The 219495-nt window shown below is 44.6% G+C and overlaps 3 protein-coding genes across 11 annotated transcripts; 1 reads left to right on the top strand and 2 right to left on the bottom strand.

The window, feature by feature from the left end:
- Window positions 1–11169: 11169 nt before the first annotated feature.
- ankrd16 (ankyrin repeat domain 16) lies at window positions 11170–41565 on the bottom strand. 2 transcript variants are annotated; one of them, XM_080207906.1, is made up of 7 exons: window positions 40874–41565; window positions 34714–34934; window positions 28263–28305; window positions 22583–22691; window positions 19788–19949; window positions 13877–13955; window positions 11170–11350 (listed from the first exon to the last, which is right to left on the bottom strand). In XM_080207906.1, exons 1-7 carry the CDS (start codon window positions 41209–41211, stop codon window positions 11190–11192), a joined length of 1113 nt encoding a protein of 370 aa, XP_080064032.1. In that variant the 5' UTR covers window positions 41212–41565; the 3' UTR covers window positions 11170–11189. The 2 variants fall into 2 exon arrangements, with proteins under 2 accessions (XP_080064032.1, XP_080064033.1); XM_080207907.1 differs by lacking the exon at window positions 11170–11350 and adding an exon at window positions 11362–12040.
- A 767-nt stretch (window positions 41566–42332) lies between these two features.
- Window positions 42333–93047, top strand: fbxo18 (F-box DNA helicase 1). 5 transcript variants are annotated; one of them, XM_080207662.1, is made up of 21 exons: window positions 42333–42512; window positions 43392–43447; window positions 45589–46268; window positions 47013–47143; window positions 49934–50069; window positions 54034–54224; window positions 57601–57681; window positions 58728–58825; window positions 62333–62501; window positions 68040–68259; window positions 68804–68891; window positions 71758–71844; window positions 73151–73287; window positions 74508–74607; window positions 76985–77103; window positions 77521–77596; window positions 78892–79089; window positions 82079–82204; window positions 83116–83222; window positions 90219–90353; window positions 92574–93047. In XM_080207662.1, exons 2-21 carry the CDS (start codon window positions 43438–43440, stop codon window positions 92703–92705), a joined length of 3021 nt encoding a protein of 1006 aa, XP_080063788.1. In that variant the 5' UTR covers window positions 42333–42512; window positions 43392–43437; the 3' UTR covers window positions 92706–93047. The 5 variants fall into 5 exon arrangements, with proteins under 5 accessions (XP_080063788.1, XP_080063789.1, XP_080063791.1 ...); XM_080207663.1 differs by lacking the exon at window positions 90219–90353; XM_080207665.1 differs by lacking the exons at window positions 90219–90353; window positions 92574–93047 and adding an exon at window positions 84341–84481.
- Window positions 93048–101267: 8220 nt separating this feature from the next.
- On the bottom strand, window positions 101268–215581 carry LOC145355655 (uncharacterized). 4 transcript variants are annotated; one of them, XM_080207901.1, is made up of 12 exons: window positions 215335–215581; window positions 210091–210148; window positions 208349–208432; window positions 206411–206556; window positions 153038–153235; window positions 140058–140180; window positions 129593–129721; window positions 129325–129480; window positions 128882–128977; window positions 112833–112880; window positions 106349–106427; window positions 101268–102855 (listed from the first exon to the last, which is right to left on the bottom strand). In XM_080207901.1, exons 3-12 carry the CDS (start codon window positions 208399–208401, stop codon window positions 102744–102746), a joined length of 1140 nt encoding a protein of 379 aa, XP_080064027.1. In that variant the 5' UTR covers window positions 208402–208432; window positions 210091–210148; window positions 215335–215581; the 3' UTR covers window positions 101268–102743. The 4 variants fall into 4 exon arrangements, with proteins under 4 accessions (XP_080064027.1, XP_080064030.1, XP_080064029.1 ...); XM_080207904.1 differs by having other exon boundaries at window positions 206411–206560; window positions 210104–210148; XM_080207903.1 differs by having other exon boundaries at window positions 210104–210148.
- Between the last annotated feature and the right edge of the window lie 3914 nt (window positions 215582–219495).

The following is a 219495-nucleotide window of genomic DNA, read 5'->3' as shown; positions in this document are numbered from 1 at the left end:
CATAGCAGAGGACTTTATCCAATGACATTATCACAAGACGACCATCTCCCCTTTAGAGTTGAGGTTCCTATAGATTGGTTTTCTATAATACTTTAATGACTGAGACCTTGGTTACAGGCCATAATTACAAAATTTGTGGATGATAAGAAACTTGTAAGTACTGTGAAGTGTTAAGGCCCAGACCAGAAACTTCAAGGCCTTATTCTAACATTTGATTTCAGCATCAGGGTGAACATAAGGTGTTTCACTCCAGATATGATTAAAGTGATCCACTAGGAAGCTTTTATCAAAACAAATTTGTATAAGAACACAATTAGAATACAATACAAAGAACTAAGATGACTTTTACCAGTTAAAATAGTTAAACATGGCAAAGTATAATCCTTAACCTATCTCTGTTGTTCCAGTATAAAGGAATACCCCACAGACACTCACTCTTGTTCAGAATTGGTGAGCACCAAAATAAATATGCTGACATAGTGCTGAAATTTCATCTTTTTAACACTTTTGGCCAGAGGTTCGGAGAGCAGTTTTTGAAGAAGGATAGATCCTCAAAACAGCAAAACCCCAGAGACGCAAACCCAGCCTCTGGCAGTTCCCAGTCTCCAACTTCAGAGAGGGGAAAAGAGATACACTGCTCTCTCTCAACTCAAAAAGCAGCATCTAAGCTTGAATACTCTTATAAGTCCATCTTCCCTGTCACATGAGCATACCTGCCAAACATTCCAATCAAACCCCACTCTGCAAAACCCCAGGGGAAAATAGCAGAACAGCATTAGTTCAGATTGAAACCAACATTTTAGCCAGTAGAAGCAATTATGCTGCTGCAGCAACAATACAGCATGTCGGTAAAGAGAATGGCACCAAGTGCATAAAACTGCTATAACAGATCCTGCACAAGAACATGGCTCACATACATTTCTTAAAGGCACAATATCATCACAGAAGCATGAGGTAGATAGTGTAGGACTTTGCATAGGTTGATGGAATTGGTGGAAAAGTGGACAGATGAAATTTAATGCAGACAAGTGTGAATTGATTCACTTTGGTAGGAAGAATGTGAAAAAAGACATAGAATACATTTCCAAGAGAGGTGCAGGACCTGGTGAGAAAACAAGTCCAACAGCTGAATTTCTCTGTCCCTTGCACCCCATTGGTTTTAACCTTATCAACAAGTCCATTACCTCACACTTTAGCAAACATCTTTTGAAAGTCCAAACACACAAAATCAACCACATTACCTTCATAACCATTATTTCAACAACAATCTCAATCAAGTTAGTCAAACACAAATTAATTTTAATTTTATTAATATAAATGACAGCTAACACAAATTAATTTTATTAATTTGTGTTAGCTGTCATTTATTAATTCATAAAGTGACAATCGGTTTTGCCTCAAATTGTTGTCCAGATTAAGTTTTAAGGAATCTCCTGCAACCACAAGATGGAGGAGGCCTGCAAATTTCAAATAGTTAAAAGTGGTAAATCTTGCATCATTATGAAGCCTTGCACATTCTAGAGACATTTAAAAGCAACTCTCAACCAATGAATTTATTTTAAGATGCTGTTTTTGTATAGGCAAATGTCTATAAAATTATGCACAGCAAGAGCCCACAAACAAATGTGATGAATGACATTGGGGAATGGAGACCCCCAGTGTCCAGCGTTTTCACCTGTTCCGTTCTTACTGACGCAGTCTGTAGAGTAATCAGAGGAGGTTAACAAATTGAGGGGAGTGATGTAATGGTGGTAGTTAAATACATGAATGATCATTTAAAATTTCAAATATTAGGAGACCATGTTAAAAAGAATAGGAGTTATGGGCAGAGTTCTTGATGAGCAAACAATAGAAAATGGAGGTTAATCTTTAAGTTTTTTAGTGTCACAAGTAGGCTTACATTAACACTGCAGTGACGTTACTGTGAAAATCCCTTAGTAGCCACATGTTCGGATACAAGGGAGAATTTAGCATGACCAATGCACTAAGCTGCATGTTGTTCGGACTGTGAGAGGAAACTAGAGCACCCGGAGGAAACCCATGCAGACATGGAGAGAACGTGCAGACTCTGCACAGACAGTGACCCAAACCAGGAATCGAACCCAGGTCCCTGGGGCTGTGAGGCAGTGTTGCTAAACACTGTACCACCGTGTTGCCCATGAGAATAGGAGGCCAGCCATAAGAACATAAGAAATAGGAGCAGGAGTAGGCCATCTAGCCCTTCGAGCCTGCCCCGCCATTCAATAAGATCATGGCTGATCTGTCGTGGCTCAGTTCCACTTTCCCGCCCTCTCCCCATAACCCTTAATCCCCTCTCTTATCAAGAACCCATCAACCCGCTTCTTAAAAATATTTAGCGAGGCAGCCTCCACCACTTCAACGGGCAGAGAATTCCAGAGATTCACCACCCTTTGAGTGAAGAAGTTCCTCCTCAACTCCGTTCTAAACCGCCTCCCCTTTATCTTGAGGCTGTGCCCCCTAGTCCTACTGTCTTTTTTGAGCGGGAAGAGTCTCTCCACCTCTATCCTATCCATCCCATTCATCATCTTATACGTCTCAATGAGATCTCCCCTCATTCTTCTAAACTCCTAACGAGTACAAGCCTGACTAATTTAATCTGGAGATGACAAAGGCTTAAATGAATGTTTCAGCAGCATATGGACTGAGATAGATGATATGAGAGTGCAGGAAAGTGGACTTCTGAGAAGGAGTTGTAGTGGCAGTGGAAGTTCTATCCAATGTTGGAACAGAGCACCAATATTGCAACCAGTCCTGGTCAACCTGAGACAATAGTTAAGGAGGGTGTTTTAATTTGGTGAAGAGGGTACAGTGATTTGGTCAGGCGTCGAAGACAATGCTTTTGGTGTGGCTAACATTTAACTGCAAACTTGTTGAGCTACTAGAGACGATCCATGTTGTATTTGGAATTATGAATATTGAGCAAATAATTGAATTTAGATACAGGTATCAGTTTTTATGCATGGGACCCTTCTGAGATTAGGCAAACACATGGTTGGTATTTTGAGAACAATAAAAAGAGGGCTGCTTCAAACAGATAAAGTTCTATCACCAGGATTAGACAATTATTTTCATTCAAGTGAAGAATAAAGTCTAAATGAACAATGTGATTCACGAGATTATGTGCTTGGCAGTTATCTCATGTATGTAGACAACCAACGTCCAGAACAACAATTATAGTTTGTCATTGTCTTTGCTGTTTACATAAACTGAAGTCAGCCAGAAATTAAAAGCTTTCTCGATAGTTCTGTATTGATTGTAGGGGATAATATGACTCTCATTTGCACAGATTGTATTACCAGTGATGGCAGATGCCAATTAATTTGTCAAGGTGAGAGAAGAGGATAGATAACCTTTGCTCTCTATATTATTATCCTTGGCACCTACAAAGGTTAAATTAGTAGTATTTCCTATTTTTAGCACCTTGCTGCAAGCTATTGATTATGAGTTCAGTTTGGAAAGTGACAAACAGCCATGAATAATTACAATCTTCAATAATTGGTTGCTAGAAATTCATTAAGGTATCGAACAGCTGATTCATCTTCCTATTCTTTGAAGCAATCTTTATTTAGGTTTTTAAAATTCATTTACAGAATGTGGGTGTCACTAGCAAGGCCAGCATTTACTGCCTATTCCTAATTGCCCTTTGAGAAGATGGTGATGAGTTGCTATCTTACACTGCTGGAGTCCACATGATGAAGGTTCACACACAATGCTGTTAGGGAGGGAGTTCCTGGATTTTGACATAACGATGGAAGAATGGCGATATATTTCCAAGTCAGCATAAGACTGACCTGGGTCACCTGACCCATTCTCTTAAAGGGCATACACCTAACTATATATATAAAACACTTACCTGTACTTATAACATCAACTTCTATTTCTTAGGACCTCAGAGCTCTGGAATTCCCTCGCTCCACTGATTATGCTCTCCACCTGCAATCTACAGGGCTTTTGAACTCAGGCTTGGTGTTGAGAAACTTCTAAATTTGATCTAACACAGTGAGATTCCCAATTCATCCAACTCTTGAGCTGAGGCAGGTTCTGCAAGGGAAACCAATGGACAGGTTGAGCTCAGTTCTCCCCTCAGAGGAGGTAGAGTTGGCAATGGTGGAAACGTAGGAGATGACTCTGCCGCCCTGTGAATTGCTGAGTAGACGTTAGCACATAGGACCAAACAAAAAGAAGTTAGCACTGCTGTCTTACAGTGCCAGGGATCCAAGGTTGATTCCTGATTTGGGTCACCGCCTGTGTGGCACCTGCACATTCCCCCTGTGTCTGTGTGGGTTTCCTCCGGGTGCTCCGGTTTCCTCCCACTGTCTGAAAGCCGTGTTGGTTAAGTGCATCGGCCATACTAAATTCTCTCTCAGTGTGCCCGAACAGGCGCCGGATTGTGGCAACTAGGGGATTTTAACAGTAACATCATTGCAGTGTTAACATAAGTCTACGTGTGACATAAATAAATAAACTTTAAAACTTTTAACATTTATTGCATTCAATTTAATATCACCATCTGGACCGAAAGCACAATGCACATATCAAAAGCTTCCGTTGGGGAAATAATAAATACCACATACATTTTTCTACAGTGCTACGTGACCCCTAGATTATACAGTAACATGATAGCTGTGTTTATTGAAGGTTACAGTAGCAGTTACTGATTATGTAATGCTGTATGAGTAATGCGAAGCAACAGAACTGAGCTATTACACATGTTAGAACATAGAACATAGAACACTACAGCACAAACAGGCCCTTCGGCCCACGAGTTGCGCCGATCACATCAACACCTACCAATCTATAGACCTATCTATAACCCCCAATCCCACAAAACCCCATATACTCATCCAGAAGTCTTTTAAAAGACCCCAGCGAGTTCGCCTCCACCACCAGCTTAATCAGCTTAATTATTGTAATATTTGCTAACTGAAGTTAGAATTATACAATATCCTGAAATGGGCTTTTATATGTTTTCTTAACCACATCAATGAGCTGATCGTAACCCAGGCTGCAAAACCCTTGGCGAAGAGGCTGCTTCTTTTTTCAGAAAAAAGCTGGGAGCTATTTAAAAGATATTGAAAGATTTTTTTTCCAGTCAGGCATTCTTTCAGTTTGTTTGGACCACAGCTCACTGGTCTCGTTGTTGGCAGAAGTAATAAAGCAACAACAGGGAAACCTCACAATCATACAAGACTCTGAGCTGTCTGTTGGGCTGTGTGATGTTGGCAGTGTGTAAAAGTGTGGTCAGGTCTTTATTACAGGGTTAACCTCACTTACGTAATTTTGTCTGTTTTGGGTTATTTTGCCAAATATGGGATACTGGCTTTGAAACAAAAACAGAAAATGCTGGAAAAACTCAGCAGGTCTGACAGCATCTGTGGAGAGAGAATAGAGCCAACGTTTCGAGTCTGGGTGACTCTTCATTTGAACTTCGTCAGAGTATATAGGGTCAGTTATACAATTTCTACAGTGCAGAATGAGGCCATTTGGCCCGTCAAGTCTGCACCAACAACAATCCCAACCAGGTCCAGGACACATAACCCCACATACTTACCCCACTGATCCCCCTGACATCCCCTAACAGTAAAGGGAAATTTAGTATGGCCAATCAACCTAACTGTCACATTTTTGGACTGTGGGAGGAAACTGGAGCACCTGGAGGAAACCCACACAGACTTAGGGAGAATGTGCAAACTCCATACAGGCAGTCACCAAAGCCAGGAATTGAACCCAGGTCCCTGGAGCTGTGAGGCAGCAGTGCTAACCACTGTGCCACCTGTCGGACTCACCTTGTGGTGCATTTGCATGTACAGGAAGCATTGTTTATTAATACACAGGACCCTGTTCTTTGCAGACAGAAAGAACAGGTACACACATTGCACCTGTTTCAGCTACAAAAAAAAAAGTGATGGCCATTTGCTAGTTTAATCTTCAGGGCAATGCATTGAACAATCACAGTCAAACTGCCTGTTTAAATTTCAAACAATGCTTGGTAGTTAACTGTCAGTCACCATCAACTGGTGCATTCTCCATGACAACACCTCTAGTAATCAGAGTCCATTGGCCAACCAATCAGCACCGACTTCTAAGACAGTAAAAATTGTTGTCCCCTTTACATTTGTATTCTTGTAAATTGTCCTGATGAGTGCAAGATGAAAAGCTTCAGCAAAACAGTCTTTTTTAAGCAAAATTTCAAACAAATGGAATTTTGTATCTCACTTCTCTGGTACGTTTCCAGAAACCAAACACAGTGTGCAAAATAAAGCAGAATTCTGCTTTTGGGAAATGGATTTGGATGAAATATCAGACTCAATACTGCTTATTGTGACTTTTTCACATCATGGACCCCACATAAGATACAAAACTCTAAGAACATGTGCCAGTCAATTCAAGGACAGCTTCTTCCCTGCTACTATCAGACTTTCGAATAGACCTACCTCGCACTAAGTTGATCTTTCTCTGCACCCCAGCTATGACTATAACACCACATTCTGCACTCTCTCCTTTCCTTTATGTACGGTACAGCATGCAAGAATCAATACTTTTCACTGTATATCAATACATGTGACAATAATAAGTCAAATCAAATCAAAAAAGGAGATGGTTGAACCACTTGGATTATGTGCTGACTCTTTTTATGGTAAACTAACATTTCTGAGACATTTCGCCCTGAGCTGTGTAATGATAGTTATCAGTAAACATTTCACTGATATGAAGGCTAATGATTGACTGCTTACACTCCACAGTAACTGAAAGAAACAGCTCAGGACACCAGCAAATTAGTTAAGGAATATTTGCAGTCCCCATACACTATTGAAATATGTTGATATACAACCAAACTGCATTATTGATTAAATAAATGTCCTCTTTGCAAAAGAAAATATAGAAAGAAGTGAAATGGTAGATGCATCTAGGGATTATAGTGCACAAGACAGTGAAGGGGCCTTCGAGCAGCATCATGAGGCTATTGCAAAACCAAGTTTATGTTGCTTGTTTGTGGGATGTGGGTATTGCTAGCAAAGCCAGCATTTATTACCCATCCCTAACTTCCCTTGAGAAGGTGGAGTATTAGGATGCCTTGCCAGGACATTTAGATAAGAAGCACTATTCAGTCCCTGGGCAAAGAAAGTGAAAGAGGTGGAACAGCAGGGAATTCCAGAGTTAAAAAGTGGATCCTGGAACTCCCTTCTGAAGAGCATGATAAGTGTGTCTACACCTGATGGATTACAGTGGTTCAAGGTGGTTTTTCAAGGGCAATTCGGATAGACAACAAATGCTGCAGCAATGCCCACAACCTAAGAATGAATATAAAATAAATACTGATTAGTTTGGATGGGACTTTCCTATTTACTATTTTGGCAGCCTGTTAAACTGTTGAATCTAACCTGGTTAATGGTTTTGTCAAAGTGACCAGTAGAGGAAAGCCATCTTAAAGGTGCATGGCAAACAGCACACAGAGGAAATTCTTGAGTTACGTGGGTCAGAATCCTGACTGCATTCGTGTAAAATATGAACCGAGGATAACGTTTGTTGTGTGTTGATGGGGAAAATGATTAGAACTTGTCAGCGTGCCTCTCACAAGAAGTAAAACGCACTGAGGCAACAGCTACTGGTGCTGTCAATAGAGGCAGGAAAGGATTTGTGCAAACTGCCTACTCAATGCTTTTTTAAATGGAGGTTCCTGCCAAAAGCATGGTTATCTGATGATGGAGAGAGTTCTTTTTTTCCCCCAATCATTTAGTTATTTGGATTGCATTACACGTGTTTTTTCACATGGTGCAAATTATGCTGCTTTTCAATTCTGCTCTGGTAATTTTCTTTTTGTATGCAGTGAAAGAATTTGTGTGTTGCTCAGGGTAAAGTCCTGGAATTCCTTCCCCAAATCTTTGACTTGCCAACTCTCTCCTCCTTTCAGACATAGCTTTGATCTGGCATTGTCCCCCTGCCCTAATAGCTCCTTCTTTGTGTGACGATACTATGCCTTTAGGAAATGTATTTTAATCATGTTTCTCTGCAATTTCTTTAAGCAGGTCTTGTCTTTTGTTTTATATTGTTGCCATGATGCCTGTGTTGGTATCTGTTATTGTTGCTGAAGCAATGGGCACCTTGTTTATTTTTAAACTGGACCTAGTGCAGTGTCCTGGAGTTTTAGGACCCTTTTGGAAATTGTTGATTTGCAACAGTTTGATGGTACCTTTTGTTACGACGTGGAGGTGATTTTTTTTCCTCTGTGCGATTTTGGAACCCCCCTCAAAAGCGTACGTCATCTCATAATCTTATATGAAAGTATATGAGATAATAGGAAGCTACTGGTATTGGTAAATTAAAGCAGGATCTGACACACTCTATCATGAATAATTAACAGATCTTCATTTTAAAACTGGGGACAACCTTATTAAACAATTAACGAACTGAATAAAATCACAATAGAATGCTATTTGAATAGGATAAGACTCCTTCTGGAATAATAAATCCTTTTAGAATGTAGTAACTCTCAAATAATATACCAGGTGTCTGTTGGCAGTATGAACTTTCTTCTATTTCTGACTGGAACACTTTGAGTTAGTATCTTTCTCTTTAGATGGTGATTTTCTGAAAATATAAATATTACTGCAGGATTCCAAATGAGAGCCTTGCCTCCCCTCCTTCCAACTAAAGAGTTGGCAAGCTTACTCCTTAATGCTTGCTCTCTACTCTGGCAGTTAAAACCACTGGTCCTGGTTTTTATACCTAGAATTACCTCACAGTATTCAGGCAAATTGACTGGTTCAGAACGGTACACAAACTCACATTTGAATTCTATTGGCTCTGAGTGCTTGTTTTAAACTCAATGGTTCAATTCAAAAGCCTGTTTTGTTATGCTGGAACACAAGCTGCTGCTTTGGATGCAAATGTGGAAAACCTGCTGCTGCAATTTAAAATCTACAGAAAGACACATTTTTTTTTAAATAGACAAGGCTATATGATTTCTTTTGGTTTTCTTAGCATTTCTTTTAACTATTTACATTTTTCAAACATCACATTTTTAACCTTATATCAACTTCATAACGCTTTGGATAGTTCTTTTCTCACAGCAGAAATCCAAAGGGGTTTTATTTTCACGTTTGGACTGCAGGCTGAGAGCAGTATTTTTGTCTCTTTCCCTGGCATTGGAAATTCTGCTGTCAGTGGCTGGCCATTTCAGAGGGAAGTTAAGAGCAAACTGGCGTATGTCTGGGAATCACATGGGAATCGTCATCCAGTACTTCCCTGGAGCGGAGAAGCTACGACATCTTCTCTGGAGCCTTCAACATGTCATTGATGAAGATGAACATCTTGCCAAGGCCATCCCCACACCCCCACTTCTTGCCTTCAAACAACTGCACAACCATTGTCCGCAATAAACTACCCAGCCTTCAGGAGAACAGTGACCACAACACCACACAATCATGCCACAGCAACCTCTGCAAGATGTGCCAGATCATTGACACGGATGCCATTATCTCATGTGAGAACACCATCCACCAGGCACACAGTACATACTCTTGCAACTTGGCCAATGTTGTCTAGCTGATGCTCTGCAGTAAAGGATGTCCCAAGGCGTGGTACATTAGGGAGACCATGCAGACGCTACAACAGTGGATGAATGCACACCGTTCGACAATCACCAGGCAAGGCTGTTTTCTTCCTGTTGGCGAACACTTCAGTGGTCATGGGCATTCGGCCTCTGATCTTCTGGTAAGTGTTCTCCAAGGCGGCCTTCACGACACACGACAGCGCAGAGTCGCTGAGCAGAGACTGATAGCCAAGTTCCGCACACATAAGGATGGCCTCAACCGGGATCTTGGGTTCATATCTGTAACCCCCACAACCTGCCGGGACTTGCAAAATCTCACTAACTGTCCTGTCTGGAGACAGTACACATCTCTTTAACCTGTGTTTAACGCTCTCTCCACTCACATTGTCTGTACCTTTAAGACTTGATTAGCCGTAAAGACTCGCATTCCAATCATTATTCTGTAAATTGAGTTTGTGTCTTTATATGCCCTGTTTGTGATTAGAACTCCCACTCACCTGACGAAGGGGCAGCCAGCACTCTGAAAGCTAGTGGCTTTTGCTACCAAATAAACCTGTTGGACTTTAACCTGGTGTTGTGAGACTTTTTACTGTGTTTACCCCAGTTCAAATCCGGAATCTCCATATAATCACACGTAGGCCCGATCAGGTAAGGTTGGCAAATTTCCATCCCTAATGGGTATTAGCAAACCACAGTAAACCATACAAGGCTACAAATCAAGTGCTGGAAAATGGAATTAGAAATAGTTTAGCAAGCCACTCAGTTGAGGGCAGTTAGGGCTGGGCAATTAATACTGACTATCCTAACAAGACCAGCATCCTGTGAATGGATTTAATAAAAAACACTCCTCCGTTTTTTAAAACAGCGCGTTATCAAGCTTATTTGTGTATGCCATAGGAAACATATTTAATACTGTTCCATTTTACTTTATGTGTCACACTTAACAGAAAATGTTGCATAGAATTTACAATGCAGGAACCGGCCACTCGACCCAACTGGTCTATGCTGGCATTTATGTCCCACATGAGTCTCCCTTCACCTCTCTTCGCTTAACCCCATCAATGTATCCTTCCAAATAAGGGGAACCAAAAGCATGATAGTTGGCAATGGTGGGCCAAAGGGTCTCTTGCTGTGTGAGACTCTATGGGTTTTCATGACAATCTGATGCTTTATGGTCACCATTACTGATACTAGGTTTTTGTTCTAGAGGTACGTAACCGAATTTAACTCAGCTGTTGTTGAATGGATTTGAGCTCATGACCCTCTGTCATGAATCCAGGCCTTTGGACTACTAATCCATGTCACTAGACTAGTAACATAACCAGTATGTTACCTTTAATTGGGATAGTGAGGGGTGAATTTACTAGTTCCACCCACCCAGTGTGGTGTTATGTTTGAATCTATACTTAATCTATACTTTGTGGCATTAATCTATACTTAACGGAGCTCCACAACTGGGAGAATAAAACCAAATGGCCAATTTCTTAGTTCAGAGGCAAACAAGAAGCCACAGAATTGGTGGAGGGATGGAGCAGGCAGGACCGCATACCATCAGAATGACATACATCAAAAACTAGAAAGAAAGTTACTGCAGATAGAGCTGAAGAAGTAACTTTTATTCACAATCTGTAATGTCATTCAGAATCTTGAGTGCTTCGGGTTTCTTGAGGAGTTGGCTCGCTAGTGTTCCATTGTCATCTGTAGAATCAGTTAGTCCAGCAGCGATAAGCTGTTTTATGCATTCGATATGCTGGCCTGCACAGGCCATGTGCAAAGCTGTAAAAGAAAGAACTTATATGGCACCATGGACAACCGCAGGACATCCCAAAGCACTTTCAGACAATGAAGTACCTTTTTTAATTTGGGTAGAGAAAGCTGCCACTGACACGCACGATCAGACAATCCACTTTAGTGATGTCGCTTGAGGGATATATATTGGCCGGGGCTCTGGGGAGAAACTCTGCTGTTCCTTTTCAAACAGTCCCATTGGGAGATTTGGGTCAGAATTTTCCAGACATTTCTCATCAGCGGGATTCTCTGGTCAGTGAGCGAATAGTTGGCTGAGTGTCAAATTCTCTGTCCTCGCTTGCAGCGGGCGCGAGACATGTATGTCTGGAAAATTCCTGCCTATGTCTATCTGAGCAGGCAGGCAGGGCCTCAGTTTACCATCTCATCTAAAAGATGGAATCTCGAGACGTTCTGCCCAAGTCTCTGGATTGGGGCTGGAATCCACAATTACTGAATTCTGAGGCGGATGTGCTCTCACTGTGTTTGTTCAAGAAACATATTTTAAAAACCACACTGCAAGTACAAATCTAAATGCTACTTTTGCTTCTGCCCATTTCCTTCCTCTTTTTCTGTTCGTGTTTTAATTTTCTTGTATTTTTAGAACCTCTTCATGTTGTTTCTTACTTCAATTCTTTTCTCCAAGTGTTCATTTTATAAGTCATAAAATCACCAGGTGCCCTTGAGAAAGAAGACAGACACTTGTCATTGCTCATGGCACTCTTAGAGCAGTCACTATTGCACAGGAGAGTTTAGTGTCATGGTCAGATGTCACTGTGGGGTATGATCATAATTCTGCTCAAATATCACCCCACTCTGTGGTGAATGGGTCAACGTTAGAGTTCACAATTTGAAGAAGTGCGGGAGAATCTGAATCTGTGATATAATGCACCAAATCCAAATCAGCTTTCTCTTTTCACAACCCCAGACTTCTCCTTTCCTTTTCTCCAAAGTTTAAAGTTTATTTATTAGCGTCACAACTGGGTTTACATTAACATTGCAATGAAGCTACAGTGAAAGTCCCCTAGCTGCCACACTCTGGTGCCTGTTTGGATACACTGAGGGAGAATTTAGCACCTAACCCGCAAGTCTTTCAGACTGTGGGAGGACACTGGAGCACCTGGAGGAAAACTACGCCGACACGGGGAGAAACGGGGCTGTGTCAGGAGTTGGTCATGTGGAAAGCCAATAGGAGATGTGCCTACCCTCTCACGCAAAAATATAAATTGCCCCAAGAAATGCCAACAAGATGGGAGAAATGCAATGTTTTTTTTTCCAGGTACTTAATTTATCATTGGAATTGCACAAAAATGTCAACAGAGCCACCTGATGGGTTGAAGATGGCCTAGTTGAGACTTCCTCGACTTCTGAATAGGCCTATATAGTCCCCTTGGTCAGCTGAGGCTTACAAAAGCTGTATTAGTTTTGAGAACTTTTCTGCCTCTTGCATCCACGTGCTGGGGTCTTCTGGCGTCTTCATTACATCATTTCCTTTCCTCGCAGTGAGGAATGAAGCCCCATTCAGAAAGATGGGTCAGAGTGCAGTTGGAAGACTGGATGGTAATTCCACCTATCTGTTATAGAATAGAATCCCTATCGTGCAGAAAGAGCACCGACAACAATCCTACCCAGATCCTATCCCCGTAACCCCACATATTTACCCTGCTAATCCCTGTGACACTAGGGGCAATTAAGCATGGCCAATCAACCTAACCCGTACATCTTTAGGCTATGAGGGAAATCCAGACTCCCCTTTATCTACTCAGGTGTGAGGCAGTTTTGTCTTTTCATCGAAAAGAAAGCAAAATGAAATCCAGAATCACCTCTTGATTGGCGATTGGGATTGCTTAGATCCACCATAATTAATTGAGCAGAAGCACCCCATTTTTAAAGCAGCAGAAATAAACTCCAAATTATAACAGTGACAAAGAAAACTTATCAAAGCAGAATATTGCTTTCTGTATCAGCAATGCATTTTAGTCCTGTTGCTAGCCACCGGTGGCACAAGGATTCAAGGGCACAGGCAGACACTTGCCTGCTGCTTCTCCAGCACACCTGGATGCAGATGTAATTGCAAAAGAGGGGCATGGAAGCCAATGTGAGCGACTCTGGACAGGATGGACATGAGGAAGGTGTTTCCATTAGTAGCAGAGACAAGGTTCTGAGGACACAGCCTCAGAGTAAAAGGGACAACCCTTTAGAACTGAGGAAGAATTTCTTCAGTCAAAGGGTGAATTGGTGGAATTCATTGCCGCAGAAGGCTGTAGAAGCCAAGTCATTTAAGGCAGAGATAGATTCTTGACTGCTAAGGGGATCAAAGGTTACGAGAAAAGGTGGGAGAGTGGGAATGAGAAACTTAGCAGCCATGGTCGAATGGTGGAGCAGACTTGATGGGCCGAATGGTCTAATTCTACTTCATTATCTTATGGTCTTAACCCTTTGTTTTTTTTTCAGCCATGGCAGTGTCTGGTACTCACTGGTCTTGGCTCCTTGAGTAAGTTAAGATAAAGAACTTACCAGAGCGACCTTTGGCATCCCTTGCATGTATGTCAGCTCCTAATGTTAGCAGAGTCGCTATGGTGCCTGCATGCCCCTCCTTTAAAGAGAGCAAAACAAACAGGTTTGGTGCAATTCTACGATGACCAAGTTTGCTGCAAACAAAGTTATTCAGCTTTCTTCCTTCAAATTAGATCGGGTGGACAGCATGAACCTTTTTCTCTCGGATGGAGATGGCTAGCACGAGGAGACATAGCTATAAATTGAGGGGTGATAAATATAGGACAGATGACAGAGGTAGGTTCTTTACTCAGAGAGTAGTAAGACGGTGGAATGTCCTGCCTGCAACAGTAGTGGATTTGCCAACATTAAAGGCATTTAAATGGTCATTGGATAAATATATGGATGATATTGGAATAGTGTAGGTTAGATGGGCTTTAGATTGGTTTCACAGGTCGGCGCAACATCGAGGGCCGAAGGGCCTGTAGTGCACTGTTATGTTCTATGTTCCATGCAAGTTGCTGTTTACGGACAGCCTAAAAAAAAACCTATAAATGGCATTGCTAATTTTAAGTACAGTGCATACATTATTAAAATTTAAATGAGTTAGATGACACTACTGTGTCTTTCTTCCATCCTTTAATAAAGGATCAAATGCTCATCAGTTTCACTGGTAATTGAATGCTTATGACTTTCAGTACAGACAGACTAACATCAGCAGTGAGAAATTTCATCTCTGGAGAGAAAACCCCTCCTCCCCAAGAGCTATGTTACCGAACTCCCACACACAAAACCAGAAAATGTTGGAAAATCTCAGCAGGTCTGATAGCATACGTGGAGAGAGAACAGAATTGATGTTTCGAGTCTGGATGGTTCCTTATCAAAGCTGAAAGAAATTTTCCACCATTGTCTGTTTATGTTTCAGATTCCAGCATCCACAGCAATTATCTTAATGTTATCCTGACACTGGGTAAAACTCCAGTGAACTCTGTTCCTATCCTTCAGCACACTTCTGTCTCTAAACTGTGTGGCAGAAAGTTTTCTGTTGCTGTGGTAATGTCCCCATTGTAAGCACAGCCCATTTTGCTCACTTGTGTAGGGCTGTCTCCTCACCGCAGGAGTCTTGCTGGTGAGCAGCCCTGCCTGCCTACTTAACTCCAACTGAGGGAAATGGGTCGGGGGTTCCAGTGCAGTGGCAGGGGTGGCTGGAATTCCTGTCAGCTCATTATGCAGTCCTGCTCAAGAACAGCTTCTTCTCTGCTGCTGTCAGACTTTTGAATGAACTTACCTCGCATTAAGTTGATCTTTCTCTACACCCTAGCTATGACTTTAATGCTACATTCTGCACTCTCTCCTTTCCTTCTCTGCGGACGGTATGTTTTGTCTGTATAGCGCGCAAGAAACAATACTTTTCGCTGTATGTTAATACATGTGACAATAATAAATCAAACCAAATCTTCACATGAGATTCGCGTGAAAGCCTTTCAGGTGGATTCTGAAAATCCAAGTCACCCGTGTCACAGGGAATTTTATTTTATATTATAACGTCCTCACTGGCATTGAAAAGATTTATCGGGTAGAATTTCCCAAAATCGGGCTGAATTTAATGCAGCGTGCTGTAGCGTGAACAATGGCAGCAGGGACCACATGATTATGGGAGAGAACCCGTGTCAGTCTCCCAGCTGTAGTCAAACCTCCTCTAATTAAGTTGGGGGAAGGGGTTGACACAGGGTTCCAGGTCACCACTGTTATGTTTAGGATCTAATTATAAACTAAAAAAAGACCATGAGGTAGGTCGGTATAATTCAAACAAAGAACGGTTTGTTGAACAGTTGCAGTTAGTCCAAATCTGATTTCCAGTCCAAGACTTTAGGAAACATAGTGAAGGACAGGCCCCTGTCCACCTCAAGTGGAAATGGTCGAGAGCTTCAAGTTTCTAGGTGTTCAGATCATGAACAACCTGTCCCGGACCCTCCATGCCGACACCATAGTTAAGAAAGCACACCAACACCTCTACTTTCTCAGAAAGCTAAGGAAATGCAATGTGTCTGCTCCGACTCTCACGCACCCCAGACATCATCTCTTCCACCTATTTCCATTGGGAAAAAGATACAAAACTCTGAGATCACGTACCAACCCACTCAAGAATAGTTTCTTCCCTCCTGCCATCAGACTTTTGGCTGGACCTAGCTTATATTAAGCTGATCTTTCTCTACACCCTATGACTGTAACACTATATTCTGCACCCTCTGCTATTCCTTCTCCCCTTTGTACTCTATGGATGGTAATGTTTTGTCTGTATAGGGCACAAGGAACAATACTTTTCACTGTACCTCAATACGTGACAAAAATAAATCAAATCAATTTTTACAGATGCGCCATGGAAGCATCCTATCTGGTTGTATTACAGCTTGGTATGGCCCTTGCTCTGACCAAGACCACAAGAAACCACAAAGGGTTGTGAACATAGCCCCGTCCATCGAGCAAACTGGCCTCCCATCCATTGACTCTGACTACACTTCCTGCTGCCTCAGTAAAGCAGCCAGCGTAATAGGTAGTCATAGGTAAAAGAAGGTAGGTGAGGCACTCACTGAATGTTAAAATGGCGGCGCGGGCTTGTTGGGCCAAAGGGCCTGTTTCCTGTGCTGTGTTGTTCTTTGTTGTTGTTCTTCTTTGTTGCAATTAAGGACCCCACTCACCCCCGACATACTCTCTTCCACCTTCTTCCGTCAGGAAAAAGATACAAAAGTCTGAAAATACTTCCCAACCAACTCAAGAACAGCTTCTTCCCTGCTATCAGACTTCTGAATGGATCTGTCATATATTAAGTTGATGTTTTTCTTCACTTTACCTATAATTGTAACATTATATTCTGCACCCTCTGCTATTCCTTCTGCCCTGTGTACTTCATGAATGGGATGCGTTGTCTGTATAGCGTACAAGAATCAATACTTTTCATTGTATCCCAATACATATGACAATAAGTCAAATTGATCCCCCAAGCTCCACCCTCGATGGAGCTCATGACTCCAGGGCATCTAATCCACTCTCTTAAGGGGGCATAACACTCCAACTACATACATAGCAACCATCAAGAGATATCTACTAGGCTGTTTAATGACTCCATTGGGCCTCCCCATGGAACTCATGGGGGTTCACCACAGATTCTCCAACACTTGGATGAGACCCCCGTCAGCCCACCAAAATCCTGGTCACTGCCTTTGACAAGTATTCCACTAGTCAATCCAACATCATCTAGATTCTTATGCTCCTTCAATAGTCTCAAACAAATGCACCATGAGAAAGAGCAGCCTTGATTTGCTGACTGCCAATAGTTTGAAGACTGGCAGTGATCCATTTTAGATCATCTCCATTGTAAAAAACAGCAATCAGAAGGATTATGGCATCAGATGGGTTAATGGATTAGCTAACAATAAAAGTAGATATTGCAGGTGCTGGAAATCTGAAATCGAGACAGAACGCGCCAGGATCACTCAGCAGATCTGGCAGCATCTGTGGAGAGAGTCACGGAATTAATGTTTCGGATCCGTATGACTCTTTGTCAGATTTGAGGAGCTTTGAAGAAGTCATTCCAGCTCGAAACATTAACTCTGTGTCTCCCTCCACAGATGCTGCCAAACTGAGTCTTTCCAGCAGTTCTTGCAGATATACAAGCTGTCTGTTGACAAAGCACCACGCAGCCATTTTGTGCACTGGGGTGGGCTGTTAAGAAAGTCTAGTCTCTCTATGTCTGAGCCCCTTGCGGGGTGGTACAGTGGGTAGCACTGCTGCCTCATGGTACCAGGGACCTGGGTTCAATTCCCGGCTTGGGTCACTGTCCGTGCAGAGTCTGCATGCTCTCTCCGTGTCTCTTGGGTTTTCTCTGCGTGCTCTGGTTTCCTCCCACAGTCCGAAAGACATGCTGGTTAGGTGCATTGGCCATGCTAAATTCTCCCTCTGTGTAATTGAACAGGTGTCGGATTTTCACAGTAACTTCATTGCAGTGTTAATGTAAGCTTGTGATATTAATAAATAAACTTTAAACTTAATGCTGAGGCAGATAGGGATGCTGCAAATTTGAAGAATCTCAGCAGACCAATATTCTAGCGAGTGAATGGGCACAAAATCCAATCTCCTGACTTTCCAACCATTCAGCAAGTGTTGAAAATTGGGCTTTTTGACTGGCTGAATGGGAGGAATTCATGTCAAATAGCTCTGTGCAGGATTCCATGGAGACAGACAATGAGCTGTATTATAGGCAGCTAGACATGGATAGACACCAAGAACAAAAATAGATTCAGATCAGACATCCACATTGAGTTAGCTGGTGAGGGCCTTACAGTCCACACACTGACTGGATAACCACAGAGCAATTGCCGAGGAAAGAATTGCGCACAGACACCACAGCTAGCTAATTTTGCTCTTGACACAAATCTACCCACAGTTATTTATAGAAACTTATTTTTCTCTTTTTATCCATTCTTCAGCTGTGGGCATGACTGGCAAGGTCAGCATTTGTTGTCCATTCCCAACTGCTCTTGAACTGAGTGGCTCGAGGGCAATTAAAAGTGAAACACATTACATACAGGCCAGACCTAATAAGGGTGGCATTTTCTTCGCTAAATGTCATTAGTGCATTCGTGAACCAGATGGGTTCTCAATGATAGTTTCACGGTTGTCATTACTGATGACTGGTTTTCAATTCCAGATTTATTTATTGCCATGGTGGGATTTGAACTCATGAACCCAGAGCATTATTGGGCCTCTTGATTACTGGGCTTACATCACCACTATGCCATAACGTCCTCCTCCATTTCCCCTGAATCAGATAAAACCAAAGAAAAGAAACCATACATTTGTCACACTAATTGTGGTCTTATCAAATGATTTTGCAGATCCTTTAGTAATCTCCTTTAGAGGCAGTCCAAAGGATATTCAGACAGAAAGCAGACAGTCAGGAGAAATGAGGCATTTTCAAGTCATCAAATCCCACCAGTGCAGAAGGAGGCCATTCGGCCCATCGGGTCTGCACTGACAACAATCCCATCTAGGCCCCATCCCTGTAACACCCGCATAGTTAAACCGCTAATCCCTCTAACCTACACATTACAGAACATTGAGGGGAAATTTTGCATGGGCAATGCATCTAACCCGCATATCTTTGGACTGTGGGAGGAAACCAGAGCACTTGGAGGAAACATATGCAGACATAGGGAGAACATGCTAATGCCACACAGACAGTGAGCCAAGCCAGGAGCCAAACCCAGGTCCCAGAGCAGTGCTAACCACAGTGCCGCCCAGTGTAATTTCTGGGATCGGAGGGCTATCCTATCAGGGAGATTAAACAGTCTGGGTCTGTATTCCTTGGAGTTAAGAAGAATGAAGGGTAACCTCATTCAAACATGTAAGATCCTGAGGGGGATTGACAGGATAGATGGTGAGATGTTTTCACTAGTGGGAGAGTCTTGAACAAGAGGACATCGCTACAAGATAAAGGGCCAGTCATGAGATGGGTAGAAATTTCTTCTTGCAGAGGGTGGTGAATCTCTGGAATTCTCTGCCCCAAAAGGTGGTGGAGATTGGATTATTCTAAGTATTTAAAGTGGAGCTGGATGAACACTTGATAGATAGAGAAATAGAGGACTCTGGGGAAATAGCACAGAAAAGGAGTTGAGGCTGGCACAGATTAGCCACGATCGTACTGAATGGCTGGGCAGGCCTGAAGGGCATGGTGGCCTATTCCTGCTTCGATACCTTGTCTTGTGTTATGTTAATGGGTGGGGTTAAATACATTTCTGCCCATTACAGAGACAATTGCCTAGTTTCACCGAGACCATTTGGCTCTTCCCAGGAGTGCTGCTGCCTCAAAAACTGGGCAGCTTACCCATTCTGCTCAGTAACCATTCCTGACATTGATCACTTGACAACAGACCTTGGCTGCGTAATGCAGAGGCGTTAGCTTTAGATCCGTGGCTCTCTCATTTACATTCACGCCAAGCTCGGTGACCAGGAAGCAGATGGCTTCATCCTGTGCTGTTACTGTGGCTCGGTGCAGTGACTGAGCTCCCAAGGCATCACTGGCTGAGAAATTGGCCTGAAACAGATGACGGGTTTGACAGAGTTATCACAAGGATTTATCCACAGCCAATCATTCTACTCATTATCATTTTATCCAATCTTTACCCGATGCGTGGTAAGAATGTGGAATGTTGAAAAGTTGATAGATGTATCGGAGAAGCTGGATAAATACAGAGAGAAAGGAACAGAGCGATAGACTGGTGGGGTTAGATGAAGGAGGGTGAGAGGAAGCCTTTGTGTGGTGTACACACTCAGAGCCTACAGAGTCAAAGGGCTGGTTTCTGTGCTGCGGGTTCCATATAACCTTCCTACTGACTTTGCCCAATTAGCAGGTGTAAGTGATGTGAAAAATGGATAGAGAACTTGTTTGCTGCTTTTATTAAAATGCACCCAGTCACTGAATCCCTACAGTGTAGAAGGAGGCCATTCAGCCCATCAAGGCTGCACCAACAACAGGCCCTATCCCCGTAAGCCCATATAGTTAGAAACAGAGAAAATAGGTGCAGGAATAGACTATTTGACCCTTCGAGCTTGTATCACCATTCAACATGAATGGCTGATCACGCACTTGCAGTATCCCACTCCCATTTCTCCCCATACCCCTCCATCCCTTTAGCCGCAAGGGCCACGTCCAGCTCCGCGTTGAACGTATCGAATGAACTGGCTCCAACAGCTTTCTGCGGTTGAGAATTTCACAGGTTCACAACTCTCTGAGTGAAGACGTTCTTCCTCATCTCCATCCTGAATGCCTTACCCCTGGCTCGAAGGGCTAGGTGACCTACTCCTGCTCCTATTTCTTATGTTCTTATTCTTAAACTGTGACCCCGAGTTCTGGAACATCCCCAACATCGGGAACGTTCTTCCTGCATCTAGCCCATCCAGTCCCATCAGGATTTTGTATGTTCCTATGAGGTCCCCTCTCATTCTGCATGCCAAACTTCAGCGACTGTTCCACTCTGACACCCAAGGTCACACTGCACTTCCCCTTTTTCTAAACTGGCACCATTTAGATAATAATCTTCCTTCCTGCTTTTGCCACCAAAGTGGATAACCTCAAATTTATCCACATTATATTGCATTTGCCATTCAGTCAGCCTGTCCAAGTCATCCTGCAGCCTCTTAGCATCCTCCTCACAACACACACTGCCACCCAGCTTAGTGTCATCTGCAAATTTGGAGATACTGCATTTAATCCTTCGCCCAAATCATTAATGTATATTGTGAATAGCTGTGGTACCCCACTAGTCACTGCCTGCCACTCTGAAAAGGACCTGTTTATTTCCGCTCTCTGCTTCCTGTCTGCCAACCAATTCTCTATCCACCTTAATACATTAACCCCAATATCATGAGCTTTAATTTTGCTCAATAATCTCTTGTGTAGGACCCTGTCATAAGCCTTTTGATTGTCCAGATACACAACATCCACTGATTCACCCTACTGATCACATCCTCAAATAATTACAGAAGATTTGTTAAGCATGATTTCCCTTTCGTGAATCCATGCCGAATTGGACTGATCCTGTCACCGCTTTCCAAAGTTATTACAGCCTCAATAATTGACTCCAGCATTTTCCCCACTATTGATGTATTTATCCTGCTAATCCCCATGACATTAAAGGGTAATTTATCATGGTCAATCAACCTAACACGAGCATCCCTGGGGGCAGCACGGTAGCACAATGGTTAGCACTGTTGCTTCACAGCTCCAGAGACATGGGTTTGATTCCCGGCTTGGGTCACTGTCTGTGTGTGGAGTTTACACATTCTCCTCGTGTCTGCGTGGGTTTCCTCCAGGTGCTCCGGTTTCCTCCCACAGTCCAAAGATGTGCGGGTTAGGTTGATTGGCCATGCACAAATTGTCCCTTAGCGTCCTGAGATGCGTAGGTCAGAGGGATTAGCGGGTAAATATGTGGGGATGTGGGGATAGGGCCTGGGTGGGATTGTGGTCGGTGCAGACGTGATGGGCCAGATGGTCTCTTTCTGCACTGTAGGGTTTCTATGATTCTATGATCTTTGAAGTGTCAGAGGAAACCGGAGCACCTGGAGAAAACCCATGCAGACATGGGGAGAATGTGCAAACTCCAGACAGTGACCCAATCCAGAATTGAACTCAGATCTGTGGCACTGTGAGGCAGCAGTGCTAACCACTGTGTCACCCTTGTTCTCCAAGTCAGCTTCTGCACTCATGCCGGGAGTAGTTATACTTTAATTAAGCCCTGTCAAAGTTCCCAGTGTTTGTGCAGGCACAGCACTCAATCGTCACCATCAATTCTCCTAGATGCGAGCGTCCTGGGTTTGTAAAAATGCATTTAAAAAGCTCCGAAGTAAGCATTTTGTGGCTATTTTGGGACAAATTAAAGGAAAGAGAAATAAACAAACGAGGGAGAAAGGAATAAGGGATATGCCAGTAGTGTTAGATGAGGTAAGGCAGGAAGAGGCTCATGTGAAACAGTAACACTAGTATAGACCAACTGGGCCAAATGGCCTGTTTTTGCACTGGACATTCTGTGTAATGTGCAATGTTGGTCCAAGCTGTGACTGATTCCTCAGCTGAATGACCTTCTCCTGTTCATGTGCCGGAAGTACAGACTTCTCCACGTGTTCCCAATCTGTTTTACCCACCACTTAGTAAGTCAGATGATCACCTACCTTGTGCCTCTCCAATAGGAGTTTTGCAATCTCAATGTGGCCATTCTGCAATGCATCCATGAATGGGGTGACACCACAGCTGTCTTTGGCATCTGGTTTGTAACTGCACCTACAAGCAACCGAAAACATGTTCAAATCCACAATGCCCAGCACCCCGATGAATAAAGAAAGAGCCACTTTCTAATCCCCAGCCTGGGTTCAGTTGAATGCGGGAAGGTTACTCAATTTATGGGAAATGGAAAATCACAGCTGAGGCCAACATTCTCCTCAGCTGCTGCCAACATTCACATAACCTCAATGATAAAGAACATAAGATCTAGGAGCAGGAGTAGACCATCTGGCCCCGCTAGCCTGCCCCGCCATTCAATAAGATTATGGCTAATCTTTTTGTGGACTCAGCTCTACTTACCCACCCGCTCACCATAACCCTTAATTCCTTTACTGTTCAAAAATTAATCTATCCTTGCCTTAAAAATATTCAATGAGATAGCCTCACTGGGTAGGGAGTTTCACAGCTTCACAAATCTTTGTCCAAAGAAGTTCCTCCTCAACGTGGTCCTAAATCTGCTTCCCCTTATTGAGGTTATGCCCCCTAGTTCTAGTTTCCTCCATAGGTGAAACAACTTCCCTGTTTCTATTTTATCTATATGTTCCTATAAGATCTCCACTCATTCTTCTGAATTCCAATGAGTATAGCCCCAGTCTACTCAGTCTCTCCTCATAAGCCAATCCTCTCAGCTCCGGAATCAACCTAGTGAATCTCTTCTGCACCCCCTCCAGTGCCAGTATATCCCTTCTCAAGTAAGGAGACCAAAACTGTACAAAGTACTCCAGGTGTGGCTCACCAACACCTTACACATGATCTCGCTGTTTTTAAATTCCATCTCTCTAGCAATGAAGGACAAAATTCCATTTGCCTTCTTATTACCTGCTGCATCTGCAAACCAACTCCTTGAGACTCCTGCACAAGGACACCCAGGTCTCTCTGCACAGCAGCATGCTGTAAGTTTTTACCATTTAAATAATAATCCATTTTGCTGTTAGTCCTACCAAAATGGATGACCTCACATTTACCAACATTGTACTCCATCTGCCAGACTCTCGCCCACTCAGTTAGATTATCTATATCTCTTTGCAGACTTTCAGCGTCCTCTGCACACTTTGTTCTGCCACCCATCTTAGTGTCATCTACAAATTTTGACACACTACATTCGGTTCCCGACTCCAAATCATCTATGTAAATCGTAAACACTTGCAGTCCCAACGCTGATCCCTGAGTCACATCACTAGTCACTGATTGCCAATCAGAAAAACATCCATTTACCTCCACTCTTTGATTTCTGTTAGTTAACCAATCCTCTATCTATACTAATACATTACCCATAACACTGTGCACCATTTGTCTTATGTAGCAGTCTTTGGTGCGGCACCTTGTCAAATGCCTCCTGGAAATCCAGATACACCACATCCACAGGTTCCCCATTGTCTACTGCGCATGTAATTTTCTCAAAGAATTCCACCAAATTAGTCAAACATGACCTGCCCTTCATGAACCCATGCTGTGTCTTACCAATGGGACAATTTACATCCAGATGTCTTGCTTTTTCTTCCTTGATGATAATTCAAGCATTTTCCCTATTACAGAAGTTAAGCTAACCAGCCTATAGTTACCTGCCTTTTGTTTACCTCCTTTTTTAAATAGTGGCATCACATTTGCTGTTTTCCAATCTGTGGAACCACCCCAGAGTCCAGCAAATTTTGGTAAATTACCACTAGTGCATTTGCTATTTCTCCTGCCATCTCTTTTAGTACCCTGGGATGCATTCCATCAGGACCAGGCGACTTGTCTACCTTTAGCCCCATTAATTTGCCCAACACCACCTCTTTCATGATAATGATAGTTTCTAGGTTCTCATCTGCTATAGCCTTCCTGTCATCAATTTTTGGCATGTTATTTGTGTCTTCCATTGTGAAGACCGACACATAATACCTGTTCAATGCCTCAGCCATTTTCTCATTTCCAGTTATTACATCACCCTTCTCATCTCTAAAGGACCAATGATTCCCCCATCCTTCCAGTAACTCTGTGGATTTTGATTTGATTGATTTATTATTGTCACAAATACCGTGAAAAGTATTGTTTCCTGCGAGCTATACAGACAAAATGTACCGTTCATAGAGAAGGAAAGGAGAGAGTGCAGAATGTAGTGTTACAGTCATAGCTAGGGTGTAGAGAAAGATCAACTTAGCGCGAGGTAGGTCCATTCAAAAGTCTGATGGCCGCAGGGAAGAAGCTGTTCTTGTGTCGGTTGGTACGCGACCTCAGACTTTTGTATCTTTTTCCTGCTGGAAGAAGGTGGAAGTAAATATGTCCAGGGTGCATGAGATCCTTAATTATGTTGGCTGCTTTTCCGAGGCAGCAGGAAATGTAGACAGAGTCAATGGTTAGGAGGCTGGTTTGCGTGATAGATTGGGCTACATTCACAACTACAGCAAACCTCAGATCCTAGCACGAGTCAGCAACCTTGTGAGGGTGAGGACGGAGGTGGGTGGACAGCAGAGGGAAATATGTCCCAGTGAGGCAAGACCCAATAACCACTGTGGATCAATCACTATATGAACAGGGAAACTGGCATCGATCCCCGTCATTTTGTTGACATTGAGGGAGAGATTATTGTTGCCGCACCAGTTCACCAGATTCTCTACCTCTTTCCTGTACCTTGTCTTGTCATTGTTTGAGATCTGACTCACTACATTGGTGCCATCAGCAAACTTGAAAGTCGAGTTAGAGGGGAATTTGGCCACACAGTCATAGGTGTATAAGGAACATAGAAAGAGACTGAGAATACAACCTTGTGGGGCACCGGTGTTGAGGATGATCGTGGAAAAGATGTTGTTGCCTATCCTTACTGATCGTGGTCTGTGAGTTAGGAAGTTCAGGATACTATCGCAGAGGGAGGAGCTGAGGCCCAGGCCACGGAGTTTGGAGATGGGTTTCATGGAAATAATGGTGTTGAAGGCTGAGCTGTAATCAATAATTAGGGGTCTGACCTAGGTGTCTTTGTTATCTAGGTGTTCCAGGGTTGAGTGCAGAGTCAGGGAGATGGCGTCTGCTGTGGACCTATTGCTGCAATAGACAAACTGTAGTAGATCCAGGCAATCCGGGAAACTGAAATTGATTCATGCCATAATTGGCCTTTTGAAGCATTTCATAATGATGGACGTCAGAGCCACCTTACAATAGACATTAAGGCACACCGCCTGACTTTTCTTTGGTACCAGGATAACGGTCATCTCCTCGAAGCAGATAGGAACCTCAGATTGTTGTAAAGAGAGGTTGAAGATATCTGCAAATACCCATTCCAGCTGATCCATGCAGGATCTGAGTGCTTGTCCGGGTACCCCATCCAGGCCCATCGCTTTCTATAGTTTGACCTTCGAGAAGGCTGCTCTGACATCTGCAATATCAGGGCAGTGTCCCCAGTAGGCTAAGGCCCCACCTGTGATATAGCAGTGTGGCACGATGATTGTCCAGTCTTCAACTCCATCAGCAACTCCTCTGACAGGAAGTAGCTTACACCTGATTGAGATATATAAAATCATGAGGGGTATAGGTAGAATGAACGCACAGGGTCTTTTTTCCAGGCAAGGGAAATAGAAAACTAGGAGGCATAGGTTTAAGGTGAGGGGGAATGATTTAAAAGGGACCTAAGGGGCAATTTCTTCACACAGAGGATGGCGTGTGTATGGAACGAGCTGCCAGAGAGAGTGGTTGAGGCAGGTACAACAGCAACATTTGAAAAACATTTGGATAAGTACATGGATGGGAAAGGATTGGAGGAATATGGCCAAAGGCAGGCAATTGGGACCAGCTGGGAAGGCACCATGGTCAGCATGGACCAAATGAGCCAAAGGGCCTATTGTTTGGTTGAATTGCTCTAATGACAACACCCCCTGTTCTTCAAAATAGTATCACCAACCCTTGATGTTCATGTGAGCGGGGCCTCAGTTTACCCTCTCATCTGAAAAGCCAGACCTCCAACAATGCAGCATTCTTTCACTGCTGCATTGGAGAGGCAGCTTTGACTTTTGTACTCCAGTGCTGGAGTTGGACTTTCTAACTCAGAGGCCAAGTTTTAAAAACTCTGCTGAACTTACTAGTACAGGGGAGGCAGACAAGGAACTAACCAAGGTGGCACAGTGGTTAGCACTGCTGCCTCATAGTGCCAGGGATCCAGGCTCGATTCCCAGCTTGAGTCACTGTCTGTGTGGAGTTTGCATGTTCTCCCCGTGTCTGTGTGGGTTTACTCCAGATGCACCCGTTTTCTCCCACAGTCTGAAAGATGTGCAGGTTAGGTTGACTGGCCATGCTAAATAGAGTCTAGTTTCAGGGGTGGTTAGCAGGGTAAATACGAAGGTTTACGGGAATAAGATCTGGATGGGATTGTGATTGGTGTAGGCATGATGGGCCGAATGGCCTTCTGCATTGCAGGGATTATATGATTCTATGAAATCTGAGCAATTAAGCTGTGCACTGAAGGAAGCACCTGTTTCTTGTCCCCAAATACCGTATCCTCTGATTTTGTTGTACTGAATTTCCTACGCGTGACTAATGAAAAGAAACTGCTTTAAAAACACAAACCAGTGTTCTGTAGTAACAGCATTTTCCATTGATTTCAGCACACAATGCAGCCTTGTCAATTACAGTGATCTGACACAATGATGATACTACTCAGGAATTACAGCCCTAACTCAGTTATGGTGACAACAGGAACCAGCTTTCCAACAACAAGGACGCAGCAGCATTAATGAAATACGCTCAACATGCCGTACTTTAGGCAGGAGATTGGATTCGAATGGCGTGCTCTTTCGCAAACCTCGGCGTGGCTATATAATGGGGCTGAATGTTCTGGGACACATTTCAGAATATCTGTGGCACAGGACGAAGGGGCACTAAAAAGCAGAACAAATAGCATCCACACTGACCCCCATCTCCAGACTGGGAGTGCTTACTGCAGGGCGGCATGGTGGCACAGCGGCTAGCAATGCTGCCTCACAGCGCCAGGGACCCGGGTTCGATTCCTGGCTTGGGTCTGTGTGCAGTCTGCACGTTCTGCATGGGTTTCCTCCTGTTTCCTCCCACAGTCTGAAGATGTGTGGATTAGGTTAATTGGCCATGCTAAGAAATCGCCCCGTAGTATCCAGGGATACGTAGGTTAGCAGGATTACTGGGTATAATATGTAGGGATATGGGGCAGGGCCTGGGTGGGATTGTGTTCGGTGCAGACTCGATGGGCCGAAGGGCCTCTTTCTGCACTGTAGGGTTCTATGATGATCTATGAAGTCCGAAGATGTGTAGGTTAGGTGAACTAGCCATGGGAAATGTGTGGGGTTATGGATATAGAATGGGAGAAGAGGGCCTGGGTAAGATACTCCATCAGAGAGCCGTGCAGACTCGATGGGTGAACTGTCTCCTTCTGCACTTATATGATTATACGACATGAGCAATTCCAAATGTCTAGACTGGCCTCCAGACCTAGTATCAGACACGGAGCAAGCGACATTTTGGTGACATTGTGCCATTACTAACACAGTGTGGGCAGACTTTAGATGCAAAATTTGGGATCAGTTTCTGTAACGATTGTTACTGCATGGTGTATTTCAGTGAAGAGGAACGTACCTTTCTAGAAGCAGCTCTGCAGCCTCCAAGTGTCCGTGCATAGCTGAATAAAAATAAACACAATTTGCAAGTTGAATCAATGTGTGTTGTTCTTGTAATGCTGTCCATAATTAGCCGTATCTCAAAAGGGGCATTGTGTTGGCTGAAAGACCACTTTGCCCAAGGTTTTTTTCCCTAAATTGCATTCATCAAACACACAATATGATCTGTGTCCAAATCATTTATCGCTTTGGAATAAAACATCACTGCGCCACAAATAATGTGCAGTATTGTGCTCAGTGTGTGGTGCACCCACCTCTGAGTCAGAAGGTTGTGGGTTGAAGTTCCACTCCAGAATTAGAAGCACAAAGTCTAGGCTGTCTGAGGAGTGCTGCACTGTCAGTGCTGCTGTTTTCAGATGAGACATTCAACCGAAGCTCGGTCTGCTCTCTCGGGCAGAGATGAAAAGCAGTGAAGAGCAGGGTAATTCTCTGCGTTATCTTGGTCAATATTTATCCGTACAATTTACTGAGTCATTTATCACTCTGGGTGCCTCGATGGCATTTGAACTCATTCTCTAGATTACAAATCCGGTAGGTTCATGAACATTTACTGCACGGGAGGCCATTCAGCCCATTGTGTCCACATCAGTGAACAAAGATTAGACTACACTAATCCTAGTGATGGCCTCATGATATCGCTACATTATTAATCCAGAAACTCAACTAATATTCTGGGGACCCAAGTTCGAATCCCGCCACTGCAGATGATGGAATTTGAATTCAATAAAAACAAATCTGGAATTAAGCATCTACTGATAACCATGAAACCATTGTCCGAAAAACCCATCTGGTTCACTAATGTGCTATAGGGAAGGGAAATCTGCTGTCCTTGCCTGGTCTAGTCTACCTGTGATTCCAGAGTCACAGCAATGTGGTTGACGCTCAACTACCATCTGGCAATTATGGACGGGCAATAAATGTTCCTTGAATAAATAAAAAAATTTCCCAGCGTTTGATTCACAGCCCTGGAGGTTATGGCAATGCAAGCGATTGTCTAAACGTCATGAGAGTTTCTGACTCAACCATCCTTTCTGGCAGCGAGTTCTAGAGTCTGACCACTCACTGGATGAAAAAGTTTCTTCTCAACTCCCCTCTTCGCCTACTAATGGAAAATGTGCCTTCCTATCACCCGATCAATGCCTCTCATAATCTTATACACTTCTATCAGGTCTCCACTTAACTCATAAACAGCCCCGGACTATCCAATCCATCACATCCTTCCTATAATGTGGTGACTAGAACACAGTACTCAAGCTATGCCTAACTACTGTTTTACACAGTTCCAGCATGACCTCCCTGCTCTTGTGTTCTATGCCTTGGCTAATAAAGGCAAGTACCCCATAAATGGAATTTAATGTTGGCAAGTGCGAGGTGGTCCACTTTGGTAGGAATAATGGTAGGAAGGATTATTATTTACGTGGAGAAAAACTGCAGCAGGCGACGGTGCAGAGGGACCTCGGGGTCCTTGTGCATGAGTCGCAAAAACCCAGCCTGCAGGTGCAGCAGGTGGTCAGGAAGGCGAATGGGATGCTGGCCTTCATTGCGAGGGGGATTGAATATAAAAGTAGGGAGGTCTTGCTGCGGCTGTATAGGGCATTGGTGAGGCCGCAGCTGGAGTACTGTGTACAGTTTTGGGCGCCGTACTTACGCAAGGATATTTTAGCCTTGGAGGGAGTGCAGAGGAGGTTTACTAGGCTGATGCCGGAGTTGAGGGGGTTGAGCGATGAGGAGATGCTGAATAGATTAGGCTTGTACTCGTTAGAGTTTAGAAGAATGAGGGGAGATCTCATTGAGACGTATAAGATGATGAATGGGATGGATAGGATAGAGGTGGAGAGACTCTTCCCGCTCAGAAAGGATAGTAGGACTAGGGGGCACAGCCTCAAGATAAAGGGGGGGGCAGTTTAGAACAGAGTTGAGGAGGAACTTCTTCACTCAAAGGGTGGTGAATCTCTGGAATTCTCTGCCCGTTGAAGTGGTGGAGGCTACCTCGCTAAATATTTTTAAGACGCGGGTTGATGGGTTTTTGATGAGAGAGGGGATTAAGGGTTATGGGGAGAGGGTGGGAATGTGGAACTGAGCCACGACAGATCAGCCATGATCTTATTGAATGGCGGGGCAGGCTCGAAGGGCTAGTTGGCCTACTCCTGCTCCTATTTCTTATGTTCTTATGTTCTTAATCACCTTATCTGCCTGGTCTGCCACATTTGGCGACTTGGGGGTATGCACTCCAAGGTCCCTCTGATCTTCAATACTTTCCAGGATCCTACCATTCAGTCTAATCCTTTGCCTTATTAGCCCTCCCCACATACATTACCTCTCATCTTTCTGGGTTGAATTCCATTTGCCACAGCTCTGCCCACCCAACCAATCTATCGCTATTGTCCTCTAGTCTACAGATATCGTCCTCACTATCTACCACCTGACTAATTATTGTGTCATCCACAAACTCTTTGATCATAGTCCAAATCATTAATGCTCACCATAAATATCAAAAGCCCCAGCACCGAGCCCTACAGAACCCCACTGGAAACATTCCTCTACTATCACCCTCTGCTTCCTGCCTCTCATCCAATTTTGGAGCCGGTGTGCCACTTTGCTTTGGATTCTTTATTTTCATGGCAGGTCTGCCATGAGGGACCCTATCAACAGCCAGACAACCCACTCCAAATGCATTCCTCTCATCAGCAGTGCTGGTCCCCTCTTCAAAAAATCTGTTTAAATTTTCAAACAATGACCTTCACTTAACAAATCCATGTTGACTATCCATGATGGCACGGTGGCACAGTGGTTACCACCGTTGCCTCACAGCACCAGGGATCTGTTCCTGGCCTCGGTCAGTGTCTGTGTGGAGTTTGCATGGGTTTCCTCCAAGTGTTCCAGTTTCCTCCCATTGTTCAAAGACGTGCAGATTAGGTTGATTGGCCATGAAAGATTGCTCCTTAGTGTCAGGTTAAATATGTGGGGTTAGGACCAGGGTGGGATTTGTTGTTGGTGCAAGCTCAATGGGCCAAATGGCCTCCTTCTGCATTTAGATTCTGTGATGAATCCATATCTATCCAAGTGCAGGTAGGGACTGAACCCTCAATATTTGCCATAAGTGTCTGTATTTTTTTCTTAATTCTTACATTTATGTCCTTGACATCCAGGGTTCTCTGGTCCTGGGTGTCAAGACCCTTTGTCTTTACGGGAACATATCCACCCTGTATACTCCCTTTCTTCTCCCTGAAGGCCTCCTACTGTTCTGACACAGTTTGATCTCAGACCGCTTGTGCCAAATTGTTTCTTATTTTAGGAGAATAATCACTACTAGGTTCACATGGAGAATGTTGACTCTGATGAGGTACAGAAAAGTGGCCAGCACCTTTGGAAGTCTGCCCTAAAAAGTAAATCAAGAGGGAGGGGGAATGAAGGGCAGGAGAAAAAATAAATAAAATCTATTTTTAAAAATCTTAGCTTGCCCACAAATGCCTTCTTCCAAAATATTGTGAACGTCTATGGGAATTATTCAGGACACATCCTTTAGGATGTTTGAAGAATAAATATTCTCCTCTCTCAATGAAAGTTCACAGGGGACTCGTCATACATGGGCTTGCTGCCATTAAGACTGTTTTGAAATCATGGCTTGAATTGCATTATAAGGAGCCATACAGGGAACAGATTGTTTGGTGATAGTACAGAAGTTGCCTAGCAACAAGGAAGCCCGAGCCGGCTGGACTCCAGCAGGGTAAGGAATCAATTTACGATTCTTTTCCCCCGTCCTCAATAGCGCTGCCATTCACTCTCATCGGATTAAACCTTTGAAGGATTTCCGTGGTAATTTTATCCGCTGCTGGGCTCCACTGTCCTGTCACCTATCCATCCCCAACCCCCCCAGATCTCTGCCAAAGCTCCTCTTTCACTGCAGAAACGTAGCACATAGGAGCAGGAATAGGCCATTTGGCCCTTTGAGCCTGTTCCGCCACTCATTATGATCGTGGCTGACAAGGGAATTTTCACAGTAACTTCATTGCAGTGTTAATGTAAGCCTACTGTGATACGATAAATAAACTAAATCAAATTTAAAAAAAACACCTGGGAAGGATAAAGGAAGAAGGTACCACTTAAAAGTGAACAGGAAATTACCACCTCAGCCCCTCACTGTAAGCTTTCACTCCTTCCAGCACTAATGAACACTGGCAGTAGTATCAAATGGACTGCAGCAACGCACCAAGCCTCCATTCAACAGCACCTTCCAAACCCGTGACCTCTACCACCTAGAAGGACAAGGGCAACAGACGCATAGAAATATCACACTGGCAAGTTCCCCTCTAAGCCACTCAGCGTCCTGACTTGGAAACATATCGTCAATCCTTCACTGTCACTGGGACAAATATCTGAAGCTTTCTTCTTGGAAAGAAACCATTTCTTGATTAGCGGGGAGAACATGGCAGCCAAACATTAAGATAGAGCCAGGCCCCTTCAGGGGTGACACCAGGAAGCAGCTCTTCACTCAATGGGTGATGGGAATCTGGAACTCTTTCCCCCAAAGAACTGTTTCTTTGTGGGTTTCGCTGGCTGGGTCAGCTTTTATCGCCCATCCCTAATTGCCTTCAAGAGACTGAGGAGCAATTTGAAATTTCAAACCTGAGAGAGATAGATTGCTGTTAGGGAACAGTATTAACGGTTGCTAAGCTAAGGCAGGCAGAAAGAAGTAAATGGAGATCAACCTTGATCTGAATGAGTTGTGTAACAGCCTAGAGGGGCTGAATGGCCTCCTCCCTTTCCTATGCTTTCCTTCTCCAATTCTCTCCTCACACCTCCTACTAAAGAAGACTTTTGTTTGGTTCCATTGCTAGTAATTGCTAGGAAATGGCAAATGGAATTTAATGTTGGCAAGTGCGAGGTGGTCCACTTTGGTAGGAATAATGGTAGGAAGGACTATTACTTACGGGGCGAAAAACTGCAGCATGCAACGGTGCAGAGGGACCTCGGGGTCCTTGTGCATGAGTCGCAGAAACCCAGCCTGCAGGTGCAGCAGGTGGTCAGGAAGGCGAATGGGATGCTGGCCTTCATAGCGAGGGGGATTGAATATAAAAGTAGGGAGGTCTTGCTGCAGCTGTATAGGGCATTGGTGAGGCCGCAGCTGGAGTACTGTGTGCAGTTTTGGGCGCCGTACTTACGCAAGGATACTTTGGCCTTGGAGGGAGTGCAGAGGAGGTTTACTAGGCTGATACCGGAGTTGAGGGGGTTGAGCTATGAGGAGAGGCTGAATAAACTAGGCTTGTACTCGTTAGAGTTTAGAAGAATGAGGGGAGATCTCATTGAGACATATAAGATGATGAATGGGATGGATAGGATAGAGGTGGAGAGACTCTTCCCGCTCAGAAAGGACAGTAGGACTAGGGGGCACAGCCTCAAGATAAAGGGGGGGCGGTTTAGAACGGAGTTGAGGAGTAACTTCTTTACTCAAAGGGTGGTGAATCTCTGGAATTCTCTGCCCGTTGAAGTGGTGGAGGCTGCCTCGCTAAATATTTTTAAGGCGCGGGTTGATGGGTTCTTGATAAGTGAGGGGATTAAGGGTTATGGGGAGAGGGCGGGAATGTGGAACTGAGCCACGACAGATCAGCCATGATCTTATTGAATGGCGGGGCAGGCTCGAAGGGCTGAATGGCCTACTCCTGCTCCTGCTCCTATTTCTTATGTTCTTATGTAATTTCCGGAATAGGTTGCTGGCCTATCACCAGAGGCTTATGGTTTCAAACATGGCTGACCAGGACTCTCCCTTGCTCTAACTGCCAGCCAATGGTGTGTTTGAAAGGATCTGCAGGTTGACACACTCAACCTGTTTGGACATATTATGAATACACCTTCCTTGGCCATCAAGTCCTGGGATAGGATGGTAGCACAGCGGCACAGCAATTAGCACTGCTGCCTCACAGCAACAGGGACCTGGCTTCGATTCTGGCCTCAGGTGACTGTCTGCATGGAGTTTGCACATTCTCCCCATGTCTGTCTGGGTTTCCTCCAGGTGCTCCAGCTTCGTCTTACACTCCAAAAATGTGCAGGTTAGGTGGATTGGTCATGATAAATTGCCCCTTAGTGTCCCAAGATGTGTAGGTTAGGTGGATTAGCCATGGTAAATGTGTGGGTTTACGGGGATGGAGCTGGGGAGTGGGCCTGGTCTTTCACAGAGTAGGTGCAAACTCGATGGGCCAAATGGCTTCCTTCTGTCCCTGTAGGGACACTATGATCCTTCCTATAGGACTCAGAGGCAGGGACACTACCCATTGCACCGCAAGACCATCTATCCCAATGTTACAATGAACTTATATGAATGAGGAAACATTCTATTCATCTGAAGCACTGCGTCATTATCATCCAGCGCAGCCTACACATCTAACATCAGAACACATCCCTGTTCATTCTACCTGCTGTATGTAGAGGAGTTCTATTTACTTTGCTCTCCACGTCCCAAATACCCGAGTTAATGTCGAGAAGATACTGGATAATTTCCGGATCACCCTCTCGGCAGGCAATATGGAAACTGCTCCAACCGTCCTTGTTTTTCAGACACAGGTTTGCTCCACTCTCAATCAGGTCTTTAACCACCTCAAGGTTCCTTCTCGTGCAAGCCATCATCAGCGGTGTCCTACAGGGTAATCAGAGAATGAACCCTTTGTGCATTTAAGAAGCTTCCACACCACCCCCACATGCCCCCAACCCTCACAGTCCAATGGCTAAATGTATCACTGGGCGTAATACAGAGTCATTCAGACCAGCAGCGCTGACGAACGGTCATCCAAAACGTTGGCTCTATTCTCTCTCCACTGATGCTGTCAGATCTGCTGAGATTTTCCAGCATTCTCTGTTTTTGTTGCAAGAAAATTACCTGTTCGTTCTCGGGCTCTCACACTGTCTTGAGAAAGACAGCAATTTATATTCACTTCCTCCAGCTCAGTGTTATACAGATTGTACAGCACTGATCAACTCCACTCAATCATAGAATCCATACACTGCAGAAGGATTCCATTCGGCCCATCAAGTCTGCACTGACAACAATCCCACCCATGCCCTGTTCCAATAGCCCCATGTATCTACCCTACTAATCCACCTGATAAGGGTCAAGTTAGCACAGCCAATCATCCTAACCCGCACATCTTTGGACTGTGGGAGGAAGCCGGAGCACCTAGAGGAAACCCACACAGACATGGGTAGAATGTGCAGACTCCACACAGACAGTCACCCAAGGTTGGAATTGAACATGGGTCCCTGAAGTTATGAGGCAGCAATGCTAACCGCTGTGTCACCCTACTCATCCATTTAAAGTCGATGCTTCACATCCACCTCTTTTCACTTAACCCCGTTAGAATTCACTTAACCCCGCAGCAGGCGACGGTGCAGAGGGACCTAGGGGTCCTTGTGCATGAGTCGCAAAAACCCAGCTTGCAGGTGCAGCAGGTGGTCAGGAAGGCAAATGGGATGCTGGCCTTCATAGCGAGGGGGATTGAATATAAAAGTAGGGAGGTCTTGCTGCAGCTGTATAGGGCATTGGTGAGGCCGCAGCTGGAGTACTGTGTGCAGTTTTGGGCACCGCACCTGCGCAAAGATATTTTGGCCTTGGAGGGAGTGCAGAGGAGGTTTACTAGGCTGATACCGGAGTTGAGGGGGTTGAGCTATGAGGAGAGGCTGAATAATCTGGGCTTGTACTCGTTAGAGTTTAGAAGAATGAGGGGAGATCTCATTGAGACGTATAAGATGATGAATGGGATGGATAGGATAGAGGTGGAGAGACTCTTCCCACTCAAAAAAGACAGTAGGACTAGGGGGCACAGCCTCAAGATAAAGGGGAGGCGGTTGAGAACGGAGTTGAGGAGGAACTTCTTCACTCAAAGGGTGGTGAATCTCTGGAATTCTCTGCCCGTTGAAGTGGTGGAGGCTGCCTCGCTAAATATTTTTAAGACGCGGGTTGATGGGTTTTTGATAAGCGAGGGGATTAAGGGTTATGGGGAGAAAGCGGGAAAGTGGAACTGAGACACGACAGATCAGCCATGATCTTATTGAATGGCGGGGCAGGCTCGAAGGGCTAGATGGCCTACTCCTGCTCCTATTTCTTATGTTCTTATGTAATACCCGCTTATTCTTTCTTCACGCACTTTCTAACTTTTTTAAAATTACGGTAGTGGTTAGCCCTGCTGTCTCACAGCGCCAGGGACCTGTGTTTGATTCCCGGCTTGGGTCACTGTCTGTCTGGAGTTTGCACGTTCTCCCTGCGTGGGTTTCCTTGGGTGCTCCGGTTTCCTCCCGTAGTCCAAAAATGTGCAGGTGAGGTGGACTGGCCAGGCTAAATTGCCGCCTAGTGTCAGCTAAGGTAAATCCATGGGTTATGGGGATAGGGCCTGGATGGGATTGTGTTCAGTGCGGACTTGATGGGCTGGATGACCTTGTTCTGCACTGTAGGATTCTACGATAACCCCTGGGGTAACAAGTTGAACATTCCAACCACAGCCCAGATAACGAAGTTTCACCTGAATTCCTTACTGGATTTATTGGCAATTATTTCACATTTATGGTTGTTTTGGTACCTTGTCAAATCCCTTTCTAATTTTCAAGGTTCGTATAAGGTCATCTCAACCTTATAGAGAGCATTTCCTGATAAATTTAAGTTTTTGAGTTTAGGTTTGTTTATTATTGTCACAAGTAGGCTTACATTAACACTGCAATGAAGTTACTGTGAAAAATCCCCCAGTCGCCACATTCCAGCGCCTGTTTGGATACACTGAGGGAGAATTTAGCATGGCCAATGCAGCTAACCAGTACGTCTTTCAGACTGTGGGAGGAAACCGGAGCACCTGAAGGAAACCCATGCAGACACAGGGAGAATGTGCAGATTCCGCACAGAAAATGACCCAAGCTGGGAATCGAACCCGGGTCCTTGGTGCTGTGAGGCAACATTGCCAACCACTGTGCTGCCCGATAAGTTAAACCTCATGATTCTGGTATCGTTCCAGTAGATCTTTTTGGCATCTTCTTCACAGCATAATATGAAGCCCAGACCTGTACACAGAACTGGAAGTGTGGTTTAAACAAGGTTCACTGTAAGTACAAAACCAGAGCAAACTGGAAAATTTCAGCAATTCTGACAGTACCTGTAGGGAGAGAGAACAGAGTTGATGTTTCTAGTCCCTATGACCTTTCTTCCAAACTAAAGCGAGCAAAAAACTCTACAAGAGGGGATGGAACAGCCGGAACAATGATCAGTGGCAGCTGGGAGAGACTGCAAAAAAAATGTAGCAAAACTGAAGAACAAGTGAGAGCTGGCCCAGTGGAGGAGGAGGAAGGGAGGGTTTTTGCATAAGAACAACAATGTCTCCCTGTAGATACTGCCAGGTTTGCTGAGTTTTTTCCCTGTGTTTTCTTTTTGGATTCCAGCATCCACAGTATTTTGCTTTTATTTCATTGCAGGTAACTTGTATACGCTGCTTGTGGTGGGGAAGCTAAGTGTAGATTAAATGACTGTTTGGGCTTGTCCAAAAGTGTTTTGACTTTGAGTTGCTTGACATTTTGGTTCCTTGCCCCATTCCCGCCTCTCTGTCATTGTTCCGCACTGCCCCCACGGTGCTCTTTTGGAGCATGAGACAGATCACCTCAATCTCTCTATTTGACATTCTGCACTCCTCTGGTCTATGTCTTGGTCTTGGGGATGTGTGTTGTGTGTGCTGTGTATTGACTGTGTAACCTGGTGCAAATCATGGAATCGCAACAGTGCAGAAGGAGGCCATTCGGCCCATCAAATCTGCACCGACAACAATCCCCCAGGCCCTAACCCCACGTATCTACTCTGCTAATCCCCCTGACACCGAGGGGGAATTTAGCACGGCCAAATCAACCTCACCTGCACCTCTTTGGAGTGTGGGAGGAAACCGGAGCACCCGGAGGAGAAGCACGCAGACAAGGGCAGAACGTGCAAACGTGGGTTTCCTCCGGGTGCTCCAGTTTCCTCCCACACCCCAAAGATGTGCGGGTTAGGTTGATTGGCCATGCTAAAAAAAAAAACTGCCCCTTAGTGTCCTGAGATGCGTAGGTTAGAGGGATTAGTGAGTAAATGTGTAGGGATATGGGGTAGGGCCTGGATGGGATTGTGGTTAGTGTAGACTAGATGGGCCAGATGGCCTCTTTCTGCTCTGTAGAGTTCCATAGAGTCACCCTGTACTCTATGAATGGTATGTTTTTATCTGTTTACAGCTCGCAAGAAACAATACTCTTCACTGGATGCCAATAATAAAATTAATCATCCTGAAGCTGGAATTGAACCTGCGTTCCCTGGCACAGTGAGGCAGCAGTGCTAACTACTGTGCTTTTCATTTCCCCCTCCCCCTATTTAAACGCAGTTCACATTTAATTTGTTCTTGCTGTAATGGAGGGTTTACACCTGGGACAATTAACCCCTCTGCAGAGAACCTGCCTGACAGGCTGAATACTTCCAGCTTGGTTCAGTTTTCCAGCATCTGTATCTTTCTGGCTTTTCCAGGTCACTCTCCAGCACCATCTGGTGTCGCCCTGATGCAAGTCCATGGGTGACACTCCCCCCAGTCAAAGCTGCGATGCATTCTGTGACTAGATCATAAGCAACAGTGTCAGTCGCACAATGAGGCCCACACTCATGTCCGATGTTTTGATCCTGTTTACATTGTCCCTTTACCTGCAATCTTTGGTGAAAAATGTACTCCCCAAAACACTGCTGCCCCACAGCACAGTAAGGAGTGTCACAACACCAGCTTAAACACCAGGCCTCACAGTGTCAGGGACCCGGGTTCGATTCCCCACTTGGGTCACTGTCTCTGCGGAGTCTGCACGTTCTCCCCGTGTCTGCACAGGTTTCCTCCGGTTTCCTCCCACACTCCAAAGACGTGCTGGTTAGGTGTATTGGCCATGCTAAATTCTCCCTCAGTGTAGTCGAACAGGCATCAGAATAGGGCGACTAGGGGATTTTCACAGTAACTTCATTGCATTGCTAATGTTTAAAAAGTCACAAGTAAGCTTGCATTAACACTGCAATTAAGTTACTGTGAAAATCCCGAGTTGCCACACTCTGGGACCTATTCGGGTACACTGAGGGAGAATTTAGCACGACCAATGCACATAACCAGCACATTTTTTATACTGTGGGAGGAAACCGGAGCAGCTGGAGGAAACCCACACAGACACAGGGAGAATGTGCGGGCACCACACAGACAGTGACCCAAGCTGGGAATTGAACCCGGGTCCCTGGTGCTGTAAGGCTGCAGTGCTAACCATTGTGCCACCGTTCCACCGCGGTAAGCCTATTTGTGACACTAACAAATAAACGTAAACCTTAGCAATTGGAACACCAAAAACTAAATGGAACAAAATGAGTTTACTGATGGCCAGAACGTAGCTGGTTAACAATCAACATTTATGTAACATTTCTCTATCACTGTGACCCAGCCAGCAGAACTCTGACCTCTGAGTCAGAAAGTTAAAAGTTCCACTTCCGTTTGCAGCCTTGGCTGATACCCAGTACAGATCAGGGTCTTTGATGCTGCACTGTCAGAGATGCAGCCTTTCAGACGGGACAGTAAGCCAAGGCAGCTGTCTGTAAAATATCCCCCAGCACTGCTGGACATTTTGGGTAGAGCTACAGAATTCCACGGTGCACAGAGAGGCCATCTGGCCCATCGAGTCTTGACTTGCCAACAGAATATCCCACCCAGGCCCCCCGCTGTAGCTCCGTAATTACCATGCAATCCCCACATCTTTAGACGCTAAGGGTGGAATTTTCCAGCTGCGTTCACTCCGAGTTCAGAAAATCCTGCCCCGAGGTCAACGGATTTTTGCATTGTCTGTGTCCCGCCCACTACGATTCCAGGACGGAAAGCTCTATCCTCAGCGTCAATTTAGTACGGCTAATGCCCCTAACCTGCGTATCTTTATACATTAAGAAGCAATGTAGCATGGCCGATCCCCCAAACCTGCACATCTTTAGATATTAAGAGGCAATTTAGCATGGCCAATTCACCCAACCTACACACCTTTGGACTGTGGGAGGAAACCCACACAGAAATGGGGAGAATGTACAAACTCCATGTTGCTTTACTGCTAACTAAGCATTTTTGAACTATAGTTACTATTGTAATGTAGAAATCTCCGCAGCCAATTTGTGCAGAGCAAGGTCTCATTAATGGTAATGAAATAAATGGCCAGATAATCTGCTTTAGTGATGTTGGTTGAGTGCTTAAGTATTGGTCAGGACACCAAGGGAGACTGGCACACCCGGAGAAAACCCATGCAGACACAGGGAGAATGTGCAAACTCCACACAGACAGTGACCAGAGGGCGGAATTGAATCCAGGTCCCTAGCACAGTGAGGCAGCAGTGCTAACCACTGTGTTGCCCAGATTCTATGACTCTATTCAGGGAAGCCCACACCTCAACAGCAAATTTTTAAAAAACGCCCAGTACGGTTTCTTCACAAGTCTGAACTCGGGTACAGCTGGTGATGCAGACAGGCCCCCTGGTGGGGCAAATGCCATAGTTTACTCGCTGTTAGCCAACAGCAGTGCCACTTACCAATCAGCTTTCTTCAAAGAGTCAACCCTGGCCCCTTGTGCAATCAGGTACCTCATGCACTCTCTGTGACCCATAGAGGCTGCTTCATGCAGGGGCCGCTTGTAGTCACTGTTAGCCAGCTCAACGTTGGTACCGAGCTCTTCCACCAGGTACTTCAGGATCTCCAGGTGCCCATGCCTGGCAGCATAGTGTAGCACGGTGTCTCCCGATCTGCCAAAATGACCCTTCAACACCGCAGCCCGAATGCCCTCACCCTTACACATCTCTTCTTTCAGCTGGGGAAGTCTACCTTCTTGTACCAATCTAATGAGGTGCTTGACTGTGACTTCATTGGCCATTGAGTTGCTGCTTTTAATCTAAATACATAACCAGATCTCCAAAAAAAAACTGGCTCCAGCAAGGAAAATAAATATTGTGCATTTAATTCACTCTCACTTGTAAACAACCTGTCTCCAAACTCATCTGCTTGTGTCACAGGAGCCTGACAGGATCATTGTCTGAAGCTCTGTTCCCTTTCCCTCCCCTGAGGTTACTGTCTCCCTCTGGCCCAGGACTGGTGATCAACACTCTGGTGCCCCCACCCGGAAGGGATTATTCATGGATATAACTCATTGTCATTAAACAGACTGGTTAGCTCTACTTACTGCAGTCTACCACAGACAGAGAGAGAGAAACTAACACACACACACTTGTCTTTCTGCTCTACCCCCCCCCCCGGCAGTCAGAGAGGACCAACTAAAAACATTCCCAGAGCAACAACTGGCTGGAAATACACAACCTAAAAAACAGAGGCAGCTTAATATCTGTGGTGGTGGGTTGTCAATTTCCAGTTTAACTCAGTCAGAATGTAACACAATTAGAAATCCAGCCTTTCCTTATTTAAAAGTCTTATAAAAATGTACAGACGGAAAAGGTGAATTGACATTATAAATCCCCCCAAAATAACATTTTACAGGGGATTCCTTGGGTGTCAATGTTTGCTGAGGGTCTCTTAGGAGGGAGTCAATATCTGCTGGGTGTTTCCTAGGACATTGCCAATATCTGCTGGGGGTTTCCTAGGACATTGTCAATATCTGCTGGGTGTTTCCTAGGAGGGAGTCAATATTTTCAGGGACCCCCTCATAGAAATGTATCAATATTAGCAAAGGATTTCCAAAAGTAAATGACTATTTGCAGGAGCGATCCCCCCACCCCGTCTCCCATGCCAGTATCTTTCCCTGGGACAGCTACAGGAGGCTCATCTCAAACTCATCTGAAGACTATGGAAAGTTTGGTCGAACAGGCTGCAAACTCATGGAAAGCTTGCAGTTGTCCTTGAATGAATCTACGTTGCTCAGAAAGATCCCACCCACTTCTCTCTCGCTGATTGGTGAGCCGCAGCTAATGGATTGTCTGAATGGTTGCTTGGTGCCATCAGTCAAAAAGGGGCTTTTGCTCTTCCCCTGAGGTTAACGTGGAATGCAGGAAGGTGGGGAGTGAATGAAGGGCTTCACTGAGCTGCTGTGCCCAACATTGAGAGGGTGGCAATATAAACTCTGCCCTTAATATGTCCCGTAAAAGAAAGAGAGAGGCGATTGCAAACCTTGCCAAGCTGTAAGAGGTGATCACAGAATGTTTTTGTAGTGTCTTGGAGGACGTGGTGAGTAGCTGATACATCAGGGGCAGGTTGGCTGGACTGTGTGTGCTGCACAGTGTTCTGGATAAAGCACTAATTACAAACTGAATCCTGTGTGAGGAATGAGGTTTCTAAATTGCAGCTGTGGTCCCTTTTTCCCAGGTCATGATGGTCTGTGTTACAGAGTCAATTGCCAGTCACGTGAAGAGAGGGGGGGATATAGTTTAAAGTTTACTTATCAGTGTCACAAGTAGGCTTACATTAACATTGCAATGAAGTTACTGTGAAAATCCCCTAGTTGCCACACTCCGGTGCCTGTTTGGGTACACTGAGGGAGAATTTAGACAGCCAACACACCAAACCACCATGTCTTTCTCATTGTGGGAGGAAACCCATGCAGACGTGGGGAGAATGTGCAGACTCCGTACAGTGACCCAAGCCAGGAACCAAACTTGTGTGCCTGGGGATGTTGATTGGATACTGAGAATGGGGAGCCTGAGTGTAAGCGACTGTAATTGAGTGAAACGGCAATGGGAACACATTCAGTACTAACTTTCAGCAGGGAATTGGATAGTCGAAGGGGAAAAAGTAGGTGAGCGAGATTAATTGGGGTAATTTTTAAAGAGCTAGCACAGACATGATGGACTGAATGGCTTCTTTCTGAGATGTCTATTTGACCAATGTAAGTCTGATACCAATCTCTGCTGACATCCCTGCATTCACACTTGCCACTTCCCTCTTAATCCAGGCTACTGAAAATGTTGTACCCTGACTGGCCACAGTTGGCACAGACTGGATATTGGAACCAGGATGCTTCTACTCACTCGCTGGAATAGCTGAACCATCGGGGTTCTGTCAGAATTTAATGTGACTTTTTTTTCCCCCTTTTTCCTTGTGTTACAGCTTGTATAGCCCAAGTCACAGGCGCGGCAGTGTGGTCCATGTTACGATGGCTCATTGTGAGTAGATCTTAATTTAAACTTCTCTGCCCAATAACTTTGATTGCTAACCAAAAGAAAAAATGCTGGAAAATTTCAGCTGGTCTGGCAGCATCTGTGAGAGAAAAGAGCTGACATTGAGTTCAATGACTCTTTGTCAAAGCTAAAAGATAGTTCTGTGAGATACAGGCCTTATCAGTGACGTTCATATCCCGTTGAATTTTTAAAAAAATACTAAATGTATAAATCAGCTGCTTTTGCTGGAATATCTGGACACTTCCCATCTTTTGCAATCTGGTTATTTCTGGTAGCTTAGCAACATTTTGATGCAGTAATAGATCAAATCTCTTCCATCTGTTTTGCTGCATATTAATGACCCTCTGGCATAACATTAGGAGGTACAGAGCATTCTGACCATAGTTCCTTCTTCATCCAATCTACCAAAAACAAACTGCTTGTCTATTTGTCATTATTAATGGGGTATTTGCATGCGATTATAGTTGCCTGCAGTCTCTGAACTGCAATGTTGTATGTTGTTAGGACAAAAGATGAAAAACCCCCAAGATATGTTATGAAGCCAGGCTAGACTCCAACAACTAGCTATTTTGGTATTAGTCTGAGGGTAGGGTGTTTCACTCCAGGCACAATTCTATTGACACACCAGGGAGGTTTTATCAAAACAATTTAATAACACCATTTCACTATTACAAACGAATTAGCCCAACATTTAACAATCAAACAATACTTAAACATGACAAGATATAATTCGTAACGGCTAACTTACTCCTGAGTTCCAATTCATGCAAAGTTCGTTTACTTGTTTGGTGTCTTAAAAGAGCTCCTCTTATAGACTTAAACTTCTCTTTAAAATTAGTTAGCAAAACAGACATACATGCTTATCTCAGATTATGGAGTCATAGAACTTTCAGACTACCTCTAGAAAGAGGGAGAGACCTGTTTCTTCTTCCAGCTCAAGCAGACACTGCTTATATTTTTAACATGAAACTGAAACATCCTTTCTTCCCTGCAAGCTTATCTCCTTCCATTAAACACGATTGTCCCTGTTAATCAACCTAATCAAAACTCTACACTGAAACTCCTAGGGGAGACCCAAGTAAGCATAAATGTATTAGCTCTGTTTAAAATGCATCAGCTGTGCATAATACAAACATTACAGGTCTAAAATGAGTACTTATCCTCTGCTCCCAGCTACCAATTTAAAGGTTTTGCTGGACAAATCAGCACCCTGCAAAACAGATCTGAATTCTAACCATACCCCTGACAAGAAATATGATATACGTACATTTCTTTAAGGCACAGTATCACCAGTGTGAAACATTTTGGAATATTTCTGAGCAATGTGATTTCAAAGTAAATAAAGATTTGCACCGCTAAAGCTCCCTTTATGATGTTGGGATGCCCCAAAGTGCTTTACAGCGACTGCAGTCACTGTTGTAACTTAGGAAACATGGCAGTCGATTTGTGCACAGCAAGCTCCCACAAACAGCAAAGTGATATTGATTGGCCGATACCGATTTACAGGATAAAAAATGGTCAGGCCAACGGGGAAAACCCCTTTATTCTTCAAACTAACGGCAAGAGATTGCTTATACCCGACTGAGAGGGCAAATGGGATCTGAGTTTTAAGGTCCGTTTGGAAAGAATGCATTCTGATCCATTCAGCACTCTTTCTGCACAGCAACAGCATGTCTAGATTTTGTGCTCAAGTCTCTGGAGAGTGGGACTTGAACCTACAACCCTTTGACCCCAAAGGTGAGCGCGTTGCCCACGGCTGACTGTACACTGAACTGCTAAAGTACAGAGTGCCACAGTGGTTTGCTCTACAGCCTCACTGCGCTAGGGATCCAGTTTCGATTCCTGGCTTGGGTCATCGTCTGTGTGGCGTTTGCACCTTCTCCCCGTATCTGCGTGGGTTTCCTCCGGATGCTCCAGTTTCCTCCCACATTCCAAAGATGTGTGGGTTAGGTAGATCAGCCATGTTAAATTGCCCCTAGCTAGGGTTGTGAGGACAGGGCGTGGATGGGATTGTGGTCAGTGCAGACTCGATGGGCTGAATGACCCTCTACTGCACTGTGTGAATTCTTTGATTCTACACTCTAAATTTCTCAGTTATTAATCTTTCTTCTTTCCCTCCTCTACAGACAGACGGGGCAAACGGAAACATCTGAACCTGTCGGACTGTTGGTCCTTGAGCAATAGTGGTGAGGGTGCATTCTCGCTGACCCAACCGTTCACCTATACAGTCACCAACAGAGATTTGAACAGGGGCCTCTACCCAAGGGACAAGAAGAATAGAAGGAGTGCCACCCAGTTGTACCCTCTCCAAAGACCGTGGGCGCACAATGCCAGGAGGTCACCAGAAGATGCAACCAGTAGCAAAGCTATTGTTGATCTATCCACCTCCAAGGTGGATTCTGTTTTTGACCCTGAAGATTTTTGTTCGAATGACTTATTTGCAGCAAGCAACGTGCTGGCTCTGAATTCAATGTCCAATAGAGAGCACTCAGTCCCAATGCTGAGAAACTCAAATGAGGGCAGTGACGGAGCTTGGGACAGTTGTACGAGGAGACTCTGCTCAGAAGGTGTCCCTGTGGTCCAGCAGCAGAGTTGGGTTGAAGATGAGGAACCAGAGGTGGATCCTCTCCCAGACTCTTACTTTGGATTACTGGGATGCACACGTTCCCAAACTCTGCCTTCTGGCCACATTAGTCAGCTGCCTGATGAGATCCTCAGAGCTGTGTTTGTTTCTCTACCAGCGGAAGATCTGTATCGCCTCAGTACTGTCTGTCAGCAATGGAAGCGTGTCATCAGCGACCCGATGGTAAGCCTTGGGTCCTTGTGTTTAGATAAAAATCTTTCAAAGCGCCTGTCCCATTTTTCTCCTTCCTGCAGCCAATGATTCCGGATGAAGGCCACACCACTGACTGCCCGTGAATAATTTCATACACGCACCAATTCTTCATTTTGAGATAGGGGGAGTTTGGAGAGCTATTTAATTGGGTAGAGAGGTGATGGCTACACTGGAGCCTAACCAAGTCCGCACCTAATGCCTATCCACATGTATTTCCCTGCAGTAGACTGGAGCGGGTTTAACCTCTGACCTTTGTTGCCTGGAGGTCACCAATCATCATGATCATGTACCTTTACCAAAATGGCCATTCCTGGGGATTGATAATGACGGATTATCAAGCAACCGTTGACTCCTCTGAGAATGTAAGGGGAGAGAACTTTTTCCTTTAGCAAAAGCACATAGACCCCTTGGATTTCTGATCCATTTTACTGTCGGGGAAGCTGCTTTACAAAAGTTAATTGCCACCTCAAGCCTGTTTTATTTTCTGACTGCATTAAGTTTTGTCTTATGGGAAGTGGGAGCTTTGGGGTGAGGGGAGCAGATACGGAATGGGAAGAGTAATCTGATTCCTTCCATGTCCAAGTTCCTGACATTGGTGCTGCTGATAGCGTGGCTCCAAGCAGAGGATATTCCTTGCAGGAAAAGACAGCGATGGAACAGCAGAAAGCGTTTTCTTTCTAATGAATTGTTCCTTTCCTGAATCTGATTTCACAGTTTGTGCCATATAGGAAGTTGTACTATCGGTACAGGAAAGGAGAAGAAAGCACTGTGAAGGAGATTGATCGGATTCTGAAGGAAAATAATATTAAAAAGGAAAATGAACTTTGCCTGCTGAATCTCATAAGGCGAGTGTTTGGAATATCGCACTTGTATCCTAGTCATAGCTATACGGACACCGTATCAGAATAATTGGACACTTAACTGGACAAAATTGAGAGGATGTGTTTTAATTTGAGAAAATGTATTTATCAGGAAGATTTGAACAGGCTATGGCTTTGTTTTGTTAAAAAGACGATGACTGAGATTTTGACCTGATAGGTCTTGAAAGTTAGGAAATGGCTTGACATTATCCACAGTCCATCACTCAAACCAGCCACCCATCTGTCCCTCCCTCGGAAAAGCAGCCAGCATAATTAAGGACCTCATGCACTCCAGACGTTCTCTCTTCCACCTTCTTCCTTTGGGGAAAAAGATACTAAAGCCTGAGCTCACATACCAACCGACTCAAGGACAGCTTTTTCCCTGCTGCCGTCAGACTTCTGGATGGAGCTACCTTGCACTAAGTTGATCTTTCTCTACACCCTAGCTATGACAGTAACAAGGTTTTGCACTTTCCTCCTCTGAATGGTATGCTTTGTCTGCCTAGTGCACAAGAAACAGTACTTTTCACTGTATACTAATACATCTAACAATAATTAATCAAATGAAAATGTAGAGAAGATGCCTCCACTGTAGGGGCCTGGGGTGGGGGGTGAACCAAACTAACGTCACTAATGGCTCCAATAGGGAATTCAGGAGAAATGGTTACAATGTGAAACTCGCTACCACAAGAAGGCAAGTAGCGTGGATGCATCTAAGAGTAAATTAGGCAGCCTGATAAACACTTGAAGGGGAAAAGAGTGCTGCTGTTGAGTTTGATGGAGAGGTTGGGAGAATGCCCCCGTGATTCTGTGCTGTTGCTTCTGGTGATACGTAACAGTCAGTGTCATTGAAAATGACCATTTTTACATCCATTTGAACATTGAAAATGTTATGCAGCTATAGGTTTCGGGTTGTGCTTGGTGAGGGGGGAGGAATCTGGTGATTACGGCGCTGCAGTGGTTGGCTAGGAGCTGATGGGTCGAGAATACTGCGTGAAGAGGCACATCAATTTTAAAAACGAGAGAGAATAATCACAAACTGGATTGTTACTTAGCAGATGTATTCAGACTGCATTGCCTACGTGCAACTCCCCAGGAATTGTAATTGAATTCCAGATGTCGCTATTTATCCATAGAGCCTATCTAACCATTCCTTACCCAAATCCACAGGCAAAAATTCCTCCCGTTCAAAATCAAGCGTTTAGAACCCTACAATACAGAAGGAGGCCAATTGGCCCTTTGAGTCTGCACCAACCACAATCCCACTCAGGCCCTACTCCCAAGCATTTACCCTAGCTCGTCCCCCTGACACTAAGGGGCAATTGAGCACAGCCAATCCAACTAACCTACACATCTTTGGACTGTGGGAGGAAACTGGAACACCTGGAGGAAACCCAAGCAGACATGGGGAGAATGTGCAAACTCCACACAGATGGTGACCCAAGCTGGAAAACGAATCCTGGTCCCTGGTGCTGAGAGGCAACAGCGCTAACTACTGTGCTGCCCTATTTGAAATGTTCATTCTATGTCCATCAGGCCTGTATGAAACACCCTGCAGTTACCAATTCCAGCTGCTCTTTATCGAGAGGGTGGAGATATTGGCGTTTCGACAAAGGGTGATCTGGACTTGCAACATTAGTTCTTTTCTCTCCTTATGGATGCTGCCAGAGATTTTCCAGCATTTTCTCTTTTGGTTGAAGATACTGAAGGTTAAATATTAATTGGAGCAATTTGATTATCGTGTAAAGAGGGCAGTGTTGATTCACCACATTTGTTAGGGATGGGAGGTTATTGCTGAGAAGATCATTGGGGTCATTGCAAATATTTCCATTTCTATGAAGAGAGCTAAGGGGACATTTAATGGATTATTTTGATTTTAATTATGAAGGGCTTTGTTGACATGAATAATTCCTTGGCTAGCAAATTAGTGATGAGGGATTACTAATTTAAAATTGCTCAGAGAGGGGAGAAGGTTTTAGGAGAAAAGCCTAAACATTATAGACAGTCCATCATTCAAAACAGCCTCCCGTCCATTCACTCAGTCTACACTTCCCGAGAGAAAATCTGAGGGGTTTTCGAGTATTGAATACTTTGTTGCAAGCTTACTATTTGGACAAATGCTTGCTAGCCCTTTCTCCTCGAGATAGTGTGTGGTTCAGGGGAATGTGGATTAGGAGTGAAATTGTGGAAGAAAGGCCAAGAGAGAGGGAGAAAGCGAATGAGAGTGGCATAATGATAATTTTACTGGACTGGTAGTCCAGAGGCCCAGGCTAATGCACCTGGGGACAGGGGTACGTATCCCAACACCGCAGCTGATGGAATTTAAATTCAGTTAATGTTCTGGAATTGAAAAGCTAGCCTCAGTAATGGTGATCATGAAGCCATGGTCAATTGTCATAAAAGCCCATCTGGTTTGTTAATGTCCTTTTTAGGCTGCCCTTACCTGCTCTGGCCCACATGTGACTCCAGACCCACAACAATGTGGTTGACTCTTAAATGGCTGAGCAAGCCACTCAGTTCAAGAGCTACTAGGGAAGAACAACAAACACTGGCCTTGCCAGCAATGCACACATCCCAGGAAACTAAATTTAAGCAATGATTACATTGGGATGAATAATGTAGTTAACATTGAGGAGTTGGAACAAATAAATTCCAGTCTTGAGAAACGCATTTGTTCCATCATCCCTCTGCCGTTGCCAATTTACAATTTTTGTTAATTTTTTTGTCTTTGCTGCCAGTCTGTCACTTCTTTTGTTTTTAAATGTTTAAATTTAGGTTTGTGGCGTCTTTCCAGAATGTCCCATCTGTGAACTCTGAAGCCATCTTGCATTGCCTTAAAGAACACCCTCTGTTCAAGCAATCTGAAGTATCTGTGGCCCAGACGCTACCTAATTTGGTTAACGCAGCTGGGGTATGTTTGTTTGTGTGTGTGTGTATATATACGGTGTTTGTGTGGGGTGGGAAGGGATTTTCTGCGCACATTGTCCCCATCTGTTCTCAACAACAACTTGCAATCGTCTGGGGCCTTTAATGTTGGAAAACATCTCAAAACGTTTAAGAGAAGCAATTTAACATTAAACTTTGATTTTGAGTCATACCAGAAGACGTTGGGGTGGGTGGGCGAATACTTGGTCAAAGAGGTAAGTTTGGGAGTGCCTTAAAGGAGGGATGTCACAGGATCACAGAATTGTTACAGCACAGCATGAGACCAGTTGTCTTCACTGGCTCTCCAAACAAACATCATGACTTAGTGCCATTCCCTTTTTCCCCTGTACCCCTGCATTGTTTCTATTCAAATAATCATCAAATTCACTTTTCAACACCTTGATTGAATCTGTCGCTTCACCGGCTATAAAAATACTGAAAATGGAGTTGCGAGGTGGTGGGGGGGAGGAGAATGGCCATTTGGCTGGCAGATGAGCATCATCCAATTGGATAACGAGTCTTCTTGCTTTAGGAAGGTTGTGCGCCATCAACGTAGACATGCTTGGCCGGCAAATGGCTCGTGTGTGTGTGAGGTGGTTGGAGGGGGGCGGTGGGGAGTGTGAGGTGTGAGTCATTGGTTAAATCTCCAGGAATGCAATTAATCACAGTTGGCAACCCCCGCATTCAAATGATAGTACACACTTGAGCATTGCCTCACTAGCAAACCGCCCATTCTCCCAGAGAGGTTATTAAAAGAAACATGCTAGTGGAGCGGGGGGGAGGATAAAGTGTGACCAAATCGAAAAAAAATCTTCGGAAAATCCCATTGCCAAACTCGGCGCTGATTGGCAGCGTACACTTCCAAACCGGAAATATCCTCATCTCTGAGGAATTTTTAACCCTTCTTCGAAGGACTGTAGAATTTGAAGCAAATTCTTCTGCAACATTGTAGTTGGCTGCTGCAAAGGGGAGTGACAGTCTGGAGAGCAGTATTTCCTGTTATCTAGAACGAGTGGTTAGGATCTGGCGTTCACTGTCCAAGCATGTGCTGGAAGCAGAGATAGTCATAGCTTTGAAAAGTGAACAGGATAAACCCCTTAAAGGGGTTAAAAAAAGAGTTTCTGGGCTACGGGGAAAAGATGGAGGATTGGGAATAGCTGAGTTGCTCTTGCAAAGAGCCAGCATCAACATGACAGCCCGAAGAGAGTCTCCTCCCGTGCTGTAACCATTCTGTGATTCTAATCCAATATGGGTTATGTGACTGATCTGTAATTCCACAATTCCTCTCCATTAAAATAATCTGTATCTTTTCGTTATTCATTCACGGGATGTGGGCTTCCCTAGGTCAGCCGGCATTTATTGTCCATCCCTAGTTGCCCTTGAGAAGGTGGTGCTGTGCCATCTTCTTGAACCGCTGCAGACCCCGTGGTGTAGATACACCTGCGGTGCTGCTGGGAAGGGAATTCCAGACTTTTGACCCCATGATAGCTAAGGAATGGCGAGATATTTCCAAGTTAGAATGGTGAGTGGCTCAGAGAGGAACTTGCAGGTGGTGAAGTTCCCATATGTCAGCTGCCCTCGTCTTTCTAAAGCACAGCAGTCGTAGGTTTAGAAGGTGCTGTCTAAGAAGCCTTGAGTTTTTGCAGTGCATCTTGTAACTGGTACACATGCTGCTGCTGTTGTTTGTCATCGAATATTTGTGATTTAATCTCTTCATAATTTTACAAGCCTCACGCGAATTCACTCTGCCTGTTTTCTCTCAAGTAACTCTTGGAGACTCAGGAGTGAATTATCCTGTTGTGCCTGCCACTCTAAAGTGCAGTTATGTGAAACTTACATTTGACCTGAATTTCATTGTTTTCGAGCTCTAATAACAATGCAGCCTAAAATCCAGTTCTTTCAGTCATCCCAAACTTGTTGAGAATCTGTAATGATGTAATCAACTATTACCACAGAGAAGGTTAAAGGGAAATTCAACGCGGGCATACAGAATTCTGAAGGGCTTTGATGGAGTTAGTTAGGAGAAACGGCTTTCAGGGAAAGGAGAGTTGAGGGCTGGCGGATGAACCCAAGGCCACATGAGGAATGTTTTGTTGCTTACACAGTGGGCTCATACCATCTGGAATACACTCCTCTGAAAGGGTGGTGGAAGCAGATTCAATAGTGATTTTTCAAAAGGGAATGAATTAATACTTGCCTCATCTGGGGCAATCTACAATGAGGTCATTGGTATAGGTTGAGAGGCGGTAGATTTAAAATCTGAGGAACTACTACTTGGTGAATTTGTGGAACTCGTTGCCCCATAGTGCGATGGAGTCTGAATCATTAAATGGTTTCAAGAAGGAGATAGATATATTTCTAATTTAAAAAAGGGATATGGGGAACAGATGGGGAGCTAGATTTGAGACCAGGGAGAGATCAGCCATGATTTGATTGAATGGCAGAACAGGCTTGAAGTGCTGAATTTGCTTACTTCTGCTCCTCATTCCTATTGAGTGAGACTATGGGGAGAGCGCTGTTTAAAAATCTGCCACAGGCATGATGGGTTGAATGGCCTCCTTAAGAACATAAGAACATAAGAAATAGGAGCAGGAGGAGGCCATCTAGCCCTTCGAGCCTGCCCCGCCATTCAGTAAGATCATGGCTGATCTGTCGTGTCTCAGTTCCACATTCCTGCCCCCTCCCCATAACCCTTAATCCCCTCTCTTATCAAAAACCCATCAAACTGCGTCTTAAAAATATTTAGCGAGGCAGCCTCCACCACCTCAACGGGCAGAGAATTCCAGAGATTCACCACCCTTTGAGTGAAGAAGTTCCTCCTCAACTCCGTTCTAAACCGCCCCCCCTTTATCTTGAGGCTGTGCCCCCTAGTCCTACTGTCCTTTCTGAGCGGAAAGAGTCTCTCCACCTCTATCCTATCCATCCCATTCATCATCTTATACGTCTCAATGAGATCTCCCCTCATTCTTCTAAACTCTTAACGAGTACAAGCCTAGTTTATTCAGCCTCTCCTCATAGCTCAACCCCCTCAACTCCGGCATCAGCCTAGTAAACCTCCTCTGCACTCCCTCCAAGGCCAAAGTATCCTTGAGTAAGTACGGCGCCCAAAACTGCGCACAGTTAAGTATTGTGTTATCCTACGATTCTTCCCTGATCTCTTACATTTACCACTTACTGGTCCCTGGAGTTCCCCAGATACCTTGGCCCTAAGTCTCTCCGTGTCTCTCTACCTTTCACTGCTCCTCCGTTAAGACATCCTTAAAGCTTCAAAAACCAGTTTTTGGTCACCTGTCCTAATAATTACCATTATGACTTGGCGTCCCATCTTGATAGTCGCTGCTGTGAAGCACTGCGGCAAGGCTTGCCATGTTAAAGGTGCTACATAAATGCACATTATTCTTGTTATGTGGAGGGCAGCTGAAGCCTGGGATGGATCACATTCCAGTGAGGGATTGACACACGCAGGATAGGAGTGGAAATCAGAAAACAAAACAAACCTCCGAACACTCCTCTCTCTTTACATAAATGTTCATTCTGTCACCTATTAGGTGACGTGGAGATGTTGGCATTGGAGTGGGGGTAAGCACAGTAAGAAATCTCACAACACCAGCGTAAAGTCCGACAGGTTTATTTGGTAGTATGAGCTTTCGGAGTGTTGGTCCTTCCTCACCTGAGGAAGGAGCAACGCTCAGAGTTTGTGCTACCATAGAAACCTGTTAGACTTTAACCTGGTGTTGTGAGACTTCTTACTGTACCTTTTAGATGGCTAGTATTTGTTCCCACTCCCATAATGCTACTAATTGCCTTCACAGACAACAGGGGTTGAGATTTGCAACTGGTTTGAGACCGTACTAGAGATGTATGTTTGCGGAAGCCGCAATACCACTCGCTTCCTCTGATTCCATAAATATATACTAAAAAAAGTCACTGTATGATTTTATATAATTTAGACTACACACGTGTGGGCGATACTGGCTGTGATCATTCTCCTGTCCGGAGGCGTGGAAGACATCCAGGGACTGATTTCCTGTCTCCTGCAAACCCGTTCGACCCTGCCCATAACCGAGGTGACCGAGATCTTGTACTGCATGGCTACCTTGCTGTTTGCCTTGAGAGAGAAGGATATCAATATCAGCAGCAGGTAGGACAGACTCCTGATATAGACCCCCTTCTATAGTTTCTAATGCCTGTGACACTGAATACAAGTGTTGGAACATCTTGTTGAAGTTGTACAGGACATTGGTAAGACCACACTTGGAATATTATGTGCAGTTGTAGTCACCCTATTACAGAAAGGATGTTATTAAACTAGAAAGAGTGCAGAAAAGATTTACTAGGATGCTCCTGGAACGTGATGGTTTGAGTTATAAGGAGAGGCTGGATAGACTGGGATGTTTTTCTTTGGAGCGTAGGAGGTTTACAGGTGATCTTATAGAGTCTATAACATAATGAGGGGCATGGATCAGCTAGATAGTCAATATCTTTTTCCAAAAGTAGGAAAAGGTGGAGTCTGAAACTAGAGGGCATTGGTTTAAGGTGAGAGGGGAGAGATACAAAAGGGTCCAGAGGGGTAATTATTTCACATAGAAGGTGGTGAGTATCTGGAACAAGCTGCCAGAGGTAGTATTAGAGGCGGGTACAATTTTGTCTTTTAAAAAGCATTTAGATAGTTACATAGGTATGATGGGTATAGAGGGATATGGGCCAAATAAGGACAAGTGGGACTAGCTTAGGAGTTTAACAAAAACACAGTAGCATGGACAAGTTGGACCGTTGGGCCTGTTTTCATGCTGAAAACTTTATGATATGTCTTGGTGGTTGTTTATAGAAACTAGAAGCAGGAGGAGGCCATTCAGTCCTCCAAGCCCGCTCCACCATTTGTTTTAATAATGGCTGACCATTGAATTCAATATCCTAATCTCACCTCCCCCCCCCCCCCCCCCCCCCCCCACCACCCCCCATATAAAGTACAGTAATATAAAGTTTATTTATTAGTCATGAGTAGACTTACATCAACACTGCAATGAAGTTACTGTGAAAATCCCCTAGTCGCCTCACTCCGGCATCTGCTCGGGTACACTGAAGGTGAATTTAGCCTGGCCAATGCACCTAACCAGCACGTGTTTTGGATTGTGGGAAGAAACTGGAACACCTGGAGGAAACCCACACAGACATGGGAAGAACATGCAGACTCCACACAGCAAGTGACCCAAGCCCGGAATCAAACCTGGCCACCATGCCACCCGTAACCCTTGATCCTTTTGGCCCCAACAGCTATTTTAATTTCTTCTTGAAATCAGGGAACGTCTTGGTCTCACCTACTTCCTGCAGTAGTGAATTCCGCTCAGTCACCACCCTCTGGGTGAAGACATTTTTTCTCACCTCAAATCTAAAAAGTTTGCCCCCTTATCTCTTCTAAACTCCAATGAATATAATCCTAACCGACTTAGTCTCTCCTCATATGTTAGACCTGCCATCTCAGGAATCAGCCTGGTAAACCTTCACTGTACTCTCTCTATAGCAAGGACATCCTTCCTCAGAAATTGCCACTCAAGTGGATAGAGCCATGAAGAAGGCTTATAGTGTGTTAGCGTTTATTAACAGGGGGTTTGAGTTTAAGAGCTGTGGGGTTATGCTGCAACTGTACAGGATCTTGGTGAGACCACGTTTGGAATATTGTGTGCAGTTCTGGTCACCTCACTATAAGAGAGAGTGCAGAGGAGATTTACCAGGATGCTGCCTGGTTTGGAGGGTAGGTCTTATGAGGAAAGGTTGAGGGAGCTGTGGCCTTTCTCTTTAGAGCAGAGGGGGATGAGCGGGGACTTAATAGAGGTTTGTAAGATGACGAGGGGGATAGACAGAGTGGACAAGCAAAAACTATTTCCTCGAGTGAAAGTAGCTGTCACTAGGGGACATAACTTTAAGGGTCATGGTGGGAGATAAAGGAGGGATGTCCGAGGAAGGCTCTTTACTCAGAGTGGTTGGGGTGTGGAATGGACTGCCAGCTGTGATAGTGGAGTCGGACACTTTAGGAACTTTCAAACGGTTATTTGATAGGCACATGGAGTACACCAGAATGATAGGGAGTGGGATAGCTCGATCTTGGGTTCGGATGTAGCTCGGCACAACATCGAGGGCCGAAGGGCCTGTACTGTTCTATGTTCTATAAGGACACCAAAACTATAGATCTTGTCATTGACTTTAGATGGATTGTGTGTTTCCTATCTCCTCTGTAGAGATGAACAAAAGAAGCGCTGCCTCCTCTATGTTTCTTGAAGTACTTACGCGTCCTTTCTGTTTCCATCGCCCAAGTGTTGGAGCTTTCTCTCCCTTTCCCTTTCCTTGTGGTGATGGAATCATCTTATTCCTATTTTGCTTAGCGTTTGTTGTGTTTGTTTTTTAAAAACCTCTCCTAACTAGAAGGATAAAAGCAGCAGACCCATGTAAACACCACCACTTGCAAGTCTCCTGCCAAGTCACACACCATCCTGACTTGTAAATATATCGCCATCTCGAGGCACCCTTGAGATCTCCTGTCAGCCAGAGCGATGTCCATTGATCCCGCTGACAGGATATCACTGTGGGCCTCTGGTCCGAGAAACGCTCCTGCCATCCTTAACTCAGCGACGGACGTGGAGCTAGCCAGTTAAGCTGCCTCTTGGTGGAAATGGTCGTGACTCCTGAAAATAACTAATCCGTAGAAGATTCTACTCATTGTTAGCACTGTAAATGGCAGTGTCAAAGTGCATTGCCTTGATGACTTGAGCCAGGCAGCGAAGGTAACAACTTGTGATTTCCCCGTCTGGGAATCTTTCTTTCAGTAAAAAGTCTGACAACACCAGGTTTTAGTCCAACCGATTTATTTGATAATAGACTCACAAGCTTTCGAGGTTTCCCTCTTCGTCAGGTGAATGGAGAGTTCTTTCTTTCAGCAGATGCTGCCCGAACCCTTGATGTTTCCAGTTTTTTTTTTGACTTTTCTAAACCCGCCCACAATAATTGCCTGAACTCCAATTGCCTTTAGTTGCAAAAGCAATTGCTTCTCAGAAGGAGTAGTAAGGCAGGCTGACCTGTGTACAGACGCACAGTCCCTTGTTAACAAGTGACTCACCTGATGAGGAAGGAACAGCACTCCGAAAGCCCATGATTCCAATTAAACCTGTTGGACTTTAACCTGGTGTTGTGAGACTTCTTGCTGTGCCACCCCAGTCCAATGCCGGCACCTCTACATTGTGTGTGACTGAGCTTAGTTCAGTGTTGAATTAGCAATAGGCTAACGTTTGTGGGTAATCTGTTGCAACAATTCTGAAGTTGGGACAGAGGGAAAATTTTTGCTCTATATCTAAATATTTGTCCTGGGAGTCCTTGATACTGACACTGAAATCCTGTGTATTTCCATTCTCCTGGATTAACATTCCTAGTCTCGATGAGCATGAAGTCATCCCTTTGCGTGGGAAAGTTGGTCTGATGTTGAGGTTTAACTATTGCTCTGAACTATTTTTCTCTAAATATTCCAGGATTCATTATAATCTATTCTGTGCGCTCCACTTGATGGAGAATCCAGCCAGCAGAAAACGCCCACCTCAGGACTCTAGCAGGTGAACTGTTGAATATTGTGCATTTCTAAATAAGTCAGAAATAATTCCATCAAGGCTGGGTGATTTAGGACAATCTTGCTCCTGGAATGGGTAACGGGAACTTTGATAAAAGCAAAATTCTGCTGATGCTGGAGATTGGAAAGATGAGCAGAAAGTGCTGGAGTACTCAGCAGGTCTTGCAGTATCTGTGGAGGGAGAAACAGAGGGCAGGATTTTCCAATCCACCTCCCAGCAACATGTTTTCCAGCAGTGGAGGTGGCTCACCTTTGGTCATTGGCAGGATCTTCCTGTCCTGCTGATGTCTACAATTCCCACCAGTAGGAAGGGCCAGAAAAGTCCCCCATCCCCGTTGAGTCAATGGACGATGTTCCAGCCTCTCAGCTGTGTATTTCTGCTGATGGGAGATGATGCGTTGTTTGTTAGCAGCGGGATTCTCTCGTCCCGCCCCATGTCCCAAGATGTGTAGGTTAGATGGATTAGTCATTGTAAATGTGTGGGTTTTCAGGGGTAGGGTAGGGCAGAGGGCTTGGGTAAAAGTGTCAGTGCAGACTTGGTGGACCAAATTGCCTCTTCTGCGTTGTAGGGATTCTAATCCTACATCTAGTCTAATCTATCGCTGTTTGGAAAGCCTTTATCTATCATGATCCTGTTCTTTCCAGTTGCCTCCTAAACTCTTGAAGTGTTTAATAGCAGCCCAAAAAATATCTCTTTGAACTTGCCTCTGCTCATCTTTTGCAAGTTTTCTCCCAATTCCTATCCAGTATCCTCACTCCCCCACCCTCTAACTCTCTCAAAACCTCCCTTTCCCTTTCCCTTTCCGGCACTCTGTGTCAAAGTAATGATAAGAATAGGTTACAAGTGTTAATGTTAAACACACATCTTACTGCTCCACATCATGGCCTGGAACAGCTATGTTCAGTAACTTCAAACTCATTAATAGATTATGGTGAGGCTTAAAGAAGTAGGATGTTGCGTTTTACTCCAATTATCTCAAGAGACCTTTAGAGTAGTTGGACGACGTTGATTACTTTTTCTCTTCAATGAAGGCTTGAGATAAACAACATTGAACTGACTCCAGAGCAGCGACAGATACTGAAGCAGGATGTTTCCCCAGGACGTGTAATTCAAATAATGGGATTTGCAGGTGAGTGGAAATTAGGTAGAGCTTTGGCTGTGGTCCAGGACGTACAGCTAATGTAAGAGGGTGTTAGCCCCTCACTGCACTTTGTTTATTTGACTTGAGCTCCACCATCCACCTTGTCACAATCCCTTTCCGTGCTCCCTCCTTCTCGCCTCTCTCTTGCTCTCCCTCTTTTGGGGTGGCACGGTAGCACAGCGGTTAGCACTGCTGCCTCATAGCACTGTTATTTCGATCTTGTTCGCATTGTTCCTTCACCTGCAAACTTCAGTAAATACTGTACTCCCCGAAACACTGCCATCAGGGACCTGCGTTCAGTTCCCAGCTTGTGTCTGTGTCGAGTCTGCACGTTCTCCCCAGGTCTGCATGGGTTTCCTCCCACAGTCTGAAAGATGTGCTGGTTAGGTGCATTGGCCATTGTAAATGGCCCCTCAGTGTACCCAGACAGGCACCCGAATGTGGGACTAGGGGATTTTCACAGTAACTTAATGGCAGTGTTAACGTTGGCCTATTTGTGACATTAACAAAAATGACACTAACGGAATAAACTTTTTAAATAAACTCTTACTTTTTCCTCTCCTCCGTTCCTCCATATTTCCTCGCGTATTTCTTTCTCTTCCCCACAAGAAGGATTTCCTCATGCTGTGTTAGAGGCGTGTTACGGTTCACTTTGGGGCTCCTGAGTTGCTATGGCGACGGGCACATTTACACACGTGGAGCTGTGTGTAGTGATGGTGGAGGCTTCAGCATTCTTTCTGTCAGGTGGCTGACCAGGAATCTTCCTTGCCGTCACCACCTGCTACTAATACTACTACCGTATGTGGGAAAGATTTATGGGTTGTTACGCAACCTGTTTAGCCACATTTCCATCCCTTCCTTTTACCCTGGGGCAGGAAATGAACCTGGAGCTTCTGGCAGTGGCAGTCTACCCACTGAACCACATTGTTTTGGAATGTTTGTTTTTTTTTTGTTTCTTAGTAACTGCTGAAGCTTCACGCTGTTCCCAGAAATTAATTGAGTAAAATTCATTGCTTTGCTTTTGTTCCAAATTTTGATTATTTTTCGGATTTATATCTGGCTTTGGAAGAAGCTTCTGACCTCATTGTGATCACATTGTCTTATTCCGTTGCTTGCAAATGTTCTTAAGTTGTTGAAAGTTCTTTTGAATGGCTTGATCTAATCATGGGATCCCTACAGTGCAGGACGAAGCCATTCGGCCCATCATGTCTGCACCGACAACAATCCCACCTAGGCCCTATCCTTGTAACCCTACATATTCACCCTGCTAATCCCTCTAATCTACACATCCTGGAACACTAAGGGGCAATTTAGCATGGCCAATGCACCTAATCTGCACATCTTTGGACTGTGGGAGGAAACTGGAGCACTCGGAGGAAACCCACGGGGAGAATGTGCAAACTCCACACGGACAGCGGCCCAAGCTGGGAATTGAACCCGGGTCCCTGGAGCTGTGAGGCAGCAGTGCTAACCACTGTGCTACCGTGCCACTTCCTCAGCTGTGATGTGGAAATGATGAATTAAATCACCACAATTGCTACCAGGAAATAAAATAGCCATTATGCCCTGGTTTTTCATTTTAATTTATTCCTCTCCCCTCCCTGCGTGATGAAAGTGGCCGGAGGACGTTGGAAGTTCACAGCCACACCATCTGCTATGACGTTCCTGATAACAAGATGACCTTCCTTTTCCGTTTGTTCCTTTCACTCTCCATTTAAGAAGTCAGCAGCTTCTGTTTTGGTACAGGCAAGGTCAGGTCTCTTAGATTTGGAATGAGATTTTTTCCCATTCGTTCATGGGACATGGGCATCGCTGGCTGGCCAGCATTTATTGCCCATCCCTGGTAGCCCTCGGAGGGCAGTTGAGAGTCAGCCACACTGGTGTGGCTCTGGAGTCGCACGTAGGCCAGACCAGGTAAGGACGGCAGATTTCTTTCCCGAAAGGGACATTTAGTGAATCGGGTGGGCTTTTCCGACAGTTGACAATGGTTTTTACGATCATCAGTAGATTCTTAATTCCGGGTATTTTTTTATTGAATTTGAATTCCACCGTCTGCCGTGGCGGGATTCCAAACAGGATCCCCAGAATATTATTTGAATTTCGGGATTAATAGTCTAGCGATAACACCACGAGGCCATCACCTCACCCTGAACTTGCTTCCTGTGCCCACTGCCCAATCCTATCTTCAGCGGCTTGAATGCTGTAACCTGAAAGGCTACAGACCAAGAGGTGGAAAGTAGGGAGCCTGTAAAAGCTTGACCGAGAAAGCATTCCCTCCTGCCACTCAAAAGAGCAGAGACGTTAACTCGCTCTTTATTAAAGGAGGGGAGAAAGGAATACAGGGAGGGAAGTGGAGGAGGGAAGGAGAGGAAAAAGTAAGAGCTTGTTTTTAAAGTTTTATTAGTGTCATAAGTAGATCTATGTTAACGTTGCAATTAAGTTACTGTGAAAATCCCCAGTGTACCTGAACAGGTGCCACACTCCGGCATCTGTTCAGGTGCACTGAGGGAGAATTTAGCATGGCTGATGCCCCTGTTCGATAGGATTGGGACTGTGGGAGGAAACCAGAGCACCACACAGACATGGGGAGAAGGTGAGACTCCGCACAGACAGTGACCTGAGGCCGGAATTGAACCCAGGTCCCTGGCGCTTTGAGGCAGCAGTGCTAACTCTCACCAACTTTTAAAGATGCACCATAGAAAGCATTCTTTCTGGTTGTATCACAGCTTGGTATGGCTCCTGCTCGGCCCAGAACCGCAAGGAACTGTAAAAGGTTGTGAATGTAACCCAATCCATCTCGCAAATCAGCCTCCCATCCATTGACCCTGTCTACACTTACTGCTGCCTCGGCAAAGCAGCCAGCATAATTAAGGACCCCACACACCCCGGACGTTCTCTCTTCCACCTTCTCGTGTAGGGAAAAAGATACAAAAGCCTGAATTCATGTACCAACTGACGCAAGAACAGCTTCTTGCCTGCTGCTGTCAGACTGTTGAATGGACCTACCTCGCATTAAGTTGATCTTTCTCTACACTCTAGCTATAACTGTAACACTACATTCTGCACCCTTTCGTTTCCTTCTCTATGAATGGTATGCTTTGTCTGTATAGCACGCAGGAAGCAATACTTTTCACTGTATGTTAATACATGTGACAATAAATCAAATCAAAAACCATTGTGCTGTCGTTCTAATGTAAGTATTAAGCTATAAGGTCTCCTGATGATTCTGTTGTAAGTCGATGTGCCACATAATACAAGGAGCTCTCTGGAAATTGGATAATTAAAATGGTGATTGATGGAGAGAAAGGAAAATGTGCTAAATTGTTATGTTTGATTCTTCAAAGCTGGAACAATGTCTCTTCCCTCCCTACCCCTGTCAAGTGCAAATTTCTATTCCTAGTTCAACTGTTGAAAAGATAGACAATTTTATTTACGACACAGATCAAGATCTGATACGTATTGTTTTAATTGTCATTATTTTCTCCTCTGCCTAAGGTACAGGTAAAACGTTTACGTTGATTGAGTACGCATGGAGCAGACCTCACCTCACATTCCTGTACATTGTTTCCACTAAGCCTGTTCCAAAGGAGATTAATCACATCTTTCCCCCAAATGTGAAGTGTACGACTGTGCATGCAATGGCCTATCAGTGTATAGGTTACAAGTAAGTAGAAAGAGAAATGAACATGGAGAAAATGTGCCTTCTGTTTAAATCCTGTGTGTGTGGGTATGATGAAAGTTGGCTAAAAAGGTCCTCTTTACTCACTAAGCCGTTTATCTGTTGGCATCAGTGCCACTTGTTTCCAGGTGCTTGCCAATGTGGCAGAGCTGGTGCAACCATGTGAGTGTGGGCCCTGAATGACTCTCTCCAATTTTACACCCCTTTCAGAGAGGAGCCTGGCTCCTGTTCACAATTCCTGCAACAGAAAGGCTTGGATTGAAACAGAGTTGTTGGTGGATCCAGATTGTTGGCTCCATTTGGTGGGTCTGTGACTCCAAAACATAATGTCAGTAGTTTAGAATTTTAATTGTATAGTTTCCAAGGTTCAATCCTTCATAACTAATTCCTTCATAGAATTGCTACAGCGCAGAAGGAGGCCATTCAGCCCATCAGGTCTGTACTGACTCTACAACAGAATATCTTACCCAGGCTTTAATCTAATAATCCTGCGAGTTTATCCCGCTAATCCCCTTAACCTACACACCTTGGGACAATAAGGTGCAATTTAGCATGGCCAATCCACCAAAGTTGCACATCTTTGGACTGTGGGGGGAAACAGGAGCACCCAGAGGAAACCCACGCAGACATGGGAAGAACATGCAAGATCCAAGGTTGGAATTGAACTAGGGTTTCTGGTGCTGTGAGGCAGCAGTGCTAACCACTGTGCCACCCTGCCACCTTATCGTGGAACCATGTTTGTAATAGCTATGTAACCTTAGGCAGCACATTGGCACAGTGGTTAGCACTGCTGCTTTATGTCGCCAGGCACCCAGGTTCGATTCCTGGATTGGGTCACTGTCTGTGTGAAGTTTGCGTGGGTTTCTTCTGGGTCCTCCAGTTTGCTCCTGTAGTCCAAAGATGTGTGGGTTTGGTGGATTGGCCATGCTAAACTGTCCCTTAGTGTCAGGTGGATTAGCTAGGATAAATTCATGTGGTTGTGGGGATTGGGCCTGGGTGGGATTGTTGGTTGGTGCAGACTCGATGGGCCAAATGGTCCCCTCTTGCACTGTAGGGTTTCTATATCAGTCATTGGATTTTGTAACAAAAGTAACAGGAAGTTTTTGCTAATGTTGTGGACTAGGTGTGCAGAGAGAGATGCCTAATGTGGTATAATTCTACTGTTCATATCATGTGTGGTGAATAAGAGTGAAGAATTTGCCTGGTGTCTTGGCCAATACTGAGCCCTCAATCCATCATGCAAACCAGCCTACCAATCCATTGACTCTGTCTACACTTCCTGCTGCCTCAGCAAAGCAGCCAGCATAATTAAGGACCCCACGCACCCTGGACATTCTCTCTTCTACCTTCTTCCGGGGAAAAAGATACAAAAGTCTGAGGTCACGTACCAACCAACTCAAGAACAGCTTCTTCCCTGCTGCTGTCAGACTTTTGAATGGACTTACCTTGCACTAAGTTGATCTTTCCCTACATCCTGTGATTGTAACACTACATTCTGCACTCTGTCTTTCATTCTCTATGAAAGGTATGTTTTGTCTGTATAGCACGCAAGAAACAATACTTTTCACTGTGTGTTAATACATCTGACAATAATAAATCAAATCAATCAGCAGCAGTGAACAGATTGACTAATCTAACTGTCTGTGGGCCCAAGAATTGACTGGTGTACTTGCCTACATGGTGACAAGGGCACATTGAGAAGATGCTGTAATTCATTGACTTGAAGTACTTGAGGGTGCATTTGCATCTTTTCGTATAAAGGAGGCCAGCATTGTACACAGTATTCCAGATGTGACCTCACCAGTGTCTTTCCTCATTTCTTCCTGGCCGAGGGTTCAATTAAAAGGGGAAATTTGGTTTTGTGAATTTATTTTTTCCTTTCCGTATGAAATCCCCTCCATGTAGAAATTCCTGGCTGTTTTAAAAATGTAAGCCAGTTCCCTACAGTTTAAACATATCCACAAATAAGCAAATCTTTTACTAAAACTGTGCTGGAAATAACACGATTGCGATTCTAATGAAGAATGGTTTATTGGATCAGATGTACTCTCTAAATGAACACACGAATTAGGAACAGGAATAGGCCACTTGGCCCCTCGAGCCTGCTCTGCCACTCATTTATAATCATGGCTGATCTGATTATAACTTTTTGACCCCACATTCTCGTCTACCTCTGATAACTTTACATCCCTTTGTTAATCAAGCGTTTATCTCTGCCTTGAAAATATTCAAAACACTCCTTCCATTGCCTTTTGAGGAAGAGAGGAGCAAACACTTTTGACCCTCTGAAGAAAGAAAACATTTCTTCCCATCTCTGTTTTAAATGCACGGTCCTTTATCTTAAACAGTCACACACACACACACACACACACACACACACACACACACATCCCCCCCCCCCCCCCCCCCGCTCCCGATTGAAATATAGGGATCTTATATTTCAATCAAGTGACCTCTTACTCTTTTAAACTCTAGCAGATACAAGCCTAGCCTATCCAATCTTTCCTCATTAGAGCATTCCTGATAGTAGTTTAGTAAATCTTTCAGAACTGCTTCTAATATATTTGCATCCTTTCTTAAATAAGGAGACCGATACTTCTGGGTGCTCCAGTTTGCTCCTGTAGTCCAAAGATGTGCGGGTTTGGTGGATTAGCCATGCTAAACTGTCCCTTAGTGTCAGGTGGATTAGCTACCACTTTCCTATACAACTGAAGCATAACCCCTCTACTTTTATATTAAATTCCCTTCGCAATAAACAATAACATTCTGTTAGCTTTCCTAATTATTTGCTGTACCTACAGGCTAGTCTTTTGTGATTCATGCACTAGGACACCCAGATCCCTCTGTGTCTCAGAGCTCTGTAATATTTTATCTTTTTTTTGGTCCCATTTTGGCAGGAAGAACAATTTCACATTTGCCCACATTACACTCCTTTTGCCAAATCTTTGCCCACTCACTTAACTATCTATATCTCTTTGTAGCCTCCTTATGACCTCTTCACAAGTTATATTCCTACCTATCTATCATCAGCAAATTTAGCAACCATACCTTTGATCCCTTTATCCAAGTCATTATATGAATTGCGAAAGAAGATGGGGCCCCAACACTGATCCCTGTGGCCCATCACTCATTTCTTCCAGCCAACTAGGAAAAGACCCAGTCGTGCCTATTGAGTTTCCACTTAGCTGGCCAATCTTTTGTTTACGTTAATATGTTACCCTTACACCATTAAGCTTTTAGTTTCTGCAAGAAACTCTGTGACATTTTATCAAATTACAGTATATCCACTGTTCCCCTTTAGTTACAGCACATGTGACTCCTTCAAAGAACTCCAATAAATTAAACATGGTTTTGTAATCCCCCTTTCACAAAACCATGTTGAATCTGCGTGATTATTTTGAGTTTTTCTAAGTGCTTTGCTGTAATGTCTTTCATAATAGCTTCCAACATACGAACTAGGAGCAGGGGTAGGCCGTCTGACCCCTCGAGCCTGCTCCACCATTCAATAAGATCATGGCTGATCTTTTTGTGGACTCAGCTCCACTTGCCCACCCACTCACCATAGTCCTTAATTCCTTTACTGTTCAAAAATGTATCTATCCTTGTCTTAAAAACATTCAGTGAGGTAGCCTCAACTGCTTCACTGGGCAGGGAATTCCGCAGATTCACAACCTTTTGTGTGAAGAAGTTTCTCCTCAACTTAGTCCTAAATCTGTTCCCCCTTATTTTGAGGCCATGCCCCCTAGTTCTCATTTCACCTGCCAGTGGAAACAACTTCCCTCCTTCTACTTTATCTATTCCCTTCATAATCTTGTATGTTTCCATCAGATCTTCCCTCATTCTTCCGAATTCCAATGAGTATAGCCACAGTCTACTCCGTCTCTCCTCATACACCAACCCTCTCAACTCCGGAATCAACCTAGTGAATCTCCTCTGCACCCCCTCCAGTGCCAGTATATCCTTTCTCCAGTAAGGAGATCAAAATTGTACACAGTCCTCCAGGTGTGGCCTCACCAGCACCTTATACAGCTGCAACATAACCTCGCTGTTTTTAAATTCCCAATCCATCTAGCAATGAAGGACAAAATTCCTGCTGCACCTGCAAGACCAACTCCTTGTGATTCTTGCACAAGGACACCCAGGTCCCTCTGCACAGCAGCATGCTGCAATTTTTCACCATTTTACATAATCATCCATTTTGCTGCTATTCCTACCAAAAATGGATGACCTCCACATTTACCAACATTGTGCCCCATCTGCCATTTTCCCTATGTCGGATGTTAAGCTAACTGGTCTATAGTTTCCTACTTTGTGTCAGTCTCCCTTTGTGAACAATGATGTTACATTTGTTACTTCCTAATCTAATGGCGTCTTCCCCGGAATTTTGGAAAATGAAACCCAATGCATTAACTATTTGACTAGCGATGGAAGTGCCATTCTGGGTTAGGATGTTTTCAGTGTAGGTTGATGATACTGTGCTGGATTAGATCGTGCCTCTGTCACCCCCTGGACGCACATTTGACTCCAGAATCAAGGATCAAAATCTTTCAGCTGGACCGGGCAATCCCAAGTAATGTTTCAGTGCAATTTGTGAGCGCAGAAATGTTCACAGCTGTTCCAAAAAAAATGAACTGAATGTAGTGTCAATGTGATTGAGATTGTAACACTGCTTCTCTGAATGCAAAGCTGTACTACAGACTTGAGCAGGCAGTCTACTGTGACACAGCCCAATGCACTATTGACAGAGAGCCATACTATTGGAGGTGGCACCTTTTTGGCTGACAATTCACAGTGGTGATTGCCAAATGGAAATGTTGAAAGTTGAGTCAGGATTCACCCCCCTCTCTTACCACTCGACTAACAACAGATTAACCGGTGATTCTTTCATTTGCTGCCTGAATGTGAAAAGTTGTAAAGCAGTCTGGATGTCCTGGGGATGTGACGGGCTATCTCATTACGAGGTTGGTGTTGGAAGCAGTGTGTAGGGTGGTAATCCTTGGGGAGGGAGATGAGAGGTATTGTTGGGTTATCAAAAGAGAAAATGCTGGAAAATCTCAGCGGGTCTGGCAGCACCTGTAAGGAGAGAAAAGAGCTGATGTTTCGAGTCCAGGTGACCCTTTGTTAAGGCTGTTTGTTGGGTTAGTTCAGAGTGATCTTTAACCTGTGCAATGCCATTCTCATATTGACGATACTGAAACTCCTATTCTCAGAAAGAAACCCCAATTGTTCATTTCCTTTGCATTGGTCACAGCTTCTTTTGGCTTCTGTTGATCACTAGCCAGTGACCCCAACTGGATGGTATCTGTGTGGGGACATTGGGCAAGAACAGGATTGGTTTTATTAAGATCACCCTGAATAACTTACTGATGGGCACAGTCTATGCTTCCAGGTGACAAATGGGCATTTTGGTGAAATGATGATGCTGTGCCTCAAGATATCATGATCTGAAAGTGTTTTAAAATATTTCATGACGGCGGCACAGTTTTAAAGAAAAATTATTTGAACTCTTGAATCTTCCATTAGATACCAGCGCAGGAAGAAGTTAATGGCTTATGAACTGAAACCATTCGCTATTTATACACTTCCCGAAGCACATGGCAGCTTTTTCAGAGCAAATGTGATCTGTCAAAGCCTCTGCACGTTCTTTTCCTCCGTGGACGAGACTATCACCATTTCTCACGTACCAGGACACCGTAAGAACACACTGGGAGGTAGCAGGCCCACGGAATATCAAGAAAACCTGGTGAGTTCACAAATTGCATCTGGAATATTTCTCACCGCGCTCAAAAGCTGTTTTCCCAACTATCCTGAAGGCATAGTGAATTTGTCACAAATTCAATCCTGTTATATTTGGATATTCTAGTTTTTTGTTGGTCCCTTTTAGCTGCTTTATTTGGTTTGGAAGCTTTCTGCTGTGTCAGTGAGTTTGGACAGATCTGGCAGTCAGCAGGTCTGTTTCCAGGAATTCAGCTGGAGGATGCTCCATGTTGACTGATATGAGAGCTAGTTGTTGTTGGCAACAGTGTTAAGTGGTAATCCATGGGGAGGGAGGTGAGGCGTATTATTGGGTTACCAAAAGGGGAAAAATGCAGAAAGGGTGTGCCACACACTGGTCTACCCGTGTGTAGCTCACTCTCCCCTGAGCTGATAGGCCTCCCTTTGTGTGCTATGTGAAATTTGGTGTGCAGAGTTTCCCTTGAATGATTGTGCGAGATCCATATCATCCGTCCTATCACTTTATGTATAAAAATCTTAAAATTTAATAGCAATTGTATTCCTTGTTTCAGGAACTAGTTGAAGATGCAAAGAGGGTTTGGAGAAAGATGATGGACCTCGGTGAAACCGAGGAGAATGGCTACTTCATGACTCACGATGGTGAAGTTGATAGTTTTTTTTCAGTGCATTTATTGTTCCAGATAAGTAGGAGCAGGGGGCATTTCCTATATCCCCGCCGACTCCATCCCCTCTGCTAGGGATTGAAGCTTCCAACTGGTTGAGACAATGTTAGAGATGAGACCCTGATGCTTTTGTTTATAGATTAAAGAAGCATTTATAATTTTTATTTGTTCTCGGGATGCATGGCCGGCCAGATCAGTGTTTATTGCCCAACCCCAATAGCTCTCGAGTGGGTGGGTACTGAGCCACTATAGCTGAGCGGCTTGCCAGGCTACACTGCCGTGGGACTGGGATTGTGTTTTGGCTGGATTAGGCAAGGATGGTGCACTTCCTTCCAGATAGTTCTTTATGGCAATCGAGAAAGTAGAGTTTTATTCCAAATTAATTAATGGATTTAATTGAAATTCCCCCAAATTTCAAAGTTGAATTTGAACTCCTACCTCGGGAGCATTAGTTTGGCCCTTTGCATTGTTGGCCCACAGACATTGCCGTGATGCTATTGTCCCCTTTCCCATTGAGTCTTCCTCTCACCTTGCCAAAGTAACAGAAGTGCCTCACTATATGACGTCGATGCTATCTTTTTAAAAATTCCTATTCCAGTCTTGATATCTAAACCATTCTTTACCTGTCTGAAATTACTGCTGTGAGAGCAGTGGATTTGGAGGATGCAGGAAAAGATTACTAAACAGAATTTAGTAAGAACCATACCATTAAAAAAAAATTGCAAGCAGGGCGATAAACTTCTTTATCCAGAGGGTGGTGACGGTCTAGAATGCGCTGCCTGGGAGGGAGGTGGAGGAAGGTTGCCTCACATCCTTTAAAAAGTGCCTGGATGAATATTAATTTGTAGGATACAGGCACCGCTTTTATTGGCCATCCCTAGTTGCCTGAGGGCAGTCAAGAGTCAACCACACATTGCTGTGGCTCTGGAGTCACAAGTAGGCCAGACCAGATAAGGATGGCAGATTTCCTCCCCTAAAGGACATCAGTGAACCAGATGGGTTTTCCTGGCAATCGACAGATGGTTAGTAAGCTTGCAGATGACATCAAGATTGGTGGCGTAGTGGACAGTGAAGAAGGTTATCTAGGATCGCAACGGGATCTTGATCGGTTGGGCCAGTGGGCTGATGAATGACTGATGGAGTTTAATTTAGATAAATGCAAGCTCATGCATTTTGGTAGATCGAATCAGGGCAGAGCTTACTCAGTTAATGGTAGGGCACTGAGGAGAGCAAAGAGATCTAGGGGGTACAGGTTCATAGTTTCTTGAAAGTGGAGTCACAAGTGGACAGAATGGTGAAGAAGGCATTAAACATGCTTGGTTTGCATTGGTCAGAACGTTGAATACAGGAGTTGGGATGTCTTATTAAAGTTGTACAAAACATTGGTAAGGCCTATAGTGTGTACAGTTCTGATCACCCTATTATGGAAAGGATATTATTAAACTAGAAAGAGTGCAGAAAAGATTTACTAGGATGCCACTGGGACTTGATGATTTGGGTTATAAGGAGAGGCTGGATAGACTGGGACTTTTTTCTCTGGGGCGTAGAAAGCTGAGGGGTGATCTTATAGAGACCTATAAAATAATGAGGGACTTAGATCAGCTAGATAGTCAATAATTTTTCCCCAAAGGTAAGGGAGTCTAAAACTAGAGGGCATAGATTCAAGGTGAGAGGGGAGAGATACTAAAGTGTCCAGAGGGGCAATTTTTTCACAGAGGGGGTAGCGAGTGTCTGGAACAAGCTGCCAGAAGTAGTAATAGAGGCAGATACAATTTTGTCTTTTAAAAAGCATTTGGACAGTTATATGCGTAAGATGGGCATAAATCCCCACATTACAGGAAGGATGTAGAGGCTTTGGAGAGGGTGCAGAGGAGGTTTACCAGGATGTTGCCTGGTATGGAGGGGAGATCCTATGAGGAGAGACTGAGAGATTTGGGGTTGTTTTTGCTGGAAAGAAGGCGGCTAAGAGGGGACCTTATTGAAACATATAAGATGATTAGAGGTTTAGACAGGGTGGATAGTGATAGCCTTTTTCCTAGGATGGAGAAAGCTAGCACGAGGGGGCACGGCTTTAAATTAAGGGGGGGTAGTTATAGGACTGATGTCAGGGGTAGGTTCTTTACTCAGAGGGTGGTGAGGGACTGGAATGCCCTGCCAGCTGCAGTTGTAAATGCGCCTAGTTTGGGGGCGTTTAAGAGATCCGTGGATAGGTTTATGGACGAAATGGGATTGGTTTAGATTAGTGGGTTAGTGTTTTTTTTTAAAAAGCTGGTCGGCGCAACATCGTGGGCCGAAGGGCCTGTTCTGCGCTGTAATGTTCTATGTTCTATGTTCTATAAAGGGATATGGGCCAAATGAGGGCAATTGGGTCGAGCTTAGGGGTTAAAAAAAGGGCGGCATGGACAGTTGGGCTGATGGGCCTGTTTCCATTCTGTAAACCGTGAAGACTCTGGCAATGGTTTCATGGTTGTCAGTAGATTCTTAAATAAAATTTTTTAAAAATAAGGAATTATCTTTTGGCACATCATAACATTCAGAGCTATGGGTCAAGTGCTGGCAGTTGGGATTAGATGGGAGGTCAGGCGTTTTTAATGTGTCGGTGCAGACTCTGCGCTGTATGATTCTATCATTCTAACCTGATTTCTGCTGCTGAATTTGCTGGGCGGAGGAAACATGGAACACTGGACATATCAGGTTGAAAGGGGGCAAAAGGCATTGCTTTTCTGAGGGACAATTAATGATAATAAATAAACATTCGCATCCCGTGAAAGGATCATGAATTGCAACACCGCAGGATTGCTAACTGCCTGCCGGAGATAAGATGTTGTGTTTTTGTTTTGAAGGATACCTGAAAGCTTGGCAGCTCAGCAAACCCAGCCTGTCACAATTTGATGTCATCCTTTTAGATGAAGCTGAAGATTGTAGCCCAGGTAGGCGAGTTTCCCGCTGTCCTTTACCAACTGGGAGAGGACAGTTCAAATGGTAAACATGTTTGAAATACAACAGCAGTGATGTGGAACAGGCAGATGTTTAGCGTTCCAGCATAGCTATTTCAATTGTAAAAGACTTGGGATGGAAAAAAAAATAGATGAACTTGGGAAGGGAATTGGACTGCAGTCAGTCCATTGCATTCCAAGTGGCTTCTCTACACTTTTTACAGTGTACCAGACTAGTGTGTGGACAGGGATGGTTGGACTGATGTAGAACTTTTTAGATCCCTCACCTAAGCCTATGGTCTCGAGACTGTTGTTCCCCTCCAGTGTCAGCTGTCATTGTTGGCCCAGATGGCCTTACTCAGGTTCTAGGTGATCCTTTTGACCAAGAGTGGGTCTGACAGCATCTGTGGAGAGAGAATAGAGCCAATGTTTCAAGTGTAGATGACTCTTTGTTAGAGCTTTTCTGGTTCTGTTTCAGATTCCAGCTTCTGAGTATTTTGCTTTTATCTTATTGCCAAGAGCACTGACCTGAGACATTCTGGTCCAGTATCTATTTAGAGTACTGCGATTCACATCAAATATCATGGACCCTGAACCATCCTGCTTTTTGGAATGCTGTTCAATGCTTTCTGAAGTGTAGATATACACTAGAATTCTATCGTCACAGACTCAGATTGGGCGAGTGGCAAGCAACACAAATGTCCATTGACCTGGGGTGGGATTTTCTGATCTCGCTCGAGCAAGGTCGTAAAATCCTGCCCATAATATCATGTTTATGCTGAAGAGGGCTGGTGGCCACTCATTTTCCAAAGCATTGCCTACTATGGACTGTGCAAGGTGCAAGTTCACAAAGCTGACCAGCAGCCTTGCTGCTCGTGGTAAAGGATGCCCCAAAGTCATTGGGCGACACGGCACTGCTGCCTCACAGTGCCAGGGATCCAGGTTCAATTCCAGCCTCGGGTGACTGTGTGGAGTTTGCATGTTCTCCCCATGTCTGTATGGGTTTCCTCCAGGTGTTCCAGTTTCATCCCGTTGTCCAAAGGTGTGCAGGTTAGGTGCATTGGCCATGCTAAATGGCACCTTATTGTCATGCTAACTTGTCCCGGGATGTGTAGGATAGATAGATTAGCCATGGAAAATGTATGGGATTACAGGGATAGGGTGGGGGGAGAGGGCCTGGGTAAGATACTCTGTCAGAGAATCAGTGAAGACTCACTGGACCAAATAGCCTCTTCTGCACTGAAGGGGTTAATTTTGGATAACCTCTCTCTCATACAACATCTTTTCCTCTTTTCTCCAGCAATCATGGACATTGTACTCTCTCAGAAATGTGGGAAGATTATTGTGGCAGATCCACATCAGCAGATCAATGGATTCAAGGGAACTGTGGATGCTGTGCTAAAAGCCCAGCATTCTCGCTTATTTAACCTGACACAGGTAAGGCTTCACTCGCACACGCCACTTCATTGACGTATCGCCACAATACCTGTTTCGAGCCTTACAGAAGAAAGTCTTGACTGACCCGGCAGCAAAATACTTTGTAATCACCGCACACCGTCCAGTAACAACCCATCAAAGAGAACTGCCCATTGCATTTATGTAACACCTATGCCACAGTCCGAGTGCTTCACCGGAGTGTTAGAATCATAGAAAAACTACAGCACAAACAGGCCCTTCGGCCCACAAGTTGCGCCGATCTTATCTCTACCTACCAAACACAATTTGATATCGAGCCAAATGAAGAGATATTTGGACAGAAGACCAACAACTTGGTCAAGGAAGTAGCTTTGTAGAATCGGTCTAAGAGGCAGATCGAAGCAAAATGCTGTGGGTGCTGGAATCTTAAACAGAAGCAGATGGTGCTGGAGAAACTCTGCATGTCTGGCAACAATAGTGGAGAGTGAAATGGAGCTTAGAGTTTGTATGACTCCAGCTCTGAAGAAGTCACAAAGACTCAGTATTCATTCTATTGCCTCTCCCCACAGATGTTGCCAAACTTTGCTAAATTTTTCTAGCATTTTCTGTTTTTTTTAGGCGGAAGAAATGTTTGGGGAGGGACAAGGCCCAGACAGCCAAAGGTACAGCCACTGATGGTAGAGCAATGGAAATTTGTTTTTTATTCATTTGTGAGACACGGGCATCACTGGCTGGGCTGGCATTTGTTGCCCATCCCTAGTTGTCAGAGGGCAGTTGAGAGTCAACCACATTGCTGTGGCTCTGGAGTCATGTGTAGGCCAGACTAGGTGAGGATGGCAGATTTCCTTCCCTAAAGGGCATTAGTGAACCAGTTGGGCTTTTCTGACAATTGACAATGTTTTCATGACCATCAGGTACGTTCTTGATTCCAGATATTTTTCATTGAATTCAAATTTCACCATCTGCCGTGGCGGGATTCGAACCTGGGTCCCCTGAACATTAGCTGAGTCCCTGGATTAATAGTCTAGTGATAATACCACTAGGCCATCGCCTCCCCATGAACTTGCTTCCTATGCCGAGTGCTGAATCCAGAATAATGGTCATTAGCTGCCTTGTCTCAAAGTAATATTACTGCAGTATTGCAAAAAGAAACGTGATTTTTATACTGTACCTGAATTACTATTTGACCACGATATTCTTAACATATAATCTGATCGTAGCATTTACTCTTGTACTTGCAGAGTTTCAGATTTGGACCCAAGATTGCCTATATTGCAGCAACAATATTAGGCATGTGCAAACATGTAAAGGACAAGACCTTGGTTGGCCGAAGCCAAGATGGTAAATGAGCAAGAACACTTTATTGAGTGTCTGTGTGCGCGTTGGGGGACAGAGGATGATGAGAACCCTACATTTTATAGAACTGTACAGTTAGAACCGTAGAAAATTACAGCTCAGAAACAGGCCTTTTGGCCCTTCTTGTCTGTGCCGAACCATTTTTTGCCTAGTCCCACTGACCTACACTTGGACCATATCCCTCCACACCCCTCTCATTCATGGACCCATCCAAGCTTTTCTCAAAATGTTAAAAGTGACCCTGCATTTACCACTTTATCCGGCAGCTCATTCCACACACCCACCATTCTCTGCATGAAGAAGCCCCCCCTAATATTCCCTTTAAACTTTTCTCCTTTCAGTCTTAACCCATGCCCTCTGGTTTTGTTTTCTCTCCGAGCCTCAGTGGAAAAAGCCTGCTTGCGTTCACTCTATCTATACCCATCAAAATCTTATACACCTCTATCAAATCTCCTGTCATTCTTCTACGCTCCAGGGAATAAAGTCCTAACCTATTCAACCTTTCTCTGTAACTCAGTTTCTCAAGTCCCGGCAACATCCTTGTGAACCTTCTCTGCACTCTTTCAACCCTATTTACATCCTTCCTGTAACTAGGTGACCAAAACTGTACACAATACTCTAAATTCAGCCTCACCAATGCCTTACACAACCTTACCATAACATTTCAACCTTTATGCTCGGTACTCCGATTTATTCTGGACGGTTTTTTTTTCTAATTTAAGATTTCATTTTCTGTTTGGGCTGGCTGCAATTAGTTTAGAAGGGACATCAGACTGAAAGCCATGTGTCTCTCTCCCTAGCATGTGGAAATTCTGTTTGTCAGCTGAAAGCAAGGCTTCTTCCCTCCCTAGAATAGAGAATTTGCTATTGGTGGCTCGACCAGAGTCTCTCCCTGGTGTTCTGGGAAGCTATTCTGACTCCAAACTTGTCTGTGTCCCTCAAAAGAACTGCAGCATTCATCCAAAGGACTCAGCTCCAGTATCACATGAGCATTAGTCTTGGTTGTGTTGAACCTGTGTATAGAGTTTTTTAATATCTTAAGGAAGTTGATTGGAACATCTTAAATATATTTGTTACGGGCTATACATTATCGTGGTTATTTTCTTTTGTCTGCAATTGATAACAGCTATTGTTAATTTTCTTACCATTAACGATATTTTTAAATAAATTTTGTTTGATAAAAGCTCCCTAGTGGGTCATTTCAGTCATACCTGAAGTGAAACATATCATGCTTATCCTAACCAAATTCAAAGTGCAAAATTTATAATCCAGGCGAGTTTCATAAAACACTAAGTTTCCAACAAATTTCACAACCAATTTACAAACTGTGTGTTCAAGTTTTCATAGTTGGGGGGTGGGGGGGAAGTGGTGGTGGTAAATTCTTCATACCGGTGGGATTTTTTGGTCCCACTGGCAGCGCACACCCGTGGATTTCACAGCTGCATGGGATGACATCAGTGGGAGATCCCATTGACAGACGCAGGACCAGAGAATCCCGTCACCACCGAACCGCACACCATTTTCTGGCACCAAGGAACACACAGCTGGGAGGCTGGAGAACACAACCTCTCCCCAACCCCCCCTGGTGTTCATTACATTTTCAGTGCCACGGTTTCTCCAGATCTTCCTGACTCCTGCTACTGCTCAGTGCAAGGATGAGAGTTGGAGTTGGTTGAATAATTTAGTAGACAAGTTTCTGACTTTCCTGGCAGTTGTATTCCATTTCAGGCGAATCAAAGCAGGATAATTCACTTTTAATAATTTACAAATGTTCCTATGCCAGATTGAAAAATGTTTGATTTCTTTTGACTATATTTGCACTTTTATACAGAATATTAATAATAACCCGAACTTGAATGAAATTGAAATTAAACCTTGCAAATTAACATTGTAAGATTATTCCTGAACCAAAAATATACAAAGAAAATAGTTTAAAAATCACAACAAATCAAGTGACATAGAAGCCAGTACAATTGCACCTGCAAGATCCCACTCTGTTCCTGATATTTACTTTCAGAATTTAACTGTGCAACTTACCTCCATGTTCCTGTAAAACTATACAGACTGCTGGTACATCTTGGCAATTTTGGTGGTTCAATACCATCCAGACACATGATAATTGATGGAATCCCATAAAGCAGCAGGTATTTCATATAGAAAAACAATGCATGAGCAAAGCCAAGGCCACCTAAAGTCCAGTAGGATTTGTTATTGTTGCCTCCTTTATTTTCTTTAGCATTCCTTTCCAGTCGTGTGACCAGAATGGTAGCAATGCATTCAGCGTGCGTTTACCCATTCACAATAGGGTTTGAAGCTGCTCTGAGTTTGTGCCCACAACATTCTCATCAACTCCTTATTGCAGGTGATGCTGCTGATAACACTGGGCAGATGGCTGTTCTCTGCAAGACTGATGTAGAGGTATTTGACGAGGCTGTGCGCGTCATGACAAGTGAACATCCAAGCAAAATATATATCATTGGAGTGAGTATTTTCTCAGACATCTGTTGCAGCTCTGGGTTTTAAACTGCAGCACTGCACATTAAGGCAGTCTGCATAAATGCCCTTTGGGTGGCACAGTGGTTAGCACTGCTACCTCACGGCACCAGGGACCCAGATTCCATTCCTAGCTTGGGTCCGCACATTCTCCCCGTGTCTGCGTGGGTTTCCTCTGGGTGCTCCGGTTTCCCCCCACAGTCTGAAAGCCATGCTGGCTAGATGCACTGGCCATGCTAAATTCTCCGTCAGTGTACCTGAACAGGTGCCGGAGTGTGGCGACTAGGGGATTTTCACAGTAACTTCATTGCAGTGTTAATGTAAGCCTACTTGTGACACTCATTTAAAAAAAACTTTGTTTCGTCTGTTTTAGTGCTCTGAACTCCTCAAATCTTCTCTCCTTAGGGGCTTGATAAATTTGGAGTGGACACACTACTGGATATTTGGAGGCTGATGATTCTGGAGCAGGAACGTGCAACCAGTGAGTTTAGCTTTTGATTGGATCAAATCCCCATTCCGTTTCTTAATTTTTTTTTTGCCTTTGAATGGGCTCCTTCTGGGAACCACAGAGAAACTGTTTCTCACAAGATGAGAAGAGGGAGGGAGCAACATACTTCAGTGTACCAGGAGTTGGCTAGGTCTATATTGCAATCCTGTCACAATGAAGTGCAATCTTTAGCTGTAAATGGGAGCAGCTGTTGCTATTTGAGAAACAGGGCATTATTCTTAAACATGTATAAGAACTGGTTTCTATCTGTGTGTGAAAAGTAATAGAGAGTCGATGCCTGAATTCTCTGCACTTGGTGGATAAACCTATGTTAAGGAATGTCTGGCTCCCGATTCCTATTTTACTCAGTGAATGAGTAGCGAATTATAACACCTTATTTGGAATAATGTTTGTGACATTTTTTACCTGATACTTTTTTTTTCATTCATTTGTGAGACTTGGGCGTCACTGGCTGGCCAGCATTTATTGCCCATCCCAACTGCCCAAGGGCACTTAAGAGTTAACCACATTGCTGTGGCTCTGGGGTCCCATGTAGATCAGACCAGGTAAGGACAGGTGATTTCCTTCTCTAAAGGACATTAGGGATCCAGATGGGTTTTTCCAACAATCGACAATCATCAGTGGATTCTTAATTCCAGATTTTGTTTTTATTGAATTCAGATCCCACCATCTGCCATGGCGGGATTCGAACCCTGGGCCCCAGAACATTAGCTGAGTTTCTGGATGAATAGTCAAGCGATAATACCATTAGGCCATCGCCTCCCAAAACTTTATTTAATTCTGGTACAGCTATTCTCTTGTATGAGCAGTGCACCTTTTAAATTAGGGAGATTTTGAAAGTTAGAGATGATTGATTTAAGCTGATTCCAGTTACTGAACCACCTGCAATGAGGAAAGAAAATACTTGAATCTGAGTGGACTGACGTTTTAATGGATGAATTTTAGAGGACTTGAACACCTGGGAACAGGAATGAAATGCTGGAAAACAGGGAGTAAAAAGGGGAAATTGGGCAGAATTTATTTTTGTGTCGAATGTACTCAAGGTGCGCAATAAGAGAAATAACATTGAAACAAAAAAATATAAATGGGTTCCAAAGGCTGGCATCAAAAAAGGAAGACTCGTTTGAATTTGATGTTCTTGCATGAGTGTCTGAACCTATCGTGTGTGGCATTGATTTTCTTTCTTATGAAGTGCTGTCATTTTTAAGCTTTCCTAGTTTCCATTTAATGGTGTAGCCATTTAATGATATCCTTTTCTTTCACTTCAGAAGACCTTGTAATCCAGGATCCATTCCTTCAAATATTTGAACGTAAAGGTGGTTTGCGTGGATTGAAAGATTATGCAGCTGAATCTGAGGATAAGGAGTTGGAAGAGAGGATTGCAATGGTGGAGAAGTACAGTGTGAGACTTCCTGTACTCCTGGAGAAAATTGCCCGCTACTCTGTCGCTGATTCAACATCTGCAGGTAACAAGGCTATTTTCTCCTCCACCCTTTTTCAGCATCTTCATAGAATCCCTGCAAGTGCAGATGAGGCCATTCGGCCCATCGAGTCGCCAACAGAGCAACTTTCCCAGGCCCCCCACCCTATCCAGGGTAGAATAGGTGTAGGGCGATGCGGCGGCGCGGGCTCGTTGGGCCGAAGGGCCTGTTTCCCGTGCTGGGTTGTTCTTTATAATTTATAATCCCTGTAACCTGGTGCATTTACCCCACTAATCCCCCTAACCTACACATCTTACGACACTAAGTGACTGTCAAAAGAATTTTCTGAAGGGTGTTCCCCTTGGGTTGCCCTGTATTTGTTGAACCTCACTCAACCAATTCATAGGCAGCATGTGTTTAAAGAACAAAAAGAAATTTACTTGCTAATGCGTGCATCTGGAGAGAGACACAGTTGAGGATTGACTGTGCTCTCTGACCTAATATTTCCAGGTATAGTTATATTCTTAACATTTCAATGCCCCGCCTAGTCTCGTCAATCAGACTGGAGGGCCTCATCACAATGTTCAACATTAGCCAGTAACATGTCAGCAGGAGTAGGAGCTTATTAGCTTTTTGCCCATGTAGGTTCTTTCTCCCTTTATCTAGGAAACCTAACCCACGTCATCATCAGTAACCAAGGCCAATAACAACATCTGTGATTTTTAATTGGTGAAAGGAGTCATCCTTTCGCTGGAACCGAGGCCCCCTTTGTCAGCGTGAGACTGCTCCAGCCTCACAGTGAATAGCAGGCCTATGATTCAACTTATTATCATGTATCCAAAAACAGATAAGAGAAGCCGCTCCACTGTATTAACAGAATTTGGTCGATCTACCACTGTGTTTCCCATCTTGCTGCATTCAGAACAAAGTTGGCCAAAGCCAGAGTTGAAAATACAGTTTAAGCTTATAATACTTGGTTAATTTGTGGATATACAGTTTGTAATATCTTTGCAGTTTATAATACCTTTGCATATATTGTTCCAGGCACATTGCGAATTCTTACTATGTATATAAGGCACTTTATAATTATCTAACCTAGTGTACTTAGTATAACTAAAAGAAGGACTTCATACTAAGAATTCTATGCTAACCTCCATCTTTGACAATTCAGCATGGCCAATCCATCTAACGTGTACATCTTAGGACTGTGGGAGGAAACTGGAGCATCTGGAGGAAACCCACACAGACATGGGGGTGAATGTGCAAACTTCACACAGACAGTGACCTGAGATTAGAATTGAACCCTGGTGCTGTGAGGCAGCTGTGCTGACCACTGTGCCGCCCCCATCATTCTGTTCCCTTCCTTTCCTCCCAAATTCTTACCTCTGCCTTGAATGGGCAATAGGTAGAGCAGATAGACTGAGTTCTTTTAAACCAATTTCTCTGATTGTATTACCTTGGGTGGTTGAGTATTTATGTTGCGAATTAACTTTAAATCTTTCAAAAAAAAAAATACCCTTGCTCTGAAGAACATAGTCATGATGTGGAGATGCTGGCGTTGGACTGGGGTGGGCACAGTAAGAAGTCTCTCAATGCCACGTTAAAGTTCAACAGGTTTATTTGGCCACTCACCTGAGGAAGGAACAGCGCTCCAAAGGCTCGTGATTCCAAATAAACCTGTTGGACTTTAACCTGGGGTTGTGAGACATCTTACTGAAGAAAATAGTGTGGAAAAGTAGTTACCCGTTTTGTGTACACAAGATACCTGGAATCTATTTCTTGCTGCACCGCATCAAGTCTTGTGGTATTTAAAAAAAAGCTTTTACTTTTCGTCCACCTAAGAGAAATAGGCCTTCTTTTTACCATATCATCAAAAAGATGGCACCACAGACAGTGTAGCACCCCCTCAGCTCTGCACTGAAGAGCCAGCTTTGCTTTTTGCCCTCAAGCTCTGGAGAGGGAATTGAACCCAGAAGCCTGGTTTCCCAAAGAATAGATTACAGTAAGTTCTGGGTGATTTAATCATTACTAAACTCTATAGAATTAGTGATGAGAAGAAGCATCTTTAGTGATTGAGCCACAACTATTTGATCCGCAGTTTTTGCTGCTTGTTTGTGTCTCTGTCTCTTTTATATTCACAGTTTAATGAAACTCTCCAAGTTATATTTGGAACGTGAGCAAATGAAACAATTCCAAAATGATATGAACCATTGAGAGCTATTGGGACTAATTTTACCATCCTTCCCGCCATGGGAATCAGAGCAGGCAAGGGGCGGACCATGGAAAGATCCGTCAACCTCGGGCAGGATTCTCTGGTTTCAAGGCAAATGAAGTCAGAACATCCCCTCTATAGGGCAGGATTCTCCAGCTGTTCACGCCAGTGAGGGTTCTCCCATCACGCTGCAGTGAATAGAGATTTGATTGAGCGCCGAATTCTCTGTCCTTTCCGGTAGGGAGGGTGAGTGGCTGATGTCAAAGGTATGAAGAGATTGGGGCAAAGGGTTAAATGGAGTTACTGCCAATCAGCCATGATCTCATTGATTGGCAGGACAGGCTGGATGGACTGAATGGCCTCGTCCAGTTGTTCCTGTGTTTGGTGAATTTTCATACAATCATCATAGAATTCCTACAGTACAGAAGGAGGCCATTCAGCCCATCAAGTCTACACCCGACAACAATCCCTCCCAGGCCCTATCCCCATAACCCTGCCTATTTGCCCAATAATCCCTCTAACCTACAGCTCATCTCAGGACTCTAAGGGGCAATTTAGCATGGTCAATCAATCTAACTCACACATCTTTGGGAGGAAGCTAGAGCACCCAGAGAGAACCTACAAAGACATGAGGGAGAACATGCAAAGTCTGCACAAACAGTGAGCCAAGCCGGGAATCAAACCCAGCTCCCTAGAGCTGTGAGGCAGCAGTGCTAACTCGTGTGGCCCAATCTCTCTCATGGATGATTTTCTATTATAGATTAACAGGCATGAATTATTAAAGAGATTGAAAATTTAGATTTTTGTTTTTCTCTTTGAAAGATATTGTTTTTGGAGCGGTTCGCAAAGTAAAAGGATGTGAGTTTGACATGGTGCAAATAACAAATGACTTTGTAAAAGTCCCAGGTTATCGACATGATTATCATATCCTGCTGGAATTCAAGAGAGGCAAGTATTTTTCTGTTCCTTTCTCAATTCTTTCCTCTCCCTTCTATTAAAGGCAAGTAGTCAGTGGTATGTTATGTACTCTTTAACCCTCCATCTGTCTGAAAATGCTCTTCATGTATAAGCCTAGTTAGTGCAGACCAGCAGACAATTCAGTCAATTAGGGGTTGGGAGAAATGGTGGCGCGGTGGTAATGTGACTGAACTGGTAGTAAAGAGGCCCAGATCAATGTAAGTTTGAATCCTATTTCAAATCTTGTGGTTCACAAGCTCCACGGCTAGGTTACTGGCATCTGGTGCAATTTAAATTCCATTAACTGAATAGGCTCAACTATCAGTAGTTGTTGTAAAAGCCCACCTCATTCACTCGTGCCCTTTAGGGAAGGAAATCTGCCACCCTTACCTGGTCTGGCCTATACATGACTCAGAAGCACAGCAACGTGGTTGACTCGTAAATACTCAGTGAGCCACTCTGTTCAAGGGCAGTTAGGGATGACCAGCAAGTGCTGGGCCTCGCCACTGACACTCACATCCTGTGATAGGATAAATAAATCCTAGCCCAAATAACGCTTTCCATTCCGGTCCCCAAGGCCATACCTAGCTATCGTTGTCACGATTAGAAACTGACATTGACACGCCTGTGTAGTTGACTTGCTTTGAGAAATAGCAATGCTTTCAGCTAGAGTGTTATAGAATAAATTTCCAAATGGACTCAACTCAGCAACAGCTTAGACACTGAGCCGCATCGATTTGCGATCTCTCCATCACCCTAACTTGCCCTCCCATTCCAATCTTATCAGTTGAATGACTAATCCTCACCTCAAGGGGAAAAAAAACTGCAATTCCACAAATGTTGGAAAATGGTTGTTTTGATATTAAATTTATTTTTATCTAAATTGCATCTCTTTCCCACAGATGCAGTGCCAGATATCGATTGGAATTTGCTTTACATTGCTGTAACACGGACAAAAAGGCACCTAGTGATGAACAGGTCTTTGGAATGTCTCCTATCCTTTGCTGGTGTGAGTGAAGTGCTTCCTCTGTTCATTTTTTTTTGTCTTCAGCTTACATGTTGTGTATAAAAGTGCTCGCGAGGCATGTCACGCTGGAGTGTGCAATTCATAACCTCCGCGGCCAGGTTACTGTGCCGCGCAAGCCCTCCCCTCTGTTAATGAACTATGGGGCAGCAAGATGGCACAGTGGTTAGCACTGCTGCCTCACAGCGCTGGGGACCTGGATTCAATTCCCATCTCGGGTCACTGTCTGTGTGGAGATTGCACATTCACCCTGTGTCTGCGTGGGTTTCCTCCCACACTACAAAGATGTGCGGGTTAGGTGCATTGGCCACACTAAATTGCCCCTTAATGTCAGGGGGACTAGCTAGTGTATATGCATGGGATTATGGGGATAGGACCTGGATGGGATTGTGGTTGGTGCAGACTCAATGGGCCAAATGGCCTCCTTCTGCACTGTAAAGTTCAATGATTCTATCCTGAAGGTACAACCTCTTATTGCGTTGCCTCGGTCAACCAAAGTCCACTGGGTGTGTGGGGGGTGAAAGATCAATTTAAGGTTTGGTGGAATTTTAAAAGACTAACTTCCTTATCGTGTATCTCCTGTGAATAAAGACATGAGATGAATTGCTTTTGAAGGGCAGTGGCTGTTATACTGTGGCAGCAATTGGCACGAGATCTTGCAAAGAGCAATGAGATGATTGGCCAGTTGCTGAGCTCTAGAGAGTGTCAGATGAGGAAGAGAGAAGGTGCAGAATTCTGGGTGATCAAACTTCTTTTCAAGCTATTCCACAGAATCTCAATCCTTTGAAAGATTAGAGCAGGAGCCTTGGTTTAATTTTTATCTGGAGTGACAGCCTCTAGGCCCAATTCCTGGGGCTGGGGTGGGCTTGAGCCCATATCCTTTTTGCGCAAGAGAGTGTCCAATTCTCAGAGTTATTCCAACTTGCTAAAGAGTTGGCAACCGTTCCGAGTATTCAGTTGGCCAGTCATTTTGTATCCATGGAAGTGAGACGACGGCATTCACAGAATTGATACAGTGCATAAGGTCACTTGACCCATTCTTCTTACACCAGTTCTCCGAATGAGTAGTTCACCGAGTGTCGTTTTGCCACCTTTTTTCCCAGAACCCTGCACATTCCTCCCTCTTCAAATAACAATCTATTTCCCGTTTGACTTCTCTGACGGTGGGGAAATTCCGCAGAACATCGCCAGAATTAATGAGCCAGAACTGAAGCTGGGGATTTCTGAGGAATTTTCTGGCCAAGACGGATATGGAGAGGTGGCACGGTGGTGTAGTAAGTATTGCGCCTCACAGCACCAGGGACTCGTGTTCAATTCTGGCCTGGGGTCACTGCCTGTGTGGAGTTTGCATGTTCTCCCCGTGACTGCGTGAGTTTCCTCCGGGTTCTCCAGTTTCTTCCCACGCTCCAAAGATGTGCAGGATAGGGTGATTGGCCGTGCTAAATTGCTCCTTAATGTCGGGGTAAATACATGTGGTTACAAGGATAGAGCCTGGGTGGGATTGTTGTCAGCACGGAATCGATGAGCCAAGGCTTCCTTCTGCATAGTGGGGATTCTATGGATATAGAACATAGAACACTACAGCACAAACAGGCCCTTCGGTCCACTAGTTGCGCCGATCACTTCTATACCTACTAAGCCATAGACCTATCTATAACCCCCAATCCCATTAGATCCCATATACTCATCCAGAAGTCTTTTAAAAGACCCCAGCGAGTTCGCCTCCAAATATATTCAAAACTGTCCGTTGTCTCTTTCCTCGATGACTGTAACCAAAATACTGCAACATCTACTATCGTGTCGTTGATGTCAGAAATTATCAAACAAAATTTGACACTGAGCTACATAAGGAGGGATGACAAGTGTTGGGTTTAAAGGGGAAGAGAGAGAGAGTTTGAGATTTGGTGAGAGAATTCTGGAATTCTCCCTTGGCTGACAGCAGTGGATATGTAAACATGGTGATCGCGGAGGTCCTATCAGGGACAGGGAGTTGTCTCTAACCAATTGGGACTTGCTGACTGCAGATAAAAGCTGTTAACTGGCCTTGGAGGGAGTGCAGAGGAGGTTTACTAGGCTGATACCGGAGTTGAGGGGGTTGAGCTATGAGGAGAGGCTGAATAAACTAGGCTTGTACTCGTTAGAGTTTAGAAGAATGAGGGGAGATCTCATTGAGACGTATAAGATGATGAATGGGATGGATAGGATAGAGGTGGAGAGACTCTTGCCGCTCAGAAAGGACAGTAGGACTAGGGGGCACAGCCTCAAGATAAAGGGGGGGCGGTTTAGAACGGAGTTGAGGAGGAACTTCTTCACTCAAAGGGTGGTGAATCTCTGGAATTCTCTGACTGTTGAAGTGGTGGAGGCTGCCTCGCTAAATATTTTTAAGACGCGGGTTGATAGGTTTTTGATAGGCGAGGGGATTAAGGGTTATGGGGAGAGGGCGGGAATGTGGAACTGAGCCACGACAGATCAGCCATGATCTTATTGAATGGCGGGGCAGGCTCGAGGGGCTAGATGGCCTACTCCTGCTCCTATTTCTTATGTTCTATCCTGTTCCTGTCGCGATGAAAGATGCAGGTTACTGAGTGGGTGCGGAGGTGAAAAGCAAATGTGATTCCAGTTGACAGGAACTTAGTTTTAATCCGTAATTGGTTTTGATGTAAGTGATTTCATAGAATTATAGAATCCCCACAGTGCAGAAATAGGCCATTCAGCCCATCAGGCCTGCACCAACAACAATCAGGCCCTATCCCCATTACCTCGTGTATTTACCCTGCTAGTCTCCCTGACACTACGGGTCAATTTAGCACGGCCAACGAAACTAATCTTTGGACTGTGGGAGGAAACCGAAACACCCAAAAGAAACCCACACAGATAACGGGAGAGTGTGCAAACTCCACACAGACAGTCACCCAACGCCTAGGAGATTAGAGAAGAACTAGTACTTTTGTGTTCAGCTGTCAGAGAGCCTGCCAGACAAGGGTTTAGAAAAATACATTCATCTTGTCCTGTGGTAAAACCTGTCAGCATTCTGACTCTGATGTGGTTTAGATTTTTGGGAGCATTTTTAGTCAGGGAAGTCAATGTAGCAACTGATGAACTGAGCAACGTGGAGCAATGCTACATGATACATTTTGTTTTTGATGGTTAGGCAGGACAATGTAGATGTAGTCAGATCACAGTTGATCTTTATTAAATGGCGGAGCAGGTTTGAGGGACCGAATGATCTACTGCTACGTTTGTATGTGTGCATTTTGGAGGGAAGGATGAGGGCAGACGATATGAACTGAATGGTGTGACTTTTAAAATGGACGTAGGAGCCGAGAGACATGTAGGGTGGGGGCTGCAATCACAATCTCTGGAGGTGGCAGGGCAAGTTGAGAAAGCTGTCTCAAAATCAGGAATGGAATCCGTGGCTTTATTAATAGGGAGATTATGCAGTAACTTTCGAAAGCTGATTAAGCTCCAACTGGGGCGTTTTGTGTTCAATTCTGAGCACCTCACTTTCTGAAGGATGCCATGGCCTGCGAGGGGATGTGGAAAAGTTTTCTTCCTCCAGCTATCCCCCCGGATTCAGGATGGCTTGTACTCTGGCCATCTCCGAACACAGTGAACCAATGTGTGATCTGTACGCTCTGCCAAGCACTTGAAGAGATGGGTCGGCTGCAAGTTTGTACAGTCTCTCCAACGCCTTCGTTTTGCTTTTGCATGTTCCTGTCAAAATCTCTCCATGTGTTCTGCGCCTTGGTTGTTGGACAGTCAGGGACACACACACACTGCCCCCTCCTCATCTTTATCCCCCTCTCTTTCTCACCCCCTCCCCACCCCCAATCTCTCTTTTTCTCTCCCTTTTCTCTCACACCCTCTCTCTCAGATTGGCACAGTGGTTAGCATTGCTGCCTCACAGCACTAGGGACCTGGGTTTGATTCCTGGCTTGGGTGACTGTCGGTGAGGAGTCTGCACATTCTCCCTGTGGGTTTCCTCCAGGTGCTCTGGTTTCCTCCCAGTCTGAAAGACATGTTGATTAGGTGCATTGGCCATGCTAAATCCTCCCTTGGAGAAGACTCAAACAGGTGGCGGAGTGTAGAAACTGAGGGATTTTCGCAGTAATTTCATTGCAGTGTTAATGTAAGCTTACTTGTGACAATAATAATAAACTTTAAAGAGAGAGTGTTTCCAATGGCAGAAGTATCAGTAAACAGAGGACACAAGTACAAGGACACTGAAGAACCAGAGGTAACATGAGGAGACTATTTTGTCCAAGGAGTTGTGATCTGGAATGTGCTGCCCGAAAGGTTGGTTGAAACAGACGTAAGAGCAAATTTTAGATAAATAGTTGAAGGCAAACAGTTGACAGGATTGTTGAGAAAGAGCAGGGCCTCAGCTAAAAGAACAGTGTTGTCTGTGTTCAGGAAATAGTCTTTCCTCAGCCAAAAGGAAAGCAGACTAACTGGAGATCTATCATGAGCCAGGGTTCATCTTGTTTTTTCCTCTTTACTTGCAAGCTGCTGGTACTTGCTGGGTCATTACACCTTGTGATAATATGGCCAATACTATGTAGTTGCATTGTGGGAAATTGGAAATTCTATCCACATTCCGAGGATTAGAGCGCTTTGAAGCACGAATGCATTTTCCCTAAGACATCCCATAGGATCTAATGAAATGCTGAATGGATAGGGAGCAAGAACAAATTCTCACAAAGACGTGAAAAGCTTTTTACTCCAATGAACTTGTCCTAAGATTTCAAGTCAAGTTGCTTGTCCTGTTGAAATGTATCTTTCTTGAGTAAGATTCTTTGAGAATGTATTTGCTTCATATTCTATATGGCATTTTACCCAATATGTGTCCTTCAAAACTGAATAGGTGAGAAACAGTGACAAGTTTGAGGTACAAATACATTCATGTGCATTGCTGTCCTAGAACAGTACTTACTTCCCATCTTTAATTGCCCTTGTTCAGAGACCAGTTAAGAGTCAACCACGTTGCTGTGCATTTGGAGTCAAGTATCAGCCAAAGGACGGCAGATTTCCTTCCCTAAAGGACATGAGTGAACCAGATGGCTTTTTACAACAATCAACAGTGGATCATTACACTTTTAATTCCAGAGTTTCATGAATTCAAATTCCACCATCTGTGCATTATCCTGGGTCAGTAGATTAACTCAGGCATAATACCACTTCATGGTCACCTACCCCCAACCTATCGCATAAGTAGAAGTTTAGAATGAACTATTTGTTTAAAAAAGTTGTTGGCCTGGCACAGTTGGGAGCACTGTCAAGGGAGTCCCTGAGAAGTTTACACTTCAACTCATGATCCAGCCTGACACTCTAATACAACACTGAGGGAGTGCTGTACGGTCAGAGGTGAAGCCTTTTGGATAAGACATTAAGCCAAGGCCTTGTAATGTGTTCCCTCTCAGAGCAAGTGTGAAAAGATTCCATGACTCTACTTGAAAATAAATTGTGTTCTCCAAGTGTCTCAGCCAACATCTAAAAGCAGATTCTGTGGTCGTTTGTTCCGCTGTTTGTAGGAGGTGACTGTGCATAAATTGACTTCCAATACAGTTCAAAAGTATTTGAATGTTTGTAAAGTGCTCTGGGAAGTCCTGAGCTTGTGAAAAGTGTTGTAGAAATGCAAGTTCTCTCTTTATATAAAATCCAAAAGAGACCAGCCTCTGGGTTCCTTTGAAAAGAAATGAACAAGTTTCACACCAAACGAGGCTCATCCAGACACTGCTCATTTTGTTATAGCTTTTTGAAAGGGGAGGAATGGCCTAGTGGTATTATCGCTAGATTATTGATCAAGAAACTCAGTTAATGTTCTGGGGACCTGGGTTTGAATCCTGCCACGGCAGATGGTGGAAATTGAATTCAATTCAAAAAAAATTCTGGAATTAAGAATCCACTGATGACTATGAAACAATTGTCGATTTTTTTTTTGGAAAAACTCATCTGGTTCATTAATGTCCTTTTAGGGAAGGAAATCTGCTGTCCTTACCCAGTCTGGTCTACATGTGACTCCAGATCCACGATAATGTGGTTGACTCTCAACTGCCCTTGGGCAAGTAGGGATGGGCAATAAATGCCAGCCAGCCAGCGACACCCGTGTCCCACGAATGAACTAAAAAAGAAATAAGAATAATTGTTCTGTCGCTGGGAACAATCAACTTTACTTCCATCAACAGAAATGTCTAGTGTCCTTGGTTGAATATAGTTAAGGCTGGGATAGAGTTGTATTTTCTCAAGTTAAGGGGTATAGAAAGAGGTGGTAAAGTTGTAATAGTAATATATAAAGTTTGTTTATTCGTGTCACAAGTAGGCTTACATTAACACTGCAATGAAGTTACTGTGAAAATCCCCAGTCGCCTCACTCCAGCGCTTGTTTGGATATAATGAGGGAAAATTTAGCATGGCCAATGCACCTAACTAGCGTGTCTTTCAGACTGTGGGAGGAAACGAAAGCAGCCGGAGGAAACCCATGCAGACACGGGGAGAACGTGCAGACTCCGCACAGACAGTGACCCAAGCCGGGAATCAAACCCAGGTCCCTTGCTCTGTGAGGCAGCAGTGCTAACCACTGTGTCACCCATAATGACTGACTGGACGAAGTCCTCCTCCTGCTGTTTCATATGTTATTGCCCTCTGAGCTTGCGGAAGGTTTTATCCTTTGAAATGACCCTCAGAGCTTAGAGAAAGTATCACATTTTTTATCCTTTGAGACGATGGAACATTTTACTGGTTTATATTTTGCTCGCAGCACTGAGATCCACAGTGATCTTATTGACAAATGTTGGTGTGGCTGTGTGATCCACTTCAGCATCGATACTGGCTGTAGGGGGAGAGGAGCTGAGTGTAATGCCTGGAGCCTGATCTACTCTGTGTATGCCATTGCTGCTATTGTGTGTGCCTTTCGCTATCAGTCATTTTTAGTTTGAAATCATTTTTCCAGCTTTTAAGAGGAGTTTAATTTCAACACCACAGGAATACTTCCTGAAGCCAGAGCTGACTTCGAGCCTGCTTGTAGAGGGCATACTCTCTAACTGCCAGGCAAGCGGATGTTCAAATCGCATTGAGAGAGGAACAGTATTAACTCTGAGAACAGTCCCACATACACAGGTGAGGATTAGCCTTCAAATGTAAGTGCGAGGATTGAATAAAAGATGCCATCTTGATTGAGGACGGCAGGGATGTGATCCCTGGACAACTTTCTGTTGCTGCTGGTTGTGCTGTTGAGGGAATATATTAACCAGAGCTGCTTCTCAACTTGCTACATGAACCATTCATTATTTGCTCCCTATTTTACAAATCCAAGAGAACCTAAGAACTAGGAGCAGGAGTAGGCCAATTGGCCCCTCGAGCCTGCTCTGCCATTCAGTAAGATCATGGCTGATCTTTTCGTGGACTCAGCTCCACTTACCCGCCCGCTCACCATAATTCCTTTACTGTTCAAAAATTTATCTGTCCTTGCTTTAAAATCATTCAAAGAGGTAATCTCATCTGCTTCAGTGCGGAGGGAATTCCACAGATTCACAACCCTTCAGGTGAAGAAGTTCCCCCTCAACTCAGTCCTAAGTTTACTTCCCCTTATTTTGAGGCCATGCCTCCTAGTCCTAGTTTCACCTGCCAGTGGAAAACAACCTTCCTGCTTCTAGGTTATCTATTCCCTTCATAGTTTATGATGTTTCTCTAAGATCTCCCCTCATTCTTCTGAATTCCAAAGAATATAGCCCCAGTCTACTCAGTGTGTCCTCATAAACCAACTCTCTCAAGTCCAGAATCAACCTCTTCCTCTGGAAGAGGAGACAATCTGTCCGATGGCCTTGGCTGCTGCTGACTCCATGCCTTGAGTTTTGTAGTTTGTTTCATGATAACTGTGCACCTCATTTAAAATTAAACCTTGGGATAGTAACACAATGCAGGAAAGGCGCGACTCTCCCTACAGTCACATTTCCTTCTGCAAGCCCAGTGAACCTGTGCGTGGATTAGTGAACACACACACACACACATTGTAGTTTAAATAAATAAAACAGAAGCACAGCATACCAGCTTCCCACTGCTGATCCGGGTGGGACCCATTTATCCAACTGGGCAATAGCACGATACTGGAGGGGAAAAAAATCCCAGCATCGGCTCCACATCTCCAGTTACCATCTCTGAGCCAAGCTAACGTGTCAGTAGTGTTGTAGGGTACTGCAGACACAGCTGGCTTATGTATCTGATTATTGAATCTGTGCCAATCCTCCATCACCAGATGTGTGGTCTTAGAGCCAACTTGTTTCTCGTTGGACGCCTGGTGTCCGTAGGTTTGAGCCCATGCTGTGTGTCTGGAGGCACTGGGAGTTCCTCCTTGGATGGCTTGGTGAGCAATCCATTTTGCCACAAGATGTGAATGCGTTGCCAGTATCCTCCTGCTTTACAGCCTGTCCCCTGTGAGTGGTGGTTGCATCAACTGGTGACCTCCTCTCCAACCTAATCCCAGCATTGGTAGAAGGAGATTTTGCTCCCTGCTGGAAGGGGGCAGTGCCCTGTATTGGATAAAGACCATCTATGGATGCCAATCCGTGATGGGACTGGGGAGGGTGTGAATGTAACGCTTTAATGACAGAATAGTGTTCATTGTAGAACTCGGCCCATCAAGTCTACACCAATCACAGTCCCACCCAGGTCCTATTCCCATAACCCCATTCATTTACCCTAGCTAGTCCCCTTGACACTAAGGGGCAATCTAGGATGGCCAATCCACCTAACCTGCACATCTTTGAGAGGAAACTGGAGCACCTGGTGGAAACCCACGTAGACACTGGGAGAATGTGCAAACTCTGCACACATAGTGGCCCAAACCAAGAGTTGAACCCAGGCCTCTTGAGTTGTGAGGCAGCAGTGCTAACCACTGTGCCACCATGCTACCCCATCACTGGCCACCCACGCCATTGGGCATTGGCAACTGTCTTGAGGTTAAGGCAGTGAGCAGCTCAGTCGTAGGGTGGGATTTTTTTGCCGCGCGTGCCCCGAAACCAGAAAATCCCGCCTGAGGTGACGATCAGTTATGTTGCTGCAGGGACAATACTGTGCTTCTGGATTCAGTCGATCTGCTCTGATAAAATGGAAGGGACTGGTAAACACATCTTGCGCAGAAACATGACTAAAATACGTTTCTTAAAGGCACAGTATTGTCACAAACACAAAAAAAATGGTGGAGGTGGGGAATAGTGTGGAACAAGAGGGGTTGGAAATTAATGGCTTTTCAGTTGAATGCTGTGTGCTTTTTGAAGCATGGGCATCCCAAGAGTGTTCAGTGTTTACTCATTCTGTTTCTCCTTGCTTGTTATGTGACAGAGTGGTGGCGAAGGTGGTGGTGGTCCACTTTGCTGTGCATGCACGAAGCAGCGGATTGGCCCTTTGACCTACCTCATTGCATCCCCAGAGCTGATCAATTCGATCGGTACAGCTGGACGAATGGTGCTGTGAGCCTGAGAACCATTCTGTAGATTGTGATCCGGCGGAAGGGGGAGTTAGCTGACAGTATCCGAGTGACTTGGAAGGTAGTGAAATATGTTCCTGCACTGGGTTGTCGTAAACGATTTTGTTTCTGGTACTGTCAAGTGTCCATGTAAGTGAAATGTAAATATCCAGTAAAATAGAAGTGATTTCAATACAGTATCCAATATATCCTTATTCTACTTTGGATTAGATCAACTTGTACATAAAGTTACAACTGCTGTTTTTGAAATGGTAATTATATAAAAAAATCCTTGTAGGAATGAAGGAAATGACCATTTACACCCAATAAAGGTATTTGGTACGTTTGTATATTTTTGTTTCTAGAAGCTGCATTTGAATTGTATGGTCTTTGTTCTGTTCTTTATCTCCTAACTACCCTAAAGCCTGTCCTCCATCCACAAGGCACAAGTCAAGAGTGTGATGGAAGACTCCATGTTCAAATTTTCCTAGAGGACTACACTTCAAAACATATACTTGGGCTTTGGTATGTCCTGAATTTGCAAATGGTTCTCCAATCACGACAAGTCCTTTTCATTTCAGTAGATGGATTTGATTTGATTTATTATTGTCACATGTATTGGGACACAATGGAAGGTATTGCTTCTTGCACGCCATACAGACAAAGCATACCGTACGTAGAGGAGGAAAGGAGAGGGTGCAGAAAGTAGTGTTACCGTCATAGCCAGGGTGTAGAGAAAGATCAATAAGGTAGGTTCCTTCAAAAGTCTAACGGCAGCAGGGAAAGAAGCAGTTTTTGAATCGGTTGTTATGTGACCTCAGACTTTTGTATCTTTCTCTCGATGGAAGAAGGTGGAAGAGAGAATGTCTGTCTGGGTCCTTGATCATGCTGGCTGCTTTTCAGAGGCAGTGGGAAGTGTAGACCGAGTCAATGAATGGGAGGCTGGATGGGGTCGGACCCTCTGACTTGAAGGCTCTGAATTTTATCTTCCTGTTCTTTGTTGAAGTGTTCATTCTTAGCTGTTCTGAGAAATCAGGAAATGTTTTCCCACTGATAAAAGCAACAAAATAGCCTTGGCCTCTGTGACAAAGCAGCATGTTTAACAAGGACCGTGCAGCCTAAACTATGCTTCACTTAGTTGCATGGTTTAAAAAATTGTACAAAGATTCATTTCACCATATTCTACAGTCCCAATTTCAGTCAGTAAACCTTATAATAAATTAGTTACCATAATGTCCAATAGCTCACTTCCATTGCTTAGCATTACTTAGCCAGTATTATTGTTCACCACTATTGAAACCCCTGATGAATACGGTTCTTGTAATACACTGGGCAGCGCAGGACTGAGCTGGCTGTGTTGACACTCCTGACTAGTAGCTAATGTTTGCTGTCGTGTTTCAGACAAGAAACATAGCCATGTATTGAGGTACAGGAGGCTCCTAACTGAGCAAAGGAGTCCACACCTTCAGTGAAGCAGACCGTAAATGTCATGAGATCCTACCCTTTGTCAGATGGGGCCAAGTCGAGCGTTAGAGTTACTTCATACACCCAACACAATGCATTGGCTGAAAATCTCTGTCCTCGTTTGTGGCTGGGATTCTCTGGCGCTGATGAAAGTGATGGCGTTTTGACGCCAAATTCTCCATTCTCCTTTGCAGCAGGGTGTCCACGGATGGGATCAGAGAATCCCGCCTGTAGTGTCTTTATCCAAATTAAATAAACTATCATTGGTTCAACACTGTTGCACTAACGTCTAGCCTCTGTGAATGTTAATCATGGAATACCATCCTTCCTGCAGCAATTACCATGTGGGAACTTTGACAACGAATGACAGTGGGCCACTTAACAACAGTGACTTCAGACCCTGACTCTGACTTGCAGAATGCAGACTTGTGGTAATATCCAAATGCATGCAGATACCCAGGAATGAACGAGGCGCTGAATCCTGTTACCCTGGCTGAGGTGGGTCAGCACAACTGGGGACTGAAGCTTATCTTATTACAGGTTAGCTAGTCAATGGAGGGGGAGTTCTCCCATCCCATCGGCCACAGGAATTGTAGCGGGGAGGAGTGGACTATGCAAAGACCCATTGACCGCGAGCAGGATTTTCTGGTTTTGGGGCGATGACAGCTGGAAACCCCTGCCTGTGGTGAGCCATTGAAGGCAGTGAAACACGTGGTTAGGCGTCAGTGAGTTGTTGCTTTCTGTTGACAGGTGATAAGACTCAGTCGTTTTGCGTGTAAGTGTGAGACCTGAAAGCCCATTTTCTCGGGTTCTATTTGCTTTCTTTGAACTTAGCGCTCAGAAATGCTCTTGCAGTCCACAGAAAGAAGCCTGGAGCTATGACTGAGTCAAGAGCAACAAGGACAAGCAGAACATGTCCTTGCCAAGGAATTAATGTAATTTGGCAGAGCTCAGTAGACGACCCAAGGGAGGCAGGCAGGAAAGTGGGGTTGAAGTCACAACCAGATCAAATATCATTTTATTGAATAGCTGTGCAGGCTCGAGGGGCCAACTCAAAAGTCTGACGGCAGCAGGGAAGAAGCTGTTTTTGAGTCGGTACCTGACCTCAGACTTTTGTATCTTTTTCCCAACGGAGGATTCATAGAATCCCCACAGTACAGAAGGTCGCCATTCGGACCATCATGTTTGCACACTTAGGCCGTAAACCCACATATTTACCCCACTAACCCTCTAACCTACGCATCCCAGGACACTAAGGGGCAATTTAGCATGGCCAATGCACCTAACCTGCACATCTTTGGAGAGTGGGAGGAAACCGGAGCACCCAGAGGAAACCCATGCAGACAAAGAACAAAGAGCAAAAACAGCCCGGGAAACAGGCCCAACGAGCCCACGCCGCCATTTTAACGTTACCAGTCCCCCCCTCCACCCATGACCCTTATCTATTGTTTTATGGCAATCCACATTGAGGGAAACTAATTTAGGGACAATTTATTACTTCCAATCAGCCTAATAGCACATCTTTCGCGTGTACGCCCCTCGTTGGACAACAAGACAGACTGACTTAAAACCTGTGAATTAAAAGAGAAAAACATTATTATCATACCACATCCTTTTACATTACCAGGGACGTCCCAATGCTAATGAATCTTATTTAAAACAATCTCCTATATCCTTCCATCTCCAACCCACTCATGTGCCTGTCTAAGTTACTCTTAAACAACTCCAGCGTGCCTGCCTCCACCACCTTACTTGGCAGAGCATTCCATACCCCCACTACCCTCTGTGTGAAAAACCTCCCTCTAATATCTGTGTTATACCTCTCCCCCCTTGCCTCAAGCCCATGGCCCCTCGTACTGTGTGTCTCTAACATAGGAAATAGCTTACCTCTGTTTACTCTATCTATACCCCTCATAATCTTATATACCTCTATTAGATCCCCCCTCAGTCGCTGTCTTTCAAGGGAAAACAGCTCCAATTTGCTCAATCTTTCCTCATAACCCAGTCCTTCCATACCAGGCAACATCCTGGTAAACCTCCTCTGCACTCTCTCCAGAGTCTCCATGTCCTTCCGGTAGTAAGGCGACCAGAACTGGAAGCAGTCCTCTAAATGCGGCCTAACTAACGTTCTATACAACTGCAACATTAACAGCTCTTATATTCTATACCCCTTCCTATAAAAGCTAACATACCATAGGCTTTCTTCACAACCTTCTCCACTTGTACTGCCAACTTCAAAGACTTGTGCACTTGCACCCCCAGGTCACGCTGCGTTTCTATACTCTTTTATAGGCTTACCCTTTATCATGTAACTCCCCCCTACGTTATTCCGGCCAAAATGCATCACCTCACATTTATCTGGATTAAACTCCATTTGCCATATATCTGTTCAATATACCAGCCTATCAATATCCCGTGGTATTGCCAGACACTGCTCCTCACTGCATGCCAATCCAGCTATCTTAGTGTCATCTGCAAATTTGCTGATCACACCATTTACTCCCTCTTCCAAGTCATTTATATATACTACAAAGTGAAGAGGTCCCAGTACTGAGCCCTGCGGCACACCGCTAGTGACAGACCTCCAGCTAGAAAAGGACCCCTCCACTACTACTACTCTGTCTCCTCTTAGCAAGCCAGTTCTCAACTCATCCAGATACCTGGCCTCGTATCCCATGAGCCTTAATCTTTTCTACCAACCTACCATGAGGGACTTTGTCAAATGCCTTACTGAAATCCATATAGATGACATCAACGGCTCGTCCTTTGTCAACCGTTTTTGTCACCTCCTCAAAAAATTCCACCAGATCCGTAAGGCAAGACTTCCCCTTTACAAAGCCATGCTGCATATCCTTAATCAGATCGCAATGCTTTAAGTGCTCATACATCCTATCCCTAAGAATCCTCTCCATCAACTTGCCTACCACTGACGTCAAACTCACCGGCCTATAGTTACCTGGGTTATCCCTCCTACCCTTTTTAAACAATGGTACCACGTTCGCTATCCTCCAGTCCTCTGGGACCTCACCTGTGTCCAAAGAAGAGACAAAGATTTGCTTCAGAGGCCCAGCAATCTAATCACTCGCCTCCCTAAGCAGCCTAGGATAAATGCCATCAGGCCCCAGAGATTTCAGTTTTAATGCTACCTAAAAGCCCTAATACTACTACCCTCGTAATCGATAATTCCTTCAATTGGTCTACAGCTCCCTTGCTGACCGTACCAGACATCAAGCCCCTCTCCTTCGTGAATACCGATGCAAAGTATTCATTCAGGATCTCCCCCATTCCCTTGGACTCTAAGCACAATTCCCCTCCTCTGTCCCTGAGGGGACCGATGTTTTTTTTTCCCCTAGCCACCCTTTTGTTCTTAACATAGGAGTAAAACGCCTTTGGATTTTCCTTAATCCTACCTGCCAAAGCCATTTCATGCCCCCTTTTTGCCCTCCTAACTCCCTTTTTGAGACCCCTCCTACTCTCTCTGTACTCTTCCAACGCTCTCTCCGTTCCCAGTTGCTTAGACCTGACATACGCCTCTCGTTTCTTCCTGACCAGGTCCTCAATATCTCTAGTAATCCACGGCTCTCTAATCCTACCTTTCCCATCCTTCCTCCTAACCGGCACATGCCTTTCCTGCACCCGTTTCAGTTTTCCCTTGAAAACTCCCACATGCCGAACGTGGACTTGCCCTCCAACAGCCTATTCCAGTCTGTATCCCTAAGATCCTGCCTAATCTGGCTGTATCTAGCCTTCCCCCAATTTAGCACCCTCCCCTTAGGACAGCACTCATCTTTTTCCATTCGTATCCTAAAGTAGACAGAGTTGTGGTCTCTATTAGCCACATGTTCACCTTATGCAACCTCAACCACCTGACCCGGCTCATTACCCAGAACTAAATCCAGTATAGCCCCCTCTCTAGTCGGGCTATCCACATACTGTTCCAAGGACCCTTCCAATACACATCTTGTGAATTCCTCCCCGTCCAAACCCCTGGCTGTAGGCACCTTCCAATCCACCCCAGGGAGATTAAAATCTCCCACTACAACAACCCTGTTCTCCCTACACTTATCCAAAATATCTCCACATATACCTTCTTCCACTGCCCACAGGCTGTCGGGCGGCCTGTAGTACACCCCTAGCATAGTAATCGCTCCCTTCCTATTCCTCAACTCCACCCAAAGAGACTCAATTCCTAACCCCTCTATATTATCCTCCCTCTGCACTGCTGTGATGTGCTCCCTAACTAACAGCACCACTCCCCCCTCTCTTTTGGACCCTCCCCTGTCATGCCTAAAACACTTATACCCAGGAATATTTAGCCGCCAGTCCTGCCCTTCCTTTAACCATGTCTCTGTTATTGCCACCACATCTAAATTCCTCACGAACATTAAGGCCTTAAGTTCATCGTTTTACCTGTCACACTCCTCGCATTAAAACAGATGCACTGAAGACCCTCAGGCCCACTTGGATCCTCCGCCTCCTGGGAGATTTTCCTATCATCTAGACTTACCCAGTCACCCAACCCGCTCCCAATCCCAGTGCCTACTGAGCTAACTGTCTCCTCCCCACCCCCCTACATAATAGTTTAAACCCTGCCGAAACACTCCAGCTAACCTCCCAGCTAAAATATTTGTTCCCTTCCCATTTAAATGTTCCCCATCCTACTTGTATAGGGACACGGGGAGAACACAAACAGTGACCCAAGCCAGGAATTGAACACAGGTCCCTGGAGCTGTAAGGCAGCAGTGTTAACCACTGTGCCAAAGTAATGCTGATAAGAAGGCAGAAGAGGGAGTGTCCATGGTGTGTGGGGGGTCCTTGATTATGCTGGCTACTTTTCAGAGGCAGTGGGAAGTGTAGACCGATTTCAATGAATGGGAGGCTGGATGGGATAGGATCCTCTGATTTGAATGATATCCCTCTGGGAGGCTCTGATTTTTTTTTTGAGCTTGTTTTCTGTAATGGTGCCAAGTACAACTTGCATTCCGTTGGAACACAGGCTCATAATCCATTACACCTTTAACGTTTTCAGAAGGATTAGCAGAGGTCTTATTTTTCACATGGAGAATTATTTTGTTGCTGAGGAAACAGTTGGGAACAGTCAAGTAGTTCTGGGTCAGAAAGAATATAAATATTTTTGTTTGCCTTGTGGATTTCCAGTTAGCAGCTTGAATTTGCAGGTCATGCAAAGGATTTGATAAATATTCAACATAAAACAGTTGCAGATTTGGATCTCAAACTAATTTCAAAATGGTTTAAACTTGAGATCCTCTGGCGCTACTTCAAGAACACCATATGAGTTCTCCTGGTTTGGTGATCTATGTTCCTCCCTAACTAGTGTTGCCACAAGATTTGATCACTTACTGATGCTGGAACTTTCTCTGCACAACATGGCTGCTGGGTTTATTGACACAACACCAGTGACACCTCAAAAAATGTTTACATCTCTGAAATGTGAATGCGGTGTCATATAAATGCAACCCTATCCTCTTTATAATGGATGTTCGGATGCAACCTCAAATGAAGTTTCTCATTTCTCCTCAGGTTTCTGGAGCTGATTACATCTTTTTTAGGGAAGGAAATCTGCTGTCCCTACCTGGTCTGGCCAACATGTGACTCCAGATCCACAGAGTAATAATGCTGGCCTAGTCAGTAACGTCCGTAATTCATGACTGAATTTAAAAAAGGATTAGCAGAAAGCATCTGCGTCCAAGCCGCAAGAAAATTCTCTGCACTTCCCGATAATCACTTCAGTCCATTTCAAACAAGCCAAATTTATCCATTACAAATGTGATTACAAACGAATACAATGAAATTTGATCTCATTGTATTCATTGAGAAATAAAAATCTGTTTTGACTCTGGACATTCACCAATTTTTAGAGATGCACCATACAAAGCATCCTTCTCTGATGCATCTCAGCTTCCTGCTCTGACCAAGGCCCCAAGAAACTACAAAGACTTATGAACATAGCCCACTCCATCACCCAAACAGCGTCCCAACTATTGATTTCGCTTATACTTCTCACTGCCTTGGAAAAGCAACCAGCATAATCTAGGCCCCCTTGCACCCCAAACATGCTCTCTTCCACTGGGAAAAAGATATAGAAGTCTGAAGTCACATACCAACTGACACAAGAACAGCTTCTTCCCTGCTGCTGTCAGACTTTTGAATGGACCTACCTCGCATTAAGTTGATCTTTCTCTACACCCTAGCCATGAGTATAACACTATACTCTGCACCCTTTCTTTTCCTTCTCCCCTATGTATTCTATGTATGTTATAATGCGCAAGAAACAATACTTTTCACTGTATCCCAATACATGTGACAATGATAAATCATTGGAGGGTTTCCAACATATTTTCTATGGGACATGGGCATCGCTGGCTGGCCAGCATTTATTGATGTGGAGATGCCAGCGTTGGAGTGGTGTAAACACAGTACTAGTGGCGTTTGCTACCAAATAAACCTGTCGCACTTTAACCTGCTGTTGTGAGACTTCTTACAGTATTTATTGCCCATCCCTAGTTGCCCTTGAGAAGGTGGTGGTGAGCTGCCTCCTTGAATTACTGCACATTCTGTGAGTTGACCTACAATGCCTTTAGGGAGGGAATTCCAGGATTTTGATCCAGCGACTCCGAAGGAATGGCGATTATATTTCCAAGCCAGGATGGTGAGTGGCTTGGAGGAGAACTTGCAGGTGGTGGTGTTCCCATGTATCTGCTGCCCTTGTTCTTTTAGATGGAAATGGCTGTGGGTTTGGAAGGTGCTGTCTAACGATCTTTGGTGAATTGCTGGAATGCACCTTGTAGGTAGTACACACTGCTGCTACTGAGCGCCGGTGGTGGAGGAAGTGGATGTTTGTGGATGTGGTGCCAGTCAAGCAGGCTGCTTTACCCTTGATCATGTCAAGCTCCTTTTGAGTGTTGCTGGGGCTGAATGGGTTACCCATTACCCATTCCAATCTGACAGCCTCCAGTTGCACTATGTTTGCTCCAAAAAATGAATATTATCACTCTTACTGAAGCAACTTATAGATTTATTTACAATTAAATAATTCTCTTAAGCACCATATATAATATATATATATATATACACACACACACACGCAAACACACACATTTATACATAAACATACATACAGCAAGTAAGTAGAGCTTCAGATTGAATATGACATTGTGGGTGGGATTTTATGATTCATCCCAAAACTGTAAAATCCCATCCAAGGTCAACAGCCCTTTCAAACATTTCATCCCTTGCCTGCTCTGATTCCTATGGCAGGCGGTATGGTAAAATTCCGGCCTTTAGGTTAGACAGACCAAAGTTCAGCTTTCTGATGTAGTGAATCCAATCTGTTCTGTACTCTTTCAAACAGCCCATTACATACTCAACAAGAAATGAAACATTTCTTAGGCGGCTACAGATTTTAGCAAGGAACTGTAGGGTGTTGTTGCCTTTAATCACACACATGTCAACTCCAATTAATTCCTTTCATTTTATTTTATTACGGTCATAAGTCGGCTTACATTAACACTGCAATGAAGTTACTGTGAAAATCCCCTAGTCGCCACACTCCGGCACCTGTTCGGGTACACTGAGGGGGAATTTAGCACCACGAATGCAGCTAATCAGCACGTCTTTCAGGAATCTGGAGCACCTGGAAGAAACCCACTCAGACACAGGGAGAATGTGCAAACTCCGCACAGGCACTGACCTGAGCAGGGAATCAAACCCGAGTCCCTGGCGCTGTCAGGCAGCAATACTAACTGCTCTGCCACTGTGCCATCCATGTGAATTTGCCTTTCTCTTAGTTATAATAGACAATTTTACAACAAACGATCATAAATACGGTGATATGAACACCAGAAGCATAAAGATGGCTCTCTCAAACATACATACTTGACATAATGCAAGAATCCATTCCTTTGACATCAAAATGCCAATTAGCTAATTAAGTTCAGGAAATGAGTCCACAAGCTCCCAATCAAAATATACTGTCCGATTGTGAACAATGCCCTTTAGGGAATCCACCATGAAAATTAAATAAAAATATTTTGTGGAAAATCTGGTCTTTGAAAAGTTGTATAAAAATACAGAAAATCTGAAATGGTTGAATTTTTACTTTTGGGAAAGTAGAAATATATATTTATATCTATGTATAATGATCATAAGAGTTCATTTCAAAGCATTGATCCTTCTACCCACCTCTCTGCCACTATTCTGATCTGAAGGAGGGTCTATGGGTTTGCAGCATGGCTTCATATTGAGTTTAACACTCATGTTCATAATGGAAGTCCAGAGACCCATTATTTCTTGTTGGTTGTTCCATATGTATCAGTGATGGAGGCTTGGGAAGGAACCGATTGCCATGGTCTAGTATCTGTGGCATCCTCTCTTCTTGGCTGAAGGGGATGGAGTGGATCGAAGTGGCTCAGAAAGAGGCAGGTAACAAAAGTAATTTTTAAGAAATTGATGCTTCTGTTTCATGGTCAAATATGTCTCTTGACGGTCACCCGAAACCATTGGTTTTGCGTTCCCCCATGCAGTGCAGTGGATAACACTGATCCAACTCTGGGTGATGAGGGTCAGCTTTCTGCTTCTTGCTGTAGAGGCTCAGTTTCATTTAGATTTGTCATGGATAGTACCTCCGTTGGTGGTACTGGAGTTAATTCGTATTCTTGTGACCGGGTGCAGCCACTGAATGAAAAAAGAGGAAAGAACAAAAAAGTTCAGCAAAGTCAAGTTAAAAGCTTTTTGATCATTTTTTGTCAACTAACAAAATAAAAAAAAACATCTATTCAGAAAGGGCTCTCTGATATTTAAGATACCTTCAGCTGTACACTCCTCAGGGATCATCTGGCCCTCTTACTGTTTGCTCTTCTCTCCTAGCTTTCCACTATGAGAGGGTGTTCCTTCACTGCCTCAATCACTTTGTCTTGCTAATTTGCTTGGGGTTCAGCCTTAACTCGGTGCTTATATGCATTCACCTTTGCGTCTGGAAGGTTAGAGGTTCAAGCCCTAGTCCCAGTTAAACATATCATTCAGACTAATACACCAGTGCTGTTGGTAGTACTATATTTCGTATGCAATCTCAAAGCAAGGCTCTGCTAACCTCTCAGGTGGATGTAAAATGGAAGTTTGTCTGTCTTTTCATTTGAACTCTTTGAACATGGGGATTCGGAGCAGGAGGAGGCAATTCAGCCCTTCGAGCCCGCTTTGCCATTTAACATGATCATGTCTGACCTTCTCCTGGTCTCAACTGCCTGCTCCCCATAGCCCCTTATCACACTTTTCATCAGAAACACATCAAACCATTCAGTTCAGTTAGGGATGGACTGCAAATGCTGGCCCAGCCAGCAACACCCAAATACCATGAATGAAGAAAAACATCTATCTCTATCTTGAATGAGTTGATTGATTCTATCTCCACTGCACTCTGGGGCAGTGAATTCCTTAGATTCACAATCCTCCAAGAGAAGTAGTTTCTCCTCACCTATTTTGAACCTACCCCCTCTCACTCAATTGGGGTGATCTTACCTCTTGTTCTACCGGTTGATGGGCAGGGTGTTTTGGTAAGATCATGCGAGAGACAGAAAATCAAGTTTGTGCCCGATTTCACGCTTCAACCCGTGTTAATATGGATCAAAATATTATTATTGAACCCGGGAAAGAATTGTCTGGATTCACTTGTCTTCGCGGCCATGTTGGTGAAGGCCCTCACCGGCAAGGATCACATATGGTCCCCACCAGCGAGGACCTGTCATGATGGCCTTGCTGGTAGGACCAGAGGCCACTGAGACCTCCCAGGAGGTTGGGAGCAGGGGCAGTGCCAGCCTGGCACACTGCTAGTGCCCACCAAGCAGTACCAATGGGACAGGGCTTAATTATCGTTTAACATTATGGAGGATTGGCATGGTAGCACGGTAGCACAGTGGTTATCACTGCTGCTTCACAGCTCCAGAGACCTGGGTTCAAATCCCGGATCGAGTCACTGTCTGTGTGGAGTTTGCACATTTTCCCTATGTCTGCATGGGTTTCCTCCGGATGCTCCGGTTTTCTCCCACAATCCAAAGATGCTTGGGCTAGGTTGATTAGCTATTCTAAATTGCTTCTTAGTGTCCCAGGATGCGTAGGTTAGAGGGATTAGTCAGTAAATATGGGGACAGGGCCTGGGTGGGATTGTGGTTGGTGCAGACTTCGTGTTTGAATGGTCTCTTTCTGCATTGCAGGATTCTATGATTATGGAAAAAAGGGGTTAGGAAAAAAGAATACAGTTGCTATGCTTATTAGAATATCAAAGCAGACTTAATTACTGACTTGTCTTTCTGGCCGGTATTTTACTGGCCCACCCGCCACTGGAATCGGAGCAGGTCAGGAGTGGAGCAAGGAAAAGTCCGTTGACCTCGGGTAGGATTTTATGGTTTCAGGACGAGTGAGGCAGTAAAATTCCATCCTCTGTTAGGGCACATCCTGAAACCATTCACTGTTCCACGGACTTTGGAATTCCCCTTTACCAACTGGTCAGAAAATATCCTGTTTCTAGGGAATAATCTTACAAATGGAGCTGGACTATTTACAAACAAGGCTGTGAAGCAACTTTTCAGATAAATGGTGGTGGACACATCTGGAACTCTTGGTCCCCATGGAAAGGTAGTGGACGCAGATTCCCTTGAAGTGTTCAAGTCTGAGATAGATCTTTGGAAGCATATCAAGTGAGTATGGAGTAGAACAGATATATGGAGCTTTTCACAAAATTAAAACAGAACTGGCAGTGCAAACCAAGTGATTCTGTAAATGGAGTTGAGGTACAACTAGAAAAGCCATGGTCGAACTGAATAGATAAGTAGGTTCAAGGAACTAAACAGCCTACTGCTGTTCCTGCCTTCTGCTGCAACCATTGACATTTTCGAGACTGAAATAGATAGACAGACAGGGAGACATCAACTCACACCAACTTCTACAGATGCACCATAGAAAGCATTCATTCTGGTTGCGTCACAGCTTGGTCTGGCTCCTGCTCCATCCAAGACCACAAGAAACTACAAAGGGTCGTAAATGAAGCTCAGTCCATCACTCAAACCAGCCTCCAATCCATTGACACTGCCTTCACTTTCCGCTGCCTCAGAAAAACAGCCAGAATAATCAAGGACCCACACACTTCAGACACACTCTTTTCCACTGTCTCCCATCAGGAAAAAGCTACAAAGGTCTGAGATCACGTACCAACCGACTCAAGAATAGCTTCTTCCCTGCTGCCATCAGAGTTTTGAATAGACCTACCTCGCATTAAGCTCATCTTTCTCTACACCCTAGCTATGACTATAACACTACATTCTGCACTCTCTCCTTTCCTTCTGTATGAACGGTATGCTTTGTCTGTATAGCGGCAAGAAATAATACTTTTCATTGTATACTAATACACGTGACAATAAATCAAATTAAATAGATTGGTGCTAGGTAAGGCGATTAAGGCATTGTGGAGAAAAAGTGGGCAAATGGAGTTGAGGTCCAGATCAGCATGGCCTGATAAAGAGCAGACCATTTAAGACTGAGATGAGGAGAAATTTCTTCACTCGGGGGTTGTGAATCTTTGGAATTCTCTACCCCAAAGGGCTGTGGGAAGATCAATCATTGAGCATGTTCAAGACAGAAATCGATTGCTTTCTGGATATTAATGATATCAAAAAATAAGGGGCTGGGGCAAGAAAGTGGCATTGAGGTGATCAGCCACGATTTCATTGAATAATGAAGTGAGCTCAATGAGCTAAATGCCTACTCCTTTGTGCGTAAAGAATAGTGCAGCAGGTTTGAAGGGCTGAATGGCCTCCTTCTGGCCCAATATTTGTTGGATCCTGAGCGAATGAGATTATGCAACATTAACCCAATGGCCGTGAGTTAAGTGCACAAAGTATCTCCTAATTTGATGCTGATTGGAGCTAACAAATCTCAACATGTCATTCCTTGGCTCATACCAACAGCAAAAACCACAAGTTTCATAGCCCTAGCTATGACTGTAACACTACTTTCCTTCTCTATGAACCTTCCCTCTCTAGGTGCCAATCAAGGGGGCTGCTTTGTCCTGGATAGTGCTGCCCAGGGTCTGGAGGGTCCAGTGTTTAGAGCATAGATTCTGGGGCCAATGCGCTACAAAAAAAACAGCGATTTAACAATGTGTCTTCACAATACTCACATTTTGTACTTGAACACAACAAACCAAAGCAAAAGTAGAACAGATATTGTGATGAAACATAAGCTGCTTGTACTGGTACCTATGGTTAAGAGAATGAAAGACAATAATGTTAGGTCACATGGTTAATTGGAACACTGCATTCAAAATTCACACACCGCAGTAAACATGTAAAGGATTAGGGTCATTTTTACTGTCAATTATGCTCAGGAAAGAATGCTCTAGGTGTGAAACATAAGAACATAAAAACTAGGAGCAGGAGTAGGCCATTTGTCCTCTCGAGCCTGCTCCGCCATTCAATAAGATCATGGCTGATTTTTTCATGGACTCAGCTCCACTTACCTGCCCGCTCACCATAACCCTTAATCTGTTTACTGATCAAAAATTTACCTATCCTTGCCTTAAAAACATTCAATGAGGTAGCTTCAACTGCTTCACTGGGCAGGGAATTCCACAGATTCACAAACCTTTGGGTGAAGAAGTTCCCCTTCTACTCAGTCCTAAATCTGCTCCCCCTTATTTTGAGGCCATGCCCCCGAATGCTGGTTCCACCCGCCAATGGAAACAACTCTCCTGCTTCTATCTTATCTATTCCCTTCATAATCTTATATATTTCTATAAGATCGCCCCTCGTTCTTCTGAATTCCAATGAGTATAGCCCCAATCTACTCAGTCTGTCATCATAAGCCAACCCTCTCAACTCCGGAATCAACCTAGTGAATCTCCTCTGTGCCCCCTCCAGTGCCAGTATATCCTTTCTCAAGTAAGGAGACTAAAACCGTACACAGTACTCCAACTGTTGCTTCTCAACTCAGTCTTAAATCTGCTCTCCCTTATTTTGAGGCTATGCCCCCTACAGAGGATGGAGTGTGGAGAGATTGATATTAAGAGGTGTCTTTTTTATTTTGCGGGATTTTATTTCTTTGCACAGCTGGCTGTGTCAGCATTTATTGCCCATTCCTAATTGCCCTTGAGAATGTGGTGGTGAGCCACTTTCTTGAACAGTGTAGTGCATGGAGTGTAGGTACATCCACAGTGCTGTTGGGGAGCAAGTTTCAAGGATTTTGACCCAGTGACACTGCAGCAACAGCGATGTATTTCCAAGTCAGGGTGCTGTGTGACTTGAAGAGTAACTTGCAGATGGTGGCGTTCCCATTCAACTGGCGCATCCTTCTGAGTAGTAGGGATCATGGGTTTGGAAGGTGCTGTTCAAGGAGCCTTGGTGAGCTGCAGCAGTGCACCTTGTGGATGGTTCACACTGTTGCTGCTGTGCATTGCTGGTGGAGTGAGTAAAAGTTTTATGTAATGGACAGGGTGTCAATCGAGCTGGGTTGATTTTTCCTAGAATGTGCTGGCTTCTTGTGTGTTGTTTGAGCTGCACTCTTCCAGATACCTCTTTATGTTGATCCAGGGCTTCCTAGGTTTCCTTTGAGGGAACATTTGTACAAAACTAATGAGGCTCCATGTCCTTGTCACTTGCCTCATTTTCCACCGGAAGCAGCGATGTTAGAAGGCTTCAGGCCAAGTGTCTGGCTTCCCTCCAGTGCAGTAAAAAGTCTCACAACACCAAGTTAAAGTCCAACAGGTTTATGTGGTAGCAAAAGCCACTGGCTTTCAGAATAATGGCTGCCCTTTTATCAGGTAAGTGGGAGTTCTATTCACAAACAGGGCATATAAAGACACAGACTCAATTTACAAAATTATGGTTGCAAAGGTACAGACAATGTGAGTGGAGAAAGGGTTAAGCACAGGTTAAAGAGATGTGTATTATCTCCAGCCAGGACAGTTAGAGAGATGTTGCAAGCCCAGGCAAGTCATGGGGGTTACAGATGGTGTGACATGAACCCAAGATCCCGGTTGAGGCCGTCCTCGTGTGCGGAACTTGGCTATCAGTCTCTGCTCAGCGACTCTGCGCTGTCGTGTGTCGTGAAGGCTGCCTTGGAGAACGCTGACCCAAAGATCAGAGGCTGAATGCCTGTGACCGCTGAAATGTTCACCAACAGGAAGAGAACACTCTTGTCTGGTGATTGTCAAGCTGTGTTCATTCATCCGTTGTTGTTACGCCCTGTTTGTGAACTGAAATCCCACTCACCTGATGAAGGAAAGCTAGTGGCATTTGCTACCAAATAAAACTGTTGGACTTTAATCTGGTCTTGTCAGACTTCTTACTGTGTTTACCCCAGTCCAACGCTGGCATCTCCACATCATTGCTTCTCTCCAGTGCTCCAGGCTGCAGCACTGCTGAGTATATCTCAGTATACATTTTCTTATGAGTCACAGATTGATTCTGGAGACCTTCCAGCTATAAGGCCCTGGCTAAGGCAGTAGAAATGGTATTTAGTTTTCCACTAAGGTCCTGCCAGCAGGTGGGTCTGTGCCAGGGTAGCACCTGGGACATTTAGTATGTCTACTATGACTCTCACAACTTTTACAGATGCACCATAGAAAGCATTCTTTCTGATTGGTATGGCTCCTGCTCTGCCCAAGACAGCAAGATACTACAAAGAGCTGTGAACGTAGCCTGATCTATCACTCAAATTAACCTTCCCTCCACTGACTCCATCTACACTTCCTGCTGCCTCAGAAAAGCAGCCAGCATAATCATGCACCTCAGACATTCTCCCTCAGACATTCTCTCTTCAATCTTCTTCTATTGGGAAAAAGGTGTAAAAGTCTGAGGACACGTACCAACTGACTCAAGAACAGTTTCTTCCCTGCAAACATCAAACTTTCAAATGGACCTACCCCATACGAAGCTGATCTTTCCTTATACCCTAGCTATGACTGTAACACTACATTCTGCGCTCTCCTTTTCTTTTCTATGAACAGTATGCTTTGTCTGTATAGTGTGCAAGAAACAATACTTTTCATTGTATACCAATACATGCGACAATAAGAAACCAAATCAAATTTAAATTAATGAACTCTAAATACACCAGTATTCAACAATTGGAGTTCAGGTAATTGGAAACAGAATACTCTTTGGGACACATTGTTTATGGAACACAGACTCAGGCCCACAGGAAAATGGGCGTCTTTTAATATAGCATTGCACTGTTAACATATTGGGGAGCTTGGTTATAATGATTCAATGACTAAAATTACTAAAGTAATTACTAGTAATTACAGTTTTAATTACTAAAAGCTGTGCTCAACTTGATCTCTTCTGTTTATGAACATATGTCAGGTATCAGGAAGTGCTCGAAATGCACACACCCTGAGGTGAATTAGAGAAAGTAGATTCATCTGAGGCAACGATTGGCCAAAGTTAAAGGGCTGTTATTGAAAGATGTCTTGTGGCTTCCCTGCCACTGAGCCCAGATGCTCTGCCTTTGAGTCCTGTTTCCCCCAATCCCTGTCTCATTATTTCTGCCCCCCCCGGCCCCCCCCCCCCCCCTCCCCCGACTCACCACAGAGCCAACCTCAATCCGTCAGTGCTGCATTTGCCTTGCTTCTCCCTCTCGGACATGGGCTAGCAAGAGTGGGATTCAATGACCATGGATGATGAGTTCCTAATGTAGCCAAATGGATTGATGTACCTATGGCAGGTAGTAAGTGAGGGCAAGTCTCCTGGTCAGCCTAAAACACTGTAGTCACTGCCATGCAACAGCCTCTCCAGGTTAACCTCTGGCCAGGGGCTGTTGCACTCTGCGGCAAATATCCCCGTTGCTTTGAGGGACTGGTGACAATGGAAGGATTGTGTGTAGTTTTGTGTGCCACATTCCAGGGAGGATATTAAAAGTGAAGGACCTGCACGGGCTAGATTGATGAGCGTGGGAAAGTGCGGTTAAGATGACTATGAGCAAATGAGGAAAGCTCAGGAAACTCTGGTGCAATAAATGACCCTTTGGCCTACCTAGCAAGCTCCATCTGGGGCCCATATATTACTCAATCATGGGGTTTGTTGCCAGCTGTTGATTCAAAGCCTTAAGCAAAACCTGGAGCCACAACAAGAACAACTGTATTTCCACTGGTGAATGAGTTAAGACCATCTGTTTCACACTTTCCCTTTAGCAGGAAGGTTAATAACCAGCAGCGACAGATTTAAGGATCAGAGGGGAAATGAGGAGAATCTTTTCTTTTACACAAGGAGCCCTATTTTACCATTTTGATTCTAAATGCTGGGCAGACTTGAAACCAGGAGTGTCTCAAATCCTATTTTTAGACCCGTTCTCAGGCACCTCCATACGCACTCAGCCTGAAAAAACATCAGCAATTCCAAATTGCTCTGCAGAAACCTGTGGGTGGGATTTAACATTGCCTAATGTCCAGCAGCTCCGATCGGAGCCTCTAACTGCTCATGCGCAGAAAAAAATAATGAGAGAATGCAACTCCTCTGCCACATTCCTCTCGGGCCAGATAATGCCTCCCCTTGGCCCTTACAGACATTGCCCCATGCCCCCCACAACATTATTGACCCCGATATCCCCCCAGCCTCTCCACCACCCAGACTGATTGCGGGCCACTCCCCCCTCCCTTTGCCTGCACTGATCTCAGATAGGGTGGCAGCGGACTCCCTTCCCCCTCACTGATCTCAGGCAGAGTGGCAACGCACACCCCTTTCCTCCCACTGATCTCAGGCAGAATGGCAGCGGACCCCCCATTGCTCCCCACCGATCTCAGGCAGAGTGGCGGAGGACCTCCCCTTCCCCATCACTGATCATAGGGAGAGTGGCAGTAGACCCCCGCTCCCCCGCACCGATATCAAACAGAGACTCATCAGACCCATCTCCTCTTCCTCCACGATCTCAAGAAGAGAGCTGTCGGATGCTCAGCCCTTACCTCTTCACTAACCCTCGCTGATGGAGCATGTCTGTTTCGAATTGGACTTAGATGGAGCATGTCTGTTTCATGCTGATTCCGGATTTGCGGTGGTAAAGGGGGAAGTGCTGGTAAGGTGGGGCGTGCACCCATTAAGTCAATTTAAACGCATGCAAATACATTTAAATGACCATTGCGCCCATTGTGGGCACTGTATCGATTGCAGCCATTTTTGGGCATTGATAAAGGGGGTGGAGGCGGGCACGGATCGCGCTATTCACCTCATACCCAACTTTACCAAGTTTTTGTGCTCCGAGACGGGAGCAACTTGATGGTAAAATCAGGCCCAGCATGTTTGGATCCGGACTGCACTTCAGAAAAGTTTATTTATTGATGTCACAAGTAGGCTTACGTTAACACTGCGATGAAGTTACTGTGAAAATCCCCTAGTCACCACACTCCAGCACCTTTTGAGGTACACTGAATTTAGCACGTCCAATGCACCTAACCAGCACGTCTTTCGGACTGTGGGAGGAAGCCAGAGCACCCAGAGGAAACACGTGCAGACACAGGGAGAAGGTGCAGACTCCGCACGGACAGTGACCCAAGCTGAGAATCGAACCCGGGTCCCTGGAGCTGTGAGGCAGCAGTGCTAACTACTGTGCCACCATGCTACCCAGCAGGTGGAAGCGGATTCAACAACAATATTCAAAAGGGGAACAGGATGAATACTCTACCTAGCAAGGCTATAGTGAAAGAAGAGCGGGAGAGACGGGGATTAATTGGACAGTGTTTCCAAAGAGCTAGCACAGACATAAAGGGCAGAATGGTCTTTCCATGTGATTCGTCCAGAAGTCAGAACTGATTTTTTGTGTTTCCCTTTTTAAGTAACTTCCTTTAAATTACATTTTTAGCTTAAAAAAATTGTCTAGTTGAACGAGTTGATGATAATATCCCCATACTAACAGTTTCCTCAGTTTACTTTGTGTTTCCTGGCATGTACGGGGATACGGGGTAAACCTTTTAGGACTGAGATGAGGAGATATTTCTTCACCTGAAGATCAGTCAGCTACCACAGAAAGCATTAAGGCTGGAATTCTCCAACCTTGCATGCAGCTGGGATTTTCCGTTCCTGCTGCAGTGAGCGCCAAATTCTCCATTCTAACTGGGAGCAGGGCATGCTAGACTGAAGAATTCTGGCCTGCACATTTTCAAGAAGGAGTTAGATATAACTCTTGGGGTTGAAGGGATATGGGGGGGATGGGGTGGGGGGAAGGCGGGGAACAGGTTAGATCATAGAATCCCTGCAGTGCTGAAAGATTCAGCCGATCGAGTCTGCACCGACCACAATCCCATCAAGGCCCAATGCCCCTAACCCCACGTATTTACCCTGCTAGTCCCCCTGACACTAAGGGCCAATTTAGCGTGACCAGTAAATCTAACCAGCACGTCTTTCAGAATGTGGGAGGAAACCGAAGCACCTGGAGGAAACCCACCCTACACAGGGAGAACATGCAGACTCCACACAGTCGGCTGAGGCTGGAATTGAACCTGGATCCCTGGCACTGTGAGGCAGCAGTGCTAACCACTGTGCCACCGTGCTGCCCCATGAGATAAGTTGGAAGATCAGCCGTGTTTACAATGAATGGCTCGAAGGGTCGAATGGTTCTACTCCTGCTCCCATTTTCCACGTTTCGAAATAAGTTGACTTAGTTACAGGTCTTACCAACAATGATTCCGATGGTTCTTCCAGAAATTTCTGTTTCATTGAGGTCTGTGAAGAATAATAATGAAACAGAAACGTATTAATTACAATAACGATTGTCTACCATAATATCAGCAGTACAGAGAGGACAAATATAACAAGCTGGTGACACAAAGGGGGCAATTAGATACTGCCATCAAACCCCTCCAGTTCATTGCATACTTGGTCCATTTTACACTGGGAGACCAAGAAGGTACAGTCAGGGGCACAGTCCTTAGTCCTTTTATTTTCAAGTTCGTGGCAGCAAGGCAACTAAGAAAATGTTCTGAATATGCCTGAGTAGGGAGGAAGCCAATAAAAAGCTGCTGCAGTAACTTCCATTCCCCCCCCCAACAGCTACTGTCCAGCGATCCATCCTGATTTAATTATCGTGGACTCTTGGACCAGAATGTCCATCACAGAGGAAGAATCCGGCAAGTTTCACTGTCTCGCTTTACAAATTAAAATGGCGGCCCAAAGTTGATGCCTGTGGAATTTTACACTGATATCATTCAGCACCGACAACGGTGGTGGGGGCGGGGGCAGAAGTCTGGAAGGATGAAGCAGAGAGGTTGGGGACAGAATCGAAGGAAAGGCCTTAATTTCTCTGAGGTGATTGTTTCAGTCTGCCAGTAAAAGTAAACCCTTTGCTGTGAAACTGTGAAATAAAACAAGGATCTGTCTGAGTAATCTGTGACTGATAAGAGAAAATACTTGACTGGCTTCTTCCATGCAATAGGTTGCTGTTTGGCACACTGACAGAAGGATCTCAACTTCTTACACACAACACAATTTGGATTGTTCTCACCCCCGCCGACACTTATCTGGGTTGAAAGCACCTTTGTGCGGTGTTCAGAATAAAGACATTGATGTGAACCCACACCTGCAATTCTGACCTCCCGTAAATACCAAATTGTTATCATCTCTCTATTTCTGACCATCCCTTCAGCTGCCCAAGCTCTGGATTTCCTTTCTCAAAATCCTCCCCCATCCCTCCGTCTTTACAATGCCCCACAAGTCATTCTTCTTAGAATCCTGACAGTGCAAAAAGAGGCCATTCAGCCCATTGAGTCTGTACCGAATCTCTAACACAGTATCTTACCCAGACCCCCTCCCCCACCCTATCTCTGTAACCCCACACATTTACCATGGCTAATCCATCTAACTGACACAGCTTGGGATACCAAGAGGCAATTTAGCATGGCCAATCCACCTGATCTACACATCTTTGGCCTGTGGGAGGAAACCGGAGCACTCAGAAGAAACCCATGCTGACATGGGGAAAACATGCAAACTCCACATGGACAGCCACCCAAGTTGAACCCAGGTCCCTGGCGCTGTGAAGCAGCAGTGCTAACCACTGTGCCACATGTCTACCTTCAGCCTACTGCCCACACAGCCAAGTCCTTCAGCTCCCAGAGACCATGGGGTAAAAACTAGTCAGTATTGGGTCTAACATGGGATCAGATATGACCTATTCCGTAGGCCCATAGATGTTTAGCGTCATATTAGCCTCATGTGAATTTTGAGGTTGTCTGAACCAGAATCAGGCCCTGTACGTAGGTTAATGTAAGGCCTAATGCTGTTTCAGGGCTTCCCAGAGAAACTGTCCTGTCCTGAGAGAAGCAGGTTGGCTTCAGGTCAAGCACCAATTATCACTGAAAAGCACTGATTTTTAAAAAAATGTGTCAAACCCCGAACAGCAGGAGTTGTCACAGAATTCCAACTGCTCCTCCAACTCCCACATCACCCGGCATTCCTCTCCCTTACTTTACAGCTGCTTTCACTTAGCAATAATGGGTATCAAGAGATACTTGTAAATGTCATTTGGACGTTGGTTGTCATATTATCCTCTTCTTCCAAATAACCTCACCGAGCTGGGGTTGATGGAAGCCAAAAATAGAACTGGAACTCTGTGTTCCAACCGAGTGCTAGAATAATCCTCAGCAGTAAAAATACTTATGTTTTCCTTCCTCTTACATCCAAGGTAATTCAAGTGAAATGGGCCATCCTCACTGAGGTTAGCTAATAAAACACTGATTAAGAAGAACAAAGAACAAAGAACAAAAACAGCCCGGGAAACAGGCCCTTCGGCCCAACGAGCCCGTGCCGCCATTTTAACATTACCAGTCCCCCTCTCCACCCATGACCCTTATCTATGCTTATGGCATTCCACATTGAGGGAAACTAATTTAGGGACAATTTATTACCTCCAATCAGCCTAACAGCACATCTTTGGGGTGTGGGAGGAAACCGGAGCACCCGGAGAAAACCCACGCAAGCACAGGGAGCATGTGCAAACTCCCACAGACACTGGCCCAAATCCAGCAAACAGTGATAGTCACTGAGCTGTCGTGTTGCCCAGCATCTGGTCCAGTTTAAGCGCACACTAACGACATGAAGCACTAGGCTATTCTCGAACATCCAAGAGCAGCCCTAGTACGACAACCTGGGATTCATTTGACCTGTACCATCTCAGTAGGTTTGTCACACACAATCATGTTAACAGGAGCTCTGGGAGTGAATCTCACAAAAAGAAATCGCACAACACCAGGTTAAAGTCCAACAGGTCACGGGCATGCAGCCTCTGATCTTCGGGTAAGCATTCTCCAAGGCTGCCTTCACGACACACGACAGCGCAGAGTCGCTGAGCAGAGACTGATAGCCAAGTTCTGCACACACAAGAGGATGGCCTCAACCGGGATCTTGGGCTCATGTCACATCATCTGAAACCCCCACAACTTGCCTGGGCTTGCAAAATCTCACTAACTGTCCTGTCTGGAGGTAATACATATCTCTTTAACCTGTGCTTAACGTTCTCTCCGCTCACATTGTCTGTACCTTTAAGACTTGATTACCTGTAAAGACTCACATTCCAACCATTATTTTGTAAATTGAGTTTGTGTCTTTATATGCCCTGTTTGTGAACTGAACTCCCACTCACCTGACGAAGGAGTAGTGCTCTGAAAGCTGGTGGCGTTTGTTGCCAAATAAACCTGTTGGACTTTAACCTGGCGTTGTGAGACTTCTTACTGTGTTTACCCCAGTCCAACGCCGATATCGCCACATAATGAATCTTACACTAGTTGCTCAATGGTTTTCCTGTATTTTCCAGAAAATTAGGTAAAGATGTGATTCACCCAACTTACTCAGAAGGCCCAATTTGAGGCCAGCCGTGGGGCTCAGGGACACTTACGTGTTCAGACCCCTTCCTGCTCGAAAACAGCCACCAGTGAATTACCAGTCCAAACTCTCTTTGACCGTGAAAATCCCCAAGTCACCACACTCCGGCGCTTGTTCGGGTATATTGAGAGAGAATTTAGCATGGCCAATGCACCTAACCAGCACGTCCTTCGGACTGTGGGAGGAAACCGGAGCGCCCCGAGGAAACCCACAGAAACATGGGGGGAACATGCGGACTTCGCACAGACAGTGACCCAGGCTGGGAATCGAACCCCAGGTCCCTGGCGGTGTGAGGCACCAGTGCTAACCACGATGCCATTGTCCTTCCTCTTGGCTGGAGGAAGATGGGAGAATTCTTGGACACATGGAGCAGGTGGGAATCTGGCCAGTAGAGGGATACATGAGCCTGCGAACACAAGGAGTCCTGGAGTTGATGAGTAGATCTGAGGGACATGTAACAAAGGAAGAATAACCCAGATGCACCAGAGGGAAGGGAAATGCAATTAACAGAATATCAAAGGAGACACTGGCATGGTGGTATTGTTACTGGATTACCAATCCCAAGGCCCAGGATGATTCTCTGGAGACCGGGGTTTGAATCACTCCAAATGGCAGATGCTGCTCGGAATTCAATTTAAAAACCCGCAATGAGAAAAGCCTAATGTTGGCCACAAAACCATTGTTGTAAAGACTTATCTGGTTCACCAATGGTCTTTAGGGAAGGAAAGCTGGGCTGCAATTCTCCCAATGAGAATGCCAATGAGATCAAAAAACTTGGTGAATTTAGAGAATCCCAGCTGCAGGCGAGGTCAGAGAATTCCGGTCCTGATCTAGTCTTTAGGGCGGCATGGTGGCACAGTGGTTATCAATTGCCTCACAGCTCCAGGGACTTGGGTTCGATTCCCAGCTTGGGTTACTGTCTGTGCAGAGTCTGCACATTCACCCTGTGTCTGCATGGGTTTCCTCCCACAGTCCAAAGGTGTGCTGGTTAGGTGGATTGGCCATGCTAAATTGCTTTTAGTGTTAGGAACTAGCAGGATAAATATCTGGGGATAGGGTCTGGGTGGGATTGTTGTCAGTGCAGACTCAATGGGCTGAAAGGCCTCCTTCTGCACTGTAGGGATTCTATGGTACACATGTGACTCCACATCACAGCAATGCAGTTAAAATGCTCCATGTGATGGGCCAGATAGTGATGTTCACATACCATGAATGAATAGGCAAAAATAAAACCAGAACATGTATCCTGGCAACACTCCAAAGATATGCAGATTAGGTGGATTGGCCACGCTAAATTGCCCCTTACATTGTCAGGGGGACTAGTAGAGTAAATACATGGGGGTATGGAGACAGGACCTGGGTGGGATTGTTGTTGGTGCCGATTCAGTGGGCTGATTGACCTCCTGCACAGTTGGGATTCTGATTCTATGAACTCATTCCTAATTTTCCAACTGGTTGATTATGGCTTAAGTCCAAGCGCGACGGTTCAGTTGAGTTGTACACACTGAGCCTGGGGCTGCTGTTAAATGAGGCAGAGGAAAAGTCTCCAAATGAAGTGTTTGATCACAGTGTGGATCAATTCTTCATGTCACACCAATCCATCTTCCGCTACATTGCAGTCGAGGTATTTTCAGGTTAAGGGGGACTGGAGTTTGGGAAAATAATGGAACCGATGGGGAGGGTAGAGGAGGCACAAGGGAGGGGAAGGAGGGAGCAGAGGAAGGGGCTAGAGATGGATAATGATAATCAGAGAAAAAGAAACTGGCATGGGGAGAGGAAAAGGGGTGGGATGTTAGAAAAGAAGAGAGCAGCAAGGGTAAGGGGAAAGAAGATGGGGTAAGTGGAGGAGAGTGGATAAAGGAGAGGGCAGAGACGGAGCAGGAGTAAAGGAAAGGAAAGGAGAGGTGGAGGAACAGGAAGGAGCAGATCATAAGAGATCAGGGTGGGTGGCATGAATGAGATGGGTGGAGGAAAGAAGAATGGGTTGGATTGGAGTAGAGGATTGAATAGAGAAGGAACAGGGATGGGGGAAATTATTGGGAATGGAATGGGTTGGAGTAGGGAGGACAGGACCAGTTGGAATTTATATTGCCCTGCCCCATGATTTTGTTCAATATTCAAACTTGTAATTAAGCTTTATAAAATGGTCACATGTGTGGTGCAGCTTTGTGCCAGCTTTGAGAATGTGTAAACTCCACACAGACAATGACCCAAGGCTGTAATTGAACGCGGGTCCCGGGCGCTGTGAGGCCTTTCCATTTGTTTCTAAGGTCAACTGGCGTATCCTCCATTCAGGCACCCTGTACTTATTCTCAGAAACTTCTTTAGAATGTAAAATATTCTGCTACTTGCACATCATTTACTGTGCCAGGCTCTTTCACATGACGTGCTGCATGTAGCAATAGTTTCCGAGTGATACCTTTGTAATACTGAGACCACACACTGCTGATAATTTTTAGATATAGTCCATATCAGGCGGGCAGTGGGAAGAGTGATTTCACCACATGCCCAAAGGCCTTAACCAGAGGCTGTGACCATTTCGTAGTTGGGTCTGGTTTCGTTGTCCCTAATCAGCAGCAAAGGCAGCTTGGCCAATAAGGAGGATGGGAAATCAAGAGACTCCTCAGCAGAGGATGGAGGTGATGGCCTAGTGACATTATCACTCGGCTATTAATCCAGAAACTCAGCTAATGTTCTGGATTTAAACCCCCCGGGTTTAAATCCAGCCATGGCAATTGGTGGAATTTGAATTTTTTTAAAAATCCGGAATTAAGAATCTACTGATAGCCATGAAACCATCGTCAATTGTTGTAAAAACACATCTGGTTCACTAATATCCTTTCAGGAAAGAAATCTGCCATCTTTACCTGGTCTGACTTACATATGACTCCAGAGCCACAGCAATGTGGTTGATTCTCAACTGCCCTTTGAACAACGGCAACTAGGGGTGGGCAATAAATGCTGGCCAGCCAGCAACGCCCATGCCTCACAAATAGATAAGTATAAAAAGCCCAGCTGGAGGTCACTGCTTATTGGGGGTATTGTGGGTTTTCATGAGAATTCTGGGCACAGCAGGGAAGCAGCGGGAAGATTTTGTTCAGACATGTGGAACACTCAGTCTCCTCTCTGTTCCCACAAAAATTGCTTCCCCAGCTCGTTCCAGTTTTCTTCTGGAGTGGCCCCTTTAGGGACTGCCCATTCAACTGTTCAGGGATCACAGGCAGACAGGATTGGGAGGAGGCAATTTGCTCCTTCAAAACTACTGCTCCTCAGCCAGGTCATGGTGAGCTGGCAGTTCCACAAAGCAAACAACACTCATCACAACAGACCACAAAAACTTTGGCAAGGGCCTACAACCTGGCATAGGTCCCCAGTTAAAAGATTTTGTTAATGTTCCTGTCTGCTCCAGGCTGGAGCTCAAGTGGCCCACACAAAAATTAACCCAGGGTGACCAAGTATTTATTACCAAATATTTATTTGCTAGTTGCCCTGTTTTCCAGGGCATTAGGCAGCCTGAAAATGCTGCAATTAATTTTAAGGTAAATTAAGATTATGGACTGTGTTATAACTTAAATTGATAATTAACGCTTTCATTTTCACATCAGCCACTGGTTTGGCTTTGTGTGCAGATTTCAGTCACTAGTGCTTAACTCAGAAGCTATGGATGAGCTTTTTTTCTCTATGAAATGTCTTATTTAAATCCAGTTATACAGATTCAGCCTGCATCTAGCGAATGGTGCAAAATCTGGCATACAAGGTAGACCTTGTGCATTTTTTGATCTTATTATTGGAGTCTTGTACTGATATAGTATTTTCCCTCAGTATTTCTACTGGGAGAATGCCAAGTCAAAGTCTTTGGATAACATTCATTCCATTAATTAATGACATAGAACATGAACATGACGTGATGAGCTAATGTTCTTAAAGCCTCCTGATTTAAATCTGAAACACGCAAGAAAGATGTTCTGGGACAACACTAGCACCTCATTTGACAACCCCATGGTAGAACTACCAGGCTTCCACCTACACTGAAACCAATGGTCCGTATTGAACGAAGGTCATTGTGGCCACATTGTAAACCTGGATGCGAGATCATGCACATTACTGGGAACATTAGTCGCAAACCATAGTCTGGATTGTCAATCAGTCGCCGCTGAAAATATCTCAGATTTAAGTCATTTCCAGAGTTACCCACTGGCTCACCAATCTGGGTGGGGGAAAGGGTCTAGCAAAGAAACTCTGTCAGAGAGTCAATGGGCCAAATGGCCTCTTCTGCACTGTAGGAATTCTATGACAATCTCCTATAGGCAGATGAATAGCAAAAGGGCAGTTAGAAGAGGAGATTGAGGACCTAAATGAGAATTTATGCATGGAGGCCTGGGGCATGGCTGAGATATTAAATGGATATTTGCAACCATCTTTACGGAGGAAGAAAATGCTGCCCAGGTTGTGATGAAGGAGGAGGTTAAAGCTGATAGGGAGGAGCGATTGGATAGGCTGCACGTACTTTAAATTGATAAAGTACTAGGAGTGGATGAGATGTTTGAGACGATAGTGAAGGAAGTAAGAGTGGAAATTGTGGAGTCATTAGCCTTAATTTTCCAATCTTCCTTAGACTCACAGGTGGTGCTGTGGATAGGAAGGCTGCTAACGTTAAACCTTTGATCCAAAAGGGTGTAGAGCGGAATCCAGAAAATAGAGACCAGGGCTGTTAACTTTGGTGGTGGGGAAGTTTTTAGAAATGATAATTTGACACTTGGCCAAATGTGGGTTAATTAAATCATAGAAATCATAGAATCCCTACAAGTGCAGAAGGAGGCCATTTGGCCCATCGAGTCTGCACTGACCAAATCCCACCCAGGCCCTATCCCCACAACAGAAAATCAGCAGGGATTTGTTACGGGGAAATTGTGTTTAACCAACTTGATTTGAGTTTTTTTGATAAGGACAACACAGTTTATGTGGTGTGCCTGGACTTCCAAAAGGCATTTGATACAGTACCACTCAACAAGCTCGTGAATGAAGTTACAGTTCATGGAATAAAAGAGACAGTAGCTATACTGACACTGCCGAGTTACAGGAAGCAGAGCGTAGCGGTTAATCTATGTGTCTTGGGCTGGAGGAAGGCTTATAGTGGAGTTTCTCCAGGAGTCCCTAACATATATTATTAACCTGAGTTTTGCTGTATGAGGAGAATATAGGAAGACAATATAAAATAAAGGCTTACAATTCTAAAAGGGAGTGCAGGAGCAGAGGGATCTGGAGGAATATGCGCATGAATCATTGCAGATTGCTGGACAGGTTGCGGGTGTGATTAATAAAGCACGTGGCATCAAGGACTTTATCAAATGGATCGTAGAGTATAAAAGCAAGGCAGATCGGGCCAGTGTCTGTGGGAGTTTGCGCATTCTCCCCGTGCTTGCGTGGGTTTTCTCCGGGTGCTCCGGTCTCCTCCCACACCCCAAAGATGTGCTGTTAGGCTGATTGGAGGTAATAAATTGTCCCTAAATTAGTTTCCCTCAATGTGGATGGCCATAAAACATTAGACAAGGGTCATGGGTGGAGAGGGGGACTGGTGGTGTTGGGATGGCGGCGTGGGCTCGTTGGGCCGAAGGGCCTGTTTCCCGGGCTGTTTTTGTTCTTTGTTCTCTTTGTTCTTTGATTATGTTAAAGCTGTATCACACACACTGCTTCGACCTCAACTGGAATACTGGGCCCGATTTTACCATTGCGTTGCGCCCATTTTTAGGCACGAAAACTTGGTAAAGTTGGGTGTGAGGTAAGTGGCACGATCCATGCCCAGCTCCATAATGGTTCCCCCCTTTACCAAGGCCTGAAATGGATGCGAATGGGACCGTGCCCGAAACTGGTGCGACGGCCATTTAAATGCATTTGCATGCAATTAACTTGACTTAATGCAGCTGCACGCCTAACTTTACCGGCACCTCCCCCTTTACCACCGTGTTCACCTATCTGGAATCAGTGTGAAACAGGCATGCTCCATAAAAGACCGAGTCAGAGATTATTATTTAAAAGGCGAAAAACTGCAGCATGCTACGGTGCAGAGGGACCTGGGGATCCTTGTGCACAAGTCGCAAAAACCCAGTCTGCAGGTGTAGCAGGTGGTCAGGAAGGCTAATGGAATGTTGGCCTTTATAGCGAGGGGGATTGAATATAAAAGTAGGGAGGTCTTGCTGCAACTGTACAGGGTACTAGTGAGGCTGCAGCTGGAGTACTGTGTGCAGTTTTGATCGCCGCACTTGCGCAAGGATATTTTGGCCTTGGAGGGAGTGCAGAGGAGGTTCACTAGGCTGATACCGGAGATGAGGGGGTTAGCCTATGAAGCAATATATTCCAATGGTAAAGAAGGAATGTAGGAGAAGGGATAACCAGCCGTGGTTATCTAAGGAAATAAAGGAGAGTATTAAATTAAAAGCTGATGCGCTTAGAGTGGCTAAAAGTAGTGGGCGAGTAGAAGATTGGGAGAGGTTTAAATATCAACAAAGAATGACTAAGAAGTTGATAAAGAAAGGAAGGATAGACTATGAAGCTAAACTAGCACTACATATAAAAAAGGACAGTAAGAGTTTTTACAAATATATAAAGAAGAGGAGCCTGGCTAGAGTGAATGTTGGACCCTTAGAGGATGAGAGGGGGGATTTAGTGGTGGGAGATGAGGAAATGGCTGAGGCCTTAAATAAGTTTTTTGCCTTGGTCTTCACAGAGGAGGATGCGAATAGTTTGCCGGATATTAAAGATAGAAGGATGGTAGGAGTTGAGGGCCTGAATGCGATTACTAGAGAGGTAGTGCTTGATAGACTAACGGGACTGATGGTGGACAAGTCCCCAGGACCGGATGGAATGCATCCCAGGCTTCTGAAGGAAATGGCAGAGGTGATAGTAGATGCCTTAGTGATTATTTACCAAACTTCGCTGGATTCCGGGGAAGTGCCGGAAGATTGGAAAACGGCTAATGTTACGCCGCTATTTAAAAAAGGTAGCAGGCAAAAGGCAGAGAATTATAGGGCAGTTAGTTTAACGTCTGTAGTTAGAAAAATGCTTGAATCCGTCATCAAAGAAGAAATAGCGAGGCACCTAGAAAAGAATGGTTTGATAGAGCAGACGCAGCACGGATTCGTTAAGGGAAAGTCGTGTTTGACAAATCTATTGGATTTCTATGAGGATGTGACTAGTGCGGTAGACAGAGGGGAACCGGTGGATGTGGTGTTTCTCGATTTTCAAAAGGCGTTTGATAAGGTGTCACACCAAAGGTTGCTTCAGAACATGAGGGGGCATGGAGTTGGGGGTAAGGTGTTAGCATGGATAGAGGATTGGTTGTCTAACAGGAGGCAGAGAGTTGGTATCAATGGGTGCTATTCTGATTGGCAGTTGGTGACTAGTGGAGTGCCGCAGGGATCGGTGCTGGGGCCTCAGCTATTTACCATTTATATAGATTATCTGGAGGAGGGGGCTGAGTGTAGGGTAACGAAATTTGCTAATGACACAAAGATGAGTGGAAAAGCAAATTGTGTGGAGGGTGTGGAAAGTCTGCAGAGGGATCTGGATAGGCTGAGTGAGTGGGCGAGGATCTGGAGTACAATGTTAGCAAGTGTGAGGTTATCCACTTTGGCAGAAATAATAGGAGGAGGGATTACTATTTAAAGGCCGAAAAGCTGCAGCATGCTACGGTGCAGAGGGACCTGAGGGTCCTTGTGCAAGAATCGCAAAAACCCAGTCTGCAGGTACAGCAGGTGATCAAGAAGGCGAATGGGATGCTGGCCTTTATAGCGAGGGGGATAGAATATAAAAGCAGGGTACTGGTGAGGCCGCAGCTGGAGTACTGTGTGCAGTTTTGGTTGCTGCTCTCGCGCAAGGATATTTTGGCCTTGGAGGGAGTGCAGAGGAGGTTCACTAGGCTGATATCGGAGATGAGGGGGTTAGACTATGAAGAGAGACTAAATAGACTGGGTCTTTACTCGTTGGAGTTTAGAAGGATGAGGGGGGATCTTATAGAGACGTATAAGATAATGAAGGGGATGGATAGGGTAGAGGTAGAGAGATTCTTCCCGCTCAGAAAGGATAGCAGGACTAGAGGGCACAGCCTCAAGATAAGGGGGGACAGTTTAGAACGGAGTTGAGGAGGAACTTCTTCACTCAAAGGGTGGTGAATCTCTGGAATTCTCTGCCCGTTGAAGTGGTGGAGGCTACCTCACTAAATATATTTAAGTCACAGGTAGATAGGTTTTTGATAGACAAGGGAATTAAGGGTTATGGGGAGAAAGTGGGAAAATGGAACTGATCCACTTCAGATCAGCCGTGATCTTATTGAATGGCGGGGCAGGCTTGAAGGGTTAGATGGCCTGCTCCTGCTCCTATTTCTTATGTTCTTATGAGAGACTAAATAGACTGGGTCTGTACTTGTTGGAGTTTAGAAGGATGAGGGGGGAATCTTATAGAGACGTATAAGATAATGAAGGGGATGGATAGGGGAGGGGTAGAGAGATTCTTCCCACTTAGAAAGGATAGCAAGACTAGAGGACACAGCCTCAAGATAAGGGGGGGGGGGTGCAGTTTAGATCAGAGTTGAGGAAGAACTTCTTCACTCAAAGGGTGGTGAATCTCTGGAATTCTCTGTCCGTTGAAGTGGTGGAGGCTACCTCATTAAATATATTTAAGTCACGGGTAGATAGGTTTCTGACAGACAGGGGAATTAAGGATTATGGGGAGAAAGGGGGAAAGTGGAACTGATCCACTTCAGTTCAGCCATGATCTTATTGAATGGCAGGGCAGGCTCAAAGGGCTAGATGGCCTACTCCTGCTCCTATTTCTTACGTTCATATGTTCTTATAGGCGCCCTATCAATGAGGGTGAGTGAGCAGGTAAGAGCCTGCGTCCTACCTAGTGTCCGACAGCTCTCTGCTTGAGATCGGTAGGGGATGAGTTGGTGGGGGTGGGGGTGAGGGTGGGGGAGGGGGTTCCACTGCCACTCTGCCTGTGATCAGTGAGGGGGAGGAGGAGACCTGCTGCCACTCTGCCTCAGATCAGTGGGGGTGAAGTGGGGGAGGGGCTTGTGATCGGTCTGGGGAGCGAAGGGGGTGGGGTATAAGGGGGTCAGTAATGTTGTGGGGAGTGGAGCAATGTCTGTGGGGGGGGGTGGGGGCCAGGGGGAGGTATTATTCGGCCCAGCAGGGATGTGGCAGCATTCTATCTTTTTTTTCTGCACATGCGCACGCAGTTAGAGGCTCCAATTGGCGCTGCAGGGCTTTGGGCGCGTTAAGCCCCGCCCACAGTCTTGCACAGCGCAATTCGGAATTGCTGATATTTTTGCAGACAGAGTGTGTAGGGGGGCGCCCGAGAAGGGGTCTAAAAGTCAGATCTGAAACACTCCCAGTTTCAAGTCCGCCCAGCACTTAGAATCAAAGAGGGCCCACAGTGTCTAATTTTGATCACCACACTTTCGGGAGGATGTGAAGAGGGAGAAGGTGATAGAGGTGGATACAATGACCACATTTAAAAGACATTTGGACAGATACATGGATAGAGAAGTTTTGAAAGGATATGAGCCAAACGCAGACAAATAGGACTAGTTCAGTTTAGAAAACCTGGCTGGCATGGGTGTGTTGGGCTGAAGGGCCTGTTTCCATGCTGCATATTTTTATGACTCTACGATGTCAGAGAGAGTGATTCGTGAGAATGGTTCCAGGGCTGAGAAGTTTCAGTTATGTCAATAAACTGGAGAAACTGGTAGCGTTCCCCTCAGAGAAGGTTGAGAGGAGATTTGATAAATGTATTCAAAATCATGAGGGGTCAGGACAGAGTGGATAGAGAGACGCTGTCCCTCTGGGCGACAGGGTCGAGAATCAGATGGACATTGATTTAAAGTCATTGGCAAAAGAACGATGGAGACATGAAGAAAAGCTTTTTCACGCAACAGGTGATTAGGATCTGGATTGCACTGCCAGTGGAGGCAGAATCAACAGAGACTTTCCAAAGCGAATTAGAACATAAGAGTTATTCCGGCTGTTCATGCCTGCAGGATCTCTGGTCCCACCCACAGCACAGGCCCATGCGGGGTTTCCCAGCAGCATGGGGTGGATTCAATGGGAAATCCCACTGACATTGGAACAGACAAACTCCCACTGCCGAGAATCTCGTCTCGGGGTGGGGGGAGGAATAGGGGGAATCGTGCCCATTACCTGAAAGAATAGGGTGTGCAGGGTTACAGGGAAAAGTCAGGGGAGTGTCACTCGGTGAATTGTCCTCAGAGGGTCAGCACACACACAATGGGCAGAAGGGCCTCCCGTTGTGCTGTAACTATTCCATGATCCTGTTTGACACCCAGCATTACAAGGAGATATTAGATGATGAAAAGCTTGTTGAAAGAGGTAGGTTTTAAGAGTGTCTTGAAGGAGGAAATAGGTAGAGAGGTAGGGAGGATATTCAATAACTCAAGACCCAGGCAGCTGAAAGCACAGCCAAAAATTCTGCCGAAATTGAAACTGGGGATGGCCAAGAGGCAGCTATCTCAGAGGGTTGTGAAACTGGAGGAGATTCCTGAGATAGGGAGGGACAAGGCCACGGAGAGATTTGAAAACCAGGAAGAGGGTTTTTGCTTGACTGACAGCCAATATAGATAAGCTAGGAGCGAAGTGCAGAAATTGATCACAAGTGTGCCTTAAATCACCATGCCAGGGGTGTCCGTCAAGTCTGCCAGGGTTAGAAGGGGCAGTCCAGCCGTGACATCCCCTCCTTGGCAGAGAGAGTGATGAAATCAACCCCTTGCCCCCAGCCCGAGCCCACCCAACCCCCAAGATCCTTGAAGAACCCTTCCTCAGCAGCCTGGAAGCAGTAAAGGGGCAAATGGCCACTGGACCCACTTCCCTAAGCCCCCTCGCGGACCAAGGCATCAGGCCAAGGTAACAGATTAGGGGGCAGTTAACCGTTGGCACCACTAAGGCAGGTGGCTTGAGGGGAGGCTGAGTGGGAGATCTGAGGGAGAAGGGGGAGTCTGAGTGGGGGTCTGAGGTGAAAGGGGCCTGAGTGGAGGTCTGAGGGAGAAGGAGGACTGAGGAGTTTGGGTCAGGTCACCCTTCTGCCTGCACGGTTGGCCATGATTTGAGTGGTGGCTAGATGCCCCTCTTTTCTGAGGGGTTGGTAATGATCCCCTGTACCCTTGGGATGCAGCACACCATGTCCCCGCTTGTAGGTAGCATCTATAAAGCCCACCTAGTGCCCTTTACCCTGGCCCAGTGAATGGCGAGAGGTTGGATAATGGCAGGAGGCTGGTGAATGACGGGGTTTGATCAATGGCAGGAGGGGTTGGTCAATGCTGGCTGGGTGAATGGTGAGGGTTGGTCAATGGTGGGATTGCTGATCAATGGCAGGAGAGTTGGTCAATGGCAGGAGGTTGGTCAATGGCAGCTGGGTGAATGTTGGAGGGTTGGTCAATGCCTGGTGGTTGGTCAATGGTGGGGGCTGGTCAATGACTGGAGGTTGGTCAATGGTGGAGGTGTTGGTCAATGGTGGGAGGTTGATCAATGGCAGGAGACTGGTCAACGGCAGGAGGCCGGTCAATGGCGGGAGGCTGGTCAATGGTGGACTGGGTGAATGGCAGGCGGTTGGTCAATGGCGGGTGCTAGTCAATGGCGGGTGGCTGGTTAATGGCTGGAGGTTGGTCAATGGGTGGAGATTGGTCAATGGGGGGGGTTGGTGAATGGCAGGGGGTTGGTGAAAGGCAGGGGGCTGGTCAATGGTGGGGGATTGGTCAATGGCAGGGGCTGGTAAATGGTGGGGGCTGGTTAATGGTGGGAGGCTGGTCAATGCTGGGAGGTTGGTCAATGGCAGGGGCTGGTCAATGATGGGCCAGGTGAATGGCGGGGTGCATGTGACTGGTGGAGGGGTGGTCAATGGTGGGGAATTGGTCAATGGTGTGAGGCTGGTCAATGGCGGGCTGGGTACATGACGGAAAATTGGTCAATAGCGGGAGGTTGGTGAATGGCAGGGGGTTGGTGAATGGCAGGGGGTTGGTCAATGGCGGGAGGTTGGTGAATGAAGGGGAGCTGGTCAATGGTGGGGGGGCTTGTCAATGGCGGGCTGGGTGAATGGCAGGGGGCGGCTGAATTGTGGAGGGGTGGTCAATGGCGGGGGTTGCTAAATGGCTGGGGATGGTCAATGGCAGGGAGTCAATGGTAGGGGGTTGGTCAATGGCAGGAGGGGTTAATCAATGGCAGGGGGTTGGTCAATAGCAGGGGGGGTTGGTGAATGGTGGGCCAGGTGAATGGTGGGGCTGTTGAATTGGCTGTCAACTCCGCTAATTACGTTCAGCTTAGCCGGTTTGCAGAATTATTGGGCTGCCGCTCACCCTGAGAGGAACTGATGGGGCCAGCGGGACAGGGTGGGGCGGATGAATTCCGAAAGCCCTCACTGCTGGCGGAAATCCCAATTTTCGGCTGATGCCCCATTCACTGGAGGCATTGGGAATACCGGTGGCCACCTGAAGGGGACAGAGAATCACCCCCACGATTGTTGAAAATGTTTTTTGAATGGAGTGATGGTGGGTGCATTAGCACCTGGCCTGATCATCTCACAGTGTTCAGAGATAACTTGGCACCAGGAATCACTGATATTGAGTGGGTAATCTGGCTAATTATCTTTCCTGACCCAGGGCACCAGAATTAATTGAAGCACTAATAGCTTACTCAATGAAGTAGTGAAAATACTGAACCAAGCCATAACAATTTGTGGAATAAATCACAATCCTGAAATTAAGGTACTAATTACCGTCCAAAACTTCAAGTAACACACTCATAGAAAAATGTTAAGGTTCTACCTGACCTGCAGTGACCTACCAATAGTGATGGTAACGTCAGGAGCTGTTTCTGATGCTGTAGTTGGTTTTACTGTCCTTTCTGCCACTGCTGTCCTGGCTGTTACTGGCTCCGTTCCTAAGTTGGCGTTAATATAAGATGGAGAACGTTTACAATTAGCTAGCTTTTGCAGAAATTAGAAAAGTATTTTTGTGGCGTTACATGAGCAACAGGGCTAGCTTACATTTACGCTATTACAATTACTGTACTGCACATCAGGAAGAGGATGCTTTTTGCTGTGCACCAGGGTTTTCTGGGTTACACTGTGGTGATAGATCGTAGGGTTTAGCTTTACTGATTGTAATGTCGATGGTTATCTATCCTGATGATCAGATAAGCATTGGGATTGCAATTGCCGATCTGAGCACAGCCTGGACTATCATAAGAAGCATGAAATGTCTTACACGCTCTGTAAGTCTACTGACCTGTAGTAGCGTTAGTACTGTAAGTGACTGTCGCTTCAGTTGCTGCTCTCTCAGTGCTGTCTGAGAGCACTGTTGCAGGAAATTCTGTTTCAACTGTCGAGGCACTTGGTGTTGAAGGCCTTACTGTTATCCATGGTGTAGCTAAGGGTCCCAGTCCTATGTTTTAATTAATATATAAATGGGCAATATTTAGGATATTTACACAATTCCATGAAATCTTCAACAATATTTCACTTCCTGGGCTGTATTTGTTTAATTAGCAACCAACCTGAGGTGGCTGTATTGGCTGGAGGGCTGGAAGCCGTTTGATTGCCGCCTGAAAGTGATGTCGGTGTGGCAGTCAGGCTTATTGACTCCACCGGTGTGGTTAAGGTTGTCATTGCTGATAAGTGGCTTCCTAGAATTTCCATTGTGTGATAAAGTACAAAATATTTACAGTGAGCTCATGCCATTGTTCTCAGGAAGGCCTTTTCTCTATAAAATTGAACTCCACCCTAGCAACCTTACTATTTGGTAAAACCGGGGAGTGCGTGGCCCTGGGAAGGTTCGGATGGATTATCATTCAGTTTCCATGCTTCTGGCTCACTTGAGGAAGGAAAAGTCTAGGATAGAAGGATAGGCAGAGAATGCACAGTGCAATAACATGGGAAAGGTCCCAGGGTGTTTTTAAAATATCTATGTATAATAACTGTGAACTACATCGAGTCTGCAGCACAGAAATAGTCCATGAGAGTACATGTCAGTGTTTATGCTCCACACCCCTCTTCATCTAACCATGTCATCAGACCACCCTTTCTTATTTGCTTAACTAGTTGCAACTTAATTGCCATCTGCTTCAATTAATCTGTGTATTAGTGAATTCCACATTCTTAGAGTAAATATGTTTCTCCTGAATTCCCTACTGGATGTTTTAGTCACTATCTTATTTTCATGGGGTGGTCTCCCGACAAGAAGAAACATTTTCTCTATCTTTATTTTATCTTGAAGACCTCTATCAGATTGCCTTTTATGTTCAGGGGAAAATAACCCCAACCTATTCAGTTTTTGCTGCTAGTTATAACCTCACAGCTCTGCCATCATCCTTCATCGATGCCTCTTATCTTTATCTCCATTTTTTGGGCTGCACGTCAGTACATTGGTTGGCACTGCTGCCTCACAGCCAAGTTCACACGTGAGGACGGCCTCAACTGGGATCTTGGGTTCTTGTCACATTACCTGTAACCCCCACGACTTGCCTGGACTTGCAAAATCTCACTAACTGCCCTGACTGGAGACAATACACATCTCTTTAATCTGTGCTTAACCCTCTCTCCGATCACATTGTCTGTACCTTTAAGACTTGATTACCTGTAACATAAGAACATAAGAAATAGGAGCAGGAGTAGGCCACCTAGCCCTTTGAGCCTGCCCCGCTATTCAATAAGATCATGGCTGATCTGAAGTGGCTCAGTTCCACTTTCCTGCCTTCTCCCCATAACCCTTAATCCCCTTGCCTACCAAAAACCTATCTACCCGCGTCTTAAGTGAAGTGGTGGAGGCTGCCTCGCTAAATATTTTTAAGAAGCGGGTTGATGGGTTTTTGATAAGAGAGGGGATTAAGGGTTATGGGGAGAGGGCGGGAAAGTGGAACTGAGCCACGACAGATCAGCCATGATCTTATTGAATGGCGGGGCAGGCTCGAAGGGCCAGATGGCCTACTCCTGCTCCTATTTCTTATGTTCTTATGTTCTTAAATATATTTAGCGAGGAAGCCTCAACCACTTCAACGGGCAGAGAATTCCAGAGATTCACCACCCTTTGAGTGAAGAAGTTCCTCCTCAACTCCGTTCTAAACTGCGTCCCCCTTATCTTGAGGCTGTGCCCTCTAGTCCTGCTGTCCTTTCTGAGCGGGAAGAACCTCTCCACCCTCTACCCTATCCATCCCTTTCATCATCTTGTACGTCTCAATGACATCTCCCCTCATCCTTCTAAACTCTAACGAGTACAAGCCCAGTTTATTCAGCCTCTCCTCATAGCTCAACCCCCTCAATTCTGGTATCAGCCTAGTGAACCTCCTCTGCACTCCCTCCAAGGCCAAAATATCCTTGCGCAAGTGCGGCAACCAAAACTGCACACAGTACTCCAGCTGCGGCCTCACCAGTGCCCTGTACAGTTGCAGCAAGACCTCCCTACTTTTATCTTCAATCCCCCTCGCTATGAAGGCCAGCATCCCATTTGCCTTCCTGACCACCTGCTGCACCTGCAGGCTGGGTTTTTGTGACTCATGCACAAGGACCCCCAGGTTCCTCTGCACCGTAGCATGCTGCAGCTTTTCGCCATGTAAGTAGTAGTCCTTCCTACCATTATTCCTACCAAAGTGGATAACCTCACACTTGCCAACATTGTATTCCATCTGCCAGGTCCTCGCCCACTCGCTCAGCCTATCTAGATCCCTCTGCAGGCTTTCCACACCCTCCACACAATTTGCCGTTCCACCAATCTTTGTGTCATCAGCAAATTTCGACCCCATACACTCGGTTCCCTCCTCCAGATCATCTATATAAATGGTAAATAGCTGAGGGCCCAGCACCGATCCCTGGGGCACTCCACTAGTCACCAACCGCCAATCTGAATAGCACCCATTGACACCCACTCTCTGCCTTCTATTTGACAGCCAATCCCCTATCCATGTTAACACCCTACCCCCAACTCCATGCCCCCTAACCTTCTGTAACAACCTCTTGTGCGGCACCTTATCAAACGCCTTCTGAAAATCGAGAAACACCACATCCACCAGTTCCCCTCTATCCACCGCACTAGACACATCCTCATAGAATTCCAATAAATTCGTCACACACAACTTCCCCTTAACGAAACTGTGCTGCGTCTGCTCTATCAAACAACTCTTCTCATGATGCCTTGCTATTTTCTCCTTAATTACGGATTCAAGCATTTTTCCTACAACAGACGTTAAACTAACCAGCCTATAATTCCCTGCCTTTTGCCTGCTACCCTTTTTAAACAGCGGAGTAACATTAGCCGTTTTCCAATCTTCCGGCACTTCCCCAGCATTCCAACCATTATTTTGTAAATTGAGTTTGTGTCTTTTATATGCCCTGTTCATGAACAGAACTCCCACTCACCTGATGAAGGAGCAGCGCTCCAAAAGCTTGTGGCTTGTGCTACCAAATAAACCTGTTGGACTTTAACCTGGTGTTGTGAGACTTCTTACTGTGCCTCACAGTGCCAGGGTCCCCGGTTTCAATTCTGGCCTCGGGTCACTGTCTGTGTGGAGTTTGCATGTTCTCCCCGTGTTTGCGTGGGCTTCCACTGGGTGCTCCAGTTTCCTCCCACAGTCCAAAGATACGTGGGTTGTGTTGCTTGGCCATGCTCAATTGACCTAGTGTCAGGAGGATTGGCAGGATAAACGGGACTATGTGGATAGGGCTGAGTGGGATTGTTGTCGGTGCAGATTCGATGGGCTGAATGGCCTCCTTCTGCACTGTAGGAAGTCTATGAATGTATGAAAATGGAGACCGGGGAGAGATTTTCCGGCCGCTCTCGTCCATGGCCTCTATTCGTTGCATGGTCTGCAAACTACCCACTACAATTCCCATCGTGGGCAGGATGGTAAAATTCCTGTGCACAATGTTCCAAATGTGGTCTAACCAAGGTTCAAAACAGTTACTTCCTCCCCCTTTGATCGTATCCCTCTAGAAATCAGTTTGCTTTGCATGGCCTTATTAACCTTTGTTTTATCTTTAGTGACTTCTGTGCTTAGCTGTCTCTACCCCATTTAATCTCTAATTGTCCGAGCAATATTTCTCCCCACGTTCATCCTGTCAAAACGCATCACTTCAGACAGTAGGACTAGGAATAGCAAAAGACAGTAGGACTAGGGGGCACAGCCTCAAGATAAAGGGGAGGCGGTTTAGAACGGAGTTGAGGAGGAACTTCTTCACTCAAAGGGTGGTGAATCTCTGGAATTCTCTGCCCGTTGAAGTGGTGGAGGCTGCCTCGCTAAATATTTTTAAGAAGCAGGTTGATGGGTTCTTGATAAGAGAGGGGATTAAGGGTTATGGGGAGAGGGCGGGAAAGTGGAACTGAGCCACAACAGATCAGCCATGATCTTATTGAATGGCGGGGCAGGCTCGAAGGGCTAGATGGCCTACTCCTGCTCCTATTTCTTATGTTCTTATTATGTTCTTATGTTCAGACTTAACGATACCAAAATTAATTTGAAAATTAAACACACACTCTGCAAATTTATTAGTTTTTTTGTGCTTTGTCAAAAATTTGCTTTGCATTAACTGTATCCCTCAAATTGCTGTCATCGGCAAATTTAGAAACTGCACTTCCGATTTCCAAACTGAAATTATCATTGAATGCCCACAGTGCAGAAGGAGGCCATTCGGAGGCCTGCACCGACAATAATCCTGCCCAGGCCCCATCCCCGTAACACCATGTATTTACCCTGCGAATCCCCCTGACATGAAGGGGCAATTTAGCATGGCCAATCAACCTAACCTGCACTACTTTTGGACTGTGGGAGGAAACTGGAGCACCCGGAGGAAACCCACACAGACACAGGGAGAATGTGCCAACTCCACACAGACAGTAACCCAAGGCCAGAATTGAACCCTGGGAATCACGAGCTTTCAGGGTGCTGCCCCTTCATCAGGTGATGGAATGAACGATGGAAGCGCTCTCAAAACGCATGATTCCAAATAAACCTGTTGGACTTTAACTTGGTGTCGTGAGACCTTTTACTGTGCCCACCCCAGACCAATGCCGGCATTTCCACATCTTTGATTCGGAAGACTCAAGACTAAGATCGGACCATGTGGAGTCAGGGACAGGTAACTGAATGGATAGTAAATAGGGTAAAAAAAACAATAAGTGTTAGGAGCTGCTAACAGTGTTAGGCCTTGAATGTCCAAATACATAATGGTTGGAATTTACCCATCCCGGGTGCTACGAGGATCGTAGAGAGCCGGACAGGACCATGCCAAGGTCTGTTGACCTTGGCCGAGGTTTTCCAGTGCTGGGGCGAGCGTGACCAGAAAATCCCACCCAATGTCTATTAATTTCCTGTTACTTCTTCAAATAGTTAAATAAAATGCCTGTGCTAGCTACTTCTTATTATATTTTTGGTTCTTGACATTTTTCTGCTCCATAAAGATTCCATTAACCTTCCTATCAACAACATTAAGCCGATGGTTTAATTCTATAGTTTATTGGTCTACCAATTCCTGAACTTGTTCCATCTCCCTTTTTGAATACAGCAATAGCATTAGCTATCAGACAATCCACTGACATTATTAACTTTTCTAATGAATTGATATATATGTTAAATTGCCTCTGGTGCCTCGTCCCTAACTTCTTTTACTATGTGTGCGTGCAATCTGTTTGGAGAAGTGGTTTTATCTTCCCTAAGTACCATTTGTTGAGCAAGTAACTTCCCTTTTTCAATTTAACTGTGTCTAGATCATTTTTGGCCTCTTCTCCTAACCTTGTGTCCACCTTGTTACTCTCCCTGGTGGATACTGAGGCAAAGTAACACTTCAATATTTCTGCCATTTCACTGCTTATTGTAGGCATGCTTCTGCGGTTCAACCCAATGTTGCGTAGAGGAGATTCACCAGGATGTTGCCTGGGATGGAGCATTTGAGCTGTGAAGAGAGGCCGGATAGGCTCAGGTTGTTTTCATTAGAGCTGATAAGGCCGAGGGAGGATCTGATTGTGGTGTAGACGATTATGAGGGGTATGGACAGGGTGGATAGGTAGCAGCTCTTCCCCTTTGTTGGAGGGTCAATAATGAGGAGGCATAATTTTAAGAGGAGGGGCATGAGCTTTAGATGAGATTCACCCAGAAAGCGCTGGGAGTTTGGAATGCACTGGTTGGGAGGGAGGTAAAGGCGGAAAACCTCACAACTTTTCATAGAATCATAGAATCCCATGGTGCAGAAGGAGGCCACTTGACCCAATTGCGTCTGCACCGCCCACAACCCTACCCAGGCCCTATCCCGATAACCCCATGTATTTACTCTAGTTAGTCCCCTTGACACCAAGGGACAATTTAGCATGACCAATCCACCTAACCTGCACATCTTTGGACTGTGGGAGGAAAACGGAGCACCCGGAGGAAACCCATGCAGACACGTGGAGAATGTGCAGACTCGAAGCCAGGAATTGAACCTGGGTCCCTGGCGCTGTGAGGCAGCAGTGCTAACCATGGTGCTTGCCCAAAAGTAAGTGGATGAACACTTGAAATGTCATAAAATTAAAGACTATGGGTCAAAGTACGATTGAAGTAGATTTAGTGCATTTTGTTGGTGCAGACTTGATGGGCTGAAGGGCCTCTTCTGAACTGCATGATTGTGTGTGTGTGGGTGTGTGTGTGTGTATGTGCATGTGTGTGTGTATGCATGTGTGTGTGTGCACGTGTGTGTGTGTTTACGCATGCGTGTGCACATGTGTGCGCGCATGCGTGTGTGCGCTTGCACAACAATCGGGCAGGCACAACACACTGTGGCTATGTAAACAATGCATCGTGCATTGAATTACAGAGGCTGCATACAACACAGAGAATGTAGCGAGAACTCTGGTCATATCCCTACCCTTATATTCTGTTTTTTATCCGTTTGTAGAGTACTTTATTATTTATTTTTATATTCTTTGATCATTTCATTTTGTTGTGTTACTTTGCCTGTCGTAGATTTCTTCTCCAACCTTGTCAAAGTCCATTTTGTCATTCTTTCCTTCATTGCCTGATTATGTACTGGTTGCCTTCTCCCTTACTTTTAATTTTGCTTTTAAGTCTCCGTTCATCTGTGGTTTGTCATTATTGCCTTTTTAAAAGAGGAATATATTTTCCTGAATGCTACAAATCACCAATTTTGCTTATCTCTCTCCCTGTCAACATGTTCTTCCGATCTATCTTCCCTAGTTCTATCTCCATCATCTTAAAATTCACCTTTTTTCAATCTATTACTTTGATCCTTGTCTTACTTATCGCTTTTCAATCTTGATTGCTATTGCTTAGAGGCTCCCCTATGCTTACTTCTCTTATCTGTTCTGGTTCATAGATCCAACACTGCTTTCTCTCTTTTTGGGCTTCTACTGTATTTGGTGGGAGATCTGAAGGAAAAACTCCATTCCATCTCCCTCTTTGCTTATATTCTCTAGTCAGTTTATTTGGGAATAGTTGAAATCTCTCAAGACTATTATCCTATGTTTTTATTTCCATTTTCATAGATTTTGTATCTATTTCTTTTTCCACCTCCCTTCCACTTTGATGTGGTCTGTAGATGTGACCTGTCCCATCTTATCCTTTGTCTCACTCCCTGGGTGGGATTTATTGTGCAAGCCACAGTGTGTTTCGTGGTGGGGGGTGGCCCACCATTGATTGACTGCCTGATCTTCTTGTCCTGCAGATATCAACAGGGTTTTTCCGTTGAACGCAATCCTCGCTGTTGTGAAACAGCGGTGAGCCTTCGTGGAACCAGCTGGAAAGTTCCAGCCTTTATGATTTCTGTTCACGCCAGCAGGGTTTTCTGGTCCTGCTGCAGTGGACAGAAATTTGGCTGGATGCCCAATTCTCTGTCCTTGCTTGCAGCAACTACAGGGCGTGAACGGTCAGCAAGAGCACGCCCATTAAATATGTCCCTTTCTCTATAGCCTTAATAGTGGACTAATTTCATAGAAATAAAATAGAATCCCTGCAGTACACAAGGAGGCCATTTAGCCCATCGAGCCTGCACTGACTATAATCCCTCCAAGGCCTTATTCCCATAACCCTCATTTACCCTGCTAATCTCCCAGTCAGTTTAGCACGGCCAATCAATCTAATCTGCACATCTTTGGAGATTACCCGGAGGAAACCCATGCAGACACGGTAAGAATGTGCAAATTCCTCACAGGCAATGACCCAAGGTCAGAATTGAATCTGGGTCCCTGCTCCTGTGAGGCAGCAGTGCTAACCACTGATGCTAACCACTGTACTGTCCCAATTATCATTGCTTCCACCATTACCGCTCCCCTTCCAACCAAGACCCTGTTCCTCATTTTCTTTCCCCCGATTTATTATGTTCTGCAATACTTGTCAATCCTTTACTTTATAAGCCATGTCTCAGTTATCACCATTACACTGGATTCTTATAGCTACAAATCATTGCCTTCAGTTCCTCATTTAGTTTCAGGTACTGTGCACAGTCTATTTCATTTATTTTTATTCATTGCTCCCTTCTTTTTAAGCCACTTTGTACTTATATTTGATAATTGTATTTGTTCCCTAACTATTTATTGTTCCTTAGTTTGCTCTGGTCTTTACTCTTGTCTCCCCTATTTCTTTTACCTTCAAAACTACATTATTTTCACCAGAACCCTCCCTACATTCAATGAAATTAAAGATCTATCCACAGCCCTATTGATACTTTCCGCTTGGAAACAGGTCCCATTCTGGTGTAGGTAAAGCCTATTCGAGCAATTTAGCTCCTCCTGCCCCAAAATTGGTGCACGTCACGTGAAATGGACCCCTCTTTCCCACGCTAGTGCCACAGGGCAGCACAGTGGTTAGCACTGCTACCTCACAGCGCTGGGGACCGAGGTTCAATTCCTGGCTTGGGTCACTGTCTGTGTGGAGTTTGCACACTCTCCCTGTGTTATTGTGGGTTTCCTCCGAATGCTCCAGTTTCCCCCCACAGTCCAAAGATGTGTGAGGTTAGGTGGATTGGCCATCCTAAATTGACCCTGAAGGACTAGCTAGGGTAAATGCATGTGATGTGCTGGTTAGGTGCATTGGCCATGCTAAAATTCTCCCTGAACAGGCGCCAGAGTGTGGCGATTAGGGGATTTTCACAGTAACTTCATTTGCAGTGTTAATGTAAGCCTACTTGTGACTAATAAATAAACTTTAACTTTAACTTCAGTTTGTCAGCCATCTATTCAACTTCCTGATCTATCTATCCCAATGCCAACTGGCACACAGTTTGGGTAGCAATCCTCAGATTACCACCCATGAGGTCCTGATTCAAACTTCTGTTTCATGCTTAGAAAGACCTCCCCTTTTTTCCCTCTAACGTTGGTCCCAACACGGACAACAACAATTGTACTTAACCTTTCTTTTCCAAATTCCTCTTCACTTACTCTTGAGTTATCCTTTACCTCTGTACCAGACAGGTAACCCACCCTCCTTTTGTAAAAAAAATTATTCCACCCTTAAAGTTCAAAGCCAAGTTCAGGCATATTCAAATCCATTCTTTGCTTGCTCCAAAAACCTAATTCAAATTCCAACTGAATCCAATTCATTGTCCCAACCTCCCTATTCTGTTCACAATCTGTCCATTCTGCCTCTTTGTCTCTTGGGCCCTGCCCAGGGTTGCCACATTTAACACACGGCCTTCCTTTGTGTTGCCTTCATCCTCACAGAAATCAGGTTATCCTCAATGGATAAACTCAGAATCTGCAGGATTTCTTCCTCTGTTTCCCTGGATTTCCCCCACACTTTGACGGACAGATACCCTAAGATGGAATTTTCCTGTCCAGTCCACCACAGGAATCATAGTGTGTGTGGGGGGGTGGGGGGAGGCGGTGGTGGTGGTGGTGGAATCAGGCAAAGGTCTGTTTGACCTCAGTGGCATTTTCTGGTCTTGGGGGCGAACATGGCTGTCCCTTTCATGCATTCCCTCAAAACTGTACTTGGGCAGCAAGTTAGTAATAGAAATTCCTGAGAGGATGCAGACTCACAGAACAGGGACTACCCTGTAAAAAACAGAGTTCTAGCATCTTCCCTTCTTCCTTTTAACTTCCTCATTTTTAACTGGTAACTGAACATGTTGCCCTGTAAAATACTCCCCTGGGTTGATATTGTTCATCACTCATTGACCACGGCCCAGATTTTTGCCACAATGGAGGGGCTCTGTGTCATGGCAAATATCTCAGAAATGGCTGAAATTTCTAAGTCCCACCCTGAACCCAGCATTTCCCATTTCATGGAGGCTGGACTGGAATCGGGGTTCATGTCCGTGTGATTTGTGGAGGCAGCTGCCCTTTATAATCACCAGCTGCCTCCACTGAAATGAGATTTTGGAAAGCCAGATGTGAGAAACCTGCAGCCTCGCCTAGCTAAGAGCTGGTGCAAACTTAGTGGATTAATTTGGATTGCCAGGGTACCCCTTTGGATAAAGTCCTGGGAGAGGTAAGGCACCCTTTGGGATTGTTAAAGGTGGACACAATTATGCACGCTTCATGCACCAACTTAAACTATTGACGACCTGTCCATCTGTCAAGGAACTGTCCAGATGTTAAAGAACTGTTAAAGGGCTAGTCAGCTGTCAAATCACTTTCTTGTTGTCAAAGTTGTCCGGGAAGTGTCCAAGTATCAAGGAACAGTCCAAGGATACTAAATCAGTTGGCATAGAGGGGGTTAATGTAAAGGATGGTGGGTGGCATTTAACAATCCTTCCGTCAGTCTCTGTCCATAGTTTAGAACATAATGGTGGAACAGCCCTTGTCACCATTGTTGAATCCCTCTCAAATGCATCAAGGCAGAGTTCACTTTTATAGCCGATCAACATGTGTCAATAACCCACCGCAACACAAATATTATGAGAAACAGTTAACACTTAAAATTAACTGATATTCAACATATTAAGGAAATATCTTTTAGTTAAATATTCACTGAATATTCCACAAATAGTGTTACGTTTTTCTCAGTATTTCCTGAAAGTTACTGGCGTTAAATAGTAACGCACCTGAGCTGATTGTAATGTCCATAGTTGATGATGTAAAGTGGTCTGAAAATGATCCTGCCGTAGCTGTCGATGTCGTTGGGTCTACAGATGTTGGCTTTACAGATGTTGCTAAAGATGCCAATGCTGTGAACAGATGACTTCCTAGATTTTCATTCACATAAAACTTGGAATATTTCAAACAAACTCAGGCCACCTTCATTAGTAATGTGGCCTTCCTTTAGCAACGCTCCCTTAGTTTCTTTTAGCAAAACAACAATAGAATATTAACTTTCCCTCAAATGTCTCACCCACATATCTGGGACAATACACACTTCGCTAATCCACCATGTTCTAAGGGCATGAGGGAGCTTCACAGATAACACATGTAACCTGTCACTGTGTCCTACAGAAAATGGTGGATGGGAATTGGGGCAAGAACATCCATTTGGAAAGACTTTGGCCCACAACATCTGGAGCCCTTCAAAAGAAATAGACACGTTTTATAGAATCACAGAATGGTTCCAGCGCAGAGGGAGGCTGTTCGGCCCATCATAGCTGTGTCAGCTGTCTACAACAGCAACTCAACTAGTCCCACACCCGACCCTTGCCTTTCCTCCATAGTCCAGCATTTTTTTCTCTCTTAAGTTAATATTCAATTTCTTTTGGAAAACCATTTTTTAAAATTGGCTCATGGGATTTGGGGGTCAAGGACTAGACCAACATTTACATCCCATCACCAATTGCCCATGAAAGGTGCCAGTGAGCTACCTTCTTGATCAGCTGCAGTCCACATTGTATAGAAATACCCATTTCTGCCTTTATCACACTCTCAAGCAGTGCCTCTCAGGTCCCACTGTGTAAAAATGTCACCTTTGGTTCTTTTGCTCATCACTAAATCGACATCTCGTGGTTCTCGATTCATGTGCCAGTAGGAACAGTTTCTCCCTATCTACTCAGTCTCGACCTCTCGTGATTTCAAGTTCTTTTTGTTATTTATTTTTGAAAATGGGAAGTTAATTATTGTAATTTATATCTAAAGGAAGCTGACAACAGCCTTGTACAAACAATCATTCGCAGCTAACATAACCTACCCTGCGAATATTGCTCCTTCAAATGGAACTCAAGTTGCCAGAACATCAATTGAGTTTCTGGATTAATAATCTCGCGATAATACCACCAGGCCATTGCTGCATTTACATCTGATTTTCTGAAGTGGTCAGATGTCACCATAAATACCAGAAGTCCTTGATGAGGATGCCCTTTACAGATCTGAGGTATTTTGGACTGACAACAATCCCACACTCTTGTTAGTCAGAAAGACTTACCAAAGTAGGCCATTTCTGCTATGGTTACAAGTTAGAAACCAGAGTACCAGGAAACATTGACTGAGATTGCTGACACCACAACTGCACAGGGAGAATTCCGGCCTGTGTAGCTGTGGCATCATTAACTGGGGAGTGGCAAAGGGCACAGGAGGTTTTGGGAAGTGGACAGTGGGCTGCGTACACTTGACCGTGATGTCAGCGGCATGAGAAAAACACATGTACTGGTGGACAGGGTGGGAGCAGACTTCCCGTTTGATGGCAGGAGTTAGTGTTTATCTTCCACAGATGATATACGGCAAACTACCTCTTCTGTTTATATCCTGATCGTCAAATGTTGAACAATGAGATTCTCACGTAGTTATAGTCTATGTTTTATGAAGGTGCTTCAATACTACTTTGTAAGGAAAGTTTGCCATCAAGTAAAAAACATGTAAACTGGGTGCAACCAGTAAGTTTACCAATCCAATGATATAGTTGGTATGAGAGTCTTGATGTTTGCTGATCTTTTAGACCTTTCTATGGACAGAAGCAGCACACACTGAAAGTGACCAGACCTATATAACTCTCTAACAGGTAGATTCTGAAAGAATGTTCCCAATGGTGGGCGAGTCCAAAACTAGGGGATCACGGTTTGAGAATAGCATTTTAGGACTGAGGTGAGGAGAAATTTCTTCACCCAGAGGATGGTGAATGTGTGAAATTCACTACCACAGAAAGTAGTTGAGGCCAAAACTTTGTGTGAGTTCAAGAAGAAATTAGATATAGCTCTTGGGGCTGAAAGGGCTAAGGGATATGGGGTGCGTGGGGGGGAGGGGGTATCACAATATTGCATTTGATGATCAGCCATGATCAAAATGAATGATGGAATAAGCTGGAAGGACCAAATGGCCTCCTCCTGCTTCTAGTTTCTACGTTTGAGTTCCACCAATATCTCCATTCATGACGCTGTACAGTTGGTTTTAATTCTGACTGTTTTAAATTGTTGGTTGTTACATCGGTGTTGGTAACAATTTTCACTATTTATGATCAAGAAGAAAAAAGATTAAAAATACTGGCGCTAAAAAGCAGTCTCTGGTCATCCAGAGGTAACCACTTGGGAGAAATTGAATTCTCGTGACCTGATTATTGTGGAGAAAATATAAGCATTTGGAGGGCTCATTTTCCTAAATAGCCTGGACAGAGTGGGTAGGGATATACTGTTTCCACCTGAGAGAGGGTCGAGAACAAAAAAAACACAGATTTAAAGTAATTGGCAAAAGAAGTGATGGTGACATGAAGAAAAATTTTTAGGTGCAGTGAACAGTTAAGGTCTGGAGCGTTTTGTCTGAGAGTGTGGTGAATGCAGGGTCAATCGATTCCGAAGGTGAATTAGACTGTTATCTGCAAAGTAAGCAGGTGCAGGGTTACGCTGAGAAAGGTAAGGGAATGGCGCTCAAGGAAGTGCTGATTCAGAGAGCCAATGCAGACATGAGGGGCTGATTGGTCTCCTTCTAGCACTGTAACAATTCTGTGATTCAATTATGTGACTCTATGTCAAAGACCCCAATTGCTCTGAGAAGCTTGGTGTTGATGCATTCTGATGAAGATGCTTTTTATACTGATAAAAGTGTGAATAGAACAGAGGACATCATTTTAAGCTGGAAGGTGCCAGATCAAAACAGATGGTGGAAAAACTGTCCTTGGTTAGAGGCCCTGGCATTAAGCCATGGGAAGTGAGGGGGGCCAAGCACTTTGAAACACATGAGATACTTGGCATTTTCCATGTGTAAACCTAGACAGGGGGACCAATTTTCATTCAGTTATAACAGAAAACTGGCTGCAGCATCAGTTGGCTTCCATTCCCCCACTGAGTTTTACAGTTTCTACAGAAACGGAAGTCGGGTGGAGCAGGTAGTGGATGAGCATTAGTCCCTTGCCAAAATTGGAAATCCACCCAAAGAAGTTTTGGCAGACTAATCGGTAATGGTGTATACATTATACCTCAATATTATCCTTGTCATAACAACCCCCACACACGTTCCATTGGAGAGGGCTGGGAGGAAGTGGGGGAGAGGGTGGTGGACTAGAATGTAGAACCTTGGATAGATATTCCTTGCGTAGATAATAAGTAACAATGACAACCATATTCAGGATGCAAATATAGCCTGTTCAGCAGAAGCTGGGAATCAAATCTGGTCTGAATGTCTCAGTTGAGCATTTTCCAAATTTATGGTACCTAATCGAAGGCCTTTTTGAAATCTAGATACTTTGGCTGGAATTGAACCGGCCTGTCCCCCACATGAATCGGAGCGGGCGAGGGGCGGAGCATGGGAAAGTCCATTGACCCCGGGCAGATTTTACGGTTTCTGGATGAGCACGGCCCTAAAATCCCACCCATTATATCTAACAAATTATCCTCATCTACTCTCACTATAAGCTTTTGAAAGAATCCAATTAGTTTGGTCAAGCCAACTTTTCCTTTAGAAACCCATATTAACATTTTGTCGCTTTCCAGACGTTTTTATAATCAATGGTACATGTTCAGTAATGTTATTTTACACAGGGCAATCCAGGTTAATGATGGCAATGCTAAAACATATCCTTCAACCACTATTTATCGTTTGTATATTGAATTAGGTTCATGGGAGAAGTTCCATTTTTTAACCATAGAAAGAGACCATTCAACCCACCATGTCTGTACTCGCCAAAAAAAGAAAAATAAGCCACTCATTTTAATCCTGTTTTCAAGCACCTGGCTACAGCACTCCTGATGTAAATCCAAGTATTTTTTAAAATGAGTTGAGTGTTTCAGCCTCCCCTGTCACTCAATCACCAACTTAGGCAGCGAATTCTAGAATTCTGGGTGAAAAACTCATGTTCCCTCTAAACCTTCTACCAATCATCCTAAATCAATGCCCATTCCTGATAACTGACCCCTCAGCTAGGGGGAAACAAATCTTTCCTGTCTACTCTGTGCAGGCCTCTCATAATTTTGTACACCTCAATTAGGTCATCCCTTAGCCTTCTCTGCTCCATGGAAAACAACCCTAGCCTATCCAATATCTCCTCATCGCTGCAATCTTCAGTCCTTGGCAATATTCTCATAAATCTCCCCTCCCCTCTCGCCAAAGCAATGATGTCCTTCCTATAATGTGGTGACCAGAACTATACACAAAACTCCAGCTTTGACCTCCGTGTTCCATCATCACATCCCTGCTTTTGTGTTCAATAAACCTCTTCCAATAAAGGAAAGTATTCCATGTGCTTTCTTGACCATGTTGTCCACCTGTCTTGCCATCTTCAAGGACCTATGAACATGAAATCTAAGGTCTCTCCCTTCCTCAATCCCTCTCAATATCTTCTAATTTATTGCCTTGTTTGTTCTCCCCAAAGGTATTACCTCACACTTTCCCAGATTTACTTCCATTTGCCACTTCCCTGTCCACTCAACCAAACCATTGATGTCATTAAAGAGTTGACAGCTAGTCTCCTCATTATAAACTACACAGCCAATTTTTGTGCCATCTGCAAATTTCCCAATCATGCCACCCACATTTAAGTCTTGGGGTAGCACAGTGACACAATGGTTAGCACTGCTTGCCTCACAGTGCGAGGGATCTGGGTTCATTGTCTGTGCGGAGTCTGCACATTCTCCCGGTGTCTGCTTGAATTTCCTCTGCGCTGTCCGGTTTCCTCCCACAGTCCAAAGATGGGTTAGGCGGATTGGCCACGATAAATTGTCCCTTAGTGTCAGGGGGAACAGCTAGGGTAAATGCATGGGGGTTACAGGAATAGAGCCTGGGTGCAATTGCGGTCAGTGTAAACTCGATGGGCTGAATGGCCTCCTTCTGCACTGTAGGGGTTCTATGATTCTATGATAAATCATTAATGCATACAACAAACACAAGGACCCCAAAGTTGAGCCCAGTGGAACGCCATTGGAAACCATTTTCCATTTCCAAGAACACCCTTTGCTTCCTGTTACCAAGTCAATTTTTGATCCGACCTGCCACCTTCCCCTATATTCCATGAGATCTCACTTTTCTGATCAATTTTTTTCATTCTTCTGTTTGTAAGCCAGGAGAAAAGGCTTAAAACACTGGAAAGCACAGGTACAACTGAGGACTCTGTCAACTCAGCATGAGGTTGGATCTTGAATATAATCACATTGTGTACACAGCAAACAAGCCTCCACCATTTTCTCTTCATTAAACTCTAACTGATTAAATAACATATGAATACAACACTGAGGAAAGATATTAGCACAGACAATGTGGAATCTGTATGGGTTGAGTTAAGAAACAGCAAGGGGCAAAATAATATTGGTGGGGTGGTTTCAGACCACCAAACTGTAGCGGTAATGTTGGGAAAAGCATTAGATAGGAAATCAGAGATGCAAGTGTTAAAGGAACATCTGTCATTATGGGTGACTTTAATCTGCATATAGATTGGGAGAATCAAATTAGGCACAGTACAACAGGGGAGGAATTTCTGGAGCGTATAGGGATGGTTTTCCGGACCAATACATTGAGGAACATTGAAGAGAGCAGGTCATCTTGGACTGTGTGTTGTGCAATGAGAAAGGATTAGTTGGCAATCTTATTGTGAAAAAACCCTTCGGAATAAGTGACCATAATATGATAGAATTCTTTGTCAAGGTGGATAACGGTGTAGTTGATTCTGAGACCAGGGTCCTGAATCTCAATAAAGGTTAGTATGATGGTACGAGGCATGAATTGGCCGTGATGGACTGGGAAACATTACTGAAAGGGAGAACAGTGGACTGGCAATGGCAGGCATTTAAAGAATGAATAGATGAACTCCAGAAGTTATTCCTCTTTGGCTCAAGAGTGGTAAGGGAATTATGTCGAAACCAAAGGAAATTAGAGATAGTTTAAGATTCAAAGAAGAAGCAAACACATTGGCAAGAAAAAAAACAATAGATCTGAGGATTGGGAGTAGTTTAAAAGTCATCAAAAGAAGACCAAGGGATTGAGTAAGAGGGGAAAAATAGAGTATGAAAGTAAGTTAGTGGGGACTATAAAAACTGACTGTAGAAGTTTCCAGAGATATGTAAAGAGAAAATGATTAACAAAAACGAATGTGGGCCCCTTACAGTCAAAAACAGGAGAATTCATAGCGGAATAAAGAAATGGCTGAAGAACTAAATTTGTACTTTGCTGCAGTCTTCGCAAAGAAAGATGTGAATAATGTACCAGAAGTTCTGAAAGAAACAAATTGTAGTGAGAACCTGAAGGAAATCAGCATTAGTAGAGAAATAATTTTGGAGAAATTGATGGGATTGAAGGTGGCTAAATCTGGGATAATCTTCATCCCAGAGTACTTAAGTATATGGCCCTGGAAATAGTAGATCCATTGGTGGTTATTTTCCAAAATTCTTTGGACTCTGGAATTGTTCCTACAGATTGGAGGATAGCTAATCTAAGCCCGCAATTCAAAAGGGAGATAGAGAGAAAACAGGGAATTATGGACCAGTGAGCCTAACGCCAGTATTAGTGAAGTTGCTAGAGTCTATTATCAAGAATTTCATAGCTCAGCATTTGAAAAACAATTGTATAGTCAGACAAGGTCAACATGGATTTACAAAGGGGAAATGATACTTGACGAATCTATTGGAATTCAATTAGGAGAGTTGACAAAGGAGAACTGGAGGATATTTTTAAAATTTATTTATTAGCATCACAAGTAAGCTTATATTGACACTGCAATGAAGTTGCTGAGAAAATCCCCTAGTCGCCACACTCCAGCGCCTGTTCAGGTACACTGAGGGACAATTTAGCACGGTCAATGCACCTAACAAGCACATTTTTTGGATTGTGGGACGAAACCGGAGCACCTGGAAGAAACTCATGCAGACACAGGGAGAACGTGCAAGGTCTGCACAGACAGTGACCCAAGCCAGGAATTGAACCCATGTCCCTGGTGCTGTGAGGCAGCAGTGGGACGAAACCGGAGCACCTGGAAGAAACCCATGCAGACACAGGGAGAATGTGCAAGGTCTGCACAGTGACCCAAGCCAGGAATTGAACCCAGGTCCCTGGTGCTGTGAGGCAGCAGTGCTAACCACTGTGCCACCATGCTGCCCTACAGGAATAGGGAAGTGGTTTTCTTAGACTTTCAGAATGCTTTCGACAAGGTCTCACATAATAGACTACGATGTAAAGTTAAAGCGCATGGGATTGCAGGTAACGTTTTGAGATGGATAGGCAGCTGGTTAGCAGATAGGAAGCAAAGAGTTGGCGTAAATGAGTCTTTTTCTGATTGGCAGTCAGTGACTGGTAGCATTCCGCAGGGATCTGTGCTAGGATCCCAAATGTTTACATTGTATATTAATGATTTGGAAGAGGGAATTAAATGTACTATCTTCAGAGTTGCAGATGATACAAAGTGAAGTGGGAGAGTGAGCTGTGAGGAGGATGCAGAGATGCTTCAATGTGATTTGGGAAGGGGCAGTGAATGGGCATATGCATAGCAGATGTAGTATAATGTGAGGGTAGCTACTTTGGTGACTATACTAGGAAGGCAGATTATTATTTGAATGGGTGTAAATTGAGAGAGGTGAATACTCAGTGAGACCTTGGATGTCTCCGTACATTAGTCACTGAAAGTAAGTGCAGGTAAGCAGGAAGTAAAGAAGGCAAATTGTATGTTGGCCTTTGTACTGAGAGGATTTGAGTGTAGGAATAGGGATATTTTACTACAATTGTACAGGGTGTTGGTGAGACCACATCTGGAGTATTCTTTGTAGTTTTGATGTCCTTATCTGAGGAAGGCTGTCCTTGCTATAGAGTGAGCATGGCGAAGGCTTACCATGTGGATTCGTGGGATGGCAGGTGTCTTATGAGGAGAAACTAACTGGGTTAGAATTGTATTCACTGGAGTTTAGAAGAGAGGGGATCTCATAGAAACTTATAAAATTCTAACAGGATTAGGCAGGGTAGATTCAGAAAGAATCTTCCTGATGGTGGGGGAGTCCAGAACATGGGGTCATAGTTTGAGCATAAAGGGTAAACCCTTTAGAACTGAGATGAGGAGAAATTTCTTCACCCAGAGGGTGGTGAAAGTGTGGAATTCACTGCCACAGAATGAAGTTGAGGCCAAAACATTGTGTTATTTCAAGAAGAAATTAGATACAGCTGTTGGGGCTAAAGGGATATGGGGGAGGGAAGGGGGGAATCAGAATATTGAATTTGGTGTTAAGCCATGATCATAATGAATGGTGGAGCAGGTGTGAAGGGCTGAATGGCTCACTCCTGCTTCTAGTTTCTATGAACTTAGCATTTCATTACTTTTCCAATTCCTTTATCCAGCTTCCCCTTAAATACATCTTATTCCAATTTTGTAAGTGCATCACATGTTCCACCAGCTTGACAATCCCCTTTTTCACAGTCACAAGTTTAAAAAAGACATGAACCCTTTGAGCTAAAATAATGATAGGTGCTTCCACAATCCTACATTTTCATCATCTGTGATATTAAATTTCAGATTTTGGAACTCACTAAACCTTTTTACCCTCTGTATTCTGAAGTTCTTAGAGATTGAATTACGGTGACTTGTCAGGTCCTGTTACACGAAATCTTAGCCCGTGTTATTACTCTCTTAAAAGCACCAGACATGAAATCAAAATAATAATTTTGTTTTTAAAAGTTAATCATTACTTAGAAACTAAAATGGATGAGGTAATTTGTCATGGGGAATTGAGATTCATTATTTAATCAGCAATTGGACTAATGTTAAGATAACAGTTTATAATAAAATAACATTGCAGTGTAGTGATCATTTGACTGATTGCATTTTAAAGGCACTTTATATGAGTAACATGATACAGGTCTTGTGGTAAGCACGATAACCAATTAATTTAGGATCTGTGATTCCAAAAGGTCTCTACAACTGAGGCTTTCCTTATCTCTTGTCTGGATCTGTTTGACTAAATGAAAGAGTAGAAAATGATCAGTCAACAACTCCAGAATCATTGTATCATGCGACCTTGGTCATTTTTGTTTTGAAAGGTCTACATTCCCAGGGAGCACTGATTTCATGAGAAATATTTTTAAGTTGTAAGGAAATGGTCAGAAAGTTTATTCTCGCAAGGGAAGTGGTTGGCTTGATAGAATATTTTAAAATATAAATATGAATAGGATTGATAAAATTGAACAAGGTAAGCTCATGTCAGTCTACTTCTGTTACCCAAATATCCAATATTCTTAAATGGTAACTGCCAACTCTTTGTTATTTGAGGAACACATAGCAGAAGGGTCATGTCTATCAGAATGTCACATCTAAATTATCTGTCATTGTGTCTCTATTTGATCTGTGTTGGTTTGTCATGTGTTTGCAAATAAACTAGAAGAAAATGTGCAAAAAATATTTTCCCCTGAAGGCAGTCCCTTTATACTCATTCAAATCATAGAATCCCTACAGTACAGAATGAGGCCGTTCGGCCCATCGAGTCTGTACCGACTACAATCCCACCCAGGCCTTTTTCCTGTAACCCCGCACATTTACCCTGCTAATCCCCCTGACACTAAGGGGCAACTTACCAGGGCCAATCAACCTAACTCACATATCTTTGGACTGTGGGAGGAAACCGGGGCACGCAAAGGAAACCCACGCAGACATGGGGAGAACATGCAAAATTCACACAGACAGTGACTGAGGCTGGAATTGAACCTGGGTTACTAGCACTGTGAGGCAGCAGTGCTAACCACCACACCACCCTAAAGGCTCTTGGATATGCTGCCACTGACACTGATAACAACATTGTATTCAATTACAATGAGTCATCTTTAACTTTGCAACGAGAAAACTTAAATGTGGACTAAATTGACATTCAGTGACCTTTGCTTGAAAAGACATCTGACATAGTTGTTATAAAGGAGTAAATGGGGTGGCACAGTTGCACAGTGGTTTGCACTGCAGCCGCACAGTGCCAGAGACCTGGGCTCAGGTCACTGTCTGTACGGAGTCTGCAAATTCTCCCTGTGTCAGTGTGGGTTTCCTCCGAGTGCTCTGGTTTCCTCCCCCAGTCCAAAAGACGTGCTGGTTAGGTGCATTGGCCTTGCTAAATTCTTCCTCAGTATACCCAAACAGATGTTGGAGTGTGGTGACTGGGGGTTCATCACAGCATCTTCATTGCAGGGTTAATGTAAGCCTTACTTGTGACACTAATAAGTAAACTAAAATTTTAACTTGGTTTAAGTTCAGGGGCATGGACCTCACTAAAATCGAGGGCACAGATAACAGTAAAGGGAAGCTGTTCAGGGAGAAGTCTGCCAAAAGCCTCCTTCAACTTCACGTCTCAACAACTTATCCTTTTTGTACTGCTTTGGGCCTGCACAAAGTCAAAATAAATGAGATTGCAATGTAGAGTGATTGCGAACAGGAGAATGGGCTGCAGAGTGTATTGAGTGAAGGCCTTAGAGATTATGAAAAGGAATTTCAGACATTAGTGAAATTACAATTAGATACTCCTTGGAACGTTAGCACAGCAACTTAGGTGTGGAAAAAGTGTATGGCTGTAAATTGTTTGGCTTAAGAACAACTCAGACAGTTTCTGGCTAGGGTTAGGGGATAAAAGTTATGGGGTATTTTGTTCCATCAATTGTGTCTCATTTTCCCATTCTATCCTTCCTCACCAAAGGTGCTGACTCTTGCTGGAATAATACTATGGCCACTTGGAAGTCTCCAGTTCTCCAAGTGGTCAATTAATCAAGACACAACAGAATCTCTGATCTATATAACTCTTTCACTGATACTTCCTTTACAAACTAGATGATTGTGGCTGCCTCTCACATGTTTTATTGTTACAATTCAATTTCAATTCATTGTTTGAGCACCAGGACTGAGGGCGCTCCGTGGAGTAGAAATAGGTGCAACATGGGGCCAACTTTGAGGAGCAATGCTTCATTGCTCAAGGATGCTTGGTGGCACAATGGTTAGCACTGCTGCCTCATAGTGCTAGGGACCTGGGTTCGATTCCTGGCTTGGGTCACTATCTGTGTGGAGTTTGCACATTCTCCCTGTGTCTGCATGGGTTTCCTCTAGGTGCTCTGGTTTCCTCTTGCAGTCCAAAGATATGCAAGTTAGGTTGACTGGTCATAGTAAATTAATCCTAGTATCAGGGAGATCAGCAGGGTAAATATGTGGGGTTACGGGGATATGGCCTAGGTGGGATTGTGGTCAGTGCAGACCTTTTGGGCCAAATGGCTTCCTGCTGCACTGTAGGGATTTGATGATTCTTCCTCCCTGGCAATACCGTAAGAGCATTACTAGCTAGGCCCACATTTATTGCTCACCCTTATTGGCCTCCAGAAGGTGGTGGTGAGCCACCTTCTTGGACTGCTGCAGTCCACGTGGTGTAGGTACACCCACAGTGCTGTTAGAGAGGTAGTCTCAGGATTTTGACCCAGTGACGGTGAAGGAACGGTGATATATTTTGAAGTCAGGATGGTGAGTGGCATGGAGGGAAACTCACAGATGGTGGTGTTACCATGCATCTGTTGACCTTAGCCTTCTAGGTGCTGGAGGTCACGTTGAAAGAGCTTTGATGAGTTGCTACAGTACATCTTGCATACAATACGCACAATGCATCAGTGGGGGAGGGAGCAAATGTTAAAGGTGGTGAGTAGAGGGCAAATTTTGGGCCAGGCTCAGGCCTCCTGGTTGGCATTCAAGCTTTATACATGGCATCTATTTCAGACCACGGAATGGGTCCAGTGTAATTCAAGCCCATCGTACATTTACTAAATGTTATCTTAAACGTTAAACATGATCGGACAAGTCAATGCCATGAATCTTAGGGTGATCCTGTCAGAAATATACTTGGCTTATTAAAAAGTGACTCTACCAACTAAAACAACAGTGTTGTTCTGCCAACTAACACTTTAAATTCCCCCTACAGCAGTTTCACAATCTCTCTTTTGAAAAGTTAAAGTATACAGTCCATAACTGTAATTTCCAGTAAAGAAGTCGCATCCTTGCAAACACTTCACAGAAAATGCCAGTAATAGATTTTGACTTCAATTTTCTCGAGCAAAATGTGCAGATTATTTTATTGCGCTTGACAGGATTACTGTGCCCGAGTGGAAGATTCCAGATATGGTGGGATTGTGGTGGGACCAGAGCCGATGGGCCAAATGGCCTCCTCCTGCACTGTAGGATTCTAATGATATGTTATTGATAGGCATCTATTCAATCAAGAATTCCTTAAACGTGGTGTCCATTGTTCGAAAGTTGGGTTATCTTTTAAAAAAAATTGGAGATCAATTTATTTGGGAGGTTAAAGTTGAGATGTTGAACGAATGTGAGGTTTCTGATTTTTTTTATTCTAGTTTATCATTTCCAAGATGAGTATATGGTCATATTTTTAAGCCCCATAACCTGGACAGATTCAATGTAATACTGTGCTCAAATCTGTCTCCAAACTGACATAGTAGGAATGTGGAGCTCGCTACCACGGGGAGTGATTGAAGAAAATGGTACAGATGCATTTAAGGGGAAGTTACGTAAGTACGTGAGGGGAGAAGTGAATTGATGGTTACAACTGTAGAATTAAATGAGGGAAGATGGAAGGAGGCTCGAGTGGAGCATAAGCACCAGCATGGGCTGGATGGGCCAAATGGCCTGTTTTGTGGCTGCTGATTCCTTATACCATCCCATGCAATAAATGGAACTTACTTATGCACATGAGGTTTGGCTTTGACCACATGACTTGTTGAGAGTTGTTCTCACATCGGATGAGGTTTGACGTCCCGGCCTTTCTTTTATAACCACTTTGGCACTTTAAACGGAGCCTCTGACCAACCTCAAAATACGTGTCCGTTATTTCGCTCATGTCTACATTTTCAACTTTAAAGTCTGGTTTGCTGCAGTTTCCTACAGGAAGAAAAGGGGAAAAGCAGTGTTATTCAAATGAAAAAACCTTCTCCATTCCATTAAATCTCAGGATTGCAATGTAAATCAATTCTTTTAGCACATCCATCAGACTTAGAATCATAGAATCCTACAGTGCAGAAAGAGGCTATTTGGCCCATTGAGCCTGCACCGACCACAATCCCACCCATGCCCTATCCCCATTATACCAGGCATTTATCCTAGCCAGTCTCCCTAACACTAAGGGACAATTTTGCATGGCCAATCCACCTAACCCACACACCTTTGGACTGCGGGAGGAAACAGGAGGAAACCCACACAGACACAGGGAGAATGTGCCAAGTCCACACAGACAGTGACCCGATGCCAAGACCTGAACCCTGCTCCCTGGTGCTATGAGGTGCCAGTGCTAACCACTGTCACCATGCCACCCTTTCCTTTTGCCATTTCGTGGCACAAACAGCATGGGTTCAATTCCCATACCGACTGAGGTTATTCACAAAGGCCCTGCCTTCTCAACCTTGCCCCTCGCCTGAAGTGTGGTGATCCTCAGGTCAAATCACCACCAGACCAAACTGCAGAACAGCCTATGGTCATCTGGGACAACGGCGACTTTAACATTACTTGTAATTTTAAGGAGAATTTGGAGATGATCACATTGTCCTTGATCTTGGGTTGTCGACATTCTGACCCAATTACTCGTACTCCTTTTACCCAGGCTTTGGAAAATCAGGACCTGCAGTTTCTTAGCTCTCCGTCTCCTCGATATTATAAACTGGAGAAATTTTTGCAAGGCTTAAAACCCACCTACATATTGAAAAGTACATGTTCTGAGGTCCACACATTGATCCTTGTGGAACACCATTAGTGTCTTCCTTCCAATTCGAGTCCTTAGCCATTAAGCCTAGTCTCTGCCTTTTACTCCTTAACAATCTCTGAACCAGGTCAGTAGTTTATTTTCAAATCTTATTCTTTACCTTCCACAAGTCCTACAAAAATGCATCCATTTCTCCCCTTGATGTCCAATGGGATTAAAATTGCTGAATCCCATGGAAATAAAATCAAGTAAATCAGATTCAAAATGTGTCTGGGCAGAGGGATCTGGGTGTCTGTGTTCATGAATCACAGAAAGTCAGTATGCAGGTGCAGCGTGTAACAAAAAAAGGCAAATGGGGTACTGGCATTTATTACAAAAGGACTGGAGTATAAAAATAGATGTGTGTTGTCGCAATTGTACAGGGTGTTGGTGAGGTTACATCTGGGGCATTGTGTCCAGTTTTGGTCTCCTTATTTGAGGAAGGATGTGGTGGCGTTGGAGGCAGTTCAGAGGAGGTTCACCAGATTGATTTCAGGGATGAAGGGATTGACGTATGAGGGATTGAACAGTTGGGCTTATGCTCGCATAAGAAGAATGAGGGGGATCTGATTGAAGTATATAAAACTTTAAAAAGGGATTGATAAAGTAAACATAGACCAAGTGTTTCCGCTTATGGGGTAACCTAGAACAAGAGGTCACAGGTATGGTTGCGAGACGGTAGATTTAAAATCGAGGTGAGGAGGAGGGTGGAGATTTTGTGGAACTCGCTGCCCCATAGTGTGATGGAGTCTGAATCGTTGAATGGTTTTAAGAGGGAGATGGACATATTTCTAATAAGAAAAGGGAAAGAGGGCTATGGGAAACAGGTGGAAAAGTGGATTTGAGACCAGAGAGAGATCAACCATGAGCAGATTGAATGGCGGAGCAGGCCCGAAGGGCTGAATTTGCCAACTTCTGCTCCTAATCCCAATGTTCCTAAACAAAACAAATAAATAAGAACTTAATAAGAAAATAAATCTTTGTACTTTTAATTGCCAGTTTCAGCTAGGCCAGTTTGAAACTTTCTGATATGTACTTCGGTGTTTTTGACATCATACAGTTACTCCTACAAATCTAAGATGTACATCACATTTATCAAAATGGATGTTTTTGTTGTGGAATAGATAGATGAATAGGTCGATAGATGAATAGATCGATAGACTTTAACTGCAAGTATGATTCACTTGAGGAGACCTGCATCTCTTGTATTTCCAGATTCAGGTCATATTAACAAGCCAGGTGTGTTTCCTTATCCAGGCCTGCTTCTGGAGGTCACTTAATACCATAAGCCCTCCCTGAAGTAATTTAAAAAAATCCTTCCTCAGAATTTCTAAGCCAATGTGCAGAGCAGACAGGGCAAGACATAAATCCAGCCACTTGCTTGTTCAAAAACCAATTAAATTCAAATTGAATTGGGGAGGCAATGGCCCAGTGCTATTATCACAAGTCTATTAATCCAGAATCTCAGCTAATGTTCTGGGGACCCGGGTTTGAATCCCGCCACGGCACATAGTGGAATTTGGATTCAATAAAAAAAAATCTGGAATTAAGAATTTACCGATGACCATTGTCGATTGTCGGAAAAACCCATCAATGTCTTTTAGGGAAGGAAATTTTTCATTCTTACCTGGTCTGGCTTACATGTGACATAAGAGCCACAGCAACGTGGTTGACTCTCCTGTCATTGCTTCAGCTGCCCATGCTATAAGTTCCATCCCTCTCCTTTGTCCTTCAATATTCTCCTTAAAACCTAATTCTGTGGCCATGCCTTTGACCCTCTGCTCTGATATCTTTTTATCTGGCTTGCTGTCAGATTTTGCTTCATAATACCAAGCACTTTGGCATGTTTTATTACATTGAAGGGGCTCTAATTGTTCGTTGAAGGATAGATGTATGTTTGGACTTCCCTTTTCTTCAAATAAAGTGTGGAATTTTTTGCATTGACATGAACGGGCAGAAGTGGTCTTCGTTTAATAAACTGAAAGATATTTCCTTCAATCCCCAATTCAATTTGAATTTAATTGTTTTTTGGAGCGAAGACAACTGGGGATGGGCAATAAATGCTGGCCAGCCAGTAATGCCCATGTCCCATGAACAAATAACACAAAATCCAATTCATTGCCCCCACAAAAGAGAGATACTCGATCCAAGCTGACAAGAACAGGCATTAAACCTGATCTCACATTTGATCCTACGCATGACTTTAGCCAAAAGGTTGTGACTCAGCTGCTAGCACTCCCACCTTTAAGGCAGAAGGTTGTGGGTTCAAATTCCACCTCATTAATCCAACCCCTTGCTTGCTCCAAAAACCAATTAAATTCAAATTGAATTGGGGATTGAGGGAACTATTGTCTTTCAGTTCTTTAACCCAAGTCCACTTCTGCCCTCTCACATCAATGCAAAAAAATTCCACACGTTATTTTGAAGAACAGGGGAGTCCAAGCCTACATCTATCCCTTGACAAACAACTAGAGCTTGCATTTATAAAGCACCTTCAACGTAATAAAACAGTTCCCAAGTGTTTGGTGTTATGAAGCAAAATTTGATACCATATAAAGAGGTATCAGGGCAGAGGGTCAATGGCATGGCCACAGACTTAGATTTAAAGAAGGCTATTGAAGGAAGAAGGAGAGGAATGGAATTTGTAGCTTAGGCGGCTGAAGGTACAGCCACCAATGACGGGGCAATTAAAGTCAGGGATGCTTGAGAGACCAGAATTAGATTAATGTAGCTATGTCAGAGGGTTGTGAGGTTGGAGAGGATTTCAGAGGGGGTTAGATTGCCTGGTCATTACTGGATTGACATTATAAATTTATTGCTGCTATACAACCATTGAATTCCCTACAGCGCAGAAAGAGGCCGTTCAGCCCATCAAATCTGCATCGACTCTCCGAAAGTGTATTCCATCCTGGCCCTCTGCTTTATCTTATCCCCATAAACTCACACATTCACCATGACCAATCCACCAACCTGCACATCTTTGGCCACTAAGGGGCAATTTAGCATGGCCAATCCACTTAACCCACACATCTTTGCATTTCTTACATTACAATGGTCACTACACTTCAAGAGTACTTAATCAGCTGTAAAGCACTTTGGAACACTTCTGGCCTTTATAGCGAGGAAGATAGAATATAAAAGTAGGAAGGTCTTGCTGCAACTGTACAGGGCACTGGTGAGGCCGCAGCTGGAGTACTGTGTGCAGTTTTGGTCAACGCACTTGCGCAAGGATATACTGGCCTTGGAGAGAGTGCAGAGGAGGTTCACTAGGCTGATACCGGAGATGAGGGGGTTGGACTATGAAGAAAGGTTAAATAGACTGGGTGTGTACTCGTTGGAGTTTAGAAGGATGAGGGGGGATCTTATAGAGACGTATAAGATAATGAAAGGGATGGATAGGGTAGAGGTAGAGAGATTCTTCCCGCTTAGGAAGGACAGCAGTGGGGGGCAGCAGTTTAGATCAGAGTTGAGGAGGAACTTCTTCACTCAAAGGGTGGTGAATCTCTGGAATTCTCTGCCTGTTGAAGTGGTGGAGGCTATCTCACTAAATATATTTAAGTCATGGGTAGATAGGTTTCTGATTGACAAGGGAATTAAGGGTTATGGGGAGAAAGCGGGAAAGTGGAACTGATCCATTTCAGATCAGCCATGATCTTATTGAATGGCGGGGCAGGCTCAAAGGGCTAGATGGCCTACTCCTGCTCCTATTTCTTATGTTCTTATGAACATTCTGAGGCCATGAAAGTTGCTACATAAATGCATACTTTCAATGGGAAACAGTCCTCGATATGATCCGGGCTAGATGCGAGGTTGCAGATTCACTGCGAATGAGCATTCACTTGTTATTTACCCAGGACATTAAGAACATAAGAAATAGGAGCAGGAGTCGGCCATTTGGCCCTTCACTGCCATTCAACAAGACCGTGGCTGATCTTCTACCTCAATGCTGCCTTCCTGCACTACACCTGTATCATTGAATCCTTCACTGCCCAGAAATCTGTCTTGGATCTGCACAACAACTGACCATCCAGATCTCTCCAGAGCAGAGAATTCTATAGATTGACCTTTGTGGAAAAACGTTTTGACACACCTCAGTCATAAATGACTGTCTCAGGGTAACGTTTTTCCAGCATCCATTCTGTCTGTGATTCATGTACAAGGACATCTAGGTCCCTCTTAACATAAGCGATTCCTAGTTTCCCACCATTCAAATTTTAAAAAATCCCAAAAAATGAAAGATTGTACACCTTCCTATAACATATTTCATTTGCCAAGTCCTTGCCCACTCACCCAACCTGAATATATCCCTCCTTGCATCCTCTACTTTCCCATCTCACCTTATATGATCAATGGTATAAGGTGATATATACCTTATATCATCAATGCAGCCCGGGGCAGCATGATGGCACAGTGGTTAGCACTGCTACCTCATAGCGCTGGGGACCCAGGTTCAATTCCAGTCCCTGGGTCACTGTATGTGCAGAGTTTGCACATTCTCCCCGTGTCTGCGTGAATTTCCTCCAGGTGCTCCAGTTTTCTCCCACAGTCCAAAAGGCATGCTGGTAAGGTGCATTGGCCGTGCTAAATTCTCCCTCAGTGTACCCGGACAGACACCAGAGTGTAGCGATTTTCATAGTAACTTCATTGCAATGTTAATAATATAAGCCTACTTGTGACACTAATAAATAAACTCTGATGTCGCTTTCACCCCTCTTCCAGGCTTGCAACTGCTGGAGGCAAGTTCCCTTTTGTCCTTGGCTCTCAGGGAACTGCAAGGAGATAATCTGGGTAATACAATGTGTATGAGTACTGTTACAATCAGGATGGCATCTAGCCCCACTACTCCAACATGAGATCGATTCACTCACCCAAAATGGATAATTATTTACCTTCACTACCACGAGCGTGAACAAAAACCAGGTGTGGGTTCCTTATGGGTGCTCCGGTTTCCTCCCAAAGTCCAAAGATGTGCAGTTTAGGTTGATTGGCCATGCTAAATTGTCCCTTAGTGTCGGGGGATTTATAGGGTAAATACATAGGATTACATGGATAGGGGTTGGGTGGGATTGTGGTCGGTGCAGACTTGATGGGCCGAATGGCCTCCTTCTGCACCATAGGGATTCTATGGTTCAACAAACAACTAACTTATTCGTTTAATACAAAACCAGTCTTGTCGAATAGAAAGGCCGAGTTATCAACACTCAAGAACAGTCATCAGTGTCTTGCATTAATCCTTCAAGCTGCAGAGTCATTTAAAACATTCTTTTCTTGTGTTTTCATAAGGACATAAGAACATTTCTGTCCAAAAGATAATTTTTCTCCAGCTGTGAAGGCTCATCAACCCATTTCTGGGCACAGTCAATGAATTAACACTCTTCCATGTTCATTCCCAGGGGCTGTTCTAGAATCAAACAAAGAATCACTGGCTTAAAGCATTAACCCCACAGATGCTGCCTAACCTGCTGAGTGTTTCTAGCATTATTTCAGAGTTCCAGCATCTTGCAATATTTAACAATTTCACAAACAAAACCAAAAGCTAACACACAATCCATTCATTAACCTTAATGTGACAACAATATCTTGCATTTGTCTAGATGCCTTTAACTTACTAAAACATCTTGAAGGCACTTCACAATGAGTTCTCACCAGAGTGGCAACCAGCATCTATCCCTCGAGTAACAACAAAAATATCCATTTATAAAGCATCTTCAATGTAATAAAATGTACCAGGGTGCTTAACACTAAAAGCAAAACCTCCTTAAACCCTACTTTTTAAATTGAGTTCTATGTCCCTTATTCCATTGTTTACTCATGTAGTGAATGGTCAAAATTTGTCCAGTTTGTCTGATGTTCAGCGTGATAAAAAATGCCAAGGTGCTTTAAAGCTGAGCGGCAAGATGGCACAGTGGTTAGCACTGCTGCCTCACTGTTCCAGAGTCCTGGGTGCAATTCCAGCCTTGGGTCACTGTCTGTGTGGAGTTTGCACATTCTCCCTCTGTCTGCGTGGCTTCCCTTCAGGTGCTCCAGTTTCCTCCCACAGTCCAAAGACATGCAGGTTAGTTAAATTGTCCCTTAGTGTCCAAAGATGTATAGGTTACATGGATTAGCTATGGTAAATATGTGGGGTTACGGGGATGGGATGGGATGGAGTGGGGGAGAGGGCCCGGGTAAGTTGGTCTATCAGAGAGTCATTGCAGACTTGATGGGCTGAATGGTGTCTTCTGCGCTGTAGGGATTCTATGATTTATCCAATATTTCCCATTCTAACCAGCTGGATTAATTTGTCCTCTTGCTTCATAAATGTCAGTGTTGCGGTGGTTTAGTATTTCCTGTTGAATCAGGCTTGGCACCAAATTGCTTTATTGCTTTCAGTGAACTTGATCCTGAGGCATTTATGGACTTGTTTATGTCCGGATCATAAGAACCTACATGTCCTTTGTATTTAACCATAGATCCTAGGCTGACATGCCTTTGCTTGATATACAGGAATGTGTTGCCCTATATACTCTTGGCACGATGCTTTGCCAGCCAAGACACATACACCCACATTGGGAAATTCTTATTCCTTTCAGCATCATCTTGCTGCCTGCTACTTTCTCAAATGGAATGCCGTTTATAATTTTATCTTTCAAAAAGCATTTAGATGATTACATATATAACATGGGTATAGAGAGATATGGGCCAAATGCGGGCAATTGGGATTAGCTTAGGGGTTTAAAGAAACAGCGGCATGAACAAGCTGTTTCCATGCTGTAAACCTCTATGACTCTAACCCCTTACAGAACAGGACTGGAAGTTTAGTCCACAAGTACTGATGACCCTCAGGTAGCTCCCTCACATGGCTACAGTACAGACACATAGTCTAGTTAATGAGGGCTGGTACACTATTCACCCCTGGCAATGTTACAACTGGATGAGGAGGAATGAGCTTGTCTCCCCTTTTCTCCAACATCCTCACTTGGCCGCAACCAAAGTTTATTTACAATTCTTTCCCCTGTGAATACCATTTTCAGTCCAAATGTTCAACAAGGAGGCAATCAAAACCAGTTTTCTTGAGGCAAAGAAAGAGTGAGCTTATTAGTCACGAAAACTCAAGGAAAAAGAATAAAAGATCCAACAGACATCCAAGCAGATCATAAAAGAAAGTTAAGAGACAAAATAAAAGTTTAAAGAAATATCCGAGTGAATTTTTGGTTTGTCCATGAGGCATAGAAGGTGATACTTCGCAATCGTGCGTTAGGTGATTTCAGTCGAGCCGACTCTGGCAGTTTCGCCGTCTGCTGGAGGTACTTGTTGGTGGTGTTCAGTTTTACACTGAGTATAACACCCTTCGATTCTTCCCAGAAACAGAAAGAGACAAAGAAAGACAGAGACAGAGAGGGTGAGAGAGAGAGACACACACACACACACAGACAGAGAGAGAGAGGTCAGAGAGAGAGAGAGAGAGACAGACAGAGAGAGACACAGACAGAGAGAGAGAGAGAGGCATAGTCAGAGACAGACATAGAGGGAGACAGAGAGAGAGAGAGGGACACACAGAGAGAGAAAGAGACGGAAAGAGAGATAAAGGAACAGTGAGGGAGAGAGAGACAGAGAGAGAGAGAAAAAGATAGAGAGAGAAAAAGAGACAGAGACAGAGAGAGAAAGACATAGACAGATATAGAGACAGAGAGAGAGAAACACATACTTAGGGCCTGATTTTACCATTTTCATTGTAAGCGCTGAATCTGGGTGTAATGCAGATCCGACTTGGAGATCTGCTTTCAGGTGCCCCCATAGGCTCTCAGCCATCTCCAGTCCCATTCACACTGTGCGTGGGGATTAGCGCGGCTGAAATGATCGGAGCTCTGAGCCGCGCACGCACAGTTGGAAAAAAATTTGAAAAAGCACACCTGTGTCAGATCGCTCCTGGGCCGCAGAGAGCGGAGAAAGTGGGAGCGAAAAGCAGGAGCGAAGGTGCACGCACACACATCATTGTCCCTCTAATCCAACCACCCTCCCCCCAACTACCCACACACATCACTGTCCTCCTTATCCAACTCCCCCCACTACCCACACACATCACTGTCCTCCTTATCCAACCCCCCCACTACCCACACACATCACTGTCCCCCTTATCCACCCCCCCACTACCCACACACATCACTGTCCCCCTTATCCAACCCCCCCCACTACCCACACACATCACTGTCCCCCTTATCCACCCCCCCCACTACCCACACACATCACTGTCCCCCTTATCCAATCCCCCCCACTACCCACACACATCACTGTCCCCCTTATCCACACCCCCACAAGTCACAAACATCATTGTCCCCCCTTATCCAGCCCCCCACTACCCACACACATCACTGTCCCCCTTATCTACCCCCCCAGTACCCACACACGTCACTGTCCCCCTTATCCACCACCCACACTACCGACACGCATCACTGTCCCCTTTATCCACCACCCCCACTACCCACACACATCACTGTCCCCTTTATCCACCACCCCCACTACCCACACGCATCACTGTCCCCTTTATCCACCACCCCACTACCCACACACATCAACTGTCCCCTTTATCCACCACCCCCACTATCAACACGCATCACTGTCCCCTTTATCCACCACCCCCACTACCCACACACATCACTGTCCCTCTTATCCACCCTCCACTACCCACACACATCACTGTCTCCTTTATCCACCACCCCCACTATCAACACGCATCACTGTCCCCTTTATCCACCACCCCCACTACCCACACACATCACTGTCCCCTTTATCCACCACCCCACTACCCACACACATCAACTGTCCCCTTTATCCACCACCCCCACTATCAACACGCATCACTGTCCCCTTTATCCACCACCCCACTACCCACACACATCACTGTCCCCTTTATCCACCACCCCCACTATCAACACGCATCACTGTCCCCTTTATCCACCACCCCCACTACCCACACACATCACTGTCCCCTTTATCCACCACCCCACTACCCACACACATCACTGTCCCCTTTATCCACCACCCCCAGTATCAACACGCATCACTGTCCCTCTTATCCACCCTCCACTACCCACAACCATCACTTGTCCCCCTTATCCACCCCCCCACTACCCAGAATGATCACCACTTCTGCCCTCCTCCACCACCAGAGATCCATCTGCCCCCCCCCCACCTCCCCCACCAGTGAGCAATTGCTCCCCCACTGCCCCCGACAACGATCTAGCCTCACTCCCCCATCCCCAGAGAATGATCTGGCCTCATTCACCCCATCCCCCAGACAATGATCTAGCCTCACTCACGCCCCCCCTCCCAGAGAATGATCTGATCTCACTCACGCCACCCCACCCCCTGCACCCCTCAGAAAATGATCAGGCCTCCCTACCACCCACCCCCCTTACCCCACTCCAGAGAAACATCTGACCTGTCTCCTCCTCCCTCCACCATCCCCCAACCAGACAACGATCTGGTCTCACTCCCCTGCACCCACCCCTCCACCAGAGAATGATTTAACCCACCTCCCTCCTTTCCCCCCCACCACTGATCTGAGTCAGGGAGCTGTTAGAAGCGCTGAACTCGCCTCTTCAGCAGCTGGAGCGCGCGATTCAGACTTTTATTCAGCAGGTCCATTACAGCGTGGTTCCAGATTGGCGAACGCGGTGACAAACGGGGAAAAGCTGATAAAGTTGGGTGGACAGTTCATTAATTCAATTTAAATGCATGTAAATTGCTGTTGCGGCTGTTTTGGGAGTGAAGTGGATCGCCGCCATTCCCAGGTTTCGGTAAAGTGGCCATCTGTGTGGACGCGGGCGCGGTTCGCGTCAATGGCCTCACACCCAACTTTACCACATTTTCGCACCCAAATACGGGCGCAACACAATAATAAAATCGGGCCCAGAGAGATAGAGACAGAGAGAGAGACACACACATAGTCAGAGACAGACAGAGAGGGAGAGACAGAGGTGTTCTTCTTTGTCATTGTCATAAGAACATAAGAAATAGGAGCAGGAGTAGGCCATCTAGCCCTTCGAGCCTGCCCCGCCATTCAATAAGATCATGGCTGATCTGAAGTGGATCAGTTCCACTCTCCCACTTTGTCCCCATAACCCTTAATTCCCTTGTCTGTCAAAAACCTATCTACCCGTGACTTAACTATATTTAGCGAGGTAGCTTCAACGGGCAGAGTTCCAGAGATTCACCACCCTTTGAGTGAAGAAGTTCCTCCTCAACTCTGATCTAAACTGCTGCCCCCCTTATCTTGAGGCTGTGCCCTCTAGTCCTGCTGTCCTTTCTAAGCGGGAAGAATCTCTCTACCTCTACCCTATCCATCCCTTTCATTATCTTATATGTCCCTATAAGATCCCCCCTCATCCTTCTAAACTCCAACGAGTACGGACCCAGTCTATTTAATCTCTCTTCATAGTCTAACCCCCTCATCTCCGGTATCAGCCTAGTGAACCTCCTCCGCACTCCCTCCAAGGCCAAAATATCCTTGCGCAAGTGCGGCGATCAAAACTGCACACAGTACTCCAGCTGCGGCCTCACCAGTACCCTGTACAGTTGCAGCAAGGCCTCCCTGCTTTTATATTCTATCCTCCTTGCTATAAAGGCCAGCATCCCATTCGCCTTCTTGATCACCTGCTGCACCTGCAGACTGGGTTTTTGCAACTTGTGCACAAGGACTCCCAGGTCCCTCTGCACCGTAGCATGCTGCAGCTTTTCGCTCTTTAAATAGTAATCCCTCCTACTATTATTTCTGCCAAAGCGGATAACCTCACACTTGCTAACATTCTACTCCATCTGCCAGCTCCTCACCCACTCGCTCAGCCTATCCAGATCCCTCTGCAGACTTTCCACACCCTCTGCACAATTTGCTTTTCCACTTATCTTTGTGTCATCAGCAAATTTCGTTACCCTACACTCAGCCCCCTCCTCCAGATAATCTATATAAATGGTAAATAGCTGAGGCCCCAGCACCGATCCCTGTGGCACTCCACTAGTCACCAACCGCCAATCAGAATAGCACCCATTGATACCAACTCTCTGCCTCCTATTAGATAACCAATCCTCTATCCATGCTAACACCTTACCCCCAACTCCATGCCCCCTAACCTTCTGAAGCAACCTTTTGTGCGGCACCTTATCAAACGCCTTTTGAAAATCAAGAAACACCACATCCACCAGTTCCTCTCTGTCTACCGCACTAGTTACATCCTCATAGAAATCCAATAAATTCGTCAAACACGACTTCCCCTTAACGAATCCGTGCTGCGTCTGCTCTATCAAACCATTCTTTTCTAGGTGCCTCGCTATTTCTTCTTTGATGACGGATTCAAGCATTTTTCCAACTACAGACGTTAAACTAACCGGCCTATAATTCCCTGCCTTTTGCCTGCTATCTTTTTTAAACAGCGGCATAACATTAGCCGTTTTCCAATCTTCTGGCACTTCCTCGGAATCCAGCAAAGTTTGGTAAATAATCACTAAGGCATCTACTATCACCTCTGCCATTTCCTTCAGAAGCCTGGGATGCATTCCATCCAGTCCTGGGGACTTGTGCACCATCAGTCTCGTTAGTCTATCAAGCACTACCTCTTTAGTGACAGCAATCGCATTCAGGCCCTCAACTCCTACCATCCTTCTATCTTTAATATTCGGCAAACTATTCGCATCCTCCTCTGTGAAGACTGAGGCAAAAAACTTATTTAAGGCCTCAGCCATTTCCTCATCTCCCACCACTAAATCCCCCCTCTCATCCTCTAAGGGTCCAACATTCACTCTAGCCAGGCTCCTCTTCTTTATATATTTGTAAAAACTCTTACTGTCCTTTTTCATATTTAGTGCTAGTTTAGCTTCATAGTCTATCCTTCCTTTCTTTATCAACCTCTTAGTCATTCTTTGTTGATTTTTAAACCTCTCCCAATCTTCTACTTGCCCACTACTTTTAGCCACTCTAAATGCATTAGCTTTTAATTTAATACTCTCCTTGTCCTCTAGCTCTGACATTGCCAAACACTGGCAGTTGGAGCTAGTTTTAAACATATTTATCTTTCTATTCCTAGGACAGGAAATTGGCAGGTTTTGCATCTAAGTTCCATTTTGCTTTGAACTTAGAAACATATTCAGAGATGTAAATCAACAGGAAATGGTTTTCTGGATATCTGATGGAGTCGATGGCTGAGAGTAATTTCCAATCTTTTCACAGAACACAAGAGGATTAAAGTCTAGCCTTTTGCATTTATCATGCGTTCCTTTCAATGGTGTCTGTTGGAGGTGATCTTGACACGTTGCTGGATGTGAAAATCCATTAGGACATCACAGTTACAGTTTTAAATCTAATGGAAGGGGAATGATTATTGAAGACCCGTGTCCGCGTGGGTTTGCTCCGGGTACTCCGGTTTCCTCCTACACTCCAAAGATGTGTGGGTTACATTGATTCGCCATACTAAATTGACCCTAGCAGCAGGGGGATTAGCAGGGTAAATGTGTGGAGTTATGGAAATAGGACCTGGGTGGGATTGTGGTCGGTACCAACTCAATGGGCCAAGCAGCCTCCTTCTGTGCTGTACGGATTCTGTGATTTTATGATGTTGATGAATTATTTTAATTCAGTTTCTGTGAGTCCAAGTACTGCATGAATACAGAAGGTCATGGGACTATGTCATGCATCATCCAATAAAGGCATTGATGAGAATGAGAAGACAGACATTGAAAACCAAAAAGTGGCCCCTGAAGATCAAAACGTAGCCCAAAAGTCTCAAGAAGAGCCCTCAAGAAAAATGTTTTGACCTCTGCCTATCTGCCCTCATGAGTGTAGAGGAAAGATCTCAGGGATGGAGGGTTTGTAATCTCATAACCAACATTACCAAAATTTGAATTGTTGAGCTGGAGTTGGGGAGGCTCAGTGGATGTGGAAAAATGGCAGCCGGGACCCAATTGTTGGATTCCTGACTGCATTCCCTATGCTCCCAATTTTCATCAGTGAGGATTAAGGGTGTGGGCTGGTGTGGATCACAAACCAGAAGCCTGCACTCCCAACTTGACTGGCACCATTGCAGGGACTGACATGCCCTAGTCCCCCAGCACTTGCATTGTCAGGTCAAAGGACTCATGGTCAACGGCCCTTCAGATGTGTCATGAACTTTATATTCAATGAGGGACCCTTTTGAATGATAAATTCAAAAGGGCTAATCCATGGCCCCCATGCCAAGCTATGCGCCTCTATCCATCCACTATGACCCCTCATATCCTCCATGTCTAATGATGACACTTTGATGCTCACTCACCTACAGTAAACCCTATAATAGCAACAGGATGTGTAAAAACACTTCTTAACAAGTCATTAAGAACTTTCTGGTTGCTTTAAAAACTACTGTCACTTCAGCCCCATAAAAGTAGACCCTTTAAAGTATCAATTGCTGAAACTGTAAGCACTGGAGACTTCTTTTACTTGTGCAAATAAATATTGTGCAATTGACATAATAGATCACAGAATAACAGCTGTCAATCAAGCATCCATGGGGCACAGATATTCCAACAATCTAATGGATGCCTGGATTCTCATTCAGCTTAATTATGCCCAGGCATTTCCCAACTCCTGCTATTCATCTCTGGAATGAAAAGCCAGCGTGTGAACTCTTGTTTCTCACTCCACAGATGCTGGAAGAGCTGCTGAGTATTTCTAGTATTTTTTATTCCTATTTCAGGTTTCCAGCATCCACGGCATTTTGCTTTTGTTTATAGAGTCTGGAGACCATCACATTGCTGTTTGTGGAAACTGTGTACAGGTTGGCTGCTGCATTCCTAAACACAAATGCTTTCTAAAAAAGACAAAGGTTAAAGAATTGAGGATTTTAATTGACAATTTATGAAGATTGAAGCAGTAGAATTGTTCTTATTTTCTCGTGGGATGTGGGTATCATTAGCTAGGCCAGTATTTATTGCTCATCCCTAAATATTCTCAAGAAGGTGGTGGTAAGCTGCCTTCGTGAACTGCTGCAGTCCTTGTGGTGTAGGTACACCCACAGTGCTGTTAGGACAGAAGTTTCAGGATGTTGACCTAGCAACAATGAAGGCACAGTAATTATGAAGGAACAGCAATATATTTACAAGTCACAGTGATGTGTGACTTTGCCGGGAACTTCCAGGTACTGGTATTCCCATGCATTTGCTGCCCTTGTCTTGCTGAGTGGTAGTGGTTGTGATTTTTAAAAGTTCATTTATTAGTGTCACAAGTAGGCTTACAATGATACTGCAATGAAGTTACTGTGAAAATCCCCTTAGCCGCCACACTCCGGCACCTGTTCGGGTACACTGAGGGAAATTTTAGCATGGCCAGTGCACCTAATCAGCATGCCTTTCGGACTGTGGGAGGAAACCGGCGGAAACCCATGCAGACATGAGGAGAAAGTGCAGACTCCGCACAGACAGTGACTCAATCCGGGAATCGCGACCCAGATCCCTGACGCAAACCATTGTCGATTGTTGGAAAAACCCATATGATTCACTAATGTTCTTTAGGGAAGGAAATCTTACTTGTTTTGGCCTACTTGTGACCCCAAAGCCACAGTGATGTGGCTGACTCCCAACTGCCCTTGGGCAACTAGGGATGGGCAACAAATGCTGGCCCAGCCAGCGATGCCCGTGTCCCATATGAATAACTAAAAACATTTCAAAAAAGTTGTGAACTGATTGGACGTTGAAGATGGTTGATTGGGTTCCAATGAAACAGGCTCCTTTGTCCTGAGTGATGTCAAGCTTCTTGAGTGTTGTTGGAGATGGCCCGTTCAGTTGTCTACTAACTGAAATCAACTGGCTTCAACTAGCCCCAAAATGCAGTTGGTGGCTGCTCCTTGAGGGCTAGTTAAGCTGTTTCTTCCTTGTGGGTTCACAGCTTTAAGAACATGTGCTCCCTACTTCTAAAGATTTTTGTGTGTGAACCCCAAAATTTCTTTGCTCCATTTGAAATTTTTACCACATCCAATGGTACCTAGGTGAATAAGGGAGGTAATACACTGAACTGAACATCCACTGAAGTTATGGCAGAAGAATGGGGGCAAACTCCAAGCAAATTCAAGCCCTGGGGCGGGACTTTACGACCAAGCTCATCCTGAAATGGTAAAGTTCCAACCAAGGTCAATGGGCTTTTCCCCTGGTCCTCCCCTCGCCTATTCCAATTCCTAAGGTGGGCGGGATGGTAAATTTCACTCCATTGTGTCCATGTACCTCTCATTCTTCCTCCAAAAAAAACCTCAAATTTCTCTGCATTCAATTCAACTGATATCTTAACTGCCCATCCTATTTTATGCCCTCCTGAAGTTTAGGGAGGCAATGGCCTCGTGGTGTTATTGCTAGACTATTAATCCAGAAAATCAGCTAATGTTCTGCGGACCTGGGTTCAAATCCCACTATGGCAGCCAGTAGAATTTGAATTCAATAAAAAAAACCTGGAATTAAGAATCTACTGATAACCATAAAACCATTCTCAATTGTTGGAAAAACCCATATGATTCACTAATGTTCTTTAGGGAAGGAAATCTTACTTGTTTTGGCCTATGTGTGATCCCAGAGCCACAGTGATGCAGCTGACTCCCAACTGCCCTTGGGCAACTAGGGATGGGCAACAAATGCTGGCCCAGCCAGCGATGCCCGTGTCCCATATGAATAACTAAGAACATTTCAAAAAAGTTGCCTGAAGTCACAATTAAGCCACATTCCCCATTTTTTTATATGGACTATAAAGATACGGTCATCTACAAGGGTGAAGTCTATAAAGCACAAATGTATGAATAACTGAGAAGACAGTTACTAACTGACAATAATAGAACAAAGATTTGTAACCGTATACAATGTCTTTCATGACTTCTCGACGTCCTGAAACGCTTTTACAGCTAGTTTAAATTTTTTTTAAGGGCAGAATTTTCCCATCCCACCTGCTACGGGAAATGTAGCAGGCGGGACAAGGACCATGCAACGGTCTGTTGACCCTGGTGGGATTTTCCGGCCTTGGGGCAAGCGCGACCAGAAAATCCTACCCTTAGTGTTGACACTGTTGTAAAGTAGGAAGTGCTGCAGCCAATTCACACTAAAGTCCCACAAGCAATTGATCTGTTTTTTGCTTGATTTATAAATATTGGCCAGCATAGCAATGTAAGCACTTCTTTTTTTCTTTGTACTGTGCCTCCAATAAGTAGAAAGCACAGGAGGTTATGACATGCCTGTATAAAACCCTGGTGTTGCCTCAGTATTGTGTCCAATCCTGACCAACACGCTTTATGAAGGACCCCCAAATCGAAATGGGCAGAAAACACCAACAGCACAGCAATCTCTTTGTTCTGACTCAGTTCTCCCACCTGAACCCTGCAACTAGTTCAAAAATCACACTCCTAAGGATTTAGCAGGTGTGACCTCAGCTATGTGCTCTCTTCTGCTGCTTATAGAATATTTCTGGATATGGGGAGGTAGTGGCATTACGGTATTTTCACTGGACTAGTAATCCAAAGACCTAGGACAATGCCCTGAGGACCAAGGCTCGAATCCCACTACAGCAGGTAGTGAAATTTGAATTCAATAACAATCTGGAATTAAAAGTCGAACGGTGACCACAAAATCATCCATCAATTGTCATTAAAAATCTATCTGGTTGACTAATGTTTTTTAGGGAAGGAAATCTGCCATCCTTATCTGGTCTGGCCTACATGTGACTCGAGGCCTACAGCAATGTGAGTGACTCTTAAGTGCCCTCGAGGATGGGCAATAAATGTAGGCCCAGCCAGCATGCCCACACCCTATGAATGAATAAAACAAATTGTGGTGATTTGTCATGATTGCCCCTTTAAGGGCAAAATAGCAGAGTAAGGGTCATTCGGTTTGGGGGACCAATTGGGAGTGAGAGTGGGTAATGACCCCAGGTGTGAAGTCTCTCTTAGGCAGGAAATATGTAGCGGTCCATGCTGGTTGCTGCGCCGGTGTACAGTCTTTTAACATTTTGTGTTTTTAATGAAGTCTGTGAAAGTGCATTGTTACATCTGGTGATGGGGATAAAATGATGATGATATCGCCTCTGGCCCAACACCTGTGAGTAAGTTAATCAAAATCTGAAGGAAAAAGTACTCACACAAATGTCTCCCTTTGGGTGAACAGGCCCATTTGAGATGTTGAGATAATGCCAGATCCTAAGACGCAGAGCAAACTTGGAGTGGCTGATACAGTCAAAAGTTTAGAAATATGAAGTAGGGAAAGGGTTAATGGATTTTGTATCTAGAATATGTCACAAACATAACCCTTCCTCATGGCTGATCTCCTTTAGCTTATATTGCTCCTGGCAGTAATATGAGTTATTTGTTCATGTGTTTCATGCTTTAACTCTCATTTTTATAAAGACAGATAGTTTAATGTGGCTGTTACTTTGTAGACTTTGCAAATCTTACCTATTTGTGTTAGTTGGACATTGTTACACAGATGGTGGTTTACGATGCCGGTTTTTGACAGCTGCTGATGGCAGATCGCGATACCAGCTTTTAACAGGAAGAGTTCTTCTGGGACAGCCACAAGTAACTTCAAAGACACGGATGCTGCTACTGCTGCAGGAGGGTTTTGAAACGTGACCAGATTGAAGCCTGTGCCATGACTGCAGCTGCCAGCTAGACTGTGAATCGTGATTAAATCTGGGGCTGCATCACGACCAAGGAAGGAAGACCCGGAGGTCTGGCAGGAATTGGAACTTTGAATTGTGATTACTGCTGGAGCTCATAATGTATAAATGCCCACTTGTGTTTGTGTTCTGTGAAAACTCTGGTAGTCCTGGTTGGAACCAGTTTCTACCAAAGCTCTGGAGTAAACGCCAGAGCTTTGAAATAGAAACCACTGTATTTTGACTCACCAACAGTCTCAGAGGTAGTATCTTACCTACAACAAAATGTATATAAGAAAAAGAGAAAATAACTCCTGGAAGCAAGGACTGTGGCTTTACATTTGGAAGAAAAGTACAATGCAAGTGAAGAGGAAAAGAGACCGCAGAAGCAGTGTTTTAATTGGGGGAGAGATGCCCCAAGAAAGAAGGAGGAGATGTCTGGAAGCATGGGAAAATCAAGAAGCTGAGACAGACATGCTCCCGAGTCGGAGCTGAGCCTGCGGGGGTTCTGTGACAGCAATTGCTACACTGATGGACTTCAAGCGGAGAAGTTCTGGGGAGAAGAGAAGTCTTCAACCTGTTTAAAGAAGCTTTTGACCTTGGTCCTTGGACCTTGAGAATACCAGGTCCTCCTCTGAAATTGACCAAAAACCCGGCACTTTCAAGACAAACAGTATGCAAACAGCTAGAGAAAACTGGCAGCTGCTGATAGTTCAGTGAAAAAAAATGACAGTCTTAAAGCAGTAATGCATTCAAAGAGGTAACTCATTCAAAGTGGCAATGCACTTAAAGCAGCAACCATAAGAAGAAACAAATAGCAACACAGAGGAATATTGGAGACTCCAGATAGAAAGGAACTCTCAAAAAAAATCCATAAGCAACGGAGATCTCAAGGAAGAAGCACCAGGAGACTTCAAAGAGGAGGCAAAAGTGGAACCCTGAAAGTGGATAAAGGAAGACCCCAGGAGGGCAATGAAATATTCCAGAAAGACCCAAGAAGAAGGACAACAAGTGAATTGCAGAATGGAAACAAGACTTTGTCGCAGTCAGACGTGACCAGCAGTGAGGCCAGAAGGGCGTAACTGAAGTTAAGACAGGCAGAAAGGAAGGTTGCATTTGTGATATGTATATGTCCAATAAGAATATGGTGGAATATGGTGAAATGCAGGAATTAAAGACTTCAAAAGTAAATAGGGACTGTTGAACATAAAGCAGAATGGGCAAAAGAATTAAAAAGACATTAAAACAAAAATGTGAGGTGACTGCCAGCAAACTTAAAAAAAGTTGCAAACAGTTAGAAAATGAAGTTAAAAAGGAGAAATGAATGAGACAATGGGGAATAAACTGAACTCCATGAAAAAGTAACTAAACAATAAGAAGTCCAGCGAAGAATTGAATCAGGAAAATAAAAGCTTGAAGAAGGAAGCTTGCCAATGAGAAATTAATTGAAGATGTTGTTATTGATAACAGAATCAGCAATTCAAGCAGAGGAAGAAACTGAGATAACGTGCCAAAACAAGATTGGTCGCATGAATGGAAAAGCACAAGAACTAGGATGATCAAATGGTCAATGAAAAAGATTGAAATGCTAGAAAGAGAAGAAATTTTATCACACAACCTCAGGATCAAAAAAATACCATGACCATTCCTTCACATGTGACAGACCAATATCATGAAAGAACTGTCAAGACTTTGATGTATTGAGATGATAAGTGCCTGCCTATATTACACAAAACCCGCATAAGTGCTTAATATGACATGGTGTCATAATGTAAAACTTTGGTAATGGATCAAGTTGGAGCTCCGGAATTATCGTCCCTGAGACTTAACCCCTGTTGTGCCGAGCAGACGCGGAAGGACGGACGGTTTGTAAACATGTGGATCACTTGAGGAGAGTAAGAAGTCTCACAACACCATGTTAAATCCAACAGGTTTATTTGGAATCACGAATTTTTGGAGCACTGCTCCTTCACTCACCTGATGAAGGAGCAGGGCTCCGAAAGCTTGTGATTCCAAATAAATCTGTTGGACTTTAACCTGGTGCTGTGAGATTTCTTACTGTGCCCACCCCATCCAACGCTGGCATCTCCACATCACCACTCGAGGAGTAGAGAGATGCTCCAACAGTCAGTGTTGCTGTCACAACTATTTTTGAACTTGTAACGCACCAAAGAACCTGATCAACCTGCAATAGACAGAACCAATGTCCCCGTGGAAGCAAATAGTAATGAACTGTGTATGCCAAAAGAGGTAGCCATAATTGCAGTTCCTGTTAATGTCAATCCTGTGGAAGCATCTCAGACTATAGAATTACACCACTCTACAACAAACAGAAAAACCCCTCAAAGACCTGATTTGCAATTATCCAATGCATGTATATAACACTTAGTTCGAATTTAGCATTGAGCAACTTCGTTATTGAACATTGTATAAAGGAGTTAAAGGGGAAGGGATGTGGTGATTGTTCCTTTAAGGGCAACACAGCAGATTATGGATCACTTTGGCTTGGGGGATCAATTGGGAATGAGAGTGGGTAATCATCACTTGCTTAGGCAGAAGATATATAGGGGAATTGGGCAGCCATGCCAGCTGCTGTAATGTTGTACAGTTTCTCTTATTAATAAATATCCTACGGGTGCAATCTTACAAAAAAAGTCTAAATGCTGAATCAGCGAAACGAGAGGTTCAGGCAAGTTTGAAAGTGCAATCTTAACTTCATCTTTTTTGGACAAAAGTGCGATTCTCACCCGTAGAGGAAAAGGCGGAGCCTAAGCTCGCCAGTGAAGTCCATAGCAGACTGCTTGGGGCACCATTACGCAGGTACCCCGTTCTCCCAGGGAACCGGAAGACTTCCTGCCACTCCCCCACAGACGTTGACCCCCCCTGTCCAATCATAACCCCCCTCCCCCCTATGGTAACACAGATCATTGGCATCGGGGTATTGGAATTTCCCGATGGGGTCCTGACACTACCCCTCCGAGGCCCACCCTGCACGTACCTCCTTCATTCCCCGATCACTCCCTGTACCGGTCTCCATAAGACTATAAGATACAGGAGCAGAATTAGGCTATTGGCCCATCGCATCTGCTCTGCCATTCAATCATGGTTGATATACTTCTCATCTCCATTCTCCTGCCTTCTCCCTGTAACCGTTGATCCCCTTATTGATCAAGAACTGATCTATCTCTATTTAAAGACACTCAATGACCTGGCCTCCGCAGCCCTCTTTGGCAATGAGTTCCACAGATTCATCACCCTCTGGCTAAAGAAATTCCTTCTCACCTCAGTTTGAAAAGACTGTCCCTTCATTCTGAGGTTGTGCCCTCAAATTCTAGTCTCTCCCACTGGTAGAAACATCCTCTTCACGCTCACTCTATCTAGGCTTCTCAGTAATCAGTAAATTTCAATTAGATCCCCCCCTCATCCTTCTAAACTCCATCGAGTATAGACCCACATTCCCCCGACAATTGTTCTGTGGCAGTCTCCTCGCCTCTGCTACTCAACTGCCCCCTCCCAGCCGCTCAACACTCCTGCAGAGTTACCAGCCCACAGAGCTCCCACCCCTGCCAATCATCTCCTCCTTGCAGAGCTCCATCGCCCTTCCGCTGATCACCCTCCCTGCTAAGCTTCCACCACATGTAGCGCCCCCAGCTTGCCAGAGTAGCACAGCTCCATGGGCACTGACTGGCCCTGCACACGACCACTGGTGGCAGGGGGAGGCTTCAATAGCCTCCAATCCTCCCAGCAAAGCTTTCACATCTGGAAAGGGGAAGGAATTGTTGGAGAGTGGCTGTGATTCTCACTGGTTTGAAGACTGACTGGGGAGGAGGTACATTGGAGTGAGCCTGGACGATACCATTTGGGACTCACTAATGGCATGGTAATCATATCATTAATATTTAAATCGGCTTTGCGCCCTTATCACTGGTAAAACAGGGCTGGTACGATGGTGTGAGGTGAGAAACCAGGCATGAGCCCAATTTTTTTGTCTTATGCAATCTTACTGGCTTGCCACACTTATTGACTGGCACGGCAAGTCAATAAGATTGCACTCTTTGTGTCTGAAAGTGCTTCATTACAAGAACATATGCATTTATTGAGTCCATGAGGTCAACTCATTTCAGTTATTGCAATTGAGATGGATGTCAGATAAGTCCCAGCACTTTGCACTATCAGACTGTACTTGATCTGGAATGCAATGCTGTGGGGCCCATTTTCAAACAGCTTCCTCACTGTTGTGTACCATGATATTCTGTGACACCACAGCACTTGATAATGGACAGCAAACAGTACACACAAGAGATAAACTACTATTTTATTTGGTTTTCAGTTATAATATTGCAACATAACAAAAGGCAGACCCTGTTCAGTGGATTCCCAGGTGCTTTTTGCAAAATGTTCAAAGTGATTTATTAGAGGGGCTAAATGAGATACTGAGGCAAGATTGGTATAATCTATTGACATCACTATCAATGATTGTTGCATAATGCCAGCTGTGTTTACACACATGGTTTAAATTTATCAAGACATACAGCTGCCTAATTAGAACCAAAATAAAACTGCTTCAAACTTCTATGGGAGGCAGTAGCCTAGTGGTATTGCCACTAGGCTAGTAATCCAGAGACCCACAGTATGCATTGGGGGGTGGGTTCAAATCCCACTATGGCAGGAGGTGGAATTTGAACTCAATAAAAATCTGGAATTAAAGCTACATTTGAAGAAAAGTCTGTATGTGAGACTCGAGATTCACATTCTCTGAAATGGCCTCGCAAGTGGGATGCCACAGTGGTGCCTTTGTTTGTAAAGGGACATCAGGAGTTATCATAGAGGTTTACAGTGTGGAAACAGGTTCTTTGGCCCAACTTGTCCATGCCATTCTTTTTTTTTAACCACTGAACTAGTCCCAGTTGCCCGAGTTTGGCCCATATCCCTTCATACTCATCTTATCTGTGTAACTAGTGTAATTATCTAAATGCTTTTTAAAAGATAAAACTGTACCCGCTTCTACTACTACCTCTGGCAGCTTGTTCCAGACACTCACCATCCTCTGTGTGAAAAAATTGCCCCTCTGGACATTTTTGTATCTTTCCCCTCTCACCTTAAACCTATGCCCTCTAGTTTTAGATTCCCCTACCTTTGGGAAAAGATATTGACTATCTACCTTGTCAATGCCCCTCATTATTTTATAGACTTCAGTAAGGTCACCCCTCAGCCTCCTACGCTCCAGAGAAAATCGTCCCAGTCTATTCAGCCTCTCCTTAGAACTCAATCCATCAAGTCCCAGTAGTATCCTAGTAAATCTTATCTACACTCTTTCTAGTTTAATGATATCCTTTCTATAATAGGGTGACCGGAATTGCACACAGTATTCCAAGTGTGGCCTTACCAATGTCTTGTACAACTGTAACAGGATGTCCCAACTCCTGTATTCAATGTTCTGACCGATGAAACCAAGCATGCTGTATGCCTTCTTCACCACTCTGTCCACCTGTGACTCCACTTCCAAGGAGCCATAAACATGTACCCCTAGATCTCTTGTTCTGTAACTACAGGTGTGTGTGTGTGTGTGTGTGTGTGTGTGTGTGTGAAGGTGGGGTTCCCCTTATCTCTAAGGGGGTGGATTGCTCCAGTGGGGGGTTGGGGAGAGTATTCTTTTCAGCACAGATATTTAATCCTTTAAAAAAAGCACATCTCCAGACTTTCTACACACAGAGTGCCTTAGAATCTGGAGAGAAAACTCAGCTGGAGAGCTACACACTGGATTTCTTATCTCAGACAGCAGTCTGTGCACAGAGTGTAAAATTTCCCCTGTTGTGTTGTCAGGTCTGTCTGCATTGTTGATGTTGGCCTGCTTCGTTCTTTTCCTCCCTCTTGGGCCAACTTTTTTGTCATGTACTGTGCATGCGGGTACGTGTGTGTGCGTGTGTGGTATTTATGGGTGTGTGTGGGTGTGTTGGTATTTATGTGTGTGTGGGTGTGTGTGTGTGTAGTGGGTGTAGTGTGGTGTTTGTGTGTGTGTAGTGGGTGTAGTGTGGTGTTTATGTGCATGAGTGTGTGGGGGTGTGTGTAGTGGGTGTAGTGTGGTGTGTGTGTGTTTGAGTGTGTTGTGTTTGTGTAGCGGGTGTAGTGTGGTGTTTATGTGTGTGTGTGTAGTGTGGTGTTTATGTGTGTGTGTGTGTGGTGGGTGTAGTGTGGTGTTTATGTGTGTGTGTGTAGTGGGTGTAGCATGGTGTTTATGTGTGTGTGTGTGTGTGTGTGTGTGTGCGCGCGCGCACACCGTGTGTCTATTTATTCTCACCTTGCTTTTATCCAGTTCTATTTTTGTTGCTGATAATCAGCAACACCTTCCAGTTGTGGTGAAGACCACGCAGCCTGAAACAAAATGTGACTGATCTGCTGTTTCCAGCATTTCAGTGTTTTTACTTCCCTTCTCACGATGGCTAAATGTAAAAGTAATTTATCTGCGTAGTCCCAGATTGACTTGAGTAAGAAAAGTATAATTCTTTCAGGTAACGCTCTGATGTGTGAATGGCGAGTCTCAGGGGCTGGAGGGATTCGCAGGGTAACTCAACTCAAGCACAGCTTGGGAGATAGAGCCAGAAGGTAGTCCCAAAGGAATTCTCTGTCCCCTCAGTGGGGATTTGAAGAAGTAACTTAGTTAATTTAGTTTATTTTTAGCAGAGTTAAGAGTAATGGGCCAATGACCTCCTCTTCTTTGAACAGTGCTTTGGAATCACGACTCATCCAAGAGTCAGTTCCACTAAAAACATCAGCATTCTCAGTAATGCATGGAAGGGACTTGAGTAGGTGCTCAAGTCTCAGGGAGCGTGATTGCCCAGTGGTATTATCGCTAGGCCATTAATCCAGAAAGTCTGGGGACCAGGTTCAAATCCCACCATGGCAGATGGTGGAATCTGATTTCAATAAAAGGTATCTGAAATTAAGAATCTACTGATGACTATGAAACCATTGTTGATTATCGGAAAAACCTATCTGGTTCACTAATGTCCTTTAAGGAAGGAAATCTGCCATCCTTACTTAGTGTGGCCAACATGTGATTCCAGAGTACAGCAATGTGGCTGACTCTCAACTGCCCTCCAAGGGCAACGAGGGATGGGCAATAAATGCTGGCCAGCCAGCGATGCCCATGTACCATGAATGAATGAACAAATATATAACCAGGAATGTTACATGAATTTTTATTTTGCAGTTTTAAACTGCTTTTATATTAACACACAGATACAACATATGACAGCCATGAAAGATGTTATCTGTAGTGTCTCTGGTCTTTTCCTCTGCTCTGCACTGGCCTCTACCCTACCTACTGATGGTCCTGGCAGCTGAAAGCATGACTGCCAATAGTGGAGCAATTCAAATTGGAAGTGTTCAAGGGGTCAGGACTGGCAGATAACAGGGATCTCAGGAGTTTAAGGAGAAAAGGAAGAAAAATTTATATGGCATCGTTCACCATCAGATGACCAGGGATTTTCCACCCCCTTCGTGGCGGAGGCAGCCTGCCTTTGGCTGGCAGCAGGATCTTCCAGTCTTGCCACTGTCAATGGGGTTCCCAGTTGTTCACACCCTTTGCTGCCAGGGAATGCTTGGTGGGGCGTCACTGTCAGCAGGAAGCACTTTTGAGGTGTAGTGGCTGTCGTATTGTGGGGGAAATGAAGCAGCCAATTCGTGCACACCAAGCTCCCACACAACGCAATGAGATAAAGCCTAAGTAATCCGATGCTGCAATGCTGATGGAGGGGTAAATATTGGTTGTAGGCCTGAAGAAGGTTACAGAGACAGGGAGAGGGCAAGACCGTGGAGGGATTTGCAAATGAGGGATAATTATTGTCCAGGATGCCAGAGAGAACTGCCCACCCCCATTCTTCTTCAAATAGTACCATGGAATCTTTCACATTCAGGGCAGGTGGGGACTTGCTTTAATATAAAATCCACAAGATGACTCATCCAACAATGTAGCATTCCCTCACTCTGGAGAATGGCTGGGATTTTATGACCTTGCTTGGGCGTGGCTCGTAAAATCCCACCTGAAGCCAAGAGAGAATTCCGTTCTGTGAGCCTCACCTGTCCTGATCCCGGGGCTGGTAGGGCGGTAAAATTCTGGCCAAAGTCTCTGGAGTAGGACTTGAACCTGCAGCCCACCTTGACACAGAATTTTGCCACTGACAGCCTGGACAGAGATGAATCTCTAGCTGTCAAGGCCTTTAAAAGGGCCACACACTTTATGGGCCAATAAGCACTTAGAAGCCAATCGCTTTTTTTTTGTCCAGCCAGAAATGAAGTTCAGTGTGGGTGATAATCAGGCAGCATATCAAATAGGAAGCTGAACTGTACCACTCTGCTCATCACAAGTTAAATTAAAATATTTCTCCCCTTTTGTGCCAGTTTCCTCCAATGAGTCTTATCTCTTTAAACTGTACTTACAAGAGATTTTCTACTCCCATCACTTGAGTAACAATGCAACTGAGCTTACACCAGGAAATTGAGTGCTTTTTCATTTTATTCGTACCAATTTTTTGCATCAGGACAGCACAGGATATGGAGGAAAAGTGATTGCAAGAATGGCACTATCACGATACAAGGACATTAGCATTGCAGCATAGCATTGCTTTGGTAAAAGAAACATTTCAATGCTTTCCACCAATCACAAAATTAAACAAAGTTGTCATTAGTGTGTGTAATGAGGTCGGCAGGACCATTTCAGATTTGATGATTAATATGTGGAGAGTCTGCAGAAGGATCTAGATAGGCTGGGCGAATGGGCCAGGAAATGGCAAATGGAATTTAATGTTGGCAAGTGTGAGGTGGTCCACTTTGGTAGGAAGAATGGTAGGAAGGACTATTACTTACGTGGCGAAAAACTGCAGCAGGCGACGGTGCAGAGGGACCTCGGGGTCCTTGTGCATGAGTCGCAAAAACCCAGCCTGCAGGTGCAGCAGGTGGTCAGGAAGGCGAATGGGATGCTGGCCTTCATAGCGAGGGGGATTGAATATAAAAGTAGGGAGGTCTTGCTGCAGCTGTATAGGGCATTGGTGAGGCCGCAGTTGGAGTACTGTGTGCAGTTTTGGGCGCCGCACCTGCGCAAGGATATTTTGGCCTTGGAGGGAGTGCAGAGGAGGTTTACTAGGCTGATACCGGAGTTGAGGGGGTTGAGCTATGAGGAGAGGCTGAATAAACTAGGCTTGTACTCGTTAGAGTTTAGAAGAATGAGGGGAGATCTCATTGAGACGTATAAGATGATGAATGGGATGGATAGGATAGAGGTGGAAAGACTCTTCCCGCTCAAAAAAGACAGTAGGACTAGGGGGCACAGCCTCAAGATAAAGGGGGGGAGGTTCAGAACGGAGTTGAGGAGGAACTTCTTCACTCAAAGGGTGGTGAATCTCTGGAATTCTCTGCCCGTTGAAGTGGTGGAGGCTGCCTCGCTAAATATTTTTAAGAAGCGGGTTGATGGGTTTTTGATAAGAGAGGGGATTAAGGGTTATGGGGAGAGGGCGGGAAAGTGGAACTGAGCCACGACAGATCAGCCATGATCTTATTGAATGGCGGGGCAGGCTCGAAGGGCCAGATGGCCTACTCCTGCTCCTATTTCTTATGTTCTTATGTTCTTATTTCAGAACTATCGAGGACGGTTAAGATAGATTGAGGACCGTTACTTAAAGGGATGATGGTGGATAGGCAATGGCAAACATTCATGGAGCGCGTGGGTGAACTGCAACAATTGTTCCTTCTTCTCTGGCACAAAAGTAAAACAGGAAAGGTGGCCAAACCATTGCTTACGAGGGAAATTAGAGAAAGTATTACATTCAAAGAAGACACATACAAATTGGCCAGAGACAAACAAGAGATCTGAGGATTCAGAGCAGTTTAGAATTCGCAAAGGAGGGGCAAGGAATTGATTAAGAAGGGGAAAATTGAGTATGAGTGAGCTTGCAGGGAATATGAAACCTGATTGTAAAGGTTTCTATAGATATGTGAAGAGAAAAAGACTGGTAAAGACAAATGTAGGTCCCTTACAGAGAGAAATAGGGGAATTTATGATAGGGAACAAAGAAATGGCTGACCAACCAAATATATAGTTTGGTTCTGTCTTCCCAAAGGAGGACAGCGAGAATCAGATGGCTCCGGGTATCCAGCACTGGGAGATGCGCACACAGCATGAATCCCGCAAATCAGCCGACACAATTCTACCGGCCAGTCACGCTAAAAAGTTAATGTGGCAAGGTGAGAGAATCACCCTCTGTATGTTCTCAAGAAGCAGTTAGATATAGCTCTTGGAGTGAAGGGGGTCAAAGATATTGGGGGAAATGGGATCAAGCTATTGAGTTGGATGATCAGCCATGATTATAATGAATGGTGGAGCAGACTTGAAGGACTAAATGGCCTACTCTTGCTCTATGTTTCTATATAATATTTTCCATTGACCGGTTTAGTATTTAGTTTGAAACTTCAATCTTTGAAGATTATTAATAAATAGTTGTCTATATGAGGAAATAAGTAGCAACACCCAGACTCCCCATCAACAGATAATATCCATTGTATCGACTGGGCTGTGAGCTATGTTGCTTTACAGGTCTGTCAGCTTAATGTGCTTTTTCACAGCTCAGATGATATTTGCAGATGAGGAAGGCCACACAGCACACCTTAATGCATCTATCCAAAAACTTCCCTTACTGCAGCATCCAGCTGCTTCTAAAATTAGTTCAGGATTTCTTTTCCACTGTTCTATTTGCAATTCTGTTCCACGTGTAGCCAAACCGATGGCATAAATTGCAGTACATGGATATGACCTCATAGCTATCATGGAGACATGGTTAAGTTGAGACCAAAACTGGGAATTTAACATCCAGGGATATTTGATCTTTCAGAAATACAAAATGGAAAGAAAAAGTGGTGGGGTAGCACTGTTAATAAGAGATGAAATTAGGTCAGTTTTGTGAGGGACAATCTAAGCTCGGATGATATAGAGCCCCATTGGATGGAAAGCTGAAATGCAAAGGAATTCGGGAGTTCTTGTGCATGCAACACAGAAAGCTAGCACATGGGTACAGCAGATAATCAGGAATTAATGGGAAGTTAGCCCTTATTTCAAGGGGGTTGGATTATAAGAATAGGGAAGTCTTGCTGCAACTGAACAAGGTACTAGTGAGACAACATCTGGAGTACTGTGAGCAGTTTTGGTCCCCTTATTGAAGGTAGTTCAGAGAAGATTCACTAGGATGTGTTAAGAATGTACCCAATGATAACACTGGATCTGTTGTAGCGTGACCAATGGTAACATACTGTAAGGGTCAGCTGACCCAGTAAACTATGTAACTAATGATAAAATGATGTGGTGGTCATCTGACCAGCTAACTCAGTATAAATAAGAAATGGCTGGGGTTTGTGGGAGCTTGGAGTAGCCCAGGGTGAGGCCTCACATGTAGGAGTAATGAAGTTTCTTTATTAAAACTTTATCTTTGATTTATAAGTTGGAGTAAGTCTGGTTTTATTTTATTGCCTACAGCTGAAGAGTAGCTTCTGGTAGACCAACTGGCATAGAGGGATTGCCTCCGCAGGAAACGTTAAACAGGTTGGGACTCTACTTATTGGAACTTAGAAGAATGAGAAGCAATCTCATTCAAACATATTGATCAAAAGTTCTCACTTTTGAGTGCCCATCTGAACAAATTTTAAAAAAGCCCAAATTGATAGTGAATGCTTTCCACTGCCATTTTTATTAACTTTTCTACTTAACCTAATCATGCAATTTAAACACAGCTCTCCAAGCAGAAGAAAACCAATGGCCAAAATATGTAATGTAATATGTATACCTGGGTGCCACAGTCATGGGTGCTGATATATTTTACTGTGCAGAAAAGTTCTCCTCAATTTTCAGTGCCCTCCAAACTGGGATGCAGGGTCACATCTGACGGCGGTTGTGTTCCAACAGCTTGGGTTTGTTCTCAATGAAAGGATGGTGGGATGATTGATAATAGATTCCGAAAGACCACTCCTATGTCATTAGTATTTACTTCAAATGATACAATTATGACATGGCATGGTGGCACATTGGTTAGCACTGTTGCCTCACAGTGCCAGGGACCTGACTTGGGTCACTGTCTGTGTGGAGTTTGCATGTTCTCCCTGTGTCTGCATGGGTTTCCTCTGGGTGCTCCTGTTTTCTCCCACAGTCCAAAAGACATGCTGGTTAGGTGCATTGGCCATGCTACATTCTCCCTCAGTGCACCTGAACAGGCGCCGGCACGTACAACTAGGGGATTTCCACAGTAACTTCATTGCACTGTGAATGTAAGCTTACTTGGGACTAATAAATAAACTTCACTTGTACCTGGATTCCTCCTTTCGGCCCCAGGTTTGAACTGACGACACAACATTAAAATGTTACAGACCAATTGAGGAAAAATAATGACTACGAAGGACACATTGATGCTTCCAATTTCCTTGAAGATCCACTGAAGCTAAAGAAGTTTAAATTCAAGTTATTCCAGGTGTTATGGTGGCCACAAGGGACAGGGGGGAAGGTCAACAGATCTCCCCATGGGCCTCCTGGAATATGAGTACCCCTAGCCAGTGACGGGAGGCTCACCTGTAGGAAAGGAGCTGCAGGAATTTAAAACCAGCTGTCACATCCGGGCCAGACCAGCTATTGTGGGCCTCAGGGCTTGGACCTGTGTACTGTAGCCACCGCTATAGTGCCTATTCACTGTGTAAATAAAGGGTACTGGTGATGGAATATTGGCCTCAGTGAGATTATTATGCCAGGTATCACTCTCTGGATACAAGACCAAGGACTGAACTGGGAAAACATTACTCAGAAATTCGAGTTAGGCCACAGCTCAATGCAGCAGAGCTGCAATGTAGCAGCCTGTTGTCTCCATTGATGGCACTGGAAATGAAAATTGGGCAGTCCATGAAATGGGCTGCTGAATGATTCCTGCTCATTTCACACTAGCTACACCAATACTACACCAAGCTGTGATCGATTCAGTTCAGCAACTAGCTGTCTTGGAAGTTAGTTTACAACTGAGGGGAACCCCAGATTGACAGCCATCCCAGAGTAAATATTTACCCCAGATATCAAAGTGTACAATACATGCCAGTAGATATTCTTGTGCATTAAAGTTGCTCCATTAAGGGTGCAGCAGTCGCATGTTGTCCTTTATAACCACTGACTTTTCCTTATTCAAATTAATTTTTCTCATCATGGGCAGAATTTTCCCAAAATCTGTCAGAGTGTCAGGCTCTAATTGAAAGCTGCTATGTATCTCTCCAGAATCACAGCAGAGTTCTCGGACTTGGTTTTCTGGCTCTAGTCAACAAGGCCGTCTCCACAGTGATTGGGCGCCATCTTAAAAGGGCGCCCTGATCTGCCTTGAAAAATATAGTTCCCCCAAACCCTCACAGGCATGGTAGACCAACTCCACAAGCATCGGGTAACCACCCCTCCCCAATGGGGAAGTATCGGGGGGCAATCTCCAACCTCACATCCAAGGCCACCCCATCCTTCATAGGCACAGGGCTCTCCTGCCCCACTCCTCAGCCACACACACTGTCGTCATGACTCTCCCCTCTCCCTGTGCTATAAATCCAGGCTCTCGCTCTTCCACCACACATAAGTGCAACCCCCAATCCAATGGAGGAGGTGTACTTCCCCTGCCAGAGACCCCCTGACATTGCCCCCTTCATGTGCTTAGTGCTGCCTACTTGACACTGTCCCCTGGCATTTCATGGACTGCCCTATTTTTGTTTCCACTGCCGTCAATGGAGGCAGAAGGTTGCTACTTTGCAGCTTCGCTAACCCGAATTTCTGAGCAATGTTTTCCCAGTTCAGTTCTTGATCTTAGTAAGGGTGCCAGGGGAAATGGCCAGCCTTGGGCCCCCCAACCCTAGGGATCCACCTCTATGCCCCTGGCATGGTCATCACGACTGGTTTTCGCGCCAACGTAACATCATGCAACGGGCAGATGGGGAATTCATCACGGTCAGACGCTATGGCGGAAAGCTGGCTCATTATATTAACATTTATTCAAATGCATGGAAATCAGGTTCATGCCCCAATCACATCACCGGGGTGGGGGTTGTTCGCGGGGGGGGGGGGGAAGCAGGGAAGATCTCAATCCCGTTTTGGTCCCCTCGTGAGATTTAGCGACCAAAACAGGATTTATGCCCGTGATTAACAGGCCCTCCTTCTTTACCAGGCAGAGCTCACGTGTTTAATTATTGGCTGGTAACACTTTGGAAAGCTCTTGGTCACACACTGACTAAACCAATGTCATTCGTCCCTGTTGCAGTGGTCACCTATCATAAAGCTGTATTTTTAGATAATGAAATGTCAATGTACTTTGAAACGTTTTGTGTTCAGCATACAACAAACAGTGCTTGACTATTTCAAGCACGTAGTTTGCAAATCATAGACACTGAAACCAATTATTTAACAATAATTTCCTCCAAGCAGAATAATAATAACAATGAGGACTCTTAATACCCATTACTTTCACAATGAAATGATCTAAATTGTCATGATTGGAATTGTAGCTTTACTGTTTTTCCTGAAAATTTTTGCGTTGTTTCAATCAAGCATTTGTTTTTCAGAAAATATGCCTTAGCTTCACATAATCGAAAAAATTTTAACAAGCAGCCCATGCATCTGTGCCTGTTGCTTTCCATCTAGCGTGGAAATGTGGGCCCTGCCAATTAAACCTATTACAATCTACTGATGACCATGAAACCACTGTCGGTTGTCGGGAAAACCCATCTGGTTCACTAATGTCCTTAAGGGAAGGAAATCTGCCATCCTTAAGTGGTCTGGCTTACATGTGACTTCAGAGTCACAGCAACGTGGTTGACTCTCAACTGCCCTCGGTAACTAGGGATGTGCAATAGTATCATAGAATCCTTAGAGTACAGAAAGAGGCCATTCGGTCCATCGAGTCTGCACTGACCACAATCCCACCCTACCCCATATCCCTACATATTTTACCCACTAATCCCTCTAACCTATGCATCTCAGGACACTAAGGGGCAATTTTAGCACGGCCAATTAACCTAAACCACACATCTTTGGACTGTGGGAAGAACCTGGAGGAAACCCACGCAAACATGAGGAGAATGTGCAAACTCCACACAGACAGTGACGCAAGCTGGGAATCGAACCCAAGTTCCTAGAGCTGTGAAGCAGCAGTGCTAACCACTGTGCCACCATGTCGCACATGCTGGCCAACCGGTGACGCTCATGTCTGTAATAAGTCTTCGGAGACAGAAATCCCTTCAGCAGAATCCGTTTCTTTACAAACACTAACAGCAGTACACAGAATGCTAGCAGTCTATCCCCGAATGTATCAAAGGAACTGACTCTTAACTGTACGAACTGTAAGTACAAGGCAAAGACTCCTTGACTGGGCCGTACAATTGGATCCTTAATCAGGGAGTTCATACTCCAATAGGCCAACATCAATGGCCCGATTGAAGTCATTACAATGTCCCACAAATGAATTTTTGAAAATTACATTTACAACAAGTTCTACACTCAGCTATGTCATCCTTTGGCACTGAGAGATAGGCGAACACAATGATGGCACATTAGTCAAAGTCATTGAACATGTTATTGCTACCCAAACCTGTGTCCATCTCCCCAAAGTTGAACCCTCCCATTCAGATTTCTGCCCTAGTATAGCACTGAAACGGCCCTAATCAAGTCACAAATGCAAGTTCACATTAAGACGATGACTGAACTAAAGTGATTGCACTGTTTCCAAATATAAAAAAACTTTTCATTTTGCAACACACCTGTCCAGTTTATTGAGTGAAAGCTACTCTTTTAAGCTTTTGTTCCTGTTTAATTTTCGTACATAATTAACCTGATTTGTTGGTTATAATCTAAGGTATATGGCTTGGTAACATATTGCTTCTGTTCAAAGAATGAGGAAGATACCAGACAGTTCCTGTTATTGAGTCATAAAGGTTTACAGCATGGAAACAGGTCCTTTGGCCCAACTTGTTCATGCCGTCCTTTTTTTAAAAGCCCTAAGCTAGTCCCAATTGCCCGCATTTGGCCCATATCCCATCTTACCCATGTAACTGTCTAAATGCTTTTTAAAAGACAACATTGTACCTGCCTCTACTACTACCTCTGGCAGCTTGTTCCAGACATTCACCACCCTGTGAGTGAAAAAATTGCTCCTCTGGACACGTTTGTACCTCTCCCCTCTCACCTTAAACCTATGACCTCTAGTTTTAGACTCCCCTACCTTTGGGAAAAGATATTGACTATCTAGCTGAACTGTACCCCTCATTATTTTATAGACCTTTATAAGATCAGCCCTCAGCCTTCTACATTCCAGAGAAAAAAGTCCCAGTCTATCTGACCTCTCCTTATAACTCAAACCGTCAAGCCCCGGTAACATCCTAGTAAATCTTTTCTGCACTTTTTCTAGTTTAATAATATCTTTCCTATAATAGGGCGACCAGAACTGTACATAGTATTACCAATGTCTCGTACAACTTCAACAAGACATCCCAACTCCTGTATTCAATACTCTGATCAATGAAACCAAGCATGCTGAATGCCTTCTTCACCACTCTGTCCACCTGTGACTCCACTTTCAAGGAGCTATGAACCTGTACCCTCAGATCTCTTTGCTCTGCAACTCTCCCCAGTGCCCTACCATTAACTGAGTAAGTCCTGCCCTGGTTCAATCTACCAAAATGCATCACCTTGCATTTATCTAAATTAAACTCCATCTGCCCTTCGTCAGCCCACTGGCCCAACTGATCAAGATCCTACTGCAGTCTGAGATAACTTTCTTCACTGTCCACTATGCCACCAGTCTCGGTGTCATCTGCAAACTTACTAACCATGCCTCCTATATTCTCATCCAAATCATTAACATATATGACAAATAACAGTGGACCCACCACTGATCGCTGAGGCACACCGCTGATCACAGGTCTCCAGTTTGAAAAACAACCCTCTACAAGCACCCTCTGGTGTCTGTCAAGAAGCCAATTTTGTATCCATGTAGATACCTGGATGCTGTGAGATTTAACATTATACAACATGTTATCCTCAGTGAATAAATAGCAGCACCAAGTGTGTTCTATTTCATCCCAAAGCAATACTCCACTTTAAAGGGCCTACTTCAATTGTTGAGGAGGATGTTCACTTATAATCTGATATCAATCGCGAGAATATTAACCTCTATCTCTTGAAATTGTAAAAACGACTAAAAGATGAGTGACCATGAGGCAGAGTTTTATGTAACTGAAAACACCGCAAATTCAAAGTGCTTGCCTCTCTCAGGAAATGTTGCAAGTTCGCATGCAGTGACAGAATGATGTACTGGATAAAAGCAAATTACTGTGGATGCTGGAACCTGAAACCCAAAGAGAAGATGTTGGAAAATCTCAGCAGGTGTGGCAGCATCTGTAAGGAGAAAAAAGAGTTGACATTTTGAGCCCAAATGACCCTTTATCAAAGCTAAAAGGCATAAAAAGTGGGAGATATTTATACTGTTATTTATTTTTGTGGCTATGACTCATCTTTCATTCCCTCATCTTGCAGTGTAAATATCTCACACTTTTTATGCCTTGTAGCTTTGACAAAGGTTCATCAAGACTCAAAACATCAGCTCTTTTCTCTCCTCACAGATGCTGCCAGACCTGCTCAGATTTTCCAGCACTTTTTTCTTTTGGTTGGAGAGATGTACTGAGTTGTATTACATATAGCTGTAACAACTGAGAATCCCGCTAAACCATTCCCTTACCGATAAGGTGTTGACTCTATGGGTTTTCCATTCTCTGTGCAGTGTGCCGGCTGAGGTGAGAATCCTGATGCGTAGCTTGCCAGCTGCACAGCCGGGTTTTCTCTCCAGATATTCCAGCACTCTGTGCATATAAGATCTGGAGGCACAGCCCACACTGTTACCCTGGCGAGCAGGGCCGGAAAATCTGGCAGCAGCCATTCCCAAGATTGGGATACCCTTTCAATAGGGCGCTCCGAACTCTGATATAAAACACAAGAACCTCCCCCAACATGAATACGGAGTTCTCCCCTGCCACAGAAAGGGAGAAACCACCCCCTCCCCCTCCAAAACACGAACAAGGAGAACTCCCACCACATACACAAGGGGAGCCCCGCAAGTGAGAAGAGGAACCCTCAATGGATCTCCCCAGAGGGCCCCCCCGGTACTGCCAAGGTGTCAAGGATAGTGCCAAGGTACTGTCCAGGCATGTTCATTACCCCCTGGAGGTTATACTTACCCATGCACCCTTGGCGGGTTCACTTTGCCTGGGTCCCGTTTTTGAAGAGGTGACACCTTACTGATGTGACAGGGATTCCAAACGGAGGGGGAATGATATGGTAGCGTAGTCCACTAATTATATTAAAATTTATTGAAATGGGGTCCAACCTTCTTGGGCATCACCAGCGGGGGCGGGGAGAATTAGCAAATGAGATCTCACAGCGAGGAGATCATTTCTGAGAATTTGCATCCAAGTCACTGTTGACGCTCGTGGCAAACATAGAATGCAAAATCACAGCGATGTGTCGTGTCTGACTGGCACAATGCTTTAGATTTCGTGGCTGAAATCTCGGGAACAAAATCACTCCAGTAGCTCAGCAACTCCCCTCACAGGAGCAGCACACTGGGTTTTGCTGATGTTGTTGCTATGGGAAGCACATGGTGTGAGAGGCAGACGTGGACATTGCTACTCTTCCATGATTGTACCTCCACTGATTGCATTTATATAGCACCTTTCACAACCTCAGGACTTCCCAAAGCACTTGCAGCCAATAAAGTGTTCTTTGAAATATATTCACAATTGTAATTTAGGAAGAGCAGTGTCCAATTAGCACACAACAAAGTCCCACAAATAGCTGTGGCCAAACGGACCACCTAAGATGGCGATTTGTAAAGTACTCTGGGACAACTGGGCAAGAACTAAATCAACAGGCTGCAACCTAAAAGACAGAGATAAATAGGCTGCAACTCAGATGACTGAATACATAAGAAATAGGCCATCCCAAAGACAATGGACACTTTCTGGTCAAACATACTTGTACACCAGACAAAAGAGGGCCTTAATCCCTTATTTGGGAGGGAGGTATGTGACCTACATGCCTCCAGCACCTACAGGCATGGCTGTTGGGTACACATGATGTGGAGATGCTGGTTTTCGACTGGGGTAAACACAGTAAGAAGTCTCACAACACCAGGTTAAAGTCCAACAGGTTTATTTGATGGTAAACACCACAAGCTATCGGAACGCTGTTCCTTTGTCAGGTGAGTGGAGAGTTCTGATCAGAAACAGGGCATATAAAGGCATACACAGTTTACAGAATACTGATTAGATTGCAAGTCTTTACAGCTAACCTGGTACATACCCAGAGAATGGTGTGGCAGCACCTGATTGGACTCTAATTGATCAGGGTGATCAAACCCTGATGGATTGATTGACAAGAATCAGGAGACAAAAAGGACACAAAACCAAGGAGGGATAAAAGGTGCTGCACAACAGAAACTCTCTCTCTCTGTGAACGTCACCAGCAACGACCAGCACAAGGACAGCCACCACACCCAAGAAGGAAGGAAGACCAGAGCCAGAGTGCCAGACCAGACCAAAGGACCAGACTATGCAGAGGGCTACTGAGACCAGCGCACAGATAAAGGCCAATATCTGCTTGGGTACTTGCCAATCATGCAAGTTAAGTCAAGGTCTCGTAATGGACTTGAACTTTAGTATTTTCTGTAAGAAAACTTATTGTTGGTTGGGTGGGTGATTGTTGATTGTGTGTTTTAAGTAAATATTGGTTGTACCAACAAGAAGTCTACTCGCAATTCTTTCTCCATCATATAAGGATCAAAACAGACTGTGGCAGCCACAACGACTGGCGACTCTGCTCGGACATCGACAAGAAGTAACTTTGTTGCTCTGATATCGAATCCCACAGAATCTACGTTGAACGAGCCAACTCCTTATTGGACAAATAGCTGCTTTCGGGAAATTGTTTATTGTGCATGCATCGTTACTAACAAGGAAGATAGGGTAAACTCTGTAGGTTTACATTAAAATCCGGAGGCATTAGGGCTGGAACATAGCCTAAAGCAGTCCGATCAACTCCCTACCCGTTATGGTTGAATATAGAACGGCAGGAAACAGCACAGAGACAGAGAAGTGCTCCATACAGGAAACAAAAAGCAGGGAATATATTAAGAAGAAGGTGCGGCCCCTATGTGCAGAATCTTGTGCCAATGCTGAGACGGGACTGGGATCCGTAGGGCAGAAGTGTTGGGGCGATCTGAGGAAAGTTCAGGGAAAACGGGCAGACAAATGTGAGAAAGCAACTGCCATTGTGAGCTGCTTAGGACAGCTGCTAGGAACAGAAAAGGAATTAAACACAGTTCGTAAGGAACTGGAGGAATCGAGACAGGCACAGGAGGAAAAGGGGGGAGGAGATCACGAAACTGAAGGAATAACAGCAGGAGAGGATAGAACAAATAAGAGACAAAAAGGACAGAGAGGTAGATGAATTAAAGCGAACCGAACAGGCAAATTTATTACAGCTGGGCAATTTCCAAACCCCGTATGAGAGAGCCTACCAGGCGCCCAGTGCGCAGTCTTGGCCAAAGGTGAAGCCGAATGGGCAGTAGCATGACTGCACCAATCTGCAGGTGGCAGTAAAATCCTCAAGGCAGTAAAGAACAGAGACAGGCAACCGCTGACTACTCCAAATGCCAGCGAGAAATTTCATGGCTGGAATTCCTATTATCGGTTCAAAACGGATTTATGTGTACATTTGGGACAGCAGAGAAAGAGGAGATAGAGAATGCAGACTGGGGAGAGTTAAAAAAGAATGCTAAGCTTTATGTTACGCAAACCGAGGGGTGAGGTCCACCACCATCTTTCCCAGGGAAAGTTATACCCCCAGATTCACCTTCGGTACCGATGCACGACTGAATGTCGGGTAGGAGGGCCTCAGGGCCCAGCTATTACATACACAACCTCGTTTACGGTGGCACTATTGACTGAGATCGCAAATAAAATCACAACCTTTGAACCATCGGCTGATCCACACAGTTTCTTTGAGGATGTTAGGCAGCACAAGATAATGCATAGGCTAGATGAAAAGGGAAGAAGTGATGCTGATAGTCATATGCTTAAGCAAGTCTGTACGATCTGCCCTGCCAGCCCCTCAAAATGTCGGGGAAGGAACCTTAAATGAAACTGAGGAAGCATATTGACCGTGGTAGGGTTTAATAAAGGGGATCCTGTAGATGGGTTAAATAAATGTAGACAGAGGAAAGGGGAACATCTGACTGCCTTTGCCAGTTGTTTATGGATCCACACAGTTTCTTTGAGTACATGGGAAATGTATGGGGGATTAGATTGGGCTAGATTTAATGAGGCTGATTCAACCAAATGGGCTAGGACATTAGTCTTGCACACCACAGAGGAAAGCAAGAAAGAAGTCTCACAACACCAGGTTAAAGTCCAACTAGTTTATTTAATAGGTTAAAGAGATGTGTATTGTCTCCAGACAGGACAGTAAGTGAGATTTTGCAAGCCCAGGCAAGTCATGGGGGTTACAGATAGTGTGTCATGAACCCAAGATCCCGGTTGAGGCCATCCTCATGTGTGCAGAACTTGGCTATCAGTCTCTGCTCAGCAACTCTGTGCTGTCATGTGCCGTGAAGGCTGCCTTGGAGAATGCTTACCCAAAGATCAGAGGCTGAATGCCTGTGACCGCTGAAGTGTTCCCCAACAGGAAGAGAACAGTCTTGCCTGGTGGCCTTCACAGTCTTGCCTGTGTGGTACTTGGCTATCAGTCTCCACTCTTTGAAATACAAAGGGTGGGTTTTTCTAGCCATGTTCACCCTGACACCAAGAAGTCCTGCCCAAGGTCAACAGACCTTTCCATGGTCCATCCCTCGGCCGCTCCAATTCCAAGACAGAGACTGATAGACAAGTTCCACACACATGAGGATGGCCTTGACTGGGATCTTGGGTTTGTGTCCCACTATCTGTAGCCCCCACGACTTGCCTGGACTTGCAAAATCTCACTAACTGTCCTGTCTGGAGACAATACACATCTCCTCAACCTGTGTTTAATGCTCTCTCCACTCACATTGTCTGTACCTTTAAGACTTGATTACCTGTAAAGACTCGCATTCCAACCATTATTTTGTAATTTGTGCTTGTGTCTTTATATGCCCTGTTTGTGAACAGAACTCCCACTCACCTCACAAAGGAGCAGCACTCCGAAAGCTAGTGGCTTTTGCTACCAAATAAACCTGTTGGACTTTAACCTGGTGTTGTAAGACTTCTTACTGTATTTACCCCAGTCCAATGCTGGCATCTCCACATGATGACTAGCATTGGGTACATACCCAGAGATTGGTGTGGCAGCACCTGATTGGACTCTTATTGATCAGGGTGATCAAACCCTGATCGATTGATTGATAAGAATCAGGAGACCGCGCAAAAAGGACACAAAACCATTGAGGGATAAAAGGTGCTGCACAACAGAAGCTCCCTCTCTTTCTCTGACCCCATGAGCGAACTACAATGGTGAATGTCACCAGCAACGACCAGCACATGGAGAGCCACCACACTCAAGAAGGAAGGAAGACCAGAGCCAGAGTGCCAGACCAGACCAAAGGACAGAGGACTACACAGAGGACTACCGAAACCAGCACACAGACAAAGGCCAATATCTGCTTGGGTACTTGCCAGATACGCAAAGTTAAATTAAGGTATTGTATTGGACTTGAACTTTAGCCTTTTCTGTAAGATAACTTAAGAACGTAAGAACATAAGAAATAGGAGCAGGAGTAGGCCATCTAGCCCTCTGCCCTGCCATTCAATAAGATCATGGCTGATCTGAAGTGGATCAGTTCCACCTTCCCGGAGAAAGCGGGAAAGTGGAACTGATCCACTTCAGATCAGCCATGATCTTATTGAATGGCGGGGCAGGCTCGAAGAGCTAGATGGCCTACTCCTGCTCCTATTTCTTATGTTCTTAAGTTATCTTACAGAAAAGACTAAAGTTCAAGTCCAATACAATACCTTAACTTAACTTTGCGTATCTGACAAGTACCCAAGCAGATATTGGCCTTTATCTGTGTGCTGGTTTTGGTATCCTCTGTGTAGTCTGGTCTGGCACTCTGGCTCTGGTCTTCCTTCCTTCTTGAGTGTGGTGGCTCTCCTTGTGCTGGTCGTTGCTGGCAACATTCACCGTTGTAGTTCATTCATGGGGTCAGAGAAAGAGAGGGAGCTTCTGTTGTGCAGCACCTTTTATCCCTCAATGGTTTTGTGTCCTTTTCGCGTGGTCTCCTGATTCTTGTCAATCAATCAATCAGGGTTTGAACAATAACTTATTGTTGGTTGGTTGGGTGATTATTGATTGTGTGTTTTAAATAAACATTGGTTGTACTGACATGAAATCTACTCGCAGTTCTTTCTCCATCGTATAAACAAACTATGCGGCAGGCACAACATCGCAATGTGGTATGACCAGATGATCCATTTTAATGATATTGGTTGAAGGATAAATAATGGCCAGCCTTCTCTATTCTTCAAACAGTGCTGTGGAATCTATTACATCGACCAAGTTTCCATTTAACATCTCATTCAAAAGACAAAGGACAGAATTTTCTAGCTGTTCATGCAGGAAGGCCACCCACCGAGCCACAGTTAACAACTCATGACTTACAGGCAGGACAGTACAGGCTACAGTGATGCTGCTCCACAGTAAAGATAATAAGGAACATTGCCTTCTACACAAGACTACCAGAAACAAAATGATCTAAAAGAAGCTCTGGGGTGAATTTTCCCGTTCCGCCTGCCACGGGAATCGGAGTGACCAAGGAATGGATCGTGGAAAAGTCTGTTGACCTTGGGCAGGACTTTTTGGTTTGGGGGCAAACACGGCTGGAAAATCCCACCCTTTGTATCTCAAGAAGTGGAGACTTTTGAGAATATCTTATATGTTATATACATAATGCCTTGTGTACCTTGTAACTTCTTCAAATTTGAGGTTAGCCATGATTAGAAGAGCATGGGGAGGCCATTCAGTCCATCAGGCCTACTCTATCATTCAATATGGCTGACTTTCTACCTCAACTCCACTGTCATGCCCTAATCCCATTTCTCTGGAATTGCTTCTGAGATGTTTGAGGGAGCAAAGGAAAGATCCATGATTTGGGCATCTATGATACGCCTTAAGACTCTACTGGACCCCAGACAGAAATGTTTTATAACTACTTGGCATAATTAACAAGAAACAAGACAAAGGCAATCTGTGAAACAAAGGGAGATTAGGAAGGAAATTAGAGGGGAAAGGTTTGTTTTTCCTGTCTTTGGCTGAGCTGAGTGTTGGCCGTTGGCTTTGATGTTGGTTGAGTGAAGTGTTGACTGAGACAAATGTTTGCAAATCAAACATCCAAAGGAAGGGGCGCTGATTAATTCCTTAATTTTGTGGCAGATTCAGCAGATGGGACTGTGTTACCCAAGTTATTGCACATGGATCAACGGCCAGGGGAGTTTTGGCCAATATTTATCCATCAACGGACAGCATTAAAAAGGAACATCTGGCCATTCATTATAAGGTTTCCCATTTGTGGGAGTTTGTGTGCACAACTGGCTGCCAGTTATCATAGAATCCCTAAAATGCAGAAGGAGACCATTTGGCCTATCAAGTCTGCACCGACCACTATCCCACTCAGGCCCTATTCCCATAACTCCACATATTTACACTGCTAATCCCTCTGACTCTAGGGTCAATTTAGCATGGCCAATCAACCTAACCCACACACAGCTTCGGAGTGTGGGAGGAAACCGGAGCATCCAGAGAAAACCCATGCAGACACAGGGAGAAATGTGCAAACTTCACATAGACAGTGACCCAAGGCCGGAATTGAACCTGGCGCTGTGAGGCAGCAGTGCTAACCACGGTGCCACCTTGCAGCATTTTCAATGCCATGAGGTTGTCAAGGCCAATTATAAAACGCAAGCATTTTTCTCCATCTTTCTTTCAGTATTCTCACTCATTCTACGTCCGGTGAAGAATCTAGATCGTCTGTTAAAGAGCCAGCAAGAAGAAAGCTGATATAACATGTCTCTGGCAGCTGCCTCGCGTCCTCACAACACAGCTTACAGTTTTTAAATATCATGACAAAACCCAGCACACAGAACCGGCAAGGGAGTCAGAATTACATTTCTCAAGTTATGACAATACAGAAATGATTCCTGAACAGAGTCGCTGTAACGATTTTAATCAGGCAGTTGCGATTGGCCTGCTCGAATATGAACTCCCTGATGAAGAGCCAAACTGATGGTCCAATCAGGGAACCCCATGCTCTGTACTTAAAACAGAAAATCAGAACATTCCTCTGGCACTCCGGATGTAGACTGCATACAGTAAGCATTCTGTATAATGTTGTTGAATCTTGTAAATAAAGGAAATTTTGGTGAATTCTGCATCCGAGGACTTATTAGAGTCACCAACTCCCCAGAGGACAGTGAAGTATTTCACTGCCCCAATTAACAAAAATAAGTACAATATCACTCTGTTAATGGCGGATCTCAAGCACGGTACAGATCATTATAACAAGCTCACTGGATGAGGAAGGCCATTCACACCATCCTATCCAGATTCTAGCGACTCCCAGTTGTAGAATCCAGTTGTTCAATACTTCCAAGGATTTTGCCTCCACTATTTTATCTGGAAATTTATTTCACATGTTGCTCACCCCTTGTGTGGTGAAGAATTTTTGCTTATCAGGCTTAAAATATCAGGTGAACCTCCATCTTCTTAGTAATACTCCCACAGTTTAAAGCAATATTATAAATTAACTCTATATATGTCCTGAATAGTCTTATATAGCTCCAGAAGATCATCACAGATTGCCCCTTTAGATGTGAAGTTTAACTTTACTCCTTTGTTAGGTAGCAGTGTCATAGTTCTGCTCTGCACTGCCTCCAGCATTTAAATGTCTTTGTAGTTTCTTGGTAGCCAGAAGGAGACTTCAAAGTATACTTCAAGCAAAGCACCGAACAGTTTGATTATTATCTCATGTGACTTAGCAGTGAACATTATCCCCTCCAAGTTTCCCTCATGTAAACTTGGAAGTATTCCTGTCAGGCCTTTACATTATTTTAACTTAAATTCCAATCGCGTCCATTTGAGACTTTAGCCTTTTAAAGCAACAGGAAACAATTTGGGTGAGTGACTCCGGAAATCTTCAATAAATTGTAGATTGATCCTCATCAAAGAGAGGACCGGACTTGACTAGAGTCCAACGGCTCTTGCTTTCCAGTTCAGCCTTAGGCACTCAAGCTGGAATTCTACTGCCCCGCCCGCTACAGGAATCGGAGCGGGCGAGGCGCAGACCTTGGAAAGGTCCATTGACCTTGGATGGGATTTTACAGTTTTGAGGCTGGCTAGGCTGTAAATCTGGACCAATTAACCCATGTTCCCAGATAGCGCATACTATCTAATCATAATAAAAACACTCACCAAAGCCATTCTTGCATATTCTGTATATATTTTCTATTAGTACTTTGTAATTTTCTTTATTAATTTTAAGAACTTCAAGCAACTTTACTACTTTATTCCTTGTTTCAAAATTGTGTGTGGGATTTTCCCGCCATTCCCACCAGCACGATCCTCTCATTAGCAAGACCCCACCACTGATTCCCGGATGGCGGAGGGTATGAACAATGAGAAACCCCATTGACAGCGGCGGGACCGGACAACCGGAAATGGAGGGCGGGATTTTACAGCCTACCCGCCCTGAAACCGTAAAATCCTGGCCAAAGTCAACGGACCTTTCCATGGTCTGCCCCTCACCTGCTCCGATTCCCATGGTGGGGTGTAAAATCTCATAAGCCTTCAGTTACTGGTTGTCTGGTCGTGCCGTTGTCAATGGGGTTTCTCACTGATCGTACCCTCCACCGTCCAGGAGTCAGCGGTGGGTCTGGATGGTCCGGTGGGAATGGGCGGAAAATCCCAACCATAATTTTAAAACAAGGAGCAGAATAGTAAAGTTGTTTAAAGTCCTTAAAATTAGTAAAGAAAATTACAAAGTACTAATAGAAAATATATAGAGAATATGCGAGAATGGTTTTGATCTCTGTGTTTATTGAGAAGATAGCAAGCGAAGTCTGGGAACATGTGTTGATTGGTCCAGATGTCACTTCAGTGCTTTAGCTCAGTTAGTAGCACTCCAGTAGAGAAGTCCCTTTTCAGTACAAAAATCTATGCTCTCACTCCAGTTCATTACGGAGGGATGCTGCATTATTTTCTGGGCTGCACAGTGGTTAGCACTGTTGCCTCACAGCGCCAAGGACCTGGGTTCAATCCTGGCCTTGGGTGACTCTCTGTGTGGAGTTTGCACATTCTCCCCATATCTGCTTCGGTTTCCTTCAGGTGCTCCCAATTCCTCCCACAGTCCGAAGATGTGTAGGTTAGGTGGATTACCTATGGTAAATGGGGTTACGAATAGGATGGGGTGTGGGCCTGGGTAAGAGGTTCTTTGGAGAGTTGCTGCAGACTTGATGGACTCAATGGCCTCCTTCTGCATTTAGAGATTCTATGATTCTATATCTAATTGATCTATAAGTATTATAGATACTGCAGAACTAAATTGAAACAGGCACTTAGTAATGTGTCTTTGTTGAGACAACTGCCTTGTCATGATATGTTTTTGTTGTACCTGTCAGTGCTTGGTATAAGCCAATCAAAATTACAAAGTAGTTTTGCAAAACTTAAAAGTCCACATAAAACCAATGCTCAAAAGTGAACAATATGCTAGATACAACACAACGCAATCAACTAATGTATACTAACATTGAAAAGAACTATCTAGTTACAAAAGCTCCTTACAAGACTTCTTTCGAAACTTACAAAATCAAAGATGATTACATCCTGTAAAATAAGGTGACTTCCTTTAAACACTGCCAGAATTTTACCGGAATCAGGGCAGGCGAGGTTCGCAGAATGGAATTTTCCATTGGTCTCAGGCCGGATTTTACGAGCCTTGTCCGAGCGAGGTCGTAAAATACTGGCCGCACACAAGTTAAACTGCACTAATTTTATGCACAAGGCTGAATATTTTAATACTTGCTTTTCTTGGCACAACAGGACTTTGAATTTAGAGAATGGATCTGATCATATTAACTGTGAGGGAAGTGCACGGTTCCACACTGGAAATTGTTCAACTTTGAGGTCTTGCTTCACTGCCTTAAGGGCAAATGTTTCATCACCCTTATCAAGTTTGAGTGTGATGCTAAGACCAAATCATATGATGAGTTAGCACGATCAGCATAAAACTACTTTGGGTTGACATTCATAAATTTTCCCATCCTGTCAACCACAGGAGTCGTAGCGGGTGGGAAAGGACATGTAAAGGTCTGTTGACCTCGGGCAGGATTTTCCGGACTTGGGGCAAGTGGGGCCAGCAAATCCTGTCCTTTGATTATTTGACTAATGCCACAACTAAACAGCAAACCAATTATAAATAATCATCAAAATGAAACTTTCCTACACTGCTGCATTATCACTGCGTCAAAATCCTTGATAACTTTGTGAGTATATCTACAGCTAACACAGATTACAACGATTCAAGAACACAGCTCACCACCTCCTCCTCTTACGGACAATTGTGGATTGGCAAAAAATGCAAGTTTAATAGCCGGAATTCTCCAACCTTGCCGCGACAGGGATTAGCCAGTCCCGCTGCAGCGAATGGAGTTTTGCCAAATTCTCCATTCTCATTGGCAGCGGTGATGGTGGTGGTGTTAATATGATCAGATCCATTCTCTAAATTCAAAGTCCTGTTGTGCCAAGAAAAGCAGGTATTAAAATATTCAGCCTTGTGCATAAAATTAGTGCAGTTTAGCTTGTATGCGGCCGGTATTTTACGACCTCGCTCGGACAAGGTTCGTAAAATCCGGCTGGAGACCAATGGAAAATTCCATTCTGCGAACCTCGCCTGCCCTGATTCTGGTAAAATTCTGGCAGTGTTTAAAGGAAATCACCTTATTTTACAGGATGTAATCATCTTTGATTTTGTAAGTTACGAATGAAGTCTTAGAGTGAGACCACAGAATTCTGGCCGACCATCGTATAAACAAATGAAAAAAAATTCAAAAACACCTCCACCAATTTATATTCTGCTGCACTGATTTTTGTGGTTCAACATCCTCTGATCAATGTTGACTGTTAGAAACATAGAAGATAGAAGCAGGAGGAGGCCATTTGGCTCTTCCAGCCTGCTCTGCTATTCATTACAATCATGGCAGATCGTCCAAGTCAATGGCTTAATCTTACTCTCTCCCTATAACCTTTGATTCCATTCGCCCCAAGTGCTATATCTAGCTGCCTCTTGAATACATTCAATATTTTGGCATCAACTACTGCCTGTGGTAATGAATTCCACAGGCTCACCACTCTTTGGGCAAAGAAATGTCTCCTCATCTCCATTCTAAATAGTCTACCCCAAATCCTCAGACTGTGTTCTGGACACTCCCACCATTGGAGACATCCTCCCTGCATCTACCCTGTCTAATCCTATTAGAATTTTATAAGTCTCTATGAGATCCCCTCTCGTTCATCTGAGCTCCAGTGAAAGCAGTTCTAACCTAGTCAATCTCTCCTCATACATCAGTCCCGCCATCCCTGGAATCAGCCTGGTAAACCTTCACCATACTCCCTCGAGAGCAAGAACATCTTTCCTCAGATCAAAACTGCACACAAAATTCTACGTGTGGCCTCACCAAGGCTTTGCATAATTGCAACATGTCTCTGCTCCGTACTCGAAACTTCTTGCAGTGAAGGCCAACATACCATTTTCCTTCTTTACCACCTACTGTACCTGCACGCTTACCTTTAGTGACTGGTCACAAGGACACCCAGGTCTCACTGCACACTCCCCTCTCCCAACTTACAGCCATTCAGGTAGAAATCTGCATTCATTTGATATGTTTACTGTGGAGTTCAATGTGCTGTCTGAACTTCTCTCGGTTTTACCTCTTATTCACAGAGCACCATTCATGAAGTGTGCATAATGTCTATCTTCCCTTCTTATGTGCCACACTTTGCATTTGTCTACACTAAATTCTAGCTGCCATTGGTCAGCAATTAGTTTGTTACTGTTTGAGCTACCTCCTTCAATTCCATTTCCCTTTCTTACTGTCCTGTCATCTGCAAATTCTACTCCTCACCACTGAGGTTCTGAATCCAGATCTTTAATGCAACTTAGAAACTGGCACAAGCCCTGAGACACTCCACCGAGTCTTTCCTCCCTACTCCCATGTAACTCCTCTAGTGAGAACATTTCCTTCACTCCAACCTAGGGGTCATCCTGAATCCCCACAGGTTTAAGAAGCAATCTCTGGAGTGGAACATTGACTGGAATTTTAATTATACCATGAGACAAATCAAGTTCATCATCTAGCTCGGCTTCCCACACTGATTCCTGGGATGGCAGCACTGACATTTGAAAAGTGACTGGATCAACTGGAATTCTATGATTCTTAGAACTTAGGAGAATGAGAGAGGATTGCATAGAAACATATAAAATCCTGATGGGACTGGACAGGCTTGACGCGGAAAAATATTCCTGATGTTGGGGATGTTCCAGAACTCGGGGTCACAGTCTAAGAATAAGGGGTAAGCCATTCAGGACTGAGATGAGGAAGAATGTCTTCACTCAGAGTTGTGAACCTGTGGAATTCTCCACCACAGAAAGCTGTTGCGGCCAGTTCATTAGATAGTTCAAGAGGACATGGCCCTTGTGGTTAAAGGGATCAAAGGGGTATGGAGAGAAAGCAGGAGTGGGGATACTGAAAATGCATGATCAGCCGTGATCATATTGAGTGATCGGGCAGGCTTGAGGGCCGAACGGCCTATTCCTGCTCCTCTTTTCTATCTTTCTATGCCCACTTAAATTGTCACTTTCTGCAAGATGTTGCATAACATGGACAGACACAATGTTATCCCTCTGAATCCACACTGAATGCTGACAATTTCATGGATAATCCTCTTGTTTACACCTGGCAACTGATTCCATTATTTCACATGAAATGGAAGCAAATTTAATATTTTTCAATATGGACATCAAATTTGTGTTTTGCCAAAATTCCGGTAACTGATTTCCTTGTAGTGACCGCCAGTGCCTCACAAGTCACCTTAATGCTTTTAGTAAAAAATACTACCTATCGCTGGAACGTTATTACCTTCATCCCTTTCAATGATTCCTACAGCATTTCTAATGAACATATATCTGAGAATCATAGAATCCTACAGTGCAGAAGGAAGCCATTTGGCCCATTAAGTCTGTATTGACCACAATCCCAACAGGGCCCCTATCCCCATAACCCCATGCTTTTTTTACCTTAGCTTGTCCCCCTGACACTAATGGACAATTTAGCAAGGCCAATCCACCTAACCTGCACATCTTTGGACTCTGGGAGGAAACCGGAGCTCATAGAGGGAAATCCATGCAGACACGGGGAGAACATGCAGACTCCACACAGACTGTTACCCAAGCTGGGAATCGAACCCGGCTCCCTGGCGCTGTGAGGTAGCAATGCTAACCCCTGTGCCACCCCAAAAGTGGCTGGCGAGGGCATTTTGCTCCTGTCTTCTGTTGTGAATACTTGGGAGAAGCAGTCATCTAGAATAAAGACTATTTTTATGTTCCTAGGTCAGTTTGCATCTTCTATGGTTTCCCACCACCTCCCTGATTGCTCTCTAGCTAGTTGTGGGACTGGCAACATTTTGTCATCTAGAATAAAGACTATTTTTATGTTCATAGGTCAGTTTGCATCTTCTATGGTTTCCCACCACCTCCCTGACTGCTCTCTAGCTAGCTGTGGGACTGGCAACATTTTTCCTGCTTTTTTATTCTCAGCTGCTATGTCTTATTCCACGCCTTTGATCACCTCTTTAATCGGGTTTTGTACATGGTCAGGATTTCATCTCTAGTAACCTGCTTCTCCTTTCCCCTAGCATCCATCACACAAACTAGCATCCCATCCACTGACTCTGTCTACACTTCCCGCTGCTTTGGAAAAGCCTAATTAAGGACCCTGGACATTCTCCCTTCCACCTTCTTCCTTCGGGAAAAAGGTACAAAAGTCTGAGATCACGTACCAACCGACACAAGAACAGTTTCTTCCCTGCTGCCATCAGACTTCTGAATGGGGCTACCTCGTACTAAGTTGATCTTTCTCTACACTTTAGCTATGACTGTAACACTACGTTCTGCACTCTTTCCTTTTCTTCTCTATGAATGGTATGCTTCGTTTGTACAGAGTGCAAGAAACAATATTTTTCACGGTATACTCGTACGTGCGACAGTAATAAATAAAACTCAAATCAAATACAGGATTTACACTGGTCATTTTTCCTGTTTATCACATCATTAATTTGTTTGTGCAAATATTTAGTGTAAACGTTTTTGTTAGGGTTGAATGTGTTGGCATTAGGAGTAGATTTATCCATTCTGTTCAGCATTTTCCTTTGAACGACACATTTAACTGAAGAATTATTCGGCAACCTCCCACAGTGTATTGACTTTAGTAGAAGCACCATTTCATTATTCCGCTCCTGTTCTCAGATATCACAGCTTCCAACATCAGGTCAAAGTGTTCCACCATATGGTTATCTAGTGCAGTAAGATACAGTGATAGCATACTGTATCTTATATCTTTTCTCAGCTATTAATAAACACATCAAAATGTCAATTCTTTGATACCAAAATGCACACGCATCACAGTACAGCAGGTGATTGCGTTTTGAAAGTACTTGGTTGTCTACACGCTGTGAAACAGAATGAAAACGTGAAGGGTGCTGCATTAATACAAGCCCTTTCCTTTCCTTCTTTTATTTATCTATTCAGACTGCAAGCCACTTGTGTTTCCTCAGTTTATACTTGGTGGATTGAAAACTCCCCTTTAAATATCTTCCCTGCTCTTACATATATTTCTTACCTCCCTGTAAACACAAACTGTCCTTACAAAACTTTGTTGGTGTGTAGCATAAGCTGAGAGTCGATGTTGAGATGTCGGTGTTGGACTGGGATGGGCACAGAGAGAAATCTCACGAGACCAGGTTAAAGTCCAACAGGTCTATTGGAATCATGAGCTTTTGGAGCACTGCTTTTTCCTCAGGTGGGTGGACACCTGATGAAGGAGCAGCATTCTGAAAGCTCGTGATTTCAAATAAACCTATTGGACTTTAACCTAGTATTGTAAGATTTTTTAATCTTAGCCTTAGCCTTATAGCAGTTCATTCTGTAATTTCCTTACTTGCATGAAACACTTCAGAGTGCAACAATGTAGACAACTTAACACCATTGCATCATTTGTAATGACCATTTTGAAACATCTGTAATTTGGACCACAGAGCGCAGCATGATCTATGTAAAAAACTGGAATATTATTGCACACTCTGTGATGGTAATTTTGAAGTGTTTTTAAATTTATTAGTATCACAAGTAAGCTTACATTAACACTGCAATGAAGTTACTGTGAAAAATCCCCTGGTCGCCACACTCTGGCACCTGGTACACTCAGGGAGAATTTAGCACGGCCAGCGCACCTAACCAGCACGTCTTTCGGACTGTGGGAGGAAACCGGAGCACCTGGAGGAAACCCACGCAGACACCAGGAGAACGTACAAACTCAGCACAGTCACCCAAGCCAGGAATTGAACTCAGGTTCCTAGCACTGTGAGGCAGCAGTGATAACCATTGTACCACCATAGACATTTTATGAATATTGTGTGTCTGCAAAAAAAAACTTCCACAAAATTGACCTGTTGTATCTCCTAGCATGTCCCTGACACAGGAGGCTATACTGCTCCCTTCTTTTCGTTGCCAAACACTCCATGTCACTGTATCATCCTCCATCCACTCACTAGTCTAGATCCTACTTCTGATCTTCTGCCACATCACTGTTTGTTATTGCTCCATGACCTTTATTTCTCTAGCAATCATTATGAGGCGGCACGGTGGCACAGTGGTTAGCACTGCTGCATCACTGCGCCAGACACCCCAGTTCAATTCCCAGCTTGGGCCACTGTCTGTGTGGAGTCTGCACATTCTTCCTGTGTCTGCGTGGGTTTTCTCTGGGTACTTTGATTCCCTCCCACAGTCCAAAAGATGTGATGGTTAGGTGCATTGGCTGTGAAAATTCTCCCTCACTGTACCCGAACAGGCCCCAGAGTGTGGCGACAAGTGGATTTTCCCACTAACTTCATTGCTGTGTTAATGTAAACCTACTTGTGACACTAATAAATAAACTTAACATTCACCTTATTGTAGATTTATTTGTAGTCTCTCACCGCCTGTCTCAGTGTTTTTCCAGGCATCCCAAAAATACACCCAGGCCAACAAACTCCCCCTTTCCAAACACACCCACTCGGCCCTTTCACTGCCTTTCTCTCTGAGAACCTGTAACAGCGCTTTGGAATGTCACACAGCCCCACACAGAGAAACGGGGAAGGGAGAAGTGTCCTCCCCCGCCCCACAGAGATGCAGTTTCAGCGGAGGGGATTTCACCCAAGCTGCAAAAGAACAGAATGAGAAACGCCCCGTGCAATTACATCCAGGGACCAGTCAATGCCCACTCTACAGAAGGTGGCACCTGATGAAATGGGTGCTCTGCCTACCTTTAAAGGCGAGGGTTGCTTGTAATGTTGACCACAGCACAAACAGCAGCATGGCCCAGGCCATGTGGAGGGGTCGGCACACACACTTCACTGCCTCTGTCCACTCCCCAAGCGGTGCTCTTCCATCTTCCGTATCTTTGCCTCGTCTGCCTTTTAAAACAGATCTTTAGAAGGCAGAGTTCCAGACTGATTTTGCATGCTACAATCCGCTCCTCGCCTCCAGGACAGCTGACACACATCGTTAACTTTCACTTTCACTTTTTTCCCTCTCAGTCTCCCCCCCCCCCCCACACCCCCCGCCCCCCCAAACAACCAATTGTTAATTTCCTGGAATAATTTCTGTACCAGTTAGGGCGGTCTCCTGGGGGATTTTTTTTGAAGGAGTTGGGATATCAGCCCCCACGCACTGGTTATTGTCAGGTGTGGGTGGGTGAGGAGTTATTTCCTGGTGGGAGGGTAATAAGAATTGTGCTATGTACCGGGAAATCAGCAGCCTTTACCACGGCTCCGTGTCAGTTTGCGCACCCCAGGCTCAGAAAACACCAAACATGTGCACAAACAGGATCCACTATATTCGCCCTGCCCACACAAACAACCCGGTGTTGGGTACATTCCATGTTTCAGCTCATATCTACCTACTTCCCAGAATAGGAGTTCCTGAAGCTGTTTGCAGTAATCGCTCTCTCTCTCTCACACACCCTTCAGTTTTCCCTTTTATTGAATTGACGCTTTGTGCATGTTAAATGCTGGTCTAAACCTTGCTGGAATGCCCCTTGCTGGCATGACCAGTGCTGACCTAACCCTTGCTGGAATGGCCCCTTGCTGGCATGAGCAGTGCTGACAGTATGAGCGGCACGGTGGCACAGCAGTTAGCACTGCTGCCTCACAGCACCGGAGACCTAGATTCGATTTCGACCTTAGATTCGGCCTCGGGTCGCTGTCTGTCTGATTTGCATGTTCTCCCCATGTCTTTGTGGGTTTCTTTGGGGTGCTCCAGTTTCCTCCCACAGTCCAAAGATGTGCGGATTAGGTGGATCGGCCACGCTAAATTGCCCCTTAATGTCAGAGATTAGCAGGGTAAATATCTGGGGTAACGGGGGTAGGGTCTGGGCGGGATGGTTGTCGGTGCAGGCTCGATGGGTTAATTGGCCTCCTTCTGCATAGTAGGGATTCTACGGATTCTATGACCTGGCCCTTGCTGACCTGACCCTTGCTGGCATGACCAATACTGGCACGACCATTGCTGACTGGAGCACAATTTCACTGGCATAGCCAGTTCCTCTTCATCCACACACTTTGCACATGGATGTCTGGTTGTGGGTGTTGTTGTCAAAGTTATTTGTCTGCTGTGAGGGATATTTGGGGTGGGGGGGGAGGGTTTGGGGGTTGGGTAGGGTGGGCTCCACTGAAGCGAGCTACATGCTGTTGCACTCTCACGGACAGGAGTTGCTGGGTGGAAATCAAGAGTGCTAAATCTGGCTAAGCACAAACTAGAACGGGGAGGGGTTCCCCATGAGATGGGAATTTGGGGTTGTGAGCTCAGAAGCAACCATGGCTGCCCCTGGGATCTCCAACTGATTTCCGACAATTGCGAGGACCCTTTAAACTTTGAGACTTTTTTAGACCCAAAACGTTAACTGTGATTCTCTCGCCACAGGTGCTGCTAGGCCTGCTGAGATTTCCCAACATTTTCTGCTTTTTTACAGCAGTATTTTCCTTTTGTTTTGCTAAAATAGCAAATCTCTGTGTAATCTCATCAGTTTTGAAATATTAAAGCATCAATGTACTTTCATATGTAACACCCTCTCCTTTCCTTCTGCCCCATGTATTCTATGAACAGTATATTTTGTCTGTACAACGTACAAGGAACTATACTTTCCATTGAATACCAAAACATGTGGCAATAGTAAATCATCAAATCAAATCAAAAACACTTACAGATCAATTTGAAGGACTTCAGGAATTGAATGTAAAATCCTCAAGTTCAGCATATATTGTTCTGTTGGCTTAACTTTGGGTTATCTGGAAAGTTTATACATTATAAAATGATAAGGAGTCAAATAAAACACAGAGTTTTATTAAAAGAAGAATCTGTCAATACTTAGAGATTTGAACACAATTATAGGTTTTGGACTTAAATTGCAGGCCAATGACATCATTGGTTTCCTGACACGTGCAGAAGGTATCAGTTGCCATCTTGTGTTGGCAGGGTACAACAGTGATCTTCACCTTGGTGTCGCACAAAGCCTGAGGCAAGAAATGGGGGTCCCACCAAGCAAATACTTGGGAAGCACTCAACTAGAAATCAAAACTGGACAGTGAGAATTGCAGTTTTCATTCAGACCGTTTCACACACCACTTGTTGGAACTTAAGAAGATTTCAAAGTCTTAAACCATCTCCAGGGACATACGTGGAGGAATTCCTCAATATCCTGAGTCTATGCACCGTCTTAATCTGCACCCAGCTTGGAAATGGTGAGGATAATTGATAACAGGAAACTTGCTGATACATAGGTACCTGGGTAGATGTAGATAGCAGCCAGGCTGTAGCGAGCATGGGGACAGGGCTGGAATGTTCCAATTTGGGAGGATAAAGATGGTGATCCTTGTGGAACTGAATGCACAAGTTAATCTGCGAGTCACATTTAAGCAGCAGGGCTGAATCATTTCACAGAGTACATTTCATGCTGGCTGCAATTTTCATAAAAAAGTGTTACAAAAAAAATGGAGGGATGTTGGGTAAGAGCAAGGGAGTGGACCCAATTGGATAGCTCTTGTAATGTGTGAGCTGATGCATTTTGGGAGGATTAGCAAGGCAAGGGATTCCACAATGAATGGCAGGATGCTAGGGAGTACAGAGGACCAGACGGACGTTGCGGTGCATGTCCATAGGTTCCTGAAAGCAGCAGGACAGGCAGATAAGGTAGTTGAGAAGGCATATGGAATAATTGCCTTTATTTGCTGAGGCGTACATTTTAAGAGCAGGGATGTTATGATGGAGCTGTATAAAACACTGGTTAGCCACAGCAAGAGTACTGTGCGCAGTTCTGGTCACCACATTACGGGAAGGATGTGACTTCACTGGAAAAGGGGCAGAGGAGGTTCGCCAGGGTGTTGCTTGGGCTGGAGCATTTCAGCGATGAAAAGAGGCTGGTTGGGCTGGGGTTGTTTTGCTTCGCGCAGAGAAAGCTGAGGGGGGACTTGATTATAGGTAGGGTCAATAGGAAGAAACATTTCCACTTACTAGAGGGGTCAGTGACCAGGGCGTACATATTTAAAGTAATGGGCAGGGGATTTAGAGGGGAGTTGAGGAAAACTATTTTCCCCCAGAATGTGGTGAGAATCTGGAACTCACTGCCTGAAAAGGTGGTAAAGATGGGAACCCTTACAACATTTAAGAAACATTTAGATAAGCACTTGAAATGCCATAGTGTACAAGACTATGACCAAGTGTTGGAAAGTGGAATTAGAACAGGTGGGTGCTTGATAGCTGGCATAGACATGCTGGGCTGAATGGCCTCTTTCTGCGATATATGGATTAAAAATTCCTGACAAAGTACTGATGACTGCTAGTGCTATAATGGGAGGGTACTCACACACATTCAGATTCCAGCATCTGCAGTAATTTACTTTTATCTTAATGTTTAAAGATATCCATTGTGAATATTCTTGTAACTCACTTTTCAATATTACCTATGTGTATTACTGGAGATCAAGAACAGCAAACTGAAGATCCTCCTACAGATATAAAGCAAAAAAACATAAACTCAGAACCTTTATTATCCTCTCAGATTGTCACAACCTCAAGCCAGCTCAAAAATTGTACGGCAATGTGGCACAGTGATTAACCCACTTGCCTCAGAGTGCCAGGGACCCGGATTCGATTCCCAGCTTGGATCAAAGTCTTTATGGAATCTACATGTTCTCCTCATGTCTGTGTGTGTTTCCTCCAGGTGCTTCAGTTTCCTCCCACAGTCTGAAAAACTTGCTGGTTAGGGCAGGCACTGGTGTAGTGGTATTGTCACTGAACTAGTAATCCAGAGACCCAAGGTAATGTTCTGGGGCACCTCGGATTCGAATCCCACCATGGCTGATGGTGGAATTTGAATTCAATAATAAAAGAAATCCAGAAATAAGAACCTACCGATGACCATGAAACCATTGTCAATTGTCAGAAAAATCCACCTGGTTCACTAGTGCCCTTTAGGGAAGGAAATCTGCCATCCTTACCCTGGTCTGGCTTACATGTAACTCCAGAGCCACAGCAATGTGGTGGACTCTCAGTTGCCCTCTGAACAAGGGGCAATAAATGCTGGCCAGCCGGTGATGCCCATGTCCCACAAAAGAATGTAAAAAAGGGTGCATTGGACATGTTAAGTTCTTCCTCAGTGTACCTGAACAAGTGCCAGAGTGTGGCGACGGGGAGATTTTCATGGTAACTTCACTGCAAGTGTTAACCTACTTGTGACACTAATATTTAAATTCCAATGCTTTTCTCCTCCATAAGCCTTTAATCTTCCGTGGGAAATTATACATTACACACAATTTATCCCTAACTCTGACAACTTCCATGGAAACACTCAATGGATGGGATTTTCCCAAAGAAATTATGATTTCACAGAAGTCTCAAAATGGGAGTCCTAGTCACTGTTGTTTTGCTGTGACCCGCACTGCAATCTTTCAACGTTTAGTGCACTCAAAGTCCCCGATGCGAATCACACCGGCATGGAGCTTCTAGGCGTGTGACTCACCCTAAGAAGCCCGCAGTGTAGTGATGTTAACAAGGGAGAGCGGCATTTAAGCTCTAACCATGGACTCACAACCAGATGGCACCATGAAGAATAGGTTCATGGAGGAGAACTAGGTCAACTGCTGGATGCTGGCAATGCGGTCCGGGAGGCAGTGGCAACAGGAGTCAGTGCCCATCCCTGGTATAAAGGGTTGGCGCTCAGTGCCAGAAGAAAATGAACAAACTCCTCCGGGCAGCAAGGGTGAGTGTCCATCCTGTCCTGGCATTTGTTCTATCCAGCCTGGAATGTCCATGTTGATCTACTCCCTGATACTCTGCAGCCTTCCAGCATCCAAACTCTCGTGCCTGCCTCCAACTCCTCTGGCAGCTCCCCCTCACAACCCCTTGCCTGCTCAGATACAGCCCTACCAGTCACCACTCTACTGCCCAACTCCTGGCACCCCATGCCCTTCCAGCCATCAGGCTTTCAATCCCCCCTTCTGTCCCCGCTGGAGAAGGTTGGAGGTGAGGTCTCTGAGCTGTGTCTCCTCATCCCATTCGAGGCATCAGCACTGGAGATTTCAGGGGAGTCTGGGGAGAGAGCCGTGACTGACAGCCAGTTCGGGGTTGCCGTGGAGGTGAGGATCCACAAACCTATATAAATGAAATTGTGATTTGCCCAAATCCCTCACTTGCAATGAACCATGTGTCCTTTGTTGCAGAAAATGATTCTCAATTCCCCCCACCGCTGCAGTGCCTGACAACAGCTCCGACGCCATCTCAGAGGGAACCTCTGAGGAAAGCACATTGCGGTTGACACAGGCATCACAGACACCATCCACCAGCACAGATACTGTCACCTTGGTGGGACACATTGGCAGTGAAATTTCTAGGGTCCTGACTGGTGCACACCACACAACCGTAGATGATCATCAGGAAACTGGTGAGGCCGCAACTGGAGTACTGTGTGCAGTTTTGGTCCCCTTATTTGTGAAAGGATATATTGGCCTTGGAAGGAGTACAGAGAAGGTTCACCAGGCAGGTACCAGAGATAAGGGGGTTAGCTTATGAGGAAAGATTGAGTAGATTTTGCATGTACTCGTTGGAGTTTAGAAGGGTGGGGGGGGGGGGATCTTATAGAGACTTACAAGATAATGAAGGGGCTAGATAGGGTAGAGGTAGAGAGATTCTTCCCACTTAGAAAGGAAACCAGGACGAGAGGGCACAGCCTCAAAATAAGGGGGGAGGGGGGCAGTTTAGAACACACTTGACGAGGAACAACTTCTCTCAGAGGCTGGTGAATCTCCAGAATTCTCTGCCCATTGAAGTGGTGGAGGCTACCTCGTTGAATATGTTTAAGTCACGGGTAGATAGACTTCTGATAGACAGGGGAATTAAGGGTTATGGGGAGCAAGCGGGTAAGTGGAACTGATCCGCTTCAGATCAGCCATGATCTTATTGAATGGCGGGGCAGGCTCGAAGGGCTAGATGGCCTACTCCTGCTCCTACTTCTTATGTTCTTATTAAGCGAATGCCCTCATGGTGTTATTGCCAGATCATTAATCCAGAAATTGAGCTAATGTGCTGGGGACCCGTGTTCCAATCCCACCATTGCAGAAGGTAGAATTTGAATTCAATAAAAGGCATCTGGAATTAAGAATCCACTGATGACCATGCAACCATTGTGAATTGTGGGAAAAATCTGGTTCACTAATGTCTTTGAAGGAAGGAAATCTGCCGTTCTTACCCAGTCTGGCATACATGTGACTCCAGGGCCACAGCGATGTGGTTGACTCTTAAATGCCCTCAGGGATGGACAACAAATGCTGTCCCCATGAATGAATCTTAAAAAAGCGGGAACATCCGAGGCTTCGTGCGCACGGAGGAGTGTGGAGCCAAACAAACAGCTGGCCCCCAGCTAGATACTGAGCTGCTGGGATCAGTTCTTTTGAAGCTGCTGGAGATGCAGAGGTGGAGCCAGGGATTGCAAGAAGGGGGGCCTAGCAACACTGCAATAACTGCAAAGCCGCTTGGAGGTGTTCCACAGCCTTCAAGTGCAGCAGATGGTGCTGGCATTGTGTGGTGCCCAGGCCAACACTGCAAGGGTGGCGTCTGCAGTGGAAAACCTGAGACAGGAAATGGTGGCAGGGTCCAAGGCATGGCCGAGTCACTGAGAACCATGGCTGAGGGCCCTGGGAACATGCTGGACTCAGAGAGGGTTGTGGCTGTGAGCTTCAAGATTATGGCCCAGTCACAGCAGGCCATTGCTGAGAGGATCCAGAGCTTGGTCCAGTCTCAGAGGGCTATCACTGAAGGCTCAAACACTGTGGGCTGGATGCAGTTGAGCCTCCAGGACTAGCAGGGACAGGCAGCGCCAAGGCTTCCTGAACTCACTCCAGTTGCCCCACCGTCTCATGGAGTGTCCTAGGGCTCCTTGGGCACACCGAGGGAGAAGGAAGTCCTGGAACCCATGCCATGGTCTTTAACCCAGGAGATCCCCGCCTTTGCCAGCCTTGCCGAATCTGTCCTTTCGGGTAATCCTGATAACAGGTAGGGTCAGAAACTCCCACCCATTCTCATTGATAAAAACTCATTCACTATTTCAATTTCTTCAACTGGCTAATCACTTATAAAAAAAAGCATTTGTATTCATAACCCCAAATCAAAGACTATGATTTATGACTATGTGGAGCAGTCAGTCAAACTGTGAACTGACAGGCACCCTGCTGTGATATTGATAGGTTCAGGAATCAGACCTGCAACACAAATCCTATTATGATAACCGTTGGACATATGCCAACAGACAAAGGTAAAAAGCAAGAACTGGTCTTTTTTCAAACAACAAACAGGAGACTCAAATGCCTCTACAGCTCAAACATCCATTGTGTTTATCACATATTCATGTCTATTTTTAATTATACCAAATGGATTATTAACCTCACCTCTCCAACGAATTCTTGTACAATCTTCCTGATTGTTTGCTACTCACAGTTGTGCAACATCTCACTGAAATTATGTCATCTTTGTAAAATTCAGGTCATTAGCCTCTGAGGAATATAAACATATGCTTTCCTCCAGCCTCAAAACAACTGCTCATTGTATTTTCTGCTTTCTGTCTCTTGGTCAATTTAATATTAGCGCTGCTGTTGGAACTTTAGGACCATGGTTTCAATTTTTAACAAGCTTTGCCCTCTATATATAATTATAAAATTATCCTACAGAAATCATTTCATTATTATTATGGATGATAACAATTTCTTGATAGTATTTAATTTTTGTCACGAGGGTGTGACTTTTCTCTTTTCCTTAAGTATTCATCACTTCAGTACTTCTCTCTTGTTGCAGCAAAGGCATGGCAAAAGCTGATTAGCATGATACCAAATGTGGTTGTTTTGTGTTGGCCAATAGCAAGTATGCTGATGGCGCTCTGATGAAGGTGCTTCATCCACTTTGCCTGATCTTTGATTGCCTGATCTCTGCCCCATGCCTTGCTGAGACACAGAATGCAGTGAAGGTTCAAACCTCAGTCCTATCATTCTTTGGCTTGCATCACCCCTGTGCCACGCATAAGATAAACTTTTTAAAAACATTTATTTTACTCCATCAAAGTTACAAAGCTAATGCTCAGAGTGGACTGGATAAACCCAAATCCATTTCTTGCTTGCTCCAAAAGCCAAATTCAAACTCCAACTGAATCCTATTCAAGGTTCCCACAAAAGATGAACAAGATCCGAGCTGACAAGATAAGGTATTGCATCCCTATATTGGACTTGATCTGACATTTGATCTTAGTCAAAAGGCCAAGAAGCATGCCACGTCTAAGACAGACCCTTTAACTGTAAGTGAATATCCGAATGTTAAAATGGCACTACTTAACTCATGCATGCAACATAAAGGCTAAAGGTGGAACCACTCCGCTAAGGCTTTCTAACATATTGGATTTAGACTTCAAGGGCCAAGAGTTAAAGGACAAATGGATCATCAAACTCCTTATAAGTAAAGACAACAAGACTGTCCTGAGTCCTCTGGTACAGTACCTTACCTAGATTAAATTCAAGAATACAGTTATGAATAGGGAGGCCATGAATTTGCTGGGAATAACAAAGGTGGGATATATGATTCTTGAAATTGTTTCTCAGTTTGGGGCAAAATTGATAAAAGTGCAAATGAAAAGTCTTAAAAATGTATATCTTACCTAAATCAGATCCTTAAAACAAAAGTGAAAGCATGAGTGAATCTCCTGGTTACACCATCAAGATTTAACGAGCACGAGCAACATCTGATATTTCCCCTGTAATAATATCTTGAAAATGAGACCAGGGTTCCGGTCAACATTACATTAACAGATAGCGATGGCTGAATAAGAAGCCGTTTCCCCCTTTCTGCAAACTTCTTCAGAGGAAAGAAGGACTTGTTGCTGCCACTGACACATGAACTGCAAAGACAGCTCTTACATTACGAACAAAGAAGGAAGCTTTTCATGTATTGCGAAACTGAAGGGTGGGCCAATTGCCGTCTGCCAGATATCTTCCAAGAACAGCAAACTCTGTAGAGTTGTTCTAAGTAATAATGAGAAGATATTAGTTTAAAGGGCACTCTAGGCTTCGTTTAGCTCAGAGTTTAATGCTTTGCCACCATACAATTCACCAAAGTTACATCATGTGATAATTGATTGCAGATAGAGGTGTAATTGGATGCATTATTTTACAATATAAACAAAAAAAGCTGGGTAAACTCAGCGGGTCTGGCAGCACCCTGCAGAGAGAGAAACAGAATCGGCATTTCGACTCTGTATGATTCTTCTTCTGTGCTGAAGAAGGGTAGAAATGTAACAGATTATAATCCAAGCACTAACTTTGTTTTTGTCCCCACAGATGCTGCCAGGCATGACCCCTGTGGCTAAAGGGATCGAGGGATATGGAGAGAAAGCAGGAGTGGGATACTGAAAGTGCATGATCAGCCATGACCATATTGAATGGTGGTGCAGGCTCGAAGGGCCAAATGGCCTACTCCTGCACGTATTTTCTATGTTTCTACAGCCCGCTGAGTTTACTCAGCACTTTCTGTTTTTATTTCAACTTTCCAGCATCCGCAGCATGTTGCTTTTGTTTTATTGTATTAATTGCTACGCAGTGACGATCACATTGGGAGTTGTACTGCTCCTGGGTTGTAGATGCACTATAGTAAAATGACAAAAATCCCGTGAGGTGCATTCATAGAATCATAGAACCCCTACAGTGCAGAAAGAGGCCTTTCGGCCCATCAAATCTGCACTGACCACAATCCTACCCAGGCTCTATCCCCATGCATTTACCCAGCCAATCCCACCGACATTAAGGGTCAATTTAGCATGGCCAATCCATTTAGCCTGCATATCTTTAGACAATGAAGGGACAATGAATGTAACCCAAAGAGTCCGACGTACTGGTGGCTTAATGCCATTGTTGTCCTGGCTGGCATCCAATTCTCCACTCTTATAAGAACATAAGAACATAAGAAATAGGAGCAGGAGTAGGCCATCTAGCCCTTCGAGCCTGCCCCGCCATTCAATAAGATCATGGCTGATCTGTTGTGGCTCAGTTCCACTTTCCCGCCCTCTCCCCATAACCCTTAATCCCCTCTCTTATCAAGAACCCATCAACCCGCTTCTTAAAAATATTTAGCGAGGCAGCCTCCACCACTTCAACGGGCAGAGAATTCCAGAGATTCACCACCCTTTGAGTGAAGAAGTTCCTCCTCAACTCCGTTCTAAACCGCCTCCCCTTTATCTTGAGGCTGTGCCCCCTAGTCCTACTGTCTTTTTTGAGCGGGAAGAGTCTCTCCACCTCTATCCTATCCATCCCATTCATCATCTTATACGTCTCAATGAGATCTCCCCTCATTCTTCTAAACTCTAACGAGTACAAGCCTAGTTTATTCAGCCTCTCCTCATAGCTCAATCCCCTCAACTCCGGTATCAGCCTAGTAAACCTCCTCTGCACTCCCTCCAGGGCCAAAATATCCTTGCGCAGGTGCGGCGCCCAAAACTGCACACAGTACGCACACACACACAATTGCAGTCAGTTTTCTATTTTGCACCCACTTCTACTCAATCCAAGTCCTTTACTTGTTGACTTAAGAACTTTTTAAGTTTATTTATTAGTGCCACAAGTAGGCTTACATTAACACTGCAATGAAATTACTGAAAATGCCCAAATCACCAACTCCAGCGCCTGTTCGGGTACACTGAAAGAGAATTTGGCGTGGCCAATGCACCTAACCAGCATATCTTTCAGACTGTGGGAGGGAACTGGAGCACCCGGAGGAAACCCACGCAGACAAGAAAAGAACGTGCAGACTCTGCATGGAGAGTGGGCCAAGCAGGGAATCGAACCTGGGTTCCTGGCACTGTGAGAAGCAATGCTAACCATCGTACCACCATGACACTAAGGGACAATTTAACATGGCCAACCAACCTAATCTGCACATCTTTGGACTGTGGAAGGAAACTGGAGAACCCAGAGGAAACCCACGCAGACACGGGGATAACATGCAGACTCTGCATAGTCAGTGATCCAAGCCGGGAATCGAACCCAAGTCTCTGGCACTGTGAGGCAGCAGTGCTAACCACTGTGCCACCTTAAAGGCATTCAGCAGAACTTCCATGCAAGAGACATCGTTGAACTCAATGTTGAGTCTAGAAGTTCGTGAAGCACCTAATCAAAAGTTTCAGTGCTTTTCTTTAAGCTTCCTTTGTGCTTTATTAGGACAGAGTAGGAGGGAATGGGTAGAGAAGTCGGGCTACGAGTGACATAGAGAATTAAAATGACAAGTGATCGGAACCACAGCATTGCAGGCTGAATGGGGGTGATGCGCAAAGGCAATCACTCTGTGTTTGGTGTCTGCATTGTAAAAGAGACTATATTGTGAACAGCGATTACAGAATGCTAAATTGAAAGAAACAGAAGTGAATTGTCGTTTCACCCGGAAGGAGTGTTTGGGGCACTGGACGGTGGGAACAGAGGGGCTCAGAAATCAGGTGTTGCATCACCTGCATTTTCATGGGCATGTGCCATGAGGGGGGGTACTGTGTTGGGGGTGACTGAGGGGTGGAGCAAGATGTTACAGAGGGAATGGATCCTTTGGATCGCAGAAGTGGGAAGGGAGAGGCGAACTAAGCTCAGCAGGGGTTCAGCCAGAGGGCCAGGAAAATTAGCAGCACCCTCACTGTCAACTAGCTCCCTCTGCATATACATAAAACCATAGAACATTACAGCACAGAAACAGGCCTTTCTTGGCTGTGTCGAACCATTTTTCTGCCTAGTCCCACTGACCTGATCTGGACCATATCCCTCCACACCTCTCTCATCCATGTACCTGTCCAAGCTTTTCTTAAATGTTAGAAATGAGTCCATTTTCACCACTTCATCTGGTAGCTCATTCCACACTCCCACTACTCTACTTTCTGTGTGAAGAAGCACCCCCCCCCCCCACAATATTCTTTTCAAACTTTTCCCCCTTCACCCTTAACCCATGTCCTCTAGTTGTTTTCTTCCCTAGCCTCAGTGGAAAAAGCCTGCTTGCATTCACTCTATTTATACCCATCATAATTTTATACACCTCTATCAAATCTCCCCTCATTTTTCTACACTTCAGGGAATAAAGTCCTAACCTATTCAACCTTTCTCTGTAACTCAGTTTCTCAAGTCCCGGCAACGTCCTTGTAAACCTTCTCTGCGCTCTTTCAATCTTATGACTATCCTTCCTGTAATTAGGTGACCAAAACTGCACACAATACTCTAAATTCGGCCTCACCAATGTCTTATACAACCTCACCATAACATTCCAACTCTTATACTCAATATTTTGATTTATAAGGGCCAATGTACCAAAAGTACTCTTTGCGACCCTATCTAGGGAATTTTTAGCCACTTTTAGGGAATTATGTATCTGTATTCCCAGATTCCTTTGTTCTACTGCACTATTCAGTGTCCTACCATTTACCTTGTATATTCTACCTTGGTTTGTCCTTCCAAAATACAATACCTCACACTTGTCTGCATTAAACTCCATCTGCCATTTTTCAGCCCATTTTTCTAGCTAATGGCCATCTGCCATTTTTCAGCTATTTACCATTTATATAGATGATCTGGAGGAGGGAACCGAGTGTAGGGTGTCGAAATTTGCTGATGACACCAAGATTGGGGGAAAGGCAAATTGTGCGGAGGGTGTGGAGAGTCTGCAGAAGGATCTAGATAGGCTGGGCGAATGGGCCAGGAAATGGCAAATGGAATTTAATGTTGGCAAGTGTGAGGTGGTCCACTTTGGTAGGAAGAATGGTAGGAAGGACTATTACTTACGGGGCGAAAAACTGCAG

This window comes from Carcharhinus amblyrhynchos, chromosome 19 (assembly GCF_965287045.1).
Source record: "Carcharhinus amblyrhynchos chromosome 19, sCarAmb.v2.hapA, whole genome shotgun sequence".
Taxonomy (NCBI): domain Eukaryota; kingdom Metazoa; phylum Chordata; class Chondrichthyes; order Carcharhiniformes; family Carcharhinidae; genus Carcharhinus; species Carcharhinus amblyrhynchos.
The sequence above is the reverse complement of the archived record's forward strand: the minus strand, read 5'-3'. Positions and strand labels throughout refer to the sequence as shown.

Bases quoted from the DNA above. Each gene is read 5' to 3' on its own strand.
- LOC145355655 (XM_080207901.1), bottom strand. From the start codon at position 208,401: ATGCTGAACTTGAGGATTTTACATTCAATTCCTGAAGTCCTTCAAATT. The intron at 112,881-128,881 runs GTAGGTCACTGC...TATTCTTCACAG, and splicing joins TGACGTTACCATCACTATTG to ACCTCAATGAAACAGAAATT. The intron at 106,428-112,832 runs GTAAGACCTGTA...TCTTAACCATAG, and splicing joins AACCATCGGAATCATTGTTG to GTACCAGTACAAGCAGCTTA.
- ankrd16 (XM_080207906.1), bottom strand. From the start codon at position 41,211: ATGGCCAATGAAGTCACAGTCAAGCACCTCATTAGATTGGTACAAGAA. The intron at 28,306-34,713 runs GTAGAATGAACA...ATTTTTATTCAG, and splicing joins AACTCCTCTACATACAGCAG to CTATGCACGGACACTTGGAG. The intron at 11,351-13,876 runs GTAAGTTCTTTA...TTTCTTTTACAG, and splicing joins GGATGCCAAAGGTCGCTCTG to CTTTGCACATGGCCTGTGCA.
- fbxo18 (XM_080207662.1), top strand. The intron at 54,225-57,600 runs GTAGGACAGACT...TAAATATTCCAG, and splicing joins GATATCAATATCAGCAGCAG to GATTCATTATAATCTATTCT. The intron at 68,892-71,757 runs GTGAAGTTGATA...TTTGTTTTGAAG, and splicing joins CTACTTCATGACTCACGATG to GATACCTGAAAGCTTGGCAG.